At 44.8% G+C, this 288,358-nt stretch overlaps 1 protein-coding gene across 1 annotated transcript; it reads right to left on the bottom strand.

Moving 5' to 3' along the window:
• Nucleotides 1-47,055: 47,055 nt before the first annotated feature.
• On the bottom strand, nt 47,056-195,326 carry LOC143925501 (melanin-concentrating hormone receptor 1-like). The gene is made up of 2 exons (XM_077450004.1): nt 195,059-195,326; nt 47,056-48,242 (listed from the first exon to the last, which is right to left on the bottom strand). The coding sequence occupies exons 1-2, from the start codon at nt 195,138-195,140 to the stop codon at nt 47,242-47,244; spliced, it is 1,083 nt and encodes a 360-aa protein (XP_077306130.1). The 5' UTR covers nt 195,141-195,326; the 3' UTR covers nt 47,056-47,241.
• Nucleotides 195,327-288,358: the final 93,032 nt, after the last annotated feature.

Here is a 288,358-nt window from a genome sequence, read left to right as displayed (position 1 = left end):
CAGAATATCCGACGGACCAAGTTTTCCAACAACATGCTCCGATCGGATATACTCCGATCATGTGTAGCCTACTCCGACGGACAAAGTGCCACGCATGCTCAGATCAAATTCCTAGACCAAAGCTATTGGCTACTAGCCTGACCGTAGTCCCGCCGTAACAAAATAACATCATCACGTTTTGTACAATCGGATTTTCTGACAACTTTGTCCGACCGTGTGTATGCAACAGTTTCGGACAAAATCCATAGGAAAAAATCCGTCTGACAAAATCCAACGGATTTGGTTGTCAGAATGTCCGACCATGTGTACAAGGGATTACAGGAGAGAATTTCCCTTCCTAGGGGTAGATTTCATCTCACTTCCTGTTGTCTCCTTCCATTTGCAAGTAGAAGACGTTTGTAAGTTGGATCTTTGAAAGTAGGGGCCTGCCCTATATGCTCTGCAGAAATTTGGGCCTAAGGTGTTGGTGTTGCCACAACACTGTAAGCCCTCTAAGTGACTCTTGGTGGGCGCTGGAACGCCCTACTGTGAACTATTATATCAAGAATTGTAATTACATGCCATTGTTGAACAGTGGTAGATAAATTGGGCCTTTGGTGGTGGTGGTGGTGCCATAACACTGTGAGTTCCCACAGTTACACTTGGTGGGCGCTGGAATGGGCCCTGCTGTGAAATATTACATCAAGAATTGTAATTACATGCACCTGTTGAACAGGGGCAGAAAAATTGGGCCTTAGGTACTGGTGCCACTGCAATAACTCACAGAAATTCTAGTTGGAGAGCAGGAATGAGCCCTGCTGCAAACTATTGGATCAAAAATTTTAATTACACACCCCTGTTAAACAGTGGCTGAAAAAATTGGAGCTTAGCCACTGGTGGCAACGCCCAGAGCCAAAAATGTTCTTCCAAGCTATCAGCATGATCACTGAGGAGGAAGAGGATAGTCACTCAGTATAACAGGATAGTCACTCAGCATCAGCATAGGCAGTCTTGAAGGGATCTGACATTTCAAAAAAATTATTCGGTTACATCAGCTTCAGGTGCTTGGTAGCAGGCGGTGATCCAAAACTGATTCATTTTTATGAAGGTCAGTCGATCAACCGAGTCGGTGGGCAGGTGCACCCTGTGATCGGTTACAAAGCCTCCAACAGCACTGCATGTGCGTTCCGAAAGAACGCTGGATGCAGGACAGGCCAGTAGCTCAATTGCATACTGTGCAAGCTCTGGCCAGTGATCCTTCCTCAAGACCCAGTATCTCAGAGGATTTTCGGTGGGAAAGGTGTCCAAGTCTGATCTTGCCCCTAGGTATTCCGGCACCATGTAAATCAGACGCTGGCGATGGTTGCTGCAACCGATCATACCTTGAGGCTGCAGACTAAAAAATTGTCTGAATGCATCGGTCAAACGGCCACCTTCTCCACCGCTCCTTCTGTGACTGACCGAAGCCTCAGCAGCAGGTTGTCCAGGTAACCTCCCAGTCTCTGGGAACGCGCTGCGCAGACCTTTCTGCAAGGCCTCCCGAAGATGTTTCATCCTCTGCTCCCTCTGCAACAGCAAAATAAGGTCCGCAACCTTACCCTTTACCGTAGATCAAGGAGAGTTGACAGCCAGTAATGATCCCTCTTCTTGATCTGATAAATACGAGGATCCTTCCGCAGGCTTTGCAGGATCGGGGAGGCCATGCAGCGTAGGTTAGCTGAGGCATTTGGTCCGGAGTCCCATGGATCACTAAGGAGTACATGATCCGCAGCCACCTACTCCCAGCTATGTACAAGTCCATGGGTTTCTTGGGACTGTAAATTATCCCTAAAAGACTTCTGCTGATGCTGAGTGCCAGGCTCCCCCTCCATGCTGACACAATCCTCCTCCTCGTCCTCTTCCTGTGTGATCGGCGGGCCAGCAGGAACACTGTCTGGATAAAGGGGGCCTTGAGAGGCAAGGAAGTCCTCCTCCTTCTGCCTCTGTGCTGCCTCAAGTGCCCTGTCCATTATTCCATGCAGCGTGTGCTCCAACAGGTGGACAAGAGGGACAGTGTCACTGATGCATGCACTGTCACTGCTTACCATCCTCGTGGCCTCCTCAAATGGTGACAGGGCAGTGCATGCATCCCTGATCATGGTCTACTGGCTTGGGAAAAAAAACAAGCTCCCCTGATCCTGTCGTGGTGCCGTAGTCGCACAGGTATTCATTGATGGCCCTCTGCTGCGTGTGCAGCTGCTGCAGCATGGCCAACGTTGAGTTCCACCTGGTGGGCATGTCACAGATTAGGCGGTTCTTGGGCAGGTTCAATTCCTTTTGGAGGTCAGCCAGCCGAGCACTGGCATTATATGACCGGCGAAAATGCACACAGACATTCCTGGCCTGCCTCAGGACATCCTCTATGCCTGGGTACCTGCCCAAGAACCGCACCACTAAGTTAAGGACGTGAGCCAGACAGGGCACATGGGTCAGTTGTCCCTGTCGGAGGGCTTAGAGGAGGTTGGTGCCATTGTCACAAACCACCATTCCTGGCTTAAGCTGGCGTGGCGTCACCCACCTCTCAGCCTGTCCCTGCAGAGCTGACAGAATCTCTGCCCCAGTGGGGCTCCTGTCCCCCAAGCACACCAGCGCAAGCACCGCGTGGCATCTTTTTGCCTGCGTACTTGCGTAGCCCCTTGAATGCCTATGGAGCACCGCTGGTTCTGAGGACAAAGCACAGGAAGAGGCCATGGAGGAAGAAGAAAAGGAGGGGGTGGAGGAGAGAGGTGTGTCAGAATCACCAGTAGTAGCATTTTGGAGGCGTGGTGGCGGAACAACCTTCAACACTACTGCACCTTGTCCTGCATCCTTCCCAGCTGCCAGAAGAGTCACCCAATGCTCTGTGAAAGATAGGTAACATCCCTGTCCATGCTGCTGGACCATCAGTGCAGGTTTCAGAGAGGACTGAAGGTCTAGTGGGGTTGGAGATCCCAGCTGATGAGGAGCAAGGAGAGGTCCGCTTTGTTCTTTGGTGTGGGTCTTTAAGGTACGCTTGCCAACGAACTGCATGGCAGGTCGACATATGTCTGGTCAAGTATGTGGTGCCCAAGCGGCTGATGTTTTGGCCACGCGAGATACACTTGAGACATATGTTGCAAATAGCAGCAGTGCAATCTGATGCACTCGTCTCAAAAAAGGCCCACACCAAACAACTTTTTGAATAATGCGCAGAGGCAGCGCCCTGCACATGCGGAGCTCTGCGGTGTGATGCAGTCGGTGTGCTGCCCTTAAGCTGGCCCCTGGAGGGCATCCTGCCTCGTTGGAGATGTGCCTCCTCCTCCTCTCTCCTATCAGGCACCCACATGGAGTCAGTGACCTCATCATCCCCTCCCTCCTCATCACTGGAGCAAACCTGGCAGTATGCTGAAGCTGGGGGAACATGACTGCCAGATTGCTGTCCTTCTTGGGCATCCCCTCTCTCTGGGCTCATGTTACTGGCTTCTACACTGGGCATCCTCATGGAGCATGTACCCAACACTGTGCTCAAACAGTTCGGGGGATTCCTCAGAAGGACATGGTGGGGCTAGGGAAGGAGTAACTGATGCCATTGAGCTGAGGGAAGAGGCCGCATTGGCAGCTGCTTTGCCAATACCCTGAGCCTGGGTGAGAGAGGATAAGGAGGATGAGGAGGGCTTGGTCATCCACTCTACCAAGTCTTCGGGATGTTGCAGCTCAACACATCCAGCTGCCGAAAATAAGGACAAGCATGTCCCATGGCCACGTGCTGATGAGAATGCACCGTGTCCACGACCAGCACTGTTGCCTCTAGACACAGAGCCTGCTTGCCCTCTTTTATTGGCTTATGATTGTCTGCCTTGTTGGTCTTCCAGACATACTAATGGCCTGCAGGGAGATGTAGCTGCACAAAGCTGGAATGTATATACTGATATACTGTAGCTAGCAGAATCAACTGCATGCCTGTAGTATTATTAGCATGAGAACACCAGCAATTGGGGTAGCTTTATGTGCACACTGTGCAGAGGACACAATACACCGACTGTAATTACTGTAGCAGCCTGCCTGTGATATAGGATCAGAACACCAGCAATTGGGGTAGTTTTAGGTGCACACTGTGCAGATGACACAATACACCGACTGTAATTGCTGCAGCTGCCTGCCTGTGGTATAGGATCTGAAGAACACCAGCAATTGGGGTAGCTTTAAGTGTACACTGTGCAGATGATACAGTACACCGACTGTAATTACTGCAGCTGCCTGCGGTATAGGATCAGCAGAACACCAGCAATTGGGGTAGCTTTAGGTGCACACTGTGCAGGTGGCACAATACACCGATTGTAATTGCTACAGCTGCCTGTGGATAGGATCAGCAGAACACCAGCAATTGAGGTGGCTTTAGGCATACATTGTGCAGATGGCACAATACACTGACTGTAATTGCTACAGCTACCTGTGGATAGGATCAGCAGAACACCAGCAATTGGGGTAGCTTTAGGCGTATACTGTGCAGATAGCACAATACACTGACTGCAATTGCTAGAGCCGCCTGCGGATAGGATCAGCAGAACACCAGAAATTGGGGTAGCTTTAGGTGTACAATGTGCAGATGACACAATACACTGACTGGAATTACTGCAGCTGCCTGCCTGTGGTATAGGATCTGAAGAACACCAGCAATTGGGGTAGCTTTAAGTGCACACTGTGCAGATGACACAGTACACCGACTGTAATTACTGCAGCTGCCTGCTATATAGGATCAGCAGAACACCAGCAATTGGGGTATCTTTAAGTACACACTGTGCAGATGACACAGTACACCAACTATAATTGCTGCAGCTGCCTGCCTGTGGTATAGGATCAGAAGAACACCAGCAATTGGGGTAGTTTTAGGTGCACAATGTGCAGATGACACAATACACTGACTGTAATTACTGCAGCTGCCTGCCTGTGGTATAGGATCTGAAGAACACCAGCAATTGGGGTAGCTTTAACTGCACACTGTGCAGATGACACAGTACACCGACTGTAATTACTGCAGCTGTCTGCGGTATAGGATCAGCAGAACACCAGCAATTGGGGTAGCTTTAAGTACACACTGTGCAGATGACACAGTACACCGACTGTAATTACTGCAGCTCCCTGAAGTATAGGATCAGCAGAACACCAGCAATTGGGGTAGCTTTAGGTGCACAATGTGCAGATGGCACAATACACCGACTGTAATTGCTACAGCTGCCTGCTGATAGGATCAGCAGAACACAAGCAATTAGGGTAACTTTAGGTGTACACTGTGCAGGTGGCACAATACACCAACTGTAATTGCTACAGCTGCCTGTGGTATAGGATCAGCAGAACACCAGCAATTGGGGTAGCTTTAGGTGTAAACTGTGCGGGTGGCACAATACACTGACTGTAATTGCTACAGCTGCCTGTGGTATAGGATCAGCAGAACACCAGCAATTGGGGTAGCTTTAGTTGTACGCTGTGCAGGTGGCACAATACATGAACTGTAATTACTGCAGCAGCTGCCTGCCTGTGGTATAGGATCAGCAGAACACCAGCAATTGGGGTAGCTTTAGGTGTACACTGTGCAGGTGGCACAATATACTGACTGTAATTGCTACAGCTGCCTGTGGTATAGGATCAGCAGAACACCAGCAATTGGGGTAGCTTTAGTTGTACGTTGTGCAGGTGGCACAATACATTGACTGTAATTGCTGCAGCAGCTGACTGCCTGTGGTATAGGATCAGCAGAACACCAGCAATTGGGATAGCTTTAGGTGTATACTGTGTAGGTGGCACAATACACTGACTGTTATTGCAACAGCTTCAAATTAAATTCAATCACACTGTCTCTCCGTCTATGTCTCTCTGCCGACGCAACACACTACACAAGGCTGCTGCACAGGCGGCCTTATATAGTGTGGGGCGTGTACTAAACCCCCTGAGACATAATTGGCCAAAGCCACCCTGGCTTTGACCAATTACAGCTCTCCATTTTTTCTGTGCTGTGATTGCCCAAAGCATGCGGGTCATAGTGCATGCTTGGCCAATCATCAGCCAGCAATGCATTGAGATGCCGCAGTGAATTATGGGCCGTGACGCGGCACTAAAATTTGTCGCGAACGGCCCACAATGTTTGGAATTCGCCGAATGGTCGAACAGCCGATGTTCGAGTCAAACATGGGTTTGACGCGAACATGAAGCTCAGCCCTACTCCAGAGTAGATGAGGTGAAGCTTCACTTTGCAAAAAATACTCATTCGCATGCAATGAAAAAAACAGCATTTTTGCTTGCACAAGATTGAATGATGGAGGTCGGCAGAACTTCCCCTTATTTACTAAGCTCTGGTACAACTGCATTTGCAAAGTGACCTATTTGTGTTGTCATGTCAAAGAGGAAGGAATGTACACTATTTTTCTGACTCATCGGTAGTCATTTTTCTCTATTGTGGTGTGGATAAAACATGGGGAAATAAGCTTTGTGACGGATCTCGGATACCCCGTATGCAGGGCCGGTGCTACCACTAGGCGGACTAGGCAACCGCCTAGGGCGCACTGCCACCTAGGGCGCCCGGCCGCTGGTTATTTTATTCCTGCACTGTCCTTGCCATGTCAAGCAGCGTCAATACTGTGTCCCGGAATGATAGTGACAGAGTGAGCAAACACTGGGTAGCGCAGGTGCTCACTCCGCCTCCGCCTAATGCTCTACTGGCCACTGGTTGCTACAGCCGCCTGGCGTGTAACAACCAGTGATGTAATGGATGCGACTCTCTGCTCAGCACTCAAAGCGGAGGAGGAGTTATCTTCCTCCTCCTTCTCCGCGCCTAGTGCTCTCCACCACGCTGGATGACTTCCCACCTCCTCTATCTTCTGGCAAGTGGCACTGCATCTGGGCCAGGTGTCAGTGAGGGGCTCCACTCACGGCATCCCAAAGAAGAGTCTCTGCTACTTCACTTTCAGTCTCCACAGAGAACTTTACTGGGCACCTGACCCTTCACAGCACAGAGCAGCTGACACCAGCCCAGCGATGTTCCCCGATCAGTGTGATCGCACAGTGAGTGTTATTCTAGTAGGGGGGAGCAGCCAGCCTGTGCCCACACCATAAGGGGAATCGCCGGGGACACTCTGGATTGTCAGAGGGAGTTGTAGGAGTTGTATAAAGCTGTCTGTTAGATGGATGAGCCTGTGCCTCCTTGTCCGTCAATTTCTTCACCTCCCCCTCCCTAACCCACCTGCTTGGAATGCTCCATGGGGACCGTGCTAGAAGAATCATCAATCAATCTGAGAGGACCATGGAGCAGTGCTCGGGAGGGAGAGGGGAATGTACAGCTGCCAGTGTGTTTGTACATGTCTACTGCCTGTGTGTGTGCTACACTGAGACATGGGACAACACTAGCTGTGTGCAGAGAGACCCCTCCCCCACTCACAGCATGTCACAGTCCCTGACCTTTAGACCAGTCCCTCTCCTTCACCCACTACTGTGTATGGCATTGTCCCTGATTAATAGGGACAGTCCCTGTTTTATAAACCAGCCCCTCTGTCCTTTAATTGTCTTCTGTCCCTCTACCAAGTGTAACTATCATAGTTCGAATCCACTTTGGTAAGCAGTCCCTGATGTATAGAGAAGGTCCATAGACAGTCCATTAAAGAAACAGTCCTTATTATCCACTTGCTCTCCAAAAGATTTACCCCTCCTTAATGACCAGGCCATTTTTTGCAAAAAGTCACTGCATTATTTTAACTACTATTTTAACTGCAACGCTGTAACCAAATAAAAATAAAAGATGTCCCTTTTATTCCCACAAATAGAACTTTCTTTTGGTGCTATTTGATCACCTCTGCGGCTTTTATTTTTTGTAAAATAAACAAAAAAAGAGCGACAATTTTGAAAAAGAAAAAAAATTTTTTTAAACTTTCTGCTATAAAACATCCAATAAAAAAATTGAAAAAATCTAATTTCTTCAAAGTGACACATAATGGACTACTATGCGATGCAATGTGATGCGATGCGATGCATAGTAGTCCATTATGCTTTACCTTTGCAGGGAATGAAAGAGGAAGTAACACTCATCAGGGTTTACTTCCTCTTTAATGAGATTGTATATGTGATGACAATCAAATGTAATTTTAAAATGTGTGTGAGTGTATATGTATTCTATTGACTGATCTACCAAATGTCCCCCCCGAGTCTGTATTTGATGGGCACTGGTGAGGCGGCATTGGTGAAGCGATATTGATGGGCGCTGATGAGGCGGCATTGATGGGCACTGGTGAAGCTGCATTGATGGACACTGGTGAAGCTGCATTGATGGGTGCTGGTGAGACTGCATTCATAAGCGCTGGTTAAGAAGCATTGATGGGCGCTGGTGAAGCGGCATTGATAGCCGCTGGTGAGTCTGTATTTCATGGGCACTGATGAGTCTGTATTTGATGGGTGCTGGTGAAGCGACATTGATAGCCACTGGTGAGTCTGTATGTGATGGGTGCTGGTGAAGTGGCATTGATGGGCGCTGGGTGAGCGGCATTGATAGCCGCTGGTGAGTCTGTATTTGATGGGCACTGGTGAAGCGACATTGATGGGTGCTGGTGAGTCTGTATTTGATGGGCGCTGGTGAAGCGACATTAATGGGTGCTGGTGAGTCTGTATTTTATGGGCACTGGTGAAGCGGCATTGATAGCCGCTGGTGAGTCTGTATTTGATGGGTGCTGGTGAGTCTGTATTTGATGGGCGCTGGTAAAGTGGCATTGATGGGCGCCGGTGAGTCTGTATTTGATGGGTGCTGGTGAGGCTGTATTTGATAGGCACAAGTGAGATAACATTTGATGGGCAGAGGTGAGGCTGCATTTAAAGGGCACTGGTGAAAACGTTTACAAATAAAAATCTGCTATTTTATCGTTTATCGTTTTGAATTATTTGATCTGAAAGCTGGTTTGGGGGCAAAACTGTAAAATTTCCACAATTAGCTGGTCTAGCAAAGTGTCGCATGCAAAATAGTAGTGGTCATTAAAAAGGTGGGGTGTACATGGGAAGGGCAAAGGGGGTGGAGTCAGGGGTGGGGCCAAGGGGGGCGGCAAAATGAGGTTTCGCCTAGGGTGTCAAAAATCCTTGCACCAGCCCTGCCCGTATGGGAACCTCCGCTAGACCTGTGTTTCCTGTCCTCCACACACACCCACAGCTTGCAGACTCACCATAACCAGCCCTTAACCATTGAATCATGAAACAAGCCACACAGGTGTTGAGGGTTAAACACGCAGAGCATAAACTCTTTATAAAATACCAAACATACACTTTTAAACACAGTTAGGGACACTCTCCTTAGCCTTGTCATAGAGGGGTTATGGGACAAGGAAGAACCAATGGAAAATCAAAACTTGTATATTCAAACAACTACAGTTGAAACACATAAAGGGATTATGATAAGCAGGTGGCCCCTCCTTACACATCCCCTGCTGGGAGGTGTCTGCAGACCTTTGTCTATGTGCCATGACCCAACACAATTAAACACAGAAACAAGGGGGTCGGGGTGGGGGAGAAGGGATGTAGCATTACATTACATTATCTCAATGCCATTTTGTCCCCAAGTCTCTCAGTCTCTTCTGGGCCAAAATCTATGGGAAGGAGGCCAGCCCACAGCCCCCTCCAAAACACACAGTGACAGTGGGTTCTGTCACATTTACCCCCTTTTAAAAACAGACTAACCAGGGCTCTGACCCTCAACTGATCTGGACCTGCGTTAGTCATAAATTCCCACTTCAGGCAAACAGAAAAAGAAACAGTATGACTCTGGCACTGGGGAGCAAAATCGCACATACGGCCTCCTGTGAATAAAAAACAGCCGTTGCAGAGCGTGATCCGGGGCTTGGTTGCTGGTATTGGGGAGAGGAGAATAACCCTCTGCCTCGATTGGCAGTGCTTCAGCTGGTAGGGAATATAGGCTGGTAGTGCTAAGCTGTTGGGGAGGAAAAGGAACTTGCTTTCCTCCCGCTGTAGTTACCAGCCACTGGGGAGGTATCTTGTGGGGACTATCTCCCAATCTCCCCGACTCTCCATCTCATTTTCTGATGCTGGGAAGAGACCAACAGCACTTTGCCCCGTAGCCATCGCGTCTGCTGGGGGGACATATATAAAGGTAGAGTTCAGCCCCTGGAAAGGGGGAAGGATTTTCTCCCCACCCGGTTCTGTGACCAGCTGCTGGGGCGACTTCTGACAGGGCTGTCTCCCAAACCCTCCACAAACATACTGAGGGCTGGGAAGAGGCCAGCGGCACTTTGCCCCATAGCCAGAGCTTCTGCTGGGGGGATAAACACTGGGGCAGTGTCCAAGTGCTGGGAGGGAGAATTGCTTTCTCCACTCCCGTTGGGGATATCTACTGCTGGGGAAACAGCTCACTGAGGTCATCCCTCAGACTCCCTGGATCTAACTCTGGGGGTGGGCAGAGGCCAGTGGCACTCTGCTCTGTCGCCAGCACTTCTGCTGGGAAGGTGAACACTGGGGTAGTGTCCAATTGCTGGGGAGGTAGAGTGGCTGTCTCCACTCCCGAGGGGGATATCTGCTGTTGGGGTAACAGCTCACGGAGATCATCCCTAGGACTCCCTGGATCTAACTCTGAGGGTGGACAGAGGCCAGCGGCACTCTGCCCCGTAGCCAGCACTTCTGCTGGAGGAATGAACATTGGGGTAGTGTCCAATTGCTGGGAGGGAGAATTGCTTTCTCCACTCCCGCCTCCCCTCCCAGTGGGGATATCTACTCCGGATCCAATTCTGAGGGTGGACAGAGGCCAGCGGCGCTCTGCTCCATTGCCATCGCTTCTGCAGGGGATATAAACACTGGGGTAGGGTCCAAGTGCTTGAGAGGGAGAATTGCTTTCTCCACTTACGGTGGGAATATATGCTGCTGGGGAAACAGCTCACTGAGGTCATCCCTTGGACTCCCTGTATCTAACTCTGAGGGTGGACAGAGGCCAGTGGCGCTCTGCCGGGGCACCAGATGCGATACTCTGGACTTACTGCTGATCACCATCTACCAGCCTTCCAGCGCCCATCTCAACTCACCTTTCCGCGACTTTTATGCTATTAGTTTGTCTAGCTGCCTGGGGAACCTCCGATGCATTCTAGCGCTTACAGTGCCCTCTGTATCATCGACGCTTCTTCCATTGCGGTTAGGATGGGAAAACGTAAGGGCATACCTGGCCCTATTTGCTCCGCATCTTCGCAACTGTCTGCTATTTCTCCTGGACAGTCCCAGGCAATGGGAGCCATGCCGGGCTGCTGATCACCGTCAAACAGCCGCTTGTAGGCAATCTCGAGCTCCCATTCTTGCTCAACCAGGAACTCCAACTCCTCCAGGTAACACACCTCTTTGGGGAGGTCCAGCACCTCATCTCGGAAGTCCAGGATGTCTTACAGCCACCACTCCTCGTTGCTCCCAAAGTCTGGGTCTCCGTACATTTTTTGATGGAGCAGCCCCATGCTGCCGTAGCCAATGCCTTCTGTCGGGCTGCCATCTGCTGTAACTGGCCACATTTGAGCTGCGAATCACTGAAGGACTCTGTAGCTGGCATCCAGCCTCATCTCCTCCCAGACCAATCTTCTAGGCTCCGTCTTCCAGTCATCTCACGGTCATTCCCTCAGGAACACCTCTCGCGCACAGTACTGCGTCCAGTACATCTCTGTGGAGGAGGTAAGGATCTTCCCCTGATGGTGCCACTCGTGGCTTAGCATCTCTTGCCAGAGTTGCCGGTGGATCACATCCCCCCCAGCCGAGCATGGTGTGCTCTGTCGCTGGTTCCTGATGTTGCTTCCGCATGCCTTGCAGCCTTCTCCTGAACTCAGCTCTCATGCTGGCCAGTCCCCGTATTGCGCCTCAGTGGCTGAACGGATCTTGAATCCTGGTGGTGGTTTGGATGTCCTGGACTGCAGGAGACATCCCACTGCTGCCACCACTGTGATGGATCTTGATTACTCCGTATGGGAACTTCCGCCAGACCTGTGTCTCCTGTCCTCCAAACGCACCCACAGCCTGCAGACTCGCCATAACCAGCCCTTAACCCCTCAATTGTGAGACAAGCCACACAGGTGTTGAGGGTTAAACACTTATTAAGTACCAAACATACACTTTTAAACACAGTTAGGGACACTCCCCTTAGCCTTGTCATAGAGGGGGTAGGGGAAAAGGAAGAACCAATGGAAACTCAACACACGTATATTCAAACAACTACAATTGAAACACATAAAGGGATTATGATAAGCAGGCAGCCCCTCCTTACACATCCCCTGCTGCGATGTGTCTCCAGACCTTTGTTTGTGTGACATGACCCAACACAATTAAACACAGCAACAAGAGGGGGGAGGAATGTAGCATTACATTACATTATCTCAATGCTATTTTGTCCCCAAGCCTCTGAGTCTCTTCTGGGCCAAAATCTGTGGGAAGGAGACCAGCCCACAGCCCCCTCCAAAACACACAGTGACAGTGGGTTCTGTCACAAGCATATATTGCAGAGTTGTACAAAATATATTTTTGTTTTATTTTGTCTTGACATATACTTTAAGAAGCACATTTTGTGCAGTGCTAGCACAGACAAAATACATCATATTCTCATAAATGAAGTGTAAAGCCGCGTACACACGGGCGGACTGTCTGTCCAACTTAGTCCGCTGAAACACATTTCAGCGGACAGTGCGCTCGTGTGTGGGCTTCAGCTGACTTTTTCAGCGGACAGTCTGGCGGACTAAGTCTTTCGGAATTTCCGTAATATTGTCCGTCCAACTTTGGTTTCAGCGGACAGTCCGCTCGTGAGTAGGCAAGTTGGACGGACTAAGTATGGCGCATGCTCAGAAAGGATTTACACGGCCGAATGTTGCATTGCAGTGTATTGGACGTCGTATTTCTAGTCCCGTCGTACGTGCTGTACACGTCATCGCGCAAGCTTTCAACGGACTGTCTGTTCATCGTGTGTGGTCAAGTCCGTTCATTCAAAAGTAGGACGGACTGTCTGTCGGATTGTCTGACGGACTTAGTTGGCCAGACAGTCCGCCCGTGTGTACGCGGCTTTACCGATGTCAGCCACCCCATCAGCTTCCCAAAAAAGCAATTCAGCTACATTTGTGGTTTTATCTAGAAAGAAGCAGATAGTATCTGGACCAGCAAAAAAGTCAGAAACTGCAACTACAGACTTTAAAATTCAGGAGAGCAGGAAACAAAGTATGGCTGCTGCAACACAATCACCTCTGGGCCTAGAGCTGAAAAAAACATTCACATCCATATTAAAGTGTCCCAGGTGGCTTCTACATAACAAAAAAAAGAGTGCAAATGTTTCCCAAAAGAGATTTCCCTCTTTGTTTAAAAAACAAACTAGAATTCAGTCAAGTAATAAAACTGCTGCAAAGGAGAAAATAGAGCCAACAGCAACTCCCCGCAGCTGACACCAGCAGTGATGATGATGTTGTTATTTTAGACTAATTTTGTTTTAGTGAACTTAGCTATTCTGCTTGAGTATAGCTTTTTTTGTATTGTTTAGGTTAATAAAAATGGTGGGCCATTTATGAATCATATATCCGCATAGACTTGAGGCCTTGAGGCGATGTCTGCGCGATGCGATTTCAGCCATACAAACTATATAGCTGAGATCACATTGCATTCGCATCAAAATGGAGCAGGACCCTTTTTTTTGGTCCGCACTGGAATTGGATCGCATGGGTGTTCACACCTAGGCATTCCGAATCCTACACCATTTCACAGTCCACACTGCAATCCGATCCTGGGGTGTCGTTAACTTTACATTGACACCCCCAGCGGTTCGCAGATCTCAGTGTGAACCACTGTGCGATTCAGGTGCGATGTGGGAAACCACCCAGGATTCGCAGGGTGTGAACCGAGCCTCAGTTTCAGTGAATTATTTGAGTTATTTAAAAATATAATTTTAAACAAACATTATTTTGAGCAGATTTTTTGAGCAGATTTTTTGAGCAGATTTTGAGCAAACATTTATTTATAATGGATTTTATTATTTTTTCAATAAAATCGTTTTGTTTATTGCATCTTACATAGCATTGGGTAGTTTAGGAAAGCAAAAATCCTTCATTTTCATTTTCATTTTCATTTTCATTTTCATTTTCATTTTCATTTTCATTTTCATTTTCATTTTCATTTTCATTTTCAGGGTGGCACAGTGGTGTAGTGGTTAGCACTCTCACCTAGCAGTAAGAATGGTCCCAGGTTCAAATCCCAACCACGACACTACCTGCCTGGAGTTTGCATGTTCTCCCTGTGCCTGCGTGGGTTTCCTCCGGGTACGCCGGTTTCCTCCCACACTCCAAAGACATGCTGGTAGGTTAATTGGCTTCTGTTCAAAATTGGCCCTAGTATATGAATGGGGACCTTGGATTGTGGGCTCCCTGAGGGTAGGGACCAATGTGAGTGTGCAATGTACAGGGATGGGGACAATTGTAGACACTCACTCAGGTTGAACTGGATGGACTGGTGTCTTTATTCAACCTTACTAACTATGAAACTATTTACTTCAGGTCTAGTGTTCATATCCTGCAAAAACCAAGGTAGGATTGGCAGCATGAGTAAATATTTCCTATCATATGAAATTATTTGCAGTAATGACCTGGCTGTTAATGTTCATTATACCTCATGCTGTACTAACTGACAAGTTATTACAGCGAGTAAATACTAAATTATACTCTGTGTAGAATTTAAAGTGGTTGTAAAAAAACAAAAACAAAAAAAACCCCTGCAAGACAAAGGCATAATGAGCTAGTATGCTTTGCGTATTAGCTCATTATAGAATTTAAAGCGGTTGTAAAAAAAAAAAAAACAACCCCCACCCCCGTAAGACAAAGGCATAATGAGCTAGTATGCATCGCGTATTAGCTTATTATAAAATACGTACCTTAGATTAAAGCTGTTGCAGCAGCCCCGTACACCGATGTGACCGGCGACATGTCTCCTGGAGTTATTTATGGGTTTGTGGGCTCCGGCGCTGTAATTGGCCAGAGCCGTGATGACATCACTGTCACGGTCACAGCACGCTGCTGAAGAAACTTCATGAGCGAGCTGATTCCTCAGTGTGCATGCTCCGATGACATCAGCACAAGCGTATATGGTAAATATATCCGAAAAGAGATTTAGAAGATATTTACAGTACCTACAGATAAGCCTTATTATAGGTTTACCTGTAGGTACAAGTGGTGTAACAGGCTTTACAATCACTTTAACAGACATACCATTTCTGTGTCACTAAATATTGCAGGGATGTAACTTTAACCACACCACTTTAAACCACAACCATATGGCCACTATTCACAGTATTGCTCTGAGCACACTTCATGTCTCTCTTTCCAATGTGTCCCTCTTTGTTCAAGTTCAAAAGTTGTGGGGTAGGGCTTCAAGATGCTCAATAGAATAAACCTTACCACATAAACCATTAAAATTCTTACCCGGCACTTACAGTTTACAATTTTCAGTGCTGCTGGCTCTTGGTCTTTCAGTGCTGCTTTCCGGAACTCCTTTCTTCCTGAACTTCTTTGTTCACAAGAAAGAGTTAACAGTGGACAGTGCGGTCTCCAGTCAGTGTCTTAACGTGAAGAAGTGAGGGGAAGGAGGATAGAGCTGCAGGGGAGTGCCTTACCATGCTAGGCTGTGGGTTTGTGTGTTTCTATTGATGCATACAGTGTAGGGATACACATACCTCCCAACATGTTGAGATGGGAATGAGGGACAGCAACTAGCAAACTTATGTAGGCATAGGACATGCCCCCTGCCACACCCCCTTAAAGGAGAAATAACCAAAAAAAGGTTAATTAAACCCATGCAGGTTTTCTACTACTACTATTCCTTTATATTGACTTTCAAAATTTTAAAATGCAACAATTTAGAATTTTTATGAAAGGTTTAGCACTGGGAAACACTTTTTGAAAGATAAAAAGTTACTTTTTATATACAACTACTGTATATAGGTCAGACCAAAATGAGGGACAAATGAGGAGGAATGAGGGACAGAGGGAAATCAGGGACAGTTAGGAGCTATGGATACATAGCACTGGTTTCTGTATGCAGGGTGACTCCAAAGGATACACTAACAGATAGCAGCCACTGTAAAACAAGAAACTTATAGAAGTGGTAATGGCACCAGCCTAAACTGGAACATAGGCGATAATTAAAAGATAAAGAGGCTACACAGTAGGCGCATGCGCGGCCGCTCGTCGGATGGCTGCATAGTCCGCGAGCTCCACACCGCCCCGGCCTAACAACTCCTCCAGCGCCGCTATAAGCACTGAGCCCCGGCCGCAAACAGCTCGAGCGGACGGGGGAAACACCCGGGAATCCCGGGATGGCAGGGGGGTCAGCCAGGAGAGACCTCTCCCGTGTTTTAAACACGGGTCCGAGACCCGCGGCCCAATCCAAGATGGCGCCGGACACCGCCGCATGAGGGGATACACAGGAGGAGGAGGACTCCATAGCAGATCAACCCCTATGCTCGGCCGGGCTGACAGGCCCCACAGTGAGTACTAACTCCAACGCCTGCTTATCCCCCTCCTCCACAGAATCCCTCCTAAGCAGGGTCATGGATGACATGCCGTTCTCACCTATGGAGGACATTACAGCTAGCCCAGGAGGCAATGTGGCCTTTTTACCAGGCTCCCACCCCTCACCTCAGGATTTTTCATCTATGGTCTCACTGTTCGGCACCATGTTAGCCAGGGGTCTCTCACAAAACGCTACCTAAATCACCTCAGCCATTCAAGCTGAATTACAGCAACTGGGAAATAGAATCGAAACGATCGAACATAAAGCAGATCAAACAATAACTAGAGTAAATCAAAACACTGCACGAATACAGGACTTGCAGGACCAACTTGAAACTGCGTTCTTCCACTGTGCGGAAACGCAGAACTTTTAACTCCTGTTGCTTACTTCTGGCATTGTTTTTTTTTTTTATATATATTTGTCCTGTTATCCACAAGGCTAACCTAGTTGTTGTTTCCATGTCTTTTTTAGGGGTGCCCCACTATTGCTAGCTTGACTTAAGGTTTGATACATATTGTACAGAAGGGCCACCCCTAGGTTCACTACAGGCTTACGGGGGAGTTACTTCCCCCCTATTACCTTTTCTTGGTCCCATTGCTGAGTTTATCAAAGGGGTTTCCCCCGAGCCCCCGGACCCCTGGACCACTCCGGCCCTGACCTATGTTGGGGATAGGTGGGAGGTTAGGGGGTAGGGGGGTTCACATCATTTGGTCCCTAGGGACTTTGTTTGGGGCTTAGCCCTTTAGCAATTGTTTAGGCTCCAGGAGAAGGCCGGGGCGGCTGTCCTGCACCTCCACGTCTCCCTATCCGAGAGGGGGATCCCTTTGGTTCCTCTTTCGGACAGGAGATCTTGTGCACCCTCATTTTATGGGAGGTGCACTCATTCGGTTAAGTTTGGGGTTGGGTGGGATGGGGTGTGGGGACGGGTTCTCACACTTCATCTGGGTACTTTTGCATATTTGTTTGTTGTCTATGTTTGCTGATATCTCGTTTCTCTTATGTTTTCTCCTAGCAGATCCATCTCTCTACCTTTCCGCTTCCACCCCTTCTTTCCCATCTTTCCACCGAAGGTCACCTAAACATGCACGCTCTCAAGATTCAGTGGATATCGTCCTCACTTTACCAGGTATGTCCCACTCTCTCCCAGATGGTACCTCCCACCTGATCCATGCCAGTACATGACACTACCTCTACACCCCTTTCTATAGTCTCACATAATGTCCAGGGCCTCAATTCCCCTGTTAAAAGACGGAAATTGTTCAAACTTTATCAATCACAAAAATTTGCGGTCCTCCTGCTTCAGGAGACCCACTTCCCTAAATTTTTCCACCCCTCATTTCTTCACCAAAACTTCCCCCAATTCTATCTCTCCAACGTGGAAAACAAAACGAAAGGTGTGGCTGTCTGCTTCTCTAAACACTTAAATTTTTCCATGTCACAGGTTACCACCGACCCCTTCTTGTAAAAGGCACCATAGACGGGACGATTTACACCTTTGTCTCGTACTACGCGCCCAATAAGGGTCAAGACAAATTTTTCACTTCAATGCTGGCCGCAGTTTCCCCGCACCTGGAAGGAGTTATAGTCCTCGGTGGGGACTCGAACATAACATTTGACATATCTTTAAGCAAATCTGGATCTGGCCTCCCACGACCTAAGCAACCTTCCAAACAAAGTACCAGGATAGCTAAACTCCTCTTTGACTCAGGTCTAGTGGATGTTTGGAGAGAACTCAACCCCCTTACCAAGGACCATACCCACTACTCGACCCCACAAAAATCTTACGCCAGGATAGATCATATTTTCCTTTGTGGTACTAATGTTCCGTTAGCAATAAAGTCCAACATCAGAGACTCCCCTATTTCAGATCATTCTATGGTCACACTCTCTCTTCGCAACTCTCCCAACACAAATAAGGAATTTAACCACTTCCCGACCAGCGCACGACGATGTACGTCGACAGAATGGCACGGGCAGGCATATTGGCGTACAGGTACGTCCAATATTCAATGCCACCCTGCCATCGGGAGCGCTCCCGCGCTGGTCGGGACCCCCGTGAGTCCGGTCGCGGGACCCACGGACTCGATCGCTGCGGGCATCCCCGCGATCGTCTCACGGAGCGGCCGAATGGAGGAAATGCCGTGTAAACAGCATTTCTCCATTCTGCCTAGCAACTAGTGACGCTGATCTCTGCTCCATGTGATTGGAGCAGAGATCAGTGTTCACTAAATGAAAGCCCAACCCCCCCACAGTTAGTAACACACCCCTAGGAACACTTAACCCCTACACTGCCACCCACTGGTTAACCCCTTCACTGCCAGTGTCATTTACACAGGAATCACTGCATTTATATAGCAGTGATTACTGTATAAATGACAATGGTCCCAAAAATGTGTCAAAAATGTCCGATGGGTCCCCCACAATGTCGCAGTCAGAATAAAAATCGCTGATCGCCGCCATTACTAGTAAAAAAAAAAATAATAAAAAATTATTAATAAATTGCTATAAAACTATCCCTATTTTGTAAACGCTATAACTTTTGCGCAAACCAATCAATAATCGCTTATTGCGTTTTTTTTTACCAAAAATATGTAGAAGAATACGTATCGGCCTAAACTGAGGGAAAAAAATGTTTTTTTTTAATATTTTTGGGGGATATTTATTATAACAAAAAGTAAAAAATAATGTGTTTTTTTCTAAATTTTTGTTTATAGCGGAAAAAATAAAAACCGCAGGGGTGATCAAATACCACCAAAAGAAAGCTCTATTTGTGGGAAAAAAAGGACGTCAATTTTGTTTGGGAGCCACCTCGCACGACCGCGCAATTGTCAGTTAAAGCGACGCAGTGCCGAATCGCAAAAAGTGGTCTGGTCTTTGACCAGCAAAATGGTCCGGTCTGCAAGTGGTTAAGTGGCGTCTCATTGAGTCGCTGCTTAGTAACCCAGCTCACTGCTCCATGTTGGAACGGGATTTGAAAGACTACTTCCTAACTAACGACACCGGGGATATTTCCCCTGCAACATTGTGGGCAGCCCATAAGGCAGTGATAAGGGGCAAAATCATGCAATTTTCCTCCCAATTAAAAAAGGAACATAGAGCTGAAATAACCAAACTCACTAAAGAATTTCAGGCGTCTTTTAAACGTAACAATCGAGAACGTACGCAATCCTCCCGGGAAGATCTGGGATCTTCGAGAATCAAGCCTAACTTGGCCCTCACCACGGAGGCTGAAAAACACCTTCGCTGGTCCGGAGCCAGGTTTTACATGCACAAAGATAAAATAGGCTCTAAATTGGCCACCAAATTGTCACCCAAGTCACGTCTCATGGCCTTCCCCAAGATACGGTTACCTTCGGGCATCCCGACACAAAACCCGCAGAGTATCATGGAATGCTTCCACGACTTTTACACTTCCCTCTATAAGGATGACAAACCCAGCCCTCTCCCAAGCATCGAAAGGTTCCTGGACTCCCTACCCCTGCCCAAACTCTCCAGGGATCATGTAGAGCTACTTGATCAACCCATTTCTTCATCAGAGGTTCAGGAGACTATACAGATACTCAAACTGGGTTCCGCCCCTGGCCCAGACGGCTTTTCAACCGGTTACTACAAACAAATTTCCGATATTCTAGCGCCTTATTTGGCTAGATTTTTCAATTCCCTTCGCCATGGTACTCCCCTGGATAAAGCCTCAAACCTGGCATACATTTCGGTCATTCCGAAACCCGGAAAAGACCTGTCTTTGCTGTGCAATTATCGCCCGATCTCTTTGATCAATAATGATCTCAAACTTTTAACGAAAATAATGGAAAATCGTTTATCCTCATTCATTGCTCATTAGTACACCGGGATCAAGCAGGCTTTATCCCGGGGAGACAGGGCCCAGACCAAATTAGAAGAGCCATAGATATAGTGCCCCTCCTTAACTCTCAATGGGAGGGAGGACCCACGCATGAAGGGTTCCTCCTTTCCGTTGACTTACAAAAAGCGTTCGACGCGGTCACCTGGCCCTATATCTTCACAGTCCTTGGAAGGTGGGGTATGGGTCCAAATTTCTTAGGCACATTGAATTCGCTTTACTCTAATCCCAGCGCCCAAGTAAGATTGCAAGGCAGGTACTCGGACACGTTCACAATCGAGAAAGGCACCAGACAGGGATGCCCGTTATCGCCCCTGATTTTTGCCATAGCCATTGAGTCCCTAGCCATAGCCATACGTACAAACCCGGACATAAGAGGAGTATCTTGTGGTGCTCAGGAACATAAATGTGCCCTATTTGCTGACGATCTCCTCCTTTTCGTCACATCCCCCCTCATTTCTACTCCCAACATCCTCAAACTCGTGGAGCAATTTGGTGTTGCCTCCGGTCTCCGAGTCAATGTGGCAAAATCCGCCGCTCTGAACATATCCGTCTCTCCAAACCTTCTCACACGTCTTCAAACTCACTTCCCGTTCAACTGGAACTCGTCCGCTATTCCTTATCTAGGAATAAACTTAACCAGCAGCTATGATAAGTTATTCTCCAGTAATTACCCCCCCATTTTCAAAAAACTTGAAGCAGATATGTCAATGTGGTCCAAATATGATCTATCCTGGCTGGGCCGCGTAAATTCTATAAAAATAACCTTTTTACCTCGCCTGCTCTATCTTTTCCGTTCTCTGCCAATCCCTATCAGAAAAGCCCAAATTATGGGATTCCAATCCTCCATCCTAAATTTTATCTGGGGATCCAAAGGCAGAAGATGTTCCAAAGAAATTCTTTATAGACTCAAAACCCAAGGTGGCCTTGCTTTGCCCAATATTTGGTGGTATTACCAAGCTGCGCAGGTAGCCCAAATCTCAGTAGCATTTTCAAAAGGCCCTAAACCAGATTGGCTCCTAAGAGAGAGGGAGGCGACACCAAGACACACAATTGATTATTTACTCTGGTCTACGCCGCGACTTCGTCCAGCGATACTGGCCCCTACCCTCTCTCACTCTATGTCGTTGTGGGACAGGCTCCAAAAACACTCAGCCTTGGCTTCTACCATGCGCCCACTTGCTCACCTCTTTAATAATCCAGATTTCCCGCCTGGGCAAAATATTATAGCATTTAAGTGGTGGGTGGACAAGGGCTTATACAGGATTGGCCACTTTCTACACACCACAGGACCTCTCACACTCGGATACTGTGTGAGTAAATTAGAAATGCCCCACACCGAACGATACAGACTATTACAAATTTCCCACTTTCTACGATCCAAATGGCCTCTCAACTCTACACCCCCTTCACCGACTCCATCATTTACAACTCTCTAGCCAAGACTGTCAACAAACCGTTATACGCCCGACTTTGGGAACAAGACCTGGCAGAAGAGTGGGACTTGACCACGTGGTATTCACAATTCCACAGATCATTCAAAGGCATTATGAATATTTCTCTAATGGAAGCTAGCATTAAACTCATAGTGCGATGGTATCGTGTCCCGGCCACACTGGCCAAGATTTTTCCAGATGCTTCCCCTCTATGCTTTAGGGGATGTGGTCTCACTGGCTCCCTATTCCACATATGGTGGATGTGCCCTAGGATACGGAAATTTTGGAACAGTTTTTTCCACCTATTGAGAAAAATTATGGGTATAGCTGTTCCACAGCTACCTGAGGTAGCACTTCTCAATGCCAGCATGGAAAAGACCCCCAAACACACCCAATCCTTTATTTTTTTATATGCTCTTAGGAGCTAGAATCACTATAGCTAAAAACTGGAAAAGGCCCACGGTACCCCTGCATGGCATGAAACTGAAAATTTCCTGGATCAGGGCCCAAGAAAAGATTGTCTGTAAACTACTGGACAAAACCCACAAATTCCAATTGATCTGGGAACCATGGGCGAACTATATCGGAGTTCCCATAATCCCAGGGACTTAGATGTCTGGGTCCGCTCCTCTCCCCCTAGGTGACCTTCTCTCCTCCCCCCCTATACTTCCCCCTTTTCCTATGGATCTGCTAGCTCTCCTACTCTTCCTTGATTTCCTTCTCTTCCTACTCCCTTCCCTCTTCCCTCCCTCTTATGTTTAGATGGACTTTGCCCAGTGTTTCAGTCTCTTATAACCTGATCTGAACAGAGGGTACAGGCCTATCGGCTTAGCTGGGTATTCTCACAATCACATTGGTTTTGCTCTGGAATCTCAGCTCAATACCCCCGTTACAGGATTATGTTCTCATCGGACCACTACACACAGTGATTTCTGAGTAGGCTTATTTTGTTTGTTAGTTGTAAGGGATAAGCAGCCCTCCTAGAATTATCTGTGTGGCACTCAGGGATGGAGATGGGGCTGGGGTAGGTAGCCTTCTCCACAGTGTGCTCCCCTTGGGGTGGGGAATGGCCTCCCCTCAGCAATCCATCTCCCCATCAGCTATTGCTCTATAGTCTGAGGGATTAGTAGTGCATATTCTTAACATCGGATTATCTGGATTGCTGTATCATTCCGAATGCAAAAGAAACTGTTTTATGTTTTCTGTAACGTTTGTCAAACACTGGATTCTCTTTATGTACTCTCCGGCTTAGGAGGGGGAGTTTATTATTCTCTTCTTGTATTGAACTTGTTTGAAATCTCAATAAAAATATTGAAACGAAGAAGCTACACAGTAAGTGATTAAATCATTTGCGAGTAATGCATCAAAAACCAAGGGCTTAATACTATTTTAAGTGAAAATCTGACAGGTCTGAAGTAGCAGTGCAACTTACCATCACTCTCCCCTGCTCATTCTCAGATGGTGACAATATCCAGTGCTTCCAGATATGGGAAACATGTGACCTACTCCCATGTGCTCCAGTGTAGTAGTCAATCACTAGGGCTGAGCATTGTCACATGACGGAGGGAATGATGTCCCCATTCCACCTAGTGGTGGATACCAGCAAATACTTGGTATCTTGGTGCTGGCTGCATTGGAGGAAGGGGAAGGGGGGAATTCTGGCAAAGGGAGCATAATGCCCTGTACACACGGTCAGACTTTCTGATGGAAAATGTGCGATCGGATCTTGTTGTCAGAAAATCCGATCGTGTGTGGGCTCCATCGGACATTTTCCGTCGGAATTTCCAACACACAAAGTTGGAGAGCAGGATCTAAAATCTTCCAACAATAAAATCCGATCGTTTAAGTTCCTATCGTGTGTAGGCAATTCCGACAGACAAAGTGCCACGCATGCTCAGAATAAATTACGAGACGAAAGCTATTGGCTACTGCCCTCTTTATAGTCCCGCCATACGTGTTCTATGTCACCGCATTCTGAATGACAACTTTGTGCGACCGTGTGTATGTAAGACAAGTTTGGACCAAAATTCCTCGGAAAAAATCTGACGGATTTTGTTGTCGGAATGTCCGACCGTGTACAGGGCATAAGTGTACCAGGGGAGCTCATTTGCACAGACATTGTCACTTTGCCCCATAATGTACAAGGTAACAGTGTCTCTTTTTTTCTGTTTAAAACTTTAGGTAATCAGCCAACCTACTAAAGAGGGATAAAAAACACAAAAACAAATATGTAACATATTGCAGCTTATCAATCATTAGATGTTGTGGTTGGGTTCTTTTTTGGGTTTTTTTCTTTCATTTTCACCTGGTGTTCTTACCAGTAACACACATCCTGCCTTGGGGTGTCTCCACTGTGGATGGAGGAGTAACAGAGACCCCCTTGAATAGCAGCATTGTCAATCTGTGGAGATGGTATTGTTATGCCCCGTACACACGATCGGATTTTCCGACAATGAAACCATGGATTTTTTTCCAAAGGATGTTGGCTCAAACTTGTCTTGCATACACATGGTCACACAAATTTTGGCCGAAAATTCCAAACGTGAGAACGCAGTGACATACAACACATATGACAAGGTGAGAAAAGGGAAGTGCAATAGCTAGTGCGGTTCCATCTGCTTGATTCAGAGCATGCATGAACTTTTGTGTGACGGACTTGTGCACACACGATTGGACTTGTTGTCGGAAAATTTGAAAACCTGCTCTCAAACATTGGTGTGTGGAAATTCCGACAGCAAATGTTCGATGGAGCATACACACGGTCTGACTTTTCGACAACTAGCTCACATCGAACATTTCCCATTGGAAAATCCGACCGCGTGTACGTTGCTTTAGATTCGTTGGCAGGTTTAAATGAATGTAAATTAAGAAAGCTGAACTCCAGCTAACAATTTATAAGTAGCTACAGTAAACCTTTTTTTCCCTTTGAAAAAGATTTTACATAAATAAATAAAATCTGATCATTGTAAGTATCCTGTCAGTGGTAAAAGGTTTGTCTCATCCTTCTTATGCCGTGTACACACGACTGGACTTTCCGGCAGACTAGGTCAGACGGGATCAGTCCGTCGGACAATCTGATCATGTGTGGGCTAGTCCGACCGTTTTTTAGAAAAGAAATCTGACAGACCTAGGAATAGAACATGTTTCAAATCGACAAGTCCGGTCGTATGTACGCGGCATTACTGCTACTTTGTCTGGACAGCTTGGTCTATTAAAGTAAGTTTAAAAATAACATACTCACTGCATACTTACTGCCAGGATCATCTGATAAAAATAAAGGAAAGAGGCCTAAAAAAAATCAAAAAAAAAATCCACTGCATCTAAAAATTGGTAAGCTGCAATTTAATACATTTTTGTATTGGGGTTTAATACTGCATTAGGAGAAAACACATTCCAACACATAGGGAATTATCATTTTTATTAAAAAACATATTTTATTAATATTCATGTACAGTGGTATCTCCACTCTTTGTATTAATATTGTCATCTTGCATGCTTTATCAAATGGTCTGAATCACTTATATTAGATTACATTAAAGTTGTGAAGGAAAATAATTAAAAGCAGCATTTATCTCAAAAGAATTATGGCATTTTTACACATTATTTACATTTATATTTTCAACTTTTTATTAAACATACAGTATGTCACCATGAAATTTAAAAAAATTAACATATGAAGTTTTAAATAACATTTTACAATTATGACATTCTACCTCTTTACACACATAAGCTGAAAATGTGGGCGTATTAAGGTAGTGGCTAGTACTAAGCCTTAAGAATCAAAGCATTGGATTGGGCACTACCAATAGTTTCTTTCAGACACTTTCCCATACAGTAAAACCTTGGTTTGAGAGTGTTTTGCAAGACAAGCAAACATTTTTGACTTGATATACAAGCGATGTCTTGATATACAAGTAGTGGCATGTCACAACTGAGTATAAAAGAGAAGAGAGGCACCTCTAAATGTAGTAATATAGTTACATTTAACAAAGGTACAACATTTAGAAACTCACATGGTTGATGATTAAAACAGGCTCATCTAAGTATGCAAGCATCCAGGATAAAGCTGTCCACATAGACCATCCTCCTCATGGCCATTGACATCGCCCCTTCCACGCTGCGCTCCACGAGTGCTTCAAGACTCGCTTTCAGATCACTCTACTGCAGGGTAGTCTTCCCAGTCACAGTTGCATACTGACAGTGGTGAGAGCCAGCAGTGCAGAGGATAGTCTATGTGGACAGCTTTACCCCAGATGCCTGTATAATTAGATGTAACCATATTTCTACCCTTATGCCCTGTGCACACGGTCGGACATTCTGACAACAAGATTCGTCCGATTTTTTCACACGGATTTTGGCCCAAACTTGTCTTGCATACACACGGTCGCACCAGAACGCGGTGACATAGAACAGATACAATGGGACTATAAACGGGCCCGGGACACAGCGACCTGATCGCACATTTTCCTGTCGGAAATTCCGACCGTGTGTACAGGGCATTAGAGTCGCCTCTCTTCTCTTTTATACTCTGTAGCTCCTGCTGAATTTTACTTCTAATCCCCTTGTGGAGGCTTCCATTTGTTGATGGACATTTTATGATTACACAACCTTGTCACATTGCTATAATCTTTTTATATGGACTATAAACTGAAGGACTTATGAATAAATGGTTGTGGAACAAACCATTTGAGTTTCCATTATTTTTTATGGGGATTTTTGCTTCCCCCTGTGCTCTCCAACCTCCCATCTTCTGCGCTCTCTGGCCCCCCTGTACGCTCCTCTTCCACCCTGTGTTCACTGCCTCTCCCCTGTGCTCCCGCCCCACCCTATGTTCTCAAGGTTCCTTTCTGTGCTCTCCACCCCCCCTTCATGCTCTTTCCCAGTCCCCCCTGCCCCCCTCACCTCTGCTGGGTAACCCCCTCCCCTCTCCCAGGGGATCGGTCAGGGTGGAGAGTGGGGAAATGGCAGTTAACATGTCATGGTCTGCTCAGTCCAAAATGCCCAGGCCTATTTTTTGTCCCAGTCCGGCCCTTACTGTTTGGTTAACAGCTTTGGGTCCAGCATTGAAGAAGGTCCCAGTGGATGCCTCCTTTCTGTTCCCTTCTTCATTAACTGAATTGATTTCACAGGATACAACATGTTCTCTGAATGGGGGAGAGGTGGATGAATGACAGGATCCGTTTTGCCATTTAAAGAAAGTGTTACATTTTGTTATAACAATGCAAAGGATTTTGCATAGGGAGGAAAGAAAACAAAGAGACAGGCCACCCTCAGGACCTGCTTCAATTTTAGGCCCAAAGCTATGAATATCCACTGTGCTGAAAGTAAAGCACTGTGAGAAGGACTAGACATTTATTGGAATCATAAGCCAGTGAGACATTGGACATACTTCATTAACAGTAAGTTATGCACCCGCATCTGTAGCAAATAAATGAAAAATAAACTGCAGCTTAAGGTTAGAATTATACATACATCTAAATCTCTCTTTCCCCTGAAGCTAGATTTGGGCTTGGACCGCACTTCAGAGGCTAGTAACAGGCAGTGAGAAAGCGATGCAATGCCTTCTGAACTGTTTTGACCCCATTTTTGACAACAAATGCTTCACAATAACTTGCATTGCATGAGGTCGCAGGGCATTTGCGGCTCTTTCACATTTGCTTGACTGTGTAGCTTTCAGCGGGTGACAAGTTACATGTCAGGTTAAATTTACCATTGTGGCCACCGCATATAAACTCCCCTGTTTACTTTACTTGGGGGACTGGGATCTGCGGGCCCCTTTGTTAAAGGGGGCTTCCAGATTATGATAAGCCCTCTGCCCACATACCCCCACAACCACCGGCCAAAGTTGTGGGGATGAGGCCCTTTTCCCCATTAACATGGGGACAAGGTGCTTTGGGTGGGAGTGGAGCCCCTGCTTGATGGCATGTGTGATATGATTCAGCGGTGGGGGATGCTCAGAGAAGCCCATTGACAGCTGATGAATCATTGGTTGCTAAATAACAACCGGGGAAAACTGCCAATGTTTGGCCTGAACTGATTCTCAGGCCGAACCGTTCCCCCTGAACTGATTCTCAGGTCGAACCGTTCCCCCAACTCTAGTGTGCATGAGGTATAAGGCTTACCTGCTTTGAAAAAGCAATGTTTTTATATATGCTTTAAATATTGAAAGCATTTAATTATATATTTTTAATAAAACAGTATCTGTTGATCCTGATAGAAATCAAATGAGCTGATAACTTCATGTGCCCTCCACTGTCTGTTACTAGTTACCAGTGTTCCAAGTTCTCCTCTGTGGAACACCTTCCTTAATATTATAGAGATGAGGAGAGAGAGAGTTGTGCTATAGTCCCAACACCTCTTTCCATTCTACCATGACAATACCACTTCTCCATAGATACAGTAGAGCAGGTGAGTATTTTCACCCCAGAACAGGAAGTGAGACACTGACACTTTTAGCTGCCATTGTACTCTTCTGGGCTTCTGGTGTATATCTCTGGCTTTAAGGAAGAATTGGCTCCCTTCAGGCATGAAAAAAGTCCATCTAGTTCAACCTATAAAAAGGGAAAAAAAAATATCATACAATTCCATATACATAATCCTTTACCCACAGTTGATCCAGAGGAAGGCAATAACCCCCAGCAAAGCAGGATCCAATTTGCTCGAGCTGGGGGAAAATGTTTTTCCTGATGCCCCAAGAAGCAACGGAATATTCCTTGGATCAACTTTACCTATAAATGTTAGTATCCAGTTATTTTATGTACATTTAGGAAAGAATCCAGTTCCAGTCCAGTTTTTAAAGCAATCTACTGAGCTGGCCAGAAACAGCTCATGAGGGAGTCTATTCCACATTTTCACAGTTCTTAATGTCAAGAAACGTTTGCGTATTTGGAGATTAAATCTCTTTTCCTCTTGACATAAAGGGAGTCCCGGAGCTAGCAGCTGTAGGGGGTGGGCGCAGGGACGGCATGACAAGTGCTGGACCGCACAGTCGCTATCTTTAGGGGAGAAATTAGGGCCGCTTTAAGGAGGCCAGGTAGGCGGAGCCAGGGTTAGCGCCGTGATAGCAGTGCGTGCTGTGCGTGCTGCGATCATTCACAGAGCGGAGGAGGAAGTGATTGGACCCACCCGCTCGGCGCAGGCACAGCACTCGTGACCTTGGCAGCAGGTGACAATTTCTTGGACGAGTTGCGGTCGGCGGTAGCTAGTCGGGGCGCCGCATGGCTCAGGGCACAGATAGCGGCCATGGCGGCTGAGGGAGAGATGGCGGCAGGCGGGGGAGCGGTGGCTACACCTCGGGCACGGCAATCCAGGCCACCCGAGCGGTACAGCCCGGAGGCTGGCCTGAGGGGGCACCATCATATGGCACAAAGCACCCCCGGGGGGCACAGGAGCGGCAGAACATTGCAGCACAAGGAAGTGGCGGCCTCCACCGGCCAGAGAGCGACCAGGTACGCCAGGAGGAGTGGGCAGAGGAGAGGCCAGGCAACAGCGTTGGGGGAGACAGGGGCTTCTCAGGGCTCGGCGCCCCCGGCCAGGCGCCAATGCATGGGGCGGCAAACAAGCACGAGAAGTGCGGGTGGCAGCAGCCAGCCCAGGCGGAGGGATCAGGTGGTCGAGCAGGTGGGGGATCTGCCTGCGGGCGCGGCCTCCAGTCCCAAGCAGGCCAGAGGCGGGCGTAGGTGGTGCCAGGCCGCCGGAGGGGCCTCCGGGGTGACGCCAGAGACAAGAAGCCGGCCAGAGGGAAGGCACAGGAGCTCTTCGCCGCCACAGGAGAGCGCGGATGGCGGGCAAGGAAGGAGGGAGTCACGCCTACTACACCGCAGATCCGAGGACGTGGGAGCCGGCACGTCTGGGATTCGCGCTCCTAGCGGAAGGTCCGAAGGGGAGTTGTCGGAGTTGGATGGAGGGGACAACCAGGTCCGGTCGGGAGCGTTGGGTCCGAACGAGGCGGCTGTGAGGCCCGGTCCTGGGCAGCCCGGTGAGTGTGCTTCTAATAATGTTTTTTCTTCATTGTTACAGGATTTACTTGCACGGGGTAGTCCGCAGGGTACGGCCTCTAGGGGTGGAGTTGGAGCCGTAGGGTCAGGGGTGGACCCCCCTGTGGCAGGAGAGAGGGAGTGTGGTCAGGCAGGTCAGGAGGCTCTGAGGGGTTTGTTGCGGGACTCAAAGATCTGGTGCAAAAGTTTGAGCAGCGGGATGCGGGCAGGCCGGCTCACGCGTGGCCCCAGGCGCATACGCCTGTGTCCGGCACAGCTGGAGGGGTGACAGGGGTGCAGGCCGCCCCCGCCAGTTCCGCAGGGTCATCGGTTGTTGAGCCATTGATGGCCCCGGCCTAGGCCCCGGCAGATGGGGGCACGGTAAAACAGGCTGACAAGACTGCGGACTCGGCGGATGCGGCGAAGAGTGAGGTATACGTCTGCTTCGAGGGCCCTCTCGGAGCACACCTGAAGGCCGAGGTGAAAGAGAAGATTTGGAAAGGTGAGTACATCGAAATTTTCCCCTTGTTGCCACTGGAAAAGTTCAACCTGGACAGGGTGAAGCCAGAAGAACGGAAGAAGGAGGATGAGGAGAAGCGTCGGTATAGGTTAATTCCGCGCACCTTTGCCAACTGGCTACAGGCATTCACGATCCTGGCGAACGTCGTGGGAAAACAGACCCCGGAGCACTGTTCGGCGCTGTTCGTGTATTTGGAAGCCATCAGTGAAGCGCACAGGACATACAGTGGTACGGCTTGGCTTCGCTATGATGAGCAATTTAGACAACGTATGGCAGTCCGACCGTCTCTTTGCTGGGATCACAAGGACATTAGCCTGTGGATGAAGCTCATGACAGAGGCGCGGGCTCTTAATACCGTTTTTTCAGCCGAGGGTCGGAAGTTCGACAACCTCAGGACAGCTGACCGGAAAACATTGGGGTTTTTGCTGGCAGTTTAACGCAGGCACCTGTAAGTTTGGGGCCAACTGTCGGTTCAAGCACTTATGTTCCGGTTGCGGGGGATGCACGCTCTCTCCAAGTGTTTTAAGAAGGGGAGCGGGCGTCCCGGAGATATTGCGCATAAGAGGGACGACGCCGGTGCAGGTGGAAAGCATGTTGCCTTTCCTCAGTTGATACCCCGACTGGGCGGGAGCAAAATTGTTGGAAGACGGTTTTACTTCCGGTTTCAAGATCCCGTGTACGTTGACCTCGGCTCCACCCCTGGCTAAGAATTTGAAGTCCGCCATGCTACACTCAGCTGTGGTTGCTGAAAAACTAGGCAAAGAGGTAGCCTTAGGCCGCATGGCCAGCCCATTCAGTGAGGCGCATTTCCCGGACCTGGTGGTTTTGCCTCTCAGTGTGGTGCCAAAGAAGGAACCTAATAAGTTTAGGCTGATCCATCACCTGTCATTCCCAAAAGGGGGTTCTGTGAACGACGCTATCCCCCTGGAGGAGTGTGCGGTGACATACACTTCTTTCGATGCGGCGATCGCTTGGGTTCGGTGCTACGGCCGGGGGGCCTTGATGGCGAAGTCGGACATCGAATCGGCCTTTCGCCTGCTTCCTGTGCACCCAGACAGTTTTAGACTTCTTGGCTGCACGTGGGAGAGGGGGTTTTATGTGGATCAATGCCTTCCTATGGGGTGTTCTATTTCCTGCGCCTTTTTTGAGCAATTCAGCTCGTTTTTGGAGTGGGCCGTGTCGGGCATCAACTCGGTAGTCCATTATTTGTAGGCCTTCTATGTGTTGGCCCGGCGGGCACCACGGTGTGTGCTGTTCTTTTGGGGAATCTTCAACATTTGGCGGAGTGTATTGGAGTCCCTTTGGCTCCGGGGAAGACAGAGGGGCCCAAGGCCTGCATCACATTTTTGGGGATCGTGATCGATTCCGCGAGAATGGAGTGCAGGCTACCATTGGACAAGCTGACGACACTTCAGGAGGAACTACGTGGGATGATTGGAGTGCGTAAGGTGCAACTGCAGCGGTTGTAGTCGCTGCTAGGGAAGTTGAACTTCGCCTGTCGGATCATGCCAATGGGGCGGGTGTTCTGCCACCGGCTGGCGGCAGCTACCTCGGGTATCCGGTCCCCCCAACATTTTGTGACCCTCAATCATGATCACAGAGCAGACTTGGAAGTCTGGCAAGGGTTTTTGGAGACCTTTAATGGCCGGGCACTGCGGATGTCCGGCCCGATCAGTAATTTTGACCTGAAATTGTTCACGGACGCTGTGGGTTCCGCAGGGTTCGGAGCGTTTTTTAAGGGACAATGGTGCGCGGCACGATGGCCATCAGAGTGGTCTGAGGCGGGGTTGTTAAAAAATCTGGTTCTGTTGGAACTGTTCCCTATTGTAGTAGCTGTGGAAATTTGGGGGGAGGCGTTTCGTAACCTGAAAGTGAGGTTTAATTGCACAGGTGATCAGGCTTCTTCGGCATTTGGTTTTACGGTGTTTACAGGTGAATGCTTTCATCTATGCTGTGCACTTTCCGGGAGTTGACAACACACTTGCTGATGCTCTGTCTCGTTTTCAGTGGGACAGGTTTCGGGGACTGGCACCGGAGGCGGAGCATCACGGGATCGACTGCCCCGCGGGGTTTGCGGAGCATTGCGCTAGAATATCGGTGAGCTGGATAGAGCAATCTGTGAGTAAGGTTACATGGGGGGCCTACTCGAGGATGTGGCAAGAATGGTCGGATTGTTTGGCAGCTATCGGCATGGCCCCGGGTGATGCAGGCATGGCTCATGCGGTGTTCTATTTTCTTAGCGGTTTTATGGATAGGGGGTATCGGCAGCCACCATTGATCGAAAATTGGCTGGGCTGGCTTTTTTGTTTAGAAGGAAGGGACAGCGGGACTACACAAGGGAATTTTGGCTAAGGCAAGTGGTAAAAGGTTACCGGCGGGCGCACAAGAAGAGGGACGGGAGGCGACCAGTCTCCTTTGACCTACTTTGGGCCCTGTGTCGGGCTGCAGTAGGGGTTTGTAGTTCGGGCTATGAGCAAACGCTTTTCCGGGCGGCTTTCGCCCTCGCCTTCTTTGGGGCTTTCCGGATTAGCGAACTGGTCAGCCCGTCGAAATGGGCTGCGGGGGGTTTGGCACGGGAGGATGTGGAACTGGGCCAGGATGGGTTAGAATCCGGATTCGGCGGTCTAAGACCGACCAGGAGGGTAGGGGGTTACGAGTGGAGTTGGCCAGGATCGGGGAGGTGGCTATCTGCCCTGTTAGGTCTCTGGAAAGCTTCCTGGCGGTGCGGCCGAAGGTTTCGGGCCCATTCTTACTGTATTTGGATGGCACTAACCTGTCCAAGTTTCAGTTTGTCACAGTTTTTCGTAAGTGCGTGGTGGCGGCGGGTTTTGACCCAACAAATTTTTCCTATCGCTCCTTCAGGATTGGGGCTGCCACTGAGGCTTCCAGAGCGGGGTTGGGTGTTGAGGCGGTTAGGCGACTTGGGAGGTGGGACTCAGACAGGTTTAAATTGTATGTCCGTCCACAGCTGTTAGATTAATGGGAATTTATTCTTAGTTTCATAGGCTGGGGGTTAGGATGGGTTGTTGGTGGTTTTCACATGTGTTAATCTTTATTTCTCCTCAGGTTATGAAGTGGGCTTCGTATGGATACTCATACGTTTTTTGGGGAGCAAAGAGAGCGGATATGTGGCCGAACGGCAGGCAACTTCGCATACTGAGGCAGGAGGCGCAAGTTTGCTGGATCGAGGATCCCTGGCATGAGGTGGAACAGGGTGCTTGGAGAAGTGCATAGGTTTTCACTCCTGGACAGGTCGCCCGATGTGTTGCTTTTTCATGTGGGGGGCAATGACATGGGGGCTAGGTCGATGAGAGATCTCATCCGGGATATAAAGTGCGATTTTTTTACGGTTAAAAGCTGCTTACCCTAATATGGTTATGGTTTGGTCGGACATGGTGGGTAGGATGGCTTGGAGGTGGGCCCTATCGGACAAGAAGGTGGACAGGGCCAGGGTGAAGGTTAACAAGGAGGTTAGCAAGTTCTTCATCAGAAATGGGGGCCTTGCAAGCAGACATAGGGAATTAGAAATGGAAACGTGGAGGTATTTGAGGAGCGACGGCGTCCATTTAAATGACGTCGGGAGGGATCTGTGGACGTTAGGCTTGCAGGAGGGCATTCAGCAAGGGCTGCACGTGTGGAGGTGCCCAAAAGGGTAACGCTTTACCCCTTTCGGGCTGTGGCGGTTCTTTGGGAATTTTAAGGAAATAATGGGAGGTACGGGTAGTAAACTGTTGTACCCATCCATGGATGGGGGTGGTTTAATGGTACTTCCAGGTTACGAGGGGTTAACCTGGAAGGGTAAAAAGGGCTAGGTCACTGTGACAATTTGGGTATAGCCTCCGAGACAGGGGATTCCGTCTGGAGGTCAAGAGGTCAAAAGTTGGAAGTCGTTCGCAGTGACCAGTATGTTATTATGCCAGTGCCCATGACCCGTTTAAAGGCTGGGAAGGTTTGCGGTTATTTTAAAGTTATTTATGTTATTTATGAAACAGATTTGTTAAATAAATTATGGCCGGATGGCCATTTAATCCATATGTAGTCCAGTCGTTTGTTTAAGGTGGGTTACGGGAAGTGGAGAAGGGAAATTGTAGGAGTAAAAGGTGTACAATACACTGGGCTTAGAGTCCTACAGATGTCAAGAGTGCTCCTCTTTGTTTACATGTATTGTGGTGTGATGAATGACCTGCCTGCAGCTGATTTGGATTAAAAGTGTTCAACTATGTTATTCAGATAGAGTTCAGACAATGCCCAAGCTCATCTCTAGTCAAAATGTATAACGTATTAATTGGTGCTGCACTGCCCACTCCAGCAAGTATGACCTCATGTGTCTTGTGACCCTGACCAAGCCCAGATTACTCACAAGACAACCTAGATTTTTTGTGTTTAGAAGGCATGATTCAGGGTACTGTATATGTTACTATTAGTAATATTACGCCTTGTGCAGTGTGGTTATAAGTTGTGGGATTTCCTCTTTGTCCTAAAAACTCCAGTCATGTATAAATACTACAGCCTTCACTGATGATCTAGTGAATCAGTTCATGATTAGATGTTATTCAAAGTTTGAGAACACATTTTTGATGGTCTAGGTGTGGCTGTAAGTGACTAATGTGATGTGCCAGCGGTGTAAATGGTATGGACAACAATGGGTGTTTTTTTGGAGACAACATTGTCATTTTCAATGTGGTGGAGGTTTGTGGGTTTTTTCTCTTATTTATTGTAGTTTTTTTTTGTATTTTTGGATACCAGTAAACCAGCATTCTGTCATGCTGTGTGGTGGGTAACATTTATTTGATTATGTGGACAACATGTTAGTTGATGAGTCAGTCAACCTAAAAGAAGAATCCAAGAATCTTTTCTATAGTTAGTTTTTATACAACTATACAGTCATCCAAATACTTCTTCCTGCTTCCAGACCCAGTGGGCTCCTCTTAGTGCCTCAGAATGCTTTTTAATGATGTTCAGAATAGGGAACAGGAGTTTGAAGGAGGTAATGGAATTGGAATTCTCCAGTTATCTCTCCTCTGCATTAAAGCCAGAAATTATAATCTCTAAACACTTCCAGATTAGAGCTGTCAGACTCTTGGGTCTGCAGCCCGGTGATCTGCAGATCAGAGAGCAGTGCCAATCTGCATTCAGTGCAGCCAGAGAAAGCATTAGGGGTCTAATAAACCTACTATGTCACAATTGAGAGAACCTATCTTTAGTGTTATATTGTCACATGGGTGCATTTTAGCAATATAAAAGTTTAAATTAAATTAAAAAGTATGAGAAAATATAGAATAAATAATACAAAATAAAAGCCCCCCCCCCCCCCCCCCCCCACCACCACCTACACAAAGGAACATAAATGATGTTGGGCCCTTACTTCATGTGCAATCATGCTGCTGGCAACAATTTTCTACTTTATTTTTTACAATCCTCTATTCCTGTAACCAATATCCAGAGTATGCACTGCTCAATCAGCACTCCTCATAGGGGAAATGCCCCTAGTCCATGTGTGAAATGTCCCAAATGGAAAATAGAGATTAGAGAAGGATACAGTCTGGATGATTTCTGTAGCTCCTCTGGCAGATCTCCACACAACAAGGAAAAGAAGCAACCACACGGCGCTGGAGTTAGTCAAACCATAATAACACCAGTTTATTAACCACTTAATAACCGCCCTATAGCCGAATGATGGCTTCAGGGCGGTTTCTTAACTGTGGGAGGCCGTCATATGATGTCCTCCCAGAATTCCGCTCTCGTGCGCCCCCTGGGGCGCGCACTCGAGAGCATCCGTGACCGCCGGGTCCACAGGACCCGGCGCATCACGGATCACGGTAAACGGCCGCTCGTCGCGGCCGTTTACCACGTGATCGCTCCGTCAAATGACGGAGTGATCACTTGTAAACAAACCGGCGTCGTACCGATCGGAACAGCGGAGGGGGAAGAGATCGGTGTCAGCAGCGATGTGGGCTGCATCTGCAGTGCCCACATCGCTGCTCACCGAAAATTAACCCCTCAATTCCCTGCAAATACTCTGCAATACCCTGCCATTACTCTGCATTACTCTACAATACCCTGCAATACTCTGCATTACTCTGCATTACTCTGCATTACTCTGCAATACCCTGCAATACTCTGCAATAGTCTGCATTACACTGCAATACTCTGCATTACCCTGCCATTACTCTGCAATACCCTGCCATTACTCTGCATTACTCTGCATTACTCTGCAATACCCTGCAATACCCTGCAATACCTTGCAATACTCTGCAATACCCTGCAATACCCTGCAATACACTGCAATACTCTGCAATACACTGCAATACCCTGCAATACCCTGCAATACTCTGCAATACCCTGCAATACTCTGCAATACTCTGCAATACTCTGCATTACCCTGCTATGCTCTGCAATACCCTGCAACGCTCTGCAACACCCGCCAATACCCTGCAACACTCTGCAATGCTCTGCAACACTCTGCAATGCTCTGCAACACCCAGCAATACCCTGCAACACTCTGCAATGCTCTGCAACACCCGCCAATACCTTGCAACACTCTGCAATGCTCTGCAACACCCTCCAATATCCTGCAATGCTCTGCAACGCAATACTCTGCAACGCCATACTCTGATATACCCAGCCATACCCAGCCATAGTCGGTGATACCCTGCAATACCCAGCCATAGTCGGTGATACCCTGCAATACCCAGCCATAGACACCCCCCCCCCCTCCCGCCGCCCTCCGGTGCTTCTACCGACTCGCCAATACTATCAAATCCAGAATCTTTTTTTTTTTTTTTCAGGCTTCCCAGCTTAGAGGTGAGATGCGGGGTCTTATTGACCCCACATCTCACTGTAAAGAGGACCTGTCATGCCATATTCCTATTACCGTACAAGGGATGTTTACATTCCTTGTAATAGGAATAAAAGTGATCAAAAAATTAATTTTTGGGGAAAAAAATGTCAAACTAAAATAAATAAAGTAAAATGAACAATAACATTTTTTTTTTTTTTTTTTTTTAAAGCGCCCCTGTCCCCATGTGCTCGCATGCAGAAGCGAACGCATACGTAAGTCCCGCCCACATATGAAAACGGTGTTCAAACCACACATGTGAGGTATCGCTGCGTACGTTGGAGCGAGAGCAATAATTCTAGCCCTAGACCTCCTCTGTAACTCAAAACATATAACCAGTAAAAAAAAAATTAAATCGTCGCCTATGGGGATTTTTAAGTAGCGACGTTTGGCGCCATTCCACGAGCCTGTGCAATTTTGAAGAGTGACATGTTAGGTATCGATTTACTCAGTGTAACTTCATCTTTCACATTATGCAAAAATTGGGCTAACTTTACTGTGTTTTTTTTTTTTTTAAGCACAAAACAGTTTTTTTTCCAAAAAAAAGCATTCGAAAAACTGCTGCGCAAATACCGTGCGAGATAAAAAGTTGCAACGACCACCATTGTATTCTCCAGGGTGTTTGCTAAAAAAACATATATAATGTTTTGGGATTTGATGTAATTTTCTAGCAAATAAATGATGATTTTTACATGTAGGAGAGAAATGTCAGAATTGTCCTGGGTGCTCCAGAACGCCTGATGGCGCTCCCTGCATGTTGGGCCTCTGTATGTGGCCGCACTGTGTAAAAGTCTCACACATGTGGTATCGCCATACACGGGAGTAATAGCAGAATGTGTTTTGGGGTGTAATTTGTGGTATGCATATGCTGTGTGAGAAATAAACTGATAATATGACAATTTTGTGGAAAAAAAAAAAAAAAAAGTAAAAAAAATCTTGATTTTGCAAAGAATTGTGGGAAAAAATGACAACTTCAAAAAACTCATCATGCCTCTTACTAAATACCTTGGAATGTCTTCTTTCCAAAAAGGGGTCATTTGGGGGGTATTTGTACTTTTCTGGCATGTTAGGGTCTCAAGAATTGAAATAGGCCATCAGTACTTCAGGTGTGATCAATTTTCAGATATTGGCACCACAGCTTGTGGACTCTATAACTTTCACAAAGACCAAATAATATCCACCAATTTGTACTTATTTTTACCAAAGATATGTAGTGGTATAAATTTTGGCCAAAATTTATGAAGAAAAAATTACTAATCTGCTAAATTTTATAACAGAAATGAAGAAAAATTCATTTTTTTACAGAATTTTCTGTATTTTTTCTTTTATAGCACAAAAAATAAAAAACCCAGCGGTGATTAAATACCACCAAAAGAAAGCTCCATTTGTGTGAAAAAAAGGACAAAAATTTCATATAGGTCCAGTGTTGCATGACTGAGTAATTGTCATTCAAAATGTGAGAGCACCGAAAGCTGAAAATTGGTCTGGTTATTAAGGGTGTTTAAGTGCCCAGTGGTCAAGTGGTTAAACAAAGCACACTTACATGTAAAAACTTTGACAGAGAAGCCAAGGCAGAATGGTAGGTATAGGATGTAAAACACACATAGAAGCAGATGAGCTGGATATGCAGTGGTGTGTGTGAAACAAAACGCCAAAAACAACCAGAATTGTCAGGCAAGCCGGCAGCTGGCTCACCTGCCAATCAAAGTTTTTACATTTTACAGTGTGCTTTGTTCAATAAATTGGTGTTATGACGGTTCGACTAACTCCATTGCCCTGTGTTTGCATCTATTACTATAACACCTCACTCTGACAGGACAAAGCAAAGAAAGTATAGGGAAGCCGTGTGGATTCAGAGAGCAGCAGATCATCACTGTCATCACTGTGGCCTGCCAGAGTAAGGTATTGGTAGGTAGAAAAGCTTAAGTTCAACAAGGCAGAAAGAACTCTGAGGATCTGAAAAAAAAAAATTGTTGCTCTATATAAAGATGGCCTTGGCTATAAGAAGATTGCCAAGACCTTAAAACTGAGCTGCAGCACGGTGGCCAAGAACATACAGCGGCTTAACAGGACAGGATCCACTCAGAACAGGCCTCGCCATGGTCGACCAAAGAAGTTGAGTGCATGTGCTCAGCATCATATCCAGATTTTGTCTTTGGGAAATAGACGTATGAGTGCAGACAGCATTGCTGCAGAGGTTGAAGGGGTGGGGGTCAGCCTGTCAGTGCCCAGACCATACACCGCCCACTGCATCAAATTAGTCTGCATGGCTGTCATGGTCTGGGGCTGCATTATGCCGCATACACACGACTGGACTTTCCAGCAGACTAGGTCTGATGGTCTTCCCGATGGACTTTCGGCGGAGTTCCGACAGACTCTCCGAAACAAACGGACTTGGCCACACACAAGCACACCAAAGACCGACAGATTCAAACGTGATGATGTACGACTGGACTAGAATAAGAACGTTCATAGCCAGTAGCCAATAGCTGCCCTAGCGCCGGTTTTTGTCCAGCGGACTAGCACACAGACGAACAGATTTTTCGACCGGACTCGAGTCCGTCGGAAAGATTTGAAACATGTTTTAAATCTAAAGTCCGTCTGATTTTTAGACAGAAAAGGTCCAATGAAGCCCACACACGATCAAATTGTCCGGTGGATTCGTTCCGTCGGACCTTTGCTGTCGAAAAGTCCAGTTGTATGTATGTAGCATTAGTGCTGCCAGCACTGGGGGGGCTACAGTTCATTGAGGGAACCATGAATGCCAACATGTTCTGTGACATACTGAAGCAGAGAATGATCCCCTCCGTTCGGTGACTGGGCCACAGGGCAGTATTCCAACATGATAACCACCCCAAAAACACTGCCAAGACAACCACTTCATTGCTAAAGAAGCCGAGGGGAAAGGAGATGGACTGGCCAAGCATGTCTCCAGACCTTGGGGCATCCTCAAATGAAAGGTGGAGGAACGCAAAGTCTCTAACATCCACCATCTCTGTAATGTCATCATGGAGGAGTGGAAGATGACCTTAATGGCAACCTGTGAAGCTCTGGTGAACTCCATGCCCAAGAGGGTTAAGGCAGTGCTGGAAATAATGGTGACCACACAAAATATGGACAATTTGGGCTCAATTTGGACATTTTCCCTTAGGGGTGTACTCACTTTTGTTGCCGGCGGTTTAGACATTAATAGCTGTGTGTTGAGATATTTTGAGGGGACAGCAAATTCCTACTGTTATACAAGCTGTACACTCACTACTTTACATAGTAGCAACGTGTAATTTCTTCAGTGTTGTCACATGAAAAGATATAATAAAATATTTACAAAAATGTGAGGGGTGTACTCATTTTTGTGAGATATTCTATAAGGTGGAAGAGCTTACAATCTATTAAGCTATATATAAATGATATGAAAAGTGGGATCATTTACATTTTATTGGTATATAAGGAAGGATAAACACATGAAAGAGATTACAGTCCATCAAGGAAAAAAGTAGTGATATAGAAGATTACTTTGATGTTAAATCACCTGTGTGGTATGTTTCCTATATTATTGTACTATGTGAACAGGGTACTTATATGGAACATGGCTTCAGCTGAGAGGCCCGAAGCTAATAGACTACCTAGGGCCCTGTTTTGTCTTAAACCAGCTCCAACAAAGACTATCGGTACATTGGTCTGTAGCAGGCATAGACATATGAATGCAGTGGCCCAATACACTATTAATAGTGCAAATGCCCTTCTACATCTCCACTGTAAAGCTTGCTGACAAAGTTGTTTCAAACTTTCTAGCATGAATGAACTTTAGGACAGCATGTCAGTTATGTGTTGGATTTCTGTTCCTTTGAATCTCTGCTCCTGTCCCTTCCTATATTGCTTGTGATGCAGACAGCTTTATCTCCAGCTCACACATTGGGAGGAAGTATATGAATTGTTCATGCCCAGAGCAAGAAAGAATGCGTGTGACCGGTGGCCGCAATGTGTGCCGGGCACCTGAGATCGCTCCTGAAAAAGAGACAGGACAGACAGTTTTTTTTACCTAGTTTAGAAGTAATGATTATATATACTTTAACTGACAATTCATAGTTCACTGGCTTCAAAGGAGAAGTGTTTTTTGTCTCCTGTTACCATTGTAATCTCATAACATTTTATAGCATTTTCACTGCTCTATGCGCTTCATTGTTAATACTTTTTTTTTTATACAATATATTGATTTAAAATTCCTTTTTGTGACAAAGAATTCCTTATTTTAAAGAACAGTATAATGTGGGTGAAAAACTGTTCTCTATTATATCCCCTGTAATATCCAGAGGTCTAGGGAAATATAGGGGCATAAGACATCCCAGCTTCTGGCATGTACCCAATCTAGATTTGTGAAAGGTGGCTATTTTTATTATTCTGTCACTGATCATGTATACTTTATGTAGATTATATCAGCTAGGAACTGGGTTTTGTATTATTCCTTCATGATATGTAGTATATAGGACAATATGATTACACTTTTCAGTTCGAGGCTCTTCTGTCATTTATGATAATTATTCACTTAGTCATTCTGTATATGCAGTAAAGCATGCTTGTTATACTCACTGTGGAACCTAAGGTGCTATTCCCATGCATTGTATAAAAAGGCTGTTTGATCCTGGCTTCTCTGATCCTCCCCTCCTTCCACTGTCCCCTGATAATTTCCTGATAACACATAGCCTATGGAGTCAGGCTGCACATGCTCAGTTTGGTTTGTATTGCTAGAGAGTTTTTTTTTTTGTTCGTGGGAGAGTACATGTGATCAGCATTGTCCAGACAGAGGGTCGGGCAGTCTCATAGGACAGTCAGAAAACTCCTAAAAGCTTTAACCAGTGCTTTGCTCTACACTGATAGACATCACAAGACTGTTCTAGTTGCTCATGAAAAAACATATTTAGCAGTTTATATTTACTAAAATAATTGCATTTCCATGTTCTGTGTACTATGGGAGACCAAATATAGTGAATGCGGAGTCCTGGGTTTAGAAACACTTTAACCACTTGAGGACCAGCCGTCGCAGTTATACTGCGGCAGTTTGGCTCCCCTAGGCAAATTGCCTTAGCTGTACAGTACGTCGGCCACTTTAAGACCACAATGGGGCACATGCACCCTCGGTGCAACAATGGAGTCAATGCTCGTTCCCGGCGGCCGCAATGTCCGTTGGGCACCTGCGATTGCTCCTGAGGGAGACAGAACAGAGATCTGTCAATGTAAACAGACAGATCTCCATTCTGTCAGGAAAGAGGAAACCGATTGCTGTTCATACTAAGTATGAAGAGCAATCAGTCTCCTCCTCCAGGCATGCCCATCTGCCACAGTAAGAATCACTCCCTAGGACACACAATTAACCCCTAGTGTTAACCCATTCCCTGTCAATGACATTTATACAGTTATCAGTGGTTATCTTTAGCTCAGTATAAGTGTCAATGGTCCCAAAAAAGCGTCAAAAGTGTCTGATCTGTCCGCCACAATGTTGCAGTCCCGCTAATCTCCGGCATTACTCGTATAAAAAATATTAAAAATGCCATAAATATATCCCCTATTTTGTAGACACTATAACGTTTGCGCAAATCAAACAATATGCGCTTATTGTGATTTTTTTTACCAAAAATATGTAGAAGAATACATATCGGCCTAAACTGAGGAAGTAATCAGTTTTTTAATATTTTTTTTTTGGGGGGGGGGGGGGGTATTTATTATAGCAAAAAGTAAAAAATATTGCTTTTTTCCCCACAATTGTTGCTCTTTTTTTGTTTATAGCGCAAAAAATTTTGTTTGGGTACAGCATTGCGCGATCGCGCAATTGTCAGTTAAAGCGATGCAAACTGCCTGGTCATTAAGGGGCAAATCCTTCCGTGGCTTAAGTAGTTAAAGATATTTCAGTTTTTATTGTATCCTGTTATATTTCTGTTGGAGAGATTTAAACAAGAAAGTTCCAAGGCCACATTTCTCATGGCCATTGCAAAAGAGTTCCAACCTCACTGTTGTTTTTTTTGTTTTTTGTTTTTTAGTTGAAAGGAAGGAAAATAAAATGAGTGGGGGCACTGGAATGTAGATGGCAACACCTGACACCTCAACGCGGACAGGAAATTAGCTCATAACTTTGGCAGGCAGATCTCATCATATGAATTCAACAACTGATGAGTTAACACACATATAGCTTAAATAACACTTTTAGATAAACAAGTTGCCTTATGCCGCGTACACACGATCGAATTGTCCGGTAGACTAGGTCCGCCGGACCATAGTATGCCGGACAATTCGATCGTGTGTGGGCTCCAGCAGACTTTTTCATCGTAAAGTCCGGCGGACTTAGAAAGTAGTTTTGACTCAAAATTTGTCCACCGGACTTGGCTTTCAGTGGACAATCTGTTCGTCAGTGTGCTAGTCCGGCGGACTAAGAATGACGCATGCTCTGAAGCAAGTACGAGAAAGCTATTGGCTACTGGCTATTGAAATTCCTTTACCTAGTCCCGTCGTACCTGCTGTACGTCATCGCGTTAGAAATCGCCGGACTTTCGGAGCGTCCGTGTGTGGCCAAGTTCGTTCGTTATCAAGCGGATTGTTTGCCAGATTGTTTGCCGGACCAATTCCACCGGACAATTCAATCGTGTGTACGCGGCATTAGAGTTTTTCCAAGGGGCAATAAAAACAGGTGCCCGACCCCCCCCCCCACACTGAATGTCTAACATTACAGCCTGACAGGGTAATACTTTGGTTTGTGGTCATGACAATTTTAACTTAGGCTGCAGAGCTTGGCCCAGCGGCTCTGCCTGTTAAACTTGCACATTGGGTTCTTTAGGGCCACACCGCAACTTTGAGGCAAATGTTTGACTTGCAGGTGCGGTTCGGTCCCATAAGGTAAAATTAGCATTCACCAATAAGAAGAAAAAAAAGAACAGATATCAGAAGAGAACAGTATTGCCTCCTGTGGCACAGTGGTGTAGTGGATAGCACTCACACCTAGCAGTAAAAAGGGTCACTGGTTCAAGTCCCAACCACAACACCACCTGCCTTGAGTTTGCATGTTCTCCCTGTGCCTGCATGTAGGAGTCCTCCAGGTACTCTGGTTTCCTCTCACACTCCAAAGACATGCTGGTAGGTTAATTGGCTTCTGTCCAAAATTGAACCTAGTATATAAATTTGAGTTGGGGACCTTGGATTGTGGCTCCTTGAGGGTAGGGACTGAGGTGAGTGTGCAATGTAGGAGTGGAGCACTGTGTAAATTGAAAGTACTATATGAGTACCTTAAATAGATAGGGATAATTTTAGACACTCATTCAGGTTGAACTGGATGGACTGGTGTCTTTATTCAACCTTACTAACTATGTAACTATTAATGCCTGCAAGCCCCTGCCATACATCTAAAATGTGATCAGATGCAGTAAGCATACCACCTGTCTGAAAGAGTCATAAAAGGGAATGTGGACTTTCTGTATCTTAAACAAATCTAGCCATTTAACCTACAGTACTGCCACTCAGTGGATTTGTTTTTATATCTCTCTGTAAAGAAGGTTCTGAGATGCTGTAACCACAATCTTTCCACAGTCAAAGATCTCTTATGCCGCGTACACACGACCAGACTTTTCGAGGGATTAAGTCTGACAGACTTTCGACGGAGTTCTGACGGAGTTCTGACAGAGTTCTGACGGACTTTCCGAATGAACGGACTTGGCCACACACAATCACACCAAAGTCCGACGGACTCGAACGTGATGACGTACGACTGGACTAGAATAAGGAAGTTCATAGCCAGTAGCCAATAGCTGCCCTAGCATCGGTTTTAGTCCGTCAGACTAGCAAACACACGAGCGGATTTCTCAGTAGGAACTGGGTCCGGCAGAGTTCTGTCGGAAAAATTTGAAACATGTTCCATTTCTAAAGTCTGTCAGACTTTTGCAAATCAAAAGTCCGCTGCAGCCCACACACGTTCGAATAGTCTGCCGGAATCATTCTGTCAGACTTTTGATGTTGAAAAGTCTGGTCGTGTGTACGGGGCATTAGATCAAACATTTTCCCACTTTTTCTATGTATATGTAATTACCACACTTCCACCCACTTTCACTGTTTAGCTATTTATGTTAATGTGAAAAGGAACCTACTAACTACTGATTATCTTTAAAACACATAAATGTTTAGTGAATTCTTCTTCTTTAATGAGAATGAAAAATATCAAAATAATTATAATTTTAAATTTCTAGCAGGTTCTCTACGTTTTTTAGTTTATATCAAACATTTACATGGAGTACATGTAATGTTTGTATAAAAAATGTTGTCACCTAGTCCTCCCAGGTTTTGACAAAATTACAATTATTTCGCAAATTAGGAAAAATTCTTTCTGTACTGCTCCTGCCATCCAGTCACACTTTTCCTTTTGTTTTCCTAACCCGTGCCATGAGATTTAAAGCTTGAATCTGACTGATCAATAGAGAAGATTTCCAGGCATGGATATTTTATACATAGTAACATTGGTCCATGACCTGAGGCTGAAAATCACTAAAATAGATACCCTACTCCAGTGACTTCCACTTGCCTCCAGGTTTCATGCCGAGTGACTGCCCTGCTGCATTCTGCATACAGGAGGTTGGCCACTTGACACCAGCACCATTCAGAGAATGAATTGCATTTTCTAGAATGCAAAGTGTTGTCTGATTGGATGAGGTGGAGAGGCAGGACAGTGACAACACACAGCACACCAAAATGCTCGGTGAGACACATTGTCATACTCTGCATCAGAAAAAAAGGTGCATGTCAAATTTATGGTCATTTTTGTAGTGTTGTCAACCCATTCAAATGAATAGAATGACATTGCAAGGCATATTAACATTCAGCATAAAATGGATTAACTGGAAGGCTTTAGCACCATGCACCAAGACAAACCAGTGTGATTGGACCCTAAAGATCTCAGAGGCAAGTCTTCTGTTAGATCAATGATAGCCAACAGTAATCCCTCAGCTTTTGTGAAGATACAAGTTTGAGCATTACTTTTTTTTAACAAAAAGGGTATATGGGAGTTGACAAGATATGTTAGGACCTGTATTTCCATAAAAGCTGGAGATTTTCTTGTTGCTTATCTTTGCAGTTTGGCCACTACATTCAATGAGTAATAAAGAGGAAACTAAAAATTCCATGCAGCTTCATGAGTGGCACACACCACTTACTAAATTATAAATGAAACATCAACTGACCGGTAAGTTATAAATGGCAGACATCCACTGACCAGTCTAACCAAGGATATGCCCACTAATCCTTTGTTTTTATGTTTTGCATTTTTACTAGTAAAAATTGAAAATTCCCTTAATAACCCACAAAAATTAAACATGTGTGACTTAAGGCACCTGTCTATCGTGTCAAATAGAACATTCAATACCACAAGTACAAATTGATAAAAAAATTGTAGAAATCTTACTTGTGATAATGGTATCGGTTTACAGTTAGCTTATATTTTACATTTAACATCCCTTAGCTAATCTGGCAGGCAAACACCACATTATCAAACTAATTAATGATTTATGTGATTGTCTTCAATTGCCAGAAAATTTCACCAATGGCTAAAGGCTTTGACTATAACCTAGACACAATATTCAGCAATTATCTATTTATTGTATAAAACATACACTTGTCCTTTCTGTCTTTTTCAAGATGATAAACTGACTCAATCATTGTGACAAAAGATAAAGTAATCAACTTCAAAAATACATTTTGACATTTGACATAGAGAATGCGCACAACTGGAGAGTCACAGGATAAGAACCCCCCCACCCCCCCCCCCCCCCAAAAAAAAAACAAAAAAACAAATGGCATTCAAACCGGTCTGTGATGAGTGAAAGCATTTTTACATTCTTAATGTGTGCAGTAAATGACAACTACAAGAACCCAAGCTAGATGAGTCTGCAGAAGGTGGTTTGTTTTCAATTAACATAAGTGCACAGACAATTAAAACAAACTGTGTAAATGGTAAGCTACAAGAGTTTACCCTAATGAATACATGGCATAGGGTTTTTGTAGCAGAGCTTGATACATTCTTATCAGTATTCTCCTTAAAATGTCAAATTTTGTAAATAAATCTGGTATGATTAGCTGCCTGAGGATACAGGAACAAGGTGAAGTAATGGCTGTCCACTTCCCGAAGGGGGGTCGGTGCCAAATTTCATCCTGATCCTTCCTTGTGGGTGATCCTCTGCTGGACGAACTGAGACAATGAACCTACGCCTAAATGTTTCACATAAAATAATGTAGATAAAAGGGTTGATACAACTGTTTGCATAGCCCATGCTGATTGCCACGCAGTAAGCATAGTGGAAGGCTAAGGTAGGTTGGTCCATTACCAACTGGATTATCTGAAGTACATAAAATGGAGCCCAACAAATGAAAAACACCAAGCAAATTGCTATAGCAGTTCTAGTCACTTTCTTTGTACGTATCCTGGAACTCCTTTGGGCTGTGAGGGCTTCAGATGATGCCATTTTCAGCAGAATTCTCCGATATGCTAAAGAGATGACTGCAAAAGGAATGGCAAAGGCAAGAAAGAACTGATACAAGGTATACCAATAAATATCACTTTCTGGATTGGGGAGTGTGATTCCACATCCCAACACTCCCCCAGGAAGGGAAATAAGTCTAGCATACATCCATACTGGTGTGATGCTTAAGAGAGACAATACCCAAAGGATACAGATGACCATGATAGCTATAGGAGGCTTACGGTACTTTGCTGATGTGAAAGGATAAACTGTTGCAAGGTAGCGATCAATAGACATGGCAGTGAGTATGTAAGTGCTAGTGAACTGGCTGTTAGTATCCAGTGCTGTAATAAGAGTGCACATGGTTTCACCAAAGTGCCACACTCCATTACCAAGTAGCTGGTGGATTAGGAAGGGCATTCCAAGAAGAAAAAGTAGGTCTACCACCGACAGATTAATAATAAAAATATCAGGAACACTGCTGCTACACCGGAATTTGGACTTTTTGAAGACTGTGTAGATGACGACACTGTTGCCAATTATCCCCAACAAACAAATGATTCCAAATACAGTTGGCATTATCACATTAGCATAAGTGACATTGCTGCTGGGGTCTGGAAAGACAAAAATAGCATGTAAGTATAAAAGACAATTGCAAGACAGTAAAACTAAAACAGTTTAAACTGAGTATTCCTGTTTATTCATAGAGTTAAATATCTTGAACTATGTCCAGTTTGGCAACACAAAGGAAGTCTACTTATTTCCATTCTGACTAGAAACTCAAGAACTTGACAGATGCTGTTTAATAGTAACCATTTGCACGTTTGGCTGATGACCAGAATTTAATTATGTTTTGCTTCAGTCTTTTGAAAATCTGAAAATATACTATTCTTCATCTCAAATTGAGGCTTTTTGCACCATTGAAAATTAGGTTTAAATTTAATGCATGCGAAGGCACCTATATATTTTATGTGCCAAGTTTATTATGAAAACATTACCAAGGCATATCCTTTTTTATCAAAAGAATATAAGTGATGTACATAAACTTCATATAGTAAAGCTGGTGTATAATAATGATAATAATTATTATTATACAGTATTTATATAGCGCCAACATTATTTATAGCAAAGGCATTTCCATTAGGAAATTTGTGGCACTCGTAAGAATAACATACAATACCAGAAGCTGCACTTTCCCCAAATTATTTTCCTTAAAAATAATTTTTTTTTGCTGTGCATAGTACATCCAACATAATGCCACCCGCCAGACCCTATTCCTCCTCTATGATTGAGCACCTATTGCGGTGATATACACTCGATTAGGAGGAGCAAGGTCTGGCAGGAGGCAATATGCTAGATCTACTATACATAGTAGGTTCATTAAAACAGAAAAAAGAATTTAACAAAAGTGCTGGTTTTGTTTTCTCAGATTGGAATTCAGGGAGAGGATAGACCCTTTTCTGCCATTGTGCTATATGCTGGGTTTCTGGTGTGCTCCTGTGCCTTTAAAAAGGGGTGGGCTCCTTCCAGGCTCACCTGCCCTCTGCCTCTGCCTATCCATTATAATGCATGTGCTTCTACTATGGAGGCTCTCAAATTTTAAAGTTAGGACTGCAAATAATACTGGGGTGCCAACATGTGGCTCTGCAGCTTACACATGTATTTGCAAATGTGTGCAAACTAAACCCCTTGATTTACACATATTGTTTAACAGAATAATTTGGTTGGTTGCAGGCTGGTCAGTAAATTTGAGCTGGGAATTTTCTTTGGCTTTGTTTGACATGCATTGTCGTTCCATGTGCTCCTTGCTGCAAAGGTCAGTTATTAGTGGAGGCAGTGGTCATTTGTTTGTACTGGAGGATAGACCCTGTGTAACAATAATTAGTAAGCAAAAAATCCACTTGAGCATTAACCACTTGCCGACCAGCGCACGCCGATGTACGTCAGGCAAATGGGCGTACCTGTACGTCCCTTTAAATTTGCCGCCCTGTCATCGGGAGCGCACCGCCGGCGGTGCTGGTCGGGACCCCAGTGAGTCCGGTCGCAGGACCCGCGGACTTGATCGCCGCGGGCATACCCGCGATCGTCTCACGGAGCGGCCGAATGAAGAAATGCCGTTGTAAACAGCATTTCTCCATTCTGCCTAGCAACTAGTGACGCTGATCTCTGCTCCATGTGATTGGAGCAGAGATCAGTGTTCACTGAATTAAAGCCCAACCCCCCCCCCACAGTTAGTAACACACCCCTAGGAACACTTAACCCCTACACTGCCACCCACCGGTTAACCCTTTCACTGCCAGTGTCATTTACACAGGAATCACTGCATTTATATAGCAGTGATTACTGTATAAATGACAATGGTCCCAAAAATGTGTCAAAAATGGCCGATGTGTCCGCCACAATGTCGCAGTCACCATAAAAATCGCTGATCGCCGCCATTATTGTAAAAAAAAATAAAAAATTATTCATAACAATGCCATAAAACTATCCCTATTTTGTAAACGCTATAACTTTTGCGCAAAGCAATCAATAATCGCTTATTGCAATTTTTTTTACCAAAAATATGTAGAAGAATACGTATCGGCCTAAACTGAGGGAAAAAAATGTTTTTTTTATATATTTTTGGGGGATATTTATTATAACAAAAAGTAAAAAATAATGTGTTTTTTTCAAAATTGTCGCTCTATTTTTGTTTATAGCGCAAAAAATAAAAACTGCAGAGGTGATCAAATACCACCAAAAGAAAGCTCTATTTGGGGGAAAAAATGGACGTCAATTTTGTATGGGAGCCACGTCGCACGACCGCGCAATTGTCAGTTAAAGCGACGCAGTGCCGAATCGCAAAAAGTGGTCTGGTCTTTGACCAGCAAAATGGTCCGGTCTTTAAGTGGTTAATATTTTAATATTTGCAGCCTTTCTTATTACCATGAATTTAATGCCTGTGTTGATGCCAAAGTTAGTTACAGTAAATGACTTTGGGTTGTAATATCAGCACAGTTAAAGGTACCTATATATATCTTCAACTGTCTTATAGAAAGCCTAGAGTATCTGACACATAAGGCACGGGGGCATGGGGCCCCTTAGAAAGCTTTAGGCCTGGGCCCCCTTGGGCCTGACCACAAACATTCCCCAGGGCCTGCACACCGGCTGTCCCACCAAATCCGCCCACTAGCTATCCCATCAATTCCTTCAGTGCACACACTTTTATTTTAACACTCATACAACATCATATATGAAAATGCACAGTGTCTTATATGTCATCAGTGCTTTCAAGGTTTAACAGTAGGAAATTATATTTGGCCCAAAAGAGAATATTTTGCCCAAAGGAGAAATCAATCCAGCAGCTGTATGCTTGGCCCCAACACCTGTATGTTCTTAACCCCCCTCAAACCTGTATGTTCTCAGCCCCTCACACCTGTACACTCGCAGCCCCCCTCACACCTGTATGCTCTCAGCATCAGCCTCCCTCACACCTGTACACTCTTGCCCCCCTCACACCTGTATGTTCTCAGCCCCCCTCACACCTGTATGTTCTCAGCCCCCCTCACACCTGTATGTTCTCAGCCCCCTCACACCTGTATGCTCTCAGCATCAGCCTCCCTCACACCTGTACACTCTTGCCCCCCTCACACCTGTATGTTCTCAGCCCCCCTCACACCTGTATGTTCTCAGCCCCCCTCACACCTGTATTTTCTCAGCCCCCCTCACACCTGTATGTTCTCAGCCCCCTCACACCTGTATGTTCTCAGCCCCCCTCACACCTGTATTTTCTCAGCCCCCCTCACACCTGTATGTTCTCAGCCCCCTCACACCTGTATGTTCTCAGCCCCCCTCACACCTGTATTTTCTCAGCCCTCCCTCACACCTGTATGTTCTCAGCCCCCTCACACCTGTATGCTCGCAGCTCCCCTCACACCTGTATGTTCTCAGCCCCCTCACACCTGTATGCTCGCAGCTCCCCTCACACCTGTATGCTCGCAGCATCAGCCCCCTCATATCTGTATGCTCCCAGCCCCCTCACACCTGTATGTTCTGAGCCCCCGTCAAACCAGTATGCTCTCAGCCCACCCCACCCCTGTACCTCTCAGTCCTCTTACACCTGGATGCTCTCAGCCCCCCTCACACCTGTATATTCTCAGCCCCTCTCAACCATGTATGTTTTCAGCCCCCTCAAACCTGTATGCTTGCAGCCCCCTCACACCTGTAAGCTCACAGGCCCCTCACACCTGTATGGTTTCAGCCCACTCGCATGTGTATATATGACACATACACACAGACCAACATGTACAGACACACACACACACACACACATACACAGGCAGACACACACACATGTACACAGACATACACACACATGTACAACAGCTCTTACTTGTAAGGTGATTTTCTTTCCTCGTCCCAGCTCTTGTGCAGCAAGCACGAAGAGTGCACATGAAGAAATTTGCCAGAGGTAGCAGCAAAGAGCCCGATGTCAGCTCAATGACACAGTGCAGCACTGTTACAGAGCTCTTCTGCACCCGCCCCTGCCTTCTCCCATCTGGCCGGGCCTTTCAGACGCTCGGGCCCCTTAGAGGTGTATGGGCTGTACCCCCTGATGGCGGCACTGAAGGCACTATATTATGCAAAAATGACTTCTACTTTGCCTAATAGGGTATCTGGGTTTTAAGTCATTTTGGTGAAATCTAATAATTGATGATCTTTGCAGGCACCTTGAAGAGCTACTGAAGGTAACTATTTAATCAATCTATCTTTTGTGCTAATAACTGTCTGAAATGCAGCAAGGGTTGTTTTTGCCAGAATCAATAAAGATCATTGAGGGCTGAAGTGTCTGGCTATCAATGCTATTATAATGAAAATTGTAATGTTAATTTAAGTGCTTTTCTTTGGGATTGGAGGCTCTTGAATTACGGTTCTATTGTTTCTATTCTTGTCACTTCAAAAATTATATTTATACATATTGATCTAGTACATAGCCACTGCCTTCAATTCTATGTTCATTTTTATAAATTACAGTAACCATCATAGTAGATGTTGCCATAATATATTAAAACTTTATATTAAAGATGCAGCATGAATATACAATTCTGTATATCTTATTATGATCCTTTAAATGGATACTGGATTCTACATATTTATTGGTTGAAACAAGGGTACATTTTGTCATTTTATAGCCTCCTACATAGCTTGTAGCAAGCTCTTGGCCAATTCCCACAAGCTTTATTAAGCAATGTTACTTATCAATTTCCCCTAAGAGTACACCTATACACTCATGTGACTAAAGCAACCAATCAAAGGCTGCATACAAAATCTGTTATCAACTATTTGCATGACAGTAAAAAAAAAAAAATATTACGCATCCTGGATAGTAAATCCTCAAATATCTCCATTAGGGGCACTACACGTTTGAGAATCCTGTCTACATCTTTCCTAAGTATTGAAATATCTTCTAAAAAAATCTGACTTGCTCTATGTCTTTTTTAATGGAGGGACTGTAGGAACTGGAGGGTCACTTTATTTCTTTTTAATAGAATGATCTCATTGCAGATGTTCCTATCACATATTGTATATTTGATGTTGTTTGTCCCATATCTAAAAAATCTCACACACAATTCAGGAGATATGCCACAAAACCTCTAACCTTTCATTGCACTTTTTAAAAATGTACAGGTTTAGCTTCCAATTGGTTGCTTTAGTCACATGACTTTACATATATATAGTTAGTCAGGAACAGTAGAACTTTAGGTAGTGGCTCAGACGAGCACACATTGAAACTGTTTAATTTATTTTGCCACAACATCACCTTATGGATTCAGCAACCAGCACAGGAGCAACACTTCAGAGTCTCTAAACAGGAGCCAGACAGGAGCCAGCCATGATTATTATGGCAGTCACAGTCTTCAAAGACCTCATTACCACCGCTCCAGATACAAGAAATTGAAATGCTTGAAAAATAGAAGTAGTAACCTGAAACACCATACAGTGATGGTAGAGAAGTACCACAGATCTCATAAGATCCCTCAAGACTTAAGAGCTGTATATCTATAGCCGATTTGTTTTCAATAATGGATTTAACGTCTTATTCTTCAAAATATGGAATACATGTTTTGTTGACTTGATAAAATTGACAAACCAGTAAATTAATAAGAAATTAAAGGATATATTAATTCAAAGGGTTGGTAAGACATTGGCAACAAAGCACTCTACTGATGAATTTACAATTGCAGAAGTTGAGAAAAAAACAGACATTGAAGAAATATACTGTAGGAAGAAATTGGACATGAAAAATGTTCAACAGAGATGAATGGCATTGCTTGGCCCCTTTGTATGAGTAAGCAACAAACAGGAGCAGGAGTGGTGGACTAAATGGGGTGGCAGGAGAGCTGCCTGCAGGTGCCGGGAGTAAGTCTTAGGGCGGAGGACTGTAACGGCCACTGCCACTCAGTATTCAGAACTACATGCTGCTGCAGAGAGGAGAGGATGCACAGCAGGCACAGGCAGTGGTGAGTGGTGACTGGTGGTGTTGAGATTTAAACTATATCATGTTCGCAGCCTCTAACAATGTAGTATGTCCACAGCCTCCAACCATCAGCTGTACCATGTCCGCAGCCTCTAATCATCTCCTATATTACGTCTGTAGCCTCTAACCATCATCTGTACCTTGTCCGCAGCCTCTAACTATCTCCTGTAGTATGTCTGCGGCCTGTAACCATTATCTGTACCATGTTTGCCGTGCCTAATCATCATCTGTAGTATCTGAGCAACCCCCTAACCATCATCTGTAGTATGTCTGCAGTCCCTAACCATCATCTGTAGTATGTTCGCAGCCTCTAACTGCCACCTATAGTATGCCTGTAGCCTCTAAACATCATCTGTACTATGTCCGCAGGCTCTAACCATCTCCTGTAGTATGTCCACAGCCTCTAACCATCTCCAGTCCTAATGTAGTATGTGTTCAGCCTCTAACCATCATCTGAACCATGTTTGCATCCCCTAACCATCATCTGTAGTATGTGCGCAGCCCCAACCATCATCTGTAGTATGTGCGAAGCCCCAACCATCATCTGTAGTATGTCCATAGCCTCTAACCATCATCTGTACCATGTCCGCCGCTTCTAACCATCATCTGTGTCATGTTCGCAGCCTCAAACCATCTCCTGTAGTATGTCCACACCCTCTAACCATCTCCTGTAGCATGTCTGCAGCCTTTAATCATCATCTGTACCATATATGCAGCCTCTAACCATCATCTGTACCATGTGCACAGCTTCTAATCATCTCATTTAGTATGTTCACAGCTTCTATTCCTCTCCTGTACCATGTCTGCAGCCTCTAACCATCATCTGTACCATGTCCGAAGCTTCTAACTATCTCCTGTGGTATGTCTGCAGCCTCTAACTGTCTCCTGTAGTATGTCTGCAGCCTTTAACCATCATCTATACCATATATGCAGCCTCTAACCATCATTTGTACCATGTCTGCAGCCTCTAATCTTCATCTGTACCATATCTGCAGACTCCAACCATCATCTGTAGTATGTCCGCAGCCACTATCCATCTCCTGTAGTATGTCTGTAGCCTTTAACCATCATCTATACCATGTCTGCAGCCTCTAAACATCATCAGTACCATGTCTGCAGCCTCTAACCATCTCCTGTAGTATGTTCGCAGACTCTAACCATCTCCTGTAGTATGTCTGTAGCCTCTAACCATCATCTGTACCATGTCTGCAGCCTCAAACCATCATCTGTACCATGTCCACAGCTTCTAACCATCTCCTGTAGTATGTCTGCAGCCTCTAACTGTCTCCTGTAGTATGTCTGCAGCTTTTAACCATCACCTGTACCATGTCTGCAGCCTCTAACCATCATCTGTACCATGTCTGCAGCCTCTAACCATCTTCTGTAGTATGTCTGAAGCCTCTAACCATCTCTTGTAGTATATCCTCAGCCTCTAACCATCTTTTGTAGCATTTCTGTAGCCTTTAACCATTATCTGTACCATGTCTGAAAATATAGGATGAAACCAGAGCCGCCAAGCGGGAGATGGTAAAGGACTGTCTGACTGAGCCCTACACTGTGCCCTTGAGAGGGTTAGCGACATTGCTGCTATGCCAGTCTGAGGGGCAGTCATTCATTTAAGGGGGTTGTAAATACAGTAGGGTAAGGGGGGCACTGATATAAAGGTTCTGTCAGGGCTGGCTTAGCCCTTCCTTCTCTGGGCTGACTGCTCAGCTGTCGGATAATTGCCAGCTCTCATCTCTCTCCACAGTTACCAGCTGTTCCTGGTCATGCTCGTCTGACCTGCCTACCTAAAGCTGTCCAGCTGACTTCATCTCTGCCTTCACCTTGGTCACATCACAAGAAACCATCTCCTGCAGTTCTGTTTAAAGACTGGCTTGCTGACATCCCTTCTGGCTCCTTATCCTGTTTGCTGTTGCTCCACTTGGATCCCTGACTTCTGGCCTGTCTGATTACCCGATCTGGTTATTGAACCCTGGACTGGCTGACTACTCGATCCGGTTACTGGACTCTGGCTATACTTTGACTACGCTTTCTCTATTTACCTTTTTATTTTTATTTAATAAACAAGTGTGATTTAATTGTACTTCTGTCTCAGTCTGATTCATGGTTTCTAACAGGTTCCCACTTATATCAGTAACCCCCCCCCCCCCCCCTTACCTTATTGTATTCACTCTGCGGAAGGTGGTCTGTTGCAGCAGTTTTCACTGGAACAGGTGATGAGGGAACTCTTCACATGGGTACACCTGTCTTACTGAAAACTGCTGGAAGCTCCTTTAAAGCGGGGTTCCACCCTAAAGTGGAACTTATGCTCATCGGAACCCTCCCCCCCGCGGTGTCACATTTGGCACCTTTCAGGGGGGAGGGGGGTGCAGATACCTGTCTAAGACAGGTATTTGCACCCACTTCTGGGCATAGACTCCCACAGGAGTCTATGCCTCTTACTGTCCCACTGCGCTGTCTGCTGGGACACAGACGGGTCCCAGAGACAGCGCGGACCATTCCTAGTGCCCTGTGCGACTCGCGCATGAGCAGTAGGGAACCAGGAAGTGAAGCTGCAACGCTTCACTTCCTGATTCCCTCACCTAGAATGGTGGTGGCAGCAGCCGAGAGCTGAGCGATCGATCGGTCTCAGCTGCCAACATCGCTGGACCCTGGGACAGGTGAGTGTCCATTTATTAAAAGTCAGCAGCTGTAGTATTTGTAGCTGCTGGATTTTAATAATTTTTTTTTCAGTGAAATCCCTCTTTAATAAATTGTTATTTTAACAACACATTGACATTACGTCTCTTTAGTAACTAGTATGTCAGTTTTTAACAATGTCTCTGTGCTCCCGCTGGGGAGATTCACCCTCCATTTGCCCTGCTTAGCATTCCATCAAATCCGAACAGAAATTGAGGGGACCTCTATTCTATTGATCCTGGTGGCTACCTGGGATTTCCCCTCAATTTCTGTTTTGCTGGCTACTTGTCTATGGGACTGAAATATAAGTAAAATCTCTCCGGCTGGATGCAGGTGACAAAACTGATGGGTTATATTACACCTGATCTTAATGAAAATGAAGAAATATGTTTATTTTTACTTGTCTTACAACTTAAAAAAATTGATAATAGCACTAGCTATATGTTTATATCTTAAATGTTGATATTTGCACTATTTTGCACTTAAAACAACCCTTTTATGTACTCTTTGAAGTGTCAGTAAAAATGCAGCTCTGTCAGTAAATGTCATGGTTTTTGTCAGAAAAAAATTCCTGCTGTTTGTACATTTTGGGTGTTCTCTGAGTAAATTTGACTTGGGGGGTTGGTGACACTGTACCCTACATCTGTTCTCGGGACTTCTGCAGAAAATCCAGCTCTATGTTTGTACCACATGAAATATGTCAGAAGAGGAGAGGGGGTAGGGAACATTTTAGACCCAAAGTCTCAGCACAACTAGGGATCATTAAAGTGTCACTAAACCTACTGCTGTATTGCATGCTGTTCATACACACTGAATATCTGTCCAAGTTCCCAACTCAGCTAGGGATTTTGTAGAGCAATGTTGGCAGCTCTACACATGCTCAGTTTTCAGTGAGTTTCTATGCTGAGAATTTCCTCCCTTGGGTATATACACAGTGGTAAATGACAGCCCACACTCTCCCTCCTCCATGCCCACTAACCAGCTAAACACAATGATTGATGGCAGCTTCCCCATCTTCTTATTCTAAGACAGGCTGGAGGGGCATGACACAGCTTGTGACTGGCATAAATTATTTTGAACATGTGACCAGCAGCAGAGGAGTAGAAGCTCCTCCTGCTTTTGTTCCCTGCAAACAGGCTGGGGCTGGAACATGTGGCAGGAACATGTGGCAGCTATATATTGGTTAGGAAAAGGGTACATAGAATTTTGTATTTATTAAAATAATTAGAGTGCCATCATCCCTATACAGAAATGGAAGGGACGATATAAATTAAACAGTGTGTGTAGTATCATTTTAAACCTTACAAAACTCCGCGTCTTTTGGACCTCTACAGGACCACCTTTGAAACCTACTCTGTATCTCTGTAACCATACATTATCTCACAAAAGTGAGTACACCCCTCCCATTTTTGTAAATATTTTATTATATATTTTCCTGCGACAACATTGAAGATAGAACACTAATGCCACGTACACACGATCAAACTATCCAGCGGACTTGGTCTGGCAGACCAGAGTCTGCCAGACAATCCGCCCATGTGTGGGCTCTGGCTGACTTTTTTTCCCCAAAAGTCCGGCAGACTTAGAAAGTAGTTTTGACTCAAAAATTGTCCGCTGGACTCGCATGACAATCCGGCCATGTGTGTGCTAGTCCGCCGGACTTTTGAAATGAACAGACTTTCCCGCACACGGAGGAAACTTTTGAACACGGCTCCAGGTAGCCGGGACTAGCGAAGGAAGTCAATGTCGCCGCCATTACGGCCAAAGACAGCGTCGAGTCAACATCTCAAGGAAGAAGAAGAGAAGAAGAGAAAACGGCAAAGACAGCGGCGACAGAAGACCAGGCCACCGCCAGTAAAAGAGCTGGAAGAAGGAGTGGAGGCCTGGCAAGAAGAACCGAAGAGGGGGGACAAGACTCTTGAAGAGGGGTACAAGACCCCCGAAGTCGGAAAAAGACCCCCGGTCGGCGGCGATGAAAAAGAAAGCCGGGCTCCTCCGCTAGTGAAAGAGCTAGTAAAAGAGCAGAAGATAGCGGAAGAGTCCGGCGAGAAGACCCTCCCAAGACGGAAGAAGACCACCGGAGCTGTACAATAAATTATTTTAAACCCTTGTGTTGTGTTTTATTTTTTACATTTTTTTTTCACCAGGTGACTGGGTATGGGTACATTGTATCCCATACTCATTCACATAGGGTGGGGGGCCGGTATCTGGGGGCCCCCTTACTAAAGGGTGCTCCCGGATTCCGATAAGCCCCCCTCCCGCAGACCCCGACAACCAACGGCCAGGGTTTTTGGGAAGAGGCCCTTGTCCTAATGAACATGGGGACAAGGTGCTTTGGGGTGGGGGGGGCTGCACGGACCCCCTTTCCCCAAAGCACCCCCCATGTTGAGGGCACGCGGCCTGGTACGGCTCAGGAGGGGGGGCGCTCGCTCGTTCCCATCTCCTTTCCTGACCGGCCAGGCTGTGTGCTCGGATAAGGGTCTTATATGGACCTTGGGGGGGACCCCCACGCCGTTTTTTGGATGTAGGGCTTCCCCTTTATGTCCATACCAGGTGACGGGGCCAGCGACGTGTCAATCTCACCACCGAAGGCGGCGACATTGACTTCCTTCACTAGTCCCGGCTACCTGGAGCCACGTTCAAAATGAACGGACTTTCCTCTGTGTGTGGTCAAGTCCCGTCATTTCAAAAGTACGGTGGACTCCCGCCATAGTCCGGCGGACCTAGTCCGCCCGAAAAGTCTGGTCGTGTGTGGGCAGGTCCGCTCGTTTGGAAAGTCCGGTGGACTTTCCGGCGGTTTGTCAGCCAGACTAGGTCTGCCGGATAGTCTGATCGTGTGTACGCGGCATTAAGCCCCATGCACACTATCAGATTTTCTGCAGATTTTTTCCTTCAGATTTACCAAAAACATGTAGTGCAAGGGCCTGCCTGATTGCATACAAATTGAAACTCCTAAGGCTTGACCTCATATTATATGGTTTTGGTAAATCTGAAGGAAAAAATCTGCAGAAAATCTGATAGTGTATATGGGGCTTTAGTTACAATATAAATTAGTGAGTGTACAGCTTGTGTAAAGCCGCGTACACACGTAGCCGTCTGTCCGACGTACTTAGTCTGGCGGACTTCCGCGAGACTGTCCATCGGAATTTCGGAATGGGCTACTTGCCCACACACGGCACTTTTTCAGCGGACTAATACGGCGTACTAAGTCCGCCGTTCTATCCGCCGTACTTTCGAAATGAACGGACTCGCCCACACACGCGGAGGAAAGTCTGCTCATTTCGAGCGCGTCTCCATGTAGGCGGGGCCCGTGAAGGAGACGTCGCTGGCCCCGCCGCCTGGTATGGACTTAAAGGGGAACCCCAACGCCGAAAAAAATCGGCGTGGGGGTCCCCCCCAAGTCCACAACAGACCCTTGTCCGAGCACGCTACCCGGCCGGCCAGGAAGGGGGGCGAGCGAGCCCCCCCCTTCTGACCCGTACCAGGCCGCGTGCCCTCAACATGGGGACCAACCCATGTGACATAAAGCCATGTGACACCGCCCCTTGTCCCTATATAAGTGGCAGCGCAGTGCTTCCCTGGCATTGCGGCTGGAGAGATCGCCGAGTCAACATCTCCTGGAGAAGAAGAAGAAGAAGAAGAACGGAAGGCGGCGGCGGCGGCGGCGACAGAAGACCGGGCCACCGCCTGTAAAAGAGCTATAAGAAGGCGCGGTGGCCCGGCAGAAGAACCGAAGAGGGGGACAAGACCCCCGAAGTCGGAAGAAGAGGCCGGCGGCGAGGAAGAAAGCCGGACTCCTCCGCTAGCAAAAGAGCTACAAGAAGATAGCGGAGGAGTCCGGCGAGAAGACCCCCGAAGACGGAAGACCCCCGGAGCTGTGCAATAAAGTATTTTATCTCGTGTGTTGTGTTTTTTTTTGTACAGGTGAATGGGTAGGGGTACATTGTACCCCATACTCATTCACATAGGGTGGGGGGCCGGTATCCGGGGGCCCCCTTATTAAAGGGGGCTCCTGGATTCCGATAAGCCCCCCGCCCGCAGACCACGACAACCAATGGCCAGGGTTGTCGGGAAGAGGCCCTTGTCCTCATCAACATGGGGACAAGGTGCTTTGGGGTGGGGGGGGCCGCGCGGCCCCCCCTTCCCCAAGGCACCCCCCCATGTTGAGGGCACGCCTACCTGGAGACCCGCTCGAAATTAGCGGACTTTTCTCCGGGCGGGAAAAGTCCGCTCATTTCAAAAGTACGGCGGACTGGCATACACACGGTCGGATTGTTCGCCGAAATGCGAGTCCGACGGATAGATTGGTGTGCAACACGGCATTCTAAGTCTGCCGTACTTTCGGGTCAAAAAAGTATGCCGGAGGCTACACACGGGGGGATTGTTTGGCGGACTTGAGTTTGCCGGACTTTTCCACCGGATTGTTTGATCGTGTGTACGCAGCATAACAGTGTAAATTTGCTGTTGCCTTAAAATAACTCAACACACAGTCATTAATGTCTAAACCACTGGCAAGAAAAGTTAGTACACCCGTAAGTGAGAATGTCCAAATTGGGTGAAAAGTGTCAAATATTTTGTGTGGCACCATTATTTTCCAGCACTGCCTTATCCCTCTTGGGCATGGAGTTCACCAGAGCTTCACAGATTGCCACTGGAGTTTTCTTCCACTCCTCCATGAAGACATCATGGAGCAGGTGGATATTGGAAACCTTGCTCTCCTTCACTTTCTGTTTGAGGATGCCCCACAGATGCTCAATAGGGTTTAGGTCTGAAGACATGCTTGGCCAGTCTATCACCTTTACCCTCAGCTTCTTTAGCAAAGCAGTGGTCATCTTGGAGGTGTGTTTGGGAATGTTTTCATGTTAGAATACTGCCCTGTGGCCCAGTCTCCGAAGAGAGGGGATCACGTTCTGCTTCAGTGTTTCACAGCACATGTTGGCATTTATCGTTCCCTTAATGAACTGTAGCACCCCAGTGCCGGCAGTACTGATGCAGCCCCAAACCATGACACCATGCTTGACACACTTGTCTTTGTACTCCTCACCTGGTTGCCGCCACACACGCTTGACACCGTCTGAACCAAATAAGTTTATCGACCACAGGACATGGTTCCAGTAATCCATGTCCTGAGTCTGCTTGTCTTCAGCAAACTGTTTGTGGGCTTTCTTGTACATCATCTTTAGAAGAGGGATCATCTTCCATCTGGGATGCCAGCCATGAAGATCTATTTGTTGCAGTGTATGGCGTATGGTCTGTGCACTGACAGGCTGACCCCTCACCCCTTCAACCTCTGCAGAAATGCTGCCAGCATTCAAACGTCTATTTCCCAAAGACAACCTCTAGATATAATGCTGAGCACGTGCACTCAACTTCTTTGGTCGACCATGACAAGACCCGTTTTGAGTGGAACATGTCCTGTTAAACTGCTGTATGATCTTGGCCAATGTACTGCAGCTCAGTTTCAGGGTCTTGGCAATCTTTTTTATAGCCTAGACCATCTTTATGTAGAGCAACATTTTTTTTTTCAGATCTCAGAGAGTTCTTTGCCATGAGGTGCCATGTTGAACTTCCAGTGACCAGTATGAGAGAGTGAGAGTGGCCCAATTTAACACACCTGCTCCCCATTCACACCTGAGACCTTGTAACACTAACAAGTCACATGACACTGGGGAGGGAAAATGGCTACTTGGGCCCAATTTGGACATTTTCACCTAGGAGTATACTCACTTTTGTTGCCAGTAGTTTAGACATTAATGGCTGTGTGTTGAGTTATTTTGAGGGGACAGCAAATTTACACTGTTATACAAGCTGTACACTCACTACTTTACATTCGAAGAAGATATAAAAAATATATTTTCAAAAATGTGAGGAGTGTACACACTTTTGAGAGATACTGTCATATATATATATATATATATATATATATACAGTATATATATATATATATATATATATATATATATATATATATATATATATATATATATATATATATATATATATATATATATATATATATATATATATATATATATATATGTGTGTGTGTGTGTGTGTGTGTGTGTGTGTGTGTGTGTGTGGAAAAATGGTCTTGATGGCACTGGTAAACTAAAAGACTGAAGAGAAATGCAATCCATTTTATAAACCATCTTATAAATATGAATTCTCAAAAAAGTTAAAACATACAAATACCATGGTATGTTATAGGTACCTAATTTCTTACAAGGTACACAAGTACTCTATGAATCATGTGCTATAGGTACCTCCTGTTACATTACAGTAAATAAATTGTACATAAATTCCCATCTCTCTTAGGAAGAATGTTCATGCAAAAAAAACAACATTTATTTATCGGCGTATAACATGTGGCCGCGTATAACATGCATCCCATGTTTAGGAGGGAATTTTAAGGAAAAAAAACTTTTAGGAGGAAAGTTTAAGGAAAAAAAACCTTACATTAAAATGCTCATCAATGCAGCCTTATCAGTGTCCATCTGCAGCCCTGTCCAGTGTCCATCTGCAGCCTTTTCATTGCAATCTTGTCAGTGCAGCCTTGCCCCAGCGTCCATTGTAGGCTTGCCCCTGTGCAGCCTTGCCCCACTGTCCATTGCAGGATTGTCAATGCAGCCTTGTCATTGCAGCCTTGGCCCAGGGACCATTGCAGCCTTGTCAGTGTTACTGGATGCATTTAAAATTGGCGCCGCTGAGATCGCAGAGGCTGGGCGGAGCGGAGCGAGTGCTGCCGAGATCGTGGAAACTGGGCGGAGCAGAGCGAGCACCGCCGTGATACACATAGCCGAATGCACTCGGCTCCTCTCACAGTCATGCCCAGTCCCACCCTATGATGGACGTAACACAGGTCAAATGGAGGGACTGGGCATGACTGTGAGCGGAGCTGAGCCTAGCCGGGTACACTCGGCTATGTCTCGGCGGCGATTGCTCCGCTCACAATCAGTGGAGATTGGCGGGGATCGGCATATAACATGCACCCATGATTTTTCCCTGATTTTAAGGGGGAAAAAGTGTGTGTTATACGCTGATAAATAGGTAAATCTTCTTTAGAGGAGCATGCTCTACACATTTATGATGAGCAACAGAGCTTAAATAAAATATGTTAACATATACAGTATGTGTAATAATACAATACCTTACCTCCTAATATACTGTATATATGTATATACAGTGGTGTGAAAAAGTGTTTGCCCCCTTCCTCATTTCCTGTTCCTTTGCATGTTTGTCACACTTAAGTGTTTCGGAACATGAAACCAATTTAAACAATAGTCAAGGACAACACAAGTAAACACAAAATGCAATTTGTAAATGAAGGTGTTTATTATTAAAGGTGAAAAAAAATCCAAACCATCATGGCCCTGTGTGAAAAAGTGATTGCCCCCTAAACCTAATAACTGGTTGGGCCACCCTTAGCAGCAACAACTGCAACCAAGCGTTTGCGATAACGTGCAATGAGGCTTTTACAGCGTCCTGGAGGAATTTTGGCCCACTCATCTTTGCAGAATTGTCCTAATTCAGTTACATTAGAGGGTTTTCGAGCATTTACGGCCTTTTTAAGGTCATACCACAACATCTCAATAGGATTCAGGTCAGGACTTTGGCTAGGCCACTCCAAAGTCTTCATTTTGTTTTTCTTCAGCCATTCGGTGGTGGACTTGCTGGTGTGTTTAGGATCATTGTCCTGCTGCAGAACCCAAGTTCGTTTCAGCTTGAGTACACGAACAGATGGTCGGACATTCTCCTTCAGGATCCTTGGTAGACAGCAGAATTCATAGTTCCTTTTATCACGGCAAGTCTTCCAGGTCCTGAAGCAGCAAAACAGCCCCAGATTATCACACTACCACCACCATATTTTACTGTTGGTATAATGTTCTTTTTATGAAATGAAGTGTTCCTTCTACGCCAGATATACTTGGACACACACCTTCCAAAGAGTTCCACTTTTGTCTCATCGGTCCACAGAATGTTGTCCCAAAAGTCTTGGGGATCATCAAGATGTGTTGTGGAGAAATTGAGACGAGCTTTGATGTTCTTTTTGCTCAGCAGTGGTTTTCTCCTTGGAACTCTGCCATGCAGACCATTTTTGCCCAGTCTTTTCCTGATGGTGGAGGCATGAACGCTGACCTTAACTGAGGCAAGTGAGGCCTGCAGTTCCTTGGACATTGTTGTGGGGTCTTTTGTGACCTCTTGGATGAGTCGTTGCTGCGCTCTTGGGGTAATTTTGGGCGGCCGGCCACTCCTGGGAAGGTTCACCACTGTTCCATGTCTTCGCCATTTGTGGATAATGGCTCTCACTGTGGTTCGCTGGATTCCCAAAGCTTTGGAAATGGCTTTATAGCCCTTTCCAGACTGATAGATCTCAATTACTTTCTTTCTCAATTGTTCCTGAATTTATTTGGGTCTCGGCATGATGTGTAGCTTTTAAGGATCTTCTGGTGGACCTTACTGTGTCAAGCAGCTCCTATTTAAGTGATGCCTTTATTGTGAACAGGTGTGGCAATAATCAGGCCTGGGTGTGGCTAGAGAAATTGAACTCAGGTGTGGACAACCACAGTTATAGTATGTTTTAACAAGGGGGGCAATCACTTTTTCACACAGGGCCATGATGGTTTGGATTTTTTTTCACCTTTAATAATAAACACCTTCATTTACAAATTGCATTTTGTGTTTACTTGTGTTGTCCTTGACTATTGTTTAAATTGGTTTGATGTTCCGAAACACTTAAGTGTGACAAACATGCAAAGGGACAGGAAATGAGGAAGGGGGCAAACACTTTTTCACACCACTGTATGTATATGCCACAGACCAAGATGTAGTGATCACTCAAAGACCCAAAACAAACCTTTACAAAATGACAGACCCACTACATAAACGATTAAAAACTTTGTGATACACATTCCTTGTTGGTATAAGGTGGTGGGAAAAGGTCCTATATATAAACAAATGTAATCCCCCACTTAGCCCTGCTTTCAAGGAAAGAAGAGAGCAAGAACTTGGCCTGGGCACATTTTCGAGAGAAAGTCAGTAAAGCGTGGGGAGAGACACAGAGGACCATGCTGTGGGGACTTCCATAAAGCAACTGAGCCATTTAAAAGCCATTAAGCCATTACTGTGTGGGGAACCAGAGAGTACAGACTTGTCACCTGAGTTTGGAAGGAAGGAGACCTGCCAGAATCCAGGCTTTGCTGTGCTATGGGCTGGAGTTGCCCTAGTCAATCAGAGTGACACCTATTTAGAGTGACCACTGTTGTGTCATTGGGTCTGGTGAATGGGCCTTGCAGCCATAACTTATTGCCACCATTAGAGACTGAGTCATTAGGAGCTACCTACCTAACTACTTTATAGCTTCATTATTACCCGTGGGCCTTCTTGACTGTCTCCAAGTGCTCCAGTGGTTATTGGGCCCCAACATTAGCCGGAGAAGAGTCAGGACTAAAGACTACCCCCTAACAGTTCCTTTAATTAGTTAAAGAAGTATCTTTCAGGAGATTCTACACCATATCCTTGTCAACCATTTAATGTGCACTCCAATTCAGTGTATTATTATTATCCATATTTCAGTTAAAGTTTATTGATTGTTGATTTGCTGATTCACGTACTAATTTCAGTTCAGTGGTATAGAACCTGATTCTTAGTCACTTTGATATGGTTATTATCCTGTCTAGCAGGTTGTTTCTGAATTCACCAGTTGTGTATATTCATTTTTTTTATATTCATTTTTGTTCAAATCACAATTTACAGTATTCAACTCATATCAATATATTGAGTGCATCTATCACTAAGCGGGTGTGTGTCTATTTCTTGGTAATAAGCCACGGCCAGGTTAAAGGTATCCATTTGGGTCTTTATACATGTTGCAGAGACTTTTATTCAAGCAGGTGTGTCAGAGGGGCTGAGGTTGTTCTTGGAACTGAGGTGCAGAACAGAGAACCCAAAAATAGCAAGTGGCTCCTTCAGGGGTAGTGCGACATAATTTTTCACTTATTGCAGTTATCACTCAATGCATCTCCTTCAACATATGCTATTGAACCTGCACACAAACTTTATAACAATCAGGTCTTTCAATATTAGGCAGGATACCCATTTCATTTAAGAGATAGCATTAATATTTCAAAGCAACCAGTAAGAAGTAATTTCTGGGTAGTTCTCCCCGATTTTTAGGATATTTACAGTTGAAGGGGTGAAGGCAATCTTTACTATACAGTATATATATATATATATATATATATATATATATATATATATATATATATATATATATATACTGTATATATATATAACGCGTATAATTACACATGTTAGGCTGATGGAGGGATTTGAAATATTCGTCCTTATTTAGATAGATCTTGTAACAGTGGATGCCACACATACTTTGAATTCTTGACCACCTGCCATGTAGTGATCATCTGTGAGTACATCATCAATACATATAATGATGAGCTGTATATATGGAATGTAAGTTAGAACTCTAAAGCCCTACTAGCTCTATCATGCAGGCAAGCAAAGCACATTAAAAAGGCACAGTACTATCGCCACCCTCTCCAATTATGGTTTCACTGGACCCTTCCTAACAGCTCTAAAGGCCCTTTACTCATGCCCCTCCTCCCAGGTTCAATTAGCTTCTTATTTGTCATCACCTTTCTCGCTGAGTAACGGAACCAGACAGGGATGTCCCCTATCACCCCTTCTCTTCATCCTTTGCCTGGAACCCTTATTGGAGGCTATCCGTTTACACCCTGATATTGGAGGAGTCCGTTTGCACCAAGGAGAATACAAGTTGTCCCTGTTTGCAGACAACATTCTCCTAACCCTGACTAAACCCCACATCTCACTACCCAATCTCATATCCCTGCTGAAAGATTTCAGCTCTATAAGCGGCTACAAAATTAATATGAGTAAAACAGAAGCCCTGCCTCTACATATCCAACCCTCAGATCTTACCATACTCCAAAACAACTACTCCTTTCATTGGTGCATGGTCTCCATCGGGTATTTGTGAGTTAATATAACCCCCTCATATTCGACCCTATACCAAGCTAATTACCCCCCACTCTTTCGAGACATTGATAGACTTTTAAAGCAATGGGACTCCTATCCTATCTCCCTTTTGGGTCGCATCAATGTTCTAAAGATGTCTGTAATGCCAAGACTCCTTTACCTCTTTGGCACACTCCTGATTCCCATTCCAATGACACAATTAAAAGCCATGCAGAGAACCTTTCTTAACTTTATCTGGCACTACAAGACCCATAGGATTGCAAACTTTGTGATGCTGGCCCCTAGGTGGCCTGGCGGACTGAGAGCCTCAGACTTGATTAACCACTTCAATACAGGGCACTTTCGCCCCCTTCCTTCCCAGCCCAATTTTAAGCTTTCATCGCTCTAGCGCTTTCAGTGACAATTGCGCGGTCATGCTACACTGTACTCAAATTAAATTTTTATAATTTTGTTCGCACAAATAGAGCTTTATTTTGGTGGTATTTATTCATGACTTATTTTTTGCGCAAAAAAAGCGGAAGTTTGGAAAAAAACAATATTTTATTTTTTCTATTTTAAAAGAAATCCAATAAAATCAAATTTTGGCATAAATTTAAGCCAAAATGTATTCTGCTACATGTTTTTGGTAAAAAAAATTTTGTTAAGTGTATAATAATTGGTTTGTATGATCGCGGACATATGTATGCAAATGATCATGTACATATGTGTGCAGGTGAACACGTACATATGTGTGCAGATTATCATTGGCACATGTGATTTTAGTGGGACATATGTGGGGGACATGTTTTTATTATTAGGGACATGTGTTTTTATTATTTGGGGACATGTATGTTTTGGGGACATGTGTGTTTTGGGGACATATGTGGGGACTGTGTTTATACTGTGTGGTGTGTTGTGTGTTTACACTAGACTGATGATCAGTGAGTAAAAAGCTGTAAAAAACAGTTCATACTCACTGATCATCAGCCGGCTGCAGCGATCTGCTCTCCTCTCCTCAGCGATGACTTCTGTGTCTAGCAACCGGCTGTTTGTTTATATCACATGACGGCCGTGATTGGACACGGCCGTCATGTGATCAGGAGGGCCAATCACAGAGCCCTCCTGCCGATCTGAGATGCGCCGTGTCCGGGTGACACGAGCACATCGGGATCCCGCTTCTTCTGAAGGATGTTCCTGAACGTCCTATCAGAAGTAGACGGCTCCCACCCGGCCGTATATGTGCATTGGCCGGGTGGGAAGTGGTTAAGTATTACTTTGCTACGCATCTCAAACCAAATATTACCTGGTTATCCAGGAAGGTTCCTACTATTTGGGCAGAGATTGAAATGAGTATCACTAAACCAGTACACATCTGTGCCATAATTTGGACAGATCCTCCATGTGTCCACTTAGAAGCATATGTCTGGCCCCAATGCTGTTTTCTCTGGACATATGGAGGAAATGCTCGTGACAATTTCCCCTTGCCTCTTCATGCCCTCCATTGATAAACATACTGTTCAATCCAGATATCCCCGACAGCTTAGCATACGACAGAATGCTCCCGTGGACCCAAGCAGGTATATTCCAACTTCGCAACATAGTACACCCCCTTACCAGAACACTTCTATAATTTGCAGAATTGCAAAAACAACACCAGATCCCTAAACAGCTATTCCACTCCTATTTGCAAATTAGACATTATTTTGCCTCAAAATCCTCCACTCTGAGTCTTGACAAACCAACCCCATTTGAACCTTTATGTGCTCAGGGACCATATCAGGCCCATTTTATTACTGACAGCTATAGATTCCTTCATGACTCTATGCCTATTACTGACACATCCCACTCTTATATACGAAAATGGTCCCAGGTATTAAAACGTCCCATACCACTTCCGCAGTGGCAGAAAATCTGGGAAGCCATCCCCAGGTCGTCGCAATGTGTGGAACAGAAAGAGACAGCCTATAAGATACTACTTTTCTGGTATAAAACACCTGAAATGATCCACAAATATGACCCTAAGACCCCTAGGGTGTGTTGGAGATGCCAGGGAGACATAGGTTCCCACTTCCACATTTTTTGGGAATGCCCCTTGATTCGCTCATTTTGGTTGACGTTTATCCAAGACCTTTATCCAAGATCCATTCGATATCTCCCTCCCATTGGACCCTATGCACTTTTTACAGAGCCTGCCGATCCCTGGACTCTCCAAACATGCCCAAAAACTCACTACCTATATTCTACTAGCGTCTAAAAGAGCAATTCCTGTGCGATGGCTTTCTCCTACACCACCAGCTCTTTCTCAAGTCCTACAGGGACTGGAACAAATTTGCCGAATGGAACGTCTCACTGCAAAAGTCCACAATACCCTTCCACAGTTCTCTAAAACTTGGGATCTATGGCACCATTCTGAACTTAATCCTGGTTCTTACTCTATGCCCTCTAATGATATGTTAACTACCTGAATCTGTGTACCTACCTGCTAAACACTCTTCTACATGATAGCAATGTCCTAATTTCTCACCTCTTTTGACATACGTTTTTGCAGTGAACTGTGATATATGATTCAAGTCTCTACTGTTCCGGTAGTGCGATGACTGTACTGAATTTTTTCTTTTCTTTTTCCTTTTCATTTATGATTTGTATTGTTTGCAAACCCCAATGTTCAACTGCACACCTTTAAATGTGTATTACTTTTATCCTTTTGATTTCAATACAAATTACAATTTAAAAAAAAGGGTACAGTATATTTCCCTTGATATGATTGTTGGCATTGGAGGCACAGTCTACAGCTTTGAAACCAGGCACAATCTACATCCTTGATACATGGCACTGTGAATCAGGACGTGGATTGATACATTCCCAATGTGTGTGTGCTTTGTGGCACAGGGTTAATTATCTTCAGGTATAACATGTAGGAGTCCATGAGACGTATCAAGACTCTCTAGACTGTTAAATACTTACAAATATATAATTTTGCACTATCACCCTTTTACAAAAATGAAATGCAGCTTAGTAAAAATGTGCACAAACTTGTTACAGGGAAGAGTCTACAGTATTCACGCTGTCTGTAAGTCTATCTGAGTGTATCACTGTTTACCCCCCCCATCCCCCCCCCCCCCCCTGCTTGTTAGCCATATTGGATCTGTGTACACACATGTCTGAGAAGGTATGAGGATAAAGAAGACATCAGCTAGGAGCAATTTGGACGTGGATATTGATTCATGCTGCTTTTTATGATTAAAATGTGAGTGCAATTTGGTTGTGTCAACCTTTTATTAAATATTTTAAATGGCATCACGCTGCTTGGAGTTTTCTTCTATCTTTTCTTGATCTGGAGAATATTGGCCGTTGAGGAGTAATATGTGAAGTGACATATTTGGAAGGTTGTCTTGGAAAAGGACAAGTCATTCGAGACATAATTATGCTTACAGTTATACATTTCTGGTGAGTTATCCTGGCATGCACCGGGTAGAAAGTGATTGTTACACAGTGGTGTCTTGTTTGATCTTGGAGAGTAGAGGATACTGGAAGTGTTTTTACAGCAGTGGATTATAAAGAAGAAAAGTTACATTTACTGCATTTCCTTTTGTCATTTTTTCATTTTACTAAGAATTCTTTGTATGGACACCTCTTTTAGCATTGGACTTTATTCACTAATCACTTTTATGTTACATATTTACACCATTTGTGCTATATGTGTAATTTATAGTTTTGTTTTAAAGACTGTACACTGTGCCTTTACGACCCACGTATCAGAAAAATGCACGCATGTTTAGCGGTGGGCTCCTGAAGAGCATGCGCTATGTTTTTCAAAGTTAAAACTTTACCCAAGCTACAGTTTGGTTTGGGTCTATTTGCCTAAATTAGACTTCTGTGTCAGTTTGACTGGGCTGTGAGATGTTCAGCCTGGCCACAGGGGGCACTGTCTCTTGTGGCAGGCGTGGAACTATGGTCTGGTCAGGCGCTTAAGTTACTCTCTTTCGGAGCCAGGTCAGTGGGAGTGGCCCTCTTGCTGTGGGAGAGGGTATTTAAGATGCGGACGTCACGTAGTTCGGGGTTCCGGTCCAGTATGATGTGCTGACTACTTGGTCCTGGTTCTCCTGACCAGCCCCCAGGAAGGCTATGGCCTTTGGTGCGGATCCACCCGACTTTAATGCCTTGGGGCTGGCTAGCCTGAGGCGGGGAAACTAAAGGACTAAAGGAGGATTCTGAGGTGGTTGGGTGCCGTCTCCGGTTCAGGAGAGACCCATAGTACTTCAAGCATTCCAGGGGAGGACTCTTTAGAAGAACACCATGTGTGAGTTTGGTTTTCTTAACAAGAGCCTCGAAGGACTGAAGTAACCCAAGAGAATCCGGTCTTGTGGATATGGCCAAGCGGGCTGGAAGATCCAGGTATCCTACAAGTATTTTACAGCTTAGTTTCCTACGTGTTCTGCAACAACGTCTGTGACAAAGACTTTGTTCCTGAATAAGCACCTTGTTGGCTGCTAGGCCTTGTGAGAGAGGGACTGTCCAACCTGAGTGTTCATCCAGCTGCGAATGGCTATTCTATGGATGCAGTGTTCAATGGTTCGAGTTTTTGCAAATAAAATCCATTCAAGTGGATCTGTTGTCAGTCTCAATTTACTGGGCCATCTACCACGGGGCATCCCCTAGACGTGTCACAAGGAGAACGGAAGGTAATGGTAAGCCCAAAAATAACCGGCAGCTCCTTCGGGGGTTAGTGCTACACATACATACATTTTACATATAAAACTACAGCTTTTAGTCTGTGCAGTCTATTCAAAGTGTGGCAACACAGCAACTCTATCACAGAATATAGTGATAAACAATTGCACTGCAAACACATTTGCCATAAAATTCAGAAAACATAATTTGATTTTGAATGCAGGGGGGTATAATATACCCTGTACAGTGTACAATTTAGAGAATGCAGTGCGGGGATTAGGATTACAATGTACAACATAGCATATACAGTGCAGGTAATATAAAGTACAATATAGTGAAAACAGTGCAGGGACAGGAGTATAATTTACAATATAGTGTATGCAGTGCAGCGCTAAGATTTAAAATGTACAACATAGTGAATGCAGTGCATGATCATGTGTATAAAGCACAACATAGCATATACAATGTAGAGGTTTACTACAGTGGGAGAAAATATCCCCAATGTGGTGTAGTAATAGACCCATATCCGCCTCCCTCCTAAAATGACTGGTACCACTTTGTTTTCCCCACAGAGGACCCTCAATGGGTGTCTGTATAGGTGCACAGTGTGGGGGAGCAGCACCTCAAAGTTCTCTCCCTCTCGTCAGCTCTTTCACTGCTTCCCCTTCTCAGCACCATACAAGGACCTCGCTTAAAGATACTGTTCTGTCCCACCACACAAGCACAGGTAGAACAATTTGCTGAATTGCTTTGGAGTTGTACTCAGCCTCTGTCAGCTCCCAACCACCCATTTCTGTGTCTAGACACCAGCCTGCTGGGATGTCTTCCTCTCCTTTTCCCCTCAACTACCACAGTTGCTGACCAATACACCCTCTGATAACAATGAAGTACCAGTACCCTGTTTCCTCCTGCTACACTTACCCTGCCTTTAACCCTTCTGCTTCTTCTCTGCTGTTTCCATCAGTTCCACCAAAATCCCCTTCAAACTCTGTGCCCTCTGTTTCACCATCCTTCCGTTCTTCACCTCTACCAACTGCACCCATTACCTGCAGCCCTGTATCCATATACAAATCTTCAGTGGCTAAAACCAAAAAGAAGCAGAAGTTTTTCCCAACCCATACCATCCTGCCATCACTGAATCTTGCCTCCACACCAGTTAATCCACTCCAGCCTGATGTTCCGATGCCTGCTGTTCAGCCTGTTGTGCCAGTGTCTCTGCCTGTTGTCCAGTCTGATGTTCCAGTGCCCATTGTTCCATCGGGTGTGCCCGTTGTCCAGTCTGATGTCTTGGCGCCTGTGTCCCCACTTGAAGTTCCGGTGCCTGTGTCCCAGCCTGAAGATCCGGTGTCCCAGCCTGAAGATCCGGTGTCCCGGCCTGAAGATCCAGTGTCCCGGCCAGATGTGCCACTGTCTGCTGCCCAGCCTGATGTGTTCCTGTCTGCTGCCCAGCCTGATGTGTTCCTGTCTGCTGCCCAGCCTGATGTGATCCTGTCTGCTGCCCAGCCTGATGTGTTCCTGGCTGCTGCCCAGCCTGATGTGTTCCTGTCTGCTGCCCAGCCTGATGTGTTCTTGTCAGCTGCCCAGCCTGATGTGTTCCTGTCTGCTGCCCAGCCTGATGTGTTCCTGTCCGCCGCCCATCCTAATGTGTTCCTGTCCGCTGCCCAACCTGATGTGTTCCTGTCTGCTGCCCAGCCTGATGTGTTCCGGTCCGCTGCCCAACCTGATGTGTTCCTTTCCACTGCCCAGCCTGATGTGCCAGTGTCTGCCAATGCCTGTGCCCACTGTCCAGTTTGAGGTCCCAGTGCCTGCTGCTCAGTCTGAAATCCCAGTGTCCATGTTCCAGTCTGATGCTCCAGTGACTACTGTCCAGTCCGATGTACCTGTTGTTCAGCCTGTTGTGCCAGTACCTGCTGTTCTGCCTGTGGTGCTAACACCTGTGCCTGCTGCCCAGTCTGAAGTTCCAGTACCTGCTGTGCTGCCTGTGGTGCCAACACCTGTGCCTGCTGCCCAGTCTGAAGTTCCAGTACCTGCTGCCCGGTCTGATGTCTCGGTGCCCGCTATTCAGTCTGATGTCTCGGTGCTTGCCTTCCAGTCTGATGTCCCGGTGTCCACTTTCCGGTCTGATGTACCCGCTTCCCAGTCTGATGTGCCTGCCTTCCAGTCTAATGTGCCTGCTGAAGTTCCAGTACCTGCTACCCAGTCCAATGCACCTGCTGTTCAGCCTGTTGTGCCAGCACCTGCTGTTCTGCCTGATGTGCCAGCACCTGTGCCTGCTGCCCAGTCTGAGGTTCCCGTACCTGCTGCCTGGTCCGATGTCTTGGTGCCCCCTGTTCAGTCTGATGTCTCGGTGCCTGCCTTCCAGTCTGATGTGCCCACCTTCCAGTCTGATGTGCCTGCCTTCCAGTCTGATGAGCCTGCTGCACAGTCTAAAGTTCCAGTACCAGCTGTCTGGTCTGATATATCAGTACCCACTGTTCAGTCTGTCTATGTGCCCGCTTTCCAGTCTGATGTGCCGCTTTCCAGTCTGACTTGCCCGCTTTCCAGTCTGCTGTGCCCGCTTTCCAGTCTGATGTGCTCACTTTCCAGTCTGATGTGCCCGCCTTCCAGTCTGCTGTGCCCGCTTCCCAGTCTGATGTCCCAGCAGGCACTATCTTGCTTGATGATTTGATCTCTGATCTGCTTAGAGATTCCGTACCTGCTATCCAGCCCGATGATCCAGTTCCTGATGGTCCCATTCTTTATACCCTGTCTGGTGGTTCCTTTACTGCTGCCCAGCCCAATGACCCAGAGCTCGCTGCCCAGCCCTATGATCCAGTGCCCTTTGCCCAGCTTGCTGTCATGGTACCTGCTAAACCAGTTCCTGCTGCTCAGCTTGCCGCTGATTCTCCCCTGTTTGATTTTCAGCCTGACTGTGATGCTCTCATGTTGTCTACCCCTTATAGATTCATGCACATTGCTCTGCCTGTTTTTCTTTCTAGATCCCAACTTTCCGACCCTGGTGGCTGGGTGCATGCTCCATTTTCTGACTCGGGTGGCACGTCTTCCAATAGATTAAGAGACTCTGGCTGGAAAAAAGCAAAGAAGTCTGCAGTCACAGGGAAGACTTTTTGGGACTTTTCTGCACCTACATGCACTGCCAGGTCATGGGCAGAATGGAGTGTCCGGAGGCCACTCCTTGGGGGAGGGGGGGCTGTCATGATCAGTGTTATTGCCTGGGACACCTGCTGGTCGCACTATTGCTTTCAGCACCAAAGATTGTAATTCTGGTGGCCACCAGCGGGTGTCTCCCAGTAGATGGACTTTTTATTGATCAAGCTACACCTGATGTGAGCTGCTTGGAGTATATAAGCCCGCCCTTCACTGGGGCTCAGAGCTTCAGTATTCCCTCTGCAAGCCTTGATACCTTGCCTGATCTGATCCGTTACTTGAGACGCGTTCCTGATCCGCCTCCTGACCTGTCCTGGACCCTGTTTCCTGTACCCTGTTCCTGTGACTTGCCCCCTGATTCCTGCTTCCATCTCCCCCTTGCTTCTGCTCCCTCTATCTGGCCTCCTGTTCCCCTTGTCTCTCGTCCCTGCCTTGTAGATGTATATGTGTTCCCTTTCTGTGTGTATATGTATATACATATATATATGTATATTATATATATTTATATATATACTAGTTAGTTAGATTAGGTGTTTGGGGTTGCTGTGTATCAGTGGCGGCCCGTCCATAGGGGGCGCCTGGGCGCCGCCCCCCCTGTGTGGTCACAAAAAAAAAAAAAAAAAAATGTAAAAAAAAAAAAAAAGTTTTAAAACTGCCCCTTTAAAAAAAAAAAAGTTCTTTAAGGAAGTGCACTGTGCTCGAGCGCCGGTCACAGTGCACTATGGGAACCGCCACGCCAATGCAATCATGAGATTGCAGACGTGGCGCTTCATTTGCGGGCGTATAGCCCGCCTCAGGGCGCTTTCTGAAGCGCTGATTAGCTTCCGCCCCGGCGCTGTAGTATGTGTTACTACGGCCGGGCAGGCAGTTTGATTGACATCTGAGTTGACTCAGATGTCACTTCCTGTCTTCTCTCTCCCATTTCACCTGAGAGAGGAAACAGGAAGTAAGAGGAGTAGAGCGGTGTGCAGGAGAGGAGCGGCTGCGGAGAACACCGGAGAGGAGCACACAGTCAGGTAAGTGGGCTTCGGGTGTGTGTGCGGGTCCTGGGCATACATGGGACTATTGTCTGAGCTCTGCATTGTCCGGACCAGGCGCCAGCGACAAATACCTGGATGTTCCTGCTCATACAACAGATAATTATCTCCTGGCCACTCCGACCTGTCCTCCCTGTAATGTGCCTTGCGGAGGAATGGCCACAGGAGAGCAACAGCACACCTATGTGTAACATTATTCAGGATTACAGACTTCTGGATAGACATATCTGTGTGTATATATGTGTACCACTACCCAGGATTGCAGAGTGCTGTATAGATATATACTGTGTATTTATAGGTATACCATTATTCAGGATTGCAGACTTCTGTATAGCTATCTATGTATAGATGTGATATTATCCAGGTTTTGCAGACTCACATGGATTGCAGAGTGCTGTATTGATATCTATATGTATAGGTGTACTATTATCCAGGATTGCAGAGTGCTGTATATATATCTATGTATAGTATACATAGATATATATACAGCACTCTGCAATCCTGGATAATGGTACACCTATACACACACACATATATATATATATATATATTGTGACAGAGCGAGGCTCTGTCCCTATGAAATTGGAGGAAAACGAGACGCAGACACAGAGTTTGCATATCTCCAGCCCTGTGTCTGGGTCTTGATGTTAACGAGCAGGGTGTGTGCCCAGCTGCATATAAGCCATATAAATGAAGGGCTGTTGGTGTGGAAGGTGGAGGAGTGTGAACAGCTTGCTGCTGGCTGAAGAGTGGTTTGCCCTGTGGGAGACTGTAGTCCGTGTAAGGGACTGGGAAAGGCTGACAACCTTGAGAGTCAGGAAGACTAAGGAAGTCGGTGAGTCCAGGGGGCTGGAAAGAGTTGACAAATCTGTTGGGAGCAAGCAGAGGAACTGTTGACAATTGAGAGCCAGGTGGCTTGGTATGTTCATTTGTGTGCTGAATGAATTTAAACCCCTGCGTGGGATTACTGGATGAACTAAATATTTTTGTTTTCTTATAATAAACGTGGGCTACCAGGCCCTTAACCATAAAACGCCTGCCTGATGTAGACTAAAACGTGCATCTACCAATTGTGCTTAATCACCCCAACATTACAAGTGGTGGAGAATGCGGGCATGTAGACGGTGGAATCCGGGTCCTTGCTCCATGGTGAGTCGCATCAGGAACTACTGCTAGCTGTGTGTGGCAGCCAGGCGAACAGCATTGCGTATACGTTTATTTGATGGACTGTGTTGCATGCAGGTTGTGTACCTGTGAAGGAAGAATTAAACATCAGATTTTTTTTTTTTCCTTTCTCTGCTGAGAACTGTTACAAGCTGCTGTGTGCATGTGATTGCAAGGATGAGGCAGTCAAAAAGCAAGAAGTTCATGTTTAATCAAGTTAAAGAGGATGTTGTTCCTGGCAGCCTGAGCCCAAAGGTGCCACAGCATGACACAAGGAGGCCTCTGCGCTGCATCCGTTGTAGTGAGTGGGGACATGCTGTTGCCCATTGCCCCTTGTCACAGGAATGTTTGTGGAATAACCAAGCTGGATGGGAGGTTGATGAATTCTGGAGCTCATCTACTAATTATTGTGATCAGCTGTGTCCTCAGAAGTGGTATCCAATGGCAACGAGTGAGAGCCAGTCATGGAGGAGATGCCAAGAAGTGAGCTCAGCATGGTCTGAGAAGATGTCTCCACCTTGTAGGACCAGTAAAAAGGGGCCAGTGACATGTGAGACAGCGAATGAATGGTTCAAGCGGAATCGCAAAGAGTCGGGTGCACTGCAAGGGGCTGAGATCTTGGCCTCTGACTATATGCAACCCATGCTGCCTACAGAGGAGGTGGGAGACTTCCTTGTAAGATTTGAAAAAGTTGCTGTAAAGAGAAAATGGCCTAGGGACCGGTGGCCAAAACTGCTGCAAACCTTATTGCGGATAGAGTTCCGGTCGGTTTACCATTTGATGGATGGGGGCCAGGATGACTATCGCAAGTTTAAAGAGGAAATCCTTCTTAGAGGAGAGTTCCATCGTATCATGGGCCGCCAGCAATGCTCCAGGATGGGAGAAGTGTCGCCGGAAGTCCTAGGAATTGGAAATCCAGAGAAACGTAAGGTTTTCTGTCATGGCCACTTAGGCAAAGGGGTCAGTCCAGAAAGGAGAGTATATCAGCCTGAATCCTGCATGAGGTATAGCCAACCAGCTTTGGAGCGCAAGTCTGCAGTTACCCCTAGCAACAAGGATCTTGTGTTACCTACAGGGGGCGTCAGTGGGTCCAGAAAGGCTGCAGTTTTGCTCCCTGGCCACATGGGGGAGTCAGCCTGTGGAGACACCACACCAGTGAGACAACGCACTCAAGTGAAGGCTATGACATCAGCTGCAGGAACTGGTAAGACTGTTTCAGTTTATGATGCTGAATCCAGTGAAGTGGGAGTATGTCCAGTGGGGAGATCCGCAGTACAAATGGACATAGACTTTCTGCATTGTGCTACCCAGAGCAGTGGGGAGGCGCAGCGTAAAGCCCAACTAGACGCAGGGCTAAAGACTGAAAAGGACATGGGGACTCTGCATATGCCTGCTATGATCCAGCAGATGGCTGGGAAAATTGAGCTAGGGGTGACCAAAACAGTGCTGGTACCATGTTCCCTAGTGACAGCTGCTGCAGGGTTGCCCAGGGAAACTTCCAAGGAGCTTGCAGTGTTGGAGCAGAGAGTTTCCCAGGTCAGCTATGGAGCTGCCCAAATAGGCAAAAGTGCCCCTTTACAGAGAGCAGGTGCTGTGAAGAGTCGCTCAGAGGTTATGGTGGCTCATAAACAAACCACAAAAACAGCAGTTGTGTCTACATGTAATGAGAATGCTAATGATCGTACTAACAAAAGTGATACTATTGCTAAACGTGATGAGTGTAATGACATTGAAACATGTATTTCTTGTAATGTCATATCTGAGAGTGAGGTTGGTAATGTGTTCACTACCAGTGATGAGAGTAGGAGATCTCCCATGACAGGCAGAGGCACAGGATTGTCCATGGAAGTCTCATGGGGTCTCCATGTGTTGGAGTCAGAGGCTGTCCAGGATGGCTCTGGTGCTATGCTGGTGGAACAAGGGGGGACTAATTCAAACAGTGAGAGAGTGTGGGCGCAGCCCCACAACCCTACGTGTAGCCCAGTGGGCAAGGGGTTAATTCAGCCTGCAAAAGCTGAGTGTACAAAGCTGGATGTGTCTGTAGTGCCACCAGAAAAAGGTGTTCAGAATGATGTGCTGCACCAAGCTTTAGGTGATGAAGCATCACCCCAATGCAGCGTTGATAAAAGTGTGGTGTTACAAAATGATGTATATAGAAGTGAGGAATGTGCAGTTAAAGCTAATGAATCCCATGTTTCTGTGCGGCTTTCTACAGCAGGTGATGCAACACTGTGGAACGTCCATGGTGGAACCACAATGGACTGGGACAGCTGGGCCAAACAATTGCTAGCCATGCTGGATAGGGCTAGCTTAAGTAACAAGGGTGTGGACACAACTGCTATGCCAGACAGGGGGATCGCAGAGCCGCCGGTGGTTGAGGGCGTCCTGGTCCCTGCAAAGGTTGATGCCCTCCCCTCTGAAGAAACAGTTCAGGGCACTGGCATCGCAGATGTGTTGTCCACAGCTCCACAGCTAAATGATATTGAGTATCAAAGTGATAGTGTGACTTGTAATGACCTGCAGAGGCTCACCAACACTGGTGCAGAAGGGATAAGTGTGAGACATGTGTCTGACAGCTCTCCAGGGGAGCAACAGGCCGTGATGATGGGTACCTCCAAGGAGGATGAGGTCTCTTCAAATGTCTCACCCTCTCAACCTGCAGTCGCTGAGCCCCTCCATGTCTTGGACAGGGTAAAAGACCCTAGAAAGTTCTGTTGTTTAGACATGGGATGTTTAGAGATGACAGAAACCTTACTGGAAATGCTAGAGTTGGTAAAAATGAACTTGCTGTATACTTGGGTATCTCCACCGCAGTTGGACCAGGTGGTGCTGCGTAGCACCAATGGGTGGAGCCAAGTGGTACAGGCAGTGCTGGGAAACCTTGACCAACAGTGGAATTGGTGGGACCAATGGTTACCCATTTGGCACAGGATCTCCAGATTCTCTGTGAGCGTACTTCTAGTTATTGATTGGTATGGAAGGCACGCGAGAGAACTGCTTGAGATATCAGAGGTCTCTCCGTCTGATGCGGTGACTAGAAACATCTCTGCTGGTGTGGTCCGAGGTGCGGCGGAGCAGTTGTCAGTAGAGGGCGCAGATACTGCCTTACCCGCTAGGCCTCATGAGAAAGAACGGCCCAGAATGGACTCGGCAGTAGCAGAGATGCTTTCTGTCACTGGCCCAGAGGTACAAGTTAAGGTGCCTGGAGACACTGTGGAAGAAAGTGTTAATATTGGTTGCCATAACAATGTAATGTGTATACCTGAAAAAAAGGGTTTATGCTTAGGTCAGGGTAGTTTGTTAGAACAGGTACCCATGGAGTGTTGGACAACGGGTGAGATGGAGCTGTGCTATGGTCCCGTCGGATGTAGTCCCTCCTCAGGTCTTCTTCTAACAAACACTGAATTGGAAAGCTGTGATCTGTTAAGAGTTCGTTCTGTAAACAATGATTTGGTTGCAGTGGGTACCAAGAGAAACTGTTTTTAACCCTGAAATACCGATGGTGAAGGGTAAAATGGGCATTTGTAAGGTGAAAGGAGGGCTCAAGGAAGGCAGAGTTCCCCCAAGAAAAGTGAATAAGCCCAGGGACCCCAAAAGAAGAGGAAGGCTGAGTATAGGAAAATATAGGAACCTGTTAAGATCCAGGGGGGAATGTTCCTGGAAGCGCACCCGGAAAAAAGGTTGGGCCTACGTGGCTGACAGCCAGCACAGAGGTGTCCCAACCATCATGATGGGTGCTGGTGTTCCTCCCTCCGGATCGAAACAAAGGGGGGGGATATGTGACAGAGCGAGGCTCTGTCCCTATGAAATTGGAGGAAAACGAGACGCAGACACAGAGTTTGCATATCTCCAGCCCTGTGTCTGGGTCTTGATGTTAACGAGCAGGGTGTGTGCCCAGCTGCATATAAGCCATATAAATGAAGGGCTGTTGGTGTGGAAGGTGGAGGAGTGTGAACAGCTTGCTGCTGGCTGAAGAGTGGTTTGCCCTGTGGGAGACTGTAGTCCGTGTAAGGGACTGGGAAAGGCTGACAACCTTGAGAGTCAGGAAGACTAAGGAAGTCGGTGAGTCCAGGGGGCTGGAAAGAGTTGACAAATCTGTTGGGAGCAAGCAGAGGAACTGTTGACAATTGAGAGCCAGGTGGCTTGGTATGTTCATTTGTGTGCTGAATGAATTTAAACCCCTGCGTGGGATTACTGGATGAACTAAATATTTTTGTTTTCTTATAATAAACGTGGGCTACCAGGCCCTTAACCATAAAACGCCTGCCTGATGTAGACTAAAACGTGCATCTACCAATTGTGCTTAATCACCCCAACATTACAATATATATATATAACTCTGAAATATCGGATTATGTTACACCTATACATATAGATATCAATACAGCACTCTGCAATCCTGGATAATAGTACACCTATACATATAGATATCAATACAGCACTCTGCAATCCATGTGAGTCTGCAAAACCTGGATAATATCACATCTATACATAGATAGCTATACGGAAGTCTGCAATCCTGAATAATGGTATACCTATAAATACACAGTATATATCTATACAGCACTCTGCAATCCTGGGTAGTGGTACACATATACACACAGATGTGTCTATCCAGAAGTCTGTAATCCTGAATAATGTTACACCTATACATATAGAACTCAGTAATTCTGAATACACAGCTACAATGTTACACTACTGTTTTAATATATACAGTTTCTATACAGCTCTCTGCAATTCTGGGGCAATGATACGCCTATACACAGTTATACACAGGTATGCCTATACATAACCCTGTATTTCTGGATACATAGATAATGTTAGTACAGTATGTCTATGTACACAGCTACTGTATTTGCAGGACAATGAAATTCTGGATACACGCCAATATCATTCTACAAATTCTGGGTGTGGCTTATGAGAAGTGGGAGGGGCCAACCGTGGATGGGCGGGGTCTTGCGCCCCCCCATCCTAAAACTTCACCAGCCGCCACTGCTGTGTATTATTTGTATTTCTTGCTTGTTCATGGTTTGCTGTGTTTTGCACGTGTATCTTTAATAAATATATATATATTTTGACTTACCTTTGTGCCTGATTCCTTTAGTGCAGCCCACTAATCTGTTTACTCTGTGCTGGATGCCTGTGTTAGGCATCTCTTCTATGAGAGGAGCACTGCATCTTTGGAGATGTTAACTCTTATCCTCTCTCTTATCATTAATCCCTTATCTTTATTAATTGAGACTGGCCCCAGTAGATTTTGTAAGTTATTAACTTCGGCTTTATCTTTGAGAAACAAGACAATTACATTTGTTTTTTTTTAACCACATGCCGACCGCCGCACGACGATATACGTCGGCAGAATGGCACGGGCAGGCATATGGGCGTATATATAAGTCCCTGCCTTCCCGCGGGTGGGGGGCCCGATCGGGCCCCCCCCCGGTGCCTGCGGCGGTCGGCATTCGTTCGGGAGCGATCCGGGATGAGGGGGCGGCCATTCATTCATGGCCACCCCCTCGCGATCGCTCCCGACGAATAGAAATGCTCTGTGACATCACTTCCTCTCCTCACAGGAGAGGAAGTGATGTGATCTCTCCTCCGTGTCGGTATTTTTCGTTCTGGCACCGAGGAGAGAGGATCGGTGAGTTGCACCAACACACTACACGTACAGTAGAACATGCCAGGCACACTCACACCCCCCCTTTACCCCCCGATCACCCCCCCAATTACCCCTGCCCCCCCCAGTCACAGTGACACCAATTGCATTTTTTTTTTTTTTTTTGCATTGGTGTCATTTGTGACTGTAATAACTGTTAGGGCAGTTAGGGTTAGCCCCCTTTAGTTCTAATGTGCCCCCCTAACCCCCCCCAATAAAGGTTTAACCCCGTGATCACCCCCCGTCGCCAGTGTCACTAAGGCTGGGTTCACATTGCAGCGGTTTATGAGAACGAATGTGATTCGCACCGCACTGCAGTGCAAATCACATCCGATCTCTGTGCGATTAGAGTTCAGCCATACAGATAGTATGGCTGAATTCGCGCCGCACCCGCCGCACCCGCCGCAAATTCGCACGGGACCCTTTTTTTGGTCCGCAGCAGAATCGGATCGCATGGGTGTTCACACCATGCGATCCGAGTTTGCGGATCGCACTGCAATATGCGAACTGATCTGGGGGTGTCATTAACATTTCACTGACACTCCCAGCAGTTCGGATAGGGCAGTGTGAACTGCCGCCGGGAGGCATGCGATGCGGGAACCCGCCGCGGATTCGTGGCGTTCCCGCATCGCTCCAGTGTGAACCCAGCCTAATAAGCGATCATTTTTCTGATCGCTGTATTAGTGTCACAGGTGACGCTAGTTAGGCAGGTAGGTATTTAGGTTCGCCGCAACTTTTTATAGCGCCAGGGACCCCCATATACTACCGCATAAAGCCCCCTGATTGCCCCCTAGTTAACCCTTTCACCAGTGATCACCATATAACTGTTACAGGTGACGCTGGTTGGTTAGTTATTTTTTTATAGTTTCAGGGCACCCGCCATTTATTACCTAATAAAGGTTTAACCCCCTGATCACCCGGCGGGTGTCATTTGTGACTGTAATAACTGTTAGGGCAGTTAGGGTTAGCCCCCTTTAGTTCTAAGGTACCCCCCTAACCCCCCCAATAAAGGTTTAACCCCGTGATCACCCCCCGTCCCCAGTGTCACTAAGGCTGGGTTCACATTGCAGCGGTTTGAGAACGGATGTGATTCGCACCGCACTGCAGTGCAAATCACATCCGATCTCTGTGCGATTCGAGTTCAGCCATACAGATAGTATGGCTGAATTCGTGTCGCACCCGCCGCACCCGCCGCACCCGCCGCAAACTCGCACGGGACCCTTTTTTGGTCCACAGCAGAATCGGATCGCATGGGTGTTCACACCATGCGATCCGAGTTTGCAGATCGCACTGCGATATGCGAACTGATCTGGGGGTGTCATTAACATTTCACTGACACTCCCAGCAGTTCGCATAGGGCAGTGTGAACTGCCGCCGGGAGGCATGCGATGCGGGAACCCGCCGCGGATTCGTGGCGTTCCTGCATCGCTCCAGTGTGAACCCAGCCTAATAAGCGATCATTTTTCTGATCGCTGTATTAGTGTCACAGGTGACGCTAGTTAGGCAGGTAGGTATTTAGGTTCGCCGCAGCTTTTTATAGCGCCAGGGACCCCCATATACTACCGCATAAAGCCCCCTGATTGCCCCCTAGTTAACCCTTTCACCAGTGATCACCATATAACGGTTACAGGTGACGCTGGTTGGTTAGTTATTTTTTTATAGTTTCAGGGCACCCGCCATTTATTACCTAGTCTCACTAGTGTACCCCTAAATTTAGGGGTGTCTACTTTCCAAAATGGGGTCATTTGGGGGGCGTTTGTGCCATCTTGGCATTTTATGGCCTTCAAAACTGTAACGCCCTTAGAAAGCCTGAAGGCGGTGCTTGGTTTTCGGGGCCCCGTACGCGGCTAGGCTCCCAAAAAGTCCCACATATGTGGTATCCCCGTACTCAGGAGAAGCAGCAGAATTTATTTTGGGGTGTCATTTCACATATGCCCATGGCATGCGTGAGCAATATATCATTTAGTGACAACTTTGTGAAAAAAATAAATAAAATAAAAAAGTTTGTAATTTTCCCGCAACTTGTGGCAAAATATAAAATATTCCATGGACTCAACATGCCTCTCAGCAAATAGCTTGGGGTGTCTACTTTCTAAAATGGGGTCATTTGTGGGGGTTTTGTGCCATCTTGGCATTTTATGGCCTTCAAAACTGTAATAGGTAGTGAGGAGTGAAGTCAAATATTTACGCCCTTAGAAAACCTGAAGGCGGTTCTTGGCTTTCGGGGCCCCGTACGCGGCTAGGCTCCCAAAAAATCCCACACATGTGGTATCCCCGTACTCAGGAGAAGCAGCAGAATTTATTTTGGGGTGTCATTTCACATATGCCCATGGCATGTGTGAGCAATATATCATTTAGTGACAACTTTGTGAAAAAAAAATAAAAAAAAAATTAAAGTTTGTAAATTTCCCGCAACTTGTGGCAAAATATAAAATATTCCATGGACTCAACATGCCTCTCAGCAAATAGCTTGGGGTGTCTACTTTCTAAAATGGGGTCATTTGTGGGGGTTTTGTGCCATCTTGGCATTTTATGGCCTTCAAAACTGTAATAGGTAGTGAGGAGTGAAGTCAAATATTTACGCCCTTAGAAAACCTGAAGGCGGTTCTTGGTTTCGGGGCCCCGTACGCGGCTAGGCTCCCAAAAAATCCCACACATGTGGTATCCCCGTACTCAGGAGAAGCAGCAGAATTTATTTTGGGGTGTCATTTCACATATGCCCATGGCATGCGTGAGCAATATATCATTTAGTGACAACTTTGTGAAAAAAATAAATAAAATAAAAAAGTTTGTAATTTTCCCGCAACTTGTGGCAAAATATAAAATATTCCATGGACTCAACATGCCTCTCAGCAAATAGCTTGGGGTGTCTACTTTCTAAAATGGGGTCATTTGTGGGGGTTTTGTGCCATCTTGGCATTTTATGGCCTTCAAAACTGTAATAGGTAGTGAGGAGTGAAGTCAAATATTTACGCCCTTAGAAAACCTGAAGGCGGTTCTTGGCTTTCGGGGCCCCGTACGCGGCTAGGCTCCCAAAAAATCCCACACATGTGGTATCCCCGTACTCAGGAGAAGCAGCAGAATTTATTTTGGGGTGTCATTTCACATATGCCCATGGCATGTGTGAGCAATATATCATTTAGTGACAACTTTGTGAAAAAAAAATAAAAAAAAAATTAAAGTTTGTAATTTTCCCGCAACTTGTGGCAAAATATAAAATATTCCATGGACTCAACATGCCTCTCAGCAAATAGCTTGGGGTGTCTACTTTCTAAAATGGGGTCATTTGTGGGGGTTTTGTGCCATCTTGGCATTTTATGGCCTTCAAAACTGTAATAGGTAGTGAGGAGTGAAGTCAAATATTTACGCCCTTAGAAAACCTGAAGGCGGTTCTTGGCTTTCGGGGCCCCGTACGCGGCTAGGCTCCCAAAAAATCCCACACATGTGGTATCCCCGTACTCAGGAGAAGCAGCAGAATTTATTTTGGGGTGTCATTTCACATATGCCCATGGCATGTGTGAGCAATATATCATTTAGTGACAACTTTGTGAAAAAAAAATAAAAAAAAAATTAAAGTTTGTAATTTTCCCGCAACTTGTGGCAAAATATAAAATATTCCATGGACTCAACATGCCTCTCAGCAAATAGCTTGGGGTGTCTACTTTCTAAAATGGGGTCATTTGTGGGGGTTTTGTGCCATCTTGGCATTTTATGGCCTTCAAAACTGTAATAGGTAGTGAGGAGTGAAGTCAAATATTTACGCCCTTAGAAAACCTGAAGGCGGTTCTTGGTTTCGGGGCCCCGTACGCGGCTAGGCTCCCAAAAAATCCCACACATGTGGTATCCCCGTACTCAGGAGAAGCAGCAGAATTTATTTTGGGGTGTCATTTCAAATATGCCCATAGCATGTGTGAGCAATATATCAATTAGTGACAACTTTGTGTAAAAAAAAAAAAAAATTTTTTTTTGTCATTATTCAATCGCTTGAGGCAAATAAAAAAAAAAAAATATTCAATGGGCTCAACATGCCACTTATCAATTTCCTTAGGGGGTCTACTTTCCAAAATGGAGTCATTTGGGGGGGTTTTGTACTGCCCTGCCATTTTAGCACCTCAAGAAATGAGATAGGCAGTCGTAAACTAAAAGCTGCGTAAATTCCAGAAAACGTACCTTAGTTTGTAGATGTGACAACTTTTGCGCAAACCAATAAATATACAGTTATTGACTTTTTTTTTACCAAAGACATGTGGCTGAATACATTTTGGCCTAAATGTATGACTAAAATTGAGTTTATTGGATTTTTCTAATAACAAAAATTAGAAAATATCATTTTTTTTCAAAATTTGCGGTCTTTTTCCATTTATATCGCAAAAAATAAAAATCGCAGAGGCAATCAAATACCATCAAAAGAAAGCTCTATTTGTGGGAAGAAAAGGACGCACATTTTGTTTGGGTACAACATTGCATGACCGCGCAATTACCAGTTAAAGCAGCGCAGTGCCAAATTGTAAAAAGACCTCTGGTCATTTACCAGCAAAATGGTCCGGTCTGAAAGTGGTTAAAGGCCTTTTTTACTTGCTTTTGTAGTAAATGTAACTACCAAACACTTGTCCAAGTGTGATAATGAAGAAGAACACAAACACACACACACACACACACACTCGCTCTCTCATTTGGATCAAGAGTAACAGGAAACCAGTGGCGGAATTATAGGGGTCACCAAGATCGCCATGACGACCGTGCCCCTTGCTGCAGGGGGCCCTCAGGCCCCCTGTACTCTTCTGTAGGAGGGGAGGCTGAGAGGAGCTCCTCTATCATCAGCCGAACTGAAATTGGCACTGTGCAGGAGCTCCTCACATTAGGGTAAAGTGTGTGCTCTTTGTCTCCCCCTACAGTGCAGTACCCGGCAGGAAGAGCCAAGGTACTGTAAATGTCTGCCGTTTTTTTTTTATAAGACTAGCTACTGCATTTGTGTTTATATGTGTGTGTGTGTGAGCATGCTTGTATGTGTGTGTGTGTGTGTGTGTGTATGTGAGAGCATGCTTGTATGTGTGTGTGTGAGCATGCTTGTATGTATGTGTGTGTGAGCATGCTTGTATGTGCGTGTGTGAGCATGCTTGTATGTGTGTGTGTGTGTGAGCATGCTTGTATGTGCGTGTGTGAGCATGCTTGTATGTGCGTGTGTGTGTGTGAGCATGCTTGTATGTATGTGCGTGTGAGCAAGCATGATGGTATGTATGTGTGTGAGCATGCTTGTATGTGCGTGTGTGAGCATGCTTGTATGTGCGTGTGTGAGCATGCTTGTATGTGCGTGTGTGAGCATGCATGCATGTATGTGTGTGTGTGTGTGAGCATGCTTGTATGTGTGTATGATCCAGTTCCTGATGGTCCCATTCTTTATACCCTGTCTGGTGGTTCCTTTACTGCTGCCCAGCCCAATGACCCAGAGCTCGCTGCCCAGCCCTATGATCCAGTGCCCTTTGCCCAGCTTGCTGTCATGGTACCTGCTAAACCAGTTCCTGCTGCTCAGCTTGCCGCTGATTCTCCCCTGTTTGATTTTCAGCCTGACTGTGATGCTCTCATGTTGTCTACCCCTTATAGATTCATGCACATTGCTCTGCCTGTTTTTCTTTCTAGATCCCAACTTTCCGACCCTGGTGGCTGGGTGCATGCTCCATTTTCTGACTCGGGTGGCACGTCTTCCAATAGATTAAGAGACTCTGGCTGGAAAAAAGAAAGAAGTCTGCAGTCACAGGGAAGACTTTTTGGGACTTTTCTGCACCTACATGCACTGCCAGGTCATGGGCAGAATGGAGTGTCCGGAGGCCACTCCTTGGGGGAGGGGGGGCTGTCATGATCAGTGTTATTGCCTGGGACACCTGCTGGTCGCACTATTGCTTTCAGCACCAAAGGGTGTAATTCTGGTGGCCACCAGCGGGTGTCTCCCAGTAGATGGACTTTTTATTGATCAAACTACACCTGATGTGAGCTGCTTGGAGTATATAAGCCCACCCTTCACTGGGGCTCAGAGCTTCAGTATTCCCTCTGCAAGCCTTGATACCTTGCCTGATCTGATCCGTTACTTGAGACGCGTTCCTGATCCGCCTCCTGACCTGTCCTGGACTCTGTTTCCTGTACCCTGTTCCTGTGACTTGCCCCCTGATTCCTGCTTCCATCTCCCCCTTGCTTCTGCTCCCTCTATCTGGCCTCCTGTTCCCCTTGTCTCTCGTCCCTGCCTTGTAGATGTATATGTGTTCCCTTTCTGTCTGTATATGTATATACATATATATATATATATATTATATATATTTATATATATACTAGTTAGTTAGATTAGGTGTTTGGGGTTGCTGTGTATTATTTGTATTTCTTGCTTGTTCATGGTTTGCTGTGTTTTGCACGTGTATCTTTAATAAATATATATATTTTGACTTACCTTTGTGCCTGATTCCTTTCGTGCAGCCCACTAATCTGTTTACTCTGTGCTGGATGCCTGTGTTAGGCATCTCTTCTATGAGAGGAGCACTGCATCTTTGGAGATGTTAACTCTTATCCTCTCTCTTATCATTAATCCCTTATCTTTATTAATTGAGACTGGCCCCAGTAGATTTTGTAAGTTATTAACTTCGGCTTTATCTTTGAGAAACAAGACAATTACATTTGGGTTTTTTTTAAAGGCCTTTTTTACTTGCTTTTGTAGTAAATGTAACTACCAAACACTTGTCCAAGTGTGATAATGAAGAAGAACACAAACACACACACACGCACACACTCGCTCTCTCATTTGGATCAAGAGTAACAGGAAACCAGTGGTGGAATTATAGGGGTCACCAAGATCGCCATGGCGACCGTGCCCCTTGCTGCAGGGGGCTCTCAGGCCCCCTGTACTCTTCCGTAGGAGGGGAGGCTGAGAGGAGCTCCTCTATCATCAGCCGAACTGAAATCGGCTATGTGCGGGAGCTCCTCACATTAGGGTAAAGTGTGTGCTCTTTGTCTCCCCCTACAGTGCAGTACCCGGCAGGAAGAGCCAAGGTACTGTAAATGTCTGCCGTTTTTTTTTATAAGACTAGTTACTGCATTTGTGTTTATATGTGTGTGTGTGAGCATGCTTGTATGTGTGTGTGTGTGTGTGAGCATGCTTGTATGTATGTGTGTGTGAGCATGCTTGTATGTGCGTGTGTGAGCATGCTTGTATGTGTGTGTGTGTGTGTGAGCATGCTTGTATGTGCGTGTGTGTGTGTGAGCATGCTTGTATGTGTGTGTGTGAGCATGCTTGTATGTATGTGCGTGTGAGCAAGCATGCTTGTATGTATGTGTGTGAGCATGCTTGTATGTGTGCGTGTGAGCATGCTTGTATGTGTGTGTGAGCATGCTTGTATGTGCGTGTGTGAGCATGCTTGTATGTGCGTGTGTGAGCATGCTTGTATGTGCGTGTGTGAGCATGCATGCATGTATGTGTGTGTGTGTGTGAGCATGCTTGTATGTGTGTATGATCCAGTTCCTGATGGTCCCATTCTTTATACCCTGTCTGGTGGTTCCTTTACTGCTGCCCAGCCCAATGACCCAGAGCTCGCTGCCCAGCCCTATGATCCAGTGCCCTTTGCCCAGCTTGCTGTCATGGTACCTGCTAAACCAGTTCCTGCTGCTCAGCTTGCCGCTGATTCTCCCCTGTTTGATTTTCAGCCTGACTGTGATGCTCTCATGTTGTCTACCCCTTATAGATTCATGCACATTGCTCTGCCTGTTTTTCTTTCTAGATCCCAACTTTCCGACCCTGGTGGCTGGGTGCATGCTCCATTTTCTGACTCGGGTGGCACGTCTTCCAATAGATTAAGAGACTCTGGCTGGAAAAAAGAAAGAAGTCTGCAGTCACAGGGAAGACTTTTTGGGACTTTTCTGCACCTACATGCACTGCCAGGTCATGGGCAGAATGGAGTGTCCGGAGGCCACTCCTTGGGGGAGGGGGGGCTGTCATGATCAGTGTTATTGCCTGGGACACCTGCTGGTCGCACTATTGCTTTCAGCACCAAAGGGTGTAATTCTGGTGGCCACCAGCGGGTGTCTCCCAGTAGATGGACTTTTTATTGATCAAGCTACACCTGATGTGAGCTGCTTGGAGTATATAAGCCCACCCTTCACTGGGGCTCAGAGCTTCAGTATTCCCTCTGCAAGCCTTGATACCTTGCCTGATCTGATCCGTTACTTGAGACGCGTTCCTGATCCGCCTCCTGACCTGTCCTGGACTCTGTTTCCTGTACCCTGTTCCTGTGACTTGCCCCCTGATTCCTGCTTCCATCTCCCCCTTGCTTCTGCTCCCTCTATCTGGCCTCCTGTTCCCCTTGTCTCTCGTCCCTGCCTTGTAGATGTATATGTGTTCCCTTTCTGTGTGTATATGTATATACATATATATACTAGTTAGTTAGATTAGGTGTTTGGGGTTGCTGTGTATTATTTGTATTATTTGTATAACTGACGTTTTTTTTTTTATAAGACTAGCTACTGCACTTGTGTTTATATGTGTGTGTGTGAGCATGCTTGTATGTGTGTGTATGTGTGAGCATGCTTGTATGTGTGTGTGTGAGCATGCTTGTATGTGTGTGTGTGAGCATGCTTGTATGTATGTGTGTGTGAGCATGCTTGTATGTGTGTGTGTGTGTGTGTGTGTGTGTGTGTGTGTGTGTGTGTGTGAGCATGCTTGTATGTGCGTGTGTGTGTGTGAGCATGCTTGTATGTGCGTGTGTGTGTGTGAGCATGCTTGTATGTGCGTGTGTGTGTGTGAGCATGCTTGTATGTATGTGCGTGTGAGCAAGCATGCTTGTATGTATGTGTGTGAGCATGCTTGTATGTATGTGTGTGAGCATGCTTGTATGTGCATGTGTGAGCATGCATGTATGTGTGTGTGTGTGAGCATGCTTGTATGTGTGTGTGTGTGAGCATGCGTGTGTGTGAGCATGCATGTGTGTGTGTGTAAGCATGTATGTGTGTGAGCATATATATGTGTGTGTGTGTTCATATATGTATGTGTATGTATGCATGTGTGTGTGCGCATGTATGTTAGTGTGCATGTATGCATATGTATGTATGTGAATGTGCATGTGTTTATCAGTGGCGGTGCATCCAAAAGGGTGCACAGGTGCCACCCCCTCTCTCCAGCCACACCCTCTATGACCAATGGATAGATTCATGCATAGCATAGCATGAATCTATCCATAGCCACCGCTGGCACCCCCATATTTAGGTGTCTGGTCCCTTTTGGGGTGTCGGGCGCCTGAATTACAGCGGCGGGGGGTGTTTTTGCAGCACCTGATTAGAGCCATGGGCTCTAATAGGCTTCAAAATAGGTGAACTGCGAGCGCCATGCTTGACGCTCACAGTCTACCCAGGTGTGTTAGAAAAGTGAATTAATATTCACTTTCTTAACACTGAACCGCCTCTCCACCAATCAGGTGTGCGGGTCTGTTACCCATCACCTGATTGGCTGAAACGATAGGCGCAGCTATTGGATGCCTATCAGGAAGAGAGGACAGGAGATGAGGATGGCAGGAGATGCATGGAGGACCCCGCTCATGGCCGTTACCCGCTGCCCCACCCAGACAGGGTAAGTGGCGGGCAGACAGCGAGCGGGTGGTGGGGATTCACAGTGGCAGCATTTGATGGGCACACCCACAGCATTTGATGGGCACAGTGGCAGCATTTGTTGGGTACAATGGCAGCATTTGATGGGCACAGCGGTGGCATTTGATGATTGGCACAGCGGCAGAGTTTGATGGGCACAGTGGTGACATTTGATGGTACAGTGGTGGCGCTTGATGGTACAGTGGTGGCGTTTGATGGGCACAGTGGCTTTAATTTATGTTTTTTAAATCAGTTCCTTTATATGCGGCCACCCACTTTGGACTGGGCCCTGGTGTTCCACCATCGGGCTCGGAGAAAAGAGCCCTGTCCGGAGGTCGGGGGGGGGGGGGCCCTCCAAGGTTTCCTGCATCGGGGCCCTGAAGGTTCTAGTTACACCACTGCAGGAAACCATGATAATGCACACATGCACCCTCGGTAGGTCACATAATAAGGGATAAACTATTCCTATCATCAGTCTGCCAAGCTGAATCACTAAACACATCTCTCACATTGATTCTTTAGATGTAAATTTAATTGTCTCCCATGCTGATCATTAATATTTTTGTTCAATTTTATCGCAAACGAATTGGAAAAATTCTTTACTCCACATTGGCAGCTGTCACCCACCTCCTCTCATTAGAGGGATTCCTAAGGACCGGTTCACACTGCGAGGCGAGGCGAGGCGACACGGCTCGCCTCGCCTCGCTCCCGCAAGTCGCCCCCATTCAGTACTATGGAACCGTTCTGAGAGGAGCGGCTCGAGTCGCTCCGACTCAGAAAAAAGGTTCCTGTACTACTTCGGGGTGACTTCGGGGGCGACTTGCATTGACTTCTATGCAGAAGTCCTCTGCAAGTCGCCGCTGAGCTCCCCGCAAGTCGCGGCGAGGTAAGTCGGAGACGCCTCGCCGCGGCTCGCTGTGTGAACCGGCCCTTAGGGGCAGTTCATTAGAGCCTGAGAAAATTGTTCTTTATTACAAGGCTTTGAAACATAGGCAGTGGGTATGAAAAACAGATGTTATGACATAGGCTACAAAAGAAGGGTACTAGAACTGGCATACTCTTTTGCAAAAAATTAAAATAGAGAAAACTTATTGAAAGACAAGCCTAAAGCCCATGCTAGAAATAAATCTTTAGAATCATGAGGCATCATGTTTATCGCACAATACAGTGTGGAATATGAAGAGATAAAACAGATAATATCTTCTTTGCCAATCATCTTTCCAATATCAACTAATAATAGAATATGGAGAGCGAGGGAGACTCTCCATACTTAATAGATGTGAGGTACAGCTGATCTTCATGCTTGGAACTAGAATTCCTCAAGATATGAATAGGCCCATTTTCCCTATGGATCGTCCTTCTCTTGATATTTTTACTTCTTTTCTCAGTTTATTTACCCCCCCCCCCCCATCCTTTTCTCTTTTTCCCCTCTTTTCCTTCCCTTTGCAGTTCCCTCATCAACCCCCACCACCATTCCCACTCCTTCCCTTTTTTATCTTTTCTTTTATTTCTATCTTTTTTTGTTTGTTTTGTTTTTCTTCAATTTTTTCTATTTTAACTCGCCCTATCTCATTTCTATTAAGAATTGTAACGCAGGGGTTTTACCAAAGCCATATCTACTGAATAGTAGATATGGCTTTGGTACTTTACTATTCACCATAAAAAGTGCTGTATTGTACTGTATTGTATTGTATAGCATATTGCAGGTTCCAGTGTGTGTGTATGCTCTGAGGAGGAAGTGGAATGTGCTCAATAGAAAGGATCTACCATATTGAGTGCAGATTCCACTCTTAGCCTGTCTGCATATACTCTTAAGTGAATATTAAGTTTGGGCGTTCACATACATTTTGATTATTATTGTTATTATTGCTGCCATTTCTTTAATCAGAATTACCACTGTTACTAACGTGTTTAACCAAGTTTTTATCACAGCCGGAGAAGTGGCAGATATCCAGGTAATGGTAAATTGCAGTATATTGTGCTATAATTGTGTTGCTCTTTATCATTGGGTCTCACCCAAACATTACCACACAGTTGTGCCTAGGGGGTTGAGCCCATATTCAGGGGGTTGATAGGCAGATTGCAGGCCCAAAACAATTATCAGTATCTCCTCAGGGGGTCAGTGCTACATGTGGGTGGCTCGTCCGGGATTTCTGAGACTCTGTAATCAACCCCCATCCTAGACAACATCCCTATAGGCACCAGAATAGACTCCACTGCTCCGAAAGTTCAAAATGGAGGTCCCACCGAGATATCCCACCCATTATGCTCAAACAGATTGGGGGAGGAATCTAAAATAGAAGAGGTCATGGACTTAGTACCTTATGGAGCCAAGAATATGGGAGCCAATTGGAGAAAACCACAGTTCTGAGGTTACCAGGAGATCAATGGTTTGAAAAAAAAGGTGTGGCACTTGATAAAGAGGGCGGGGCCAGACCAGGGGTCTTACCTCTTGGATCAAACAAGATGTGCAGGAGGATTCCATTTATGTCCTCCTAGAATGGAAAGAGTACACTCCAGTAGAGTTCAGAAAGGGAGTGGGGAGCCTAACAGAGGGTCTTGATGATCAGGGGATTCCAGTACCAGAGTCAGAGGAGGAAGAAGAGAAATCACCAGAGACCCCACCAGAGAGTCAGATGGCAAGAAGCTTTATAGGATGAAGACTAAACCCCATGTGTCAGGCCACTGGGGGAAGCTCTGTGACTGGGATGCCATCCGCATCATTCTACCTGGACATGAGCCATCTAGTGGATAGTCTAATACATAGACACTGAGCTTCCACCAATGAGAAATATCAAAAGCTGCCGACCTTCTCAGGTCGGATACCAAGACCTGAAGGAGAGGAAGACAGAGGGTTGGAGATAATCCCAGAAGTGATCTCGACCAGGGCCTTACAGAGAAGTCATGGAAAGGTCTTGTCAGTGTTTGCAACACCACAGCCTCGCCTGTGAAGATGCCAGCTCGGATTTTGTTGGGGCAAGTGAACCCAGCCACCCCAGTCTCCCGATGCGATTTGGGGTGTGGTAGAAGTGAGGAAATCCCTGTAGAGGAGTTCTACCCAAAGAATATTCCTCTCTCACCTGCCTGGATGGAGAGGGCCAAGACCCAGCTCCTAGGGTGGAGGGCTGCATTCTCCAGGAGCGAGTTTGATGCAAAAAGTTCCCAACATCGGATTTGTTTGGAGGAGGACAAGCCTTTCCAGGAATGAGTCAGATGGATTCCTTTGGGGGACTTGGAAGACCTGCGAGAACAGCTGGTGGAGCTGAAGAGAACGGGAGTTATCCGAGAGTCTCGGAGTCCATATTCTTCTCCTATAGGGGTGGTGAGGAAGAATAATGGGTCATTGCGGTTATGTATTTACTACAGGACACTAAACCAAAGGACCATTCCCGACCAATACACCACACCCAGAATAGAAGATGCCTTACAGAGCCTGCCGGGGTGAAGTGGTTCAGCGTGTTGGATCTGAAAAGTGGACACTATCAAATTCCCATGCACCCTGAAGATAGGGAGAAGACCACTTTCATTACCCCTGTGGGGTTCTTTGAGTTTAACCTCATGCTGCAAGGTCTATCTGGTGCCCCAGCCACCTTCCAGAGACTGATGGAGAAGACTGTGGGTGACATGAACCTGATTGAAGTGTTGGTATACCTAGACGATATCATTGTGTTTGGCAAGACTTTGGAGGAGCATGAAGAGCACCTAGAGAAGGTTCTAAAGAGGGTCCATGATGAAGGCCTGAAGCTCCCTAAGTGCCAGTTCTACCAACCTTCAGTCAATTACCGAAAGAGTGGTTACAGACCCTAAGACACTGGAAGCTGTCACCTCCTGGCCGAGACCCAATAATGTGACTGAGCTTAGGTAATTTCCGTGATTCTGCTTGTACTACCGGAGGTTTGTCGAGGGATTTGCTAAAATAGCTTGCCTACTCAACGAGCTAATGAGAAGTGAAGAGAAAGACGATGATCCAGATTCCATCAAGCCGGTAAAGCCAGCAGTCTATCCAGGGACAGTGGACTGGCCAGTGTGAAGAGGCTTTTAGACAGTTGAAGTGGAGCCTGACAACTGCTCCAGTCTTGACCTATGCAGATCCAGCCAAACCATACGAATTGCATGTAGATGCCAGCCGAGATGGGTTGGGTGGAGTGCTGTACCAGGAACATGATGGACAATTGAGGCCTGTTGAGTGGGAGTTTGACACCTGCTAAGAGAAACTACCCCACCCTCAAGCTTGAGTTCCTGGCCTTGAAGTGGGCAGTAATGGACAAAATGAGAGACTACTTATAAAGTGCAGAATTTGTGATCAAGATAGACAACAATCCTCTCACATACCTGCTCACTACTACAAAGCTGGATGCCACGGGTCATAGATGGTTGGCCGCCTTATCAGGTTTTACCTTCAGTTTGAAGTACCGGCTGGGAGTCGGGAACAAGGATGCAGATGCTTTGTCAAGAAGACCTCACTATTCCCGAGACTCCTCAGAAGAATGGACCTAGCTCACCCCTAATGGAGTGAGGGCCCTTTGCGAAGGGGAAGAACAGCAAGCAAGAGGTGGGGCCAGGGCTGAAGAGATTGGAGTTTTGGCTGCAGGAGTACCCAGATGCTATTGCAATGTCACCCAACTTGGAGGTGAAGATCTGCCAAAGCTCTCCAGGAAGGATCTGCGAAGGGACCAGCTAGAAGATCCTCTCTGCAGCCTGGTCTTGAAGGCTTTAGAGAGCCAGTGCCCCGAATTTCTCCAACTCTCAGAAGGAAGCCTGCTTGCTGCACAAGGAGTGGGATCGGTTGCAATTACAACAAGGAGTAGTCTACCGAAAGGGCCCCTCTGCAGATCATGAAGAGAAGTGGCAGTTGTTCTTACCAGAGAAACATAGAGAGAAAGTGTTAATTGCTTTGCATGATCTCCATGGCTATCTGGGGTCTGAGAGAACTTTTCAACTGATGAGAGACAGATTCTATTGGCCCCACATGTGGACTGAAGTCGAGAGCTACTGCCATTCTGCCTTAGATGCATTCAAAGAAGGACTTTACCTCAACGAGCTGCCCAATGGGCCACCTAGAGAGTCAAGGACCATTGGATCTGGTGTGCATTAATTTTCTGTGCATGGGGTCTGACCTGAGTGAGCAGGGAAATGTCCTGGTGATAACCAATCACTTCACCCATTATGCCCACGCATTTCCCACAAGAGACCAACAGGCATCTACGGTGCCCAAAATCCTAGTGGAAACATTTTCCATCCATTATGGCCTACCACAACGTATCCACTCAGACCAAGCGAGAGACTTTGAAAGTAGCCTCATTAAAAGGCTCTTAGCCCTTGTACACACGGTCGGACTTTCCAACAACCAAATCCGTCTGATTTTGTCAGTCGGATTTTGTCCGACGGATTTTGTTCGAAACTGTTGCATACACACGGTCGGACAAAGTTGTCAGAAAATCAGATCGTTCAGAACGTGATGACATTATTTCATTACGACGGGACTACGTTCACGCTAGTAGCCAATAGCTTTGGTGTAGGAATTTGATCTGAGCATGCGTGGCACTTTGTCCGATCGGAATTCTCTACACATGATCGGAGTATGTCCGATCGGAGCATTTTGTCGGAAAATTTTACCAACAAGTTGGAAAACTTGGTCCGCCGGATACTCTGATGGTAACAGTCCGATGGAGACCACACACAGTCGGAATATCTGACAAAACGGTCCGATCGGACACATTCCATCAGAATCTCCCACCGTGTGTACAAGGGCTTAGATTTATTGGGCATTCAAAAATCCAGAACTACTCCTTACCATCCTCAAGGAGATCCACAACCAGAGAGGTTCAACTGAACTCTCTTAAACATGCTGGGAACTCTAACCTCTGACCAGAAACAGCACTGGAGTAAACACATAGCAGCCATAATGCATGCCTACAACAGTACTACAAGTGATGCTACAGGGTACTCTCCATACCGCTTGATGTTTGGACGTGAAGCCCGGCTATCAGTGGATCTGGATTTTGGCATATCTCTGGACAATAACTCAGCAACTTCCCACAGAGGGTATGTGGACAGACTGCGAAAGAGTCTAAAGATTGCCCATGATGAGGCTCAAGCTGCTTCAGATGCCCAAGGATGGAGGAACAAAAGAAATTTAAATCTTAGGGTGAGAGTACAACCAGGCGATAGAGTGTTGTTGAGCAATCTGGGTGTACCTGGAAAACACAAATTGGCTGATTGCTGGAAATCACAGCCTATGTCATTTGCAAACAACTTCCAGCACTCCCAGGGTACCAGATTTGGCCAGAGTGGTGCACAGGCCCATTAAAGACATGGCATCGCAATCATCTGTTGCCCGTCTCTGAAGCAGTGCGTGTATCATCGCAGCCAGATTCATCATCCACATCTACCACCTCTCAGAGACCTCGACCAGTGACTGGGTCCCAGTCTAGGCCCACTACTGCAAGTGACAAAGACAGCGAGGATAAAGAGATGGGAATAGGCTGGTTGTGGTCATCTCACACGCCAGAGACTGGTATCAACCTTGTCCCTCACTCCAAAGTGACAAACAGTGGAACCCTTCGACCAGAGGACCCTGAATTTGTGCCACAACATAGGTCCTCTGAAGGTCCTGAAGACCCTTCACACTCCTTGCAGGAAACACTCTGAAAGTTATTTTTCTTTCAGTGAAGCTGAGGTACAAGATACTGAAGTACTGAAGTAAAGAAGGACAGTGTCAGTGTGCATGCAGCACTGGAACCCAAAGAACAAAGAGCCAATTCAACCATTCAACCACCCAACCACCCAAGAGACTGACCTATGACACTGGGTGAATGCTCCAAAGAACTTTGTCCTGTTTCAAAGAGAACTTCTGAAAGGCCTGGTCCCTCCACCGCTGATTTGGGGACAAACCCCCCCCCCCCCCCCCCGGCACATTTATACAGGACACTTCGGTGTCGGTAACCGCTGTACAGAACAGTCTCCCCCATGTGAAAATTGGTGGGAGGCTTCACTGTCAAGACTATGCCATAGTATGAACCGTTTGAGTTTAAACTCTGCTTATGACAGTGTTGTTTGTTACCATGTATGCACTAACCTATTTTCTCTGCGTGTTTTACAAAAGCATGTATCAGGTCACAAATTCTAACTATCTTTGGGGACCAAAGACTTTAAAAGGGGTATGTAACGCAGGGGTTTTACCAAAGCCATATCTACTAAATAGTGTGCTGCTCCTTAAATAAGGGAATGGCTCCCTCTAGTGTCCTTGTTTATGCTATTGCAGTCCAGACATTTTCCTTCAATGCTTGAGAGACGGCGCTGCAATGCATTGTGGACTTGGTAGTTCAATGAGGAAGTGACTCATATGTAAATTACCGTACAAGGAACTACTTACCCACAATGCTCACTTACCTACCCACAAGGCCATGTTAAAGAACTACATGCTGGGTAGGATAATAAAAGGCACAGCACGGCCATGCTCTTTCTCTTCCTCCTGGGACGACATTGAGGACCTGCCTGCAGGGAGTGTGTGACTGCGCCCTTGTTGGCACGGAGAAGAATCGAGAGGCTTCTACAGAGTTCCGGAGCACAGCTGTGTTGGAATAAACATGTAGACAGATTGGAGGATCAGAGATAAAGCAAAGGTTCCTGTATTACAGTCGTTGGCCATCTGACAGAGCAGCGCCAGCTTGGAGCGGGACTGAACTACCAGAATCAGAACAGGACAAGGGTCTGGGCTCTGTGTGGTGAGCGGGCCCTGGCACATATTGTTATAACACTTTCATTATTACACAAACTAGTTTCAGAAGGCTGGTGGGGCCTGTAGTCCCACAGGGAGGTTTTCACTTGATTAGACTAGATTAGGCTTCAGAGTTTGTTTTACTCTAACACCAATTAAATGTGGTGCTGCCCCCTTCATTATATAGAGGAATTCCACCAGTACTTTAGATAATCAAGCACCCAGTTACCTATACATAATCTTTACTGGATAAAAAATACTGCAGTTTAAAGGCTAGCTGAAGAAAGAAGACCAAAGACTTTACTATTCACCATAAAGCGCTTCTTACTTTTCCTTGTGCACTCTGAGGACTGTAGTGCAACCTAGGGGGAGCCCTTGAGCATATGACATAAATATATTTGTTATATTACACTGCTGTATTGTACTTTATAGCATATTGCATGTTCCGGTGTATGTGTATGCTCTGAGGAGGAAGTGTAATGTGCTCAATAGAAAGGATCTACCATATTGAGTGCAGATTCCACTCTTAGCCCTTGTACACATGGTCGGACATTCCGACAACCAAATCCGTCAGATTTTGTCCGAAACTGTTGCATACACACGGTCGGACAAAGTTGTCGGAAACTCTGATCGTTCTGTAATGTTGTTATTTTTTTATGACGTTTACTACGGGACTACGTTCAGGCTAGTAGCCAATAGCTTTGATGTAGGAATTTGATCTGAGCATGCGTGGCACTTTGTCCGATCGGAATTCTCTACACATGATCGGAGTATGTCCGATCGGAGCATTTTGTCGGAAAACTGTTGGAAACAGTCAGATGGAGACCACACACAGTCGGAATATCCGACAAAACGGTCCGATCGTACACATTCCGTCAAAATCTCCGACCGTGTATACAAGGGCTTAGCCTGTCTGCATATACTCTCAAGTGAATATTGAGTTTGGGTGTTCACATCTTTTATCACAGCCGGAGAAGTGGCAGATATCCAGGTAATGGTACATTGCAGTATATTGTGCTATAATTGTGTTGCTCTTTATCATTGGGTCTCACCCAAACATTACCACACAGTTGTGCATGGAGTGTCGAGCCCATATTCAGGGGTTGATAGGCAGAGTGCAGGCTCAAAACAATAATCAGCAGCTCCTTAGGGGGTCAGTGCTACATAATGATATCTCTTTGCCTTTAACATGTCTTTTTATACTTGCAGTTTATCCACTTGCTGACCACAATATGTATATATACATTGTGGTTTGCAAGTGGTTTATTGGGGTTATGAACCCCAGCTATAACCCCAGTATTTTTTTTCAGCCAGCGTCTGCCTTTCTTAGCCAAGTGGGCAATTAAAAGCGACGGGAGAATACAACCCCCCCCCCCCCCCCCCCGCGCCGATCGCCATTGTTTCTCGGCCTTACCGTTTTTACTGGCACACCCAAGAAATGATCCAAAAGGTTGCACGGCTGAACAAAGAAGTTCCCAGAGGCCAGATCATCCCTGATAGCCTCTATAGTCTTGGGTAGTGATGGCCGAACGGTTCGCCCGGCGGTCGTTTCGCGGCAAATTTTGGCTGTTCGCGGTCCGCCCGATCGGCGGACTATTGGCGCCGTTCGCCCGGCGGGCTTCCGTGTTTTCTGTGTAAAAGAACTTTGACCTATGATGACACATCCATCATGGGGTACAGGACAGCCAATTGAGACATTACAGCACATGGACACTTGGACATTCCCCCTAACTTATAAATACACCCGATCCGGCGGCCATTTTACATTCTTTCTTCTGTCACTATAGGGAGAGGTTGCTGTGTGGAGCAGGGAGAGATTGCAGTGACCCAAATCGCTAGCTATTTGGTACACAAAAGTTCTTTTCAGGACTGGTATAGGTGTTAGGTGTAGTTCAGTATATAGGTTTGAGGCAGTGCTGTGCTAGTGATTGTTGCAGCAGCCTGAGTGTCTTTTGTCAGTTTAGAGAAAGGGACAGGACGGTGTGTGCTGCAGGGACAGTCAGTTTAGTCATTAGCTGTTAGGCTTGTGCAATTCGTTTCGTAATGAATCTAAATTCAGCCGAATTTTGCATCTTTCGGACATTCGGATGCATCCGAATGTCCGAATAAAAAAATAACGAATAACAACGAATACAAAAGAAATATAACGAATGAATTCAAATGAATTTGGTAATTCTTTAAAGATCCAATGAAACAAAAGCTCAGCTCAAAGTAAATCTGATAGTCCAATTAGCTAATTAATTTTGTGTCAGAGGTTGGATTACTGGCAAAGTGCATTCCTGAGAACTGAGTTAGAAGGGTGTTGTATTGTATTTGAGCCGAGGAGAAGAGACGTTGTCATTGTGTGTGTTAAAAGATTCAATAAACAAACGACTTTCCAAACTACGAATCGATGCATCCGAATGTCCGAATAAAAAAATAACGAATAACAACAAATACAAAAGAAATATGACGAATGAATTCAAATGAATTTGGTAATTCTTTAAAGATCTAATGAAACAAAAGGTCAGCTCAAAGTAAATCTTATAGTCCAATCAGCTAATTAATTTAGTGTCAGAGGTTGGATTACTGGCAAAGTGCATTCCTGAGAACTGAGTTAGAAGGGTGTTGTATTGTATTTGAGCCGAGGAGAAGAGACGTTGTCATTGTGTGTGTTAAAAGATTCAATAAACAAACGACTTTCCAAACTACGAATCACTACGAATCACTACGAATGTCTATACATACATAAATATCGAATTTCAATGAATACGAACAAATGAATTCGACACTCTACGAATAATAACGAATTACCCGAAAACGTATTAACGTAACATAACGAATATAACAGAACGAAATTATGTATTTTACGAATGACAACGAACCGAAACTAAACAAAATTTTCCATTGTGCACAAGTCTATTAGCTGTTACTATCAGGTCCACAAAAGTGCTATTCCAGTTATTGTTCCAGCAGCCTCTGTTTTGTCAGTTTATATAGGGACAGGCAGGAATCTGTGTGTGAGGCAGTGAGGGTCAGTTTAATCAGTAGCTGTTACTATATTAGGTCCACACAGGTTATTTTCAGGACTGGTATCAGTGGTATGGTAATAGGCTTGTACACATATAATATTCTTTCTTCCAAATATAGAAAGAATATTATACTTGACTGCTGCCCTTCTGCTGCAGTCTGCTAATCAGTCACAACCTACTTGTTCCACAAAGGTCCTTATAAGGACTGGTAACCTGGTGTAGGGTGCTACAGTACATAGGGTTGAGTGAGGTACAGTCTGCTATTCTATAAGGACTGGTATAGGTCCACAATGCATAGGGTTGAGGTGCACTACTGCTGACCGCTGCCCTATACTGCAGCAGTCCTTCATCAGTATAGGGACTGACGTACAGTCTGCTAATCAGTCACACACAACCTACTTGTTCCACAAAGGTTCTTATAAGGACTGGTAACCTGGTGTAGGGTGCTACAGTACATAGGGTTGAGTGAGGTACAGTCTGCCATTCTGTAAGGACTGGTATAGGTCCACAATACATAGGGATGAGGTGCACTACTGCTGACCGCTGCCCTATACTGCAGCAGTCCTTCATCAGTATAGGGACTGACGAACAGTCTGCTAATCAGTCACACACAACCTACTTGTTCCACAAAGGTCCTTATAAGGACTGGTAACCTGGTGTAGGGTGCTACAGTACATAGGGTTGAGTGAGGTACAGTCTGCTATTCTATAAGGACTGGTATAGGTCCACAATACATAGGGTTGAGGTGCACTACTGCTGACCGCTGCCCTATACTGCAGCAGTCCTTCATCAGTATAGGGACTGACGTACAGTCTGCTAAGCAGTCACACACAACCCACTTGTTCCACAAAGGTCCTTATAAGGACTGGTAACCTGGTGTAGGGTGCTACAGTACATAGGGTTGAGTGAGGTACAGTCTGCTATTCTGTAAGGACTGGTATAGGTCCACAATACATAGAGTTGATGTGCACTACTGCTGACCGCTGCCCTATACTGCAGCAGTCCTTAATCAGTATAGGGACTGACGTACAGTCTGCTAATCAGTCACACACAACCTACTTGTTCCACAAAGGTCCTTATAAGGACTGGTAACCTGGTGTAGGGTGCTACAGTACATAGGGTTGAGTGAGGTACAGTCTGCTATTCTGTAAGGACTGGTATAGGTCCACAATACATAGGGTTGAGGTGCACTACTGCTGACCGCTGCCCTATACTGCAGCAGTCCTTCATCAGTATAGGGACTGACGTACAGTCTGCTAATCAGTCACACACAACCTACTTGTTCCACAAAGGTCCTTATAAGGACTGGTAACATGGTGTAGGGTGCTACAGTACATAGGGTTGAGTGAGGTACAGTCTGCCATTCTGTAAGGACTGGTATAGGTCCACAATACATAGGGTTGAGGTGCACTACTGCTGACCGCTGCCCTATACTGCAGCAGTCCTTCATCAGTATAGGGACTGACGTACAGTCTGCTAATCAGTCACACACAACCTACTTGTTCCACAAAGGTCCTTATAAGGACTGGTAACCTGGTGTAGGGTGCTACAGTACATAGGGTTGAGTGAGGTACAGTCTGCTATTCTATAAGGACTGGTATAGGTCCACAATACAAAGGGTTGAGGTGCACTACTGCTGACCGCTGCCCTATACTGCAGCAGTCCTTCATCAGTATAGGGACTGACGTACAGTCTGCTAATCAGTCACACACAACCTACTTGTTCCACAAAGGTCCTTATAAGGACTGGTAACCTGGTGTAGGGTGCTACAGTACATAGGGTTGAGTGAGGTACAGTCTGCTATTCTATAAGGACTGGTATAGGTCCACAATACATAGGGTTGATGTGCACTACTGCTGACTGCTGCCCTATACTGCAGCAGTCCTTCATCAGTATAGGGACTGACGTAAAGTCTGCTAATCAGTCACACACAACCTACTTGTTCCACAAAGGTCCTTATAAGGACTGGTAACCTGGTGTAGGGTGCTACAGTACATAGGGTTGAGTGAGGTACAGTCTGCCATTCTGTAAAGACTGGTATAGGTCCACAATACATAGGGTTGAGGTGCACTACTGCTGACCGCTGCCCTATACTGCAGCAGTCCTTCATCAGTATAGGGACTGACGTACAGTCTGCTAATCAGTCACACACAACCTACTTGTTCCACAAAGGTCCTTATAAGGACTGGTAACCTGGTGTAGGGTGCTACAGTACATAGGGTTGAGTGAGGTACAGTCTGCTATTCTGTAAGGACTGGTATAGGTCCACAATACATAGAGTTGATGTGCACTACTGCTGACCGCTGCCCTATACTGCAGCAGTCCTTAATCAGTATAGGGACTGACGTACAGTCTGCTAATCAGTCACACACAACCTACTTGTTCCACAAAGGTCCTTATAAGGACTGGTAACCTGGTGTAGGGTGCTACAGTACATAGGGTTGAGTGAGGTACAGTCTGCTATTCTGTAAGGACTGGTATAGGTCCACAATACATAGGGTTGAGGTGCACTACTGCTGACCGCTGCCCTATACTGCAGCAGTCCTTCATCAGTATAGGGACTGACGTACAGTCTGCTAATCAGTCACACACAACCTACTTGTTCCACAAAGGTCCTTATAAGGACTGGTAACATGGTGTAGGGTGCTACAGTACATAGGGTTGAGTGAGGTACAGTCTGCCATTCTGTAAGGACTGGTATAGGTCCACAATACATAGGGTTGAGGTGCACTACTGCTGACCGCTGCCCTATACTGCAGCAGTCCTTCATCAGTATAGGGACTGACGTACAGTCTGCTAATCAGTCACACACAACCTACTTGTTCCACAAAGGTCCTTATAAGGACTGGTAACCTGGTGTAGGGTGCTACAGTACATAGGGTTGAGTGAGGTACAGTCTGCTATTCTATAAGGACTGGTATAGGTCCACAATACAAAGGGTTGAGGTGCACTACTGCTGACCGCTGCCCTATACTGCAGCAGTCCTTCATCAGTATAGGGACTGACGTACAGTCTGCTAATCAGTCACACACAACCTACTTGTTCCACAAAGGTCCTTATAAGGACTGGTAACCTGGTGTAGGGTGCTACAGTACATAGGGTTGAGTGAGGTACAGTCTGCTATTCTATAAGGACTGGTATAGGTCCACAATACATAGGGTTGATGTGCACTACTGCTGACTGCTGCCCTATACTGCAGCAGTCCTTCATCAGTATAGGGACTGACGTAAAGTCTGCTAATCAGTCACACACAACCTACTTGTTCCACAAAGGTCCTTATAAGGACTGGTAACCTGGTGTAGGGTGCTACAGTACATAGGGTTGAGTGAGGTACAGTCTGCCATTCTGTAAAGACTGGTATAGGTCCACAATACATAGGGTTGAGGTGCACTACTGCTGACCGCTGCCCTATACTGCAGCAGTCCTTCATCAGTATAGGGACTGACGTACAGTCTGCTAATCAGTCACACACAACCTACTTGTTCCACAAAGGTCCTTATAAGGACTGGTAACCTGGTGTAGGGTGCTACAGTACATAGGGTTGAGTGAGGTACAGTCTGCTATTCTATAAGGACTGGTATAGGTCCACAATACATAGGGTTGAGGTGCACTACTGCTGACCGCTGCCCTATACTGCAGCAGTCCTTAATCAGTATAGGGACTGACGTACAGTCTGCTAATCAGTCACACACAACCTACTTGTTCCACAAAGGTCCTTATAAGGACTGGTAACCTGGTGTAGGGTGCTACAGTACATAGGGTTGAGTGAGGTACAGTCTGCTATTCTGTAAGGACTGGTATAGGTCCACAATACATAGGGTTGAGGTGCACTACTGCTGACCGCTGCCCTATACTGCAGCAGTCCTTCATCAGTATAGGGACTGACGTACAGTCTGCTAATCATTCACAACCTACTATTTCCACAAAGGTCCTTATAAGGACTGGTAAGGTATAGGGTACTACAGTACATAGGGTTGAGTGAGGTACAGTCTGCTATTCCTTAAGGACTGGTATAGGTCCACAATATATAGGGTTGAGGTGCACTACTGCTGACTGCTGCCCTATACTGCAGCAGTCCTTCATCAGTATAGGGACTGACGTAAAGTCTGCTAATCAGTCACACACAACCTACTTGTTCCACAAAGGTCCTTATAAGGACTGGTAACCTGGTGTAGGGTGCTACAGTACATAGGGTTGAGTGAGGTACAGTCTGCCATTCTGTAAGGACTGGTATAGGTCCACAATACATAGGGTTGAGGTGCACTACTGCTGACCGCTGCCCTATACTGCAGCAGTCCTTCATCAGTATAGGGACTGACGTACAGTCTGCTAATCAGTCACACACAACCTACTTGTTCCACAAAGGTCCTTATAAGGACTGGTAACCTGGTGTAGGGTGCTACAGTACATAGGGTTGAGTGAGGTACAGTCTGCTATTCTATAAGGACTGGTATAGGTCCACAATACCTAGGGTTGAGGGGCACTACTGCTGACCGCTGCCCTATACTGCAGCAGTCCTTAATCAGTATAGGGACTGACGTACAGTCTGCTAATCAGTCACACACAACCTACTTGTTCCACAAAGGTCCTTATAAGGACTGGTAACCTGGTGTAGGGTGCTACAGTACATAGGGTTGAGTGAGGTACAGTCTGCTATTCTGTAAGGACTGGTATAGGTCCACAATACATAGGGTTGAGGTGCACTACTGCTGACCGCTGCCCTATACTGCAGCAGTCCTTCATCAGTATAGGGACTGACGTACAGTCTGATAATCATTCACAACCTACTATTTCCACAAAGGTCCTTATAAGGACTGGTAAGGTATAGGGTACTACAGTACATAGGGTTGAGTGAGGTACAGTCTGCTATTCCTTAAGGACTGGTATAGGTCCACAATATATAGGGTTGAGGTGCACTACTGCTGACTGCTGCCCTATACTGCAGCAGTCCTTCATCAGTATAGGGACTGACGTACAGTCTGCTAATCAGTCACACACAACCTACTTGTTCCACAAAGGTCCTTATAAGGACTGGTAACCTGGTGTAGGGTGCTACAGTACATAGGATTGAGTGAGGTACAGTCTGCTATTCTGTAAGGGCTGGTATAGGTCCACAATACATAGGGTTGAGGAGCACTACTGCTGACCGCTGCCCTATACTGCAGCAGTCCTTCATCAGTATAGGGACTGACGTACAGTCTGCTAATCAGTCACACACAACCTACTTGTTCCACAAAGGTCCTTATAAGGACTGGTAACCTGGTGTAGGGTGCTACAGTACATAGGGTTGAGTGAGGTACAGTCTGCTATTCTATAAGGACTGGTATAGGTCCACAATACATAGGATTGAGGTGCACTACTGCTGACCGCTGCCCTATACTGCAGCAGTCCTTCATCAGTATAGGGACTGACGTACAGTCTGCTAATCAGTCACACACAACCTACTTGTTCCACAAAGGTCCTTATAAGGACTGGTAACCTGGTGTAGGGTGCTACAGTACATAGGGTTGAGTGAGGTACAGTCTGCTATTCTATAAGGACTGGTATAGGTCCACAATACATAGGGTTGATGTGCACTACTGCTGACCGCTGCCCTATACTGCAGCAGTCCTTCATCAGTATAGGGACTGACGTAAAGTCTGCTAATCAGTCACACACAACCTACTTGTTCCACAAAGGTCCTTATAAGGACTGGTAACCTGGTGTAGGGTGCTACAGTACATAGGGTTGAGTGAGGTACAGTCTGCCATTCTGTAAGGACTGGTATAGGTCCACAATACATAGGGTTGAGGTGCACTAATGCTGACCGCTGCCCTATACTGCAGCAGTCCTTCATCAGTATAGGGACTGACGTACAGTCTGCTAATCAGTCACACACAACCTACTTGTTCCACAAAGGTCCTTATAAGGACTGGTAACCTGGTGTAGGGTGCTACAGTACATAGGGTTGAGTGAGGTACAGTCTGCTATTCTATAAGGACTGGTATAGGTCCACAATACATAGGGTTGAGGTGCACTACTGCTGACCGCTGCCCTATACTGCAGCAGTCCTTAATCAGTATAGGGACTGACGTACAGTCTGCTAATCAGTCACACACAACCTACTTGTTCCACAAAGGTCCTTATAAGGACTGGTAACCTGGTGTAGGGTGCTACAGTACATAGGGTTGAGTGAGGTACAGTCTGCTATTCTGTAAGGACTGGTATAGGTCCACAATACATAGGGTTGAGGTGCACTACTGCTGACCGCTGCCCTATACTGCAGCAGTCCTTCATCAGTATAGGGACTGACGTACAGTCTGCTAATCATTCACAACCTACTATTTCCACAAAGGTCCTTATAAGGACTGGTAAGGTATAGGGTACTACAGTAAATAGGGTTGAGTGAGGTACAGTCTGCTATTCCTTAAGGACTGGTATAGGTCCACAATATATAGGGTTGAGGTGCACTACTGCTGACTGCTGCCCTATACTGCAGCAGTCCTTCATCAGTATAGGGACTGACGTACAGTCTGCTAATCAGTCACACACAACCTACTTGTTCCACAAAGGTCCTTATAAGGACTGGTAACCTGGTGTAGGGTGCTACAGTACATAGGGTTGAGTGAGGTACAGTCTGCTATTCTGTAAGGGCTGGTATAGGTCCACAATACATAGGGTTGAGGTGCACTACTGCTGACCGCTGCCCTATACTGCAGCAGTCCTTCATCAGTATAGGGACTGACGTACAGTCTGCTAATCAGTCACACACAACCTACTTGTTCCACAAAGGTCCTTATAAGGACTGGTAACCTGGTGTAGGGTGCTACAGTACATAGGGTTGAGTGAGGTACAGTCTGATATTCTATAAGGACTGGTATAGGTCCACAATACATAGGGTTGAGGTGCACTACTGCTGACCGCTGCCCTATACTGCAGCAGTCCTTCATCAGTATAGGGACTGACGTACAGTCTGCTAATCAGTCACACACAACCTACTTGTTCCACAAAGGTCCTTATAAGGACTGGTAACCTGGTGTAGGGTGTTACAGTACATAGGGTTGAGTGAGGTACAGTCTGCTATTCTATAAGGACTGGTATAGGTCCACAATACATAGGGTTGAGGTGCACTACTGCTGCCTGCTGCCCTATACTGCAGCAGTCCTTCATCAGTATAGGGACTGACGTACAGTCTGCTAATCAGTCACACACAACCTACTTGTTCCACAAAGGTCCTTATAAGGACTGGTAACCTGGTGTAGGGTGCTACAGTACATAGGGTTGAGTGAGGTACAGTCTGCCATTCTGTAAGGACTGGTATAGGTCCACAATACATAGGGTTGAGGTGCACTACTGCTGACCGCTGCCCTATACTGCAGCAGTCCTTCATCAGTATAGGGACTGACGTACAGTCTGCTAATCAGTCACACACAACCTACTTGTTCCACAAAGGTCCTTATAAGGACTGGTAACCTGGTGTAGGGTGCTACAGTACATAGGGTTGAGTGAGGTACAGTCTGCTATTCTATAAGGACTGGTATAGGTCCACAATACATAGGGTTGAGGTGCACTACTGCTGACCGCTGCCCTATACTGCAGCAGTCCTTAATCAGTATAGGGACTGACGTACAGTCTGCTAATCAGTCACACACAACCTACTTGTTCCACAAAGGTCCTTATAAGGACTGGTAACCTGGTGTAGGGTGCTACAGTACATAGGGTTGAGTGAGGTACAGTCTGCTATTCTGTAAGGACTGGTATAGGTCCACAATACATAGGGTTGAGGTGCACTACTGCTGACCGCTGCCCTATACTGCAGCAGTCCTTCATCAGTATAGGGACTGACGTACAGTCTGACAATCATTCACAACCTACTATTTCCACAAAGGTCCTTATAAGGACTGGTAAGGTATAGGGTACTACAGTACATAGGGTTGAGTGAGGTACAGTCTGCTATTCCTTAAGGACTGGTATAGGTCCACAATATATAGGGTTGAGGTGCACTACTGCTGACTGCTGCCCTATACTGCAGCAGTCCTTCATCAGTATAGGGACTGACGTACAGTCTGCTAATCAGTCACACACAACCTACTTGTTCCACAAAGGTCCTTATAAGGACTGGTAACCTGGTGTAGGGTGCTACAGTACATAGGATTGAGTGAGGTACAGTCTGCTATTCTGTAAGGGCTGGTATAGGTCCACAATACATAGGGTTGAGGAGCACTACTGCTGACCGCTGCCCTATACTGCAGCAGTCCTTCATCAGTATAGGGACTGACGTACAGTCTGCTAATCAGTCACACACAACCTACTTGTTCCACAAAGGTCCTTATAAGGACTGGTAACCTGGTGTAGGGTGCTACAGTACATAGGGTTGAGTGAGGTACAGTCTGCTATTCTATAAGGACTGGTATAGGTCCACAATACATAGGGTTGAGGTGCACTACTGCTGACCGCTGCCCTATACTGCAGCAGTCCTTCATCAGTATAGGGACTGACGTACAGTCTGCTAATCAGTCACACACAACCTACTTGTTCCACAAAGGTCCTTATAAGGACTGGTAACCTGGTGTAGGGTGCTACAGTACATAGGGTTGAGTGAGGTACAGTCTGCTATTCTATAAAGACTGGTATAGGTCCACAATACATAGGGTTGATGTGCACTACTGCTGACCGCTGCCCTATACTACAGCAGTCCTTCATCAGTATAGGGACTGACGTAAAGTCTGCTAATCAGTCACACACAACCTACTTGTTCCACAAAGGTCCTTATAAGGACTGGTAACCTGGTGTAGGGTGCTACAGTACATAGGGTTGAGTGAGGTACAGTCTGCCATTCTGTAAGGACTGGTATAGGTCCACAATACATAGGGTTGAGGTGCACTACTGCTGACCGCTGCCCTATACTGCAGCAGTCCTTCATCAGTATAGGGACTGACGTACAGTCTGCTAATCAGTCACACACAACCTACTTGTTCCACAAAGGTCCTTATAAGGACTGGTAACCTGGTGTAGGGTGCTACAGTACATAGGGTTGAGTGAGGTACAGTCTGCTATTCTATAAGGACTGGTATAGGTCCACAATACATAGGGTTGAGGTGCACTACTGCTGACCGCTGCCCTATACTGCAGCAGTCCTTAATCAGTATAGGGACTGACGTACAGTCTGCTAATCAGTCACACACAACCTACTTGTTCCACAAAGGTCCTTATAAGGACTGGTAACCTGGTGTAGGGTGCTACAGTACATAGGGTTGAGTGAGGTACAGTCTGCTATTCTGTAAGGACTGGTATAGGTCCACAATACATAGGGTTGAGGTGCACTACTGCTGACCACTGCCCTATACTGCAGCAGTCCTTCATCAGTATAGGGACTGACGTACAGTCTGCTAATCATTCACAACCTACTATTTCCACAAAGGTCCTTATAAGGACTGGTAAGGTATAGGGTACTACAGTACATAGGGTTGAGTGAGGTACAGTCTGCTATTCCTTAAGGACTGGTATAGGTCCACAATATATAGGGTTGAGGTGCACTACTGCTGACTGCTGCCCTATACTGCAGCAGTCCTTCATCAGTATAGGGACTGACGTACAGTCTGCTAATCAGTCACACACAACCTACTTGTTCCACAAAGGTCCTTATAAGGACTGGTAACCTGGTGTAGGGTGCTACAGTACATAGGGTTGAGTGAGGTACAGTCTGCTATTCTGTAAGGGCTGGTATAGGTCCACAATACATAGGGTTGAGGTGCACTACTGCTGACCGCTGCCCTATACTGCAGCAGTCCTTCATCAGTATAGGGACTGACGTACAGTCTGCTAATCAGTCACACACAACCTACTTGTTCCACAAAGGTCCTTATAAGGACTGGTAACCTGGTGTAGGGTGCTACAGTACATAGGGTTGAGTGAGGTACAGTCTGCTATTCTATAAGGACTGGTATAGGTCCACAATACATAGGGTTGAGGTGCACTACTGCTGACCGCTGCCCTATACTGCAGCAGTCCTTCATCAGTATAGGGACTGACGTACAGTCTGCTAATCAGTCACACACAACCTACTTGTTCCACAAAGGTCCTTATAAGGACTGGTAACCTGGTGTAGGGTGCTACAGTACATAGGGTTGAGTGAGGTACGGTCTGCTATTCTGTAAGGACTGGTATAGGTCCACAATACATAGGGTTGAGGTGCACTACTGCTGACCGCTGCCCTATACTGCAGCAGTCCTTCATCAGTATAGGGACTGAGGTACAGTCTGCTAATCATTCACAACCTACTAGTTCCACAAAGGTCCTTATAAGGACTGGTAAGGTATAGGGTACTACAGTACATAGGGTTGAGTGAGGTACAGTCTGCTATTCCTTAAGGACTGGTATAGGTCCACAATATATAGGGTTGAGGTGCACTACTGCTGACTGCTGCCCTATACTGCAGCAGTCCTTTATCAGTATAGGGACTGAGGTACAGTCTGCTAATCATTCACAACCTACTAGTTCCACAAAAGTCCTTATAAGGGCTGGTAAGGTATAGGGTACTACAGTACATATGGTTGAGTGAGGTACAGTCTGCTATTCCTTAAGGACTGGTATAGGTCCACAATATATAGGGTTGAGGTGCACTACTGCTGACTGCTGCCCTATTCTTCAGCAGTCCTTTATGAGTATAGGGACTGAGGTACAGTCTGCTAATCACAACCTACTAGTTGCACAAAGGTCCTTCTAAGGACTGGTAAGGTATAGCATACTGGAGTATATAGGGTTGAGTGAGGTACAGTCTGCTAATCCTTAAGGACTGGTATAGGTCCACAATATATAGGGTTGAGGTGCACTACTGCTGACTGCTGCCCAATTCTGCAGCAGTCCTTTATCAGTATAGGGACTGAGGTACAGTCTGCTAATCACAACCTACTAGTTCCACAAAGGTCCTTATAAGGACTGGTAAGGTATAGTGTACTACATTATATAGGGTTGAGTGAGGTACAGTCTGCTAATCACAACCTAAAAAGCACACCGTACTGTATGCCCGTACCCTCCTGTTTGAAGAGGTTGAGCGGTGTCATATTTTTGGGGCCCAGTAGCAAGTTGCTGGTATCAGTGCTGCTGTTAGTGCTCTTTATCTCGGTGCTGGTGTCAGTGCACTCTATCACGGTACAGGTGTCAGTGCTGTATATCACGGTGCTGGTGCTGGTGATCATCTCCTGCACCCTCTTCTTTGCCTACCCTGACCTTCCCTCGCCTCCATTGTCTCAAGAGTCCTGAATTGTCCGAATTTCACATATAAAAAAAGAATGCTTGTAGTTGTCGATCCCAGATTCACCTCATACATGTGTTATGTCATTGGCCATGTGGTGGGACTATGTGTGCACAGCTAGTAATTATTTTGTGGCTGCAAATATGACCTGTAGGTTTGTAAAGTTCACTATCCCTGTGCTATGCTGACTTCCTCCTGGGGCTGCTTATTATGAGGGGCTCCCACCATCCCTGTGCTGTCCTGACTTCCTCCTGGGGCTGTACCTCTGCTGTGCATATTATGAGGGGCTCCCACCATCCCTGTGCTGTGCTGACTTCCTCCTGGGGCTGTACCTCTGCTGTGCATATTATGAGGGGCTCCCACCATCCCTGTGCTATGCTCATTATGAGGGGCTCTCACCATCCCTGTGCTGTGCTGACTTCCTCCTGGGGCTGCTTATTATGAGGGGCTCCCACCATCCCTGTGCTGTGCTGACTTCCTCCTGGAGCTGCTTATTATGAGGGGCTCCCACCATCCCTGTGCTGTGCTGACTTCCTCCTGGGGCTGCTTATTATGAGGGGCTCCCACCATCCCTCTGCTATGCTGACATCCTCCTGGGGCTGCTTATTATGAGGGGCTCCCACCATCCCTGTGCTATGCTGACATCCTCCTGGGGCTGCTTATTATGAGGGGCTCCCACCATCCCTGTGCTGTGCTGACTTCCTCCTGAGGCTGTACCTCTGCTGTGCATATTATGAGGGGCTCCCACCATCCCTGTGCTATGCTCATTATGAGGGGCTCCCACCATCCCTGCGCTATGCTCATTATGAGGGGCTCCCACCATCCCTGTGCTATGCTCATTATGAGGGGCTCCCACCATCCCTGTGCTATGCTGACTTCCTCCTGGGGCTGCTTACGGTGCATGTGTCAGTGCTGTATATCTCGGTGTTGATGTCAGTACTCTCTATCACGGTGCTGCTGTCAGTGCTTTATATCATGGTGCTGGTGTTAGTGCTTTATGTCACGTATATCTGTGAGCTTCCGCGCTCTATGTAAAATAGGGGGAGGTAAAAACAAAAAGCAGCAGCAATCACTATGTGAGTGGACTCTCAATTTATGAAAATTTAAAAAAAGAAGGGGGGGTGTGTGCGCTTGCTTATTAAACCCAAAAAAAGAGAAAAGAAAACAATCTTATGAAAACAATCTTATAAAGTGACCAAGTGTAAATAAATGTGAAAATATGTGGACCATCAAAGGTAATCAATAAATAGGTGGGTCAACTCAAACAGTTGAAAAATGCGGGTATGTGCAAGGACAAATTAAAAATACTACGTACATAAAGCATGTGCATAAAATACTCAAAACAAATCAGTGAATCACAGCAATAAAAAAATAAAATGCAATATGACACAAATCATATATGTGAAACACAATCGTGTCGGTGCGTCAAACTAAAGTGTCCCAAATAAAGTAAAATATAAACATGCCACTAAAAAAATCGCAGCACGAAAAATGCATCAATCGGGTTAAAGTGCAATGTGTCAAACGTGAGACGATCCTCTGGTGGTGATCCGTGCCAGTGGTTGTGCTATCACTAGGTAATTACCTCCCCGCTGCGGGATTAAGCAGCGAAACAGACACACAAGGCAATCAGGAAACAGAGGATGATCCAGGTGATGGCTGTACAGTGGAGTCTTGGAGATGACACAAATATATCCAGTTTCCTTGTGTATGGTCACCGGGCTCAAAGGGATAAACCAAGAGATACCGCCATAGTGTAGTATTTTCAAACACAGTTTTATTAGAAATAAAAAGTAACTACTCACAAGGGGATGTAAATATAAAGCACAGCAGACCGCCGAGCAACTAGCCCGGATGTAAACGTCACTTCCGGCTCCAAGTGCTCCAGTGCTTTATGTCACGCTTCTGATGTCAGTGCTCTCTATCACGGTGCTGGTGTCAGATGACTCTATCACGGTGCAGGTGTCATTGCTGTATGTCACGCTGCTGATGTCAGTACTCTCTATCACTGTGCTGCTGTCAGTGCTGTATATCACAGTGCTGGTGTTAGTGCTTTATGTCACGCTGCTGATGTCAGTGCTCTCTATCACGGTGCTGTTGTCAGATCACTCTATCACGGTGCAGGTGTCATTGCTGTATGAAACGCTGCTGATGTCAGTGCTCTCTATCACTGTGCTGCTGTCAGTGCTGTATATCACGGTGCTGGTGTTAGTGCTTTATGTCACGCTGCTGATGTCAGTGCTCTCTATCACGGTGCTGGTGTCAGATGACTCTATCACGGTGCAGGTGTCATTGCTGTATGTCACGCTGCTGATGTCAGTGCTCTCTATCACGGTGCTGCTGTCAGTGCTGTATATCACGGTGCTGGTGTTAGTGCTTTATGTCACGCTGCTGATGTCAGTGCTCTCTATCACTGTGCTGGTGTCAGATGACTCTATCTCGGTGCAGGTGTCATTGCTGTATGTCACGCTGCTGATGTCAGTACTCTCTATCATGGTGCTGCTGTCAGTGCTGTACATCATGGTGTTGGTGTTAGTGCTTTATGTCACGCTGCTGATGTCAGTGCTCTCTATCACGGTGCTGGTGTCAGATGACTCTATCACGGTGCAGGTGTCATTGCTGTATGTCACGCTGCTGATGTCAGTGCTCTCTATCACGGTGCTGGTGTCAGATGACTCTATCACAGTGCAGGTGTCATTGCTGTATGTCACGCTGCTGGTGATCATCTCCTGCACCCTCTTCTTTGCCTACCCTGACCTTCCCTCTCCTCCATTGCCTTCATGCTCTCCACAGTCCTGAATTGTCACAACAATTTCCCATATAAAAAAAGAATGCTTGTAGTTGTCGATCCCAGATTCACCTCATACATGTGTTATGTCATTGGCCATGTGGTGGGACTATGTTTGCACAGCTATTAATTATTTTGTGGCTGCAAATTTGACCTGTAGGTTTGCAAAGTTCGCCTCCCATTGAAGTCAATGGGGCCCGCCGCGAACCTTCCCGGTTCGCGAACTATCGGCCACGTTCGCGAAACGTCCCGTCGGAAGTTCGTCCATCACTAGTCTTGGGTGGAAGTAAACTATTATTTTTTTTTATTTACAGTAAAAGATCTATTTTTTTTTTTTTTTTTGATCTTTTGCTTTTAAAGGTAGAGGAGAGATTTGGGGTCTCCCTATAAAGATGACCTCTCATTTCTTATTTCTATTAAAAGGGATGTATACATTCCTTGTAATAGGAATAAAAGTGATAAAAAAAAACCCTAAAAAAATAAAATAAATAATTTAAAGCGCCCCTATCCCTCGCTCGTGCACAAAAGAGAACGCAGACTTAAGTTACATATGCATAGTTTGTTGCCTTTCCCTGAGCGTGTGCAATTTTAATGCGTGATATTTATTTACTTGGTGTAACATCATCTTTCATATTTTGCCAAAAAATTGGGGTATATATTATGTTTTGTTAGTTTTTCTTTATTCATTAAAAGGTATTTTCCCCCCAAAAAAGTGTGACATAAAATATTTCAACAATTGCCATTTTACTCTCTAGGGTCTCTGCTAAAAATATATATAATGTTTGGGGGTTCTAAGTAATTTTCTAGCAAAAAATACTGACTTAAACTTGTAAACAAAAAGTGCCAGAAAAAGCTTGGTCAGTAAGAGTCCATTCACATAGGGGTAACTTTGGATCCGACTTCAAGTCGCCATAAGTCCTCCCTAGTCGCCTCAAGTCACGCTACATGAAAAAATCAATGTAAGTGAATGGACACTACTGCAGTCGCTCCGACTTCAGAAAAGGTTCCTGTACTACTTCAATCTGACCTCTAGGCGACTTGTACCCATAGAATTCAATGGAAGTTGCCTCCAAGTCAGATCTCCATCTATATTGAAGCGACAATGTCACCGCTCTAATAATAAAAACCAGCATGGGTTCCCCTCCGAGAGCAAACCAAGCCCTTAGGTCTGATATGGATTTTAAGGGGAAACCTTACGCTGAAAAAACGGCGTGAGGGTCCCCCCAAAATCCATACCAGACCCTTATCCGAGCACGCAGCTTGGCCGTTCAGGAAAGGGGGTGGGGACGAGTGAGTGCCCCCTCCTCCTGAACCGTACTAGGCCACATGACCTCAACATGGGGAGTGGGTGCTTTGTGGAAGGTGGGCGCCCTGAGCCCCCCCACCCCAAAGCACCTTGTCCCCATGTTGAGGACAAGGGCCTCTTCCCGACAACCCTGGCCATTGGTTGTCGGGGTCTGCGGGTGGGGGGCTTATCGGAATCCAGGAGCACCCTTTAATAAGGGGGCCCCAGATCCCAGCCCCCACCCTATGTGAATGAGTATGGGGTACATCGTACCCCTACCCATTCACCTGAGGGAAAAAAAGTGTCAATAAAAAAAACACTCTAGACAGGTTTTTAAAGTAACTTAATAGGTAGCTCCGGGGGTCTTCTTCCGAATTCGGGGGTCTCTTCTGACTCTTCCTCTCTCTCCGGCCTCTTCTCCCGGTCTCCGGTTCTTCTGCTGTGCCCCTATGCTATCTTCTTCGAGCTCTTTTACTAATGGTGGCCGGTCTTCTCCGTTCTTCTTCCCTCTTCTCTCTTCTTCCAATGTTGACACGACATTCACTTCTGCTGTAATGCCATGTGCAACATAAGCAACGACTTATAAAAGAATGGGGCGTGATCACCGGGTGATGTCACACGGTGACCCCGCCCCTTATGACGTCAAGTCCTGGGGCATGCTGGGACTTTGACGGCATAAGGGGCGGGGCTGCCACTAGAGTCCTCTTCCACTCCTCCATGATGACATCACAGAGCTGGTGGATGTTAGAGACCTTGTGCTCCTCCACCTTCCATTTGAGAATGCCCCACAGATACTCAATAGGGTTTAGGTCTGGAGACATGTTTGGCCAGCCCATCACCTTTACCCTCCGCTTCTTTAGCAAGGCAGTGGTCATCTTGGAGGTGTGTTTGGGGTCGTTATCATGTTGGAATACTTTCCCAGTCTTCAAAGGGAGGGGATTATGCTCTGCTTCAGTATGTCACAGTACATGTTGGCTTACATGGTTCCCTCAATGAACTGTAGCTCCCCAGTGTCGGCAGCACTCATGCAGCCCGAGACCATGACACTCCCACCACCATGCTTGACTGTAGGCAAGACAAACTTGTCTTTGTACTCCTCACCTGGTTGTCCCCACACACGCTTGACACCATCTGAACCAAATATGTTTATCTTGGTCTCATCAGACCACAGGACATGGTTCCAGTAATCCATGTCCTTAGGCCGCGTACACAGGGGCGGACTGTTCGCCCAACTAAGTTCGTCAAACAATCCGACAAACAGTCCGTTCAAAATTAGCATGAACGGACTTGACCACACACGATGAACGAACAGTCCGCTGAAAACGTGCGTGATGACGTGTACAGCACGTACGACGGGACTAGAAAAACGACGTCCTATACACTGCAATGCAACCTTCGGCCGTGTAAACCCTTTCTGAGCATGCGCGATACTTAGTCCGTCCAACTTGCCTACACACGAGCGGACTGTCCGCTGAAACCAAGTTTGGACGGACAAAACCAAGTTTGAACGGACTGTCTTACGGAAATTCCGTAAGACTTTGTTCGTCAGACTGTCCGCTGAAACAGTCCGCTGAAGCCCACACACGAGCGGACTGTCCGCTGAAACACTGTTCAGCGGACTAAGTTGGGCGAACAGTCCGCCCGTGTGTACGCGGCCTTAGTCTGCTTGCGGGCTTTCTTGTGGGATGACAGCAATGCAGACTAATTTGATGCAGTGTGCAGCATATGGTCCGAGTACTAACAAGCTGACCCTCCACCCCTTCAACCCCTGCAGCAATGCTGGCAGCACTCATATGTCTATTTTCCAAAGACAATCTCTGGATACGACGCTGAGCACGTGCACTCAACTTCTTTGGTCGACTATGACGAGGCCTGTTCTGAGTGTAACCTGTCCTGTTAAACCGCTGTATGGTCTTGGCCACCAGGCTGCAGCTCAGTTTCAGGGTCTTGGCAATCTTTTTATAGCCTAGGCCATCTTTAAGTACAGCAACAATTCTTTTTTTTTCAGATCCTCAGAGAGTTCTTTCCCATGAGGTGCCATGTTGAACTTCCAGTGACCAGTTTGAGAGAGTGAGAGCGATAACACCAAATTTAACACACCTGCTCCCCATTCACACCTTGTAACACTAATGAGTCACATAACACTGGGGAGGGAAAATGACTACTTGGGCCCAATTTGGACATTTTCACTTAGGGGCGTAATCACTTTTGTTGCCAGCGGTTTAGACATTAATGGCCGTGTGTTGAGTTATTTTGAGTGGATAGCAAATTTATACTGTTATACAAGCTGTACACTCACTACTTTACATTGTAGCAAAGTGTAATTTCTTCAGTGTTGTCACACTGGAGAAGAGACGCTTGAGAGGGGATGTGTTTTCAATATACAAATACCATATTGGTGACCCCACAATAGGGATAAAACTTTTTTTTCAGAAGGGAGTTTAACAAGACTCATGACCACTCATTAAAATTAGAAGAAAAGAGGTCTAACCTTAAACTACGTAGAGGGTTCTTTACTGTAAGAGCGTCAAGGATGTGGCATTACCTTCCACATGCGGTGGTCTCAGCAGGGGCCATTATTAGTTTCAAGAAACTATTAGATAAGCACCTGAACGACCACAACATACAGGGATATACAATGTAATACTGACATATAATCACACACATCGGTTGGACTTGATGGACTTGTATCTTTTTTCAACCTCACCAACTATGTAATTATGTAACATGAAAAGATATATAGTAAAATATTTACAAAAATTGAGGGGTGTACTCTCTTTTGTGAGATACTGTAGATAAAATGATATTAAAACGGTATCACCATAGAAGAATCTTGATAAGAAGGGGTTAACTTAGCCAGTTGCTAGTGGACCATGGTCATCCTGGAATATGTGAAAGGAGTTCTGCCACTGATCGAAGGCAGTGAAAAGGTAAAATCTCTCCCTGCTGACCCGCAATCAGACACTGCAGATCTGAAGGTGAGCCGGGGGAGTTCTCCCCGACTGCAATGATATAATGCTCGTCTTGGTGATCCATCTGAACCACATCAGGTATTGGGAAGCGTGGTGTGTTGGTCACCACTGGGGATGCCAGTGTAACCGAGGAGACTGGGCATGCGCGGTGACGTTGGCTCAACTCCGGAAGACGGAACCCTGTGGTGGACCGCAAGCTAAGAAGTTGCCGTAGCTGACATGTTTTGCGTGCCTTTGCTTTGTCAAAGCTATGGTAAGAGCGGCAACTGGGGAATTTAAAGGGAATATAATTAATTGGTGGGAGGGGAAGAGGGTGGAGAGGACCCACTGAGTGCTGTTAACCCCTCTAGAACACACATTGGTGGAATGCATGAACACAAGCTGTTAAGAAATCAGTACATTCAAACACTACTAATGCTTGGCATATGAGTACCCTATAGCCCCTTGATATTAAAATGAATACTAAGTTGAAATTTTGAAAAATGACTGTGGATGAAATAAATAACAAAATTAAATAAGAAGTGAAAAACAGAATCAAAATAAAAAATAAAATATTTTTTTTTATAAAAATGGAGATAAAAATAGAAAAAAAAATATATAATAAAAATAAACAAATAAAAATAAAGATTAAAAAAAATATGATTGCAATTGAAATAAAATAAAGATGAAAATAAAGGTAAAAGTGCACGAACAATACTAAAGAAATATATAATATAATAATAAAATAATGATGAATGAATAAATGCTGAAAAAATAAAAAATAAATGGTTGCAGACAGTGTTAAAAGATTATTATTATAGTTGTGTGAGAACACAGCATTACAGAATGACAACAACTATAATATGTACCCATATGGTTGTCCTCTGTACAGAAGGAGACATGATATTACATCTTAGAAAACCAAAATAACTAAGCATATAAGTGGGACAACTGATTGGTATATTAGTCATTAATCCAAGGAGGATCACATAACGCTGTGAAAGTTGAGTTCCTCATTGAGGTCCCCCCTGGTATGAGAGAACCCAAGAGATAAATCCAGAGGGTTTCTCTCTCACACAAGAGGGAGAATCTTTCATTCTCAGTTAGAGTCACCTTGGGGATATTTTCAATTGCCATGACCTCCAGGCCCTCGTAAATCTTTATTGTGTGCCTGAAGGAAATGGCATGGGACACTATGTTGAGGCCCTTTTTAATGAATCTGCAGTACCACGCTTGTACCAAGGGTAAGTATCGTGCAGCCAACATATAATAAATTGCGTGAACATCACAGAACATAAACAACATAATGTGTTGAGCAGGTAGTAAACTGTCTAATCTGCAATGAAGTTGGTAAGAATCTTAGAGCATCCATGAGTAATCGATTGACATGTGAGGCAGCCTCGTTTCCTACATTGAAAAATGTCTGTTCTACTGTCAAAATATGTCCTGATATCAGAAAGAGGTCTATTGTTGGGTTTTTCTAACTTGCTAGGGGCAATAATATTTTTAATAGTGTGTGCTTTCCGAAAAGTAACTTTTGGTTTAGGAGGTAGACAAGGGGCCAAATATTGATCAAGCTTGAGGATGTTGTAATGTTTCTGGATAATTTTTGAAATGGACCTATATTTGGTGTTAAATATGGAGACAAATCTCACAGTGTTTCCCATATCTTTAGTGTAATTATCTTTGTTCTTGTTTTTCAGTGGCTTATCGGTGTGAGAGAGAAAGGCATCTTGGACTAGGTCTCTGGGGTAACCCTTTACCACAATTTTTTAAGCATATGTTTACCTTGTTAATTGTAATCTTCCATTCGTGTGCAGTTTCTCCTTAATCTGGGAAACTGCCCATTTGGAATGTTGTTTTTCCAAGTTGGATGGTGGCAACGCTCGTAATGTAAGTAGGAGTTTCCACTGGTGGGTTTGGTCTGATTGCAAGTGATAATGTTTTGCTGGTCATGAAACAAACCAGATCCAGAAATACAAACTCCATGGGGTCAAACAGGTATGTAAAAGACAGTTCTATTGTGTTAGTATTGCAATGGGTAACAAAGGAGGAAAACAGATCTGGAGTGCCACTCCAAATGAGCAGGATGTCATCAATGTACCATCCATAAAAGATGATGTTCTCCAAATAAGGGTTGTTGGTCCAAACATGTCCCTCCTCCCAATAGCCCATGGTTGGCATAGACTGGGGCAAAATTTGCTCCCATAGCAGTATCTTTTTGCTAGAGGTAAAATAAACCTTTTCTCCTTTTATTCATCATTATTGCGTCATTCGCAATTTTTTTTAAATTTTAGGTCCTAGAGATTCTCCTGTTTGTTTAAACTCATTATATAAATTTTTTCACATATGTTGTCAATTTGGAGTAGATTTGGCACATGAGAAGATGTTTTTTCCTACACACTGTTTAAAATATTTAGGTAACACAATAGACACAGAAGTGATGGAATTCCCTTTTTCAGAAGAAAAAAATAAGCAAAATGAGAGAAATTTTGGTAAGTATCCGCAAAAAAAGTGACCTGGAAAAAAAAATGCAGAAACTGTTAGGTTTTATGGCTTTTACAACCAGAATACTTTCCATGATTTTCCAGAAGATTGTATTTAGCTATTTCTGGGCTCAAAAGCCAATCTTCTCATGTCAGAGTAATTTCAGTCATAAGAGTAGATTTATTGATTTACAACCAACCATGACACTACCTGCCTGGAGTTTGCATGTTCTCCTTGTGCCTGCGTGGGTTTCCTCCGGGTACTCTGATTTCCTCCCACACTCAAAAGACATGCAGGTAGGTTAATTGGCTTCTGTCCAAAATTGGCCCTAGTATGTGAATGGGGACCTTGGATTATGGGCTCCTTGAGGGTAGGGACCGATTTGAGTGTACAATGTACATGGATAGGGAAAATTGTAGACACTCACTCAGGTTGAACTGGATGGACTGGTGTCTTTATTCAACCTTACTAACTATGCAACTATGTAAATGCTTGTTTACATCAGCATTTCCCCATTCCTCCCCTCCATGAGATGATCGTTGGTATGCCCACGGACATTGAGTCTGTATAAATGTGAATGGCCCCAAAATAGCGCCAAAAGTGTCCGATCTGTCCGCCATAATGTCACAGTCACGATAAAAATCGCAGTTTGCTGCTATTACTAGTTTAAAAAAAATCACAGATCTCCGGGATTGCTAGTAAAGAAAAAGAATAATAAAAAATGCCATGAAACTATCCTCTATTTTGCAGACACTATAACTTTTGTGCAAACCGATCAATAAACACTTATTGTGATTTTTTTTACCAAAAATATGTAGAAGAATACGTATCGGCCTAAACTGAGGAAAAAAATGTATTTATATATATTTTTTGGGGGATATTTATTATAGTAAAAAATATTGAGTTATTTTTCAAAATTGATGCTCTTTTTTTGTTTATAGCGCAAAAAATAAAAACCACAGAGGTGATCAAATATCATATCACCAAAAGAAAGCTCTATTTGTGGGGGAAAAAAGGACGTCAATATTGTTTGGGAGTCACGTTGCACGGCTGCACAATTGTCAGTTAAAACCACGCAGTGCCGAATCACAAAAAACGCTCTGGTCTTTGGCCATCCAAATGGTCCGGGGCTGAAGTGGTTAATGGAAAATCCAATATTCTGGCAGACGCTCTCTCTCGTTCACAGATGGACAAATTCTTTGAGCTACTGCCAGAAGTGGACAAGTCCGAAATGTTTGCCCTCCGCACTTAGAGGGACTAATTTAGTCTCTGATACTATAAAAATGAATTGGCTCCCTCCACATGGTCTCGGTATTCATCAGGATTGTTATTGTGGTTGACCTTTTTTTGAGTCAATACTTTTTTATTGAGTTATCAAAGCAGAGTCACACAAACAAAGCTAGGAATACAAACAAGATACAGTATTATGTGCAATACAAATCAGGTAGATGAATACATATTTCCAGTGATTTGTACAAATGACATTTAGTGATTGGACATGCCTGAGGAAGGTTCCCTCCTACTTGTCCATATGCTCCATGACTTAGCAAAGGCCTTATGTTTCATAGCATTTATCGCCAGAATGCATTCAAAGACATAATTATGATCAACTATTCTGTCCACATCAGAGAGGTTATGAACTAAGACTGATTTCCAGTTTCTAAGTATCATTAAACAGGCTGCAAGCAGTATGTGGGAGACAACTGGTTGGGTACATAGGAGATAAGAGATCTATCCTAATGTATAACCACTTCAGCCCCGGACCAATTGTCAGCCTACAGACCAGAGGTCTTTTTACAATTTTGCACTGCACTGCTTTAACTGGTAATTGCGCGGTCATGCAATGTTGTACCCAAACGAAATTTGCGTCCTTTTCTTCCCACAAATAGAGCTTTCTTTTGATGGTATTTGATTGCCTCTGCGATTTTTATTTTTTGCGATATAAATGGAAAAAGACAGAAAATCTTGAGAAAAAAATATATTTTCTACTTTTTGTTATAAGAAAAGTGGAATAAACTCAATTTTAGTCATACATTTAGGGCAAAATGTATTCAGCCACATGTCTTTAGTAAAAAAAAATGTCAATAAGCGTATATTTATTGGTTTGCGCAAAAGTTATAGCGTCTACAAACTAGAGTACATTTTCTGGAATTTACACAGCTTTTAATTTATGACTGCCTATCTAATTTCTTGAGGTGCTAAAATGGCAGGGCAGTACAAACTCCCCCAAATGACCCCATTTTGGAAAGTAGACACCCCAAGGAAATTGCTGAGGGGCATGTTGAGCCCATTGAATATTTTTTTTTTGTCCCAAGTGATTGAATAATGACACAAAAAAAAAAAAAGTTTACAAAAAGTTGTCACTAAATGATATATTGCTCACACATGCCATAGTTATATGTGGAATTGCACCACAAAATATATTCTGCTGCTTCTCCTGAGTATGGGGATACCACATTTGTGGGACTTTTTTGGAGTCTAGCCGCGTACGGCCCCCGAAAACCAATCACTGCCTTCAGGATTTCTAAGGGTGCAAATTTTTGATTTCACTCCTCACTACCTATCACAGTTTCGAAGGCCATAAAATGCCAAAATAACACAACCCCCCCCCCCCCCAAATGACCCCATTTTGGAAAGTAGACACCCCAAGGAAGTTGTGGAGAGGCATATTGAGCCCATTGAATATTTTTTTTTGTCCCAAGTGATTGAATAATGACACAAAAAAAAAAGAAAAAAGTTTACAAAAAGTTGTCACTAAATGATATATTGCTCACACATGCCATAGTTATATGTGGAATTGCACCCCAAAATATATTCTGCTGCTTCTCTTGAGTACGAGGATACCACATATGTGGGACTTTTTGGGAGTCTAGCTGCGTACGGCACCCCGAAAACCAATCACTGCCTTCAGGGTTTCTAAGGGTGCAAATTTTTGATTTCACTCCTCACTACCTATCACAGTTTCGAAGGCCATAAAATGCCAAAATAGCACAAAACCCCCCCAAATGACCCCATTTTGGAAAGTAGACACCCCAAGCTATTTACTGAGAGGCATGTTGAGTCCATGAAATATTTTATATTTTGCCACAAGTTGCAGGAATATTACAATTTTTTTTTTTTGCACAAAGTTGTCACTAAATTATATATTGCTCACACATGCTATGGGCATAAGTCAAATTACACCCCAAAATAAATTCTGCTGCTTCTCCTGAGTACGGGGATACCACATGTGGGGGACTTTTTGGGAGCCTAGCCACGTACTAGACCCTGAAAACCAAGCACTGCCTTCCGGATTTAAATATAAAACGCTACCAAAAAAAACTGTTAGCGATCGCAGGGATCAGGCCTGACTCTGTGAACGTTGCAGTTATGTGTTTAGTGTTTTGTAAGTGACAGTGATCGATCGATACTGCACTTGGGTGGGCTGGGCGGAGGGGCAAAACGCAGGTGCTAGCAGGTATCTGGGCTGATCCTGCTAACAATGCGTTTTTTTGGAACCCTAAACTGCTGGGGACGCTAGTATAGATCTGATCAGATCAGATATTGATCTGATCAGATTCTATACCACTACGGGAGGTGTATGCTTTGCGCGTGGGTGTTAGCGGTACTGGCACTAACCTAGCGCTGCCTGGGGCGACGCAGACCCTCACCCTAAAACCTAATTGATATCACCTGCCGGGTGATCAGGGGGTTAAACCTTTATTGGGTAATAAATGGTGGGTGCCCTGATGCTATAAAAAGCAAACTAACTAACCAGAGTCATCCGTAACACTTATACGGTGATCACTGGTGAAAGGGTTAACTAGGGGCAATCGGGGGGTTCAAATTTTTATTAGGTAGTATATGGGGGTCCCTGGCGCTATATAAAAACCTGACGGAGAACCTAAATAACTAACTGGCTAACCAGCGTCACCAGTGACACTTATACGGTGATCGCTGGTGAAAGGGTTAACTAGGGGCAATCAGGGGGTTAAAACCATTATTGGGTAGTATATGGGGGTACCTAGCGCTATAAAAACCTGGCGGTGAACCTAAAAAAATAACTAGCTACCTAGCGACACTAGTGACACTAATGCAGCGATCAGAAAAATGATCGCTTAGTGACACTGGCAAAAGGGGTGAAAGGGTTAACTAGGGGCAATCAGGGGGTTAAACCCGTTATTGGGTAGTATATGGGGGTACCTAGCGCTATAAAAACCTGGCGGTGAACCTAAAAAAATAACTAGCTACTTAGCGGCACCAGTGACACTAATGCAGCGATCAGAAAAACGATCGCTTAGTGACACTGGCAAAAGGGGGTGAAAGGGTTAACTAGGGGCAATCAGGGGGTTAAAACCATCATTGGGTAGTATATCGGGGTACCTAGCGACACTAGCGACACTAATGCAGTGATCAGAAAAATGATCGCTTAGTGACACTGACAAAAGGGGGTGAAAGGGTTAACTCTAAGGGCAATCAGGGGGTTAAACCTTTATTGGGGGGTGGTAGGGGGCTACCCTGGACCTAACACTAACTGCCCTGACACTTTTTACTGTCACAACTGACACTGAATGCAGTGATCAGTAAATAAATGATCACTGCAATCAGTGACACTGTGACTGGGAGGGGGAGGGGGTGATCGGGGGGGGGGGGTTTGTGTGCCTATGTGTGCCTACATGTTAGTGTAGTATTTAGTGCACTTACTTTCAGTGTTCTCCTCATAGTCCGGTCAAAAAGACCGCCCCGAGGAGAATGACATCACTTCCTCCCTGCCTGTGTTTACTATACACAGTGGGAGGAAGCTTCTCATTCGCCAGGAGCGATCGAGAGGGGATGGCCAGAAACCAATGGCCATCCCCTCATCCCGGATCGCTCCTGGAGGGAACCGGACCGCCGCATCCAGCGGGAGGGGGTCCGATCAGACCCCCCACCCGCTGGAAGGCAAGCACGTACATGTACGTGCTTGTGCCTGTACATGCCATTCTGATGACGTACATTGGCATGCGGCGGTCCTTAAGTGGTTAAAGGGCTAGTGGTTGACCTTTTTGAATGAACATAATCTTCCAATTTTCTCATACATTGAAAAACTTTCCATCTATGATGCAGGCTTTCTCACAGATGCTATCCAGAAACCTTGCACTGCATGCAGCCCAAATCACATCATCCATTTATGCAGACCTGCAGCAATTGGGGATGAGAATTGAAGTGATAGAAAAGAAAGCAGACCAATCTGTGGTCAGGAGAAACCAGAATTCAGCCAGACTCCAAGACATGCAGGACCTATTAGAGTCTGCGCTTTCAAAGATCGATGACCTCGAGAACAGGTTGAGATGATACAACTTTAGGATAAGGGGGGCTCCCCGACTCCATCAAAGAAGTCCAGCCAGCAGTTAAGGCACTTATTACAAGGCTCATTCCAGATATTTCTGAACATTGCCTGGAACTTGACAGAGCATTACAACCCCCCTGTTCAGACGGGCTTCCCAGGGATATTATAGTGAAGCTGCATTTTTATTCAGTGAAGGAGGAGGTGATGAGGAAATCAAGAGGAGCTGTAGCCCTTAATATACAAGGTCACATAGTTTAGGTTTTTGCTGACCTCTCACCTTACACTGTACAAAAACGAAGAGTACAAGGGTTCCCCCTCATCATCGAAAAGACCACCACCTGCCAGCCCCCTGCAACCCACCTGGCTGACGCAACACCCCAAGAGGTCCAAAGAGACCCTGCCGACATGATAGGACTGCCCGTCCTAGTAAACCAGGGCCCTGGTTTGTGACTCTCTTTAACCGATGGTGCTGGGCCTTACTCCAAGTCTCCCATACTGAGGTTTTACCCCCAGTCCTCACCTTCCCAGAATGTTAGCCCTAGAACCATTCAATCTCTCCCCCCTCACAGTTGTACATGGGATGGGAATGTTGGGCTCCCCACCTCTGGGGGATGGAGAGGTAGTAGGAGACTGGCCAATCGTCCCAAACGTACGACCCAGTTGGTCGATAGTTAGTAGTTTCATCAACAGTTTAGGTGTCTCTCCTTTATTAGAAGTTTATTTTATCCTTTAATGCTTACAATGTACTTTATGGAAGTGGATAATTTTCTGGGTTTGCAGCGCTTAGTTGAGAGAAAGGTCCGCCTCTTTTGGCATATGAATGAATGTTATTGGCTGATTGTAACCAAAGGTCCGCCTCTTTTGGCATATGATGAATGTTATTGGCTGATCGTAACCAAAGAGGAGGAGCAGTAAAATAGCTAGAACAAAGTACACATGTACAGCCAACTTACTTACAATTGCTAGCAGAGAGAGACACAGACACTGAATTATTGCAGAAGACAGTCAATCTTAGCTGGTCCGTTTGTCAGAGAACCTAAATTATTTAGCAATTAAGCATAAGCACAGAAGCAGAACAATAGTGAAGCAAGCTACATTTCAACTTTTTCATAATAATCTGCTGCTATTGTGTTAGTGTTGTGAACTTGATAGTGATACTAGTGTTGCTAGTGTTGTGATTGCCTCAGAGGCTGTCCGTGTTGTGGGGGGGGGGGGGGATTTATTATTATAGATTCTATATTATAGATTGAGATTCTATATAGATTCTATATATCCTATCTTGTTACCTGTCTGATCAGTGATCACTATCACCAGTCCATTTTCTGTTTGAACTATATACATTCAACATGAACGACAAAGATTCGACAAAGCAGCAAAGAACATACAAACGTTGAATCTTTGGCTTATGGTGTCTGTTGAAAGTTCTAAGAAGATTAGACGGAGCAGCTAAACTATATGGAGTTTAGCTGCTCCTTTGAATCTTCTTTGAATATTTGACAGACACCATAAGCCTTCAATGACAGAATCAACCTTAATTCATTTGGATTTTTGGACAAATTTTTAACGAAAAACTAAATAAATAAAAACGAATTTTGGGAGTAACTAAATAAATGTATTTTTAGGACGAAAACTAAATTCTGAAACAAAATATTTCAGTGTGCACATGTCTAGTGTAAGCTCCATCTGACTTTTTCCATTGGAATTTCTGACACACAGAGTTTGAGAGCTGGATCTAAAATTTTCCGACAACAAAATCCGATCACGTAAATTCCGATCATGTGTAGACAATTCCAAGTGCCATGCATGCTCAGAATAAATTACGAGATGGAAGTGCTCAGTCTGGTAAAACTAGCATTTGTAATGGATATAGCACATTTGTCACACTACAATGTTTAAAATTGTTTAATGCAGCACATTCTCTTTTTCTTTATAATGCTAGCAGAATGAAGTTGTTTTGCTGCTCATATTCACACAGAGTTCTCACAAACTTCTTTCTTTATTATTTCTCGTCATTTCATTAATATAATATTTTTATTCGTCAGATCTTCCAAATAAAATTTTTTTTATGTTTTAATATTTTTAACTATTTTGTGCTTGTTTTTTTTAATAAAGCTCTCCTGTTTTTTGTGTGTTTTGTGTGTCAAGTTACCACAACACCATTATTATTATTTTTTTTTTTTTTTTTTTTTTTAATCTCGAGGAGGTTGCTTGGTGTTGTTGTCCCTGTTGACTTTGTATTTTTGAAATGTACCTTTCTACTCCCAAATAAACTGTCCTTTTGATGTAAATCACATAGGCAAGTATTTCTTTAACAAAAAACTTTATTAGGGGTCATAACCAAATAAAGAAGAAGGCAATGCTGGAGAAACTGCTGAAATTGGTGAAGCCTTTGACCCCCAGGGCACACATCAACTCTTGGAAAACTTGGTGACCTGAGGATTCCATATAAGGGAGTACAATCTGGTCCAGAAGTCCAAGAGCTCAGGAACAGCAGCAGATGACATATATGTCCCCAGGCTGTGGTTATACGAGAGCCTGTATCTTTTGTCAGACCAGACTGAACCCAGACCATCACTATCTTGTGTTCCTTCCACGCTTCATTCCAGGCTGTGGCTGTGGTGTTGGAGGTGTGGCAGGAGGAGGAGGATGGACTAACTCACACAGGTGTTTTTTTTTTGGTGATTTCACCCCTCAGCCCCTTATTTAGTGTGTGGTACCTTTTGGTTGGAAGGCAGAGGGGAGGGACCTTGGATTCTGTGAGGATCCTAGGCCTGCCCACCTCCTGGCTGACACTAACCCCTGCCTCCTCCTGGCTGCCACATTCCACAGCCACCTCCTCGCTGCCACATTCCACAGCCTCCTAGGTGAGATCTTCCTGTGTATGAAAAAGGGACATACTTTTAGTTTTTGGTTCATCAATCACACACAATTTTCAGCTTATGACTGTTGCAAATTGAATGTTAACAAATAGAAAAGACTATCATTCTGACCCCAGCATTTTTCATTCTTGTCACAATTATTTTTGGCTACTACTGTCTATTGATATGTAAAATACTTTATTAAATCAGCCATTAGTGATCAATAATCACATCTAGTTAACATCATTAATTTTTACAAAAAAAATATGTAGAACAGTACTATACCTGGCTCAAGCTGGGCTCCTCCACTTCTTCCTGGCTGGAAGGCCCAGGATGGGGTGTCGTAAGCCTCAGCTGGGGTGGAAGGAAGCGTGGAAGGAAGGGTTGAGAGGGATTCCCTTACTTCAGTCTGGTCTAATAGAAAATGCAGTCTGTCATAGTACCACAGCCTGGGAGCATAAATGTCATCTGCTGCAGCTCCTGACCTCTGGGAATCCTGGACCTTCTTGCGCTCCCTAAGATATGTGCTCCTCAGGCCACCAATTTTGGCTTTTAAATAGGGGATGTTTGCCATGGGGACCACCAGCTTCACCAACTCCAGCAGTTTCTCCAGAGCTTCCTGCCTCTTTAATTTGTTATTATCATGTGGATGTTTCACCTGACACAGACAAGGCAGCTCCCTGTATTTGTCTATGAAAATACCTTAACATGAATGTGGAGAAAGCTATGATCTTTGAACCCATCCATTTTCTCTGAAAGACACAACACAAGACAAACCCTAATGTCAGGCTAAACTCTCCTAATCTTGACCCAATATAGGCCTCAATCAATAAGCAGTATAGGCCAGTAATGCACCAAGTTTAAACTGTACCTTTGTTATAACGATCTTCGCTTCCAATGCCCCGTCCTCCGCTCACAGATCGTATATACGACGCACGCGTGTTATGTTTTATACACTGCGCATCCCTGAAACTCCACCCACCCCTGACATTCTTTCTAGTCTATTCCCCACCCCTTCTCTTTCAGCACAGTGGGGAGAGCACATGGTGGAGATATAGCAGGTGCATGATAATTTCAGCAATGAGGAGGACGAGGAAAGCCCGAATCCAGAAACGTCCTGATCCCGGAGGAGATTTAAGGCCTCAAATATGTCCTTTGGAGAGATGGTGGAGATGGACATCTTGAAGGGGGCCGACTATGACAGGAAGCATGGACCTTACCCAAACCCAAATGTGAGAAAGGCCAAGATCATGGATAAAGTTGTGAAAAGTCTGCAGTAGAATTTTTGGGTATGGCGTTCCAAGGATCAATTGAGGAAATGTTGGTCAGACCTGAAATTGAGGGAGCACGATCAGTGCAGAAAGATCAAGCGAGTTCTTCAAAAAAGTAAGTATTTGTTGTATATTCATATTATTATTACTTGCATACTGCCCCATGTGGTTTTCTTTACTGTTGTACAGTATAAAATGGCAACTTCCATGTTCATGGGTTCAATTAGCCATAGGAAACATCTTTCGTTCGCCCCCTAAAATACGATGTTTTGGGAAGTTGCAGTTAACTACATTTGTTCAGGCCTATTTCTATTAAAAGAGGTTTGTTGTCTAGATGGGTTTGTAACTAGCATGAAATGCAAACTTGATTCAGTCTAAAGGAGAGGACACTCAACAGCTGTTTACACATCTGGACTCAGGAGCACTAGTGTGGGACACCAGAACACCCTTTTTATTAGGGCGTCCCACACATGTGCTACAGTGGATACTATAGGGTTATCTCAATCTGTGAAACTTGCAAAAACAGGTAAGTATTCCAGCTTTTGAAAGTGTAAAAAATAATGTTTTCAGCTTGGAACTCTGACAAAAAATACAATTGGACAACACTTCCAAGCAATGTTTCATATTCCTATTTCTGCCCTCAAATATCGGTGTGCTAAGTATTCCTTTTTTAAATTCTCATATGGGAGAAAAGACTTGGGATGTCTGAGGACACCAAGAACCCCACACCTTCGAAAGAAGGGGAACTTCCAAAATCACAAGCAGAGGAGGAGGAAGAGGTTTTTGAAATTGGAAAAATAGTTACCACAACAGGTGAGCCCACAGCTTCAGGTAATAGATGTATGCCTGCATTTTTATAATACATGGTGTGTTTTTTCTTAGGTGATGTGGATGTTGTGGAAGAAGAATCTAATTTCACCAGTGAAAATACACAGATCCTCATAGAGGAAATAATGGGGTGCAATCGCAATTTAGAAAATCTAAAGAAAAACGTCAATGATGTTCAACAAAAAATGAAGAACATCATTGATGTTTTAGGGAGAATCTAAAACACACAAATATACCTAGCATTGATTTGTATTTTTAAAAACAAGTTTTAAAGTTTTTTAAAAGCCAAATTTTGAAGATGCACACAGTGGGGGTTATATACGAAAGGCAAATCCACTTTGCACTGCAAATGCACTTTCAAGTGCACTTGGAAGTGCAATCGCTCTAAATATAAGGGGTAGATCTGAAATGAGGGGAAGCTCTGCTGATTTTATCATCTAATCATGTGCAAGCTAAAATGCTGTTTTTAATTTTCTTTGCATTTACCTCTTGGCTCTACAGAGACTTTACTTCCAAGTGCACTTTCAGTGCACTTTCAAGTGCACTTGCAGTGCTATCTGCCATCATGGGAGATCAATGTACACGTTTTGTGGGTGCAACCCCTTCCTCTCTACTAAAGTGGCTGAAATGAAGGGGTTACACCCCAAAAAAACACGTCCATTGATCCCCGATGATGGGAGATAGCACATGTTGACATTAGGCATGGGATCAGGAGGAAAATCCCCATTTTGAATCCCAATTTGTGTGCATCTTCAAAATTTGGCTTTTACAGGGGTGACATCACCCCATCTGATGAAGGCAATATCAACACAGTTTTGACATATTAATGTCTGATATTGCCTTCACCTCTCAAAGTTGAACTTTGTAAGTTCCTGAGTTGTGTATGTTATGCTTTGAAACATGCCTGTTTTAACAAAAAAGGCTAGTTATATTAATGTGACAAAAAATAATGTTATACACCAAAGATGTTGGTTTGTTGAAAAACCCTTTTATAAACGCACACGTGAAGGTGCTTTGAGTAAAAAGTTTTAACATCAGCAATGTGTGGCTTCTTCTTTCAATGCTTAAAAGCAGTAAAAGTTTTGTAGTAAAGTTTGGCGTTTTCAGTAGCAATGGGGGTTATTTACTAAAGGAAAATCCTCTTTGCACTACAAGTGCAGTTTCAAGTGCACTTTTGCAGTGCACTTGTAGTGCAAAGTGGATTTTCCTTTAGTAAATAACACCCACAGTGCTTTAATTTGCCCCAATCATACCATTTTCATGACTCCCCAAATTTCTGTCATGGTGCTGAAAATGATAAATATTTTTGTCAGTAATGCATTACATACATTAACAACAAAAACAAGGTGTGTGTGTGTGTGTGTGTGTAGCAGACCCACAACATATAATGATATTAGCCGATGAAGAGATTGTCACCTCATGTCTCAAACAAATTTGGTTTGCACTGTTGAAGAAAAGGGCACCAAAAAATAAAACAAAATATAACCTAGGAGACAGCTAAAAGAAACCCAAGCAGTAAATCAAAGCAAATATTAGTCCAGTTTCAAAAATAAATGTATTTTAAAAATGTCTCAGACATTGTCTAGCATATCAATGCCCCCCCTACCCGCAAAGTATTCCATGTATTTTCTTCTGACCATGCGGGCACTTTGGGGGAGGGGGGGCAAGCAAGGACGGCCAGCTTCAAATGCCATCAGGGTTGAAGGTTCTGGAAAGTTGGCCTCAGGCCCAACTGAGGCCACATAGTTTGTAGAATTTTTTCTAAGAAAATTTTGCAGAATGCAGCAGGCAAGCACACTATGGCTCAGTTTATATTTGCTCCACCACTCTTCTGACTCTGGCCAGCCGGTAATTAAAAACCTCGTCCAGGATGAGGGTCCTTATAGGGAATGACCACATAAGATGGTCCCCCAGTGCAAATGCTTCATCCGCGATGAAGACGAACGGGAGTCCTCCCACATTGTCTTCTGGAGGTGGCAAGCCCAAGCTGCCATTCTGAAGCTGTCAGTACAACTCGGTCTGGGCGATGACTCCACCATCCGACATCCGCCCATTTTTCCCCACGTCCACATAGAGGAACTCGTAAGTAGCTGACACCACCGCCAAACATCACAATACTATTAAACCTCTTTTAATTATAATAATATGACTCTGTGTTGGGGGTGAGACTATGTGAACATATTTCCCATCAATTGCCCCTCCACAGTTGGGAAAGTCCAAATGGGTGGCAAAGTGGGAGGCCACAGTCTGCCATTCCTGTGGCGTTGAAGGAAACTGTGGAGTCAAACAAGAAAAAAAATAGTAATTTTGCACATAAACGTTGCAAGCAGATTAGACACAAACATTCTTGGCCAATATCAGTATAACATTTATTGAAATTAGTATTTAAAGACAAAAGTTTAAGGTCCACTTATCAGATTCCTCACCCCATCTGATGGCCCATTGCAAAAATTTAAGGGGGGGGGGGAGATGTTTTGGACAGGTAGCCCTCTCCACTTCATTGAGAGCTGAATACATAAATAATGTGTGTTAACTTTGGCCAGCCCCTCCTTACTTGCACTATTGCTAGCCAACTGGACAGTTAAGAAATGTCATAATAAAAATAATAAAAATACACACTGAAAATGTAAGCACATTTTTACATTCTGCTATTACCTATCAAAATAATAATAGGAGAAACAAACTTTAAACAGTACCATTTGAAAATATTCAGACAGGCCATTGCACTACATGCTTTGGTGAATTCATCCCTAAATCTGACCACAAAAGAGGTAGGTAAAGTGTGATTGGGTAGCCAAAGTCAGTAGATAGATTGCTATCAGCTGACTATCGGTTGGGGGGGAGGGGTTCCAAATGAGTTTGGGCCACCAAAAAAAAGCCTCAGGCACTCTGCATGAATTTAAGGACAAAAATAACATTTGTACACATTTTAGGGGTGTTTAGGTAAGCACTACTATGGAGCTGATAAAATACATTGTTAAGTGACTAGGCTATAGGTATATGTGGGCCCAGAAGAGCATGCTGGGGAGGTTAGTGAAGACAAATATGCATGAAGGACAAAAAAAGAGCATTAAAAGCTTCCAGTATGCATGGGGATGCAAGGGGACATTCACAGCATATTACAATAATGGTAATTAGGGAATGATGAAAGAAATACAATGCATTAGCAAACATTAAATACATAGAATGTGATGTAAAAGGATAAAACTTACCCTAATATAGTCCTTCTACAGGACCTGGATAATGGCAGAACAGGTCTCTGGTATAATGATCCCCAGAGCCTGGGGGGGAGATGCCCGTCAAGAACTTGAGGTCCTGCAGGCTTCTCCCAGTCGCCAAGTACCGCAACGTGGTGACTAGCCTCTGCTCCGGAGTGATGGCTTGCCGCATGCAGGTATCCTGCCTGCTGATATAAGGGGACAGCAAAGCCAACAGACGGTGAAAAACGGGGTCCGTCATCCGAAGATAATTCCCCAAATCATCTGGATTATTCTCATGGATCTCACAAAGCAAAGCCATGTGCAAGAATTGGTCATGCTGGAGCAACCAATTCTTGGTCCATGAACTCCTCCTTGCCCTGTTCATGGACTGGGCTTGTGTCAAAGCTAGAAGCCCAACACCAAGCCTCTGCCCAGCATGAACTCTACGACGAGTATGTACCTGCAACATGGCTTCAAAACGGTCGGCTGGTCAAAACGAACTAACAGAAAGCACTGAAAAACAGCAAGGCCTGAAAGGACGAGCTGAAAATCAGAAACAAGCAGACAAGAACGTACTGAAAATCAAATGCAGTACTATAAATAGCAAGCACTGACAAACAAATTCGAACTGACTACAGACACCGAAAACCAGATACAAACCCACAAGCACAAACTGAAGAGCAGTAACAATCTGAAGCACGAGTCTGAAAAACACGAATCGTCTCTAACCAAACTTCTACTAACACGAGATAAACACAAGATTAGCAGAAGGAGCCCAAAGGGTGGCTCACTTGGAACTGAACTTCAGTGGCGGCTGGTGAAGTTTTTGGATGGGGGGCGCCAGACCCCGCCCATCATTTTGGCCCCTCCCACTTCTCATAAACCACGCCCCTTATGTAATCTGAAATTTTTTTTGGCATGGGTTCCCCCCTCCGAGAGCATACCAGGCCCTTAGGTCTGGTATGGATTCCAAGGGGAACCTCCTACGCTGAAAAAACGGCGTGGGGGTCCCCCCCAGATCCACACCAGACCCTTATCCGAGCACGCTACCCGGCCGGCCAGGAAGGGGGTTGGGGACGAGCGGGCGCCCCCCTCCTGAGCCGTACCAGGCCGCGTGCCCTCAACATGGGGGAGGTGCCTTGGGGGAGGGGGGGCGTGCGGCCCCCCCACCCCAAAGCACCTTGTCCCCATGTTGATGAGGACAAGGGCCTCTTCCCGACAACCCTGGCCGTTGGTTGTCGGGGTCTGGGGGCGGGGGGCTTATCGGAATCCGGGAGCCCCCTTTAATAAGGGGGCACCGGATACCGGCCCCCCACCCTATGTGAATGAGTATGGGGTACAATGTACCCCTACCCATTCACCTGTGAAAAAAAGTACAAAAAAACACAACACAGGGTTAAAATATTTTATTGCACAGCTCCGGGGGTCTTCCGTCTTCGGGGGGTCTTCTCGCCGGACTCCTCCGCTATCTTCTTGTAGCTCTTTTGCTAGCGGAGGAGCCCGGCTTTCTTCCTCGCCGCCGGCCTCTTCTTCCGACTTCGGGGGTCTTGTCCCCCTCTTCGGTTCTTTTGCCGGGCCACCGCGCCTTCTTATAGCTCTTTTACAGGCGGTGGCCCGGTCTTCTGTCGCCGTCGCCGCCGCCGCCCGTTCTTCTTCTTCTCCAGGAGATGTTGACTCGACGCTCTCTTCGGCCGGAATGCCAGGGACTTATATAGGGACAATGGGGCGGTGTCACATGGGTTGATGTCACATGGGTTGGTCACATGGGTTGATGTCACATGGCGACAGTCCCAGCATCCTCCTAGACTGTGACATCGTAAGGGGGCGTGGTCACCATGTGACATCAACCCATGTGACCAACCCATGTGACATCAACCCATGTGACACCGCCCCATTGTCCCTATATAAGTGGCAGCGCAGCGCGTCCCTGGCATTCCGGCCGGAGAGATCGTCGAGTCAACATCTCCTGGAGAAGAAGAAGAAGAAGAACGGGCGGCGGCGACAGAAGACCGGGCCACCGCCTGTAAAAGAGCTATAAGAAGGCGCGGTGGCCCGGCAGAAGAACCGAAGAGGGGGACAAGACCCCCGAAGTCGGAAGAAGAGGCCGGCGGCGAGGAAGAAAGCCGGGCTCCTCCGCTAGCAAAAGAGCTACAAGAAGATAGCGGAGGAGTCCGGCGAGAAGACCCCCGAAGACGGAAGACCCCCGGAGCTGTGCAATAAAATATTTTAACCCTGTGTTGTGTTTTTTTGTACTTTTTTTCACAGGTGAATGGGTAGGGGTACATTGTACCCCATACTCATTCACATAGGGTGGGGGCCGGTATCCGGGGCCCCCTTATTAAAGGGGGCTCCCGGATTCCCATAAGCCCCTCGCCCGCAGACCCCAACAACCAACGGCCAGGGTTGTCGGGAAGAGGCCCTTGTCCTCATCAACATGGGGACAAGGTGCTTTGGGGTGGGGGGGCCGCACGCCCCCCCTCCCCCAAGGCACCCCCCCATGTTGAGGGCACGCGGCCTGGTACGGCTCAGGAGGGGGGGGCGCCCGCTCGTCCCCACCCCCTTTCCTGGCCGGCCGGGTAGCGTGCTCGGATAAGGGTCTGGTGTGGATCTGGGGGGGACCCCCACGCCGTTTTTTCGGCGTAGGGGGTTCCCCTTGGAATCCATACCAGACCTAAGGGCCTGGTATGCTCTCGGAGGGGGAACCCACGTCAATTTTTTTTTCAGAAATTTGGCGTGGAGTTCCCCCTTCAGAGCTCATTCTCTGATTGGCCACGGCAAAAGTCGGCTGGCCTGGGGAAACCTTTCTGGCTGTGAAAGCTTTTTTTCCATTCATTCAGCTAAATGCATGAACATTCTCAACAAAGTAGAAACTAGAAAGCCTTTATGCGGTGACTCACCTCCTGCCTCACTATCTTGCAGCTCCGCTCGGGCTGAGGAACGGAGCTGCCGACGTCACTTCCGGGTTTCGTGAAGCAGCCGAAAGCCAGAAGTGACCTGCCTGTCTAAGAATGACAATGCTCCCGCCCGTAGAATCACAGTGATTTTACGGGCGGAAGCTAGTCGGCGTTCTGCAGTGCGCCGCAAGGCGGGTTTTTAACCCACAAATGAAGCGCCATGGATGCAATCTTGTGATTGCATCGACATGGCGCTTCTCATAGTGCACTGTGACCGGCGCCACAGTACACTATGTTAAATTGTTAAATGACATTTTTTTTTTTTAAATGTCTTAAAGGGCCCGTTTTATTTTTTTTTTATTTATTTATTTTTACTTTTTTTTTATTTTTTTTTTTACTTTTTTTTTTTTTTACACCTAGGGGGAGGGGGGGCGGCGCCCGGGCGCCCCCTATGGGCCGGGCCGCCACTGCTGAACTTCCCTTTTATAGTCCCGTTGTGCGTGTTGTACATCACAGTGTTCTTGACGTTCGGAAATTCTGACAACTTTGTGCGACCATGTGTATGCAAGACAAGTTTGAGCCAACATCCATCGGATAAAATCTGATGGATTTTGTTGCCGGAATGTGCGATCGTGTGTACAGGGCATTATTGATGACTGTATGGTTGGGCTGTGGGTCACTGTTTCATTCTTTTGCAATATTGCCTTTGAACTTTGGATTCACCTGCTCACCCTCATTCTTCATGTTTTTTCATTTGCCCCTTGGAGCTATTCAGTGTCCATTTATATGTGCATACCGGTCCATGTTTGGCTGATGAGTTTTGGATTGTTGTTGTCAGCTGTTTGATCTCCAGATAGGGAACGACTGTATATTAAGTAATATACTTATTTTTTATCTAGGATAAAATTAATAATAATTCTTTGTTAATGTTGATGGTAATTAGATAAATGTACTGCACATGTCTGGCCCTATTTACATTTTGTTTTCCCCCACATACACTTATTTTTAGATTTATGACATCTGCTTCTCCTGCATCCATCCTGGTCTTTGTCTTTAGACTCTCGTACGGATGCCCAAGGGTGTGCATTAGGACTAGCAATCTGCCCCTATGGGTGGTGCTGTCTCACTGCAGGCCCGCCCTGAGGTACTGAGTTTCCCACAGCTTTCCGGCTACACTTTGCTTTATTTACATCTTTTTAGACCGCCGGACTATCTTTCTGCCTGGCACTGTCTGCACTGCATGAGCCAGAGTATTAGAGTGTCAACTGGAAGTTGTCATCACTTCTAGTTTCCGGGCGTCAGTCTGTGGTACATGGACCTCCGCTTTGCGTCTGTGTGACGCCATTGCGGCGTGAGGTCACAAGCCGTATTTTGACACCATGAGGAGGGATATTTAAGCCCCATATGGTGCAGATGTGTTTGAATAATCCCTGGGAGCTCATGTGTTATATGGACGGTGGTTTCAGGTATCTATCTGATGTGTAGCAAGATTAGTTGTATCTTTATTTGAGATTTTGAAGGATTTTAAATGATGCCCTGTATATGTATCTTGTTTCATTATACAGATTGACCCTAGTCATTTTTCGCTTGTTGGGAAATCTGGCTTCTTGGCTCTATAGTTTCTATACACTTTCTTAGCCTTGATGTCTAGGTGAGACTGGAACAGTATCATTAGATTAAGACATATTGAGGTGAGAAGCTCATTTTGTAATAATGAGGATACATTGGAGATTCCTCTATCATTTTTGTAGAGTATCTATAAAGTGTTTATATGTCTCTTTAGATTCCTTAGATGGGTGTGTCCGCTTTATACATAGAGGACATGCTTATGTCCTTCTTGGCTTTCCTGTCTGCATAAGCTCCCAGTATTAATATCATTACATCAATAAATTAATGAGTTTGGGGTGAGTACAGTTCATATGTGGATCTTTTTATGGACTTGTACTTTCCCTATCCTTAAAACGATTTAAGGTCACTTCGACTTACAATATGTGTTGCAGGTATTTTCTCTTGGACTGGCCGTTGGATGCAGTTTTTTGGGGCTTTTCAGGGACTCTCCCTATTGTGCTCAACCCAAGACTCAGTTCTGAGGTATGGTGTTTGGGCCTCTTCTTTGGGGTGTCCATTATTATTATTATTTTTTTTTTTTTGGGGGGGGGGCATTGTGGGGTGATGCAAGTGCAATGTTATATTATGTCAATTTTTTGTAAGTGCAATGTATTATTTTTTGTTTTTCTCTTCATACATCTAAGGCTGTGCATTTATGTTGTTTTATATCTTCCAGTTGAATACCCTTGTTTCTTTCCTGGTGAAGCCGTCACGGCGAAACACGTTGAAAGTTGTGGATGTAGGAATATTTTGTATGTGATTTCAGTTCTCTCATTGGTCAGGGTTAGGAGATGTATGTATACCCAGGACTATGATTGTAACTGCAGTCCTTACTTTTATCTTGTCTTTTCTAAATAAATGATTTATACATTTATAACCTTATGTCGTCTTGTATATGATGTACCCTTAAAGTCCCATTCTCTCAAATTTCTTAGTTTCATCAACAGTTTAGGTGTCTCTCCCTTATTAGAAGTATATTTTCTCCTTTAATGCTTACAATTTTCTTTATCACTTATGTTAAGAAATTGCTTATTTTAAAGCCCATAGCTCTAATGCGGCCCACAGGCAGGCTGGGAGGCTCTGCAACAGCCACACAGTCGATACAGGCACTTCTCAATATGGGCTTTGAGGGAGCTTACTTCCCCTACTCGGATCCAGTCTCTCCCAGAGCCCTCTATACAACAATGGCGGACCCTCGGGAGGGGAGCAGGTTCTGGGGGGGAACTGGTGTGGGATTATGAATCCCAAATTACCCTTTTCCATGGTGTTCTGATCATCACACAACGTTCCTTATTTATTAAGACTGTGGTAGACCCAGTGTACCTCCACCAGTCTCTGAAGCAACTAGCTTGCCTTTCAGGGATGTACCGGAGCCCATAACTCAGAGCACTCTGGATCTCTCAGGTTAAGGGTGGGCACTGGCAGGTACACTCCTACCCCGGGGAGGGAGGGGGCCCCTTATTTCTTTGTTTTTTATTATCAGCCGATATCACAATGTGCTTGAGTTCATTACTAATCTCCTTCTTTTTTTCCGCTCCCCTTTCTTCCTACTTTTCTAGTCTCTCCCTTACTTTTTCCAGGCTCCCCTGGTTCTTCCAGGAGCTGCACTCAGGGCCCCCGGGGGTTTGCTCAACTGACAAAATGGTCATCCCCTTTGGACTCATCTCCGGGAGGAGGTAGGTTATGCAATATCTCTGAGATATCTCTCCCTCTGTTACATGGCTAACACAATCCCCCCAACCCCCACTTTCAAAATTATCACCCACAACACACAGGGATTCAACACCCCTTTTAAATGCCGAACACTATTCCAACTGTACCATACCATGCACTCTGACATCCTATTATTACAAGAAACACACTTTCCTACCACCTATAGACCCGCTTTTTTACACCAGCGCTACCCATAATTCTTCCTCAGATCCACAGACAACAAAACAAAAGGTGTAGCTATTTGCTTCGCCAAACAAATCAACTTTGCCCAGCCGGAGATAGTCTCAGATCCCAGGGTCGCTACATCTTAATATCAGGTACCATTGACAAGGAGACCTAAACAATTATTTCATATTACACCCCCAACAAAGGCCAAGGAAGATTTTTCGACTCAATGCTGCACAATCTACAAAAACACTTCAAGGGAACGGTCTTCATGGGACGAGACTCCAATGATGCCTTTGACTTCTCCCTGGACAAAACAGTAGGAGGGAAATCCAAACTAAAACACACCTCGAAACAGAGTGAAAAAAATTGCTCACCGGCTACAGTAGGTAGGACTGGTAGACATTTGGAGAGAGATTAACCCCCATGAGAAAAAAAACACCCATTTCTCAGCACCCCACAATTCCTATGCCAGGATAGACCACATTTTCACACATTCTAGAACAGTCCCATTGACCCTAAGATCCAAAATCGTAGACACCCCTCTCTCGTATCACTCTTTTGTATCCCTAGTCACAAACTGGACTTCGGGAACCTCACATTCCTTCCGATTGTGCCTCAACGAGGCCCTTCTGACCGACCCAATACAGTGTACACTTCAGGAACGGACCACAAAAGAGTATTTCCATAAAAATGACCACAACAACGTGTCCCCAACCACCTTATGGGCTGCCCAAAAAACAGTCCTCAGGGAAAAGCTCATACAACTCTCCTCTAAAATTAAGAAGGAGCACAGGGCTGACTTACAGAAATGAATGGAAGAATACCAAACTCTTGCTAAAGCCCACAAACGAAACCCCACTCCCAAGACCTTAGCGCAACTTGACATAGCTTGAACCCACCTCAACTTATTCCTCACAACGGCGGCAGAGAAACACACTCAGAACCCAAAAAAAATAATGGATACCTTCTTGCAGTTTTAATCAGACCTTTACAAAACCAGTCCTTCACCTTCTCCCACACTCCAGAGTATTTTCCTTAATAATCTCCCTATCCCCACAATAACCCGAGACCACAGGGATCTTCTAGAAGACCTCTTTACCTCAGAGGAGGTGCTAGACACCATTAAATCCCTCAAACTAGGCTCCCCCTGGGCTGGATGGCTTCTCCACAGGATATTACAAAAAGCTTGGTCCCTGCCTGGCACCTTTCTGACGCAGTTCTTTAACTCCCTCAGGGATGGAGCCTCCCTAGGGAGAGATCTTAATTCTGTATATATCTCTGTCATCCCCAAACCAGGGAAAGACCTGAGCTAGATGGGTAACTACCACTCAATCTCGTTTATCAATAATGATATAAAGATGACTAAAATCATGGTTAACAGAGTAGTGAGTTTTATAGCTTCATACATACAGAGAGATCAGGTGGGCTTCATCCCTGTTAGACAATGCCTGGATCAAATTAAGAGAGCAGTAGATATTATATCACTGCCAATCCCAATGGGATGGTGGACCCCCTTAGAGGGGATTCCTCCTCTCGATAGACCTCCACAAGTGGCCTTTAACTCTGTAGCATGGCCTTACATTTACAAAATACTAAGGAGATGGGGCTTCGGGCCAAACTTTCTAGGCATAATTCACTCTCTATACTCGTCTCCTAATACAGAAGTGCGATTACTGGGCAGATACTTCGATGCCTTCACCATTGGCTCCCTCCCGATCCCTATAAAGAAACAATTAATTTCAAAACTGCAGTCTCAAATAGTGCAGTTCATTTGGGGCAACAAAGGCTACAGATGTACTAAAGAGGATAAAATCACAGGGGGGGTATCGGACTTCCAAACAAGTGGTGGAACTATCAAGCTGCCCAACTCACCCAAATATCTGCAGCCTATTCAAGGGGTCCTAAAACCAACTGACTCTCCATGGAAAGGCAAGCTATCCCCCTAAATACCTTAGACTACCTCCTGTGGAGACATCCAGACCGGCTATAATGTCCCCCACTCTCTCCCACTCGGTGGTGCTGTGTAAGACTCTTCATAAACCCCACACACTTATTTCCCCCGAAGACCCCTATCGCATATCATCCATAAACCAAAGTCCCCCCCAATCCTAAACATCCAAGCTTTCTGTTGGTGGACTAACAGAGGCATGTTTTGCATTGGCCATTGTCTCGATCCGGCAGGCCCCCTCAATCTGAAACACTGTAGAAAGACTTTGGAAATGCCCAACTCGGAATTGTTCAGATTCTCCCAAATCTCCCACTTCCTTACCTCAATTTGGACAGTTAGGAATGAACAACTGAAAATAACCCTTTACGAACACTGGTGCACTAGCGCCATGGATCAGAAGGGAAGAATATCCTTGATCTACTCCTCCCTGGCAGGTAAGGAAGTCCTCCCACAATGCGCCGGAGCCTGGGAGGCAGACACAGAGCACTCTTGGGAAGCATTTCAGCGCTCCTACAAAGGCATACTTAATGTCTCCCTGATTGAAGCGAACATCAAAATCCTAACTAGGTGGTACTATGTCCCCTCTAGGCTGGCAAGGATCTACCAGGCTGGCAAGGATAGAAAATTTATAGGAGGGAGCTGAACAAGTTGCCAAGAGGCAGCCAGGAAACCTTAAGGATTTACAGAAGATCTGTAAAGAAGAGTGTACCAAAATCCCTCCTGAGATGTGTGGACACTTGGTCACCAACTACAAGAAAAGTCTTACCTCTGTGTTTGCCAACAAGGGTTTCCCCACCAAGACTAAGCCATGTTTTGCAGGGGGATCAAATACTTATTTTACTCGCTGAAATGGAACCTAATTTATAGCATTTGTTTTATGTGTTTTTTCAGGATTTTTCATTGATATTCTGTCTCCATCATTAAAAATACACCAATGATAAAAATATAGACCCTTCATTTCTTTGTAAGAGAGCAAACTTACAAAATCTGCAGGGGATCAAATAATTTTTTTTCCCACTGTATATAAAGGGGACTTCACGTCAGGAAAGCTGCCAGTCCCCTCTGGAGGTAGACCGCTGTGGAGCTCCCCTTCCCTCCCTCCCTTTTTGTGGCCTTTATATATACACAAATGCAAGCTGGAGACTATAGGCAATCGCATACACCTTAAAAATAATCAATAAAACAATATAAAGTGCAGCGCAAAAATTAAGTAATAAATAAAATGAAAGCCCAATCTAAATAAATGGCTCCAGAGATTAAAAGGATAAGATGAGAGAATCCCTCGTGAAGAAAGGTGAGAAATTCCTTTCAATATTAGGTGACTGTTCCTCTACCACATAGGCCAAAATACGCTTTCCAGCAATGATGAACCTTTTATCACAGAAGGTCAAATGTGCATAGTTCCCCACAGGGATGATGCGAATCTCTTATACAGCCTGAGCGGTCTTCAGTCCAAACAGCATAGAGATCCTATCCATCAGTGAGATCCCACCGAAAAAGCTAGCTTATAAAGCCAGTGGTGTCAATGTATTATGGAGACCGTCCCAAAAAGAAAAAGAAGGAACGCTCTAAGTGTAAACCTTTTATTGTATAACAACATACAAAGTTGAAGCTTAATTAAAAAGTAGCAAGGTGTAAAACAATGTTCTAACCCGATCCGTGGATTAGCACATAGAGGCGACAGTGAGTGATGTCTGTGCAGCAAAAAGCTCCGCCCCTGTACACAACGTTACATCCCAACTGGACTTGGACAGTAAGGGGTGGAGTCAAGGAGTCACCCAGCAGATTAAATAGAGCCGCTGGTGTCAGCAAGGAAAGCCGCGGAAACTGGAAGTCGGGAATGCTTCTAAATGCGATGGCAACATCCAGCAGAGACACCAGCTAAAAACACATATAAAATAATATATGTATAAATACAAGACCAGGTAATTGCCAAATAGCAAACTAGTCAGTGAAAAAAACGATCAGGGTAGTTCTTTTAAGACCAGGAACTATTTCAAAATGACATTCGTAACGGCCCAGGTACATATCCCTGAACAGTTGTCACCATCATTATTGGCTATACAACATCCCTTGAGGTCAATTCATTCGCCTTCAGCGAAATTGTACTTTGGGATCAGATTATTACGCACAGGCTAATATACTGGCTGATCGCTTTTTTCAAAACGGATATATACGAGATCAGATAGCCAATGACATAATAATGTTGGACATATGGACCGTGCGATTTTGGTTGCACGTTTGGTTGCACGTTCGGATAATAATAGGAAGAAGCAAGACCTTTTTGAGTATAAAATAATCTTAGATTATAATATTCAACATCAAAAATTCGAGAAGATTATCATGAAGCATTGGGAAATATTAAAAAGAGATCAAACACTGTGTAACCTCCACGCCCGAGATTCATTTATAGGAGACCGCCCACTTTGAAGATACGTTAGCCACAAGTGTGGTAGATCCTCCAATTTAGAAATGAATGAATGAATGAATGAAATACTTGTATAGCGCACAATGCGAACTGAATCGCCTCTTTGAAAATAGAATCTTTAATTTCTTGTCAGGTTTCTATGCCTGGGGTAAATGTTCAGCCTGTAAGAAATGTAAGTTTAATCTTAAAAGGAGGAAAGAGTTTACTGCCTCGGCGACTAATAAGAAATATCAAATAAAAAATCTTATCACTGGTGATACTGTGGGAGTTGTTTATATGTTGTCACGTGACTGCCGACTCCAATATGTGGGTAGAACTTTCGACCCCTGGGGGTCCGCATAGCTGAATATTTTATCACATAATGTTTCCAAACATTTTAAAATGTTTCATAATCAGGACCCAAGATGTTTGCAGTTTTGGGGTCTGGAAAAAGTAAACAAACATTGGAGAGGAGGCAATTATATAAGACAGTTGAGTCAACGTGAATCCCTGTGGATTTGTGAAACTAATGCCGCGTACACACGTAGCGGACTATCCGTCGGACTTTCCGAACGGGCTACTTGCCCACACACGGCACTTTTTCAGCGGACTAATACAGCGTACTAAGTCCGCTGGACTATCCGCTGTACTTTTGAAATGAACGGACTCGCCCACACACACGGAGGAAAGTCCGCTCATTTTGAGCGCGTCTCCAGGTAGGCGGGGCCTGCGAAGGAGACGTCGCTGGCCCCACCACCTACAGAATAAGAGAAGAAAAGAACAGAAGAACAGAAGGCGGTGACAGCGGCGACAGAAGACCGGGCCACCGCCTGTAAAAGAGCTAAAAGAAGGCGCGGTGGCCCGGCAAGAAGAACCGAAGAGGGGTACAAGACCCCCGAAGTCGGAAGAAGAGGGCGATGGCGAGGAAGAAAGTCGGGCTCCTCCGCTAGTAAAAGAGCTAGAAGAAGATAGCGGAAGAGTCCGGTGAGAAGACCCCCGAAGACGGAAGACCCCCGGAGCTGTGCAATAAACTATTTTAACCCCTGTGTGTTGTGGTTTTTTTACTTTTTTTACAGGTGAATGGGTAGGGGTACATTGTACCCCATACTCATTCACATAGGGTGGGGGGCTGGATTCCGATAAGCCCCCCGCCCGCAGACCCCGACAACCAACGGCCATGGTTGTCGGGAAGAGGCCCTTGTCCTCATCAACATGGGGACAAGGTGCTTTGGGGTGGGGGGTCGCGCGCCCCCCCCTTCCCCAAGGCACCCCCCATGTTGAGGGCACACGGCCTGGTACGGCTCAGGAGGGGGGGGGCGCTCGCTCGTTCTCCCCTTTCCTGGCTGGCCGGGTAGCGTGCTCGGACAAGGGTCTGATGTGGACCTGGGGGGCACCCCACGCTGATTTTTTTCGGCGTTGGGGTTCCCCTTTAAGTCCATACCAGGTGGCGGGGCCAGCGACGTCTCCTTTGCGGGCCCCGCCTACCTGGAGACGCGCTCAAAATGAGCAGACTTTTCTCCGCGCGGGAAAAGTCCGCTTATTTCAAAAGTACAGCGGACTGGCATACCAACGGCCGGATTGTCCGCCGAAATGCAAGTCCGGCGGGAAGATTGGAGTGCAAAAATACTTTCTAAGTCTGCCGTACTTTTGGGTAAAAAAAGTCCGCCGGAGGCTGCACATGGGGGGATTGTCTGGCGGACTTGAGTTTTCCGGACTTTTCCACCCGATTGTTTGATCGTGTGTACGCGGCATAAGGTTGGGGTCCCGAAGGGGTTAAACATTGAATTTCATCTCAATTGTTTTATATTGGATAAATAACACTAAAAAATGTTATTTATTTTTTTTATTGTCCAACTTATCTATTAGGGTCATGTTTTTAATTTTTGATTTTTAAGTTTTAAGGTTGTAAATAGAGATGGCCGTGGGTATTTTTGTGTCTGTACATTTTGTATCCATGTTTGTATTGTTAATCTGACTAGTTTGCTATTTGGCAATTACATGGTCTTGTATTTATACATATATTATTTTATATGTCTTTTTAGCTGGTGTCTCCGCTGGGTGTTGTCACCGCATTTAGAAGCATTTCCGACTTCCGGTTTCCGCGGCTTTCCTTGCTGACACCAGCAGCTCTATTTAATCTGCTGGGTGACTCCTTGGCTCCACCCCTTGCTGACGAAGACCAGTTGGGATGTAACGCTGCGTATGGGGGCGGAGCTTTTTGCTGCATGGGCGTCACCCGCTGCCACCTCTATGTGCTGATCCGCGGATCGGATTATAACATTGTTTTACACTTTGCTACTTTTTAATTAGTGCTCTATTGAGCACTTCAACTTTGTATGTTGTTATACAATAAAAGAATGTGTACACTTAGAGCGTTCCTTCTTTTTCTTTTTCGGATGGTCTAAATAATAAACTGATACCTCTGGCTTTATGAGCTAGCTTTTTCGGTGGGATCTCACTGCTGGATAGGATCTCTATGCTGTTTGGACTGAAGACCGCTCAGGCTGTATAAGAGGTTCACCTTTTTCACAAGGGATTCTCTCATCTTATCCTTCTGGTCTTTGGAGCCATTTATTTAGATTGGACTTTCTTTTTATTTATTACTTAATTTTTGCGCTGCACTTTATATTGTTTTATTTATATATACAGATGTATGAAAAAGTATTTGCCCCTTCCTGATTTTACATTTTTTTGCATATTTCTCAAACTTAAATGATTCAAATAATCAAACTAATTTTAATGTTCTACAAAGATAACCTGAGTAAATCCAAGATGCAGTTTTTAAATCATTATTTCATTTATTAAGGAAAAAAAGCTGTTCAAACCTGTCTGACCCCATGTGAAAAAGTATTTGCACCCTCTCATGCTGAATCGTGAATGAATTGTGATTAACCACAATTTTTTGGAAAGCTGAGTTAAATTTCACTTGTCTGATTACTGTCAGACCTGTTGAATCAAGAAATCACATAAATAGAACTGCCTGACAAAGTGATGCACGCTAACAGATCACAAAAAGACACAAATCATGCCACAATCTAAAAAAAAAATCAAGAACAGATTAGAAACAAAGTAATGTAATGTAGTCTATGAAGGGTTTCAACCCCATTTCTAAGACTTTGGAACTCCAGTGAACCATGGAGAGGGCCATTATCCACAATTTGAGATAACTTGGAACAGTGGTGAACCTTCCCAGGAGTGTCCGGCCTAAAAAATTACTCCAAGAGCATGACGATGACTCATCCAGGAGGTCATAAAAGAACCCAGAACAACATCTAAAGAACTGCAGGCCTCACTTGCCTCAGTGTTCATGATTAAACAATAAGAAAGAGACTGGGCAAAAATGGCTTCCATGGGAGAATTCCAAGGCCAAAGCCACTGCTGACCAAAAAGAACACAAAGGCTCATCTGACATTTACCAAAAATCGTGATTATCCCCAAGACTTTTAGGCAAATATTCTGTGGACTGATCAGACAAAAATTTAACTTTTTGGAAGGTGCGCATCCTGTTACATCTGGCATAAAACTATCACAGCATGTCAGAACATCATTCCAACAGTCAGACATAGTAGTGGTAGCGTTATGGTCTGGGGCTGCTTTGCAGCTTCAGGACCTAGACGACTTACCATAATTGATGGAACCATGAATTCTGAGCTCTACCAGAAAATCCTAAAGGAGAATGTCAGGCCATCAGTTAGTGACCTCAAGCTCAAGTGCACTTGGGTTATGCAGCAGGACAATAATCTGAAACACAACAGCAAGTCCACCTCTAAATGGTTCAAACAAAGCAAAATATAGGTTTTGGAGTGGCCTAGTCAAAGCCTGGACTTAAATCCAATTGAGATACTGTATCATGACCTTGCACAGGCCGTTCATGCTGGAAAACCCTCCAATGTGGCTGAATTAAAACAATTCTGCAAAGAAGAGTGGGGAAAAATTGTTCCACAGCAATGTGAAAGACTCAATGCCAGTTATCGCAAATGCTTGATTGCAGTTGTTGCCGCCAAGGGTGGCACAGCCAGTTATTAGGTTTAGGGGGCAGCTACTTTTTCACATAAAGCCAGGCAGGTTTGGATAGCTTCTTTTGCCTTAATAAATGAAACCATCATTTAAAAACTGCATTTTGTATTTACTTGGGTTATCTTTGTGTAATAATAAAATTAGTTTGATCATCTGAGTCATTTAAGTGTGACAAATAGGGATGAGCCGAACACCCCCCGGTTCTGTTCGCACCAGAACCTGCGAACGGACCGAAAATTCGTGCAAACTTTAGAACCCTATTAAAGTCTATGGGACGCGAACGTTCAAAATCAAAAGTGCTAATTTTAAAGGCTAATATGCAAGTTATTGTCCTAAAAAGGGTTTGGGGACCTGGCTCCTGCCCCAGGGGACATGTATCAATGCAAAAAAAGTTTTAAAAACGCCTGTTTTTTCGGGAGCACTGATTTTAATGACACTTAAATTGAAAAAAAAGTGAAGTATTCCTTTAAATATCATGCCTGGCTAGTGTCTATAGTATGCCTGTGAAGTGGCACTTGTTTCCTGTGTTTAGAACAGTCCCTGCACAAAATGACATTTAACGGAAAAAAAGTAATTTAAAACTGCTTGCGGTTTTAATGTAATGTCTAGTTCCGGCAATATGGATGAAAATCATTGAGAACAATGGCATGGGTAGCCCCCCTGCCCATTACCAGCCCCTTTGAGTCTTGTATGGATATTAAGGGGAACCCTGTACCCAAATTAAAAAAAGGAAAGGCGTGTGGCCCCAGGCCCTATATACTCAGAACAGCAGTATACAGGCAGTGCAAACAAGACATGGACTGTGTAGGTTTGTTGTGTTAAGTAGAATCTGTTTGTAATTTTGAACTGGTACATTTTTAAAGTGTAGCTCCAGTCAAAAAATCTATCTTTAAGCTTTTTTGAAAACATAGGGAAGGGCTATCACCCCTGTAACATTTTTTTTTCCGTCTGTGCACCTCTTCAGAAGATTTCACCTCACTTTCTGTCCCAATGACCAATGTTTTTTGAAAATTTGGGTTTTTTACTAAAACAATTAAAATAAAATGGTGCAGCGCAAATAAAGTCCAATAATAATAGAATAGTATATAACAGTGAATATAGAGAAGGACACCATGTGGTGAAGACAATCTTCTCTTCAAAGTGACAGATCCTTCCACCAAAAGTGAATACTCTTACCAGCTGTAATGGACCACTGAGTACTCAAATGGTCAGAAAAGCATAATCCTGCATAGGGTATATGAAGGTCAGACAGCACTGTCTCCACCACACAGACAGAATAGCCTCAGATATTGGTCCTCAAAAATCCTTGGTCCTTGTTTATGGTGTACCTCCAATAAAACCATCCAATAATGCCAATATGGTGACAAATGAAATTATGTGCATTTGACTCCAAAGAAAGTCCCAGCCACAGGCATAAAAAAAAATATATAAATAAAAAACGATCTAAGTGTAATATAAAAGATTGTTTTATTAATAATACTCAGTTCAAAAAAGATATATTCAATTATAGAAACTGTTCAGTTCAAAATACAAGCAAGTTGCAGCACAGACAACGGGTGACGTCCGCAAAGTTAGCTACCCGCTGTGTGTGCTGCAACTTGCTTGTATTTTTTATACCGCCACAGTGGCATCTTGTGGCAGCTAATGAAAACACTTTCTGGATATTAGTTATTTTTACATGTCATGTTCTTTTCCTTGATCTGGGATCGCTTATGAACTGAACAGATTCTATAATTGTATATATCTTTTTTTGAACTGAGGATTATTGATAAAACAATCTTTTATATATTACACTTAGATCGTTTTTTATTTATATATTTTTTTTATGCCTGTGGCTGGGACTTTCTTTGGAGTCAAATACACATAATTTCGTTTGTCACCGGATTGGCATCATTGGATGGTTTTATTGGAGGTACATCATAAACAAGGACCAAGGATTTTTGAGGACCAATATCTGAGGCTATTTTGTTTGTATGGTGGAGATGGTGCTGTCTGAATTTCATATACCCTATGCAGGATTATGTTTTTCTGACCATTTGAGTATTCAGTGGTCCATCACAGCTGGTAAAAGTATTCACTTTTGGTGGAAGGGTCTGTCACTTTGAAGAGAAGATTGTCTTCACCATATGGTGCCCTCCTCTATAGACACTGTTATATACCGTATTTATCGGTGTATAACACGCACTTTTTTCCCCCTAAAATCAGGGGGAAATCAGGGGTGCGTGTTATACGCCGATCCCCCGCTGTTTCTATACCCTTCTGCGGCTCTCTGTGGCTTCCGGGTATTTTTGGCTATCTTTGGCCGTTCTCGGCTATCTTCGGCCATTCTCTGCTATTTTTGGCCATTCTCTGCTATTCTTGGCCGTTCTCGGCAGCTTTTGGAAAGCCGAAAGCTGCCGAGAACGGCCGAGTGTGGCCGAAAATAGCCGAGTATAGCTGAAAATAGCTGAGAATGGCCGATTGTGGCCGAAAATGCCCGAAGGCCGCCGAGAACGGCCGAGAACTACCAAGCGCCGCCCAGATACACAGAACATCCGCTCTGTATCGCGGCGGCACCATTTTTAAATCAAATCATTTTCAAATGACTGGCAAGGCTACAATAGAAGGCCGCAAATGACTGACAAGGCTGCAAATGACTGACAAGGCTGCAATGGAAGGCTGCAAATGACTGACAAGGCTGCAAATGACTGATAAGGCTGCAATTGACACTGACAAGGCTGCATTAATGGGCATTTAAATGTAAGTTTTTTTCCTTAAACTTCCCTCCTAAAAGTTTTTTTCTTTTAAATTCCCTCCTAAACTTGGGGAGCGTGTTATACACCGGTGCGTGTTATACGCATATAAATACGGTACTATTATATTATTATTATTATTCAGGATTTATATAGCGCCAGCAATTTACGCAGCACTTTACGATAAAAAAAGGAGACAATACAGTTACAATACAATAAAATACAAGAGGATTAAGAGGGCCCTGATCAGAAGAGCTTACAATCTAATAGGGTGGGTCAGGGATTATTGGACTTTATTTGCGCTGCACCATTTTATTTTAAATGTTTTATTGAGGTGTTGTCACTTGCTCCTTTGGGTGTTCAGCTTGCAATTTTCATTCATATTTACACTACCGTTCAAAAGTTTGGGGTCACCCAAACAATTTTGTGTTTTCCATGAAAAGTCACACTTATTCACCACCATACATTGTGAAATGAATAGAAAATAGAGTCAAGACATTGACAAGGTTAGAAATAATGATTTGTATTTGAAATAACATTGTTTTTACATCAAACTTTGCTTTCGTCAAAGAATCCTCCTTTTGCAGCAATTACAGCATTGCACACCTTTGGCATTCTAGCTGTTAATTTATTGAGGTAAGCTGGAGAAATTGCACCCCACGCTTCTAGAAGCAGCTCCCACCAGTTGGATTGGTTGGATGGGCACTTCTGGCGTACCATACGGTCAAGCTGCTCCCACAACAGCTCAATGGGGTTCAGATCTGGTGACTGTGCTGGCCACTCCATTACCGATAGAATAATAGCTGCCTGCTTCTGCTGTAAATAGTTCTTGCACAATTTGGAGGTGTGTTTAGGGTCATTGCCCTGTTGTAGGATGAAATTGGCTCCAATCAAGCGCTGTCCACTGGGTATGGCATGGCCTTGCAAAATGGAGTGATAGCCTTCCTTATTCATTTATTTAATGAAGATGCCAGTTGGGGACCTGTGAGGCGTCTGTTTCTCAAACTAGAGACTCTAATGTGCTTATCTTCTTGCTTAGTTGTGCAACGCGGCCTCCCACTTCTTTTTCTACTCTGGTTAGAGCCTGTTTGTGCTGTCCTCTGAAGGGAGTAGTACACACCGTTGTAGGAAATCTTCAATTTCTTTGCAATTTCTCGCATGGAATAGCCTTCATTTCTAAGAACAAGAATAGACTGTCGAGTTTCAGATGAAAGTTCTCTTTTTCTGGCCATTTTGAGCGTTTAATTGACCCCACAAATGTGATGCTCCAGAAACTCAATCTGCTCACAGGAAGGTCAGTTTTGTAGCTTCTGGAAGGAGCTAGACTGTTTTTAGATGTGTGAACATGATTGCACAAGGGTTTGCTAATCATCAATTAGCCTTCTGAGCCAATGAGCAAACACATTGTACCATTAGAACACTGGAGTGATAGTTGCTGGAAATGGGCCTCTATACACCTATGTAGATATTGCACCAAAAACTAGACATTTGCAGTTAGAATAGTCATTTACCACATTAGCAATGTATAGAGTATATTTGTTTAAAGTTAGGACTAGTTTAAAGTTAGCTTCATTGAAAAGTACAGTGCTTTTCCTTCAAAAATAAGGACATTTCAATGTGACCCCAAACTTTTGAACGGTAGTGTATATACTGTATGTGTGCGCTGATTGGCTTTTTATTCATTTTAGTAAAGCAGAGATTGGGATAAAGTATCAGTGGAGAGGAGACACGTTTATCCCATATCAACTCTTACAGGAGATAATTTCCCTTCCTAGGCATAGATTTCATCTCACTTCCTGTTGTCTCCTTCCGTTTGCAAGTAGGAGACGTTTGTAAGTTGGATGTTTGAAAGTAGGGGCCTGCCCTATATGCTCTGCAGAAATTTGGGCCTAAGGTGTTGATGTTGCTACAAGTTAACACTGTAATCCCTCAAAGAGACTCTAGGTGGGCGCTGGAGCGCCCTGCTGTGAACTATTATATCAAGAATTGTAATTACATGCCATTGTTGAACAGTGGTAGAAAAATTGAGGCTTTGGTGGTGGTGACGGTGGTGGTGCTGGTGCCACAACACTGTAAGTCCTCACAGTTACTCTCGGTGGCTGCTGGAATGGGCCCTGCTGTGAAATATTATATCAAGAATTGTAATTACATGCACCTGTTAAACAGGGGCTTAAAAATTGGGCCTTAGCCACTGGTGCTGGTGCCATGACACTGCAACCTCTCACAGATACTCTAGTTGGGGCGCAGGATTGAGCCCTGCTGCAAAGTATTGCATCAAAAATTGTAATTACACACCCCTGTTAAACAGGGGCTGAAAAATTGGGCCTTAGGCACTGGTGCTGGTGCCACGACACTGCAACCCCTCACAGATACTTTCATTTGAGTGCAGGAATGAGCCCTGCTGCAAAGTATTGCATCAAAAATTGTAATTACATGCCCCTGTTAAACAGGGGCTAAAAAATTGGGCATTCGCCACTGGTGGCGGCGCCCAGAACCAAAAATTTTCTTCCAAGCTATCAGCAGGATCATTGAGGAGGAAGAGGATAGTCAGTCGGCATAACAGGATAGTCACTCAGCATCAGCATAGGCAGTCTTGAAGGGATGTGACATTTCAAAAAAATTATTTGATTACATCAGCTTCAGGTGCTTGTTAGCTGGTGGTGATCCCAGACTGATTCATCTTCATGAAGTTTAAAAGGGGTAATTTCCGCGCTAACCAGTGAAAATTGATTAGGGAGATAGTAATAATCTCAGATAAAGACAATGTGCAAAAAAAAAAATTATCAGCAAAGAGGTACTCACCGAGGCCAAGATGCAGAGAGCAGTGGCTTTTGCGACTCAGCGCACACCACCCCTGGAGGTGATCCATATAAAAAAGATCAATATATATATATATATATATATATATATATAAATCAAACAATAATATGAAATATAATATATCTGGTAATGTCTAGTCCATATATATCCACCAATTAATATGATAATCCAGTGATGCTATTCTTTTTGTTTGAGAAGCATTTTCCAGGATGCGGGATCAATATATATATCTGCCAACATTCATCATATAAAAAGTATTTCTGTATGTGCAAAACAACATAGGAAAGTGCATTTGATGTTCCAAATATTCCACATGTGCAACCGTGTCCTTATCCTCTTCGTGCCAAACCCCACCAATAAGCAAGGGCCTCTTACCTTGCGGTAAAGAGGTAACCGCATATAAACACGGGGAATTTTAAAAAACAGGATAGGTGAATGATTTTCTCTACCAAGAAGTCTGGAATATCAGAGGGTAAAGAGAACAATTATGCCGCATACACATGAGTGGAATGTCCGACAGAAAAAGTCAGACGGGCCAAAATCAAATCAGCATTGGGTACTTTACTCTATAAGACCTCAGAAATTGCCAAGGAATTTAGGTAATTTTATCAACAGCTATACCATGTATACCCTACTATTGCAGATGGTGAGGCCAAAAAAGTAGCTATCCAAGAATACCTGACGAGAGCTAACCTTCCAAAACTGTTGAAATCAACATTAGATTCCTTGGAAGGGGACCTCACGGTGGCGGAGCTCAAAAGCGCACTTAAAAGCATGGCAAATGGTAAGGCACCAGGATCAGATGGTCTGACGGTGGAATACTATCGCACCTTTTCGGATATACTCCTCCCACACCTGACGACATACGCCAACTGGGCCTCCGAGGGAGGGGGGAGAGGGGATTCCGCCCGGAGACATTGCATGCCCACATTACGGTTCTGCCTAAACCCGGGAAGGATCCGAGCCTATGTGGTAGCTACCGCCCAATTGCACTTTTAAATATAGACGCAAAAAATATACACTAAGGCGATTGTCAATAGGCTCCTTCCTCTTATATCCCAGTGGATTTCCAGCGATCAGATGGGTTTCATACCGGGGAGGGAAGCTCGTGATAATTCACTCACTCACTTTCCTTGATATCATATGTTCGAAGGTACTCCCAGTCCACCCTTCTCTTATCTACGGATGCGGAGAAAGCATTTGATAGGGTGGACTGGGAGTATCTATTAGCCACGCTTTCACATATAGGGATAGGCCCAAATTTGTTAACAAAAATAGCAAAATTATATCAAACCCCCTCAGCACAATTAAGAATTAATGGCACTCTGAGCGACACTTTTTTCTTACACAATGGAACGCGGCAGGGTTGTCCCCTGTCCCTTATCCTTTTTGCAATATCACTAGAACCCTTTTTAAACATAATACGCAATGACCCTAATATCCACTGAGTTAAAATAGGCCCGACGGAACACAAATATGCCCCATATGTGGACGATATCCTTTTCTATGTACAGCAACCAGTTATTTCCTTTCCCAACCTCATGGAGGCCTTCCACAAATTTGGCGCAATCTCTAATTTTAAAAGTAATTTATCAAAATCAGAAATACTGAACATATCAGTCCCCCATAGGTTAGCAGTGAGTCTACATTCTTCATTCCCCTTTCAATGGCAACCGTCAGCCTTAAAGTACCTTGGGATATATCTCACACCCAACCTCGCCTCCCTATTTCACAAGAATTAAATACCTGTTCTGAATGCAATTAGGTCTGACCTGCAAAAAAGGTCTCAATTGGCACATTCTTGGCTAGGGAAGATTGCGATTGTAAAAATGAACATATTGCCCAGGCTACTTTTTATATTTCAGGTGATCCCATATAGAGTCCCTTTGGGATTCTTTAAACTTATTCAATTTATAATAGGTAGATTCATATGGAATTGCAGAAAAACGCGATTAGCCTATTCATGGTTAATACAGACTAAATGAATGGTTGGTCTGGCACTCCCAGATTTTAGAAAGTATTATCTTGCTACAATTCTAAACCGCCTTATTGCCTGGGAACACCACAGGGAGTCAAAGCTATGGGTGCAGTTGGAAATAGACCTATGTGGAAGAGATCTGTACCCATTGATATGTATACCCAATAGCTACCGTAAGCTACCATCGACTGCCTCTCCTCTGACCAAACCCTCCCTTGCTGCATGGGACTCCTTGTGCCGAGCACATGAGTGGCCCTACAACTCTCCACTTATGCAACTAACAAGGCACGAACTACTTCCCGCCGGGAAAGCTGGACTCAGGTGTCAATAACTGGACCTCAGACTCACCCCTCATGTTCTTTCAGGTGGTAAACGCCTCAGGACTATTACCTATCACAGATATTGCCCCGAAAGAACCATCCTCATTCATGAGCCATTGGAAATACCATCAGTTAGGGAAATTTGTTAATTCTCTTCCCAGACCCTTGCGTTTTAAAGAGGATTTGAACCCAGTGCAGGAGATATTTGCCGGGGACCTGCCCCCCATCAAAACTATATCTAATTTTTACCAGGCCCTATTAATGATAGCCGCCACTCCTCAATGTTCGTTTCTAGATAGATGGGAAAGGGACCTACAAGCTCATCTAACAGCCAACCAATGTGCCAAGATTCTACATCTGTCTCACATTTCATCTATATCCTCCAAGACAATGGAAATTAACTATAAAATGCTAACAAGGTGGCACTACACCCCAGCTATTCTTCATAAGACTTTTCCATCTGTTACAGAACTATGCTGGAGGGGCTGTGGGTACATAGGCTCTCATGCCCACATTTGGTGGGCCTGCCCATTCATTAGACCTTATTGGCTTAATATCATATATTGGATACAGAAAATTCAGGGAAGTAAGCTGTAAATTGACCGTTGGAAGATACGGTTTCACTGTATAGATGAGCCAGTGGGACCATATAAGAGATCTATTACCCCCCACTTACTGAACGCTGCAAAGGCCCTCATCCCAAAATTTTGGAAGCAACGGAAAATCCCCTCCATCAGATTGTGGTTGATGGAGGTAGATAAGATATACCAGATGGAAAATAGCACATTCAAACTTAGCAACAAAACTGAATTAGCATCTAAGATATGATCTGGCTGGCTCATCTTCAAGTTTTCTGCCACCTATGCTGAAATATTGTCCCAAAAATTAAATAAGTTTAGGCATAATGACTACAATTTTTTGGTAATATGCGATATGAGGCCCTCTCTTGGCTGGATACCTACCCTACCCTACCCCCCCCCCCCCTTTTTCTCACTCTGCTCTTCCACACTTTTCTGGATTCTGCATTTCTTTCGCTATCTTTTATTCTACAAATGAGCTATATAGCTCTTTGGAGGAGCTATATAGCTCTTTGGAGGAGCTGCCTACCTAGTTAGTATGTTCGCAATCGTTACCTATAAAGAAATACCATGATATTGTATTTACACAATAAGTTCTGTTGGATTGGTCGGTTGTATCTTAATGTGATGTAGATTATGCCTTTAATAATAAAAAACGTATTGAACAAAAAAAAAGTCAGACGGGAGCTTTTCATCGTATATTCCGATCGTGTGTATTCCCTATCTGACTTTTTACGTCGAAAATTCTGACGGACCTAGAAATGGAACAAGTTCTAATTATTTCTGATGGAACCAATTCCTATCGGGCAAAATGCTCGTCTGACGGACCAAAAACAACGCATGCTCTGAAGCAAGGATGAGACAGAAGCTATTGGCTACTAGCTATTGAACTTCCTTTTTCTAATCCCATCGTATGTGTTGTTTGTCACCGAATTCTTGACGGTCGGACTTTGGTGTGATCGTGTGTACGCGAGACAGTTTCAGGAACTCCGTCGGAAAAACCTTCAGTGTTTATTCCGATGGGAAAACTGGTCATGGGTACGGGGTATTAGGAGTAATTTACCTGTCCTGAATAATGATCCTGACTTTTGAGTGATGCTAACATTTTTTTTTTTTTGTTGGAACCCATAAAAGCAACACTGTGTTTTATATCCCACATGTTTACTTTATACAGTTATTGGCCTCATTTAAAGTCCTGCTGACCACTTTCCCTTTTCTTTGTCTAACAATTTGGGATGAAAGCAAATTACTTTTGGTGCCTTGGACCACATCATTATTTAACATTAGAAGTACAGTATATATATATATATATATATATATATATATATATATATATATATATACAGTGGTGTGAAAAAGTGTTTGCCCCCTTCCTCATTTCCTGTTCCTTTGCATGTTTGTCACACTTAAGTGTTTCGGAACATCAAACCAATTTAAACAATAGTCAAGGACAACACAAGTAAACACAAAATGCAATTTGTAAATGAAGGTGTTTATTATTAAAGGTGAAAAAAAATCCAAACCATCATGGCCCTGTGTGAAAAAGTGATTGCCCCCTAAACCTAATAACTGGTTGGGCCACCCTTAGCAGCAACAACTGCAACCAAGCGTTTGCGATAACGTGCAATGAGGCTTTTACAGCGTCCTGTTGGAATTTTGGCCCACTCATCTTTGCAGAATTGTCCTAATTCAGTTACATTAGAGGGTGTTCGAGCATGAACGGCCTTTTTAAGGTCATACCACAACATCTCAATAGGATTCAGGTCAGGACTTTGGCTAGGCCACTCCAAAGTCTTCATTTTGTTTTTCTTCAGCCATTCGGTGGTGGACTTGCTGGTGTGTTTATGATCATTGTCCTGCTGCAGAACCCAAGTTCGTTTCAGCTTGAGTACACGAACAGATGGTCGGACATTCTCCTTCAGGATCTCTTGGTAGACAGCAGAATTCATAGTTCCTTTTATCACGGCAAGTCTTCCAGGTCCTGAAGCAGCAAAACAGCCCCAGACCATCACACTACCACCACCATATTTTACTGTTGGTATAATGTTCTTTTTATGAAATGCAGTGTTCCTTCTACGCCAGATATACTTGGACACACACCTTCCAAAGAGTTCCACTTTTGTCTCATCGGTCCACAGAATGTTGTCCCAAAAGTCTTGGGGATCATCAAGATGTGTTGTGGAGAAATTGAGACGAGCTTTGATGTTCTTTTTGCCCAGCAGTGGTTTTCTCCTTGGAACTCTGCCATGCAGGCCATTTTTGCCCAGTCTTTTCCTGATGGTGGAGGCATGAACGCTGACCTTAACTGAGGCAAGTGAGGCCTGCAGTTCCTTGGACGTTGTTGTGGGGTCTTTTGTGACCTCTTGGATGAGTCGTCGCTGCGCTCTTGGGGTAATTTTGGGCGGCCGGCCACTCCTGGGAAGGTTCACCACTGTTCCATGTCTTCGCCATTTGTGGATAATGGCTCTCACTGTGGTTCGCTGGATTCCCAAAGCTTTGGAAATGGCTTTATAACCCTTTCCAGACTGATAGATCTCAATTACTTTCTTTCTCAATTGTTCCTGAATTTCTTTGGGTCTCGGAATGATGTGTAGCTTTTAAGGATCTTCTGGTGGACCTTACTGTGTCAAGCAGCTCCTATTTAAGTGATGCCTTGATTGTGAACAGGTGTGGCAATAATCAGGCCTGGGTGTGGCTAGAGAAATTGAACTCAGGTGTGGACAACCACAGTTATAGTATGTTTTAACAAGGGGGGCAATCACTTTTTCACACAGGGCCATGATGGTTTGGATTTTTTTTTCACCTTTAATAATAAACACCTTCATTTACAAATTGCATTTTGTGTTTACTTGTGTTGTCCTTGACTATTGTTTAACCACTTCAGCTCCGGACCAATAAACACCTTAAGGACCAGAGGTCTTTTTGCAATTTCGCACTGCGCTGCTTTAACTGGTAATTGCGCGGTCATGCAATATTGCATCCAAACGAAATTTGCGTCCTTTTCTTCCCACAAATAGAGCTTTCTTTTGATGGTATTTGATTGCCTCTGCGATTTTTTTTTTTTGCGATATAAATGGAAAAAGAGCGAAAATTTTGAAAAAAAAAGATATTTTCTTCTTTTTGTTATAAGAAAAATCGAATAAACTAAATTTTAGTCATACATTGAGGGCAAAATTTATTCAGCCACATGTCTTTAGTAAAAAAAATGTCAATAAGCGTATATTTTTTGGTTTGCGCAAAAGTTATAGCGTCTACAAACTAGAGTACATTTTCTGGAATTTACACAGCTTTTAATTTATGACTGCCGATCTCATTTCTTGAGGTGCTAAAATGGCAGGGCAGTACAAATCCCCCCCAAATGACCCCATTTTGGAAAGTAGACACCCCAAGGAAATTGCTGATGGGTATGTTGAGCCCATTGAATATTTATTTTTTTTGTCCTAAGGGATTGAATAATGACAAAAAAAATAAAATAAAATTTTTTTTACAAAAAGTTGTCACTAAATGATATATTGCTCACACATGCCATGGTTATATGTGGAATTGCACCCCAAAATATATTCCGCTACTTCTCCCGAGTATGGGGATACCACATGTGTGGGACTTTTTGGGAATCTAGTCGCGCACGGCACCCCGAAAACCAATCACCACCTTCAGGATTTCTAAGGGTGCAAATTTTTGATTTAACTCCTCACTACCTATCACAGTTTCGAAGGCCATAAAATGCCAAAATAGCACAAAACCCCCCCAAATGACCCCATTTTGGAAAGTAGACACACCAAGCTATTTACTGAGAGGCATGTTGAGTCCATGGAATATTTTATATTTTGCCACAAGTTGCGGGAATATTACAAACTTTTTTTTTTTTGCACCAAGTTGTCACTAAATGATATATTGCTCACACATGCTATGGGCATATGTGAAATGACACCCCAAAATACATTCTGCTGCTTCTCCCGAGTACGGGGATACCACATGTGTGGGACTTTTTGGGAGTCTAGTCGCGCACGGCACCCCGAAAACCAATCACCACCTTCAGGATTTCTAAGGGTGCAAATTTTTGATTTAACTCCTCACTACCTATCACAGTTTCGAAGGCCATAAAATGCCAAAATAGCACAAAACCCCCCCCAAATGACCCCATTTTGGAAAGTAGACACACCAAGCTATTTACTGAGAGGCATGTTGAGTCCATGGAATATTTTATATTTTGCCAAAAGTTGCGGGAATATTACAAACTTTTTTTTTTTTGCACAAAGTTGTCACTAAATGATATATTGCTCACACATGCTATGGGCAGAAGTCAAATTACACCCCAAAATAAATTCTGCTGCTTCTCCCGAGTACGGGGATACCACATGTGGGGGACTTTTTGGGAGCCTAGCCACGTACAGGACCCCGAAAACCAAGCACTGCCTTCCGGATTTGAATATAAAATGCTATAAAAAACAAACTAACCAGAGTCACCCGTAACACTTATACGGTGATCAGTGGTGAAAGGGTTAACTAGGGGCAATCAGGGGGTTCAAATTTTTATTAGGTAGTATATGGGGGTCCCTGGCGCTATATAAAAACCTGACGGGGAACCTAAATAACTAACTGGCTAACCAGCGTCACCAGTGACACTTATACTGTGATCGCTGGTGAAAGGGGGTGAAAGGGTTAACTAGCAGCAATCAGGGGGTTAAAACCATTATTGGGTAGTATATCGGGGTACCTAGCGCTATAAAAACCTGGCGGTGAACCTAAAAAAATAACTAGCTACCTAGCGACACTGATGCAGCGTTCAGAAAAATTATCGCTTAGTGACACTGGCAAAAGGGGGTGAAAGGGTTAACTAGCGGAAATCAGGGGGTTAAAACCATTATTGGGTAGTATATCGGGGTACCTAGCGCTATAAAAACCTGGCGGTGAACCTAAAAAAATAACTAGCTACCTAGCGACTGTAGCGACACTAATGCAGCGATCAGAAAAACGATCGCTTAGTGACACTGGCAAAAGGGGGTGAAAGGGTTAACTAGCGGCAATCAGGGGGTTAAAACCATTATTGGGTAGTATATCGGGGTACCTAGCGATATAAAAACCTGGCGGTGAACCTAAAAAAATAACTAGCTACCTAGCGACACATGCAGCGATCAGAAAAATGATCGCTTAGTGACCCTGGCAAAAGGGGGTGAAAGGGTTAACTAGCCGCAATCAGGGGGTTAAAACCATTATTGGGTAGTATATCGGGGTACCTAGCGCTATAAAAACCTGGCGGTGAACCTAAAAAAATAACTAGCTACCTAGCGACTGTAGCGACACTAATGCAGCGATCAGAAAAACGATCGCTTAGTGACACTGGCAAAAGGGGGTGAAAGGGTTAACTAGTGGCAATCAGGGGGTTAAAACCATTATTGGGTAGTATATCGGGGTACCTAGCGATATAAAAACCTGGCGGTGAACCTAAAAAAATAACTAGCTACCTAGCGACACATGCAGCGATCAGAAAAATGATCGCTTAGTGACACTGGCAAAAGGGGGTGAAAGGGTTAACTCTAGGGGCAATCAGGGGGTTAAATCTTTATTGGGGGGTGATAGGGGGCTACCCTGGACCTAACACTAACTGTCCTGACAGTTTTTACTGTCACAACTGACACTGAATGCATTGATCAGTAAAGAAATGATCAATGCAATCAGTGACACTGTGACTGGGGGGGGAGGGGGGGTGGGGGGGATCGGGGGGCGATCGGGGGGGGGATCGGGGCGGGGTTTGTGTGCCTGTGTGTACCTACATGTCAGTGTAGTGTTGGTGCACACTTACTATTAGTCTTCTCCTCGTAGTCCGGTCAAAAAGACCGCCCCGAGGAGAATGACATCACTTCCTCCTTCCTGTGTAAACAATACACAGGGGAGGAAGCTTCTCATTGGCCAGGAGCGATCCAGAGGGGGTGGCCGAAAACCAACGGCCATCCCCTCATCACGGAGCGCTCCTGGACCGAATCGGACCGCCGTAAACAGCGGGAGGGGGTCCGATCGGACCCCCCACCCGCTGGAAGGCAATCACGTAGATGTACGTGATTGTGCCTGCCTGTGCCATTGTGCTGACGTACAATGGCAATACGGCGGTCCTGAAGTGGTTAAATTGGTTTGATGTTCCGAAACTCTTAAGTGTGACAAACATGCAAAGGAACAGGAAATGAGGAAGGGGGCAAACACTTTTTCACACCACTGTATATATATATATATATATATATATATATATATATATATATATATATATATATATATATATATATTGAAAAGTACCCATTTTAGGTAGTCATTTGTCACTGAGGCTGTTCAGAAGTAAACAAAACACCTCTACCCGCTTAAGAACAATGGGTAGGTTTGTAGGAGGGAATTCTTTTTCTAGTTTGAGTAGAAGGAGGTGTGTTAAATGTTTACTTTAAAGCGGCGCCCCACCCAAACAGGGAAGCTCGACTTGTTTGCCCCCCCTGCTGACATATTTGGGGGAGGGTGGAGCGGGTACCTGGTTTGGATTGAACAATCGGCTTGGGGGAAGATACTGATGGCTTAGAGGACAGGTAAGTGTCCTAATATTAAAGTCAGCAGCTACAGTATTTTTAGCTGCTGACTTTCAATTTTTCTGAAGGAGCCGGGATCTCTGCTTAAACACACACTTGCCCTGCATCTCAAGCTGAGTGTCTTAGGTCTCTGGGCCATAAACCTCCCACCATCTTATTTTAATAAATTGCACTGCATGCTTCTCCCTACCCAACCTCATTGCTGATGGTGGATCTCCTGCCTCCAAGCCTGCCCTATGTATTTTGATGGCAGGGACAGGCGCACAGTAAACTAGAATTACCACCAGCCCCCATAGTAGAGACCGTGTAAGGGGGGGCGCTAAGCACAGACCACCAATGTAAGAGGTGCACATAACACTGAGCACCAATGTAAGGGAGAGCACTAAACATTGACCATTAGTGTAAGGGGGCACAGCAACCACCTGTGTAAGGGGGCAGCCTAAGAACCAATGAAGGAAGAACACTAACCACCAACATAAGAAGACACATGACCACAGCACTCCACTGTGCTGTGCAAACACATAGTCCTGACTTTACTTTGACCACTTTGCTGTATGCTCTATGTTGAAAATTACATACTGCTGACTGATGCACTATATACTCTACATAGCCCTGACCACTGCACTCTGTACACTATGTTGCATGTTACTTAAGCCTGATCTCAGCACTATTCATGTTATATAGTTGTGACCTCTGTATTCTATACGCTATGTTGTATGCTACAATACGAAGGGCCACACTGACCAGTCCTGAATGTTATATTCTATATCTATATATTCTATTCTAAATATGTTGTATATTACATAATTCTGACCACTGATCCCTATATGATATTTTATACATTACACAGTTCTGATAACTTCACTTTATATGTTTTATTGCACATTACATAGTCATGATCGCTGACTCCATATTCTATGTTGTAGATTACCTAGTCCCGAATGCTATATTTCATGAACCATATAGTTATGACCACTAGGGATGAGCTCGGTGTTTGGGTCAAACATACGTTCAACTCGAACATCGGGTGTTCAGCCATTCGCGGAAAATTCACGAGCTGCTGAACACCCCATAATGCACTGCAAGATTGCTGTTCAGTGCTATATGATGAGTGACCAAAGCATGCACTTGACCTGCATGCTTTGGCCAATACCAGTGCGTTCTGCTAAGAGAGCCATAATTGGCCAAAGGCCGGGTGCCTTTGACCAATCATGGCTCAGGGGGACTAAGTCCACACCCCACACTATATAAGGCTGCTTACACAGTGGCCGTGTTTAGTGTTGTTGGCGTGGACAGAGGGATAGATTGATTTAGATTAGATTAAGCAGGCAGGTTATTCAGTTAGTGGCAGTGTATTTGATATATATATATATATATATATATATATATATATATATATATATATATATATATATATATATATATATATATATACTCTGCATCCAGTGTAGCCTATATCTACTGTGCATTCTGTGGCATACTGTTTCTAATACACTTCTGGTAGTGTAATTGTAATAGCCAAAATTGTTGGCACCCCAGAAATTTTTCCATAAAATCAAGTATTTCTCACAGAAAAGTATTGCAGTAACACATGTTTTGTTATACACATGTTTATTGCCTTTGTGTGTATTGGAACAAAACAAAAAAAGGGAGGAAAAAAGCAAATTGGACATAATGTCACACAAAATTCCAAAAATGGGCTGGTCAAAATTCTTGGCACCCTTAAGTTAATATTTGGTTGCACACACTTTGGAAAAAATAACCAAAATCAGTCGCTTCCTATAACCATCAATAAGCTTCTTACATGTGTCACCTGGAATTTTGGACCACTCTTCCTTTGCGAACTGCTCCAGGTCTCTCTTATTGGAAGGGCGCCTTTTCCCAACAATAATTTTAAGATCTCTCCACAGGTGTTCAATGGGCTTTAGGTCTGGACTCATTGCTGGCTACTTTAGAACTCTCCAGCACTTTGTTGCCATCCATTTCTGGGTGCTTTTTGACATATGTTTGGGGTCATTGTGCTGCTGGAAGACCCATGATCTCGGATGCAAACCCAGCTTTCTGAAACTGGGCTCTACGGTGCAACCCAAAATCCTTTGGTAATCCTCAGATTTCATGATGCCTTGCACACATTCAAGGCTCCCAGTGCCAGAGGCAGCAAAACAACCCCAAAACATCATAGAACCTCCACCATATTTCACTTTAGGTACTGTGTTCTTTTCTTTGTAGGCCTCATTCCATTTTCAGCAAACAGTAGAATGATGTGCTTTACCAAAAAGCTCTATCTTGGTCTCATCTGCCCACAAGATGTTTTACCAGAAGGATTTTGGCTTACTCAAGTAAATTCTGGCAAACTGTAGTCTTGTTTTTTTATGTCTGTGTCAGCAGTGGGGTCCTCCTGGGTATCCTGCCATAGCGTTTCATTTCACTTAAATGTCGACGGATAGTTTGTGCTGATACTGATGCTCCCTGAGCCTGCAGGACAGCTTGAATTTCTTTGGAACTTGTTTGGGGCTGCTTATCCACCATACGGGCTATCCTGCATTGCAACCTTTCATCAATTTTTCTCTTCCGTCCATGCCCAGAGAGATTAGCTACAGTGCCATGGGTTGCAAACTTCTTGATAAAGTTGCGCACTTTGGACAAAGGCAAATCTAGATCTCTGGAGACTTGTAACCTTGAGATGCCTTGAGAACCTTGTTGATATTTTTCCTCAATTATGGTGCTCAAGTCCTCAGACAGTTCTCTTCTCCTCTTTCTGTTGTCCATGCTTAGTGTGGCACAAACAGACACACAATGCAAAGACTTATGCCGCGTACACACGATCAAACTATCCGGCGGACTTGGTCCGGTGGACCAGAGTCCGCTGGACAATCTGCCCGTGTGTGGGCTCCGGCTGACTTTTTTCCCCAAAAGTCCGGCTGACTTTTTTCCCCAAAAGTCCGGCTGACTTTTTTCCCCAAAAGTCCGGCGGACTTAGAAAGTAGTTTTGACTCAAAAATTGTCCGCCGGGACTAGCGAAGGAAGTCAATGTCGCCGCCTTCGGCGGTGAGATTGACACATCGCTGGCCCCGTCACCTGGTATTGACTTAAAGGGGAAGCCTAAGCCTAAAAAATGGTGAAGGGGTCCCCCCAAGGTCCATATAAGAACCTTATCCAAGTACACAGCCCGGCCGGTCAGGAAAGGTGGTGGGGACGAGCGAGCGCCCCCCCCCCCCCCCCTGAGCCGTACCAGGCCACGTGCCCTCAACATGGGGGGGTGCTTTGGGGAAAGAGGGGCCTTGCGGCCCCCCCACCCCAAAGCCCCTTGTCTCCATGTTGATGAGGACAAGGGCCTCTTCCCAACAACCCTGGCCGTTGGTTGTCGGGGTCTGCGGGCAGGGGGTTTATCGGAAATCCGGGAGCCCCCTTTAATAAGGGGGACCCCAGATACCGGCCCCCACCCTATGTGAATGAGTATGGGGTACAATGTACCCCTACCCATTCAGCTGGTGAAAAAAAAAAAAACACAATACAAGGGTTTAAAATAATTTATTGCACAGCTCCGGGGTCTTCGTCCATCTAGGGGGGTCTTCTCGCCGGACTCCTCCGCTATCTTTTACTAGCGGAGGAGCCCGGCTTTCTTCTTTGTCGCTGCCCGGGTCCTCTTCCAAATTCGGTGGGTCCTGTCCCCCCTCTTCGGGGGTCTTGTCCCCCTCTTCGGCTCTTCTTGCCGGGCCTCCGCTTTCTTCCTTTCGCTCTGTTACTAGCGGTGGCCCGGTCTTCTGTCGCCACCTCTTCTTCCGACTTCGGGGGTCTTGTCCCCCTCTTCGCTTCTTCTTGCTGGGCCTCCGCTCTTTCTTCCAGCTCTTTTACTGGCGGTGGTCCGGTCTTCTGTTGCCACTGTTTTCGCCGCCTTCTGTTCTTCTCTTCTTCTTCCTTGAGAAGTTGGATTGACGCTTTCTCTGGCCGTAATGACAGGGACGTGTTGCACGGTGACTTATATAGGGACAATGGGCGGGGTCACTGGGTGATGTCCCCGCCCATTATAATGTCACCGTCCCAGCATCCTCTTGTACAGGCCACTAAAAGAAGGCAAGCAGCCTCTGCATCTACAGTCAACAGTGGTGGTCGTGGACATGGTGCATCCTCTGCAGGTGGCTATGGGGCACACTTGCCCTTTTTTTCTGCTGCTGACCATGTTATTACTCGTGTTGTTACTTCACTGAGTTGGTGGAGTTGATAACAAAGCTGTCCTCATCCTCCTCATCCTCTGTCACCCAGGCACAGAGTAGTTTGCCTTTCAACGCAGCTGCCAAAGCATCCTATTCCACAAGGTCATTGTCCACAGTCACTCCTTCCATAGCCCCACCATCATGCACGGAGGAGTCCCCAGAATTATTCAACCTCAGTGTCAGATACATGCTGCTGGAGGATGCGCAGCGACTTGAAGGCCCTGATGTTGGTTTCCAGGTTGAGAAAGGGAGTAACATGAGCATAGAGAGAAGGGGTGCCCAAGAAGGATAAGAAACTAACAGTCATGTTCCCCCAGCTGCAGCATACTGCCAAGTTTGCCCCAGTGATGAGGAGGAAGGGGATGATGAGATCACTGACTTGGGTGCCTGAGAGAAGACAGAAGGAGGAGGCACAACTCCAAGGAGGCAAGGAGGCAACTCCAAGGAGGCAGGATGTCCTCTAGGGGGCAGCTTAAGGGCAGCCAACCTATTGCATCACACCACAGAGCTCCACAGGTGCAGGGCGCTGCTGACTCCCCGTTGACTTTTAAAAGTTCCTTGGTGTGGGCCTTTTTTGACACGTGTGCAGCAGATTGCTGTTTGTCTGAAGCGGATCAAACGTGGCCAGAATAGCAGCCGCTTGGGCACCACATGCTTGACCAAACATGATGACCTGCAATGCAATCCATTGGCAACAGCAATTGAAAGACCCACATCAAAGAAAAAGGCGGACTTTTCCTTGCTCCTCATCTGGGATCTCCAACCCTACTATACATCCAGTCCTCTAAAAAACCTGCATTGAAAGGAATGAAGGTATAGCAATAGGTGTCCCAAGCGCTTGCAGCCAATCTGCTAGCAGTACACCACAATCTGAATTTATCAGGCAAATTTCCCTACCCCAGTTGCTGAACCGTAAAAATAAATGCAGTCCCAGTCATCCACATGCCCACCATCTAAATGCTAGATTGGCCAAATTGCTAGCACTGCAACTGCTGCCCTTTCAGCTGGTAGACTCTGCCCCCTTCTTCTTTTTCTTGAATTTGTGGAATGTGCTGTACCTCAGTGGCAGGTTCCAAAACGCCATTTCTTTTCAAGAAAGGCCATTGCGGCTCTCTACCGGCATATGGAAGGCAATGTTTTAGCATTGTTAGACAGGGCGGTCAGCAGGAAGGTTCATTTCCTTCCCAATATATTACTTCACAACACTCCTGATGAATGGCTGTAATGCCAGGAAATGCGTTGGGTGCCACTAGATGCCAACAGTTACTTGTCTCTATTACATATGTTTTTCAATTGATTTATTATATCATGTATATTTGCCATGTCTATTTTCTATCTGTATTGCATGCTATGAGCAGCATATTTAGTGTAAGTCTTGTGACTACCTATCTATTTGATACAAAATATCTGATATGTATTATAGAACAAACTAATTATGTACTGTAACTTAATTTCTATGTTATTGGAGCTTGTTCCGCCACCACGCTTCCAAAATGCTAGTGGTGATTCTGCCACAGCTCTCTCCTCCACCCCCTCCTTTTCTTCTTCCTAGATTACACATCATAGACACTATATATAGACATAGTTAAATAGTAGGTGAGGTTGAAAAAAGACAGAAGTCCATAAAGTCCAACCTATGTGTGTGATTATATGTCAGTATTACATTGTATATCCTTGTATGTTGCGGTCGTTCGGGTGCTTATCTAATAGGTTCTTGAAACTATCAATGCCCCCCACTGAGACCACTGCCTGTGTAAGGGAATTTCACATCCTTGCCGCTCTTACAGTAAAGAACCCTCTATGTAGTTTAAGGTTAAACCACTTTTCTTCTAATTTTAACCACTTAACAACCGGCCCATAGCCGAATGACGGCTACAGGGCTGTTGCTTAACTCTGGGAGGCCGTCAAATGATGTCCTCCCAGAATTCCGTTCTCGCATGCCCCCTGGGGCACGCACTCGAGAGCTTCCGTGACCGCTGGCATCACGGTAAACGGTAAACGGCTGCTCATCGCGGCCGTTTACCACGTGATCGCTCCGTCAAATGACAGAGCGATCACTTGTAAACAAACCGGCGTCACGTTATGACGCCGGTTTCTCCCTCCCCTCTCTGTACCAATCGGTACAGCGGAGGGGGAGAGATCGGTGTCAGCAGTGCTGTGAGCTGTATCAGCAGTGCCCACAGCGCTGCTCACCGACAATTAACCCCTCAATTCCCTGCCAATACTCTGCAATACCCAGCAATATTCTGCAATACTCTGCAATGCCCTGTCAATACTCTGCAATACCCAGCAATGCCCTGCCAATACTCTGCAATATCTTGCCAATACTCTGCAATCCTCTGCCAATACTCTGCAATACCCAGCAATGCCCTGCCAATACTCTGCAATACCCAGCAATGCCTTGCCAATACTCTGCAATACCCTGCCAATACTCTGCAATACCCTGCAATTCCCTGCCAATACTCTGCAGTACCCTGCCAATACACTGCAATGCCCTGCCAATACTCTGGAATACCCAGCAATGCCCTGCCAATACTCTGCAATACTCTGCCAATACTCTGCAATGCCCTGCCAATACTCTGCAATACCCAGAAATGCGCTGCCAATACTCTGCAATACCCTGACAATACTCTGCAATGCCCTGCCAATACTCTGGAATACCCAGCAATACCCTGCCAATACTTTGCGATGCCCTGCCAATACTCTGCAATACCCAGCCATACTCTGATACCTTGCAATTCTCAGTGATACCCAGCCATGCACGGCCATGTTTGGCTGTACTCGGCCTCTGTATGTTGCCAGGCTGTGGAAGTCTCACACATGTGGTATCACTGTACTCAGGAGGAGTAGGAGAATCTATTTTAGGGTGTCATTTTTGGTATGTACATGCTATATGTTAGAAATATTGTATAAATGGACAACTTTGTGTTAAAAAAAAATGCATTTTAACCACTTCCCGCCCGCCGGCCGTCATATGATGTCCTTGACTTTGTGTGGGGATATCTGAATGATATGTGTAGCTACAGGCATCATTCAGATATCAGCTTTTTCAGCCGGAGATTTCCTACACCATAAGAACAATCATAGCAGCTGTTCCACTGCTTGATCGTTCTTACAGGAGGTGAGAGGGGACGTCTGTCCCCCCTCCCGCAGCCCTCCGGTGCTTCTACCGACTCACCAATACGATCAAAGCCAGAATCTTTTTGGTTTTTTGTTTATTTCAGGCTTCCCAGCCTAGAGGTGAGATGTGGGGTCTTATTGACCCCATATCTCACTGTAAAGAGGATATGTCATGCCATATTCCTATTGCAAGGGATGTTTACATTCCTTGTAATAGAAATAAAAGTGATCAAAAAATGTATTTTTGGGGGAAAAAATGTCAAACTAAAATAAAGTAAAATGAACAATAAAAAAAAAAACGAATTAAAGCGCCCCTGTCCCCATGTGCTCGCATGCAGAAGCGAACGCATACGTAAGTCCCGGCCACATATGAAAACGGTGTTCAAACCACACACGCTGCGAACGTTAGAGCGAGAGCAATCATTTTGGCTCTAGACCTCCTCTGTAACTCAAAACATGTAACCAGTAAAAAAATTTAAAGCGTTGGCTATGGGGATTTTTAAGTAGTCAAGTTTGGCGCCATTCCAGGAGCGTGTGCAATTTTGAAGGGTGACATGTTAGGTATCTATTTACTCAGTGTAACTTCATCTTTCACATTATGCAAAAACATTGGGCTAACTTTACTGTTTTGTTTTTTTAAAAGCACAAAGCTGTTTTTTTACCCATAAAACGCGTTAGAAAATTGCTGCGCAAATACCGTGAGAGATAAAAAGTTGCAACAACCACCATTGTATTCTCTAGGGTCTTTTCTAAAAAAAAAATATAAATAATGTTTTGGGGTTCTATGTAATTTTTTAGCAAATAAATTATGATTTTTACATGTAGGAGAGAAATGTCAGAATTGGCCTGGGTGCTCCAGAACGCCTGATGGCGCTCCCTGCATGTTGGGCCTCTGTATGTGGCCACGCTGTGTAAAAGTCTCACATATGTGGTATTGCCATACTCGGGAGTAATAGCAGAATGTGTTTTGGGGTGTAATTTGTGGTATGCATATGCTGTGTGTGAGAAATAACCTGATAATATGACAATTTTGTGAAAAAAAAAATGAAAAAAAAATCTTGATTTTGCAAAGAATTGTGTGAAAAAATGACAACTTCAAAAAACTCATCATGCCTCTTACTAAATACCTTGGAATGTCTTCTTTCCAAAAAGAAGTCATTTGGGGGGTATTTGTACTTTTCTGGCATGTTAGAGTCTCAAGAAATGAGATTGTCAGTACTTCAGGTGTGATACATTTTCAGATATTGGCACCATAGCTTGTGGACTCTATAACTTTCACAAAGACCAAATAATATCCACCAATTTGTACTTATTTTTACCAAAGATATGTAGTAGTATAAATATTGGCCAAAATTTATGAAGAAAAATTACTAATCTGCTAAATTTTATAACAGAAACGAAGAAAAATTCTTTTTTTTTTTACAGAATTTTTGGTCTTTTTTCTTTTATAGCACAAAAAATAAAAAAAAACAGCAGTAATTAAATACCACCAAAGCTCTATTTGTGTGAAAAACAGAACAAAAATTTCAAATGGGTACAGTGTTGCATGACTGAGTAATTGTCATTCAAAATGTGAGAGCACCGAAAGCTGGAAATTGGTCTGGTTATTAAGGGTGTTTAAGTGCCCAGTGGTCGAGTGGTTAATGAGTGGCCACGAGTCTTGTTAAACTCCCTTTTGTCCCTATTGTGGAGTCACTAATATGGTATTTGAATATTGAAATCATATCCCCTCTCAAGCGTCTCTTCTCCAGAGAGAATAAGTTCAGTGCTCACAACCTTTCCTCATAACTAATTTCCTTTAGACCCTTTATTAGCTTTGTTGCCCTTCTTTGTACTCACTCCATTTCCAGTACATCCTTCCTGAGGACTGGCATCCAGAACTGGACAGCATGCTCCAGGTGGACCAGAGTCTTGTAGAGCGGGGGAATTATCGTTTTATCTCTGGTGTTGATGCCCTTTTTAATGCATGCCAATATTCTGTTTGCTGTGTTAGCAGCAGCTTGGCATTGCATGCCATTACTGAGCCTATCATCTACTAGGACCCCCAGGTCCCTTTCCATCCTAGATTCCCCCCGAGGTTCTCCCCCCAGTGAATAGATTGCATTCCTATTTTTGCCACCCAGATGCATTATTTTACATTTTTCTACATTGAACCTCGCTTGCCATGTAGTTGCCCACCCCATTAATTTGTTCAGATTTTTTTGCAAGGTTTCCACATCCTGCGGAGAAATTATTGCCCTGCTTAGCTTAGTATTATGCTCAAATAAAGAGATTGAACTGTTTACCCCATCCTCCAGGTCATTTATGAACAAATTAAATAGGATTGGTCCCAGCACAGAACCCTGGGGGACCCCACTACCCACCCCTGACCATTCTGAGTACTCCCCATTTATCACCACCCTCTGAACTCGCCCGTGTAGCCAGTTTTCAATCCATGCACTCACCCTATGGTCCATGCCAACGGACCTTATTTTGTACAGTAAACCTTTATGGGGAACTGTGTCAAATGCTTTTGAAAAAATTCAGATACACCACGTCTACGGGCCTTCATTTATCTAGCTGGCAACTCACCTCCACATAGAAGGTTAGTAGATTGGTTTGGCAAGAACGATTCTTCACGAATCCATGCTGATTACTGCTAATGATACCTTTCTCATTACTAAAATCTTGTGTATAGTCCCTTATCATCCCCTCCAAGAGTTTGCATACTATTGATGTTAGGCTAACTGGTCTGTAATTCCCAGGGATGTATTTTGGGCCATTTTTAAATATTGGTGCTACATTGGCTTTTCTCCTATCAGCTGGTACCATTCCAGTCAGTAGATGGTCAGTAAAAATTAGGAACACTGGTCTGGCAATTACTTGACCGAGTTCCCTAAGTACCCTCTTGTGCAAGCCATCTGATCCCGGTGATTTATTAATGTTAAGTTTCCCAAGTCTAATTTTAATTCTGTCCTTTGTTAACCATGGAGGTGCTTCCTGTGATGTGTCATGAGGATAAACACTGCAGTTTTGGTTACTGAAGCCCCCAATTCCCTCGTGAAGATTGAGGAGAAGAATAAATTCAATACCTTCGCCATCTCCCCATCCTTTGTAACAAGATGTCCTTCCTCATTGTTTATGGGCCTTCTCCTTTGCTTTTATATGTATTTTCACATTGGAGTTAAGCCATCCAGGACTTTTGTTCGCTCTTTTAGGTTTATTCCCCAATGGGATGCATTGACTAATGCCCTTATTTAATATGCTCTTAAACTCATCTCTCCTCTGCATTCTTTGTTCCTAAGATTTTATCCCAATTTTTGCCTTCTAGGAAGGATCGTAGTATAGGGAAGTTGGCGCTTTTGAAATTCAGTGTCTTTGTATTCTCCTTATTTGTGTGATTTATATGGAAGCCAATTAACCAGTGGTTGCTGTCCCCTAAATTGCCCGGTATTTCCACACCCGTGATCAGGTCTGAATTGTTGGTAATCAGTAGATCCAGTAATGCTTTATTTCTAGTTGGTGCGTCTACCATCTGACCCATAAAATTGTCCTGCAAGACATTTAGGAACTAGCGAGCCTTATCCAGTCTATGTCTGGATAATTAATACCCCACATTATGATAACACTTCCCATCCTTGCTGCTAATCCAAATTCATCCCTTTAGAGCTCTACCCATAAGGATTCCACCTCCTCCCTAGCTCCCTTAGTGATGTCATCTCTCAGATTCACTTGTACATTATTCTTGATATATATACCCCTCCCCCCTTTTTACCCTCTCTATCCTTGTGATAAAGGGTATACCCTTGAATGTTTGCCAGCCAATTATAAGAGCTGTTGAACCAGGTCTCTGAAATTCACGTCAAATCCTCCTCGAACAATAGTATCTCTAGTTCACCCATCTTGTCCGCCAAGCTCCTGGCATTGGTGAACATGCCACGTAGTTTAGACCCGGTAGCATATTATCCTCTTATTGGTGTTGGTGCTGAGATTGCAACTAGGACTTTCTACTATACTTACCTTGGGTTTATGTGCTTTGGTCAACCTACCACTGACCTTCCACCCACCCTCATCGTCTAGTTTAAAAACCCCTCTAACTTTTAGGCCATCTTCATTCCCAGCTGATCTGCACCCTCCTCATTTAGGTGCAGCCCGTCCCTTCTATAGTATCGGTTATTGACTGAGAAGTTGTCCCAGTCCTCCAGGACCCCAAACCCCTCCTTACTACACCAGCTCTTCAGCCACTTGTTTACTTCCCTAATTTCCCTCTGCCTTTCTGGTGTGGCTCGATGTACCTGTAGTATTCCTGAGAATATTACTTTGGAGGTCCTTTTCCTCAATTTAGCTCCTAAGTCCCTAAAATCGTTCTTTAACCACTTGACATCCACACTATGGCCGAATGACGGTAGGCATTCAGGGTGTTGTGAGATAGTGAAAGATTAATAAGGCAGGTAGCGTCGTGAAAGTGTTGTTTGAATCCGAGGTTAGCTACGACCAGTGTGGGATAAAAGACATGGTCGGGTCGGTTCCAGGTTCCTGCAAAAAATAACGAAGCAAAGTTAACGGGTAGTGCGTCGGCCAGATTATTGCGTTTGTCTGGGATGTGGACGCATAGGACATTAGATTGGTGCGGTGGGGATAGTGGCACCAGCCTGCGCAGGAAGGCCACGATGGCAGGCTACTAGGACCTCCTTTATTCATAATACTGGCTGTGGCTTGGTTGTCTGTGGCGAACGTCACTGTTTGTCCTGCCCAGTTGTTGCACCAGACTTGAGCTGCTGCGACAATGGGGTAGAGGTCGAACAAAGAGGAGGACTAACTGAACCCAGGAATCAAGAGGATTTCTGACGGCCATGGCCCTATAAACCCAATTTGGACAAAAATTGAGGCGAGGACCTGTGGAGGCTGTGGTGACCATGACTACCTGAGATGAAGAGAGAGATGCTGAGGGAATACACATTGGCATGCCATTCCAATTTGTGAGAAATTCGACTCCCATGGGCAGATCTGCTATAGCTGGCACATCTTAATTTAAGGATTTAGTCAGGGTCATTACCTGGAAGAGAAACACTAAAAGATGGGAGGTAAAGGATCCCCTTGAGTCTGGCTGCTGCCTTGGCTGAAAATGAGTGGTGATAGTCAAAGGATGGGCACCCTGCGTACTTGTGACCTGCTGCATGCAGATACGGGTCCAATTCTACCCTCCTGTTGGAGTTGCTCTGCCTAGCATGTCTCTGACTGTCCCCAAGGCCAGCACAAACTCTGTGACAGTGAGCTTGCGATTAAGTAAAGGGTCTCTGGCCTTCAGGATGACGGAGACATCTCCCCGCGAATATGACTTGTTCTAGGCCAAGTTGTGTACTGCTATGAGGAGGGATGCTAAGTTAACGTCGTTGTCATCTAAGATGTCCTCCTAGATGCCCTTCTAGGACAAGGTGTGCAGGGAAGATGATGGTGCAGAAGTTGGGTGTATCTGTAAGTGAAGGTACGGGAATGACGGTGGTGACTGGAGCTGGTAGGGGCACAGCTGGGCGTACCTCCAGGGCTGTCACTCTGCTTGGACTTCGGCGACTGCTGTTGACAGTGTGGTTACCCAGGAGTGCAGCTGAGTAGTCGCAAAGAAGATAGACTGAAGTGGTGCCTGGAAGGGCTGCCACTGGCGGTGGAAACAGTAGCCTAAAGGCTTGGTTTCCTGGCTGCGGCAGGGTAGGATTTACTCCTGCGACACCGTTCTGCTATGAGTTTTTTTTTTTTTTATTGGTCCAAGCTCTTGTGAGACTGTAAACCGCCACTTGCTGAGCCCGTAAAGGGTGATGGCAGGGCTGAGGCAAAGTCCTCACTGTCTGCCTGCGACATAGCATCAACTAAAAGCAAGGGGGGGGTGCGTATGTTTAAGGTAAGTTGCAAAAGTAGGAGGGGATAGTTGCGTTGGGTAGATAAGATGAAAGGCGGAAGGAAACAAGAAGAATAGGACAAGGAACGACAGCCATAGTAACAGTTGGTTTGCGCTCGAGCGCTGTTGAGTGTGACTTTAGAAAACTCAAAAGAATGCATGACAACCGAGGTGAGCCAGGAGGTGACTGGCTAGGTAATCGATAGCTCGGGTGTCAGTCTGTGCTCGGCACAGACTAATGAACCAGAGCTCCCCAGGGCGGACTGGGGTGGGTAGCTGAAGTCTGGTATACTAAGTAGGAATGTTGCAATCTGTAGTTAATTGACGTGGGTTCAGTCTACTAATGCTTGCACTGCCAGCAAGTATGGAGATTAGGCGACCTTGTCTGCGTATTGAAGGCTTGTGCTTCGAAAACAGAGTGAAGTTCACAGAAGTATGTGACAGTTGCTAACGCCTCAGGAGCAGCTCAAATTCTGTATGTGAAGTCAAAATATGTAGTGAAAGAGTTTTTAAGAGAAAGGAGGAATCCCATTGAACTAAACACCTGACTTTATGCACTAGTTGTGAAGTCGAGTGGTTGGGGTCGAGAACTGAGTTGACCGAGAGCCTGTAGTAAGGTGACATGAGAATTTTGTTTTGACAAGGGGGATTGCAAAGAGCTCTTTGGGGCAAAGCTGGCGCCCTGGTGAAGATGCAAGCCCTCGACAATGGGTTTTTTTTTTTTTTTTTTTGGGAGATACTGTCCAAACCTGGTGCAGGGTGGACTAACTGGTGTTCTAACTGGCCTAAAAAGGGGAAAGCGACAGAGAAAATGATGAGCAGCCGTGTTGCTACTGGAGACGATGAGTGGCAGTTTGAGCAACTTGCTGAAATGCTTGCAGCGATTGCAAAGAAGCGGCCTTATTTGAATTATGAGGTGAGAATGAATGAATGGATGAATGAGGTGAGCAACTGTGTTGCTACTGGAGATGAGTGGCCGTATTAAGCTATTGCAGAGATGCTTGCAGCGATTGCAAGAAAGCAGCTTTATTTGAATCTATAAATTAAATTATAAGTGTGTAGGAATGAGGAGAGCAGCCGTGTTGCTACTGGAAATGAGTGGCCGTATTGAGCCATTGCATTGATGCTTGCAGCGATTGCAAGGAGCTTTGTTCAAAGGCGAAAGAAAAGGTTATAGAGGAAATGTGATTATGTAGGAATGAACGTGCGCAACGCTGAGCAAATTGGTGGAGAGAATTGTGTATGATCATGTATGGATAGACTGAGAAAGTCAAACGTAAGTACTGCTGAATTCGTACAGTCGATGTGACTAGTTTGAACTGGGTTATAGCTATGGAATAGTCTGCAAAAGATTTGACTCATTTGAGTCGGAGATGCAACAGGACTCGGCTTGGTTGTTAGAGTTGCGTTTGGCAAGGACTGGAATCGTTGCGCCGATGCTGCGACCAGACTCAAATCCTCCGTAGATGCGAATGAGAGGCTCGTATATGGGATCCGACCGTATCGCTGAGGATATGGCTGGGTTCGGATTGATTGAATTGTGATGGTGGTTGACGGAGCTGGTGATTGCCAATGATCCGAAACATAGAAGCGAAGTTGCGACTAGATTCGAATCGGCCGTAGATGCGAGGTGACTACAGGGTTCGTATGACAGATCTGCCCGTATTGCCAATGATATGGCTGGGTTTGAATCGACTAAATGGTGATGGTGGTTTGAAGGGGCTTGTGATTGCCGAGGATCCGAAACATAGAAGCGTGGTTGCGACTAGATTCGAATCGGCCATAGATGTGAGGCGACTATGGGGCTCGTATGACAGATCTGACCGTATTGCCGATGATATGGCTGGGTTCGAATCAACTAAATGGTGATGGCGGTTGAAGGGGTTTTGTGATTGCCAAGGATCCGAAACATAGAAGCGAAGTTGCAACTATATTCGAGTCGGCCGTAGACGCGAGGTGAGTAAGGGGCTTGAATGTCGGATTTGACCGCATCGCCGTGAAGTGAACGGCTCAAGTAAACCCGCGTTGGGTAGAAAGCATGAAATATATGAAAGATGACATAGAAAGATTTACGGTGGCGTAAGTGCGACTTTTTGCAAAACGAACATGATAAACGAACATGATAACGTAACTACTAGAGTTTAGGGGAGCGGTAAGAACAAAGTCCTACCTGCAACAGCGAGTGTGTAGCGGTCCGAGCGTGGGACAATCGATGAAGATATACGACCGATCTCAAAGGTACAACTACGTGGACACGCAGTGAGTTGGCAGAGTCAGCCTGTGCAATGCATTTGACACGAATCAGCTTAAAAAAAAATGTATGAGATGAATCTGATATAAATTGGCAGTAAGGAGTATCTGATACAAATTGGTTGTAGAGTGTATGCCATTCCTTACTGTGAAACCAAACACCTATCAACCACCCATCCCCCCAGGCTAGTCAAGTGCAGGAAAGACATCAGGTGGGTTTAATTACACCTCAATCAGCCACAGAAACCCATACAAACAATACCTGTTTATCTCAAAAAAGGATGAGAACAGTGAATCTTATAACTAGTGAAGCCTATGGCAGGTGATATTGGAGAACGTCCGACAGCGACTCGGAGGCTTGGATCTATGAATAAATCGTATGTTTGGTAGAAGGAATTTACGAATGTACTATGCCTGTGCCAAAAGATGTCGGGACATGAGTGTCAACAACTCAGAGGTAGGTTTTGCGAAAGGGGTGCAGGATAGTAAGCATGATAAGCCTCAAGTTTGCACATGATATGAAAAGATTCGGATACTACTTATCTGCGACCATGAGTGGGAACCGCCGACAAAGACCACAAATGAAGAAGCCAAAGTGCACCTGCGATTGGACGCACAGATAGTAGACCGGGAAGGAGCTGAGACGAGTCGGCCCCTTGATGTGCAGTACCTTGCACTGGAACCGACACAGACCGTTGTGGGTGGTCTGATTATATACCCTCCGGGCTCCTCCCATAATTAAGGGCCACCATACTGGCCCTCTTTTATATATATATATATATATATATATATATATATTTATGGTTGGAGCCCTCCGCTCTAAGAGATATGAAAGAACACATAAACACGTCACAAGACTAACAACATAAAATGGACCTGAATTGTGCCCTTGGTCTGCTGTAAGGTAAGCCCTGGTGAGCTGGGCGGTGAGCCCTACACTGCTGGGCGATATGCCAAGAGAAGGCCGCATACCTTAAGAAAGTAAATGGATGTTTCTGTAGAGAAACGTGTTTTAAGTGAAGTACTCTGAGAAGGGAAATGGGTGGGTGGGTACCTTGCACTGGAACCGACACAGACCGTTGTGGGTGGTCTGATTATATACCCTCCGGGCTCCTCCCATAATTACGGGCCACCATACTGGCCCTCTTATTTATGGTTGGAGCCCTCCGCTCTAAGAGATATGAAAGAACACATAAACACGTCACAAGACTAACAACATAAAATGGACCTGAATTGTGCCCTTGGTCTGCTGTAAGGTAAGCCCTGGTGAGCTGGGCGGTGAGCCCTACACTGCTGGGCGATATGCCAAGAGAAGGCCGCAAAAGATTTGGTGTAGGGAGGTAATTATTAATTTATGTACAGCAAGACACTACGGGGCAAAGTTTCTGAAGGCTCAGGTCATTTCCACTTGTGGATTGGAGATGTATTGAGTAAAGCAGGTGGATTCCCGCCTGCCCATCTTTGATCGCGTGGACTGGGACCCCGTTTCGTGAGGCTGCTGATGCTGTTCCAATGCGAAAGAATGTCCAAGAAAATGACCAAGGTCCTGGCCTAATTTGCTCAAAAGGAACCTGACGTGACTGATGAACTGGTTGCTGCCTGGGGTACTAATCGAGAACGGTAGTAATGGGCTGTCCTGCGAGGGATCAAACATATGGGCCAAAAATTGATCTAGGATGGACACGGGGCACCAGGCTTTGAGAGTTTGGAAAGGTTTTATGTCAACCCCTGGACCGGACTATTGTGTTTTGGACACGCTGAGGAGCAAGATGAAGTCTGATGGCGTGTGAGGTGGCGTCTACGTAACACTTTACAACTGGGATGGTGACAGTATTCACTGGGGAGTAAGAAGCTGTAGAAAGCCAGGTAGATGGCTGCTTGAAGGACCAGGCTGAATTTAGCCAAAAGGGGAATGTGACAGGATGAAAGACATGTCTTGGAATATGGCGCTGGTGACGGGTAGCCGTTTGATACTGATTTGGGGTCATTGCCTGTGAATACCACACAACATGGTCTTGACCGTATGGGCGGCGAACAAGACGATTTGTTAGGATCTCATAAGGGGATGAAATACTGGATGTCAGCTGAGTGGGGTCTAAGGTATTGTGTGACAATGCCAACTGTGTGCGGTGGCATAATATGAAGACCAGGATGTGATGGAGAACTCTTGGTATTGCTCTGCGGTTTGAGGCTAGTAGCCTGACATAGAACCTCTAGGCTGCCCGGTAGGCCTTCAGGGTGTTGTGAGATAGTGAAAGATTAATAAGGCAGGTAGCGTCGTGAAAGTGTTGTTTGAATCCGAGGTTAGCTACGACCAGTGTGGGATAAGAGACATGGTCGGGTCGGTTCCAGGTTCCTGCAAAAAATAACGAAGCAAAGTTAACGGGTAGTGCGTTGGCCAGATTATTGCGTTTGTCTGGGATGTGGACGCCTAGGACGTTAGATTGGTGCTGTGGGGATAGTGGCACCAGCCTGCACAGGAAGGCCACAATGGCCAGCTACTAGGACCTCCTTTATTTATAATACTGGCTGTAGCTTGGTTGTCTGTGGCGAACGTCACTGTTTGTCCTGCCCAGTTGTTGCACCAGACTTGAGCTGCTGCGACAATGGGGTAGAGGTCGAACAAAGAGGAGGACTAACTGAACCCAGGAATCAAGAGGATTACTGACGGCCATGGCCCTATAAACCCAATTTGGCCAAAATTGAGGCGAGGACCTGTGGAGGCTGTGGTGACCATGACTACCTGAGATGAAGAGAGAGATGCTGAGGGAATACACATTGGCATGCCATTCCAATTTGTGAGAAATTCGACTCCCATGCGCAGATCTGCTATAGCTGGCATATCTTAATTTAAGGATTTAGTCAGGGTCTTTGCCTGGAAGAGAAACACTAAAAGATGGGAGGTAAAAGATCCCCTTGAGTCTGGCTGCTGCCTTGGCTGGAAATGAGCAGTGATAGTCAAAGGATGGGCACCCTGCGTACTTGTGACCTGCTGCGTGCAGATACGGGTCCAATTCTACCCTCCTGTCGGGGTTGCTCTGCCTAGCATGTCTCTGACTGTCCCCAAGGCCCGCACAAACTGTGACAGTGAGCTTGCGATTAAGTAAAGGGTCTCTGGCCTTCAGGATGACGGAGACATCTCCCCGCGAATATGATTTGTTCTAGGCCAAGTTGTGTACTGCTATGAGGAGGGATGCTAAGTTAACGTCGTTGTCATCCAAGATGTCCTCCTAGATGCCCTGCTAGGACAAGGTGTGCAGGGAAGACAATGGTGCAGAAGTTGGGTGTATCTGTAAGTGAAGGTACGGGAATGACGGTGGTGACTGGAGCTGGTAGGGGCACGGCTGGGCGTACCTCCAGGGCTGTCACTCTGCTTGGACTTCGGCGACTGCTGCTGACAGTGTGGTTACCCAGGAGTGCAGCTGAGTAGTCGCAAAGAAGATAGACTGAAGTGGTGCCTGGAAGGGCTGCCACTGGCGGTGGAAACAGTAGCCTAAAGGCTTGGTTCCCTGGCTGCAGCAAGGTAGGATTTACTCCTGCGACACCGTTCTGCTATGAGTTTATTTTTTTATTATAATTTTTTTTTTTTTTTATTCGTTTTTTTTTTTTTTTTTTTTTTTTTTTATTGGTCCAAGCTCTTGTGAGACTGTAAACCGCCGCTTGCTGAGCCCGTAAAGGGTGATGGCAGGGCTGAGGCAAAGTCCTCACTGTCTGCCTGCGACATGGCGTCAACTAAAAGCAAGGGGGGGTGCGTATGTTTGAGGTAAGTTGCAAAGGTAGGAGGGGATAGTTGCGTTGGGTAGTTGAGATGAAAGGCGGAAGGAAACAAGAATAGGACAAGGAACGACAGCCACAGTGACAGTTGGTTTACGCTTGAGCGCTGTTGAGTGTGACTTTAGAAAACTCAAAAGAATGCGTAACAACCGAGGTGAGCCAGGAGGTGACTGGCTAGGTAACCGATAGCTCGGGTGTCAGTCTGTGCTCGGCACAGACTAATGAACCAGAGCGCCCCAGGGCGGACTGGGGTGGGTAGTTGAAGTCTGGTATACTAAGTAGGAATGTTGCGATCTGTAGTTAATTGACGTGGGTTCGGTCTACTAATGCTTGCACTGCCAGCAAGTATGGAGATTAGGCGACCTTGTCTGCGTATTGAAGGCTTGTGCTTCGAAAACAGAGTGAAGTGCACAGAAGTATGTGACAGTTGCTAACGCCTCAGGAGCAGGTCAAATTCTGTATGTGAAGTAAAAATATGTAGTGAAAGAATGTTTAAGAGAAAGAGGGAGTCCCATTGAACTACACCTGACTTTATGCCCTAGTTGTGAAGTCGACTGGTTGGTGGTCGAGAACTGAGTTGACCGGGAGCCTGTAGTAAGGTGACATGAGAATTTCGTTATGACAATGGGGATTGCAAAGAGCTGTTTGGGGCAAAGCTGGCCCCCTGGTGAAGATGCAAGCCCTCGACAATGGTTTTTTTTTTTTTTTTTTTTTTTTTTGGGAGATACTGTCCAAACCTGGTGCAGGGTGGACTAACTGGTGTTCTAACTGGCCTAAAAGGGGAAAGCGACAGAGAAAACGATGAGCAGCCGTGTTGCTACTGGAGACGATGAGTGGCAGTTTGAGCCATTTGCTGAAATGCTTGCAGCGATTGCAAGGAAGCGGCCTTATTTGAATTATAAATTAAATTATGAGGTGAGAATGAATGAATGAATGAATGAATGAATGAGGTGAACAGCTGTGTTGCTACTGGAGACGATGAGTGGCCGTATTAAGCCATTGCAGAGATGCTTGCAGCGATTGCAAGAAAGCAGCTTTATTTGAATCTATAAATTTAATTATAAGTGTGTAGGAATGAGGAGAGCGATGGGTGGCCGTATTGAGCCATTGCATCGATGCTCGCAGCGATTGCAAGGAATCAGCTTTATTTGAAAGGTGAAAGCAATGTTTTGCGGATTTATAAGTGTGTAGGTATGATGTGAACAGCAGTGTTGCTACTGGAGTTTTGAGCCAAATGCAGAAAGACTTGCAGCAATTGCAAGAACGCAGCTTTGTTGAAAGGCGAAAGAAAGGTTATAGAGGAAATGTGATTATGTAGGAATGACCGTGCGCAATACTGAGCAAATTGGTGGAGAGAATTGTGTACGATCATGTATGGATAGACTGAGAAGGTCAAATGTAAGTACTGCTGAATTCGTACAGCCGATGTGACTAGTTTGAACTGGGCTATAGCTATGGAATAGTCTGCGAAAGATTTGACTCATTTGAGTCGGTGATGCAACAGGATTCGGCTTGGTTGTTAGAGTTGCGTTTGGCAAGGACTGGAATCGTTGGGCCGATGCTGCGACTAGACTCGAATCCTCCGTAGATGCGACTGAGAGGCTCGTATATGGGATCCGACCGTATCGCTGAGGATATGGTTGGGTTCGGATTGATTGAATTGTGATGGTGGTTGAAGGGGCTGGTGATTGTCAATGATCCGAAACATAGAAGCGAAGTTGCGACTAGATTCGAAACGGCCGTAGATGCGAGGTGACTACAGGGCTCGTATGACAGATCTGCCCGTGTTGCAGATGATATGGCTGGGTTTGAATCGACTAAATGGTGATGGCGGTTGAAGGGGCTTGTGACTGCCGAGGATCCGAAACATAGAAGCGAAGTTGCGACTAGATTTCGACTCGGTCATAGATATGAGGTGACTACGGGGCTCGTATGACAGATCTGACCGTATTGCCGATGATATGGCTGGGTTCGAATCAACTAAATGGGGATGACGGTTGAAGGGGCTTGTGATTGCCGAGGATCCGAAACATAGAAGCGAAGTTGCGACTAGATTTCGAATCGGCCGTAGATGCGAGGTGAGTAAGGGGCTTGAATGTCGGATTTGACCGCATCGACCGTGAAGTGATCGGCTCGAGTAAACCCGCGTTGGGTAGAAAGGATGAAATACATGAAAGATGACATAGACTTATGGTGGCGTAAGTGCGACTTTGCAAAACGAACATGATAAACGAACATGATAAGGTAACTATTGGAGTTTAGAAGAGCGGTAACAACAAAGTCCTACCTGCGACAGCGAGTGTGTAGCGGTCCGAGCGTGGGACAATCGATGAAGATATACGACCGATCTCGAAGGTACAACTACGTGGACATGCAGTAGGTTGGCAGAGTCAGCCTCTGCAATGCATTTGACACGAATCAGCTCAAAAATGTATGAGATGAATCTGATATAAATTGGCAGTAAAGAGTATCTGATACAAATTGGTTGTAGAGTGTATGCCATTCCTTACTGTGAAACCAAACACCTATCAACCACCCATCCCCCCAGGCTAGTCAAGTGCAGGAAAGACATCAGGTGGGTTTAATTACACCTCAATCAGCCACAGAAACCCATACAAACAATACCTGTTTATCTCAAAAAAGAATGAGAACAGTGAATTTTATAACCAGTGAAGCCTATGACGAGTGATATTGGAGAACAACCGACAGCGACTCGAAGGCTTGGATCTATGAATGAATCGTACGTTTGGTAGAAGGAATTTACGAATGTACTATGCCTGTGCCGAACAATGTCGGGACATGAGTGTCAACAACTCAGAGGTAGATTTTGCGAAAGGGGTGCAGGATAGTAAGCATGAAGCCGCAAGTTTTCACATGATATGAAAAGATTTGGATACTACTTATCTGCGACCATGAGCGGGAACCGCCGACGAAGACCACGAATGAAGAAGCCGAAGTGCACATACGATTGGACACACAGATAGACGACCGTGAGGGAGCTGAGAAGAGTCGGCCCCTTGATGTGCAGTACCTTGCACTGGAACCGACACAGACCGTTGTGGGTGGTCTGATTATATACCCTCCGGGCTCCTCCCATAATTACGGGCCACCATACTGGCCCTCTTATATATATATTTTTTTTTTTTTTTTTATTCTGTCTTTTACGTTTAAAAAAAATAAAAATCGCACAGGTGATCAAATACTACCAAAAGAAAGCTCTATTTGGGGGAAAAATGCTAAAAAAAAATTCATTTGGGTACAGTGTTGTATGACCGCGCAATTGTCATTCAAAGTGCATCAGTGCTGAAAGCTGAAAATTGGTCTGGATAGGAGGGGGGTTTAAGTACCCAGTAAGCAAGTGCTTAATACACTCCATCTGCCTCTGACTTTGTCATTGGTGCCAACGTGCACCATGACAGCTGGGTCTTCCCCAGCCCCTCCCAGTATTCTGTACACCAGATCCGAGATGTGCCGAACCCGAGCGCCCGGTAGACAACATACTGTTCGGTGCTTCAGGTCTTTTTTTACAGATTGGCCTCTCTGTCCTTCATCTTTGCTTTCCACAGTTCTGCTGTTGCTTGTAGTTCTACAAAATGTAACATCTCAAGTCAATGTTCACTGTGAATCCAGTTACAGTTCAATTTTCCCAGGAAGATTGTTTGCTTTCTATTCTCAACTTATTGAGTCAGTTATTCCGCTTTACCATCCAAAGTTTTTTGTATGCCATCAAACAGCTAGCTGAAGATTACCAGGATTGCCATGCAGCAACACAGAACTACTTTTATCTCCCTCCCCACTTTAGGGATTTATTTCATTAAAACTCATAGAGTTTAATTCACCTAGAACTCCTGAAAGAGCAGGTTGAATTGCAACACTGTTCTCTTTGCTAAAAGTTGTATTTGTTATTTAATGATCTGCATTTATGTGTGAAGGAGCAGTAGAGAGGGATCTGCCACTCATAAGAGCCATTAACTAATTTCAACCTTTTAATAGGCAACAATGTTGTTATAAGGTACGAATGAAGGATGTACAATAAACCATATCACTTTAGGTACACAATTGATGGGCAGTTCAAGGTGCACTCATTAATTTCCACCCCACCACCAACATCTGACTTCTATCATAAAGAGAGAAGTTAGGTTTTTTGATGAGGCATTATACTGAATACAGCCCAAAGTTTATTCAAGAATAAAGGATCCTGGAGATGTGTCGCTTATCTTTAATTGTTTAACGGTATTTCCTGGGGAAAAAGACAGACCCTGTTAGGCTGCACCTGTGGCCAGCAGTGGATAGCCAGGAGAGTACTTATAAGACATGGATTTAAGAGTTTTGAATCTTTCAATGCACATAATAAGGTGATAGTAAGCCTCTGAAATGAAAGTGAAAAAGAGCATTTTCGTTTAGAGTGTGCACTAACCTCAATTCAAAGCACCAAGTGTAATTTATATCTCTTCTTTCTTCCCTCTACTATCTTCATTAGTCACTTCTGACAGGTTATGCTGACACCACAGAATCCTAGGAGACAGCCCCACCCCCCTCCAGCACTCAGAAGGCAATTGACAGCCTTAGCTGTTTATATTTCTCTATGAGACTGTGTAGGGAGAGGAATGCTCATTGAAAGTATTGCAGTGCTACAGGTCCCCTGTAATATTAGTGTTACTCTAGAACTGGTGCCCTGGCGTAGGTTTCGGAAGCCTCACAAATGCATAGTGCACTGGAAATGCTGGAATAAAGGTGTATTTTTGTTAATTATATGCAGGGAAATACAGCCTTTCTTCGTGACATGATTAATTGCATCCTAAATAGGGCCCTAGTGGCTGAAACATTGACGTTTACTGGCTCAGTTTCCCTGCATACAATGAATAAAAATACACCTTGCTGATTTTTTATGTTTTACTGTTTTATCAGCTCATACTGTTGTGCCTGCCTTTCCAGTGGACTATGTATTTATTGGTGGGGAATGTCCTTTCCCTTCACTGTGATCTCAGATTATACTCGGTTCTCTTCTCTGTGCTGTGCAGTGTAAGAATGTCAGATCCCTGCCCCTTGCCTTCTGAAGCCAAGAAAAAAAAATTGAGCTTATTGTTTTAGTAGGCTGTAGAGAAGAGAGGGCTACAGATAAACAGGTACAACTTAGATAGGAGGGTGTGTTTTATCTCTGTATATCACCTGGGGCCAGTTACTCCAGTAGGGATATGTAAGGCTTTACAACCATTTTAAGGACATTATCTTACAGACTTAAAGATGTTTAATTCTTTCTGGCATAGGATTGGTTAATTGACTTGATTTTATACATTCCCTCTGATTGCTTACTTTAGTTACATACGTGTTTTGGTGATTCATTTGAGAAAATGAATGTACATATTTCAACATTGCTTGATAAATGCTACAGGATATAGCCACAAGTTTACTTCATGATGTATACTGTATTTTGCTACAATGGAACAGAAGATTGTAGAAATGGATAAGTGAGTGTTGCGAATTTCCTTACTTATATGTCTTGTGCCAACCAGTACCGTGTCAAGTGTCCTGCGCCATAAAACACAAAAATACTCACTATATTAAAGAAAAAAAATCAACAATTATGAATCTTATAATATTATATCAGACTTGTGAATTTTTTTTGTGTATGAAAAGATAAAAGTGTTTTCTCATTGGCAGCGATCTTCAGTTTATTCATTATTAATTGTTAAAAAATCACTTGTATGGGAGTTCCTTATATGATTTCACAACTGACTTTCTACTGGTAAACTTGCGGAAGTCCCCATCTTGGAAATGGTTGTCAACATTGGAACCATAGTTTGCACTCAAATGCAAAGAAGGCACAAATGATTTGTTAAGAATCAGTAGTTTTGACAAAGTATGAAAGCTTTTAAACTTGCATACAACACTTACAGGAATGATGAAACAAGTTGCGGTGCCGCAAATGCAGCATCGCAAACAATTAGGATGGTGCCATTGCAGCAATTGCCACTGATGTCAAATCGTACCAAATCAGCTAAGTCCTGGTTCACATTGATGCTACTTTGAAATCGCGCCCACTTATCCTGAAGTAGCACGATTTCAAAGTAGAAAAATGTCAAAAAGATTTCAGGTGCTACTTGATAGACATCTGTGTGGCTTCATGCACAGATGTCTATTGAAGTCGCACCTGAAATCTAAAAAAGTAGTGCAGGAACTACTTTTGCAAATCAGTACAGTGCCGCATAATCGGTGTCGCACCGATTGGAACGGTGTCATTGCCTCCAATAGGGTGCGACTTGTCATGCGATTTGATCTCTCAAATCGCATGACAATTTGCTCCAATGTAAACCTAGGCTTAAATACAGTTGTGGTTTTCGCACTTTTTTTTGTCCTTATGGTTCTGTTATGATTTTTAACAAAATTTTCCTTGAAAATACCTTAAAATGTTTCCTCTCTGAGTAAAATACCCATTTCTGCCCTTCCACTCCAGTGTTCTACACTTACAGAGCAAAGTAAGGCTACATTCGAATGGTCGACTAGTCCTGGTGTGAATGACAGCAGCACTTTGTGTGTATCTAGCAGCAATCCCTGCAGGTGATCGCTGACTGTGCGGACAGCCAAGGATAGCTGTGGTCACTGGCAACCTGTCATTGAAGTGTATGGGGCTTGGTGGCTCCAGCCAGTTCTCACAGGTGGCAAAAGTTGCTGCAATAATCAGCAAATTCCTGCCAGTGTCATTTGCACCAGGTCTGGTCGTCCATGGGAATTTCACCGATACCTCCAGGACAAGTCACTTGTAAAGCACAACAAGATAGAGGGTGCACCTGACCAGTTATTTTACTGAGTATTGAGTACATTAAGTCTAACTCTGGTGCCTATTGAACTGCACAATCATGTTTTGACTCTACACAACAGCTGTAACAGGAAGGTGAAGCTACTAATATGAAAATGGAGGTTGATAGTACAATGTCTATCATACTGCAAAAATCTTTTTCTGTGATTTTAAAGATACTTTAAAGAGCTCGGGCTATGTTAATACCGTTATATTTACCACTAAATATCTATACAGCCTTTTTTCCTTTAATAACACTTTTTCTAAACCCGCTATAATAAAATTAAAAAATGGTTATGCGGTTTTAAAATATAGTACTTTGCTTTCGGACACATATAACAATAGCACTATACACTCTGGAGCAGGGTTTAATCAGAAAAGAGCTGTTCATGAATATGAGGCAGTCTTGAAAAAAATCTCTAGGGTAGTAGCTGCTAATAATGCAGGCATATCACTATGTTTAGAGACACAAACTTGCTATGAATGGCTGTAGGTAGAGGAGTTTAACACATCAGTTATGCTCAGTAGGGAGACATGTCTAAATTATTGCCTCCCTTTCCAAAACAAACAGTATAATGATTTGCAAACCCTGTGGTAGCCTGATAATAGCAGTGACGGAGGCACAAGCTGATTTAATATTGACATACATATTTATGGAGCAAGACTTTAAGTCCTTTCACTGAGCTTGTGCATGATAGATTTTGGGATGCTAAAATCAACAGTCAAACATTTTGCAAATGTAACATTTTGTGCAAGTTAAAAATATATACATTTCCATACGTATATTTATAAATGCACAGTGTGCATAAATCTAAATACCAGCCTTACGATTACATTTATAATTGTCTGTAATATAAGCAAATATATAAATTTACAGAACAATTAGGCAGTTCAAAGAGCATTGATAATTTACAAATGGAAGTACCCTACAGCAACCAATCAAATTTCTCTTTAAACAGTTCAGCGGACTCAGAACAATAAAATATGGTTGCTATAGGTGACATAACTTTGCACAGGTCTATTTGCCTTAATAAATATTAAGCTTACTGCTATATTTTTATTTCAGAATTTGAAATAACCTGTACATACATCTTCACATGGTATTTTAGAAATCAATCCTTCTAAACAAACTGTCTCCTTTTTCACTTTTGGTGCCAAAATGGTATGACAAATATCTATACAATAAAACAATCCGTGAGATGAGGATGTGATGATAGTATACATGGACACAACTACCCACCAAAAGAAGAAAAGTTGTGATATAGATGGGAGTTGTTGTCTTGAAGATTTATGTCTTCTTCCAAATCTGCAAGGAAATCCATCTTTTATGGCTTGGCAGGTCGCCTATATAGTTGATTAGCCTGGTCAACTGATATTTAGCATTGTCCCTGCTAGCTGCAGCCTCTTGTAGGAGAAGGTAACGAACATGTGGATTCCAGCATCTCTGAATGCAATCTGCTTTTGCCAGCAGAAGCTGCTGTGTAGAATGTAGCACAGAATGAACAGAGAATCTGCCAGCTCCTTGCACCACCCTCTGACTAAAGTGACAACACATTCATTTAATAAAGGAAGCTGTCAGCGGAATACTAGAAGCTTGTCCTCAATGTATCAGAAAGGATTGTGATCAATGCAGACAACCGTTTGTTGCACCAACCAAATATTATTATTATTTTTTTTTTTAATTGAAAAAAAAAAAAGAGGCATGAATAAATAAAAAAGCAAATCTTTTCTAAAGGAACCCACTGGAACACAATCAATTTTAAGATTTGAAATCCTCTAGACACTGGGTGGAAGAATGCTTTTAAGTATATGCCTTTAGCTGTCAGCATGAATTATAAGGAGCTGAAGGTTTTTGGGTGAGATTTAATATTGAACAAGCAACATTACCTTTGCCCTCCCCTTAAAACTAGAAACTGATTTTTGCTGTTCTGTTGTTGGCTTTTGAAGAAGCCTTTCTAATTAAATGTGGCGGTACCTACAGGCAGAGTGCCTTAGTTCAAAGAATGATGCGCTGTCGCTTTCAGGTAATTAGAAGCGTATTGGAAAATGGGAAGTGTGTTTTCCGCAGGAGATACTAATCACACTAGTGTTAGCATTATAAGTAAGAACACAACCTAGGGAGAAAATGTCATTTTTTTTTGATGAATTGGCTCTAAGTGGACCCTTATTGAAACCGGGGGGGTATGCCCTGTTCTAATTAGCATTGCATTTAATTTACTGTAATCAATTACTGCCTTGGGTCTTAAGCGGAATGATAACTTATTTGGTCACTGTAGGAAAGGTGTTGCATTAACCTTTTTGAGACTGTGTTCTCTGCTAGCATACTAATAGCATGCACGTTGGAGCAGGAACCATTTGTTACTGAGCTAATGAAACTAGCAACCTAAACCAATATTTCTCAATTTTGTTACAACAGAATGCATTATTAAACTTTTTGTTTTTACTTTTGGATAGAGTGGGGATAGAACCTCTGCCAGGTACAAATTGCTTTCTCTGTGTCAGCTGGAAAAGTCTTTCCTTGCTTGCCAATAGGGTCACTACATTTTAAAGGGTACATTTTATTCATATTTCAAAGAAATTTTACAGATGCAATATTAATGACTTGCTTATACTAAGGATAACATTGACAGCATCCAGTCATAGCCTTGTTACATATCAGCATAATATGTACAGCATGTTATATACCTTCAGCATCTTATCAGTAAAACTGAAATAAACATAACATAACCCGTGTGGTCAGTTTGTTTTCTACAACACTTTGATTACTCAGTAAAACTCATTGCTAAATCTGTGTGTTCCTAGCCTCAGTCTGTCCATTACTTCCATTTCTCCAGATACAGATTTTAATCATCCAGCCCATATTTTCTCACACTTTTTGGGGAATCCCTTAGCTCTGTATGTTAGCTTGTACATTGGCAATGATTTGTTAATGAGTTCTACCCAGCTTTGGAGAGATGGAGGGATTGGGTCCCTCCATCTGAGAGCCAACGCTTTTTAGGCGTAGAAAAAGACCAGCCATAGTAGGGTTTTCTGAGAGTTAGTTATCTCCTCCAAAATACATCTGGCTGGAGAGTAGATGGTTGGGAGCGCCAATCTGTCCTCCAGAAATGTCAGGATTGCCGTACAGAATCCCCCTACAAGAGGGCACTGCCAGACCATAAAGGAAATAGTCTCCCACTGCACCACCCTTCCTATTTTATGAAGACGTGCCGGGGTATAAAATATTCAATGTAAATAGTTAAACTGTATCAGTTTGTCTCTGGCTGTGATCACCGAAGGCAACAGCGATTCCATGACCTCAGACCATGACTCCTCTGTCAGGGATGGTATATCTGCCTTCCACTGTGCAGCCACCCTCTTCATCCTAGGGGAGGAAGAGATCAACAAGGTGAAATAATATCTGAAAATTAATTTTAAGTGATCCTCTTTGAACAGCAGTTTTTCCATACTAGATGGGAAGAGTCCTACCCCTTTTAAGCCAAACTGTGCTGCTACTTCATGCTGCAGTTGGAGGTAGTGGAAAAAGGATGTATTAGTAATCTTATATTCTTTTCTGTAGGTCGACCACAGAGGACTTTTGGGGGAATATCGCCACTCTGGAAATAGATAGCTATAAGTGCCATTTTTAAATGGCGCAGAGACTGTTCCAGCACCGTTTTAAAAAATGGCACCTCAGTGGCTCCTGTTGGTTTCTAAATTGTGTTTACACTGGAAGGGGTGTGGCAACAAGTGTGATGTCAGAGCATTTACTTCTAATACAGAAGCTGTCAATGCTATAGAGATAACATCAGTCACCCAATTCAGTAGTAAACAGCTGGATCAAGTGTCACACCTGTCTATTGATAACTTTATGCTAATCTGTTTTATGTGTGAGTGTATTCATTGTTTAAACTTCAGATTGGTATACAGAATTGAGTTTAAAATGCAGAAACCACCATTGAGCTTGTCAGAAGTAGCCCCTGGGGTACCCATATTTCCTGTTAGGAACCTGTCATTCTAGAACATTTTTGAATGTAGTCAAAATTAATGTGGAAGCATACGAGCAACACGCTTATAGAATGGGGTGCATATTTGAAGAGCACAGATACAATTTTTTACCATATAAATGTCAGGGGTAGAGTTGAGACTAAGTAACCACTATGACTACTACCCTCTGAATTCGGTATTTTAGCCAGTTTTCTATTCATTTACAAACTAATATTTCCTTACACATCAGCCATGTGTGGGGAACTGTATCAAATGCTTTTGCAAAATCCAAGTATACCACGTCCACCGCCACCCCCTGTCCAAGGTTTTCGTTACCTCCTCATAAAAAGAAAGTTGTTTGACAACTTCTGTCTTTTTGTAATCCATGCTGTCTGTTGCATAAAATATTTTTTTTCCAGCAAGAACTTGTCTATGTGGTCTTTTATTAAACTCTCCAGTATTCCCGACTATAAAAGTTAAACTAACAGGTCTATAATACTTGGTAAAGACTTTGTTACCTTATTAAATACAGGCACCACATTGTCCCTACGCCAATCCAGTGGTACTATTCCCACCATTAATGAGTCCCTAAAAATTAGATACAATGGGTTTGAAATGACAGAGCTCAATTCTTTTAGGATCCGTGGGTGGATGCCATCTGGTCCCCAGGTTCTTTATCCACCTTTATTCTGTCTAAATATTTCTGGACCATATCAGTTTTGAGCCAGTGTGGATCATTTGGGGCTGTGTCACTACCACCCCCATTATGAACAGGGTTTGTCCTACTATCTTTTGCAATTTGTCGTTCAATTTGAGTTTTTGTGTCCTTGATTTCTTTTTTACATATTCTGTTAAATTCTTTGCAAGATTTAAACAACACTAGTGTTCCTTCATTTTTATATTTTTTAAAAGCTCTTTTCTTACTGTTTATAGCTTTTTTAATTTTGACCATGAGCCACATAGGTTTTATTTTTAGCCTTTTAAACTTATTGCCCATGGGAATATAATTTGCAGTAAAGTCACAAACAGTCACTTTGAAGAATTCCCATTTCTGTTCTGTGCCCATTGATGCCAATAATCCCTCCCAGTCCAAGTCCTGGAGAGCAGCCCTCATCCTAAGAAAATTTGCTCTCTTGAAGTTGTTTTTATCTTTCCCATATGTTTTTTTTTTTGCTTACAGCTAACATCAAATGAAATCATGTTATGGTCACTGTTACCATGATATTCCTTTATATGAACATTAGTAATAAGCTTTGCATGGTTTGAGATTACCAGGAGCAACAGAGCATCATTCCTAGATGGGGCCTCAATAAACTGGACCATAAAATTGTCCCGTAATAGTTTTTTTTTTTTTTTTTGCCCTTTAGCTATCCTAGCAGTGCCATTACTCCAGTCAATTTCTGGGTAGTTAAAATCCCCCATTATTATCACCATCCCATCCCCTGCAGCCCTTTCAATCTGTACAAGGAGCTGAGTCTCCATCTCCTCATTAACATTGGGTGGTCTATAACAATCTGCAATGATTAACTTTGAACTACGCACATCTATATGCAGTTCCACCCATAATGCTTTAGACTCATCACACTCTCCATCAACCAGGTCCTCTATCACACTCGCTTTGAGACAGACCCTGCCACCTTTCCTTTTTACCCTGTCTCTTCAAAGGAGTGCATAGCCAGGAATATTAATAGCCCAGTCAGATGAGGAATGAAGCCAAGTTTCAGCAATACCAATTACATCAAAGTTCTCCTCATACACCAGGGCCTCCAACTCACCTATTTTGCTTGGCAGACTTCTGGCATTGGTGAACAAACACTTTCATGCATTATTACATTTTGCTCTGGTGTTTTTCATATCACGTTTAGTAATACCAATGGCACTATAATTTCCAGTGGTCGTTTGCAATATGGGAACTTTCTTGTCACCTGCCAAAACCCTCCCCCCATCTATTCCCATTCCACCCTCCAATAATGTCTGACCCTTAACTGACCTGTCTGCCCGATGGAATTCTAGTTCACCCTCCCCCCTTAATCCTAGTTTAAATACTCCTCCAGCCTTCCCATAAACTTCTCCCCCAGTACAGCAGACCCCCTTCCATCCAGGTGCAAACCATCTTTAGCATATAGCTTGCACCCCAATGAAAAGTCAGGACAGTGCTCTAGAAACCGACATCCCTCCTCCCTACACCAGGTCTTTAGCCATGCAATCAACTCTCTAATCTCCCCCTGCCTTTCCTGTGTTGCACATAGCACAGGCAATATTTCAGAGAATATCACCTTGGAGGTCAAAGAATGTATGTCTTAGAGATGTGAGTTTTCATCACTAGAGTAAAGCAACCAAATACTGTGAAGGATGCGGATAGAATCAAGAATTAGTTGCACAAAGACATGATTTCATGTTTTGAGTGGAGCCTTTAATAAAATGTTTACAAGTGAAACAAATAATATGATGACATAATTGTACAATTAGTCTGCGTATATAGTATAAGGTATAATTTTTAAAGAAATACATCAAAAGAATACATTTGTTTAGACATACAATCTTGTTTGTATGCATTCTTCGGGTAACCGTCTGTGTATATTTTTAGATCAATCATTTCAGCTTATGTAATAAAAAAAAACACAAGCCACTGTAGGGAATGTAAATTTCCCAGGAGCTTTCAAAGGTCCAATCCAGTCGAGTTTGGAAATGATGCACTGGGTTGCATACAGGAGCAGTTTACCTGCATCCGTTTTTTTTTTAAATCTTTACATAGCTGTAGTGTACCAATCAAATACTAACCTGCCTTGGAAGTCTGAAGTGTGGCTGGTGGTACAGGAAGAAGAGTTTGGAAGTTATACAGCACATGGTCCAGGAGATACGCTCCAAATGCAGAGGCATAACTAGAACCTTCACAGCCCCGGTGCAAGAAACCATGAAGGGCCCCCCGACCCTGGCAGGTGTCCTGTCTGGGGCTCTTAATCTCCATCTCTGCAGCCTCAGCTGCAACACAGCTTCCCTTTGATTCACAAACTGAAGCATAGTAAACATAGTTACTATGCTTCAGTTATGAACGGACACAGTGAGTGTGGTACCGATTACTCACCGTGTCCATTCAGAAAAGAAAAGATCTGGAGGGGGTGCAGTGTGAAAGGAGGGGGGAAGTGTAACAAGAAGGGGGTAGAATGGGGGGGTATGATGGGGCAGTATGACAGGGGAAGTGTGACAGGAAGGGGCAGTAGGACAGGTGGGGTGGGGGGCAGTGTGGCAGAAGAAGGGTATCTGGGAAATGTGACAGGGGAGTGTGATAAGAGGGGGCATTGTAAAAGGAGGGAGCAGTGTGAATAGAAGGGGTAGTATGACAAGGGGGGCAGTGTGATATGTGGATGGCAGTATGATGGGGGGCAGTGTGAAAGCGGATATTGTGACAAGAGGGGGGCAGTGTGGCAGTAGGGGGGAAGTGTGATAAGAGGAGGGCAATGTGACAGGAGAAGGGTACCTGGAAAGTGTGACAAGAGGGGGGTTGGGTGACTGGAGAAGAGTACCTGGGAAGTGTGACAGGAGGGAGGCAGCGAGATAAGAGGTGGACATTGTGAAAGAAGGGGAGCAGTGTGATAAGAGGGGGGTAGTGTGATGAAGGAGCACTATGAAAGAAGGGGGGCAGTGTACCAAGAGGGGGCAGTATGATGGGGGTAGTATGACAGCAAGGAGCAATGTAACGAGGGAGCAGAATGATAGACAGGCAGTGTGATAGAAGCGGTAAGTATGCAGGAGGGATATTGTAACAAGGAGGCAATGTGAAGGGGGACAGTGTGACAGGTCAGGGGCAGTGTGACAGGGACAGTATGAGGGGGCAGTGTAACAGGTAGGGGGCAGTGTGACAAATGGTGAGGGCAGTGTGACAGGTGGGGAGGGCAGTGTGACAGGTGGGGAGGACAGTGTGACAGGTGGTGGGGCAGTGTGACAGGTGAGGAGGGCAGTGTGAAAGGTGGGGGCAGTGTGACAGGTGGAGAGGGCAGTGTGACAGGTGGGGAGGGCAGTGTGATAGGTGGAGGGGCATTGTGACAGGTGGGGGGGGCAGTATGACAGGTCAGGGGGCAGTGTGACACGTAGGGGGGTAGTGTGACAGGTCAGAGGGCAGTGTGACAGGTGGGGAGGGCAGTGTGACAGGTGTAGAGGGCAGTGTGATAGGTGGGGAGGACACTGTAATAGGTAGGTGGCCAGTGTGACAGGTCAGGGGGCAGTGTGACAGGTAGGGGGTAGTGTATCAGGTGGGCACGCAGGGTGACAGATGAGGGCAGTGTGACAGGTCGGGGAAAGGGTGACAGGTGGGGGGGCAGTGTGACAGGTCGGGGGCAGTGTGACAGGTAAGGGGGTAGTGTGACGGTTCAGGGGCAGTGTAACGGTTCAGGGGCAGGGTGACAGGTGGGGGGCAGTGTAACAGGTCAGGGGGCAGTGTGACAAGTGTGGGGCAGTGTGACAGGTGGGGGGGCAGTGTGACAGGCAGGAAGGCAGTGTAACAGGTGGGGGGCAGTGTGACAGGTGAGGGCAGTGTGACAGGTGGGGGCAGTGTGGCAGGTCGGGGACAGTGTGACAGGTGGGGGGGCAGTGTGACAGGTCGGGGGCAGTGTGACAGGTAAGGGAGTAGTGTGACGGTTCAGGGGCAGTGTGACGGTTCAGGGGCAGTGTGACAGGTGGGTAGGCAGTATGACAGATAGGGGTAGCAGTTGGGGGAGCAGTGTGACAGATCGGGGGGCAGTGTGACAGGTGGGGGGGCAGTGTGTCAGTTCGGGGGCAGTGTGACAGGTGAGGGGCAGTGTGACAGGGCCCCATCATAAGTGTGACTGCTGTGACCCTGGTAGTTCCGCTACTGTCCAAATGATCATCTGGAGGAGTCAGGAGATGAGTGAGAGCCGACTACAGTGGAATACAGATTATTTTGATTATTATACATCAAGTGACTTTCCCGATTTTAAAACCGTACTTTCCTGGATGAGCTCACTGTTTAGTTATGTTTGTTATTAGGGATGGGCGAATGGTTCGGCCTAAGCATGAGTTCGGGCCAAACTTTTGATGTTCATCCGTTCTCCGTACAACTGAATTATCGTGACGTTCGACCGTTTGCTCAGCCCGCCAAAGGACCACAATGAACTGTGCCTCCACACAGTACATTGAAAGCCCTGATTGGTTGAAGCAATGAAAGCTTTGCCCAATCAGGGCACAGAGCACTGTCAGAGCCATGATTGGAAGCTGTCATGATGACTGTATCCAATCATGGATCATTGCTCTCTTAATCCCGCTCCACACTATAAAAGTATTCTTTCCATAGCGCCCATTTGCAGTGTGATAGCGGCATGGAGAGAGATAGAACAGAGCTCTGTTCAGTGTTATTAGACAGTTAGTGTGCTATTCTCATTCTATTGTCAGTGTAGAATATCAGTTTAGTGTGCATCTAGGGATAGTTCAGTGTGAGTGTAGTGCAACCATTCATCTTTACATTAGTGTGAATATAGGGATAGGTTGGTCAGTGTGAGTGTAGTGACTGTTTAACGCACTATATTTCAGTTGCGTTACTGGAAGTTTAACGGCATATATTTCAGTGCATTACGTGCCCTTTAACGCAGTACATTTGTGGGCGTTACTGCGCGCTTAACACAGTATATTTCAGTTGCGTTACTGCAATTTTAAATGCTGTAAAGTTCAGTCCGTTACCGCAAGTTTAGTGCCATATAGTCCTGTGCGCTACTGCAAGTTTAATGCCGTATATTTCATTGCACTACTGCAAGTTTAACACTGTATATTTCATTGCGTTACTGCAAGTTTAACGCCATATAGTTCTGTGCATTATTGCAAGTTTAACACTGTATATTTAATTGCATTCCTACAAGTTTAAAGCCATATATTTCATTGTGCTATTGCAAGTTTAACACCATATATTTCATTGTGCTACCGTAAGTTTAACGCTGTATATTTCATTGCATTACTGCAAGTTTAACTCCATATAGTTTTGTGCATGCAGTATATTATAGTGTATCCGTGGAGTGTGTCTGTGTAGTGAATACTCAAATTAACCACTTGCTTACTGGGCACTTAAACACCCTTCCTGCCCAGACCAATTTTCAGCTTTCGGTGCTCTCACACTTTGAATGACAATTACTCAGTCATGCAGCACTGTACTCAAATGAATTTTTTGTCCTTTTTTTCCCCACAAATAGAGCTTTCTTTTGGTGGTATTTGATCACCTCTGGGGTTTTTATTTTTTGTGCTATAAATGAAAAAAGACCAACAATTTTGAAAAAAAACGCATATTTCTTTGTTTCTGTGACAAAATTATGCAAATTATTAATTTTTCTTCATAAATTTTGGCCACAATGTATACTGCTACATATCTTTGGTAAAATAACCCAAATTAGTGGATATTATTTGGTCTTTGTGAAAGTTAGAGAGTCTACAAGCTGTGGTGCGAATCGCACAAAATTGATCACATCTTATGTACTGGTGGCCTATCTCGCTTCTTGTGACCCGAGCAAGTCAGGAAAGTACAAATACCCCCCATATGACCCCTTTTTGGAAAGTAGACATTCCAAGGTATTTAGTAAGAGGTATAGTGAGCTTTTTGATGTTGTCATTTTTTTCCCACAATTCTTTGCAAAATTAAGATTTTTCATTTTTTTTTCTCCACAAACTTGTCATTGTAATAGGTTATTTTTCTCACAGGGCATGTGTATACCACAAATGACACCCCCAAAAAAATTCTGCTACTCCTCCTGAGTATTACAGTACCACATGTGTGGGACTTTTTCACAGCCTGGCCACATAGAGAGGCCCAACATGCAGGGAGCGCCATCATGTGTTCTAGGAACATAAATTACACATCTAACTTGTTGACTACTTATTACACTTTTTAAATACCAGGACAATGACACATGACACTAATGACAGATGGCACTGATACGTGGCAATGATGACACTTATACGTGGCACTGATGACACGTGGCACTGATGACAGATGGCACTAATATGTGGCACTGATGACAGATGGCACTAATATGTGGCACTGATGACACGTGGCACTAATACGTGGCACTGATGACACGTGGCACTAATACGTGGCACTGATGACACGTGGCACTAATACGTGGCACTGATGACAGATGGCACTAATACGTGGCACTAATACGTGCCACCGATAACAGATGGCACTAATACGTGGCACCGATGACGCGTGACACTGATGACAGATGGCACTGATAAGTGGCATTGATGACACGTGACACTGACAACAGATGGCACGTGACACTGACGGGTGGCACTGATGACAAATGGCACTGATACGTGGCACTGATGACAGATGGCACTAATACGTGGCACTGATGACAGATGGCACTATGTGGCACTGATGACACGTGGCACTGATGACAGAGGGCACTTATACGTGGCACTGATGACAGATGGCACTGGGGACAAATGGCACTGACGACAGGTTGCACTGGGGCAGGTGGCACTGGGGCAGGTGGCACTGGGGGCAGGTAGCACTGGGGTGGATGGCACTGGGGTGGATGGCACTGGGGCAGGATGGCACTGGGGCAGGATTGCACTGGGCGAGGATGGCACCGGGGTAGGATGGCACTTTTTTTACTCTTTTTTTTCCTTTTTTTTTTTTTTTTTTTTACACACTGACGGCTGCTGCAGCCGTTCATCTCTCCCCTCTCACACGCTGTCTGTGTGAGGAGGGAGAGAGGCGCTGAGAGATGATCTCATATGTTTACATATGAGATCATCTCCCATTGGACATGCCCATCACGCTGTAAACGGCCGCTGTGATTGGCCGTTTACAGCGATCTGTGTTTGCCTGTCCCCGGGGGACACGGCGAACACAGAACTTCCGCAATGCAGTAAACTTCCGCAAAGTAAACAACAGGACATCCAGGGACGGCCACCCGGACGAACGCGCCTGCTCTACGGCCGTCATTCGGCTATAGGGCGGGCGCGAGGTGGTTAAAGTGCATCAAACACCACTTTCCATTGATTAAAGTGCATCTACGTACACATTTACACATCTTTATTACATTTTGTTAATAAGCACCCCCCCCCCCCCCCCCCCACCCATCATGTCTGGGAGGACAGCAAGGAGAGTCAGACATTCCCATGGCACTGTAAGTGGGCCAGCAGTGTATGTGTCCACAGGCAGTTGTTGGACGTGGTCAGTCCTCAGGCAGGGCATCATTTCCTATGTTTAGTGATGTTCCCATACTATCCAGCCACAGCATGCAGAGGAGGTGGTGGACTGGCTTACTAAACCGTCCTCATCCTTCGTCACCCAAGTAGAGACTAGTGCACAGTCCCCTTCTTTGTCCAGTACCCTGCAGCTGCCAGAGTGGCTAAACCTGCCTCTTTGTCCACAGCTATTCCTGCCATAACCCCAGTATCAGGCATGGAGGAGTGAGCAGAGTTATTTAACACAGCGTCAGCCACTTACACCCTGAGTTGTTGGTTCTGAGGTTGAGGAAGGCAGGAACATGAGCCTACAGAGAGAGGAGAACACTGGTACACAAACTGGCATTGAATAAATAAATGAATGAATAACTTGTATAGCGCTATATATGCGAACTAAATCGCCTCAGGGCGCTTTTGCCCCCAGTGTTCGTCTGAGTTTTCAAAAGAGATGGGTCTTGAGCTTCTTCCTGAAGGCCAGATAGTTTTCTTCCGAGCGGATGTCCACAAGTAGAGCAGTCCATAGTCGCGATCCTTTGTACTGTGAACCTTCATTCGCCTTTTAATTTATAACGGGTCTTGGGGAGGAAGTTCTGGTTAGTTGACTGGAGAGTGCGACCTGGGGTGTAGTGCTTTATTTTGTCCCAGAGGTATTGTGGGGCTTTTCCTTGTGTACATTTGTGAGTGAGGCAGAGGGTCTTAAATGTAACTCAATCCTTCACGGCTAGCCAATGGAGGGTCCTCAGGGACGGGGTGATTGATTCCCATGTTTTTTTCCAGTTACCAATCTGGCTGCTGTGTTCTGGACGGTTTGTAGACGTGAAATTTGGTATTTTGGAAGTCCTAGGTAGAGGGAATTTGCATAGTTGAGTCGGGAATTGATGATTGTTCCAACTACTGCTGCTTTATCTCCTTCCAGGATGAAGGGGATGAGTCTGAGCAGTAGGTGAAAAAGGTAGTGGGATCAGCTGACTACTGATCCTATTTGTGCATCCATCGTCATGTTTGAGTCAAAGATGACTCCGAGGCTTTTGACTTTAGTGCTGGGGATGATGGATTGTCCGAGGATGGTGAGTGGTGTGGACATCATGCCAGGGTTTTTGTTTTGGTTTGCATGGAGGAAGAGGAGTTTTGTTTTATATCCGTTGAGTTTAAGGGAGCTCTCCGTCATCCAATCGTCGATCAATGAGAGATGGTTTTCCAGTGCCTGGTATTGGTCTTTTTTGTTGATGATGCATAAGTAGAGTTGGATGTCATCTGCGTCGGAGTGATAAAGTAGGTCCTGGTTGCTGATGATTTTGAGGAGTGGGCGGAGATAGAGGTTAAAGAGCATGGGTGACAGGGGTGATCCTTGAGGGGACTCAGCATGTAATTTTTCGTGCTTCCGAAGTGAAAGCTCCTTTCAGAAGTTTTGTGGGAATAATGTCGTTTGGCATTGTGCTGTCTCAGAGGTTTCTGATGGTTACATAGTTAGTTAGTCAGGTTGAAAAAAGACACAAGTCCATCTAGTTCAACCAAAAAAAAAAAAAAATATATATATATATATAATAAATATCATACCAGCCCATATACCCAATTCTATACCCACAGTTAATCCAGAGGAAGGCAAAAAAAACCCCAGCAGAGCATGATCCAATTTGCTAAAGCAGGGGAAAAAATTCCTTCCTGATCCCCCGAGAGGCAATCGGATTTTCCCCGGATCAACCTTACCTATAAATGTTAGTACCCAGTTATATTATGTACACTTAGGAAATAATCCAGGCCTTTCTTAAAGCAATCCACTGAGCTGGCCATAACCACCTCTGCAGGGAGTCTATTCCACATTTTCACAGCTCTTACTGTGAAGAAACCTTTCCGTATTTGGAGATGAAATCTCTTCTTCTCTAGGCGTAAAGAGTGCCCCCTTGTCCTCTTTGTTGACTGTAAAGTGAATAACTCGACACCAAGTTCCCTATATGGACCCCTTATATATTTGTACATGTTGATCATATCCCCCCTTAATCTCCTCTTATCAAGAGTGAATAAATTCAGTTCCTCTAATCTTTCCTCATAGCTGAGCTCCTCCATGCCTCTCATCAGTTTGGTTGCCCTTCTCTGCACTTTCTCCAGTTCACCGATATCCTTTTTGAGAACTGGTGCCCAAAACTGAACTGCATATTCCAGATGAGGTTTTACTAATGATTTGAACAGGGGCAAAATGATATCTCTTTCTCTGGAGTCCATACCTCTCTTAATACAGGAAAGGACTTTGCTCGCTTTGGAAACCGCAGCTTGGCATTGCATGCTATTATTGAGCTTATGATCTAACAAAACCCCCAGATCCTTCTCCACTATGGCTCACATCCCTTTTTTGTACAATTTTCCCACATGGAGAAAACCCTAGTATACACTGGAGCACTTGCGCGGGACACCCTAAAAAGTTTGTTCTGGTGTCCCACACTAGTGCTCCTGCATCCAGATGTGTAAACAGCTGCTGAGTGTCCTCTCCTTACACTGAATCAAGTTTTCATTTCATTCTAGTACAAACCCATCTAGACAACAAACGTATTTTAATACAAATAGGCCTTAACAAATGTAGTTAACCTGCATCTGCCTAAAACATCTGATAAGTGGGTGAACGAACGATGTTTCCTACGACCGATTACTGTACCCATGAACATGAAAGTTTTCATTTTAAACTGTGCAACAGTAAAGAAAAGCACATGGAGCAGCATGCAAGTAATAATAATAATAGGAAAACACGATAACTACTTACTTTTTTGAAGAACTCTCTTGATTCTTCTGTACTGATCCTGCTCCCTCAATTTCAGGTCTGACTATTGTTTCCTCAGTTGTTCCTTGGATCTCCATACCCCAAAATTCCGGCGCAGATTCTTCACTTTAGCCATGATCTTGGCCTTTCTCACATTTGGGTTTTGGTAAGGTCCATGCTTCCTATCATAGTCAGTCCTCTTCAATATGTTCACCATCTCTTCAAAGGACATATCTGTGGCCTTAAATCTCCTCCGGGATCGGGACGTTCATGACTCTGGGCTTTGCTGCTCTCCTCTGCATGCACCAGCTGTGTCTCTACCCACTGCACCGAAAGAGAAAGGGTGGGGAATAGACTAGAAAGAACGTCAGGGGTGGGCGGAGTTTCACGCATGCGCAGTGTATATAAAGAGTAACACGTGTGCGTCGTACATACGATCTGTGAGCAGAGGACATAGTATCGGAAGCGACGATCGTTATAACGACGGTACAATTTGAACTTGGTGCATCGGTGGCCTATACTGCTTCTAGATTGAGGCCTATATTGGGACAAGATTAGGAGAGTTTAGCCTGACATTAGGGTTTGTCTTGCAGAGAAAATGGATGGGTTCAAAGACCACAGCTTTCTCCCAATCTTCATAGACAAGTACAGGGAGCTTCCCTGTCTGTGGCAGGTCAAACATCCATATTATAATAACAAAATAAAGAGGCAGGCAGCGATGGAGAAACTGCTTGGTGAAGGCGCAGATCTCCACGGCAGACATCAACTATGGTGGTCTGAGGAGCACATATAATCATGAACATACTAAGGTCCAGAAATCTATGGGGTCACGAGCTGCAGAAGATGACATTTATGTCCTCAGGCTGTAGTTCTAAAACCACAGAGATTTACTCTGGTCCCAATAACCAATGACACCACCAGTACCATTAAATCACACTTACATAGTTACATAGTTAGTAAGGTTGAATAAAGACACTAGTCCATACAATTCAACCTGAGTGAGTGTCTACAATTGTCCCTACCCTCAAGGAGCCCGTGATCCAAGGTCCCCATTCACATACCTGGACCAATTTTGGACAGGAGCCAATTAACCTACCTGCATGTCTTTGGAGTGTGGGAGGAAACCGGAGTACCCAGAGGAAACCCACGCGGGCACAGGGAGAACATGCAAACTCCATGCAGGTAGTGTCGTGGTTGGGATTCAAACCAGCGACCTATTTGCTGCTAGGCAAGAGTGCTAACCACTACACCACTGTGCCGCCACTTGTTTATTAATAAAAAATAAAAAGGTAAATAGAAAAAGCGTAGTCAAGCATAGCCAGAGTCCAGTAACCAGATCGGGTAGTCAGCCAGGCCAGGGATCCAAGTAGAGCAACAGTAAGCAGGATAAGGAGCCAGAAGGGATGTCAGCAAGCCAGTCTTTAAACAAACCGCAGGAGATGGTTTCTAGTGATGTGACTAAGGCGAAGGCAGAGGTGAAGTGAGCTGGAAGGCTTTAAGTAGGCAGGTCAGACGAGCATCATCAGGAACAGCTGGTAACTGTGGAGAGAGAAGAGAGCTGGCAATTAGCCGACAGCTGAGTGGCCAGCCCAGAGAAGGAAGGGCTAAGCCAGCCCTGACAGTCTCCTACTGTAGTTTTGTAACATTTTTTCTTAGAAAATTGTGAAGAATGCAGCAAGTAAGCACAATATGGTTCAGTTTATATTCTGCCATGTGGATTGGTGTCAGAATTAGGCAGAACTGGCTGGCCATTATCCCAAAACCATTCTCTACCACTCTTCTGGCTCTGGCCAGCCGGTAATTAAAAAACCTTCTGGTCCAGGGTGAGGGTCCTCATAGGGAATGGCCGCATAAGATGTTCCTCCAGCTCAAATGCTTCATCCGCAGCGAATACGAACAGGAGTGCTTCCACATTGTCTTCTGAAGGTGGCAAGCCCAAGCTGCCATTCTGGAGCCGTCGATAAAACTCTGTCTGGGTGAGGACCTCACCATCTGAAATCCGCCCATTTCTCCCCACGTCCACATAGAGAAAATCATATGTTGCCGACACCACTGCCAACATCACTATACTATTAAACCCCTTGTAATTATAATAGTATGACCCAGAGTTGTGGGATGGATATCCTATCTATTGCCCCTCCGCATTTGGGAAAGTCCCACCGCTGGGCAAATTGGGAAACTAGTCTGCCATTCCTGTGGCATTGAGGGAAACTGTGGGGTCAAACAAGAAAAAAATAATTAGTCATTTTGCACATAACATTGCAAGCAGATTAGACACAAACATTCATGGCCAACATCAGTATAACATTTATTTGAAGGAGTATTTAAAGACAAATATATAAAGTACACTTATCAGATTCCTCACCCCCTCTGATGGCCCATTGTTAAAATTTTAGGGGGGGGGGGGGGTATGTTTTGGACAGGTAACCATCTCCACTTGATTGAGAGCTGAATGCATACATAATGATGTGTGTTACTTTGGCCAGCCCCTCCTTTACTTACACTATTCGAAGCCCACTGGACAGGCAAGAAGTATCATAATACAAAAATATATATAAATATACAAAAATATAAATACACACTGGACAAAATGAAGCACTTTTTTACATTCTGCAATTATCTATCCAGATAATAGGAGAACACAACTTTAACCACCTCAATACAGTGCAGTTACACCCCCTTCCTGACCAGACCAATTTTCAGCTTTCAGCGCTCTCACAGTTTGAATGACAATTACTCAGTCATCCAACAATGTATCCATATGAAACTTGCGTCCTTTTTTCCACACAAATAGAGCTTTCTTTTAGTGGTATTTAATCACTAGTGGGTTTTTTATTTTTTGTGCTATAAATAAACTAAAACGTAAATTTTGTGAAAAAAATGCATTTTTCTTGGTTTCTGTCATTAATTTTTGCTAATTAGTAATTTTTCTTCATAAATTTTGGCTAAAATTTATACTGTTACCTATCTTTGGTAAAAATAACCCACATTAGTATATATTATTTGGTCTTTGTGAAAGTTATAGAGTCTACAAACTATGGTGCCAATCACTGAAAATTGATCACTTCTGATGAGGCCTTCAGTACATCAGGTGTATCTAATTTCTTGAGACACTAACAAGTCAGGAAAGTACAAATACCCCCCAAATGACCCCTTTTTACAAAGTAGACATCCCAAGGTATTAAGTAAGTAGCATGGTGAGTTTTTTTAAGTTGTCATTTTTTCCCACAATTCTTTGCAAAATGAAGATTTTTTATTTTTTTTTATTTTTTTTTACTAAATTGTCATATTATCAGGTTATTTCTCACACACAGCATATGCATACAACAAATTACACCCCAAAATACATTCTGCTACTTATCCCGAGTACGGCGATACCACATGTGTGAGACTTTTACACAGCCTGGCCACATACAGAGCACCAACATTGATGTAGTACCTTCAGACGTTCTACGAGCAAAAAATGACGCATCTCATTTCTCAACCACCTATTACACTTTTGAAGTCCCTGGAGTACCAGGACAATGGAATTTCCCATAAAATTACCCCATTTTGGAAAGCAAACACCCCAACGTATAATCTGTGAGGCATAATGAGTCTTTTGAACGGTTCATTTTTTTCCAGAAGTTTTTGGAATATGTGGAAAAAAATTAAAACGCATTTTTTTTTTTACACAAAATTGTCAATTTATAAGATATTTCTAACACATAGCATGTATATAGCAAAAATTACACCCCAAAATACATTCTGCTACTCCTCCCGAGTATGGCGATACCACATGTGTAGGACTTTTACACAGCCTGGCCACATAGAGAGGCCGAACATTGAAGTAGTACGTTCAGGCGTTCTAGGAGCATAAATGACACATCTCATTTCATTCCTACCCATCACACTTTTGAAGGTCCTGGACCACCAGGACAGTGAAATTACCCACAAAATGACCCCATTTTGGAAAGCAAACACCCCAACGTATATTCTATGAGACATGGGCTGCAAATAGGTACTCGGGTACTCTGATGGGCTGGAGACAGGTACTCGGGTACTCTGATGGCCTGGTGACAGGTACTCGGGTACTGTGATGGCCTGGTGACAGGTACTCGGGTACTCTGATGGCCTGGTGACAGGTACTCGGGTACTCTGATGGCCTGGTGACAGGTACTCGGGTACTCTGATGGCCTGGTGACAGGTACTCGGGTACTCTGATGGCCTGGTGACAGGTACTCGGGTACTCTGATGGCCTGGTGACAGGCACTCGGGTACTCTGATGGCCTGGTGACAGGTACTCGGGTACTCTGATGGCCTGGTGACAGGTACTCTGATGGTTTGGTAACTGGTATTTGGGTACTCTGAAGGGCGGTGACAGGTACTCATATGGACTGTGACAGGTACTCGGGTACTCAGATGGACTGTGACAGGTACTCGGTACTCTAATGGACTGTGACAGGTACTCGGGTACTCTGATGGCCTGGTGACAGGTACTCGGGTACTCTGATGGCCTGGTGACAGGTACTCGGGTACTCTGATGGCCTGGTGACAGGTACTCGGGTACTCTGATGGCCTGGTGACAGGCACTCGGGTACTCTGATGGCCTGGTGACAGGTACTCGGGTACTCTGATGGCCTGGTGACAGGTACTCTGATGGTTTGGTGACTGGTATTTGGGTACTCTGAAGGGCGGTGACAGGTACTCATATGGACTGTGACAGGTACTCGGGTACTCAGATGGACTGTGACAGGTACTCGGTACTCTAATGGACTGTGACAGGTACTCGGGTACTCTGATGGACGGTGACAGGTACTCGGGTACTCTGATGGCCTGGTGACAAGTACTCAGGTACTCTGATGGCCTGGTGACAAGTACTCAGGTACTCTGATGGCCTGGTGACAGGTACTCTGATGGTTTGGTGACTGGTATTTGGGTACTCTGAAGGGCGGTGACAGGTACTCATATGGACTGTGACAGGTACTCGGGTACTCAGATGGACTGTGACAGGTACTCGGGTACCCTGATGGGCCGTGACAGGTACTCGGGTACCCTGATGTGCCGTGACAGGTACTCGGGTACCTTGATGTGCCGTGACAGGTACTCGGGTACCCTGATGTGCCGTGACAGGTACTCGGGTACTCTGATGTGCCGTGACAGGTACTCGGGTACTCAGATGGGCCGGGACAGGTACTCGGGTACTCAGATGGGCCGGGACAGGTACTCGGGTACTCAGATGGGCCGGGACAGGTACTCGGGTACTCAGATGGGCCGGGACAGGTACTCGGGTACACAGATGGGCCGGGACAGGTACTCTGGTACTCTGATGGGCCGGGACAGGTACTCTGGTACTCTGATGGGCTGGGACAGGTACTCGGGTACTCTGATGGGCTGGGACAGGTACTCGGGTACTCTGATGGGCTGGGACAGGTACTCGGGTACTCTGATGAACTGTGACAGGTACTCGGGTACTCTGATGGGCTGGGACAGGTACTCGGGTACTCTGATGGGCTGGGACAGGTACTCGGGTACTCAGATGGGCTGGGACAGGTACTCGGGTACTCAGATGGGCTGGGACAGGTACTCGGGTACTCAGATGGGCTGGGACAGGTACTCGGGTACTCAGATGGACTGGGACAGGTACTCGGGTACTCAGATGAGCTGGGACAGGTACTCAAATACTCTGATGGACTGTGACAGGTACTCTGATGGACTGTGATTGACAGGTACTATGAGGGGTGGTGACAGGTCCTCTTTATTGGGGGGGGGCAATCAGTGTGATTGGTGTACACTGTATGCGGTAACGAGATGTTACCGCAATCTCCTCCTCACACACGATCGGTGTGTGAGGAGGAGAACCCGGTAACATCCCGTTACCGCGGTTTGTTTACATTTTAGTGATCGGCTGTGAAAGGATCACACGCCGTGCACGTTCGGGGTGTGACCATCTGTGATGAAGTCACGGCCGATCACGTGGTAAACAGCCATAACGAATGGCTGTTCACCCCCTTCGGTGGCGAGCGGTGTCTCCGTGACACGCCGCCACCGAAGAAACAGGGATGCGCGCGCACGATCGCGCGCATTCCCTGTTTAAACGGGAGGACGTCATATGACGTCCTCCCGCCACAATAGGTGCGCCGCCTGGCTGTCATTTGACGGCCGGCGGTCGGCAACCAGTTAAACAGTACCATTTGAAAGTATTCAGGCAGGCCCTTTCACTACATGCTTTGGTGAATTTAAACAGAAACATGACCACAAAAGAAGTAGGTATAGTGTGTTAGCGGTTGGGGGGAGGGAGGGTTCCAAATGATTTTGGTACCCCAAAAGAAAAGCCTCAGTCACTCTGCATGGATTTAAGCACACAAATAATGTTTAAACACATTTTAGAGGGTGTTTAGATGAAATCATTGATGTAGGGAGCTGACAAAATACATTGTTAAGTGACTAGGCTAGGTGGGTATGGGCCCAGGATAGCATGCTAGGGAGGTTAGTGAAGGCAAATATGCATAAAGAACAAAAAAGGAAGTTTAAAAAATTCAAGCATGCATGAGGACAAAGGGGACATTCACAGCATATTACAATCATGGTAATTAGGGAATGATGAGAGAAATACAATATATTAGCAAACATTAAATACATAGAATGTGATGTTAAAGACTTCTCCCTGTTGCCAAGTACCGCAAGGTGGCGACGAGCCTCTGTTCAGGAGTGATGGCTTGCTGCATGCAGGTGTCCTGCCTGCTAATATAAGGGGACAGCAAAGCCAACAGACAGTAAAAAACAGGGTCCGTAATCCGAAAATAATTCCTGAAATCATCAGGATTATTCTCATGGATCAAGAAAGGCATGTGCAAGAATTGGTCACGCTGGACCAACCAATTCTTTGTCCATGAACTCCTCCCCATCCTGTTCATGGACTGGACTTGGGTCAAAGCAAGAACTCCAACATCAAACCCCTGCATAGCACGAACTCTACAATGAGTACAAACCACAACATGGCTTTAAAATGGTTGGGTGGTCAGAACGAATTAACAGAACGCACTGAAAAACAGAGAAGCCCGAGAAGAGCGAGCTGAAAATGAAAAACGAGCGGAAAAGAACACACTGCAAATTCAAATACGTACTATAAAATTTGCACTGAAAAACAAATGCGAACTGACTATACGCACTGAAAACCAGAACCCACAAACACAAGCTGAAGAGCGATAACGATCGGAAAAGCGCGAGTATGAAAAGCGTGAATCGTCTCTCACCAAACTTCTAATAACATGAGATTAGCATAAGGAGCCCAAAGGGTGGCACACTTGGTATTGAATTTCCCTTTTCTAGTGCCATTCTTGACTTTCGAAAATTCCGACCAACTTTGTGTGACCGTGTGTATGCAAGACAAGTTTGAGCCAACATCCATCGGAAAAAAAAACATGGATTTTGTTGTCGGAATGTGTGATCATGTGTATGGGGCATAAGAGGTGATTTTCCATCCCCAGAACCTTTGGGAGTAGTATGTGGCTGGGAGGAGGCAGTTCCAGATACTGTAATCCTCAGTGACCCTGAGGAGTCTAATTCTCATGCCTCTGGAAATTTGCAGTGCATAGGCTCCCTCATGTTTCAAAGCCTGCGAGAGGACCCAAGAATACGTGGCGTAAAGGAAAAGAATCACAATTGGTTGGCAACCCTCCTTGATCACCGTTTATAAGGGGAAAATCTCAGAACTCATCTCATCCCCACAGAGAATGCAGAAGATGAAATCTCTTGAGGACACCTTAACCACTTAAGCTCTGGACCATTTTGCTGACCAGACCAGAGCACTTTTTGCGATTCGGCACTGCGTTGTTTAACGGACAATTGCGCGGACGTGCGTCGTGGCTCCCAAACAAAATTGACGTCCTTTTTTTCCCCACAAATAGTGTTTTTCCTCAGCTTAGGCCGATACGTATTTTTCTACATATTTTTGGTAAAAAAAAAAAAAAATCGCAATAAGCGTTTATTAATTGGTTTGCGTGAAAGATATAGCGTTTACAAAATAGGGGATAGTTTTATGGCATTTTATGAATCTTTTTTTTTACTAGTAATGGCAGCGATCAGCAATTTTTATCGTGACTTTGACATTATGGTGGACACATCGGACATTTTTGACACATTTTTGGGACCATTGCCATTTATACTGCAATCAGTGCTATACAAATGCACAGAGGCACAGAGGAGGAGGCAGATGTGCCTCCTTCCACTTCGGGACCGATGTCCCTTGAGCATAAGCCGGTGATCCGCTTTTCTTTTCTCCTCACACTGTAATTGTGAGGAGAAAAAAAAACAATAACCAAGCTTTTCTTTACACACATGATCAGATGTCATTGGCTGACAGCTGATTACATGGTTAGGGGCTGGGATTGGCCCCTTACTCGGATTGGTGATCACCCGAGTCTTGGTGACTCGTGATCACAGCATGTGCCACGCTGGGGAGCGCGCAAAGGGGAGGACATCCTATAACAGCCTCCTGCAAATTCAGGTCCGCGCTGTGGCCATCATTCGGCTATAGCATGGACCTCAAGTGGTTAAAGGCTTATATGCAAGTTATTGTCATAAAAAGTGTTTGGGAGCAGTGATTTTAATAATGCTTAAAGTGAAATATTCCTTGAAATTTCGTACCTGGGAGGTGTCCATAGTATACCTTTAAAGTGGCGCATTTTTCCTGTGTGTAGAACTGTCCCTGCACAAAATGACGTTTCTAAAGGAAAAAAAAGTCAGTCACTCGCGGCTATAATAAATTGTTGGCAATACAGATAAAAGAAGTTATTGAAAAAAACGGCATGGGATCCCTCTAGTCAAGAGATATGCAATTGGCGGACCTCCAGCTGTTGCAAAACTACAAGTCTCATCATGCCTCTACCTCTGGGTGTCATGCTTGTGGCTGTCAGAGCCTTGCTATATTTCATGGGACTTGTAGTTCTGCAATAGCTGGAGGTCTGCTAATTCCATAACCCTGCTGTAGTCCATTACCAGGCCCTTTGAAATGGTATGAATATTAACCACTTTCCGACTGGCGCACGCCGATGTACGTCGGCAGAATGGCACGGGCAGGCATATTGGTGCACAGGTACGTCCAATTTTAAATGCCGCCCTGCCAGGGCGGCACTCGCTTGTCGGTCGGGACCCCCGTGAGTCCGGTCGCGGGTCCCGCAGACTTGACCGCCGCGGGCATACCCGCGATCGTCTCACGGGGCACTGAACTGGGAGATGCCGTTGTAAACAGCATCTCTCCGTTCTGCCTAGCAACAAGTGACGCTGATCTCTGTTCCATGTGATTGGAGCAGAGATCAGTGTTCACTAAAAGAAAGCCCAGCCCCCCACAGTTAGTAACACACCCCTAGGAACACTTAACCCCTACATTGACACCCACTGGTTAACCCCTTCACTGCCAGTGCCATTTACACAGGAATCACTGCATTTGTATAGCAGTGATTGCTGTATAAATGACAATGGTCCCAAAAATGTGTCAAAAATGTCCGAGGTGTCGGCCATAATGTCGCAGTCACAATAAAAATCGCTGCATTACTAGTAAAAAAATAATAAAAATGTCATAAAACTATCCCCTATTTTGTAAACGCTATAACTTTTGCGCAAACCAATCAATAATCGCTTATTGAGATTTTTTTATCAAAAATATGTAGAAGAATACGTATCGGCCTAAACTGAGGGAAAAAAAGTTTTTTTATATATTTTTGGGGGATATTTATTATAACAAAAAGTAAAAAATAATGTGTTTTTTTCAAAATTGTCGCTCTATTTTTGTTTATAGCGCAAAAAATAAAAACTGCAGGGGCGATCAAATACCACCAAAAGAAAGCTCTATTTGTGGGGGAAAAAATAACAATTTTGTTTGGGAGCCACGTCGCACGACCGCGCAATTGTCAGTTAAAGCGACGCAGTGCCGAATCGCAAAAAGAGGTCTGGTCTTTGGCCAGCAAAATGGTCTGGGGCTGAAGTGGCTAAGGTGAACCCCGAACCAAAATAAAAAAAAAAGTGGGGGTCCCCCCAAATTCCATACCAGGCCCTTCAGGTCTGGTATGGATATTAAGGGGAACCCCATGCCAAAATGTAAAAAGAAATGGTGAGAGGTCCCCCCTCAAAATCCAGGGTCTGATATGGATTTTAAGGGGAACCCCGTGCCAAAGCACCTTGTCCCCATGTTGATGGGGACAAGGGCCTCATCCCTATTGCCCAGTGGTTGTGGGTGTCTGCAGGTGGGGGGGCTTATCGGAATCTGGAAGCCCCCTTTAACAAGGGGACCCCCAGATCCCAGCCTCCCCCCTGTGTGAAATGGTAACGGGGTACAAATGTACCCCTACTATTTCACAAAAAAAGCGTCAAAATGGTACAAAAGTCCTTTATTAAAAAAAAAAATAATAATAAAAATGTCCCATGAAGTCCATTCATCTTCTCTTGCTCCGCCAATGGACCGCAAAAGAAAAAAAAACCAAAGCCGTGACCGTCCTGTCTCCATGGGAGGCACCCGCCGTATTACATATCTTCGCTTTGACAGTTCTTATATAACTGAGGATGGGGCCACACGGTGATGTTCCCAGGTGACCCCACCCCCATCTGACGCACAGGGATTTCCCCATGGCTTTCCCGGGATGTCAGGGGGGGCACCCGTTTACGTAACCGTTAGTATGATTTAAATAATTAAAAAAACACCAAGGTTATAGGCATCTGAAGCCTACTAGTCTTTAATTCCAGGATTTCGGTGCAGCTGGATACCCAGCATGCACCTCCCAATCTCGCGCCTGCGCAGTAATATCACTGTATGGCGCTAATTACAGTAATAGGTGATTCCCATGGACTCCTGGGATAGCTGACGCTGATATCCCAGCAGTTGATGGGAATCGCCTTGTGACATTAATGCCTAGGCAGCCGGACCAGAAGGGCTGCAAGAAATAAACAAAAAAAGGTATTTAGAAAAAAAAAAAAAAAATTTTGCCCATTTACAATAGCATTGCAGATGGGAATGGGAATGCTTGTAGGTTCAAACAATGGGTGGAACACTGCTTTAACTGTGGGGGGAGAGCTGATGGAGAAAATAAAAGTACAGTTGTTAGGTGGGGGCAAAATAGGCTTATCTAGAGAGTAGGATTTTCCTGGATCACCTAAAAGTTGACAGGGAAGGAGATAGCCAGTAGAGATGGCCTTGCGGTTCGCCCAGCGGTCAGTTTGCGGCAAACTTTGCTCGTTCGCAATTCGCCAAAACAGTGGACTTCTGGCGTTGTTCGCGGCGGACATATGCGTTTACATTGTGAAGAACTTTGACCCATGACACATCCATCATGGGGTACAGGACAGCCAATTGAAACATTTCAGCACATGGACATACCCCCACCTTATAAATAGACCTGATCTGGCGGCCATTTTACATTCTGTCTTTTGTCAGTGTAGGAAAAGGACGCTGTGTGGAGCAGGGACAGTCAGTCTAATCAATAGCTATTACTATTAGGTCCACAAAAGTCCTTTTAAGGACTGGTATAGGTGTACAGTATATAGGGATGTAATACACTTATAATATACTTTCTTTCAAATAGAGAAAGTATATTATACTGCACTGCTGTGCTGCTGAGTGCTGACCGATTCTGCAGCTGTCTTTTCTCAGTGTAGGGAGGGACAGTTTGGAGTAGGGACAGTCTGCAATTCACTAGCTACTAGGTCCACAAAGGTCATTTTAAGGACTGGTATACAGTATATAGGGTTGTAATACACGTATAATATACTTTCTTTCAAATATAGAAAACATATTATAGTGCACTGCATGCAGTGCTGCTGACCGATTCTGCAGCTGTCGTTTCTCAGTGTAGGGAGGGACAGTTTGTTTTTTGGAGCAGGGACAGTCTGCAAATCACTAGCTACTAGCTAGTAGACATGTGCATTCATTTTCGTCCGAATGCATTTTCGTCCACAGTTCGATATAGAATAGGAGATTCGACGTGACTCTGACAATAACAATCTGTGTCTATAGAACCTGTGGTCGAATGTGCCTAACCTTACCTCTATTAGTCCAAGATTATATAGAGAAAATATTCGACAGAGAAAAAAAGATTTGACAGAGAGAAAAGATTCTGCAAGTTACTGTCCTAAAAAGTGTTTGGGGACCCGGGTCCTGCCCCAGGGGACATGGATCAATGCAAAAAAAAGTTTTAAAAACGGCGTTTTTTTCGGGAGCAGTGATTTTAATAATGATTAAAGTAAAACAATAAAAGTGTAATAATCCTTTAAATTTCGTAGGGGGGGTGTCTATAGTATGCCTGTGAAGGGGCACATGTTTCTGGTGCTTAGAACTGTCCCTGCACAAAGTGTCATTTATGCAGGAAAAAAAGTCCTTTAACCACCTCAATACAGTGCAGTTACACCCCCTTCCTGACCAGACCAATTTTCAGCTTTCAGCGCTCTCACAGTTTGAATGACAATTACTCAGTCATCCAACACTGTATCCATATGAAACTTGCGTCCTTTTTTCCACACAAATAGAGCTTTCTTTTAGTGGTATTTAATCACTAGTGTTTTTTTTTTTTTTGTGCTATAAATAAAATAAAACGTAAATTTTGTGAAAAAAATGCCTTTTTCTTTGTTTCTGTCATAAATTTTTGCTAATTAGTAATTTTTCTTCATAAATTTTGGCCAAAATTTATACTGCTACATATCTTTGGTAAAAATAACCCACATTAGTATATATTATTTGGTCTTTGTGAAAGTTATAGAGTCTACAAACTATGGTGCCAATCACTGAAAATTGATCACTTCTGATCAGGCCTTCAGTACATCAGGTGTACCTCATTTCTTGAGACACTAACAAGTCAGGAAAGTACAAATACCCCCAAAATTACCCCTTTTTACAAAGTAGACATCCCAAGGTATTAAGTAAGTAGCATGGTGAGTTTTTTTAAGTTGTCATTTTTTCCCACAATTCTTTGCAAAATGAAGATTTTTTTTTTTTTTTTTTTTACTAAATTGTCATATTATCAGGTTATTTCTCACACACAACATATGCATACAACAAATTACACCCCAAAATACATTCTGCTACCTTTCCCGAGTATGGCGATACCACATGTGTGAGACTTTTACACAGCCTGGCCAAATACAGAGCACCAACATTGATGTAGTACCTTCAGACGTTCTACGAGCAAAAATGACGCATCTCATTTCTCAACCACCTATTACACTTTTGAAGGCCCTGGAGTACCAGGACAATGGAATTTCCCATAAAATGACCTCATTTTGGAAAGCAAACACCCCAACGTATAATCTGTGAGGCATAATGAGTCTTTTGAATGGTTAATTTTTTTCCAGAAGTTTTTGGAATATGTGGAAAAAAATTAAAACGCATTTTTTTTTTACACAAAATTGTCAATTTATAAGATATTTCTAACACATAGCATGTATATAGCAAAAATTACACCCCAAAATACATTCTGCTACTCCTTCCAAGTACGGCGATACCACATGTGTAGGACTTTTACACAGCCTGGCCACATAGAGAGGCCGAACATTGAAGTAGTACGTTCAGGCGTTCTAGGAGCATAAATGACACATCTCATTTCATTCCTACCCATCACACTTTTGAAGGTCCTGGACCACCAGGACAGTGAAATTACCCACAAAATGACCCCATTTTGGAAAGCAAACACCCCAACGTATATTCTTTGAGACATGGGCTGCAAATAGGTACTCGGGTACTCTTATGGCCTGGTGACAGGTACTCGGGTACTCTGATGGCCTGGTGACAGGTACTCAGGTACTCTGATGGCCTGGTGACAGGTACTCGGGTACTCTGATGGCCTGGTGACAGGTACTCGGGTACTCTGATGGCCTGGTGACAGGTACTCGGGTACTCTGATGGCCTGGTGACAAGTACTCAGGTACTCTGATGGCCTGGTGACAGGTACTCTGATGGTTTGGTGACTGGTATTTGGGTACTCTGAAGGGCGGTGACAGGTACTCATATGGACTGTGACAGGTACTCGGGTACTCAGATGAACTGTGACAGGTACTCGGGTACACAGATGGACTGTGACAGGTACTTGGGTACACAGATGGGCTGTAACAGGTACTCGGGTACCCTGATGGACTGTGACAGGTACTCGGGTACCCTGATGGACTGTGACAGGTACTCGGTACTCTAATGCACTGTGACAGGTACTCGGTACTCTAATGGACTGTGACAGGTACTCGGTACTCTAATGGACTGTGACAGGTACTCGGGTACCCTAATGGACTGTGACAGGTACTCGGTACTCTAATGGACTGTGACAGGTACTCGGTACTCTAATGGACTGTGACAGGTACTCGGTACTCTAAGGGACTGTGACAGGTACTCGGGTACCCTGATGGACTGTGACAGGTACTCGGGTACTCAGATGGGCTGTGACAGATACTCGGGTACCCTGATGGACTGTGACAGGTACTCGGTACTCTAATGGACTGTGACAGGTACTCGGTACTCTAATGGACCGTGACAGGTACTCGGGTACCCTGATGGACCGTGACAGGTACTCGGGTACCTGATGGGCCGTGACAGGTACTCGGGTACCCTGATGGGCCGTGACAGGTACTCGGGTGTGCCGTGACAGGTACTCGGGTGTGCTGTGACAGGTACTCGGGTGTGCCGTGACAGGTACTCGGGTGTGCCGTGACAGGTACTCGGGTACTCTGATGTGCCGTGACAGGTACTCGGGTACTCTGATGTGCCGTGACAGGTACTCGGGTACTCTGATGGGCTGGGACAGGTACGCGGGTACTCTGATGGGCTGTGACAGGTACTCGGGTACTCTGATGGGCTGGGACAGGTACTCTGGTACTCTGATGGGCTGTGACAGGTACTCGGGTACTCTGATGGGCTGGGACAGGTACTCGGGTACTCTGATGGGCTGTGACAGGTACTCAAATACTCTGATGGACTGTGACAGGTACTCTGATGGACTGTGATTGACAGGTACTATGAGGGGTGGTGACAGGTCCTCTTTATTGGGGGGGGGGGCAGGCAGGCAATCAGTGTGATTGGTGTACACTAGGCGGTAACGAGATGTTATCGCAATCTCCTCCTCACACACGATCGGTGTGTGAGGAGGAGAACAACCCGGTAACATCTCGTTACCGCGGTTTGTTTACATTTTAGTGATCGGCTGTGAAAGGATCACAGCCGATCACGTGGGTAAATGGCTGTTTACCAGCGTCGGTGACGAGCAGTGTTCCCGGGGAACATGCCGCCACCGACGTGCACGCGCAGCGCGCTCACGATCGCGCGCATGCGCCGTGCACAGTCGGGGTGTGACCATCTGTGATCGGCCGTGATGAAGTCACGGCCGATCACGTGGTAAACAGCCATAACGAATGGCTGTTCACCCCCTTCGGTGGCGAGCGGTGTCTCCGTGACACGCCGCCACCGAAGAAACGATCACGCGCATTCCCTGTTTAAACGGGAGGCCGCCACAATAGGTGCGCCGCCTGGCCGTCATTTGACAGCCGGTGGTCGGCATCTAGTTAAAATCACTCGCAGCTATTATGAATTGTCGGCTCCGTAATACAGAGCACACTCATTGAAAGTCATTGATAAAAAAAATTTAAAAAAATTTAAAAAAAAGCGTGGGAGTCCCCCAAATTCAATTACCAGGCCCTTCAGGTCTGGTATGAATATTAAGGGGAACCCCGCGTCAAATCCGTTGCTGGATAGCAAGAGTGGATTACCACCGCTGGAATCTTTTTTTTTTTTTTTTTTTTAATAAAGGAATTTTTCAAAAGTGTGTTTGTCTTATTTAACAATTTTTTACACTTTCTCTGTGAAATGGTAGGGGTACTTTTGTACCCCCTTACCATTTCAAACAGGGGGGGCCAGGATCTGGGGGTCCCCTTGTTAAAGGGGGCTTCCAGATTCTGATAAGCCCCCCGCCCGCAGACCCCCCACAACCACCGGCCACGGTTGTGGGGATGAGGCCCTTCTCCACATCAACATGGGGACAAGGTGCTTTGAGGGGTCACAGACCCCCAAAGCATCCTCCCAATGTTGAGGGCATGTGGCCTGGTACGGTTCAGGAGGGAGGGGGGGCACTCTCTCATCACCCCTCTTTTCCTGCGGCCTGCCAGGTTGCGTGCTTGAATAAAGGGTCTGGTATGGATTTTTAGGGGGACCCCCACGTCAATTTTTTTTAAAATTTGACGCGGGGTTCCCCTTAATATCCATACCAGACCTGAAGGGCCAGGTAATTGAATTTGAGGGACCCCCACGCTTTTTTTTTTATCAATGACTTTCAATGAGTGTTCTCTGTATTACGGAGCCGACAATTCATAATAGCTGCGAGTGATTTTAAAGGACTTTTTTTCCTGCATAAATGACACTTTGTGCAGGGACAGTTCTAAGCACCAGAAACATACGTCCCTTCACAGGCATACTATAGACACCCCCCCCCCCCCCCCTACGAAATTTAAAGGAATATTACACTTTTATTGTTTCACTTTAATCATTATTAAAATCACTGCTCCCGAAAAAACTTTAGTTTTTAAAACTTTTTTTTGCATTTATACATGTCCCCTGGGACAGGACCCGGGTCCCCAAACACTTTTTAGGACAGTAACTTGCATATTAGCCTTTAAAATTAGTACTTTCGATTTTGAACGTTGGAGTCCCATAGACTTTAATAGGGTTCTAAAGTTCACACAAAGTATGCTATATACTAGCTCCGTTGAATCCTCTTTATACATTCGACAGACACCATAAGCCTGCAAAGACAGATTCGACCGTAATTCATGTGGATTTTCGGACGAATGCAATTTTTGAACGAAAAACGAAATAAATAAAAACGAATTTCGGGAGTAACTAAATAAATTCATTTTTCGGACGAAAACGAAATTCCGAAACGAAATATTTTACTCTGCACATGTCTACTAGCTAGCTACTATTAGGTCCACAAAGGTCCTTTTAAGGACTGGTATAGGTGTACTATTTGGTGTGCAGTATATAGGGGTGTAATACACGTATAAAATACTTTCAAATATAGAAAGCATAGTATAGTCTATTTCCACTGTGCAGCATTGTGACTGCTGAGCAGTTCTGCAGCGATACTACAAAGAGTGACAAACGCAATTAGAAAAAAAGTATTATAACTGGTGTGATAGACCAGTGGCCCCCTAAAACGACAGATTGAAGCGGGCTGTTATATACCTTCTTCCACATATACTGCACCTCTCTAGAGACTTTTGTCACAGGTTCATTTAAAAAATGACAGGCAGAGGAAGAGGCAGGCCCTTCCGCAGGGGTGGTAGGGTAGGGCAGGAACAACAGGCTTGAGCCAATGTGGGAAATTGCAGAAAGTGCTGGTATCAGTGCTCTCTTTCTCGGTGCTGGTGTGGTGTCAGTGCTCTCTATCATGGTGCTGGTGTCAGTGCTCTCTATCTCGGTGCTGGTGTGGTGTCAGTGCTCTCTATCTCGGTGCTGGTGTCAGTGCTCTCTTTCACGGTGCTGGTGTCAGTGCTCTCTATCTCGGTGCTGGTGTCAGTACTCTCTATCACGGTACTGGTGTCAGTGCTCTCTATCTCGGTGCTGGCGCCAGTGCTCTCTATCTCGGTGCTGGTGTCAGTGCTCTCTAACTCGGTGCTGGCGTCAGTGCTCTCTATCTCGGTGCTGGCGTCAGTGCTCTCTATCTCGGGGGTGGCGTCAGTGCTCTCTATCTCGATGCTGGTGTCAGTGCTCAGTCTCTATCGCGGTGCTGGTGTCAGTGTTCTATATCAGTGCTGGTGTCAGTGAGGGAGATAGCAGCGGAGAAGCCAATCAGCAGGCAGTGCCAGCACCATGGCTGAGGATCAGCACTGGGCTGGCACCTCCAGACCACCGCAGTGGCGCCCTGCATAGGTGGGGTTAAGGGCCGGGCAGAGGGAGGGGTCAGGGGCTCAAGCACAAGTTGGCACACTGGGACACTGGCACAGGACTGCGCTGCCCTGGCTGTGGCACTGATCATCTCCTGCACCCCCTTCATAGCCTGGCCTGACCTTGCCTCTCCTCCATGGCCTTCATGCGCTCCCGAATTGTCAAAATTTCACAGATAAAAAAAGAATGCTTGCCGCTGTCGATCCCAGATTCGCTTAATACTTTTGTTATGTCAGTGTCCATATTGTGGGACTATGTGTGCACAGCTAGTAAGTATTTTGTGGCTGAAAATATGATTTCAAGGTTCGCCTGCCATTAAAGTCAATGGGGTCCCCCGCAAACCTTACGGTTCACAAACTTTTGGCCACGTTCGCGGTTCGCGTTCGCGAAATGTCCCGTCGGAAGTTCATCCATCACTAATAGCCAGACAGAGTGAGTAAGCGCAAAACATGTCACCTTTTATTGTTCTGGCATACCTGTGATGTTATTTTAATGCTTCAATAAAGATATTGAGGAGTGCAGCAATATTCCAGATTTGTGCATGTTACTGATTCTCACAGATGAGCTATGTAGCACCCTCGATTCCAACAAGTAAGCGTTGGTCATTCGCCTGGAGCGACATTATCTTGGCTTTGTTTAAGTGAGTTCAGTGAGTGCAAGACAGTCTTGCATACTTAAGTATAGTGATTAAGTTGTGAACAAAGTTTGTGCCAATGACCACTTTATGGGTTAATTTGACAGAGAATAGATATAGGAGGACTTTACGGACTCCTGGTGAAGGTCCATTGCGATCAGAAACTGGTAAGCAGCTGCAGACTAATATTGATGTTGGGATTGGGTCATTTAAGATATTTTTTCGCAAGTTGAAGTGTGTTCAATGTGTACAATATACTCCTACTCATTCACATGGGGGGGGGGGGGGGCGGGATCTTTGGGTCCCCTTGTTAAAGGGGGCTTCCAGATTTCGATAAGCCTCCTGCCCGCAGACCCCAATTAGGGTTGTCAGGCAGAAGACCTTGTCGCCATCAACTGGGCCCCCTTGCCCCAAAGCACCCCCCATGTTGAGGGCATGTGGCCTGGTATGGTTCAGGAGGGAGGGGAGCCTCCATGTTTGTCCTCCCTTTCCTGGCCTCCCGGGTGCATGGTTGCATAAGGATCTGGTATGGATTTGTGGGGACTCCCAACACCATTTTTTTTAACATTTTTGTGTTGCCAACAATGGTATTGTATTGCCAGAAATTTTTATGTAATTTTTTTCTTTATAAATGTCAGTTTTGCTGCAGTAGGTTCTATACATTGTACAGATGCACCACTTTACAGGTAGCCTAAGGGGACCCCCCAAGCACTATATTTAAACAAACTTTTCATTTTTATTGTTTCACTTTAAGTATCATTAAAATCATTGCTCTTGTAAAAACAATCTTAAAATGTTTAAAATATATATGTTTTTTATTTGATACATGTCCCCAAAGGCAGTACCCAGGCCCCCATACCTTTTTAATTGCCAATAACTTGCATATGAGCCTTCAAAATGAATACTTTTGATTTTTCAAGCTCGGGTCCCATAGACTTTAATAGGGTTCGCGGTTCGGGTCTGAACTTTTGCGATGTTCGAGAGTGGGGGTTGGGACTTTAAATGAAGCAGGCAGGTGTAAAAAGTTTGAATTTATTGGAAATCTGTGATAAGTTACATGAGGGCAATCATCAGTACACCAAGAAAACCAATATATTTCATTCAGTGAATAAACATACAGCAATGACAATTAAACACTAATAATACAAATCACATATTACAGGTGATCATTAAGTAGGTAAAACATATAGTTGGCATTAAAACATGGCATACAATAGCTCTATGCATTTCATGGATTCACCCACTCTTGAGGAGCATGCACGTGGAAAACTGAATGCTGTAGTATAATCGTAACAAGAATATCTGTATGGTCTGATCCTGTCACGGAAGAAGATTAAAATAAGATAATTAAAAGTAATCTTGCCTAGTATAAACTCCCCAAAACCACTCTCAAGATTACTTACATTGCCTGTATCTATGCAGTAGCAATGTGCCAACATGAGTCAGAAAACCCCTAGGGGTATCACTGGTGGGAGCTGAGGTGGTTATGACAGACCAGGACTCAAAAGAGATGGTTTCCAAGGAAGGAAATTCCAAAAGATAATGGTCAAAAAAAGACCATGAGTGCTGGGAACATGTTGATGTTGGATTATGACACAGTGGTGGAACAGTGAAAACGTTAAAAAGTCTATACAGTAAGCCATTGTCGGTCAAAACCATTCTCATAGGTGACTCTGGACACCCCAGATACATCATCAGGGGCATTCCAGTAGGTCTGAGAATGTCAGGGGCATGGCCGTCACAGCAATGTTGCCCAGAACCTTCATGGATGCCCACAGAGGGTTCCGAAACGTGCACAAGCGTGTGCCGCACATCAACGTGCATTGGCACATCCTGGCGCACATCGGCGCACACACACTCACAATACTGCACATACACAACTGCACGAAAGTGACGTGACAGATGCTGGCACCAGTGGCCCTACTTAAGCCAGCCTGTGACCACAGGACATTGCTGTATTATCTCCTCAGCTCTCTTGTGTAACTTGCTTCCTGATCTGTGATTACCCATTGTGACCTGGGTTGCTTTGACTTCACTTCCTGATCTCCTAGTTTGACCGTAGGTCTGCTCCTGGACTATGCTTCTACTTCCTGATCACCCAGCTTGACCTTTGGCTTGTACTTGGACCTTACCTGTGTATGACCTTGGCTCACCCCTGTGTATGCTCTGGACTGACTTATCTGTGTATGACCCCTGGCCTGGCTCCTGTTTTCTCAGTTTACCTGAACACAGCAAGTTCAGCTCTGCCTACTTCAGTCATCCCTCAGTGGCCGAGTTCACCAGACTGCAAACAAGCACCTGGCCAAACGTGCTTCTTTGGGCACCGTGCTCCCTGTTCCCAACTCCAGGGATGCGCTGCACTTAGCTGCAAGGGGAGCCCTCCTAGCAATTTGATCTCCATGCACGTACCTGACAATGAGTTAGAACAGATGTATCAATGCTTTATCCAACGTGGTTACTCTACTGCTGGTTTGGGTAGAGCACTGGACATTGCTGGGGTGACACCCAGGGAAAACCTCTTGAGGGGTAAAAAGAAAGGAGCTGGTGATTGCAGTGCACCAGTACTTTATACAGATTACAGCATAGAATTTCATTAAGTGAGAAAAATTGTACAGTATAGAGATATATTCCAGTGCTATTTTAAGTTGAGGTATATATACCAAAGTACTTAAAAATGGGATCAAAGTGGTGTCATGATGGGCCCCTACTTTGGGACAGTTTTTATCCCCTAGTCACTTTGCCCCTAATAGGCCTGGAAACACACATTGGTTAAGCTTTAGGGGTAACTTTAATTACGGTATCAATGACTGTGCATGTTGCCTGAGAATCATTGAGGGGGATACATTTAGATTTAGCACAAGTGAGAGTATAGCATAAAATCTTTCATCAACTGCAATACAAAAAAATGTGGTATACCTCATTACTTGTGCAAAATGTAGAGTTCATTATCTTGGGAGAACAACAAGGCAATTACGTGACCACCTAAAGGATATACTGTATCAGGGCCGATCGCCGCCCAGGTGGCGCAAACTGAGGCAGGGGCGGGGGGTGCTAAAGCTCAAGTGGAATAGAGGGCTCTCTGCTTCCTGTCCATTCCCCCTCCCTCCTTCTGTCAGCAACAGGGAGCAGAAGAGCAGGAGATCGGAGGCGACCATGGCACACTGCGTCTGGTGGCAGGCAACAGTGGCACACTACATCTGGTGGCACACTGCAACTAATGGCGGGTGACGGTGGCATGCTGCATCTGGTGGCAGGCAATGGTGGTATGCTGCATGTAGAGGCAAGTGACAAGCTCATGGTTTTCATTGATTCTGCATTATAGTGAGTTGAACTATTTCATTATATATTACAATGCAATAAGTCAATAAGTTAAGTGCTAACACGTCCATGATCAGTGTTAGAAATGTAAAAGGAGCCAACGAGAGTTGCAGACTTTTACTGCATTCAGGTTCTTTATTTCTTGTTTCCAAATACCTACATTGCTAAGTAGTAGAGCTGTGATTAGTTAATGCTGATAAAATTCAGGATGCGGTCGGCATGCTTGCAGTTTAGGCTTACTGAAACAAAGGTGAAGTTTATTCGATATTTCATTTACACACTAGAGTTCCGGAAGGGTTAACCTTTGACTGGCACCTCACACATTTCTATCAATAAATAAGAGGACTGTCAGTGCTTTCTGGGGGATGCAAAGGATTGTATCCATTTATGGGAGTCTGATATACACAGGAACACAATAGTAATTTAGTTTTACCAAATAACAGTGATTTATGGTACTGATACTCTTGAGTATGGCACTACCACATGTGGGAGACTTTTACACAGCGTGGCCACATACAGAGGCGTAACATGCAGGGAGCACTACCAGGCGTTCTTGGAGCATAAATTACACATATGGAAAAAAATGGCAATACAGCGCTGCTGCACCTGATATCTCCCCTCTCAGCTCACACTGTACCAATCGGTACAGAGGAACCGGACATGACGCCGGTTTGTTTACAAGTGATCACTCCAACATTTGATGGAGCGATCACGTGGTAAACGGCTGCTGTCAGCGGCCATTTACCATGATCTATGATGCGGTCATGGATACTTCCGGGTGCACGCCCCCAGGGGGAGCACGATTTTGGGAGAACATCAATGTAAGCCCTCCCAGAGTTATTGAGCCACACTGTAGCTGTCATTTGGCTATGGCATTAAGTTGTTAAACCTTCCTTGTCATTAAAGTGTTTTATTACTACACTTAGAAGCACCTTCTTCTCTGCTTTGTTTTTCCTATAGCGTGTGCTTCCCTCTTCTGAAGTGCTGCTGTGGTATATTAATCACATTTCAAGAGCCAGTCATGTACTGTTTGTTAAAGTCTCCTTGTTATCCAGAGCACCCTAGTCTCCACACTCCTAGAATTGTAAGTGACACTGAAGATGCAGTGGGATAGGTAGGATTAAAAACCAAAGAAGAGTACTATCATGGACACCTAAAAATTGAGTTTTTTGGGGAGGAGGGGGTGGACAACTGTATCAAAGGCAGCAGAGAGGTCCAAGAATAGGAGTACAGAATAGTGGCTGACCATAGTAGTTTTAGTTGTTAGTAAATCCTTTGTGAGTATTAGGCGAGCAGTTGAGGGCAGAATCCAGACTGAAAGGGATCAAGAAGGTTATTGTTAGTGTGGTGGTAGCGCAATCAGTTTAAGATCAGGCATTCAAGGAGCTTGGCGGCAAAGGGGAGCAAGGAGGGTCATAGGTTGTTAAGACTGGCTGGATCCAATAAGGGCTTTTTAATTATGTGGGTGACTGGTGCATGTTTTAGTTAGTTGTGGGTGCTGGCAGTGCAAGGTGATGTCGAGAGTTAAAAGTAGAGAAGAAATTCATGGGGACTGGATGAGTGGGTGTTAACTACGTTTGTAAAATTGAACAGCAGCCTTGCAAGGTACCCTCCTTATATTGAAAGCAAATGGCCTGTTATGGAACATGAGGGGGCATATGCCCCCTGCCCTCCTTTTGTTAGCCACCCAGGCTTCATGCCTAAATTACAGGGGTGTCAAACTGATGGCCCTCCAGCTGTTGAGGAACTACAAGTCCAATCGTGCTTCTGCCTGTTGGAGTCATGCTTGTAACTGTCAGCATTGCAATGCCTCATAGGACTTGGAGGGCGGCCAGTTTGACACCTGTGCCTAAATAGGTACCCAATTTTAGCAGAACCCCACATTGTCTTTTTCTTTTTTTCCTAATTTGTAGTAATAAACAAAAAAACATAGTAAAAATGGCATGGGCTTCCACCTAAAATTTTAACCAGACCCTTTTTTTTTTAGGAATGCAGCCTGAGTGGTGTTAGAAAGGGAGAGAAGCGAGAATGCGACACCCTTTAATGTACCACACTAGGCCACATGCCTGTCAACACTGGGGGGTACCTTGCAAGGAGAGCTGCAAAGCCTCCATCCCTTGTAATGCTTAGGGAACTCTTCCCCACACTCTGTCCCCACTGTACACCTGACTCAAATAACAAAATTCCCTGGACTGTGGTCACTGATGTCACCCAGGATTCCCTGCTACTTTGTTTACATTCAAGAAGTCAGCAATTCAGACAGGAAAATTGGCTAAATATGGTAATTTTTTTGGGGTGACTTACTGAACCCAGAACAGGCTGGCTTTAAGTTGAATTCATATTCATCTCAAACCCAAAGCTCCTAATAGTTGTCAATATCATCATTCCATCTCTACTAATGCAGAGACCTAAGAGTCATGCTGCAATTAACAGTTACTTACAGTTTTTAATAACCAGGTTGGGAAGATCAATGAAGGAGTAAGGACACTGAGGATAAAAAGACTTAGACCTTGGAAGGGTTGAGCAAAAAAAAAAGATCAGATTCCCCAATCCAGACACTCAAGGTAATCACTCCCACTGAGATATTGTGTTCTGATGGTGGAGAACCTTGCCTACCGTCAGAACACACCAGTGTTGTTGGCTGGGTTGTTGGCTGGGTTGTTGGCTATATAGTCATCAGCGCTGATCATTCAGAAAAAAGCTGACAGGCAGGTCTTACAGAAGTCAATCTGTAGATCAACTTCTGTACGACCAGCCTGCCTATTCATGGATAGAAACTCAGCCAGTTCATCAGGGGAATTTTGATCCATGTATTGCCGCCTTAAGGCTAGATCTCCTAGAGGATGTATCTTGTGTCGGGTCTAAGGGGAGCTAAAAATATCCACTCAATATTATGTGGCCTTCTACAAAATGTTCAAATCAGTAAAGTAGTGTATGCATTGGGTCAACTGAGATATACCGGGTAGGTACATATTTGCAATTGTAAAAATGGAAACCTGCAATAAGAATTAAAAAAAAAGCATCTGCCCAATGGATCAGTCTCTGTGCATACCTCTGCATCCCCCAATATCTCTTTCTCACTACTTTGTACCCCCTCTCCACAACTGGACTCCTTTACATTACACAGCCCTCCCGCAGCTCTGGACCTCTGCACATTACACAGCCCCCCTAAAGCGCTGGACTCCTTCATATTACACAGCCCCTGCACCTCTGGACTACTTTACATTACACAACACCCTGCACCTATGGACCCCTTTACTTTACACAGCACCCTGCACCTCTGGACCCCTTTACACTACACAGCACCCACACCTCTGGAACTCTTTACATTACACAGCACCTTGCACCTCTGGATACCTTTACTTTACACAGCCCCCCCACCTCTGGACCCCTTTACATTACACAACCCCCTTCAACTCTGGATCCCTTTACATTACACAGAACCCTGCACATCTGGACCTCTTTACATTGCACAGCACCCTGCACCTCTGGACCCCTTTACATTACACAGCACCCTGCACCTCTGGACCCCTTTACATTACACAACTCCCTGCACCCCTGGACCCCTTTACATTGCACAACCCCTGCACCTCTGAACCCCTTTACATTACTCAGCCCACCTCTCTGCAGCTCTGGACCACTGCACATTACACAGCCCCCCCACATCTCTGGATCCCTGCACATTACACAGCCCCCCCACAGCTCTGGACCCCCTTGCACATTACAGAGCATCCCCCCCAGCTCTGGACCGCTTGCATGTTACATAGCTCTGCCCCTTCCTACCTTCACTGGGGGAGACACAGCATTGCTGAGCAGATGGCGGTAACTGCTGGGGTTAGTTTCGTATTCACAAGATAATGATTGGTTGCTAGGACCACCTTGAAACCAATCACCTGCTAGTTAACTTAGAAACGCCTCTAGCATTTCCCTTCCTCTATTCAGCGCTTCCCCACTGTCTCTCTCTCTCTCCATCCCCTTCTGTATGAGAGAGAGAGAGACAATGTTTTCTTTCTCCTGCTCCAGTGGCCGGTCCTGCGTGTCACCCGGGTAGCGGTACAGTCCGCACCCGGCCCAAGCACCCCTGCACCCTGCTACAGGCTCTCCCTGCACTGTCAACCTGTCACAATGCTGTTGCGCTGCCAATCCCACCTTGCTGTCACTGATCCATACAGGGGAGGATGGGGGACACCGCCTGACACCCCCGCAGTGTGTGGCACCTGGGGTGGACCGCCCCCCAGTTAGTATGCCACTGGTTTCAGGAGTAAGAAAAAATACCTCCTTGTTGTGCAGGTCTAATTAGTAGCTAGTGTTACCAAGTATGCATTCATATACTTGTTCCATTAATGGCCCTTAATGTTTAAAGCATGATATGTTCAATAAAGATTTGGCAATGTAGACTATGGTGTATGTAGTTTGTTAAAGAGGATCTTCACCCTATTAAATTACATAGTCTACAAATAGTGTAGCTGCTGATTTTTTTTTTATAAAAGGACCTTTACATGTCCACAGATCCAACATTGTCCTCACTCAGGCTGGTTCTTAACTGGTCTTCGGGGTCCCCAGCACCAGCATCTTTAGTATGGGAAATGGTTTCATAGCCGGCTTTCCACTGTGCATGTGCGAGCTGTGGTGCGCTTTCTGAATGGTCCCACAGCTTTCTGGGACCTGTGACCTGTCTCAAGAGGCTGTGGGCTGAGAGAAGGGGGCAACTCCTGCTCAGATTGCCTAGGTGATCCAAGCAGAAGTGGGAGTGGGTACCTATCAAAAAATTAATGTGCCAGAAGTGGTAGAAGAGAAAGGAGGCTCCACTTTTGGGTGAAGTTCTACTTTAACTACTTGCCGACCAGCCGCCGCAGTTGTACTGCATGTGGCCCACAGGCGTGATGTCCGCTGGGCACCAGCGATCACTCCTGACAGAGCCAGAATGGGAATCTGTGTGTGTAAACAGACAAATCCCGGCTCTGTAAGGGGAGTAGAGCCAGATCGTGTGTTCCTACTAATTAGGAACAGAGATGTCTCCTACTCCAGTCTGCCCTATCCCCCCAATGGTTAGAACACACAGTGAGGGAACAAATTTAACCCCTTGATCGCCCCTAGTGTTAACCCCTTCCCTGCCAGTGACATTTATACAGCAATCAGTGGCTATTTTTATCTCTGATTGCTGTATAAACGTCACAAAAAAGTGTCAAAATGCCATAAATATATCCTCTATTTTGTAGACGCTATAACTTTTGCGCAAACCAGTCACTATACACTTATTGCAATTTTTTTTACCAAGAATATGTAGAATACATATCGGCCTAAACTGATGAAGAATCATTTTTTTTTAATATTGGGATATTTAATATAGCAAAAAGTATAAAATATTGTGTTTTTTTCAAAATTGTCTAAAATGGTTTATAGTACAAAAATAAAAACCACAACGTTGATAAAATACCACCAAAAGAAAGCTCTATTTGTGGGGAAAAAAGGCCATACATTTTGTTTGGGTACAACATCGCACGACCATGCAATTGTCAGTTAAATCGAGTACCGTAACGCAAAAAAAGGCCTGGTCATTAAGGAGGCAATTCCTTCCGGGCTTAAGTGGTTAAATACAAGTTTCTTTATTTGTAATCAGATGAAGCTTAGTTTATATTTTAAGTACTATTCATGCTGATATCCAAAAAAACACCTACATAAATATTCAAATGTCATTTCCTGGTACTCTAAATAATTTAATGTATGACTGCTTTGAAAATCTATTACATAGAAAAGAAAAGAATATATCCTAAAACACCAATATTAAGCAGGAAAGCTGTGCAGCTCTGTAAACATGTCAGGCTTAATATATTGTTTTCACTTTTCAGTTATGTGGATATAAATGGTCTAATCTTTACTGTCAGCCTATTTCACACAATATGTTTGAAATGATGCAATGCTATATTGCACAATTTTCCACCAGGGTATTAAAGGTTCTAAACTGTTGTGAGCTTAATTTTAACTGCAGTGTGTATGATGAGGAAAGGCTGCAGAGCATACCAGTAGGACACATTGTTTTCATGGGTGATTCCTCTGACTTCTGGTATCAAAGACAACCCTGAAACCTCAATGCTCAGAAAGAAAACATTGTTTTATGAAATATCAAACAGACCAGATGAAGAAATCAAACTATAGATACCACATCCCAAATATACAAAATAGAACAAAGAAAGAGGGACTGAGAGGTAACAAACCTCAGGGACTTTAACGGTATCAAATGCATAGATCAGACCAAAAGAAAATCAAAAATATAAAAAATTGCAATTTTTATTAAATTACAAAATAGTAAAAACAAAAGGAGACATTAGTACAGCCATACAGCAGGATACAAACATTAATTAGATATAAACATATAAAGCTCTACCACTCTTGACATGTTTCACTCAGTAGAGTTTCTTCAGGAGATTGATGGTAAAGCTCTTTTGTATGCTGCAATAACAGAACATGAATAAGAAACATCCTTTTGAAGAGCATGTGTATATAAGTACATCACATATCTATTAATAATGACTATAGTTAAGGACAAAGCCAAAATTCTTAATTCCGTAACAAACTCGACTGAGTGAAACATGTCGAGAGTGGTAGCGCTTTATATGTTTATATCTAATGTTTGTATCCTGCTGTATGGATGTACTATTGTCTCCTTTTGTTTTTACTATTTTGCAATTTAATAAAAATTGCGATGTTTTATATTTTTGATTTTCTTTTGGTCTGATCTATGCATTTGATACCGTTAAAGTCCCTGAGGTTTGCTACCTCTCAGTCCCTCTTTCTTTGTTCTATATTGTTTTATGAAAAATGTGTGTAACGTCTATAATAAAACACTGTAAACAGCTTTGTTTCACTGATAAGATGTTCCTCTGGCAGGATATAAAAAAAAGATAAGGAAAAATATACAATATGAGGATATCTGCTTCTATTCTGAGGTGACTTGCAGCACTAAATGTTGCAAATCAGTTTTTAACAAGTATATTAGAATATTAATAATAGCGGAGCCCACAAGGTGTGTACATGCGCACCATCCCTATTACAAACAAATGAAAGAACTCACATTCATATACTCAATCCAAGGTCCCCAATTTTGAACAGAAGCCAACGAACCTACCAGCATGTCTTTGGAGTGTGGGAGGAAACCAGAGTACCTGGAGGAAACCCACGCAGGCACGGGGAGAACATGCAAACTCCAGGCGGGTAGTGTCATGGTTGGGTTTTCAGCCAGCGGTGCTTTTTACTACTAGGTGAGAGTGCTAACCACTACACCACTGTGCCACTCAAGTATAAAACATACATTTTTATTTACAAGTATTAAAAACACATTAAACTGTTACAGAACAGGTGCCATAAAATATCTCCTTGAATATAGTGTATACAGTGCCTTGAAAAAGTATTCATACCCTTTGAAATTTTCCACATTTTGTCACGTTACAACCAAAAATGTAAATGTATTTTATTAGCTTTTTATTCGATAGACCAACACAAAGTGGCACATAATTGTGAAGTGGAAGGAAAATGATAAATGGTTTTCAAATTTTTTTACAAATAAATATGTGAAAAGTGTGGTGTGCATTTGTATTCAGCCTCCCTGAGTCAATACTTTGTAGAACCAACTTTTGCTGCAATTACAGCTGCAAGTCTTTTTGGGGATTTCTGTAGCATCTAGAGTGAAATGTTTGCCCATTCTTTGCAAAATAGCTCAAGCTCTGTCAGATTGGATGGAGAGCGTCTGTGAACAGCAATTTTCAAGTATTGCCACAGATTCTCAATTGGATTTAGGTCTGGACTTTGACTGGGCCATTCTAAGCCCTTGTACACACGGGCGGAGAATCCGTCGAAATGTGTCCTATTGGACCGCGTCTTCGGATAATCCGACTGTGTGTGGTATGCATCGGACTGATTCCGTCGGAATATCCGTCGGACCCAATTTTCCAACATGTTGGAAATATTTCCCAACCAACTGGTTAGATCGGACATACTCCGATCATGTGTAGAGAATTTTGATCGGACCAAGTGCCACGCATGCTCAGATCAAATTCCTACATCAAAGCTATTGGCTACTAGCCTGAACGTAGTCCCATCATAACGAAATTACGTCATCACGTTCTGAATGATCGGATTTTTCGTCAACGTAGTCCGACCGCGTGTATGCAACAGTTTCGGACAAGATCCGACGGACAAAATCCGACGGATTTGGTTGTCGAAATCTCTGACCGTGTGTACAGGGGCTTACACACGAATATTCTTTGATCTAAATCATTCTCCTGTAGCTCTGGCTGTATGTTAAGGGTTGTTGTCCTGCTGGAAGGTTTCTTTACGCATTTTCCAAAAAATTGTGACATAAAATGATATCTTTTAAAAGATTCATTATGCCTCTTATAAAAATACCTTTAGGTGTTAGCTTTCCAAAATTAGGTAACTTTGTAGATTTTTCCACTGCCCTGGTGCTCCGGGGCCTCTACAAATGTGATAAGTAATCAGCAAATCAAATGCATAATTTATGCTCCTTGAAAGTTTGAATGTATCCCCATACTGGGGAGAAGACGCAGATTTTTTTTTGAGTGTAATTGTAAGTATGCCTATGCTGTGTGTGAAAAATAACTTATTATTTATTTATTATTATAAGTTAAAATTACAACTTTGTAAAAAAATTTTTTTTTAAAAGTCACCATGCCTCTCATTTGGTTACAGTGTTACTCATGACTGAGTAATTGTCATTCAAAGTGTGTCAGCGCTGAAATCTGAAACATGGCCTGGGTAGGAAGGAGGAGATTGTGTCCTTGAAGTGGTTAAACACTTTTAATAGGACCCAAACCAGCCAGCTGGTTATAAAATATATTTTAAAAAATCTGCACTATAGTGTATTTCACTGTAAAAATATATTGTCATGTCTACATGTAATCACTTATACTAGTCCTCATTTTGAACAGGACCTACATTAGCCATTTTAAAAATCAAGAAATCAACATTAATTAAACATTAAGTTTAATTTATTCTTAGGAAAAATTCCTCGAAATAATCTAATAATTTTCAGCATAAAGGAAACATTACACAGTAATATATTTCCATAAAAAAATAAAAATAAAAAAAAAGGCAAAATATTTGTGCACCCATGTGTAAACTATTTTGTATTTGTATTTGTAATACATCTTATTTGGGGTGAAAAAATAGCAAGGTGTACCTTAAAACACTATTTATTGATAAAACATTATAGATCAGCTTTAGACACTCACAAGACTGTGTAATCACATGTATAAATCAAACGACCAGGTCCCTAGATGCCTCAAGGACCTGGGTAACCATGCTGTATTGCATCCTCCAGGACTGTGACATCATAAAGGGCGGGTTCACCATGTGACATCACCCGGTGACCCCGCCCCTTGTCCCTATATAAGTCGTTGCACAGCGCGCCCCTGCCATTGCGGCCAGAGAGAGCATCATGTCAACATTGCAAGGAAGAAGAAGAATAAGAGAAGAAGGGAAGAAGAGAAGAAGGCGGCGGCGACAGAAAACCGGGCCAACACTAGTAAAAGAGCTATAAGAAGATAGCGGAGGCCCGGCAGAAGAACCAAAGAGGGGGACAAGACCCCCGAAGTCGGAAGAAGAACCCGCTAGTAAAAGAGCTACCAAAAGAACAGAAGATAGCGGAGGAGTCCGGCGAGAAGACCCCCCAAGACGGAAGAAGACCCCCGGAGCTGTGCAATAAATGATTTTGAAACCTTGTGTGGTGTTTTTTTTTTTTACATTTTTTTCATCAGGTGAATGGGTAGGGGTACATTGTACCCCATACTCATTCACATAGGGTGGGGGGCTGGTATCTGGGGGCCCCCTTACTAAAGGGGCTCCCGGATACCGTTAAGCCCCCCCACCCGCAGACCCCGACAACCAACAGTCAGGGTTGCCGGGAAGAGGCCCTTGTCCTCATCAACATGGGGACAAGGTGCTTTGGGGTGGGGGGGGCCGCAGGGCCAGAGGATGCTGGGACTGTGACATCATAATGGGCGGGGACATCACCCGGTGACCCCACCCATTGTTCCTATATAAGTCACCGCGCAACACGTCCCTGTCATTGCGGCCAGAGAGAGTGTCGAGTCAACATCTCAAGGAAGAAGAAGAGAAGAAGAGAAGAAAAGAAGAGAAGGCGGCAGTGACAGTGGCGACAGAAGACCGGGCCCCCGCTAGTAAAAGAGCTGGAAGAAGGAGCGGAGGCCCGGCAAGAAGAACCAAAGAGAGGGACAAGACCCCCGAAGTCGGAAGAAGAACCCGCTAGTAAAAGAGCTACCAAAAGAACAGAAGATAGCGGAGGAGTCCGGCGAGAAGACCCCCCAAGACGGAAGAAGACCCCCGGAGCTGTGCAATAAATGATTTTGAAACCTAGTGTGGTGTTTTTTTTTTTACATTTTTTTCATCAGGTGAATGGGTAGGGGTACATTGTACCCCATACTCATTCACATAGGGTGGGGGGCTGGTATCTGGGGGCCCCCTTATTAAAGGGGGCTCCCATATTCCGATAAGCCCCTCGTCCGCAGACACCGACAACCAACGGCCAGGGTTGTTGGGAAGAGGCCCTTGTCCTCGTCAACATGGGGACAAGGTGCTTTGGGGTGGGGGGGCGCACGCTCATCCACACCCCCTTTCCTGACTGGCCGGCTGCGTGCCTGGATATGGGTCTTATATGGACCTTGGGGGGGACCCTTTAAGTCCATACCAGGTGACGGGGCCGGCGACGTGTCAATATCGCCACCGAAGGCGGCGACATTGCCCTCCTTCGCTAGTCCCGGCTACCTGGAGCCGTGTTCAAAATGAACAGACTTTCCTCCATGTGTGGGCAAGTCTGTTCATTTCAAAAGTACGGCGGACTCCCGCCATAGTCCTAGTCCAGGGGAAAAGTCTGGTTGTTTGTGGGCAGGTCCGCTTGTTCAGAAAGCCCAGCGGACTTTCCGGCGGTTTGTCCTTCAGACTAAGTCCGCCGGATAGTCTGATCGTGTGTTCGTGGCATTAGTGTCAAAGTCAATAATGAAGGACTTGCTTACTTTGACTGAATCCAGAGAATAGCCATTCACAACTGGACGTTCACTCAGGTTGGATAGTCCCTCTCTCACAAGGTCTATCAGCCAACAAGGTGCTTAACTCAGGAAACAATTCTCTGCCACAGATGTTGTTGTAGAACATACAAGAATAAGTCTCTACCACAGACGTTGTTGTAGAACATGTAGGAAAACTAAACTTGTACAACACTCGTGTGATACCTGGATCTTTCAGCCAGCTTGACGATATCCACGAGACCGGATTCCCTTAGGTACTTCAGCTCCTCCAGGCTCTTGCTAAGAAACCAACTCATACGTGGCCTTCTTCTGAAGAGTCTTCCCCGGGATAGCTATGAAGTCATTGGGTCTCTCCCAAACCGGAGATGGCACCCAAACATCTCAAAATCCTCCTTTAGTTTCCTTGCCTCAGGCTAGCCTGCCCCGAGACAAAAAATCGGGTGGATCCACACCCCAGGCCATAGCCTTCCTGGGGGCTGGTCAGGAGGACCAGGACCATGAAGTCAGCACATCCTTCTGGACCGGAACCCCGAACCACGTGACATCCGCATCTTAAGTACTCTCTCCCAGAAAGCACAGCAAGAGCGTCACCCCACTGGGCGGGCTCTGAGAGAGAGTAATCTTAACCACTTAACGACCACCGCATGCCATTGTACGTCATTACAATGGCATGTACAGGCACAAGCACGTACATGTACGTGCTTGCCTTCCAGCGGGTGGGGTCCAATCGGACCCCCTCCCGCTGGATGCGGCGGTCCGGTTCGCTTCAGGAGCGATCCGGGATGAGGGGATGGCCGTTGGTTTCTGGCCATCCCCTCTCGATCGCTCCTGGCGAATGAGAAGCTTCCTCCCACTGTGTATTGTATACACAGGCAGGGAGGAAGTGATGTCATTCTCCTCGGGCGGTCTTATTGACCGGACAAGGAGGAGAGGACACAGTAAGTCTGCACCAAACACTACACTGACACTAAATAACACACAGGCACACAACCCCCCCCCCCCCGATCACCCTCCCGATTAACCCTCCCGATCGCCCCCCGATGTCCCCCCAGTCACAGTGTCACTGATTGCACTGATCATTTATTTACTGATCACTGCATTCAGTGTCAGTTGTAAAAGTAAAAACTTTCAGGGCAGTTAGTTTTAGGTCCAGGGTAGCCCCCTACCACCCCCCAATAAAGATTTAATCCCCTGATTGCCCTTAGAGTTAACCCTTTCACCCCCTTTTGCCAGTGTCACTAAGCGATCATTTTTCTGATCGCTGCATTAGTGTCGCTAGTGTCGCTAGGTAGCTAGTTATTTTTTTAGGTTCACCGCCAGGTTTTTATAGCGCTAGGTACCCCGATATACTACCCAATAATGGTTTTAACCCCCTGATTGCCCCTAATTAACCCTTTCACCCCCTTTTGCCAGTGTCACTAAGCGATCATTTTTCTGATCGCTGCATTAGTGTCACTAGTGTCGCTAGGTAGCTAGTTATTTTTTTAGGTTCACCGCCAGGTTTTTAACGCGCTAGGTACCCCCATATACTACCCAATAATGGTTTTAACCCCCTGATTGCCCCTAGTTAACCCTTTCACCAGCGATCACAGTATAAGTGTCACTGGTGACACTGGTTAGCCAGTTAGTTATTTAGGTTCCCTGTCAGGTTTTTATATAGCGCCAGGGACATATACTACCTAATAAAAATTTGAACCCCCTGATTGCCCTAGTTAACCCTTTCACCAGTGATCACCGTATAAGTGTTACGGGTGACTCTGGTTAGTTAGTTTGCTTTTTATAGCATCAGGGCACCCACCATTTATTACCCAATAAAGGTTTAACCCCCTGATCACCCGGCGCGTGATATCAATTAGGTTTTAGGGTCAGGGTCTGTGTCACCCCAGGCGGCGCTAGGTTAGTGCCAGTACCGCTAACACCCACGTGGAAAGCATAAACCTCCCGTAGTGGTATAGAATCTGAACAGATCAATATCTGATCTGATCAGATCTATACTAGCGTCCCCAGCAGTTTAGGGTTCCAAAAAAACGCATTGTTAGCGGGATCAGCCCAGATACCCGCTAGCACCTGCGTTTTGCCCCTCCGCCCAGCCCACCCAAGTGCAGTATCGATCGATTGCTGTCACTTACAAAACACTAAACACATAACTGCAGCGTTCGCAGAGTCAGGCCTGATCCCTGCGATCGCTAACAGTTTTTTTTGGTAGCGTTTTATATTTAAATCCGGAAGGCAGTGCTTGGTTTTCGGGGTCCAGTACGTGGCTAGGCTCCCAAAAGTCCCCCACATGTGGTATCCCCGTACTCGGGAGAAGCAGCAGAATTTATTTTGGGGTGTAATTTGACTTATGCCCATAGCATGTGTGAGCAATATATCATTTAGTGACAACTTTGTGCAAAAAAAAAACAAATTTTAATATTCCTGCAACTTGTGGCAAAATATAAAATATTTCATGGACTCAACATGCCTCTCAGTAAATAGCTTGGGGTGTCTACTTTCCAAAATGGGGTCATTTGGGGGGGTTTTGTGTTATTTTGGCATTTTATGGCCTTCGAAACTGTGATAGGTAGTGAGGAGTGAAATCAAAAATGTGCACCCTTAGAAACCCTGAAGGCAGTGATTGGTTTTCGGGGTGCCGTACATGGCTAGACTCCCAAAAAGTCCAACATATGTGGTATCCCCATACTCAGGAGAAGCAGCAGAATATATTTTGGGGTGCAATTCCACATATAACTATGGCATGTGTGAGCAATATATCATTTAGTGACAACTTTTTGTAAATTTATTTTTTGTGTCATTATTCAATCACTTGGGACAAAAAAAAAATATTCAATGGGCTCAACATGCCTCTCAGAAATTTCTTTGGGGTGTCTACTTTCCAAAATGGGGTCATTTGGGGGGGGGGTTTGTGTTATTTTGGCATTTTATGACCTTCGAAACTGTGATAGGTAGTGAGGAGTGAAATCAAAAATTTGCACCCTTAGAAATCCTGAAGGCAGTGATTTGTTTTCGGGGTGCCGTATGCGGCTAGACTCCCAAAAAGTCCCACATACGTTGTATCTCCGTACTCAGGAGAAGCAGCAGAATATATTTTGGGGTGCAATTCCACATATAACTATGGCATGTGTGAGCAATATATCATTTAGTGACAACTTTTTGTAAACTTTTTTTTTTTTTGTGTCATTATTCAATCACTTGGGACAAAAAAAAAAAATATTCAATGGGCTCAACATGCCTCTCAGAAATTTCCTTGGGGTGTCTACTTTCCAAAATGGGGTCATTTGGGGGGGGGGGGTTGTACTGCCCTGCCATTTTAGCACCTCAAGAAATGAGATAGGCAGTCATAAATTAAAAGCTGTGTAAATTCCAGAAAATGTACTCTAGTTTGTAGACGCTATAACTTTTGCGCAAACCCAAAAATATACGCTTATTGACATTTTTTTTACTAAAGACATGTGGCTGAATACATTTTGCCCTAAATGTATGACTAAAATTTAGTTTATTCGATTTTTCTTATAACAAAGTACAAGTAGAAAACAAGTAGAAAATATATTTTTTTCTCAAAATTTTCGGTCTTTTTCCATTTATATCGCAAAAAATAAAAATCGCGGAGGCAATCAAATACCACCAAAAGAAAGCTCTATTTGTCGGAAGAAAAGGACGCAAATTTCGTTTGGGTACAACATTGCATGACCGCGCAATTACCAGTTAAAGCAGTGCAGTGCAAAATTGTAAAAAGACCTCTGGTCCTTAGGCTGTTAATTGGTCCGGGGCTGAAGTGGTTAAAGCACCCAACCAGACTGTAGTTCCATGCCTGCCAGAAGAGACAGTTCCCCCTGTGGCCAGGCTGAACATCCCATAGTCCAGTCAGACTGATGCTGAGGTCCAAATGTAAACAATTTTACCCAAACGTAACTGCAGTTCAGGTGTAACCTTAAATTTTTAAAAACATAGCGCATGCTCTTCAGGAGGCGGCGCTACACTAAAAAAGTAAGTATTTAACATGGCAAGTTGCAATCAGAGGGTTTGGAGAATTTATTAAAAGACCACTTCACTAAAGTGGTCTTTTAGTTTTTGTGCACTAAAAATTATACTTTTGATTTGGTTACTCCAATAATAGCCTAATTTGCTCCTTTGTCCCAATTTTAGATGAACGCCTCAGTCAATAATTAGGTATGTTTTCAGTGAATGCTGAATATTTTATTTGCTTTCTTGTTAGTTGCTCTGTCCCAGTTCATCACTATTCTGAGTTATGCACATAAATATATCACAGTGGATGGATTATAGATTACAACATTGAACAGCTGAGATTAATTATGAATGACGACATGGGGAAGGATAATTTATGGCTTTATTTTTTTTCTAAATCCTTGGACATAGCTGTCAAAAAAAGTCTGAAGGATTTCCATGAATGTTAAGTAGGTAAATTTAAACACATCTAATAAGTCCACTAATAATGTTACTAAAAATATGGTTGATGCTATTGTGGAGCTGATAGTTTTAAAAATAATACGTAAGTTAAACTATCGTGAAGTTTACCAGAGAGTACAAATTTCACTGTCTGGATAAGAAAGATAAGGAATCATGGCCATTGACATAAGTTAGACCTGTGCAAGGTTAAAGTGATATTAAATTAAAATTTTATTTTTTAAAATAACAAGCATGTCTTACTTACCTGCTGTGTGCAGCGATTTTGCACAGAATAGTCCCGATCCTCCTCTTCTCGGGTCCCCTCTGTCAGCGCTCCTGACCCCTCCCTCCTGTCAAGTGCCCCCAGAGCAAGCAGCAATTCAGACACAGAGCCAGGGCTCAGCCATGCCCCCTCTTACTCTTCATTGGCTGTGATTAACAACAGTTTTGTATTTTTTGTTAATCATATTTACCTAGGTGGATGCAGCATTGGGCCAATGCTGCTGCTGTCCCCCCGCCGGCTCTGAGACTGAGAACCATGTTGATCTCTCAGTTCTCAGTGCTTTATGAGCAGAGAGCTGGTGACTGTCAGTCACTGCTGTCTGCTTCCCCCCCCACTCATTGGAGCACTGGGCTGTGGAGGATGCTGGATCGGCTGGCTTAGGCTCTCAGTGGCTTGCAGAGAATCTGAGCCAGGTACAATTCCAGGCATCTGGGTGGAACCAGACCATATGGTCCCAATATTTCCCCAGTCTGGACTGGTTCTGTGACGTCAGCTGACAGCCGGATTCAGCCAGCTGCCTGCTGAAAACTGGTCACAGGAGCGCAGAACAGACTGCCTTCCTGTTATCCACAAGAGCTTTGGCTGTACTTCTACTTTAAACTTTATTACTTCCAAGTTCCTATGTTTACCCTTTCGGGTATGTGGATGTAGTGAAATAATTTCAGATAACTCAAAAGTATAATAATAAAAATAATTTATTTAGCTTGGTTTAAAGATTTAAGATGATAAAATACAGCATAGTTCCAATCCAGAGGAGCCCGCAATTTCATTAGAAATTCCTGGAGTCAATAGTCCTTTTTCTCCTTTTCTCAGGCATATTGTGTGCTCAATATCTTGAGTGAGCTTAAATAATCTTTTGTCTTCCAGCCATATAAATAGCCTATAAACTAGTTAAAACCAGTCTGAGCCACATTCCAAAATGAGACAGATATCACAGTATACAGTGCCTTGAAAAAGTATTCATTCCCCTTGAAAGTTTCACATTTTGTCATGTTACAACCAAAATTATAAATTGATATTATTGGGATTTTATAGGATATGCAATTAGCAGATCTCCAGCTGTTGCAGAACTACAAGTCCCACGAGGCATAGCAAGGCTGACAGCCACAAGCATGATACCCAGAGGCATGATGAGACTTGTAGTTTTGCAACAGCTGGAGGTCCGCTAATTGCATACCTTTGTGATAGACCAACAGTCCAACACAAAGTGGCACATAATTGTGAAGTGGAAGGAAAATGATAAATGGTTTTCAATTTTTTTTTACAACAAAATATCTGAACAGTGTGGTGTGCATTTGTATTCAGCCCCGTTTACTCTGATACCCCTCACTAAAATTTAGTGGAATCAATTGCCTTCAAAAGTCACCTAATTAATAGATTTAATCTCAGTATAAATACAGCTGCTCTGTGAAGCCCTTAGAGCAGGGATATGCAATTAGCAGACCTCCAGCTGTTGCAGAACTACGAGTCCCATGAGGCATAGCAAGACTCTGACAGCCACAAGCATGACACTCAGAAGCAGAGGCATGATAGGACTTGTAGTTTTGCAACAGCTGGAGGTCCGCTAATTGCATATCCCTGCCTTAGAGGTTTATTAGAGAACCTTAGTGAACAAACAGCATCATGAAGGCCAAGAAACACACCAGACAGGACAGGAATGAAGTTGTGGAGACAATTAAAGCAGGGTTAGGTTATAAAAAAAATATCCCAAGCTTTGAACATCTCATGGAGCACTGTTCAATCCATCATCCAAAAATGGAAAAAGTATAACACAACTGCAAGTCTGGTAAGACATGGTCATCCACCTAAACTGACAGGCCGGGCAAGGAGAGCATTCATCAGAAAAACAGCCAAGAGGCCCATGGTAACTCTGAAGTAGCTGCAGGGATCCACAGCTCAGTTGGGAGAATCTGTCCACAGGACAACTATTAGTCGTGCCCTCCACAAATCTGGCCTTTATGGAAGAGTGGCAAGAAGAAAGCCATTGTTGGAAGAAAGCCATAAGAGAAACCATGTGGGGAACACAGCAAATTGAACTTTTTGGCTTAAAAGCAAAATGCTATGTGTGGTAGAAAACTAACACTGCACATCAGCCTGAACACACCATCCCTACCATGAAATATGGTGGTGGCAGCATCATGCTGTGGGGATGCTTTTCTTCAGAAGGGATAGGGAAGCTGGTGAGAGTCCATGGGAAGATGGATGGAGCCAAATACAGGGCAATGTTAGAAGAAAACCTGCTAGAGTCTGCAAAAGACTTGAAACAGGGACAGAAGTTCACCTTCCAGCAATACAACGACCCTAAACATACAAAAGTCCAGACCTAAATCCAATTGAGAATCCGTGGCAAGAAATGCTGTTCACAGATGCTCACCATCCGATCTGAGAGAGCTTTTTTGCAAAGAAAAATGGGCAACAATTTCACACTCTAGATGTGCAAAGCTAGTAGAGACATACCCAAAAAGACTTGCAGCTGTAATTGCAGCGAAAGGTGGTTCTACAAAGTATTGAGTCAGTGGGGCTAAATACAAATGCACAACACACTTTTCACATATTTATTTGTAAAAAAAATCTGCTAAAAACTTTTTATCATTGTCCTTCCACTTCACAATTATGTGCCACTTTGTGTTGGTCCATCACATAAATCCCAATAAAATACATTTATGTTTTTGGTTGTAACATGACAAAATGGGGAACATGTCAAGGGGTATGAATACTTTTTCAAGGCACTGTGCATAGACACGTAGACATGTTGTATATAGACAGAAGTAATTACGTATACAGCATCTCACAAAAGAGAGTACACCCCTCATGTTTTTGTAAATATTTTAATTGTATCTTTTCATGTGACAAAAGAAATTACACTTTGTCACAATGTAAAGTAATGAGTATACAGCTTGTATAACAGTGGAAATTTTCTGTCCACTAAAAATAACTCAACCATTAATGTCTAAACCACTGCCAACAAAAGTGAGTACACCCCTAAGTGTAAATGTCCAAATTGGGCACAATTAGCAATTTTCCATCCCCGGTGTCATGTGACTCGTTAGTGCTACAAGGTCTCAGGTGTGAATGGGGAGTAGGTGTGTTCAATTTGATGTTATTGCTCTCACTCTTTCATACTAGTCACTGGAAGATCAACATGGCACCCCATGCCAAAGAACTCTCTGAGGATCTGAAAAAAAAAGAATTGTTGCTCTACATAAAGGTGGCCTAGGCTATAAAAAGATTGCCAAGACCCTGAAACTGAGCTCCAGCATGATGGTCAAGACCATACAGTGGTTTAACAGGACAGGTTCCACTCAGAACAGGCCTCACCATGGTGGACCAAAGAAGTCGAGTACATGTGTTCAGCATCACATCCAGAAATAGACGTATGAGTGCTGCCAGCATTGCTTCAGAGGTTGAAGGGGTGGGGGGTCATCCTTTCAGTGCTCAGACCATACGCTACACACTGCATCAAATTGGTCTGCCTGGCTGTCATCCAAGAAGGAAGCCTCTTCTAAAGATGATGCACAAGAAAGCCCACAAACAGTTTGCTGATGACAACCAGACTAGGGACATGGATTACTGGAACCATGTCCTGTTACCTGATGAGACCAAGGTAAACCTATTTGGTTCAGATGGTGTCAAGCGTGTATAGCGGCAACCAGGTAAGGAGGAGTACAAAGAAAAGTGTGTCTTGCCTACAGTCAAGCATGGTGGTGGGAGTGTCATGGTCTGGGGCTGCATGAGTAGTACCAACACAGTTCACTGAGGGAACCATGAATGCCAACATGTACTGTGACATACTGAAGCAGAGCATGATCCCCTCCTTTCGGAGACTGAGTCGCAGGCAGTGGTGTATCCAGGGTATGGCACATATGGCAAGTGCCATGGGCGCCATATGAAGGGGGCGCTCATGAGTGCAAAGTTATGTTTGTGCAAAAAAAAAAAAAAAACAGGAGATTTACTCTCGTTCCAGACTGAATTGTTAATGGATGGGAGGCGAGCTCCTGTGTCGACCTGCTGTCATGTTGCTGAGTTGCCGCTCCCCCTCCTCTCTCCAGGCCGCTTAGTTTGCCTAAATCTCAGCTCAGGAGGGGGGCGGGGAGGTCCACTGACAGATCGGCTCAACATGCCTCAGCAAATAGCTTGAAGAAGTAAACCTAGAAGTAATAACAGCGTAGCCGGCTGGCTGTACACGCTGTTTTTACTTTTATGTTTGTAAGTGCCTTTACTTTTTATATTAAACGAGTTAACCAGGATTACACTATGGAAAGTCCTTTTTGTTTTATTTCTGGGTGACATCTGCTACTTAACCCGAGAGTCTCTGATATCCTTTCAGTCGATCATTGGTTGTTTTTGAGTTCCTGGCCTGCCGCCCTCAGAATGTTATCCGGGATCTTTGAAACGGGACCCTGCCGGGTGTTTAGTTGCAAGTTGTTTGTTGCTTGCCTCTAGTAAGCGTGCATTCTTTATGGTGATCAGCACATATTGCTGAGGGAAGATTGCATGAACTTCTCACAATTATTCATCTATCACTTGGACTTTATTGACTGTTTGAGTCCCTTTTTTATATTCACTTTAATATATTTATATAGAAAAATGTAAGCTCAAATAATGGTGCCTCCGAAGGGTACCTTTGAGCAGCAAGGGAAAAAGGGGACTATTTCGGTACCAATATGTAGTAAATCAACTTTGGAAAAGATTAAAAAACATATAGTTATTTATTAAAGATATTATTTAACAATGACATCACAATAAAGGGAGACAATTACAAATAAATCACATATTGAAAGACATTACATGATCATTACATTGGTTTTTCAGAAATTACAATAGTGTGTATTGCCCCTCCAAAAGATCAGGAGACATTGGATAAAGGGTTTGGACGTTTTCCTCGACTAGTTTCGCGACAGAACGTCGCTTTCTCAAGAGGCGTCACCCGTACAATCTATTAAAATATAACAATGGTTTATTAAAAAATCCATAAATAAATAAAGACAATTTAATTAGATATACCAGAAAAAGAAATAACATTGTCATTGTACAGCGTAATTTGCAATATAACAAAAAAAAGGTATTGTCAAAGTCCAATGACTCACATAAAAAGACAATTCCAAAAAGCAGAGGGGGCAGTTGTTGAGGTGCCCCATCCAAAAAATAGGGACACCCCCCTGGGGACGGACAAGGGGGGGTTTAGGCAGAAGCGGCAACGCAAGTGTCAGCTGGAAATGAAATACATCAATATCTAAAATTATTAGTGGGTCTCCCGGCTCAAAAAGGAAAAGGTAAAGAGAAGGTAATAGAGCAGGTGGGGGAATAAAGGGAAAGGAAATCTAAGGGATTAGCCCAGAAACAGGACACAATCGTCTGAGTGAAGACACCGAAATGGTATAGATTGAATGAATTATGTGATTTCAGCAGTGGTCTGTGTGAATAGTTACATACCCCGCAAATTTCAAAGGATAACTCACAGCTGGGACAGATTAGATCCTCACAGATCAAATATATGTAGAAAATTGAAACCAGGAGTCAGGGTGTCCAAACTGGATCTACGATAAGGTTTTTAAGAATAAAGGTTGATGAAAAAACCCCCAAAAGGTAAGATGGAGTTCAGGGCAATTGAAATGTACCAGAAAATTGTATTAAAGTTTAGCGAAATAAGCCCAACCTGTTTAATGGCAATATAGTCACCATCTGAACCCGCAAGGCATAATAAGATCAAATAGAAAGGGATGTATAAGCCAGAGAGGGTATATCTTCCTAGTGTCAGAACATACCTATAGTAGATGTGTAAGGACGTCCGCCCAGCTGGTGCCGCTCTGTCAAAAGACGCAGAACCGGCGCCATAAAAACCCCCAAATCGGAAGTCAGGGAGCGTCATCATTGTGCTCCCTGACCGTCACGTAGTTGTTGTAATGCGCAAGCGCCGAAAATACGGCGCGCGCATATGTCGTCCAAGCAACAGCCGAAAACATCAGCTGATGCCAGGGGAAAGGAGGAGAGCAGGCGGAGTGGCGTCACCAGAATAGGGAACGCCCACCTGCCCGTCCTTCAAGCCAGACGCAAAACTTCCCGAGTCTGATGGCCTAATGTGCGCGCGCATCCAATATGGGGCTGCGCCCGCACATCATTTGCACCGAACCACAGCAAAGTGTCGGGGCAGAAAGGGGACCACGGAAACATTACCCATAAGATGGGGTCAGGCCTGGAACCCTCGGACATCACTTGTCCACCCCATGGGGGGAGCATATGAGCTCCTCAAGCCCCCCCTGCCGGAAAATATCAAATAGTGGGGGAGTCAGAGGATATACACTGCATATTATGTGAAATTCAAAGCATTTACAATAGAATTTAGACAAAATGGGGGGCCACGATATTTGACAGATGGAATCAGGTGGAAAACATACCCACTCATGGTCAGCAAAATCGTGGGACCCTACTGTAACATAACAATAGCAAAAAAATAATAATAATGAAACTCAAGAACCCCTACTGTAGAGGTAGAGGTAAACAAAGAGGGAAAGGAAAAAGGAAAAACCCACTGAGTCTATTGTCCTAAGTAGGGCAAAATTTACTAAGAGAAATAATAAGGTCTCTCTTGTAAGGAGATTAACATGGGGGTAGCAAGGGGCAATGGGGATGATTGAACGTGAGATTTTTTATAAGAAATATTTGTAGGAATGAGCCTCATTTAAACTAGGGGGAATGAGGGCGTTGAGACGTTCGATCCATAGTGTTTCACGTCTAAGGATCTCGCGGTCCCAATTGCCCCCTCTTGAGTCTTGTGGGATTACTTCTAGGACCATGAACTTTATATTTTCAGGTTTAAATTTGTGATATAAACCAATATGCCGTCCTATAGTGGTAAGCTTACCATTAGTAGAGTAGTATAGGTGATCTCCTAGGCGTTGTCGTAGTTCCCTGATGGTCTTGCCAATGTAAAACGCGTTGCAGGCACAGACCATCAGGTATACTACTCCCCTAGTGCCACAGTTGGCATGATGTGGGGGTGAAAAGAGTTCACCATTAGGAAGGATATATGATTCTCCTTCCAATATCCAGGGGCACCTGGAGCAGTGTCCACATTTGTGTGTACCACGAGGACCGTCCCATGATCGGGGTTGGGCCCTATAGTGGCTATTGGTCAGCTTGTCTCTAAGTGAAGTTTCCCTTCTAAACACAAGTTCAGGAGATGATCTGACATATTTGCCCAAGATGTGGTGTTCCGTCAGTAAATGCCAGTGTTCTGAAAGCAAATTGTGTAACTGTTGATGATGGCTAGAAAATTTAGTTACGATTTTTGTAGTAGAGGGTTGTTTAGGGCATGGGGGGCCATATAGAAGAGATAGTCGAGTGCAAGGAAAAGCTTTATTAAAAGCCTTTCTTAAAGCTGTATGGCTATAGCCTCTGGCCAAGAGGCATGTTCGTAAAGCATTTGCCTGGGCTCGGAAATCCCTGTCCTCGTGCAGTTTCGTCTCAGCCACAAGTATTGGGCGTACAGGATACTGCCAAACAGAGGACGGGGATGTGAGCTGGAGGCATGCAGGATGGTGTTTCCAGCAGTAGGTTTTCGGAAAAGGTCTGTGGTCAGCTTCCCTAATGTGTTTTTACTGATTTGAAGATCCAAAAAAGAAATGTTCATTGTATCTGATGTGTATGTGAAATGCAGATTAAAATGATTCCGATTCAAGATGACCATAAAGGCATCTAGGTTATGGCTGGTGCTGGTCCAGATTATGAACAGATCATTAATATATCTGTGCCAGCACAGGATATGATCCAGGAAATGTTGTAATTTTTCGTCACCGAAGATGGTCCTTTCCCATCCTCCTAAGTAGAGGCTAGCGTATGAGGGAGCACAAGCTGTACCCATAGCTACCCCTCGGGTCTGCAAATTTAGTTGCTCCATGAACAGAAAGTAACTCCTGGTAAGTATAAAATGTAGTAATTTTAGAATAAATTTGTTCATGGGCCAAGTAGTGTGGTCTTTTTCATTTTTTTCATTTTTTTTTATTTTTTTCATTTGCACATTGCATGCTGTTACAATTGATTTATGAATTTATGATTCTTTATGATACTTACTGTCTTTAAAGGATATAATAATTGTTGGTTGACACTTACTGACACATACACAGTTATTTAAATTTATTTTATTTTATTACCCAGCACGCTGGAAATTTCTTGCTAATTGTATACCTAAGTCTCAATTTTCAAAAAAGTTCTAAAGGGTATAGCGCCAAACCTATTCCCCCCCCCTACTTCATTTTATTCCTTCCCTTACTGGGTTGGAATTAAAATAGGGGCTGCTCTTACCCGAACTACAATCCATAGCGCGACCTAAAAACCCCCCTACTTTTAATAAATGGTGGGTGCCCTGATGCTATAAAAAGCAAACTAACTAACCAGAGACACCCGTAACCCTTATACGGTGATCACTGGTGAAAGGGTTAACTAGGGGCAATCAGGGGGTTAAAATCTTTATTAGGTAGTATATGGGGGTTCCTGACGCTATATAAAAACCTGACGGGGTACCTAAATAACTAACTGGCTAACCAGCGTCACCAGTGACACTTATACGGAGATTGCTGGTGAAAGGGTTAACTCTAGGGGCAATCAGGGGGTTAAAATCTTTATTAGGTAGTATATGGGGGTATCTAACGCTATAAAAACCTGGCGGTGAACATAAAAAATAACTAGCTACCTAGCGGCACCAGTGACACTAATGCAGCGATCAGAAAAACGATCGCTTAGTGACACTGGCAAAAGGGGGTGAAATGGTTAACTAGGGGCAATCAGGGGGTTAAAACCTTTATTAGGTAGTATATGGGGGTCCCGGACGCTATAAAAAAACCTGACGGGGAACCTAAATAACTAAATAACTAACTGGCTATCCAGCATCACCAGTGACACTTATACGGTGATCGCTGGTGAAAGGGTTAACTCTAGGGGCAATCAGGGGGTTAAAACCTTTATTGGGTAGTATATGGGGGTACCTAGCACTATAAAAGCCTGGAGGTGAACCTAAAAAAATAACTAGCTACCTAGCGGCACCAGTGACACTAATGCAGCGATCAGAAAAACGATTGCTTAGTGACACTGGCAAAAGGGGGTGAAAGGGTTAACTCTAGGGGCAATCAGGGGGTTAAACCTTTATTGGGGGGGTAGGGGGCTACCCTGGACCTAACACTAACTGCCCTGACACTTTTTACTGTCACAACTGACACTAAATGCAGTGATCAGTAAATAAATGATCACTGCAATCAGTGACACTGTGACTGGGGGGTGGGGGGGCGGGGGGGTGATTTGTGTGCCTATGTGTACCTACATGTCAGTGTAGTGTTGGTGCACTTACTATCTCTGCTCTCCTCGCAGTCCGGTCAAAAAGACCGCCCCGATGAGAGTGACATCACTTCCTCCCTGCCTGTATTTACACTACACAGGCAGGGGAAGCTTCTCATTCGCCAGGAGCGATCGAGAGGGGATGGCCAGAAACCAATGGCCATCCCCTCATCCCGGATCGCTCCTGAAGCTGTCTGATCTGATTCAGTAAACTGATTTTGAGTCTTGCTGCTTTTTATTATGTGTCAAAGCAGGTGGAGAGCGAAACTGCATGGAGAGAGGGGGGGGGGTGCCCAAATTTTTTTTTTGCCCAGGGTCCAATCAATATTAAAGATGGCCCTGAGTGTGAGGTATAGTTCCCCATCGTTTGTGTCAGTGTGAGGCATAGTTCCCCATCATTTGGTGGAAGGAGTAATTCCCCACTGTTGCTCTCAGTAGGAGAAATAGTGCCCCATGGACCAAATAAAGGCTAGTTAAGAGCCACTGCTATACGCCTAAGGCCTTATGCCCACGGGAGTTTTAAAAAATGAGCTGAAAGCTAGTACTGATGTCAGAAAAAAAACAGCGTTGAAAGCACTAATTTTTGGGCGTTTTGCATTAGTGTCAATGCGCGTTTAGCCACGCTAGCTTTTTAGCTTTCACCTCGTTTCTCTGTCTCTATTCAAAATCAATGGTTCCCTATGGGAGCATATTGATTTGAATAGAAGTCGCACCAGAAGTCGGATCAAGATGATCCGACTTGCGGTGCGACTTGTGTGCTGAGAATCTTGAAGGGGAACCCCGACAAAATTTTGCGTGAGGTTCCCCACAATATTCATACCAGACCCTTATCCGAGCACACAGACAGCAGGTCAGAAAAAGGGGGGGGACAAGCAAGTGCTCCCCCTCCTGGACCAACATAGGGGGGTTGATGCTTTGGGGAAGAGGGAGCCTCTGAACCCCAAAGCACCTTGACCCCATGTTGATGAAGATAAGGGCCTCTTCCCAACATCCCTTGCCTGGTGGTTGTCGGGGTCTGCAGCCCCCTACCCTAGGTGAATGAGTAGGTGGTACATCGTACCCCTAACCATTCACCTAATAAAAAAGTGTCACAAATAAACACACTACACAGGTTTTTAAAGTATTATATTAAGGCAGCTCCGGCTCTTCTCCCTTCTGGCGACATGTTCTCTCCTCTCCGGTCTTTCTGCCCTCTCCAGTTCTTCTCCCCTCTCCGGTTTTTCTCCTCTCTGCGCTGTCCTCTCTCTCCACTATCTTCTGCTCTTTTGCTGGGTCTTCTCCCTCTGTTCTTCTTCCGATGTTGACTCAACACAATCTCCTGGTGTAATGCTGGGTCCATCGTATGCAACGACTTATATTGGCATGGGGGGGGGGGCACCCGATGACGTAAGTTAGAGGCCACGCCCTTGTGAAGTCATCACCCCATTATGCCTCGGGTGATGACGTCACAAGGGGCGTGGCTCTAACTTACATCATCGGTGGCAACAGAAAGAGAAGACCCAGCAAAAGAGCTATAATATTAAAATATACTTTAAAAGCCTGTGTAGTGTGTTTATTTTTTTGACACTTTTTTATTTAGGTGAATGGATAAGGGTACAATGTACCCCATACTCATTCACTTTGGGTGGGGGACCGCAGACCCCCACAACCACTGGCCAAGGGATGTTGGAAAGAGGCCCTTGTCCTCATTAACCTGACCTCTCCTGACCTGCCAGGCTACGTGCTCGGATAGGAGTCTATTATGGATCTTGGGGGAACCTCACGCAAAATTTTGCCGGGGTTCCCCTTCAAGATTCTCAGCACACAAGTCGCACCGCAAGTCAGATCATCGGGATCCAACTTCTGGTGCGACTTCTATTCAAATCAATGATCTCCCATAGGGAACCATTGATTTTAAATAGAGACAGAGAAATGCTGGATGAGGCATAATGCTGTGTATACAGCATTATGCCTCATTAACCACTTGCCGACCGCCGCACGACGATATACGTCGACAGAATGGCACGGGCAGGCATATGGGCGTATATATAAGTCCCTGCCTTCCCGCGGGTGGGGGGCCCGATCGGGCCCCCCCCGGTGCCTGCGGCGGTCGGTATTCGTTCGGGAGCGATCCGGGATGAGGGGGCGGCCATTCATTCATGGCCACCCCCTCGCGATCGCTCCCGACGAATAGAAATGCTCCGTGACATCACTTCCTCTCCTGTAATGTAAACACAGGAGAGGAAGTGATGTAATCTCTCCTCCGTGTCGGTATTTTTCGTTCCGGCACCGAGGAGAGAGGATCGGTGAGTTGCACCAACACGATACTACACAGTAGAACATGCCAGGCACACTCACACCCCCCCTTCACCCCCCGATCACCCCCCCAATTACCCCTGCCCCCCCAGTCACAGTGACACCAATTGCATTTTTTTTTTTTTTTTGCATTGGTGTCATTTGTGACTGTAATAACTGTTAGGGCAGTTAGGGTTAGCCCCCTTTAGTTCTAATGTACCCCCTAACCCCCCCAATAAAGGTTTAACCCCGTGATCACCCCCCGTCGCCAGTGTCACTAAGGCTGGGTTCACATTGCAGCGGTTTATGAGAACGAATGTGCAGTGCAAATCACATCCGATCTCTGTGCGATTCGAGTTCAGCCATACAGATAGTATGGCTGAATTCATGTCGCACCCGCCGCACCCGCCGCAAACTCGCACGGGACCCTTTTTTTGGTCCGCAGCAGAATCGGATCGCATGGGTGTTCACACCATGCGATCCGAGTTTGCAGATCGCACTGCGATAGGCGAACTGATCTGGGGGTGTCATTAACATTTCACTGACACTCCCTGACACTCCCAGCAGTTCGCATAGGGCAGTGTGAACTGCCGCCGGGAGGCATGCGATGCGGGAACCCGCCGCGGATTTGTGGCGTTCCTGCATCGCTCCAGTGTGAACCCAGCCTAATAAGCGATCGTTTTTCTGATCGCTGTATTAGTGTCACAGGTGACGCTAGTTAGGCAGGTAGGTTTTTAGGTTCGCCGCAGCTTTTTATAGCGCCAGGGACCCCCATATACTACCGCATAAAGCCCCCTGATTGCCCCCTAGTTAACCCTTTCACCAGTGATCACCATATAACTGTTACAGGTGACGCTGGTTGGTTAGTTATTTTTTTATAGTTTCAGGGCACCCGCCATTTATTACCTAGTCTCACTAGTGTACCCCTAAATTTAGGGGTGTTTACTTTCCAAAATGGGGTCATTTGGGGGGGTTTGTGCCATCTTGGCATTTTATGGCCTTCAAAACTGTAACGCCCTTAGAAAGCCTGAAGGCGGTGCTTGGTTTTCGGGGCTCCGTACGTGGCTAGGCTCCCAAAAAGTCCCACATATGTGGTTTCTCCGTACTCAGGAGAAGCAGAAGAATTTATTTTGGGGTGTCATTTCACATATGCCCATGGCATGCGTGAGCAATATATCATTTAGTGACAACTTTGTGAAAAAAAAAATAAAAATAAAAAAGTTTGTAATTTTCCCGCAACTTGTGGCAAAATATAAAATATTCCATGGACTCAACATGCCTCTCAGCAAATAGCTTGGGGTGTCTACTTTCTAAAATGGGGTCATTTGTGGGGGTTTTGTGCCATCTTGGCATTTTATGGCCTTCAAAACTGTAATAGGTAATGAGGAGTGAAGTCAAATATTTACGCCCTTAGAAAACCTGAAGGCGGTTCTTGGCTTTCGGGGCCCCGTACGCGGCTAGGCTCCCAAAAAATCCCACACATGTGGTATCCCCGTACTCAGGAGAAGCAGCAGTATTTATTTTGGGGTGTCATTTCACATATGCCCATGGCATGTGTGAGCAATATATCATTTAGTGACAACTTTGTGAAAAAAAAATAAAAAAAAATTAAAGTTTGTAATTTTCCCGCAACTTGTGGCAAAATATTAAATATTCCATGGACTCAACATGCCTCTCAGCAAATAGCTTGGGGTGTCTACTTTCTAAAATGGGGTAATTTGTGGGGGTTTTGTGCCATCTTGGCATTTTATGGCCTTCAAAACTGTAATAGGTAGTGAGAAGTGAAATCAAAAATTTACGCCCTTAGAAAGCCTGAAGGCGGTGCTTGGTTTTCGGGCCCCGTACGCGGCTAGGCTCCCAAAAAGTCCCACATATGTGGTATCCCCGTACTCAGGAGAAGCAGCAGAATTTATTTTGGGGTGTCATTTCACATATGCCCATAGCATGTGTGAGCAATATATCATTTAGTGACAACTTTGTGTAAAAAAAAAAAACATTTTTTTTTTGTCATTATTCAATCGCTTGAGGCAAAAAAATAAAATATTCAATGGGCTCAACATGCCACTTATCAATTTCCTTAGGGGGTCTACATTCCAAAATGGGGTCATTTGGGGGGGGGGGGTTTGTACTGCCTTGCCATTTTAGCACCTCAAGAAATGAGATAGGCAGTCGTAAACTAAAAGCTGCGTAAATTCCAGAAAACGTACCTTAGTTTGTAGATGTGGCAACTTTTGCGCATACCAATAAATATACAGTTATTGACTTTTTTTTTACCAAAGACATGTGGCTGAATACATTTTGGCCTAAATGTATGACTAAAATTGAGTTTATTGGATTTTTCTAATAACAAAAAGTAGAAAATATCTTTTTTTTTCAAAATTTGCGGTCTTTTTACGTTTATATCGCAAAAAATAAAAATCGCAGAGGCAATCAAATACCATCAAAAGAAAGCTCTATTTGTGGGAAGAAAAGGACGCAAATTTTGTTTGGGTACAACATTGCATGACCGCACAATTACCAGTTAAAGCAGCGCAGTGCCAAATTGTAAAAAGACCTCTGGTCATTGACCAGCAAAATGGTCCGGTCTGAAAGTGGTTAAATAGCATTTAACACCTTTTACTGGCATCTGGCATTTCTGGTGGGTTTTTTTTTTTGGAGCTTAAAACGCCTATGCCACTTACAGCTCCTAAATGCCTTGGTGGGCATGAAGCCATAGGATTACATAGGGGTTTTTAAGCTGTGAAAAACGCTCATAAAAGTGGTTTTAAAAACGTCCATGAGCATGAGGCTTAAGAGTCCCTTTCTCCTAAGCACTGTCATATTAAAAGAGAAGTACGACCAAAGCTCATTTGGCTGAACTGCTCCTGTGGATCAAAGGAGTGCAGTTCATTTTGCACTCCTGTGACCCATTTTCAGCAGAGACAGGATCCGCCCAGATCCCTGGACTGGCAACCCTTCTCAGTTAGCCGCTAAGAGCCTGAGTCGGCTGCTCCCGCTCCCTCCACAGCCCAGTGCTCCAGTGAGAAAGGAGGGGGCAGAGCAGAGAGCTGCTGACTGATAGTCAGCAGCTCTCTGCTTAAGGAGCTGTGAGAACCGAGGGATCGGTGGTGTTCGATCACTTGGTTCTCAGTGTAAGTGACACCGGGGGACAAATGCAGCTTTGGACCCTTGCTGCATCCACCTAGGTAAGAATAAATCTAAAAAATAAAAAAATACCCAAACTTCTCTTTTAACACTGCTATGAATCTGATTGCAATATGAAACAAAATTGCATCTTTAGTCTAAGGCCCCATTCGCACCTCAGCATTTTGTAGCTTGAAAATGCTGGAGAACAAATCTATTATTCTCTATGAAGATAGTTCACATCTCCACTACAAGTTGCCTGAAGCCAAAAGCCTGAAGCTCAAAAAATGCATGGAAACACTTGATTCACAGGTTTTTGAGTGTTTTGGATAGTTTCTCAGCCTTTTCTGCTCAGATGCAATAATTAACTAAAAATAAATAATAATAATGGATCAATAAATAAATAATAAAAAATGCATAAATAAAAATCATCATACATAAAAAAAAAACTAACACTAATATTAACCTCTAAGCCCTTGTACACACGGTCGGAAATTCCGATGGAAAATGTCCGATTGGACCATGTTGTCGGATAATCCGACCGTGTGTGGGCTCCATCTGACTTTTTCAGATGTCAGAATGTCAGAATGTCAGACCAACAAAGTTTGAGAGTTGGATATAAAATTTTCCGACAACATGATCCAATCTGACTTTGTCCGATCGTTTGTAGAGAATTCCGATCGGACAAAGTGCCACGCATGCTCAGATCAAATTACGAGACCAAAGCTATTGGCTACTAGCCTGAACGTAGTCCCGCCGTAACGAATAAATGTAATCATGTTCTGAACGATAGGATTTTCCGACAACTTTGTCCAACCGTGTGTATGCAACACAAGTTTCGGACAAAATCTGTCAGAAAAAATCCAACGGATTTTGTTGTTGGAATGTCCGACCATGTGTACAGGGGCTAACTCTAATCCTAACCCCCTAAACCTAATATTAACCAGAACCCTAATCTTAATCCTAACTCCTTACCCTAATGTTAATCACTAATCCCTAATCTAACAAAATAAATTTATAAAATCCATAACCTTCAAAAAAGCTCAAAAACAGATTGAAAAATCTCAAAGTAACATGTCTCTCAGGTGTGAATGAAGCCTAAATGCTGCAATAGCTGCACTTGTAACCGTTTTACACAGATGACTTTTTAAAAGCACCCAGGTGCACTTTGATCTCGAAGAAACCACATACCAAAATGCAGACATCCCAAGTCTCCTGCATTTGGCTGCGGGCTCCCGTGAGCACCAGGCGGTCACTCAACCACAGACAGAGGACAGAGCAGCCAGAGCGACCGAATGGAGTACTGCCGTGGCGGCCACTCAGGCTGCTCTGTCTTCTGTCTGTGGCTGAGTGACAGGCAGATGAGATGACGTACCTGTCTGTGTGGGGTGGACGACTGTAACAATGTCCCACCTTCTAGATAGATGGAAAACACTGATTCAATGATACATTGAATCAGTGTGATGTGTATCATAGGAGGTGGGGATTTGTTACAGTTGCCGCCGGGATATTCAAATCCGTTTCAGAGCTTTGTGTGATCAGGCTGTATTTCATGGGCGCTGTTATAGTTATATTTAATTGGCCCTGATCAGGTTGCATTTAATTGGAACTGGTAAGGCTGCATTTCATATGCACTGATAAGACTGCATTTCATTGGCACTTATAAGGCTGCATTTCATAGGCACTGGTAAGGCTGCATTTAATTGGGGGGGAGGGGGGCGGTGCTGGCGCAAAGCGTCACCTCTCTGAAATGAGTTTGCCACCTCTCTGAAATTAGTTTTTACAGGTTGGGATGTCTGAAAATGAATGAGAATACTGTCTAGGAGGACTTATGCCATGTACACACGACCGGACTTTCCGGCAGACTAGGTCCAATGGACTTTTCAGGGGTGTTCCGATGGACTTCCGAAGGAATGGACTTGGCCACACATGAACCGACTTGGCCCCTGTACACACGGTCGGAGATTTCGACAACCAAATCCGTCGGATTTTGTCCGTCGGATCTTGTCCGAAACTGTTGCATACACACGGTCGGACTAAGTTGTAGAAAAATTCGATCATTCAGAACGTGATGACGTAATTTCGTTACGATGGGACTATGTTCAGGCTAGTAGCCAATAGCTTTGATGTAGGAATTTGATCTGAGCATGCGTTGCACTTGGTCCGATATAAAAATTCTCTACACATGATCGGAGTATGTCCGATCGAACCAGTTGGTCGGGAAATATTTCCAACAAGTTGGAAAATTGGGTCCGACAGATATTCTGACGGAATCAGTCCGATGCATACCACACACAGTCGGATTATCCGACAACACGGTCCGATAGGACACATTCCGACGGATTCTCCGACCATGTGTACAAGGGCTAAGTCTGTTAGTTTTGAACGTGATGATGTAAGACGGAACTAAAAAAGGAAGTTCAATAGCCAGTAGCCACAGGGCGTCACAGTGGTGTAGTGGTTTGAATCGCAACCACGACACTACCTGCCTGGAGTTTGCCTGCTCTCCCTGTGCCTGCATGGGTTTCTTCTGGGTACTCCAGTTTCCTCCCACACTCCGAAGACATGCAGGTAGGTTAATTGGCTTCTGTCCAAAATTGGCCCTAGTATATGAATTGGGACCTTGGATTGTGGGCTCCTTGAGGGTAGGGACTGATGTGAGTGTGCAATGTACAGGGATAGGAACAATTGTGGAGACTTACTCAGGTTGAACTGGATGGACTGATGTCTTTATTCAACCTTACTATGAAACTATGAAGTAGCCAATAGCTTCCCTTGCATCGTATTTGGTCCATCGGACCATAATACAGACAAATGTTTTTTCCGATAGGAATTGAGTCCGTCGGACAGATTTGAAACATGTTCTATTTCTAGGTCCGTCAGAATCGGATTAGCCCACACATGATTGGATCCTAGTCTGCCGGAAAGTCCGGTCATGTGTACGTGGCATTAGGTACACTATAATCCTGTCCTGAGGTTTTTTTGCTGCCAGCTAATAGAACACAGTATTAACACATCCAGAAAATAATCAATATCACTTTTTAAAAAGGGCAATAGCATACTTACAACATGTTGCAAGGTAAGAGAGGGCAGGCGCTGCAGCAGTCCAGGTCCAGGTGACAAACAAAAACAAATGATGGGTGGTTATGGCGTCAGGACCTGGGTGGAGTAAGTGGTACAGTCAGGGGTCAAGTCCTGGGGAAAAAAAGTGTGGGAACTCCCAACCAAGATCCACTGCCCCACCAAAAAAAAAATGATACGCTCATATGCACAAACACTTCAAAAGTGGTATTTTTCATCCAATTTATGTACCGTATTTGCCGGCGTATAAGACGACCTTTTACACTTAAAAAAACTGTCCGAAAATCGGGGGTCGTCTTATACGCCGGATCAGCCCCTCCGATGCCTGCTGAGGGATCGGTAATACTGTATGTAGCTTCGGCTACATACAGTATATACCGCTGAGCCAATCCCAGCAAGCAATGTATTCAAATGAATACAGAGCCTGCTCGGATTGGAGTAACAACCTCTGCCAATCCGAGCAGGCTACTATGTAGCCTGCTCGGATTGGCTTTGAGAGTCAGAGAGGCGCGGGTTGATGATGATACAGCCTCTGCCAATCCAAGCAGGCTTTGTATTCATTAATAGAATACATCGCTCGCCGTGATTGGTTCCAGCAAAAGCAGGAAGAAGGATATGGCGCCAGCTCCTGCTCCAGCAAGAAGGATGGAATATCAAGCGTCGGAAGCCTTGGAAGGGGGTCGTCTTATACGGTAAGTACAAGAAAAAAAATGCTTAAACAACAGTAAGATTAGGGGGTCGTCTTATATGCCCGGTCGTCTTATACACCGGCATATACGGTATTGTGTGTATGAAGCTTAACTGTTAGTACATAAAAAAAAACAATCCTCAATGAACATAAATACAGTAATTCTCTGAATAATCAGCATTCATTCCATTGTGCTTCCATGAAAATGTGAAAATCATGTTCTGATCTTTATTGAGGAATGATGTTTTGTATATAGAGTGTTTATGTGGTGAGTTTACACTTTTCATTGAACAGAGTTTAGATAACACAGGGTTAAACGGAAAGGTCATAAATTAACTGCACATTATCTGGACAGAATGCTTGGGGAGATAGTGAGGTGTTCCTGCTTAGGAGATGTATGTTAGCTTGGGGAGCTGCAAATTCTGCAGGGCTCCAACACACACTCACTGCTATTCCAACCCTTCACATATTTCCACATAAACTTCCCTCCTGGCATTAAACTTTTCCAGGTATTGTGCTCAGCTTACCACCCCAAACTGATGTTCCTCCCTCAGCTCACCTCTCTCCCTGCACGTCCTGTGAGCAGAATAGCTGTGCTCCTCCTCTGGGTTCTCTCATCATATGGCACTGAAGATAGAGGAGGGGGGGATTCAGCGGGACACACAGATGTATGCAGGAGACTGGGGGGGGGGATGAGGAGACAGAAAATCAGGAGGGGCCGGCGGGGAGGAGCACATCATGAGAGGTCTGACTAAATACAATCTCTTAGCAGCAGGGACCTGATCTACCCGTCAGCTAGCTGTGATTGACAGGTAGATCGAAGCAGAAGCTGTCATGGGGCCCCCTACTGGCAATGCCTGAATGGTCAGGTGTGCGGCACTTACTATTGCGAGTTGTGTCGGCGGCTGCTGGTGTAGCACCTGCCACACAGCTCGCATACTTAAAAGTCTTGCAGGACACGGCTGCTAAAGGGAACTGAGTTCCTGTTGTGGAAAAAGTACAGGAACTCCGTTCCCATGCGTTCCTGCAGGACTTGAGCCCTGGGTACGGTGGGTGAAAGAGTTATAGCAAGCTTCTCAGTGGACCTTACACTGTGGTTCCTGGATACGGACTAGGATACAACTGTTGCAGGAGAACAAAGGGATCTTCTGTAGACTATTTACCTGTCAGGTTGTATCACAATAACCATCTATGCAGATTCTATTTTATTAAGTTGCCTGAATCAGGTGAAATTAAACTTTTGTGACTACTGATACATCTCATCATTGGTCTTTTTGTCTAAAAGATTGTTTCTGATCTGACGTACCCATGCCAGGAGGCGAGCAAGAATAACATCTACTGACAGCAAAATACATCAATAGTCATAAAACATTACATAAACAAAACCCTTTGGGCATCTACTAATATTACTGCTGTAAATTATTACACAGCTGAGGCTTCTACTATAAGAATTACCTGCATTTAGTTGCTATATAACAGAAATGTCACATTATTGAGTTATATAGCCTATAGATTGTGCAGTATTGAACAATGGGTGGGCAGATTACCGTCCTAATATATTGCATGTCTCAATTTATTAACCCTGCTCTTTATCCTACAGGCCCACTTGTCTCATTGGTTTGATAATTTCCTATCATTTATTTATATTAGTATTCTACCTGGGGGAAATAAGAGCTTGTTGGAAATCCAAAGGCTATCCTCACATGGAGCCGTGACAGGCAGGAGATATTGAAATGTGTTTTATAGTAGCACAGGTTTAATCTCACAGCATAATTCTCTGGAGGGTTGTTCTCTTTTTGTCTCTTATTTTTCTGCAGTCTTATTAGGGATTCTGTGAGGGCTGATATTTCTCTTTTTGGCTACCTGGAAAAAACGGCTCTTGATTAAAGCAGGTAATCAGAAACAAAGTAACAACAAAGTGATCCGCACATTGCAAGCACTACATTTCAAACTGAGATGGCTTGAAGGGAGCGTATAGTTTTAAATATATTTCCATTTTATACTACCAGCAAAAAATGTTAATAACCACAACTTCAAGCTATTCAGAATGTGCAATGATTGGGTTACAAAATATAATATATAATGTGACACTATTTAAAATAATTAAAAGTATTGTCTTTATGTGTTATGTTTATGCCTAATAGTACCTATCATCATGGTATGACTATATATATATATATATATATATATATATATATATATATATATATATATATATATATATATATATATATATTTATTTATTTATTTATTTTTTATACAGTACAAACAGACAGCTCAGGCAAGCAAAACAATAATCTAAAGTAATGGAACACATGTCCAAAGCTAAAATAATTTTGTTTTGAGAAAAATAAGGAGCCATTTCTGACCTTCTTCTAAATATGCTGGTTGCTTGGCTTTTATGATGACCCATTCATTTTGTTACTTTCTGAATAACTGTATACAGTGGCGTAACTAGAACCTTCAGGGCCCCGATGCAAGAAACCATGAAGGGCCCCCCTGAACCCCAGCCAGGGCCCTTCCCTCCGATTCCGGCGGTGGAACTCCAGGGCGTGGTCACGGGTATGACCTTTGTGAGCCCTGTAGTTCCACCACTGGTATCAGTAGTTTTTTTTTATTATTTTTATTTTATTTTTAGGTGCCCCATTGGGGGACTGTTCCTAGGCAGGATGGGGTCCCCGTCCCCAGAAGAGATGAGGTCCTTTTCTCCAGGGCAGATGAAGTTACTGCCCCCAGGTGAGAAGGGGTCCCTGTCCCCAGGGGAGGTGGGAGTCCCTGTCCCCACATGAGAAGGGGGCCCTGTCCCAAGGGGGAGATGGAGGGGGTATGTAATGGTGTGTGGGGGATGGGGTCCTCTCACTCACCATGAACAAGCTGTAAGCCGCGCACTCATCCATGTTGGCCTGGGCTCCATCCAGTGTGCTGGACGGGTGATCAGCATATCTCACAGAAAGACCTTTCACCATCTGTGTATGACGGGGGAGGAGGGGGGCTGGCAGACAAGCCTACAGGTCCTCCAGGGAGCCGGTTGTCATAGGGCTGAACTGCATCTGTGTGCTTAAAGTTTGTTTACCCGGGGGAAGTATGCAGTGCAGGCCGGACTCCGGGGGCGCGGGACTCTGGCTGGAGAAAACAGACATCGGACTGAGCGGCAATGCATGGAGCAGGGGAGGGGTACTCTGAGGAGCCGGCCGAGGACACAGGTCATGCGGGGAATGCACAACTGAAGAGCAGCCAGTGCGATAGTCGAGCATGGAGCTCTGCTAGTCACCCTCCAGCCACCCGTGTGCATGGTGCACTGGTACCCCTAGCTGCCTATGCTGCTGCCGGCCATATGTAGAGGGGGCTGCATGGGCCCCCTGCATCACAGGGCCCGGTAGCGGTCGCGACTGCTGCACCCCCTATAGTTACGCCCCTGACTGTATACTTAATCCAATTCAACTATCGAGCCAATGCTTCGGAACTAAGAAATAGAACAGATGCTTCTTTAGCCTTCTGTGAGAATTCCCCACTGTATACATCAATCATTCAGTCCACAGCCCTACTGTATTTCAGCCCTGATAAAGGGGGACTTTTAGAACTCCTGAAATAAGGGACACTTTCATTTGGATACAACTAATAATACAATTAATATAAACCTGCATTTGTGGATTGGTTTTTATCCTTTACTTTTCTTCTAAGTATTGCAGCAAGACATCTAGCATAATAATCAAGCTAATATTTCAGAAGGAGAGCTCAGTAATTGCAGCCTGTGCATTCCCTGGATAACAGCTTTGCACTGAATAGGTAAAGTCATGTTGCTCTAGTTAATAGTATACAATTAGATCTGAAACATTCAATTTTTTTCCCATTACCTGACCTCAATGAACTCTTATTTAAATTTAATCTGATTATGAATACAGTTTATTTGAACCACTTACAGACTGGAAGATTTCCCCCCTTAATGACCAGGCCTTTTTTTGCGTTATGGCACTTTGTCGCTTTAACTGACAATTGCGCAGTCACGCGACGCTGTACCCAAACAAAATTGACGTTCTTTTTTGCCCACAAATAGAGCTCTCTTTTGGTGTTATTTTATCACCTTTGCGGTTTTTATTTTTTGTGCTATAAACAAAAAAAAATAAAAAATATTTTTAACTTTTTGCTATAATAAATATCCCCAAAATGTTTTAAAAAAAACAGCACATTTCTTCATCAGTTTATGCCAATATGTATTCTTCTACATATTTTTGGTAATTTAATTTTTTTTTTACTAGTAATGGCGGTGATCTGCAATTTTTAGCAGGACTGCAACATTCCGGCGGACAGATCGCACACTTTTGACACTTTTTTGGGACCACTGACATTTATACAACGATCATAGCTAAAAATAGCCACTGATTACTGTGTAAATGTCTCTAGCAGGGAAGGGATTAACACTAGGGAGCGATCAAGGGGTTAAGTGTGCTCCCTGGAAGTGTTAGGGGGCTGGGATGACTGGAGGAGGAGACAAAACGCTGTTCCTAATCACTAGGACCAGCAGACCTGTCTCTAACTCCTCTGTCAGAACTGGGATCTGTCTGTTTACATTGGCAGATCCAATCGTAGCTGCCGGCCACGCACATCAGATACCTCGCTGTACAGATGGTGTGTGCCTGCTACGGCTCCTTAAAGGAGCTGAGGTACACCTATGGCATTTTGCGGGAATGTGCCGACCTGCCACCATATAACAACAGCGGCTGGTCAGCAAATGGTTAAAATAGACATTTATCCATTACATACAGTATGTCACTTATGAAATCATACTTTGAATAAATAAAGCACCACATCTGCTCTTGAGGCCTACTCTCCTGCTGTCTTCTGAAGCCAGGTACTGGTTTGAAAACAGAGCTGTCCGTGCCCTCAACACTGAAGACATGAAAAACAGCCACACACCAATGATGTCACAGCATTCACCAGTTCCACTATATCCACAGAGGTAGTCCCTATCCAGAGAATATGTTGTTTAACGCATTTCTGACAATAGCGTTTATTTGTTTTATAATACCTATGTATTTTTTCATCAAATGCTCAAAGAGGTGACACTTCTGCCCCCATCTTAAGCCTGGTACACACTAATAGAACACGCTAACGATTAAACATTAGTAGAGGGATCTCCCCCACTGAGCTGTTGTGTCCTAACAAGGGGATGCCCCCCCCCCCACCAGAACACTCCGATCAGCCATTGGCTGAGAGTGCTGATCGGGAGTCGTTCGGCTGCTGGAGTTCTTCAGCATGTTCATCCGAAAGAACCAGGCTAAACGTTCGTGGCTTCTGTCGGACCGGCTAACATACACACTGGCCGAATGTCGGACGTTTTTTATTGAACCGCCTGATGTCTCCCAGCGTTTGGCCATGTGTACTAGGCATTAGTCCTGGGCCAGTTTACTTACCTTTATTGCTAACAGGTGTACTATAAACATTTCTGGACTTGAGTTGATAATTACTCAATCTTGGTGATATCTAATTTGCCAGTGGCACTATACAGATGCCTAACTGCCAACAGCTCTCAGTGGAACTTCAATCAGGTAGGTATGAAAAACCTGCATACAACAAATTGCCCTGCAGCTATGACTTATGACTTTTGACTTTCCAAGGTGGGTGCATGGCCAGTGGTGGTTCCAGAGCCAGCATGGTGTTGCATGTTGCTTAAATGCTAGAATTGTAACATCTGGAGTGTAACGATCTGTGGTTCTGTGGGATCTTGTTCATCCCCATTTAGGTCAACCTCATAACATGAGTATTATAATTGCAACAATGTCTGCTGTTCTTTCTGGCCCACTCTTTTGTGCTCTATGATTCTTCTCCTTAATTTCCATGCCTACTCACTCTTCACACTCTTCTCTCCTCCATGATAAATCTCCTTCATTTAAAGTTCACCTTTGTAAAAAAAAAATCATAAATGCACATCTTTTTGCTGGTAGAAATGTTTTTAATTTATTTTTGTTTTCATTATGAGCCTGCAAAGCATTGCACCCATTATCAGTAGATCATGGATGCTATGCTGGGCTCCTACAAATGGTCTATGTAAGGTGTCTGCTCATACCTTTTAAAAGCAGGCAGTTACACACTGATAGAAAGACTCAATGAGCTAAAGCGCTCAACAGCACCCTGGTATTTCATTGAGAACTACAAGCCGACAGCCGCAAAGACTGTTGGTGCTTGCAGTTTTTATATTCACAAAACTCTGTGAATGAATGATGTGGCTGGACAGTCAGATGCTTTTAAAATTGTGACAGCGAGTGGGGAAGAACACCCCCCGATTGCTGTCAAAACAGGGACTGGGGGGGGGGAGGGAGCTGAGGCTGGTGGATCTGTAACATGTTACATGTTACACTCTGAGTTTAAAAAGGTGAACTCATCATTTAAAGTGATTGTAAAGCTTCTGGGTTTTTTTCATTAATGTTAGCCAATGCCTCCTGCTGCTCTCAGCCAAGCCTGTTAGAGCAGGGGGAGAGGAGAAGAGCTGCTGCAGATGTGCACCCCGCTGGACCGAGATCAGGCTCAGGTGAGTATTTAGGGCTGCACTTAAAAGGTTTTTTTTGTTACCTTAATGCATAGAATGAAAACTTTTACCTTTACAATCACTTTAACTGCTTAAGGACCAGTGGCCGCAGTTGTACTGCGGCAGGTTGGCTCCCTTGCGTGAATGGCCATACCTGTATGGCGGCTCGTGCAGTTGCAGGTGGCATGCTCTCACACCCACTGTATGCTGCAGGAGTGTGCCTGCGGGTCGGTCGGACTCGATGTCCGTTGGCGACCCACGATTGCAATGAGGAGAGACAGAACAGGAAACTGCCATCAAGCCGATTCCCCGTTCTGCCAGATGACATGACATAGGTCTACTGTTCCTAGTGATCAGGAACAGTGATCTCTGTCATGTCCCAGGCAGCCCATCCCCCCTACAGTTAGAACACATCTAGGGAACACACTTAACCCATTGATCCCCTCCTAGTGTTAACCCCTTCCCTGCCAGTGTAATTTTTACATTGATCAGTGCATTTTTATAGCACTGATCAATGTAATAATGTTACTGGTCCCCAAAAAGTGTAATTTGTGGTCAGATTTGTCTGCTGCAATGTCACAGTCCTGCTAAAAATGGCAGATCGCCGCCATTACCAGTACAAACAATATAAAAAAAAATCCCTAAATCTATCCCATAGTTTGTAGACACAATATCTTTTGCGCAAACTAATCAATATGCCTATTGCATTTTTTTTTACCAAAAATATGTAGAAGAATATATATCGGTCTAAACTGATGAATATGTTTTTTTATTTATGTTTTTTTGGGATATGTATTATAGCAAAAAGTACATTTTTTTTTAAATATTCGCTATTTGTTTGTTCATAGCACAATAAATACAAACCACAGAGGTGATCAAATAACACCAAAAGAAAGCCCTATTTGTGGGAAAAAAAGGATGTAAATTTTGTTTGGGTACAGTGTCATATGATTGCACAATAGTCAGTTAAAGTGACGCCGTGCCGTATCACAAAAAATGACCTGGTCATTAAGAGGGCAAATCCTTCCGGTCCTTAAAGGGCAAGTTCACCTTTACAGAAAACTCTGTAAGGTGAACTTACAGAGGTGCCCCTCCTCGCCCCCCCCCCCCAGGCCCGCTGACCTAGACTGTCGCTATCTCCGGTTCTAAGCCCCAGTATATCCATGCCAGGAGCCTGGAGCTTAAAAATCTTCTCTTCTGAATGTCCAAAATGTCCCTCGTCAGGAGGGTCTTTTGGAGCATTCTAATTGGTCAGCACCGTCACATGGGTGGCGCCTACCAATCAAGAGCTGCAAAGCCATCCTGTCAGCTATGGAGAAGATTCAAGGAATGAGAGGGGATTTCTAAACCCCGGCTCCTGACATGTATATACCGGGGCTTAGAACCAGAGATAGCGGGGGGGAGGGGGAAGGCGGGCGAGGAAGGGAACCTGTGTAAGCTCACCTTACAGATTTTCCTCTAATTCTATAAATGCCTGCTGTCCTCACTGGTCATTTTTACATTTCACATGACATATTGTATGCACTTACATTTTTCTGGTTGCTGGGGTCTTCAGGTAATTAACTGAAAATAACTTTTGCGAATGTCTATCCTTGCTTTCTGAGAAAAATGCACTTGACAAGGAAATCAGGATATAAAATTGACACAGGGACAGAGATATGCATGTCTGGTATAGTCAAGCACAGTAAATAAAAAGTGCCACAGACAATAAACAATAGCAAAAAAACAAGAATTACTTGCACAGTTAAAGCAGAGTTCCACACAAACGTGTAACTTCTGCTCATTTGTCTCCCCCCCCTCCTGTGCCACATTTGGCACCTTTCGGGGCAGAAGCAGATACCTGTCTTTGACAGGTACATTATCCCAACTTCCGGGAGACCAGGCTGTGGAAAATTATGTCAGCAGCTCGGCTCCCTCCTCCTTCCCGCGATGCCGGGCCAGTAGGAGAGCGCAGCCATGCCTTGCGCATGCGCAGTAGGGACCTGGTCATGAAGCCATAATGCTTCACTGCCGGGTTCCCTTACAGGCAATGGCAGCTGTAGCACCCTTCCATCAGCTGTGGTGCCGATGTCGCTGGACGGACTCCAGGACAGGTAAGTGTCCTATTATTAAAAGACAGTAGTTGCAGTATAACATAAGCATAACAGGTGCGGCCGGACCAGAGTCTTGTACAGCGGGAGATTTATCATTTTATCTCTGGAGTTGATACCCTTTTTAATGCATGCCAATATTCTGTTTGCTTTGTTAGCAGCATCATGACATTGCATGCCATTGCTGACCCTATCATCTACTAGGACCCCCAGGTCCTTTTCCATCCTAGATTCCCCCAGAGGTCCCCCCCCCCCCAGTGTATAGATTGCATTCCTATTTTTGCCACCCAAATGCATTATTTTACATTTTTCTACATTGAACTTCATTTGCTATGTAGTTGCCCACCCCATTAATTTGTTCAGATCTTTTTGCAAGGTTTTCACATCCTGCAGAGAAGTTATTGCCCTGCTTAGCTTATTATCGTCCTCAAATACAGAGATTGAACTGTTTACCCCATCCTCCAGGTCATTTATGAACAAATTAAATAGGATATATATGCATTTTTACGTTGGAGTTAAGCCATCCAGGACTTTTGTTTGCTCTTTTAATTTTATTACCCAATGGGATGCATTGGCTAATGCCCTTATTTAATATGCTCTTAAAGCAAACCCATCTCTCCTTCACATTCTTTGTTCCTAAGATTTTATCCCAAATTATGCCTTCTCGTAAGGTTCGTAGTTTAGGGAAGTTGGCTCATTTGAAATTCAGTGTCTTTGTATTCCCCTTATGCTTCCTATTTGTGTTATTTATACGAAAGCCAATTGACCTGTGATCGCTGTTCCCTAAATTGCCCTGTATTTCCACATCCATGATCAGGTCTGTATTGTTGGTAATCAGTAGATCCAATAATGCTTTATTTCTAATTGGTCCGTCTACCATCTGACCCATAAAATTTTCCTGCAAGACATTTAGGAACTGGAGAGCCTTAGATGAATGTGCGGTACTCTCCGCCTAGTCCATGTCTGGATAATTAAAATCCCCATTATGATAGCACTTCCCATCCTTGCTGCTAATCCACATTGTGATAGGAGATCTGTCTCCCCTTCCTCCCTCAGGTTAGGGGGCCTATAGCATACTCCCAGTATTATTTTCCCCTTAGCTTCATCCCTTTGGAGCTCTACCCATAAGGATTCCACCTCCTCCCTAGTTCCCTTAGTGATGTCATCTCTCACATTCACTTGTACATTATTCTTGATATATAGGCATAGCCCTCCCCTTTTTTACCCTCTCTATCCATGCGATAAAGGGTATACCCTTGAATGTTTGCCAGCCAATCATGAGAGCTGTTGAACCAGGTCTCTGAATTTCCCACAAAATCCAAATCCTCCTCATACAATAGTATCTCTAGTTCACCCATCTTGTCATCCCAGGCTCCTGGCATTAGTGAACATGCCACGTAGTTGAGACCGGTCGCATATTATCCTCTTATTGGGTGTTCAGAGATTGCAACTAGGACTTGCTACTATACTTACCTTGGGTTTATGTGCTTTGGTCAACCTACCACTAATGCCCTCAATACTACCCTCTGGAATATGTTCTGCGCTGACTATCTCTACCTCTGGACCCCCCATCGCCTAGTTTAAAAACCCCTCTAACTTTTCAGCCATCTTCATTCCCAGCTGATCTGCACCCTCCTCATTTAGGTGCAGTCCGTCCCTTCTATAGTACCGCTTATCGACTGAGAAGTCAGCTCAGTCCTCCAGGAACCCAAACCACTCCTTACTACACCAGCTCTTCTTCCACTTGTTTACTTCCATAATTTCTTGAGGGCCTACAAGCAGTTGTACATCAGTAAACCCCCCCTGTGTGTTCCACAAACTGGCAGACCTGACAATACCTACATGAGAACATTTCTTTAGTCCTTGGAAAAGTGGATATCAAGGTTGTTTTAAGCATCTTATCAAATTCAGACTACATCAGCAGGTCCCCCAAATTTTGGACTCTTCTAACCTCCATTTGGGGGCGTTTGCTCACTATTCCTGTTATGGTCTTCAGGTGGTGAGTCTGACTTAGTGGAAGGGAACCGCTCTTACGGCTCTGGTTCTGGTCTCACTGGAATGGGAACAGGGAGACCAGAGCACAGCGGGGTAGGAGAGTCCAGCCGGGTGCAGCAGCAGGTACTGGATAGGAGAGGATCCTCTGGAGCAGGAACTTGCAGCGGCAGGAATGCAGCTAGGAGAAGACTGCAGACGGGATGGCGGCTCTTCAGGATGCAAGGTACAGATGCAGGAGCAAACAGGAACTGGCAGAGGTGTCAGGTGCAAGCAGAGGTTCGGCAACAGGTAGACAGTCCAAGAGAGGTCAAACAAGCCGGGGTCGGAGTAGGAGAGGTCAGCAGAGTCAGACGGAGCCAGGTCAGGTATCAGGTAGGTAGCAGACGGATCAACAGGTTTCTTCAGGCACAAGCTGCAGACGAACAGCACAGAACGACTGCAGCTGCTCCTTTAAAAAGGGCCACTGGCGCCAATAGCGCTAACGCGCACTCGTGCGTGCGTATGCTGCACGCACATCCGAACGACGTGCACCCGCTCGTGCTTGGAGACGCGCGTGCCCACGAAGACCCGCGGCACAAACGCGCGTGCGCGAACGGGCACCCGATCGTGCAGAACGGGCGGATTCCTGACAATTCCAGTGAGTGAAGCACATGCCAATGTTTTTCCATTATGGCATTTATTGTTTTCCATTGAACCACATATTGTGTGATGAATCTTAGCGGTTCATTATCATGACAATGTTGTTTGGGATCTTTCTCTCCTAAAAGTTTAATCCTATCTCTTTCCAACGCATTCTTTCTGTCTCTCTTTAGCTGTTTATGTGTATAACCCCCTTCCCTAACATAGGAATATAGTTGTTTGGCCTCCCTTTTTAAAATCGCCAAGTCTGGTACAGTTCCTTCGAATTAGAAGGAACTCTCCCATTGGAATTCTATTAATCAAAGATTTTGGATAGTGACTATCTGCATGCAAAATAATATTTACTGTGGTGGGTTTTCAAAAGGTACATGTAACTAAATTCCCATTCTTCTTTCTAATCAAGAGGTCTAGAAAGGGAATTTGTTTTACATCCACAGTATACCTAAGCTTGATGCTCCGGTCATTCTGATTTAATTCTTGTAGGAGCATCTGTAATTCCATTTCTTGCGACTCTCCATACCACCAGAACATCATCAATATATCTTAGCCACAAGGAAACATACTTCCCAAATATCAACGTCATTTAAACAACCGTCTCCTCCCAATACCCTAAGTGAGTGCAGACATAATCAGGAGCCTAGGGGGCACCCATTGATGTATCAGATGTTTGCTGATAGATATTTACCATAAATTGAAAGAACTCATTTGTCAGCGCAAAATCTAATAGTTCAAAAAGGAACTCATTTTGTGGACCCGTCATAGGAAAATGAAATTCAAAAAAAATGTTCCACTGCCTTTCAATCCCATGATGAGAGATTCACATGCAGAGAGTCTCCATGCCAATCCCCACCATCAGGGAATTTTCACTGACCTTAAACTTGTCAGTCTTCCCTTAACAGTGGAACAAATAAGCCTTCCTTGGGGATGAGCTAAGCTTTTGTGCACTTTAGGGATGATATAGAATCGTTTAGTGAGCAGACCTGTTTCACAAGCTAGAAAGGTTTGTTACGCTATGTAATTCTATACATTTTGAGAGTCTCCAAAGTTGGAGCACATATATAAAAATGGATAGATTAAGGCAGGCTCCTTCCTGCAAAGGTCAGTTATAGTTTGGGGTGGTTGCCATTTATTTGTACTGTTGGTGAATTGGTGAGGGGACTCAGTGGATTCCTTTGTGCTGCCAGTGTGCTATTGCTGGGTGTCTGGTGTGTCCCTATACTTTTAAGAAGGGGCTGCTCCCTCCAGGCATACCTGTCTTTAATCTATCCATTTTTATATATGTGCTCCAACTTTTGAGACTCTCAAAATGTATAGATGTATGTATGTTAGGATTGCAGTACACTGGGGTGCCGCGTCATGGCCTCTGCAAGTTATGCATATATTTGCAAATGTGTGCAAACTAAACTCCTTGTTTTAATTGGAACTGTTAGATAGGGTTAATTTGGTTTCTGCAGGCTGGCTAGTAAGTGAGCTGGGAATTTTTGTTTGTTGTTTTTTAATGGGCATCCTCTGGGGCCTAATTTTTAAGTCAGCTTTCCTCCCAACAAGAGTCTTATAATTCTCAAATATTTCATTGTTAAGGGGATTTTCCTCAATTAAATCCAAAAGGTCTCTCAATATTTTTTGGACATCCTCAGAGAATGATTCCCCCATATCTGGGGTTATTCCCTTTTATACATTGAACGCAAAGAGGTTTGAGGAGAAATTACATTCAAGCTCTTACAACCTGTAAATTCCTCCACTGAACTTGTAGAAGAAAAAGATAGCACCGTTTGTAAAAGGTAAAAGTCTGTCTTCCTCCTCTTTCTCCTTTATGTTAATTTAGGGTGTGTTTCCTAGTAGTTTGTGGATTTCCTGGGTTACCTAGTTTTTGTGGAATTTTAAGAGCAGAAAGCCGCTTACTGACAGTCACCAGCTCTCTGCTCATGGAGCACTGACTGATGCTGCATCCACCTAGGTAAGTATGATTAAAAAAAAAAAAAAAAAGAAGCCATACTTCTCTAAGACATAAGCTGTGAAAGGCAGGTGCAGACCGATACAGAATCCACTCACACTCCTGTAGCAGATGATACAAATCTAAAAAGGAGGATCAGACACCGTTGGTTTCATGCACAAGACATTTTATTGGAGACTGCCCAGACAGAACATGGTTCTGCCATGGTGTTCTGTCTGTGCAGCCTCCAATTAAGTTTCTTGAGGATGATATCAGGAGTGTGCGACCCTCATTTTCAGCTGGCAAAGAATTGTATTATTCTCACAAATATTAAGCAGATGTCCAGAGAAGCCCTTAGATCAGAAGTCAAAAGCCCCACCCTCCATCAGAAGTCATGACTCCCCCCACCATCCCTGACACCACAGTGCATCCCACTTTCACTGTGTTGCTGCCAGGAAGAAGCTGGGGGTGGAGCTGGGAAGCTGAAAGTGCAGGGTCGGGAGGAGGACCAGAGAAGGACTGAAATCAGCTGCCAGCGTCTGCTAAATGCTGAGATCAGGGGAGGCAGAGATGAGGTGCAGGATCTGTAGTAAAAATTCTCTCCTCCTCTTTGCTGCCAACTGCTAAGACAGGAAAGGGACAGACACCAGCCTCTCCATGGCTGCACATAAAAGTACAGGATTTTTACTCCTGACTGCTAATAAATTGTGGCAGCAGAGTAGGCGGGTGCTGCAGCTGCAGGAGAGGTGCAAGGTGCAAGAGAGGTGAAAAATGAAATAGCCTGGAGGGCCACATTGGGCCTTGTGTTTGACACATGTGCCCTAGAGGGAATATATGTCAAATAAACCTCCTATTGATAAGACCCTGGGAGGAATATCCTTCAAATAATACGACAGTCCTGTTGGGGGCATAATGCGTATAGGAGTGAAACCTGCTGATGCTGCCATCATGGTGTCCAACTGGGAACTGGTGGTGAGCTGGGGTATCTTTGAGCAATATGCGATTTTTTTCATATTTTATGCAAGTATGTTTTTAACCCCTTTTTATTCAAATTAATTGTATAAGGAGAACACCATTAGTTTTCCTTTCTATTTCATGCCATTCCTATGATTAATTGTGAGTTGTGAAAAATAGCTTCCGGTGGAGTAATTACTGAAGATAGAGCTGAACCTTGTGCCCATATATGCATTAGGCTGTTTTGACCTCTTAGGAATCTTTCAGATCCAATACAGAGGTGAGCAGACCCACATGACACTGGGTAAAGTGTGTGTTAATGTCTATGGAGGAAGGTTATTACCTATATTATTATAGAAGATTCTGGTACATTACACTACAGAAGATTTTTGTTTTTGAACTTCTTTATCATTCACTTCGGGTTATTGCATAGTGTCAGAGGACACTTCAGTGTTTCCCCTTTAACCTGTTTGGGTCTACATTTATTCATACACTTGTTAATATGCATGTTTTATTTTATTACATGTGAATATTCAGTGTCACATTGGATGTATAATAACGTAGATGATATATTTCAGGTAGTGTTGTATGCGTGCTACTCACATTAGGGAGTTTTATGACTGTGCTGATTGCTTTTTTCTTCGTTTTCTTGGAAGGAATATACTTCAAATACATTTTGTGTTGCTGGTGGTGACCATCAATAACTTTGAATGTGAGACTTCTGTTACTCCCCACAGAAAAACATTTCACTCATTTATTCTAGATACACTTGTATGATACATTTACAACTCTAAAAGGAGCCACTTGTTCCGATGAAAGGTACTTCTTAGAGTCAGGTGTGAAACAATAAAAATGAAAAACTCCATGTAACCGCGTTCAGCTCTTTGGACGTACAATGTACATCAAAATAAATTATAAAAATAAAAGAAAAAAGTTTAAAAAAAACAAAATGATAACAAAATATACTAAAATGTAAAAAAATAAATAAATAAAAAATCCGTAACCCTCGTTGCCCTGCACACCTGCACAAACGCCAGGGTGCCCACCAACATTTTTGCCGATATCGCAGGTGCATGCAATTTTAAGATATGGAATGTTTGGTATCTATTTACTCTATGAAAACTCATCTTTTATATTTTAACCAAAATGGGTATGATGTGTGTGTTTTTGCACTAGAGTTCATATTATTCGATTTTTTTCCTAAGAAATTTGCATTTAACAAATAGTTGCACAAATATCATGTGACATAAAAATTTGCAGCTATCATCTTTTTATTCTAAACTGCCTCTGCTTTTAGAAAATATATAATGTTCAATGGGTTTAACTTATTTTATTGCCAGCAATTAAGATTTTTACATATATAAGAAAAATATTTTTTTTTTGCTGAATTGGTTACTAACATAACATGCCCTGATCCCGCCTGTGAAGTGGAGCAACTATGCAATGTGTAACACCTACTACAGCAATACTGGCATTTACAAAACAACTTGTCCCCATGTTGTTGAGGACAAAGACCTCTTCCCCACATCCCTGGCCTAAGTATTGTGGGGGCTTTTGGTTAAGGGGCTTTTTGGTATCTGAAAGCCCTCATTGACAATTTGAGGGCCCCCAAATCCCACCTCCTCTATGTAAACGATCTCTACCTTACCAGTGCAGATTTATATTATTCACGATACCCTGATACCTTCCAACCTGCTGAAATGAAAAAAAAAAAAATAATTACCATCATTCATCATGTATATTCAATCTCTTTGGAATTAATAAAATATTCTGATATAGTCATATCCATATATGGTCAATAATGTTTCTCAGGAGACCTCGACACTTTGTCTAAATAAGATGTCATTTGGCAGGAGTGAAGCAAAGGGAATGGACTTGTGCCAGCAGGCAGTGTATTTTTTGGGGGGGCGTGTTGTTGGGCATCGGTCATCATGGTTGATGTGGGTCTACATGACTGCAAGACCTCATTAATGGTGGCATGGTGCCCATCCCCCGCATGTTGAGGATGTGTGGCCTGGTATGCTTCAGAAGGAGGGGTGCACGCTCGATGCCACCTTTCCTGGCTTGCCAGACTGAAGTCTTGAAGACTGGGTGGCAGACCTCGTTTTTTCTTCTTTTGTATGGGCTCACCCTTAAAATTAAAAACATAAAATTCATACCAAATCTGACAGGCCTGATATGAATTATGTGGAAACTCCCACGTTTTTTCTTTTACTATGCTAGCCTAATTACTTACTGGGCACGTAGGGAAATGGGGCCAGTGGTGTCACTGGTAGTAAATGGCTTGGTGGTGCCTGCACCCGGTGGTATCCTTAAATACCATTGATGGTGGGAAGCTGTCATGTATAATAGTGATAGTAATAGCCCTATTATACATGTTGTTCAGCTCCTGCTAAACCGGCAAATGTTCAAGTGTTCATCTGAATGCCCAGACAGCTGAAATTTGGACCAAACGTCTGTTCAGACCGAATCTTAAGTTCATCCTTAGTGATCACCTTTCTAAAATAACTTATTAATGACACGAGAATTTTATCATGTATAAACGTCTCTACAATAACTGAGAAATGATTTTTTCACTTCTATTAAAAAAACTTTTTTTTTTAAAAAACACATGCATCCATTTTGGATATTTCATTCTGTAGCCACTAACAACTTCAGCCAAGGAAGATTTTACCTCCTTCCTGACCAGAGCACTTTTTACAATTTGGTACTGCGTCGCTTTAACTGACAATTGCCCAGTCATGCAGTGCTGTATGCAAACAAAATTTGCGTCCTTTTTTCTCACAAATAGAGGTTTATTTTGGTGGTATTTGATCACCTCTGCAGTTTTTATTTCTTGCGCTATAAACAAAAAAAAGAACGACAATTTTGAAAAAACAAACAAACAATATTTTTTAATATTTGCTATAATAAATATACCCTAAAATGTTTTTAAAAAACAAATTTCTTCATCAGTTTAGGCCAATAGATATTTTTGGTAAAAAAAAAATTGCAATACGTGTATATTGATTGGTTTACACAAAAGTTATAGTGTCTACAACTATGGAAAAGATTTATGGCATTTTTATTATTTATTTATTTTTTACTAGTAATGGTGGTGATCAGCGATGTATGGGGATAGGACTGACTGGGGGAGGAGACATATTACTTAACTTACCGGTAGTAGGAACAAACAATATGTCTCCTCTTCCCTGACAGAACAGGGATTTGTGTGCTTACACACACAAATCCCCATGCTGTCTCTTGTGCACGTGTGGCCGGCAGCAAGCTTCCGTCGGCTCTTAAAGGGGAAAACATACCGTACAGGGTTTTGCCCAGCCGTGCCATCCTGCCAATGTATATCGGCGTGAGCTGGTCGGCAATCAGTTAAAGCATAACCAAAGGCAACACTTTTTTTTTACGTTTTGGGTAGAGTGGAGAGGAATTAGAATGCTTGTCAGTTTTTATAGCTGTCTGTACCCCTATTGAAGAGATTCACCCTCTCTATTTATCCTGTTTACCATTATCATTAAAAGGGAAAGTAAAATAAAATACCAAAGTTTGGGCTGTTCCCAGAAAAGTAAGAGAGGGGAAATCTTCCAGTGGGGGCACTACTTCTGGTCGCCATGGAATTCCTTTAACTTGCAGGGATTTCCGCTCATTTCCTGTTTGGGAAATCTCTGCAATGGGACACAGATGGAAAAAAAACAAAAACTTAACTCTACTTTAAAATCCACTAACAAATGTTGCTTTTTGAACAAAGTAATTTAGTAATACCTATAAACATTGTTTGGGATTTCACTTCAATGAATAAGAAGGACACAAGATTTTTACCAGGATAAATGGGAATTTTTCTGTACTTGCACAAAATGTACCTGAAAAAAAGAAAACAAATTCTGCTAGTACATTAAAAACTGCAATAAATAAAATGTTTGTTCTTGGGTTTAGATAACGTGTTTAACTAGTTGCTGACCGCCGGCCGTCAAATGACGGCCAGGCGGCGCACCTATTGTGGCGGGAGGCCATCATATGACGGCCTCCCGTTTAAACAGGGAATGCGCGCGATCGAGCGCGCACATCCCTGTTTCTTCGGTGGCGGCGTGTCACGGAGACACTGCTCGCCACCGAAGGGGGTGAACAGCCATTCGTTATGGCTGTTTACCACGTGATCGGCCGTGATGAAGTCACGGCCGATCACAGATGGTCACATCCCGGACGTGCACGGCGCATGCGCGCGATCGCGAGCGCGCTGCGCGTGCACGTCGGTGGCGGCGTGTTCCCCGGGAACACTGCTTGTCACCGACGCTGGTAAACAGCCATTGGCCGGCTGTTTACCCACGTGATCGGCTGTGATCCTTTCACAGCCGATCACAAAAATGTAAACAAACTGCGGTAACGGGATGTTACCGGGTTCTCCTCCTCACACACCGATCGTGTGTGAGGAGGAGATTGCGGTAACATCTCGTTACCGCATACAGTGTACACCAATCATACTGATTGCCCCCCCCCCAATAAAGAGGACCTGTCACCACCCCTCATAGTACCTGTCAATCACAGTCCATCAGAGTACCTGTCACAGTCCATCAGAGTATTTGAGTACCTGTCACAGCACATCAGAGTACCCGAGTACCTGTCACAGCCCATCAGAGTACCTGTCAGCCCATCAGAGTACCCGAGTACCTGTCACAGTTCATCTGAGTACCCGAGTACCTGTCACAGCCCATCAGAGTACCCGAGTACCTGTCACGGCCCATCAGAGTACCCGAGTACCTGTCACGGCACATCAGAGTACCCGAGTACCTGTCACGGCACATCAGAGTACCCGAGTACCTGTCACGGCACATCAGAGTACCCGAGTACCTGTCACGGCACATCAGAGTACCCGAGTACCTGTCACGGCACATCAGAGTACCCGAGTACCTGTCACGGCACATCAGGGTACCCGAGTACCTGTCACGGCACATCAGAGTACCCGAGTACCTGTCACGGCACATCAGAGTACCCGAGTACCTGTCACGGCACATTAGGGTACCCGAGTACCTGTCACGGCCCATCAGGGTACCCGAGTACCTGTCACGGCCCATCAGGGTACCCGAGTACCTGTCACGGCCCATCAGGGTACCCGAGTACCTGTCACAGTCCATTAGAGTACCGAGTACCTGTCACAGTCCATCAGGGTACCCGAGTACCTGTCACAGTCCATCAGGGTACCCGAGTACCTGTCACAGTCCATCAGGGTACCCGAGTACCTGTCAGGCCGCGTACACACGGGCGGACTGTTCGCCCAACCTTGTCCGCTGAACAGTGTTTGGGCGGACAGTCCGCTCGTGTGTGGGCTTTCAGCGGACAGTTTCAGCGGACAGTTGGACGGACAAAGTCTTTCGGAAATTCCGAAAAACTGTCCGCTGAAACTGTGTTTGAGCGAACAGTCCGCCCGTGTGTGGGCTTGTCCGCTGTACTTTCGAAATGAGCGGACTGTTCCCGCTCGGAAAGTCCGCCCATTTCGAGCGCGTGTACAGGTAGGCGGGGCCCGCGAAGGAGACGTCGCGGGCTCCGCCGCCTGGAATGGGCTTAAAGGGGAACCCCAACGCCGAAAAAAATCGGCGTGGGGGTTCCCCCCAAGTCCACACCAGACCCTTGTCCGAGCACGCTACCCGGCCGGCCAGGAAAGGGGGGCGAGCGAGCGCGCCCCCCCTCCTGAGCCGTACCAGGCCGCGTGCCCTCAACATGGGGGGTGCCTTGGGGAAGGGGGGGCCGCGCGGCCCCCCCACCCCAAAGCACCTTGTCCCCATGTTGATGAGGACAAGGGCCTCTTCCCGACAACCCTGGCCGTTGGTTGTCGGGGTCTGCGGGCGGGGGGCTTATCGGAATCCGGGAGCCCCCTTTAAGAAGGGGGCCCCCGGATACCGGCCCCCCACCCTATGTGAATGAGTATGGGGTACAATGTACCCCTACCCATTCACCTGTGAACTAAAGTACAATAAAAAACACAACACAGAGAAAAAATATTTTATTGCACAGCTCCGGGGGTCTTCTCGCCGGACTCCTCCGCTATGTGTGTGTAGCTCTTTTACTAGCGGAGGAGCCCGGCTTTCTTCCTCCCCGCCGCCGGCCTCTTCTCCCGACTTCGGGGGTCTTGTCCCCCTCTTCGGTTCTTCTGCCGGGCCACCGCGCCTGGTCCGGTGGCCCGGTCTTCTGTCGCCGTCTTCCGTTCTTCTGTCGCCGCCTTCGGTTCTTCTGCCGGGCCACCGCGCCTTCTTGTAGCTCTTTTACAGGCGGTGGCCCGGTCTTCTGTCGCCGCTGTCGTCGCCGCCGCCGCCTTCCGTTCTTGTTCTTCTTCTTGTTCTTCTTCTTCTTCTCCTGGAGATGTTGACTCGACAAGCTCTCCAGCCGGAATGCCAGGGACACGCTCCGCTGCCACTTATATAGTGACAATGGGGCGGTGTCACATGGTATATGTCACATGGGTTGGTCACATGGGTTGATGTCACATGGGGACTATGACATCGTAAGGGGGCGGGGTCACCATGTGACCAACCCATGTGACATATACCATGTGACACCGCCCCATTGTCACTATATAAGTGACCGCACAGCGCGGCTCTGGCATTCCGGCCGGAGAGCTCGTCGAGTCAACATCTCCAGGAGAAGAAGAAGAACAAGAAGAACAAGAACGGAAGGCGGCGGCGGCGGCGACGACGACAGCGGCGACAGAAGACCGGGCCACCGCCTGTAAAAGAGCTACAAGAAGGCGCGGTGGCCCGGCAGAAGAACCGAAGGTGGCGACAGAAGAACGGAAGACGGCGACAGAAGACCGGGCCACCGGACCAGGCGCGGTGGCCCGGCAGAAGAACCGAAGAGGGGGACAAGACCCCCGAAGTCGGGAGAAGAGGCCGGCGGCGGGGAGGAAGAAAGCCGGGCTCCTCCGCTAGTAAAAGAGCTACACACACATAGCGGAGGAGTCCGGCGAGAAGACCCCCGAAGACCCCCGGAGCTGTGCAATAAAATATTTTTTCTCTGTGTTGTGTTTTTTATTGTACTTTAGTTCACAGGTGAATGGGTAGGGGTACATTGTACCCCATACTCATTCACATAGGGTGGGGGGCCGGTATCCGGGGGCCCCCTTCTTAAAGGGGGCTCCCGGATTCCGATAAGCCCCCCGCCCGCAGACCCCGACAACCAACGGCCAGGGTTGTCGGGAAGAGGCCCTTGTCCTCATCAACATGGGGACAAGGTGCTTTGGGGTGGGGGGGCCGCGCGGCCCCCCCTTCCCCAAGGCACCCCCCATGTTGAGGGCACGCGGCCTGGTACGGCTCGGGAGGGGGGGCGCGCTCGCTCGCCCCCCTTTCCTGGCCGGCCGGGTAGCGTGCTCGGACAAGGGTCTGGTGTGGACTTGGGGGGAACCCCCACGCCGATTTTTTTCGGCGTTGGGGTTCCCCTTTAAGCCCATTCCAGGCGGCGGAGTCCGCGACGTCTCCTTCGCGGGCCCCGCCTACCTGTACACGCGCTCGAAATGGGCGGATTTGCCTCCGCCTTACGTGGGCGAGTCCGTTCATTTCAAAAGTTGAGCGAACTGTTTGCCCAACCTTGTTCGTCAAACAGTCCGCTCGTGTGTGGGCAAGTCCGCTCATGCAAATTTTGAGCGGACTGTTTGATGAAACTGTTTGCCGAACAAGGTTGGGCGAACAGTCCGCCCGTGTGTACGCGGCCTCACAGTCCATCAGGGTACCCGAGTACCTGTCACAGTCCATTAGAGTACCGAGTACCTGTCAAAGTCCATTAGAGTACCCGAGTACCTGTCACAGTCCATTAGAGTACCGAGTACCTGTCACAGTCCATTAGAGTACCGAGTACCTGTCACAGCCCATCTGTGTACCAGAGTACCTGTCACAGTCCATCTGAGTACCCGAGTACCTGTCACAGTCCATATGAGTACCTGTCACCGCCCTTCAGAGTACCCAAATACCAGTCACCAAACCATCAGAGTACCTGTCACCAGGCCATCAGAGTACCCGAGTACCTGTCACCAGGCCATCAGAGTACCCGAGTACCTGTCACCAGGCCATCAGAGTACCCGAGTACCTGTCACCAGGCCATCAGAGTACCCGAGTACCTGTCACCAGGCCATCAGAGTACCCGAGTACCTGCCACCAGGCCATCAGAGTACCCGAGTACCTGCCACCAGACCATCAGAGTACCCGAGTACCTGTCACCAGACCATCAGAGTACCCGAGTACCTGTCACCAGACCATCAGAGTACCCGAGTACCTGTCTCCAGACCATCAGAGTACCGGAATACCTGTCACCAGACCATCAGAGTACCCGAGTACCTGTCACCAGACCATCAGAGTACCCGAGTACCTGTCACCAGGCCATCAGAGTACCCGAGTACCTGTCACCAGGCCATCAGAGTACCCGAGTACCTATTTGCAGCCCATGTCTCATAGAATATACGCTGGGGTGTTTGCTTTCCAAAATGGGGTCATTTTGTGGGTAATTTCACTGTCCTGGTGGTCCAGGACCTTCAAAAGTGTGATGGGTAGGAATGAAATGCGATGTGTCATTTATGCTCCTAGAACGCCTGAACGTACTACTTCAATGTTCGGCCTCTCTATGTGGCCAGGCTGTGTAAAAGTCCTACACATGTGGTATCGCCATACTCGGGAGGAGTAGTAGAATGTGTTTCGGGGTGTAATTTTTGCTATATACATGCTATGTGTTAGAAATATCTTATAAATTGACAATTTTGTGTAAAAAAAAAATGCGTTTTAATTTTTTTCCACATATTCCAAAAACTTCTGGAAAAAAACGAACCGTTCAAAAGACTCATTATGCCTCACAGATTATACGTTGGGGTGTTTGCTTTCCAAAATGGGGTAATTTTATGGGAAATTCCATTGTCCTGGTACTCCAGGGCCTTCAAAAGTGTAATAGGTGGTTGAGAAATGAGATGCGTAATTTTTGCTCGTAGAACGTCTGAAGGTACTACATCAATGTTAGTGCTCTGTATGTGGCCAGGCTGTGTAAAAGTCCTACACATGTGGTATCGCCGTACTCGGGAAGAGTAGCAGAATGTATTTTGGGGTGTAATTTGTTGTATGCATATGCTGTGTGTGAGAAATAACCTGATAATATGACAATTTAGTAAAAAAAAATAAAAAAAAATAAAAAATCTTCATTTTGCAAAGAATTGTGGTAAAAAATTACAACTTAAAAAAACTCACCATGCTACTTACTTAATACCTTGGGATGTCTACTTTGTAAAAAGGGGTCATTTGGGGGGTATTTGTACTTTCCTGACTTGTTAGTGTGTCAAGAAATGAGGTACACCTGATGTACTGAAGGCCTGATCAGAAGTGATCAATTTTCAGTGATTGGCACCATAGTTTGTAGACTCTATAACTTTCACAAAGACCAAATAATATATACTGATGTGG

The sequence above is a fragment of the Lithobates pipiens genome, unplaced genomic scaffold, assembly GCF_037356315.1.
Source record: "Lithobates pipiens isolate NorthernLeopardFrog02 unplaced genomic scaffold, aLitPip1_a1.2 Scaffold_22, whole genome shotgun sequence".
Classification (NCBI taxonomy): Eukaryota; Metazoa; Chordata; class Amphibia; order Anura; family Ranidae; genus Lithobates; species Lithobates pipiens.
This window is presented reverse-complemented; position numbering and strand designations above follow the sequence as displayed.

Bases quoted from the DNA above. Each gene is read 5' to 3' on its own strand.
- LOC143925501 (XM_077450004.1), bottom strand. From the start codon at position 195,140: ATGGATTTCCTTGCAGATTTGGAAGAAGACATAAATCTTCAAGACAAC. The intron at 48,243-195,058 runs GTGGGTAGTTGT...TTGTCTTTCCAG, and splicing joins TCACAACTTTTCTTCTTTTG to ACCCCAGCAGCAATGTCACT.